This window comes from Seriola aureovittata, chromosome 9 (assembly GCF_021018895.1).
Source record: "Seriola aureovittata isolate HTS-2021-v1 ecotype China chromosome 9, ASM2101889v1, whole genome shotgun sequence".
Classification (NCBI taxonomy): domain Eukaryota; kingdom Metazoa; phylum Chordata; class Actinopteri; order Carangiformes; family Carangidae; genus Seriola; species Seriola aureovittata.
The window spans coordinates 12,342,501-12,580,154 of NC_079372.1; the positions used below are offsets into that span (position 1 = coordinate 12,342,501).

At 40.9% G+C, this 237,654-nt stretch overlaps 9 protein-coding genes across 26 annotated transcripts in view; 4 read left to right on the forward strand and 5 right to left on the reverse strand.

The window, feature by feature from the left end:
• The window catches only part of LOC130175220 (sushi, von Willebrand factor type A, EGF and pentraxin domain-containing protein 1-like), a 28,583-nt gene extending 21,989 nt beyond the window's left edge, over nucleotides 1–6,594 (forward strand). The window contains exons 5-11 of the mRNA XM_056385575.1: nucleotides 4,195–4,488; nucleotides 4,593–4,787; nucleotides 5,470–5,566; nucleotides 5,664–5,737; nucleotides 5,818–5,991; nucleotides 6,085–6,270; nucleotides 6,366–6,594. Of these exons, the coding sequence (XP_056241550.1) occupies nucleotides 4,195–4,488; nucleotides 4,593–4,787; nucleotides 5,470–5,566; nucleotides 5,664–5,737; nucleotides 5,818–5,991; nucleotides 6,085–6,270; nucleotides 6,366–6,388 (1,043 nt within the window). The 3' untranslated portion in view covers nucleotides 6,389–6,594. The remainder of the gene's footprint in view (nucleotides 1–4,194; nucleotides 4,489–4,592; nucleotides 4,788–5,469; nucleotides 5,567–5,663; nucleotides 5,738–5,817; nucleotides 5,992–6,084; nucleotides 6,271–6,365) is intronic.
• On the reverse strand, nucleotides 6,591–77,638 carry scube3 (signal peptide, CUB domain, EGF-like 3). Of its 2 annotated transcripts, XM_056385571.1 has the most exons (23): nucleotides 77,208–77,638; nucleotides 59,642–59,764; nucleotides 56,125–56,250; nucleotides 47,170–47,304; nucleotides 37,140–37,286; nucleotides 35,620–35,736; nucleotides 30,781–30,828; nucleotides 26,376–26,492; nucleotides 23,922–24,044; nucleotides 19,333–19,449; nucleotides 15,144–15,266; nucleotides 14,877–14,993; nucleotides 14,669–14,764; nucleotides 14,416–14,532; nucleotides 13,760–13,921; nucleotides 13,413–13,616; nucleotides 12,626–12,787; nucleotides 12,335–12,502; nucleotides 12,075–12,236; nucleotides 11,793–11,990; nucleotides 11,515–11,667; nucleotides 9,995–10,074; nucleotides 6,591–9,695 (listed from the first exon to the last, which is right to left on the reverse strand). In XM_056385571.1, exons 1-23 carry the CDS (start codon nucleotides 77,305–77,307, stop codon nucleotides 9,543–9,545), a joined length of 3,048 nt encoding a protein of 1,015 aa, XP_056241546.1. In that variant the 5' UTR covers nucleotides 77,308–77,638; the 3' UTR covers nucleotides 6,591–9,542. The 2 variants fall into 2 exon arrangements, with proteins under 2 accessions (XP_056241546.1, XP_056241547.1); XM_056385572.1 differs by lacking the exon at nucleotides 30,781–30,828.
• Nucleotides 77,639–86,266: 8,628 nt separating this feature from the next.
• On the reverse strand, nucleotides 86,267–93,550 carry LOC130175476 (specifically androgen-regulated gene protein). The gene is given in 5 exon segments (XM_056385994.1): nucleotides 86,267–87,337; nucleotides 87,340–88,104; nucleotides 88,198–88,357; nucleotides 88,977–89,171; nucleotides 93,386–93,550. Coding segments are annotated over 4 exon segments (1,758 nt in total). The 5' UTR covers nucleotides 89,082–89,171; nucleotides 93,386–93,550; the 3' UTR covers nucleotides 86,267–86,609.
• Nucleotides 93,551–97,229: 3,679 nt separating this feature from the next.
• On the reverse strand, nucleotides 97,230–159,045 carry LOC130174697 (ankyrin repeat and SAM domain-containing protein 1A-like). 14 transcript variants are annotated; one of them, XM_056384816.1, is made up of 28 exons: nucleotides 158,560–159,043; nucleotides 148,457–148,537; nucleotides 148,101–148,257; nucleotides 147,082–147,144; nucleotides 138,756–139,052; nucleotides 138,006–138,081; nucleotides 137,783–137,884; nucleotides 137,440–137,526; nucleotides 137,111–137,280; nucleotides 136,738–136,800; nucleotides 136,037–136,169; nucleotides 135,223–135,266; nucleotides 134,426–134,519; nucleotides 129,882–130,375; nucleotides 120,746–120,802; nucleotides 119,137–119,206; nucleotides 115,060–115,175; nucleotides 107,704–107,802; nucleotides 106,593–106,739; nucleotides 105,804–105,911; nucleotides 105,386–105,556; nucleotides 105,109–105,246; nucleotides 104,944–105,015; nucleotides 104,740–104,826; nucleotides 104,012–104,149; nucleotides 102,805–102,987; nucleotides 100,170–100,264; nucleotides 97,230–98,873 (listed from the first exon to the last, which is right to left on the reverse strand). In XM_056384816.1, exons 1-28 carry the CDS (start codon nucleotides 158,736–158,738, stop codon nucleotides 98,870–98,872), a joined length of 3,525 nt encoding a protein of 1,174 aa, XP_056240791.1. In that variant the 5' UTR covers nucleotides 158,739–159,043; the 3' UTR covers nucleotides 97,230–98,869. The 14 variants fall into 14 exon arrangements, with proteins under 14 accessions (XP_056240791.1, XP_056240790.1, XP_056240789.1 ...); XM_056384815.1 differs by having other exon boundaries at nucleotides 97,230–99,722; XM_056384814.1 differs by having other exon boundaries at nucleotides 97,230–100,264.
• Nucleotides 159,046–159,736: 691 nt separating this feature from the next.
• taf11 (TAF11 RNA polymerase II, TATA box binding protein (TBP)-associated factor) lies at nucleotides 159,737–162,417 on the forward strand. 2 transcript variants are annotated; one of them, XM_056385144.1, is made up of 6 exons: nucleotides 159,737–159,871; nucleotides 160,217–160,428; nucleotides 160,962–161,092; nucleotides 161,190–161,277; nucleotides 161,385–161,481; nucleotides 161,607–162,417. In XM_056385144.1, exons 2-6 carry the CDS (start codon nucleotides 160,258–160,260, stop codon nucleotides 161,735–161,737), a joined length of 618 nt encoding a protein of 205 aa, XP_056241119.1. In that variant the 5' UTR covers nucleotides 159,737–159,871; nucleotides 160,217–160,257; the 3' UTR covers nucleotides 161,738–162,417. The 2 variants fall into 2 exon arrangements, with proteins under 2 accessions (XP_056241119.1, XP_056241118.1); XM_056385143.1 differs by having other exon boundaries at nucleotides 159,744–159,992.
• A 3-nt stretch (nucleotides 162,418–162,420) lies between these two features.
• bltp3a (bridge-like lipid transfer protein family member 3A) lies at nucleotides 162,421–181,568 on the reverse strand. Its single transcript, XM_056385142.1, has 21 exons — nucleotides 181,344–181,568; nucleotides 178,151–178,313; nucleotides 176,146–176,184; nucleotides 175,805–175,896; nucleotides 175,496–175,685; nucleotides 174,996–175,136; nucleotides 174,699–174,869; nucleotides 173,804–173,984; nucleotides 173,520–173,606; nucleotides 172,709–172,879; nucleotides 171,963–172,108; nucleotides 170,621–170,762; nucleotides 170,114–170,307; nucleotides 168,801–170,023; nucleotides 168,482–168,666; nucleotides 168,257–168,396; nucleotides 167,910–168,060; nucleotides 166,709–166,974; nucleotides 166,246–166,354; nucleotides 165,979–166,049; nucleotides 162,421–165,289 (listed from the first exon to the last, which is right to left on the reverse strand). The coding sequence occupies exons 1-21, from the start codon at nucleotides 181,385–181,387 to the stop codon at nucleotides 165,173–165,175; spliced, it is 4,023 nt and encodes a 1,340-aa protein (XP_056241117.1). The 5' UTR covers nucleotides 181,388–181,568; the 3' UTR covers nucleotides 162,421–165,172.
• Nucleotides 181,569–183,812: 2,244 nt separating this feature from the next.
• Nucleotides 183,813–190,634, forward strand: LOC130175274 (protein ILRUN-like). Its single transcript, XM_056385655.1, has 5 exons — nucleotides 183,813–184,056; nucleotides 185,937–186,091; nucleotides 186,181–186,378; nucleotides 187,181–187,509; nucleotides 188,457–190,634. The coding sequence occupies exons 1-5, from the start codon at nucleotides 183,893–183,895 to the stop codon at nucleotides 188,490–188,492; spliced, it is 882 nt and encodes a 293-aa protein (XP_056241630.1). The 5' UTR covers nucleotides 183,813–183,892; the 3' UTR covers nucleotides 188,493–190,634.
• Nucleotides 190,635–196,585: 5,951 nt separating this feature from the next.
• LOC130175397 (SAM pointed domain-containing Ets transcription factor-like) lies at nucleotides 196,586–201,541 on the forward strand. The gene is made up of 5 exons (XM_056385855.1): nucleotides 196,586–197,003; nucleotides 198,218–198,415; nucleotides 198,539–198,583; nucleotides 198,728–198,865; nucleotides 199,714–201,541. Exons 1-5 carry the CDS (start codon nucleotides 196,586–196,588, stop codon nucleotides 199,890–199,892), a joined length of 978 nt encoding a protein of 325 aa, XP_056241830.1. The 3' UTR covers nucleotides 199,893–201,541.
• LOC130175396 (protein kinase C and casein kinase substrate in neurons protein 1-like) lies at nucleotides 200,721–236,384 on the reverse strand. 3 transcript variants are annotated; one of them, XM_056385851.1, is made up of 11 exons: nucleotides 236,200–236,384; nucleotides 229,806–229,876; nucleotides 216,358–216,487; nucleotides 212,907–213,063; nucleotides 212,490–212,725; nucleotides 211,425–211,580; nucleotides 208,534–208,709; nucleotides 206,564–206,684; nucleotides 206,352–206,458; nucleotides 205,397–205,593; nucleotides 200,721–203,644 (listed from the first exon to the last, which is right to left on the reverse strand). In XM_056385851.1, exons 3-11 carry the CDS (start codon nucleotides 216,415–216,417, stop codon nucleotides 203,535–203,537), a joined length of 1,320 nt encoding a protein of 439 aa, XP_056241826.1. In that variant the 5' UTR covers nucleotides 216,418–216,487; nucleotides 229,806–229,876; nucleotides 236,200–236,384; the 3' UTR covers nucleotides 200,721–203,534. The 3 variants fall into 3 exon arrangements, with proteins under 3 accessions (XP_056241826.1, XP_056241827.1, XP_056241829.1); XM_056385852.1 differs by lacking the exon at nucleotides 236,200–236,384 and adding an exon at nucleotides 236,035–236,156; XM_056385854.1 differs by lacking the exons at nucleotides 229,806–229,876; nucleotides 236,200–236,384 and adding an exon at nucleotides 221,162–221,389.
• Between the last annotated feature and the right edge of the window lie 1,270 nt (nucleotides 236,385–237,654).

Genomic DNA, 237,654 nt, shown 5'->3' on the forward strand with positions numbered 1-237,654 from the left:
TATAATATTATGTTTTTTTAACGTTTTATGCCATACTATACTATGACATTTTTTGACATTTTTATGCCATACTATACTATGACGTTTTTTGACACCTTTATGGCATTACGTTTTTGGGCTTTTTTATGGCTTACTTTATGATGTCGTTTTATTCCCTGCCATACTATGATGTTTTTATGACTTTTTATGCCTTAATTTACTATGATGTTTTTTTGACATTTTTATGCCTTACTATATTATGACGTTTTTTGGCAATTTTATGCCTCACTATACTATGTTAGTTGATGCCTTACCATACTATGACCTTTTGATGACCTTTTATGCCCTAATATAATATAATGTTTTTTTGACATTTTTATGCCTTACTATACTATGACGTTTTTTTTGACATTTTTATGGCATTACGTTTTTTGGCTTTTTTTATGGCTTACTTTATTATGTCGTTTTATTCCTTACCATACTTTGACGTTTTTATGACTTTTATGCCTTAATTTACTATGATGTTTTTTTGACATTTTTATGGCATTACGTTTTTTGGCTTTTTTTATGGCTTACTATATTATGACGTTTTTTGGCAATTTTATGCCATACTATTAAGTTTTTTGGCAATTTTATGCCTTACTATACTATGTTAGTTGATGCCTTACCATACTATGACGTTTTTATGACCTTTTAATCCCTAATATAATTTTTTTTTTTTTTTGACATTTTTATGCCATACTATACTATGACGTTTTTTGACACCTTTATGGCATTACGTTTTTGGGCTTTTTTATGGCTTACTTTATGATGTCGTTTTATTCCCTGCCATATTATGATGTTTTTATGACTTTTATGCCTTAATATAGTATGACGTTTTTTTTGACATTTTTATACTATACTATTAAGTTTTTTGGCAATTTTATGCCTTACTATACTATGTTAGTTGATGCCTTACCATACTATGACCTTTTGATGACCTTTTATGCCCTAATATAATATAATGTTTTTTGACATTTTTATGCCATACTATACTATGACGTTTTTTGGCTTTTTTATGGCTTACTTTATTATGTCGTTTTATTCCTTACCATACTATGACGTTTTTATGACTTTTTATGCCTTAATTTACTATGATGTTTTTTTTGACGTTTTTACGCCATACTATACTATTAAGTTTTTTTTTTTTGCAATTTTATGCCTCACTATACTATGTTAGTTGATGTCTTACCATACTATGACCTTTTGATGACCTTTTATGCCCTAATATAATATAATGTTTTTTGACATTTTTATGCCATACTATACTATGACGTTTTTTGACACTTTTATGGCATTACGTTTTTTGGCTTTTTTATGGCTTACTTTATTATGTCGTTTTATTCCTTACCATACTATGACGTTTTTATGACTTTTATGCCTTAATTTACTATGATGTTTTTTTTGACGTTTTTACGCCATACTATACTATGACGTTTTTATGCCATACTATTAAGTTTTTTTTTTTTTTTGCAATTTTATGCCTCACTATACTATGTTAGTTGATGTCTTACCATACTATGACCTTTTGATGACCTTTTATGCCCTAATATAATATAATGTTTTTTGACATTTTTATGCCATACTATTAAGTTTTTTGGCAATTTTATGCCTTACTATACTATGTTAGTTGATGCCTTACCATACTATGACCTTTTATGCCCTAATATAATATGTTTTTTGACATTTTTATGCCATACTATACTATGACGTTTTTTGACACTTTTATGGCATTACGTTTTTTGGCTTTTTTTATGGCTTACTTTATGATGTTGTTTTATTCCTTACCATACTATGACGTTTTTATGACTTTTTATGCCTTAATTTACTATGATGTTTTTTTGACATTTTATGCCATAGTATAATAATATAATACTGATGAGCCCAGCTCATTTAAGAGCATAACCAAGAATGGAGGTCCACACAGTAACCATTTATTAAAAAAAAAAAAAAAAAAAAAAAAATATTTATTCAGGATAACTCAATTTAACCTAACCAAACTTGAAAACGTGTAGTCAGTAATGTAGTGTAGGTATTGGGTGCTATGAAAATCAAAGCCAACTTAAACTACATTTACAAAAACTGAGGCCTTAACACAATATACAACACAATATAAAACAACATAAAATCGCATTGGGAGCCTTCCAGAGAGGCCATCTTGAATATCCCAGTTTATCCCCATTCAGGTGAAGTCAGTCAGGTAATCAGGAAGTACCTGGGGAAAAAAAACACAGGGAACGGGCCAAAACAAAATAGGATCATATTGCTCAGGGCTGTCACAATACTGTGACATTTTATAACATTTTTTAATTTACTATTGTATAACTTTTTTTGGCTTCTTTTTGCCTCACTACACTGTCGTTTTTTATTCCCTACCATACTATGATATTTTTATGACCTTTTAATCCCTAATATAATTTTTTTTTTTTTTTTTTTTTTTTTTTTTTAAAACATTTTATGCCATAGCTGCCATGGCTTACTTTATGATGTAGTTTTATTCCCTGCCATACTATGACGTTTTTATGACTTTTATGCCTTACTATACTATGGCGTTTTTTCACTTTTTATGCCTTACTATACTATGACGTTATTATGCTTTCCTATACCATGAAGTGTTTTCACTTTTTATGATATAGTATACGATTTTTTTAGTTTTTTTTTTTTTTTTTTCATTTTTAGGCCTTACTATACTATGAAGTTATTTCACTTTTTATGCCATAGTATACTATGGCATTTTTTCACTTTTTATGCCATAGTATACTATGTCGTTTTTTTTCACTATTTATGCCATAGTATACTAGAATAACATAATTACAGGATTGTTTTTCTGTCGGATATAAATAGGAACAATATCATATGTCAATATATTATTCCAATTTATATCTAACGGGCTTCATATGCAATTTTTACATACACATTTTGCTTCATATGTTCCTCTATTTCTAAATTATAAATTCAACACATGTACATGTTACATTTGCTTATGGGCATTCCTGAATGTAAATTCAGATCTTGTATGTTAATAAATTGACAGCAGTAAAAAGCCAATCTCTTTGGTAGGGATGTAACAACCCCACCACCCCTCTAATACAATGTTGTGACCAAACCTATGCCCTTGCCCTTAATCCATTTCAACATCTTTTCCATTATGCCCATAAAGTTGTGAAAATGAATATTGAGTTGTTCAGCATGAAGTCATATGTATATGTCAATTTGGATCTCACTGAAATATGAAAGTCATTTTCTGGAATTGTGTCGGGTGTCCAGACCCCAACCTACCTTTTTGTAGCACATTTTTCTCCAAGCAGGACTGAGTTTCAGATGTTCCCAGACCAACCCCAGCAGGGTTTTGCTCTGTACTGTAACATATATATTTCAATATTTCACTGTGCTGTCTGACAGTTTGTTCAGTGTATTTACAAATTTTCAGAGGTGAGTGTTGGGTACTTTCCACTACTGTTGATGACATACTAAATACATTTTTGTGCTGAACTTTTAGAACATTTTAGTATTGAGTATTTAACAGCTGTAGTTACTAGTTCCATTTACATACATAGATTTAACTAACCAACAGTATATAAAATACTTAAAATTTGCTTCAGCTAAACCAGTTCACATATATAGCACACAACACTAACAGACAGAAGACATTACAGAAGACACAAAATGATGAATAAATTAAGTCTACCTGAGCCATCATTAGTTTGTAGTTTTGTCCTTCAGTACAGCCTATGTAACCTTCTTATTTTAGGCTACTGTTTTAAAATTGTAACTGATAGAGGCACAAAGGTTTTTTTTTTTTTTTTTTTTACATTTAATATATTAAAAAAAAAAAAAAAAAAAAAAAATTTATACTGATTCACTTTGCCCTGCCAAGCTCTGCACCGTCTGCCTGATGGGAACAGCTCATACTGAGAACAGAATATGGGATTGATTAAAGAGGATTCTCTGTACTTGTTTACACACTGGTCAAAAGGATACATTTAGCTGATGACTTTTACTTAAGATTTTGAATGCAGGACTTTTACTCGCAATGCAGTATTTGTACATTGTTTTATTCCTAGTTGTACTTAAGTAAAAGATCTATTCATCCTCCTCCACTAGCCATCAGACAGTGCCCATTATTATCTCTGAGGAAAAAAGTCATGTTAGTAAGTGAGCCTATCTTCTCATCAGAGGGAGAGACCACCTGCTCCAGCCCTCCAGTGGCCAACTCTGTCAAGAGTGGTGAAGTTTCTGTGTACCGAGTGGGAGACAACGTGACCGTCACCTGCGGTCAGGGTTTCCGACTGGATGGAGCTCAGCAGGTCACCTGTGGCCCTGATGGCCAGTGGCACCCTCAGCTCCCTCAGTGTCTGCCTTCACCCGAGGATAAAAAGGAACAGCCGTCCACGGAACAGCCGTCCACCAAGGAACAGCCATCCACCAAGGAACAGCCATCCACCAAGGAACAGCCGTCTAACAAAGAACGTAAGTTTATTTCTACTGAATAGCCAATTGTGTAGCATCTCAGTTTAGATACACAAATGTCTTCTTGCCATCTCCTTTCACCTAACTGACACTTTCCTCTCCAGCAAGTGGATGTGGTGTCCCTCAAACCACCAGCAACTCCAAAGCCACCCTTGCTGACAAGTACATCACAAAGACATCTTTTGCTTCTGGTGAAAGAGTTTATTACACGTGTAATGTTGGCTACATTCGAGCTCGTGGCAGCAGATACCGCATGTGCAAGGATGGAGAGTGGACACGACTGTTCCTAAAATGTAGACGTAAGAACTTTTTCATATGCCTCTACAGTCGGACCTTTTGTGTTTTTTTTTTTGTTTTTTTTTATAAATTATTTTGTACATTACTGAACAGCTTATGAATTGTCATGTGCAGAACTGCAGTAATATTGTGTTCATCAGAGAAGACTCTGATTCTTTCTGAAGGATGATTTTACATCTTAAGCTTCTGTAAGTCTTCAATGCTACAGCATGCTTTTAGGTACTGCTTGTCTGCTGTTCTCCATGCAGCCACTGTTTTATCTTTTCATATTTCAGAAACATAGACTCCAGGTCTGTATTAGGGCTTCATCTATCATCATGATGCTCTGGCTTTTATCTCAAACTTACATCACTTTTGCATGATAATGCAGTGCAGACCTTTCGTATTCAATTTATTAAATGGCTGTGGTGACAACAGCTTTATTTTCACAAAATTAAGTCAATAGGTAATCCAATGATAATCATAAGTCAAGCAAGTTTCAAGTCTCAGACTTGCATATAATGGTGAATGAAAAGGAAACCAATGTGAAACTGAGGTATAAATAAAATCATTTAGTAACCCTGCCCCCCTTTTAATCACTGCATTTGCACTTTATAATCTCCAACGCAGTGGACATGAATATAAAAACTATTTTTCCAAGTGCATAATGTCCTGTCAAATTAAAATTGTCTTTTCCTCCTCAAGCAAAGCCATGTGGGTCTGCAGGAGAGATTCTAAATGGCCAGTTTATATATTCTGGTGTCGTGTTTGGACACACTGCTACAGCTGTCTGCGATGAGGGGTAGGATAATGCTGCTTTCATACAAACTGTATATTTAACTTTTACATTCTTCTTTACTCTCACTCAAACTGATGCCTTCTATACATCCTGTCATCAGGTACAGTCTTGTAGGACGGGCAACCAGAAACTGCATGCCTGGTGGCTGGGATGGACGTGTTCCTTTTTGTGAAGGTGCAGCCAACAAACAAAACATATCATTTTAAATTTCCTGATTCTCTTTAGCCATTTTAAAACTCTTGTATCTCTTCCAGTGATGGTGTGTGAAGAGCCTGAAGTGACAAATGCTGAGATGATAGGCATTCAAGAGACTTACGCATACAAGGCTGTACTTCACTATCACTGTCGTGTGGGAACCCTTATTGGACAAATGGATATTTCGTGTACCAAGGATGGGACATGGAGTGCACCTCCTCCCAAATGCCAAGGTCTTAGATATTAGTGATGCAGCAATCCTGACACATTTACTTCTTACTTTCTTGTCATGAACAGAATAAAAATGTATTTCCTTCTTCTCGTAGAAATGACCTGTCCACCTCCAAATGTGCCTAGCGCCTTCTGGATGAGAGCGTACAATGACCGCTATCGATATAGGGACACTATATCAATTGAATGTAAGCCAGGCTACACTATGATTGGCCCGAGCATCATTACCTGCGAGAATGATGGCCGATGGTCCCCTAGCCTCCCCAAATGTAGACGCACACGTAAGTAAACAACTCGTTGTACATGAAGCACTTGGTATACCTATGAATTTTACAACACTATAAAATTTTATCATGCCTATCTTTTTTCTTTTTAGCACGACAACACTGGAGGGGCTAATGAGCTACAACCTGCTTAAACCATTCAACAGCAGCCAGTGGATGATGATAAAGATGATCTCTTAAGCTAACATAATCTACCCTCTAAAAGAAATGCTGCTTTTTTTAAAAGCCACCTTTTCAATAATGCACTAATCATAATATATTATTTGCTGATGAAACTTGTATGAACTTATTATACAGACATTAAAATTTGTTTGAAATGAAGCTGAAGTACAGTATGTTTATTTCGGTAAGCGTTTTGGGCAGTAACAAGTACAAACTTGTTTCATTCACCTCTGTACATAGATTTTTTTTTTTTTTCTTTTTACAGTTGATAATGTTACTGTATGTGTATCATCTCTATAGACTAAACGGTGAGTGAACATTTCATGAACAAACAAGCTACAAGAAAATAAGAACACCAATTCCATTCATTTAAAAAGACAATACAAAATCCAGACATTTCTTTACATGAGCAATAACAATTCAAGTGCAAATATCATTATCAACTCTATGATACATCATAGCAAACTCTCGTTAAAAGGCAACAATAAAAAAAAATAAAATAAAATAAAATAAAATAAAAAAAACAAATTTATCAGGTTGCAGGAAAGAAGCTGTTTTCTGTTTTTTTTTTTTTTTTTTTTTTTTTTCTTCCGGGGTGGGGGTTGGGGAATGAGGGCATGTGGGCCGAGTGAGCACACTGGGATGCTGCGTGATGGCGTCTACATAGATATAATGTAAATAATCTGACTGTTTGCATTAAGTGAGATGTGTAGAGAGGAATTTTAATCTGACATGATTTCTTCATGGCATGGCCCAGCATTTCCCTCAACTTTGACTGTGGTCAAATTCCCTTTTGTGTCATCCTAAAGCTCAGGTACTGGCTGGTACATGATATGAACTGTACCATCCCACTTCTTAAAAAAAAAAAAAAATTATTTACATGAGTGGGGACAAAACATCCTTCCTGATATATAATCATTAGACAGAGTAAGCATCAACTTGATTTAATTTCTTTAGAGGGTTATCATTGTCACTTGCCCACTGACCATGTAGTCATCTGTACTGATTCAACTGCAGTGGTGGTGATAACGACTTTAAAGGAATAGTCCTGACATTTAGGGAAATTTGCTTATTCACTTTCTGGAGGTTACTGCACCTGGTCCAGTTATAGTTGTAAATCTCCCCCACAAACCACAACTTCTTGTTTTTTACCCTCTGACTTTTGTACCATTTTAAACAAACAAGACGATGTGTTTATCATTGAGCTTTAGAGGTGAGTTGGGCAGGTTTCATTAAGCTTTTTGACAGAGCCAGACTAGCTGTTTCCACTCTTTAGGCTAAGCTAAGATAACCAGCTGCTGGCTATAGCTTTATATTTATTGTACAGTCGAGAATGGTATCAATCTTCTCATCTAAGTCTGGACAAAGAAGTAAACAAGTGTTTTCCAAAATGTCAAACTATTCTACTATTAAACTATTTTACAGATCCTTACATGAAGAAAAGTTAGATTTTTACTAAACATAAATTATTTTACCCTGTTTTGGTCACTGTTTTGAAATCACTTTTTTTTTTTAATTCTTTTTTTTCTTTTTACACACCAAATACAAATTTATAACACATTTTAACAGACTTAATTTTTTTTTTTTTTTTTTTTTTTTTGGGATTGGAGTTACATGTTTAAACCTAACATCTTCTGCCCATAGTGACTGATAAATATTTCATACAATGAGTCTCAAAAAGACTGCAGCCCAAAACACATTTCACAACCTTTATGTGGGCGTAACCAAGATTAAGGTGTGTTATCTTCATTCATTGCACTTCATACTAAAAAGGTAGGATGATGGGTTCTAAATGTAGTGCACAAAATGCCTTGACCCGCCCCTTTTTGGGCGGTCTTTGGAAGAGCTGTCTTCATTGGGACAGAACAAAATGTTTGTGGGGTGTTTGGAGGGGGCACTGGGTGTCTTTGGATTTGAGATGGGTGGAACAAGGGCAGAAAGTGATTTTGGGGGGCCTGCGTTTAAAGAAAAAAAAAAAGAAAAAAAAATAGGATTAAAGAATTCAACCCTCGTCTAATTTATTTTCATTATTTACAAGATTGAAATAAAAACACAATAAAACTGGTAGTCCACAGACAGGCAATGTGAGATTATCAACTTACTGTGTGTGAGAACTAAAGTATTTCAGATTCTGAGCTTTCTTTTGTTTTAAACGTATAGACTATTAATGTGTAGAGTACATCAGAAAGACAGTGAGATTGAAGAATTAAAGTGACCTTTTTAAAAGAAGCAGCAAACATAATGTCCCTCAAAGACATTCTCTCTCTCTCACCGAGACATGTTCCACTAGACATCACATTCTCATTTCTGTGGCTCTTACAATGTTAGTTTGTTATTCATCTCCCAAATGTTCACTGTGTTCCTGGATTGACAAACCACCTTTTTGTATTTGCTTCAAGTTGGCTTCAAAAAGCAACAGAAATTATCTCCACGTTGGAAAATACCGGTACAGTCTAGACAGACGGACCAAAACACAGATTAACTGTTTTAACAGTAAAACTCTTGGAAATCGCTCTAAGAGCTCAAATATAGTAAGGCTATAAATGACCTGGAACGCAGCTGCGACATGAATTTAACAACTGCTCCTCCTCGAGGACAGCACACAGACACGGAAGATGGAACCAGGGTTACACAACACTTACACAACACTTACAGTCATACTTAATGGTTGGAGCTGGAGCTGGAACTCATTTACGCAAACACAATAACTATCAAGCTCAACTGCGCACACAAAACGCCACTCCTGTCTGAAATGGCCGTTTCTATTGTTTTGTGTTTTTTGTGTGGTTTCGTTGCACAACACAATAGAAACCAAACCCACTCATATACTCTATATCCCACTAAATGATTGAGCTCGGGACTGCAGACCTGTGTTGAATGGAAACTGACAAAAAAAAACCTAAAACACAAATAATGTTCAGTATTTTTCAGGTCTGCATAGTGTTTATTGTCAAAGCCTATGGAAAATAAGAGGGTAAACATGGTGGTATGTTTTGTGTTTTTTTTGTTTTTTTTTTAAGCCCTGTGGGAGTTGCGGGACATGGCCTGGAAGGTGGAGGGGGATGTCGGGGGCTCGCGATCCGGTGCATCAGCAACTGTGTGACCTTTTACTTGTATGGTCGCAGAAAAGCTGAGACTTTGCTGCTTATGAGACGTATGAAGGAGCGAGGCAGCATCTCGTTGGACTCCCGAGTGGTGTACTTAAAGTAGTTGTTAGGGTGAGCCAGCACATCAAAAAGAGTCTTAATCAGTTTTTTATCCTGTTGGGAAGAAAAAAAACATGTGTCAATAGAATCACATATTTTAGTTAACAATTGTCTGAATTACATTTGAAGCTATTACCCAATAAATTACACACCTACTATATGACGACAGTAACAAACCGTTTCAATATCAATGTGCCATCTGACTCATACAAATACTAATGTGTTAGTAACAGCTTTGTTAAGCCCAACAATACCTTCTCATCTACAGCTTATTGCTTAACTGAGTCACCTCCCTGCTGTAACAACAATAAGTAAAGACTGAACTAAACACAGTAAGAAGTAAGAGTGCCAACCTTGAGGATTTCTTGATGGTTTTCTGAGGCGTACAGTCTTCCGTCTCGCACTATGTCCTCTACGAGCTGTTCGTAGTCCTCTGAATTCATAAATGCACGAGACAACACAATTACTAGTCACCTAATGACCTGCTGAAAAACACGTCATGCATATCAACAGCAATATGGTGAAATAATATACTACACAGGTGTGGCCAAAACAAACAAATACAATGGAAACTCCCACTGACTCAGTTACCTGTCACCTAATGGGACGTTTCAGGAAAGGTAAGGTGCTTTCCAAATGTTGTAGTCGAGCTAAACTGATATTGGCTTGTTGTAGACATAGCGGTATCAATGTACATGTCTGCCGAGAAGTAACAAGAAACTGCAGTAATTCCAAAGATACTGTATGTTTGAGTTATTTCGAGACAGGGTCACTGTTACATAGATTGTGCTGACAGGTTGTTTTTTTCAACAGCAAAACATCTTTGTCACAATTCTGAATAAAAAAAGGAGCCATATCAAAAATAAATGGAAAAAAAAAGACCAATATGCTGATATTGCCTGTTTTAAACTCTCAAATATTAATATCAGCTTTATAACATACAGAACTTCAAACAAAATTCTCTTCTCCTCCACTGTGTTGGGGGTGGAGGCAGAAATCTGAATATAAGAATGAATATTTCAAATCCTGGGCAAATAAAACCAAAAGTATCTACATGACTGGCCTCTGTCGCACTCGAGGAAAGTGACATTTTCTGATTTTGTTTGTTTACTTTTTTTGTGGTCTGACCCTAAACAATGTAACTTTGCAGCCGCTGTGGCGTATCATAAATGATAATTACAGCATAATGACACATTGAATTTCAATGTATTTCCTGTTATCCGGAGTCAGTTGCTACATTTTTGGGTGTAAAACATGAATTCATGACCTTGGAAACTGTATTTTCAAAAACTCAGTGTCCACTTATTTACCTTTTCTGGAGCTTATAACCACATCTCACAGTTTTCCTCAGTAGATGCACAGAGTTTGCTTAAATGAGCTTCTTCCAGCGGTTTTAACTGCTCTGCAATGAGATGTGATTGAAAGCTCTGGAAAAAGCTTGTAAGTGGACCTTTAGTTAAGATATTTGAGTAAAAAGTACTTGAAATGAAGCCATTGAAATTTAGTGTGTGTCAAATGATAAGCTGCTATGTGATGTAAACAGCACAAGTGGAGTAAAATGAGTCAGTGATGTCAGCTGCACAGCAATATGTAAAGCTTGCTATCATTAACAATCATATGCTATTGGTTATACCTGACAAAGCAAGGCTGCAGTGGTAAAACCCCTGAGAGTGCTGAACTGAGAAAGGGTGTGTTTTTGCTTATGATTTCAACTGTTCAGGAAGATTGTGTTGTTGTTTGAAAATTACATAGTCACACTTTAAGGTGATTATAAACTGAGTCACAGAGTTTCTCAGTTTGCAAAATCTGATTTTATAAACACTGCAGTTCATAGTAAAAACTAGCTGGTGTAATAAATGAGCATGTCACATACCATCATAAGTAACGTAGGGGATCTGAAAGCCCCTGGCGCTGTTGGCCTCATTGGACTTGAAGTTGATCCAGAGACGTCTGGAGCGAGCTGTGAAGGCGATAGGCCGCTCGTACGTCTGACATGTCTCATAGGTGGTGATGGATGTGGCTGACCCTGGGAAGAACACAGAGAGGACAACAATGACTAAGCAGGTTTTTGGAACTGTTCTTTTTATGGTGCAATTACATATGTAAACAATAAATTCCACTAAAGCAAGAACAGGAAAGAAAGGCACTCACAGTTCTTCCTCATAACTAACACATCTCCACACTCATCCTCTGATGGCAGGAAAATCTCCGGCACCACAATTAGGATCTTGCGCTTGCTGGGTGGGTTGATGTTCCAAATACACTCCACATTAGCGGGGTAATTACCGGGATAGTTAGGTGACTCAATATAACCCATGAACTCGCCCATCTCTCCACCACATTGCCTATCTAGACATACACAAACAAAACTAATTAGATTCCCGCTCATGTTTAAAAAATCTGACACAACAGAAAAGTCACTTTCAGACTCACTCTTGCACTGAGAGACGCTTGTGGCGCCATCAAAATCAGTGGTGGTGTTCCCAGGGCAGGAAATACAGTAGTTCTGTCTAAACTCAGTCTGATAGGTCCCCACGGGGCAGCGGATGCACCGGTGTACTGTAGTGTTGTAGTAATGACCTGGAGAACACTGAACTACAGGATGAAATCAAAGAAACATGTTAGTAGTGGGCAAGACTTTACAGATTATTCAAGTATATTTTCCTGCCTGTACAAAAAGAGTAAAAGCTGACCTTTGACTTCACAGTCATGGAAGGAGCTGGCACCCTCCCGCTTGGTGCTCAGTCCTCCCCCACAGGGGAAGCACAGGGTCCGTCCCAAATCTGGCTGGTAGGTGCCCTGAGAGCATGGCTGACAAGGTTTGAACCCATCGCTGGAGAAGGACCCTGTTGGACACTGGCCTGGATTTGATTTGAAGAACAAAGAGAGCGGCTTTACTAAAGACAGCAGCTCTCCACTGGACCAGAAATACATACATATACATACATATTTAATATTGTCTCTGGGACTTTAAATTAGGCTACCTGCGCATGAGGAGATGTTTCGTGCCCCGACCGGCCCGTGGCCATCACTGCCAGGGCAGAGGTCACAGGCCAGCTGCCCCTCCTTCTCCTGGAAAGTGCCTGGGGGACACTGGACACAGCGCTCCTGCTCACCATGGTAGTAAGACCCTGGCAAGCATCTGACTGAGAGAATATCCACAATGGCTCCAGTCAGAGATGACACACATTACTTAAGTTAAAAAAAAAATACATGCAAACCTTGAACTCTGTTTAGATTTTTTAGTTTTCTGGTTGATACAGCACAGGTGACCCAGTAAACTTGGATGTACTGTACACTCAGTGGCCACTTTACTAGATAAACCTGTACAACATCTTCATGAAGATCGAAATGTTCAGTCTTTGTTGGAAACGTGTAAAACCAGTTATATGTTTATTATTGAGGTAATAATTAAAGGTGGTGTTGTACTTGACTAGATTTCATTGAGAAGTGTTTAAAATGTGCAACGGACTATGACCTCACTGCCAAAACAGACTGTATAATTGAATAAATACCTCTAAGACAATGTCCATAAAAGCTAAACGTGTTTGGCATAAAACTAGATTTATTTATTTAACTAGTCTTTTAATAAAGTGGACACTGACTGTACACTTCAAATGACCCTGTATTGCAGATTATAACAGTGTGTGGTTTAATATAAGGTTAGATTCTCAGTCTGCCATTGCTGTATAATTCTCAAATCCAATATATTTGCACATCAGAAAAAAAAACAGCTCATCTGACTCTCCTGGTCCCGCTCTCTGCTCTTACCACATCGGCCACTTTCCCTCTCCCAGCCTGGCCCGCAGTTCTCCTGACTGGGAGCAGCCTGGGGAAGTTTTTGTGCCACCTCGTATTCCAAACCAGCGACTCGGATCAGGAAGCGCTCCTGGTTGATGGACTTCTTCAGAGCCTTGATGTAGGTCTTAACCTGCTTCTCCATGCGCTGTCTCAGGCAGCTCAGATTGCAACTGCCTGGTTATGGGTAAATAAATAAAAACAATAATTAGAAAATAATTATGGCCTTGACTGAGATTGGAATCCGTTGCACAATGAAACAATCACTAGGTCGACACAGGTAGTAATTGTTTGGAAATTTTTTTGATAAAACGACTGACCTGTAGTGTCTCCAGGTTTGACCTCAGCTTCCAGCTCCAAAGTAATGCGGGTTACCTCTTTGTTAGAAGGGTTGCGAGCACGTCGCCCTTTAGCTTTCTTGGAGGAGTCACATTTGAGGTTGACAAATGTTACAAGGCAGTTGCTGCAGGGCTGCCCCCCTCCTGTAGACACATGATATTACATAGTCTGAGGCAATAATGTGTAAGATAAATCTGTGTATAGGTGAAAAAAATAAGAAATGTTCTTTAAAGTTTGAGAGTTAGTCTATAATTTCTTGGAGGGTATGGCTCAAGGGTGACTGACAGATCATTAGTTGCCATATTAGGGCTGCAACTAATGATTGTTTTCATTATTGATTCATCTGATTATTTTGATCACTAATAAACTAATTGTCTTGTCTATAAAATGTCAGGAAATTTGTGAAAAATGCTCATTAATAATTAGTTACCTACAGTATCTGCATCACAAAGAGCAAATCCTAACAATTGAGCAGCTGCATGAACGTTAGAAACAGTTAATCCACTATCAGAAAAGCTGTCATCACTAAACTTATTAATCAACTGTTTCAGCTCTCAATCATATATCCCTTTCAATTTGCATAAAAAAGATCATATGTATTCCACAGCACACACAGATAGCGCAGATAGCAACTGACCTGGTCCTAGTGTCCGTCCCCTGTCCTCCGTCCTGCCTGTCAGTTTAGGGTGCAGGTGACATTTGGCGTTTTTAATCTTGAACGAAGCCGTCTGCTTCACTGGAGGGGCCAAAGTCTCTACAGACAAACACAGCAATAGTGGGTAGGGGCACACTGACACATCGCAACAGCAATAACAGCAGATACAAACTGCGAGTTCTGTAGTCATTGCATCACTGAAAAGTGTTTTTTAAGAATCTGGAGGGCAGCGAACCTATGCAGCTCTGACTGCTGCTGGAGTTGAGCCTGGAAGGAGACTTTCCTCTGAGGATGGGGATGCCACAACTGACCGAGTAGCTGTTGTCAGACTCTGCAAAAAGGTCAAACACAAACCCAATAAGTTTGTAAAATGTTTCTCCCTCTCAGTTTAAGGGACTATCGTGTTGTATTTTATGACTACACTCTTATTGGGAGGGACATACCTGCCAGATAGTGAGCTTTAGAGGCACAGGTAAGAGAGCAGCTCTCTTTCTTCCCCGTCTTGCTACAGGTCAGAGTGGCTTTTGGTGCGACCAGTCCCAGAGGACATTTCACAAGCTCTGAGAGAAAAAAAAAAAAAAGCACTGAATCACACAGTGTTGTCAAAGAAAGCTGACAGAGAGGCAGAGACAGACACTGGTAAGAGGAGACTTATGTGCTTTGAGTGTGACTCAGTGTGTCGGCCACAGGGGGGCAGTGCTGCTACATACCAATACAGTCTTTCCTGTTCCAGTGCAGCTTGAACCCTGCTGGACAGGTACACTCGTAGCTGCCCTGGGAGTTAATGCAGCCATATTTACAGCCCCCACGATTTATACTGCATTCGTCAATATCTGTGAAAGTATATGTTCACACATAGACATTTAGTGTACATGCATAAAATGATTAGTCACACACAATGAATCTAAAATATGAGACAAAGATGACATCAGAAACTCTGGGAAACGCTGTGTCCAAAACAATCTGGAGTTCATTTTGTTTAATAACGTAAAAGAGAAACAGACTGATTGAGAAAGAGCACAGCTGTGAATGAGGGGTTCCTGTGAGGTCAGTTCAATTCATCCTGTCAGAGAGTCACATTCTGGGAAGATTAATATGTTTGCGTGTAAACAGAAGTGATTCCTCGTTTTGATGTCGCCACATTCAATTTCATGGTCAAAACTTCTCTGCTCTTCGGTGAGGAAGACTTGTGGTGAGCAATAAATTATAATCACCTTTTCAAACACATGCTGAGCTCAAACCGCTAAAAGCATCCGGGATCCAGATGCGGGCTCGCTAGCATTGACGCCAGACACAAAATTAGTTTAGTGAGTAGGGCTGAGGATGCGCCAGGCCGCGGACAAGTGGCGGAGACACCGGGGACGAGGCAGAGATAATGACAGTGATTGATGATCTGGCCTGCTGATATGAAATGCTCTTCCTTGTCTCATTCAATTATTCACCCTGAATAAAAACAGTCTGTGTGCCTCTGCACTCCCAGAAGAAGATGATGACTTCATCAACAGCGCTCTGCCGATGACTAGCCGGAGCTGCTTGGAAATGTTGTGAGAGGCGCGCTGCTTATCTTCTGCATCAAAGCACACAATTTAAAGGACAAAGAACTCTAATGAATATCTGATGGAAGCGGAGCTCATCTGCCAACAACTGTTGTTTTAACTTCTTTGTTCCTCCCATGGCCAACTATATGTATTCTGACCTTTCTCCTGGTCTCTTTGGTCTTTTTCTTTTTCTCTGCTCTTACAGAACAGAGCAGAGAAGAGCCAAGAAAGAAACAGAGACAACAGAAAAAAAGACAATTTGACATTTAGACTCAACAATTTCTTTGTGTCATGGAGAGGAATTTCAGGGTGGGTGGGTTAGTTCTTGGAAATGTTGTCTTCCATAAATTTTGATTCAACTTCCAGTCAAAACAACATCGTAATGTGACATTTAAAGTGAAATTTCTTCTCCTGTATTTTATTATTTCAATTAACTTTAACTGTTAGCATATCAACTTAAACTCTGTTGTGTCTGACTTCTGTCTTTCTCTTCCATCTATGTACACAAACATTTGTCAGAACCAAAAGAAAACAATTCTGTTGAGGTCACTGCTGGCTGGATCAAGTGACGTAAATTCAAAAACACTTACAAAGTATTTAGTCACAACTGCTTCGAGTCTATTTTCTTACCAGATAAGCAAAAAATGTGCAGATTGTTTTGTTAGCTGAGAGGGAGAATGGCTGGATATACTCTCACTTGGGAGGAATGTTGACAGGCCTCGGCACAATGCTTGACAGCAGGTCACTGACCTAATTGGGTTTGTTTAGGGTGAGTCTATTGTTAAACACTGAACGCAGCTTTCTGGCTTGTTTGACAGCTATATTTCGGCTGATAAACCACACAGAGAACAACGTAACCTTGGTTATGGCCAGGAGTGAAGAAAGTGCAACAGGGTGCGCCATTAATCTCTAGGGTTATCTAACATTTCCGACAGCGCCGATGAAAAGCCTGGGGAAATCATTCATCACCAGCTCTCTCAACAATGGTATAGAGAATCATTTACGCCTGACCATCTTCTCCTCCCAGCAGCTCAGTGTGGTGGCCTGATCACAGTCCATCATGTGAGTAAAAGCCTCACAAATCCAATTCTGGTGCTTTCATTCCCTGAACTGACAACTAATACAGCTGCCTAGTGTCGAATGGATCCTATGACCCTACAAGCCTTTTTTTTAAATGGCGGTCTTACCTTTATTAGATTGCTATGGTAATGATACAGACAGGAAACATCCTGTACATCTACACTTTACCGCTGTCTAGTCTCAGCAACATTCCTAATTCTACATTCTGTTGCAACATTTCTGATCAGTAGACCTGTCAAACTACAGACCACAAAAAAAAAAAACACAGAACAAATCACTGCACAGCTATGTATTTCAAGTGCATAGGCTGTCTCTCTCTGTCTCTCCCACAACTACTGTGAGGCCCTGAGGTGCTGGAGACAGCAGCAGATTCTAACTGGTGATACACACTCCATCAAAGGGCCGCCGCAACATCCTGATGTGCTCTGGCGGGCCTCTTGCTGCCTGCCAGGCACATCTGACGCGCCCCCACACATCTCCTCCCGACACCAAAGGCTGTTTCTGATATTTGTTCTGGGCCAGAGTACAGTAGGTACCTGCTAATGTTTGATGGACATGGCCATACTCCACCTTGAAGGGCCTTAGCTGTGGTTTTTCATGCTTTAGTCCATTAACTACGGCACAAAGCGTCTACACTTTACATTTCTGCCAACTGTAGAGTAAGTTTTCAGACTGATTTCCTGCCTTCCAGGCAGCCACCTGTTTCAGCTCATTTCAGAGCATTTGAAAATCCACTTTCAGAGACTTAAAACTGGCTTGAGATATGTAATCCATCAGAGTGAGCATTTAGTTACATTTAGCTTTTGTCCAAGAATGCAGATGCATGCAGGTACTTCTCCATGATGATGACAACTGACAACAACACTGACCGGGAAAAGGCAAGTCTATGATGTCAAAATTAAAATAGCTTTCAAAAGAATTGCTTAATACTCACTTTAATACTACTACTACAACCACTACTACTACTACTACTACTACTACTACTACTACTAATAATAATAATAATAATAATAATAATAACAACGATAATAATAATAATAATAATGATAGTAATAATAATAGGCACATCAGTGTTTTGAGCTAAATGCTTATGTCAGCAGACTAACATGTTCAAAATGACAATTGTAACATCCTGATGTTTCGCAGGTGTAATGTTTACCACACTCAACATCTTAATTCAGTATGTTAGCATGCAAACATTTGCCAATCAGCACTAAACACAGCTGAGGCTGATGGGAATGTTTTGCAGGTATTTGGACATAAACCAAAGGACTGGAGAAATTGACCTGCTGATGGTGTGAGAGGGAAAAGTAAAGGGAACGCCAGAATTATTACAATTCATCCTGAGGGGGTAAAAAGTTTTGTAATAATAAGTGTGGTAAATGTCTCAACAGTGGCTGAGGCATTTTACTCAAAGCCACAGATGTCAAAGTTAGACATGTCATCAAAGTTATCATGATTCATTCTCTGGGAACTCTGAATGTCTGAACAAATCCATTTAATAGTTGTTGAGATGTTTCAACCTGGACCAAAGGAGTGGACTGACCACTGGACCGACAGTCCCATCCCTTGAGCAACGATGCTATTATGGCTAAAAACTATCCGGTAAGGTAGGAAACCAAACTAAAAGACTGAAGTGTGCTTCTGAAATTTATCACAAGTTACAGACAGGTGACAAATTAAAGGAAACAACCTGAAAAATTTGTGGAGAAACAGGATGACAATCCTCCCACCCACAGGGCATGAGGGATCACTGAATGGTTTGATGAGGATGAAAATGAATCATATGCTATGGCCTTCTCACATTTCCACCCAATTGAACACCAACGGGAGATTTTGGACCGACATGTGAGACATGTTTTTTGGAAGAATAGTGTTTATGCCTCCAGTAGAGTTTGGAGACTCCATGAAAATCAATGCCAAGATGCACTGAAGCTGTTCTGGCAGCACATGGTTGCCAAACACCATACTAAGACACTTACTGTTGGTTTTTCCTTTAATTCGTTACCTGTCTGTATCTCAAGTATATGATATGCTTTATTATTTATTCGTATTAGATATATAATTTATCAGTTATAACTCTGGTACGGTTCTCTATGTAAGCTGTCAGTCAAAATTCATATTACCATTAATAATCTATTTGTTGCGTAGTTGTGCTTTTCCTGCCAAACATAAGAGCAATTAATGGAGGGTTAGCAAAGAGGTGTGGGCAGGAGATTTACATCTAGAGACAAGGTGTGTGTGTGTGTGTGTGTGTGTGTGTGGGGGGGGGGGGCCTCACCTCCGCAGTGTGCCAGGCCGTAGAGGACGTAGCCTTTATGACAAAGACACTGGAAACTGCCGGCAGAGTTGACACAAAAGTGGTCACAGGCACGGTCAAAAGAGCATTCGTCAATGTCTGTATAGGTAGAAAGACATGCAGTTAGAAACTCGTCAAATAGTTCAACAAATTACAAACAAAATAAATAAATAAATTTTCGAACAAGACTCCCTGTCCTATCATGGCATATTTTCCTCTTTTCATCTTTGGTATTGTATTCATAGTTTGTCATGAATTGCAATGGGTCAAATCACATGTCACAACAACAACAACAACAATGACAAAAGTGTCTCGTGAAAAGAAGACATCTTCCGTTTGGTGCTTTGTATTGTGGTTGACCTCCTGCAGTCATGCAGTTTTCCATTTTGATCCACCGAAATGGACTTTTCAAGGTATTTTTGAAATAATAAGCGGCCGCAGCAGGAGTCAAAAGAAAGTTTTGCTCCTCACCTGATAATAGGAGCTGCCAATCACTTTCCCTTTTCTCCTCTTAACCACGCTATAAATGACCCAGGACTGTTGGAAACCTCATAATCTGACTTCCCACTCTTTTATTCTGAGTTCATATTTATATCATGCTTTGAATAATCATTTCAAAAATAACAATCATTGTATTATTTAGATAAATATGTCACAGTATGAATGCAGATAAGAAGAAACCTGTTTTCAGACTCTGGTCCTTCTGACCCTGTCAGCCTCGTCACACCTGCAAATCCACATTGCAACAGCTTCATCCCGGCTGTCAGCAGCCTGTCTTATCTTTGTGAGCTTCTCTGCTTCTCTACTCTCTTACATGGGCATCCTGATAAGTTGCTTAAATGGCATGGGCTCAAAGTCCATTGATACATGAAGCAACAGGAGATGGATGACATTTGGTTTTATTACGATCAAAGTTTCCTTTAATGTCAGCAATCATCTGTGTCAAGCCCAGGCAACACATGCTGGGAAAAAATGGAGATGTGCTACAACTATGCTAGATGTCTAATTGGCTAATTTTAAAAAAGGTTCTGAGGATTTTCCCAGGAATATCACGCTTTCATCCACTACAGCTGAAGCTCCTCTGGGTTATGAGGCAGCGCCAGCCACAATCAAACAGATGACACAGGTATTTCACAGCAATTACAGGAGTTCAGTCAAATAATGGGTTACCTTGAAGAAACCAAGAAGACAGACTGATAAATGTCTGCACAAATCTTGCATTCACATATTCACTCTTGGCATAATCCTTCATAGACAGTGCAGCTGAACTCTCTGCAGATCAGTAAATACAGTCATTGAGTTAATGCTTGGCAAAGCACCAAAAAGGAGATGAAAAAGTGCTGAGATTTAAAGCTTATTAAGTGATCGGTTTACAAAAGAGAGCACAAGCTTTGGAGGAGATCAACAGGTTAGTGTTTGAAAGTTTGAAAAACCTCAGAATGTTTCATTGTTGCACATATGACTCAACTACACCTCATCTGGACAAATAGATCCTCCCAATTTAGGTTGAACATCCAACAAATAAAACAATCTTTTCAAATGTCTGAATCTGATGCACCAGTTCAATACTGAGTGGTGAAAAGTGACCACAAAAAAAGAAAATGGCAATAGCAAACTTTTACAGTCCTTGCTATTTGTCCGCACTGTTACCCCCAAGAGATTCATAGCAGCAACAGGGAGCAGCCTGAGCTGGCACATGCTGTATGAGGCATTGCAAAAGTGATTGCTTTTGGCGCATGAAGTATAAACTATGCTTGGTTCACTTTTAAGTGAAAACCCTCTGGGAATTAGGCGTGGTGGCCGAGTTTACCCTAAAAAAATGTTGCACTAAGTGACGCCAGAAGTTGATCTGCAACTTATCATTATATCGTTTTCTGTTGCGCCCAGCTACAGAGTGAATGTGTGAACACATCTGGGACTCCTACAACCCTTATTTACCGAGAATCTAAGGTGAAGTATGCAGTGGGCAGGCAAGACAGCATCATGAGGTGAAGTACGTGCTGGGGACCATGGAAAGATTAAGTGAGAGCAGTCATATTGCTGCCTAGCTCTGTCTAAAGCCTGAAAGACTAAGATGGGAATCACAAATCAGAGATTCCATCAATTATTTAATCTCTTTTCTCTCTCTCAGTTCATCACTTTAATCTCCACCCAAAATAAAATTCTAGGGAGGTAAATGAGGTAGACTGAAATTAAGAAAAGGTCACTGTTGTTTATACAGAACAGATAAGAGCTTTATCATAGATGTTCCCTCTGGAGAAAACATGAAGTCTGATGAAAATCTCCCTGAGTGCCCTCATGTGGATTAGGAGTGAGAAGGAGATGAGAAGGAGACTTTGGAGGGTGTTGAGGGTGGAGGAATGCTGACAGGGGCTCAGCAGACATGTCCCATCCTGACTTATGGGCCATGGTCCACTGACAGCAGGGAAACACCATGACTGTTTAAACCAAGATAAACCCAGAGTTCAGTTTACACATCTCAACACCTCGCGGAGACAGCAAGCATCTCTTTAAGTGTCACACCACCAACCACCAGCATCTATTATGTCCGCTACGATTAATAAAACTACAGTACGATGGTTGTGCAATTACTGCAGGTTCACTTAATCTTCATCTGCCTGCTCTGGATTTATGCCCCTAAGTGAGATGCATGATGGGGGTTATTATATTTTGTTTTGTTTATACAAAACCTTATTAAACAGATTTTACACATGAAGATCAGCCTGTGAAAACAGATGTATAATGTCATCTGTGGCTCTGCAGTAGCACCAAGAAAATAACCCTGATGATGTCATACTGATGTCATCAGGGTTATATCGAATCGGGCTTGGAAAATTCTTCTCAAAGTGAAACTCTTGGTTATAAATATATGAGCATTTACTTGGCAGTGAGGATTAAATAAAATACACTATCCAAAATATAAATTATTAAACTTAAGCACATAAATTATAAAAAATACAAATAAATAATACAGTAAGAGATAAATAAAAAATAGCATATATTGATCATCAATATAAATTAAAGGTTACTACATGAAGCTCTATTAATTCATAGTTTTACACATCTCAACTGTTCTTTTGCAGATTTTAAATTAGTACATTTCAGGGATTTATAGCATCCAGAATTTGTTGTAAAAAGCATTAAAAGTGAGTGCGTATTCATGAATTTTGCTTTTGAATGTTTGGGGGGTTTTTTCTACTTAGGCACATGCCATTGATCTATAACACCACGATTACCTTGCCTTGTTGTTTGTAAATTCATCGTTACATTATGGGAAATGTAGGTTCCAGTGTTATTGGAGTTAGAGCCATACTAGGGATTAAAAGTCACGATCTCTCAGCCTCTGCTGCATTGATTTTGGCCATTTTTTTTCAATATGACTCTCTCTTCTCACAACTTTATGAAAGTGAAATACAAAATCCCTGGATCACCACTTTAATTACAGATTTGCATACTAACATCAACACCAAGAATCACACGGGCAGCTGCACTAATCATAAGAGTTTCATTAAGATATAGATGAACCTCTACTGAGAGGCATTCTGCTCTTATTTTGCCCGACTCTCACTCCATAGGTGAGAAAAATGACAGGAATGAGAGGACAGGATAAGGAGCAGACAGGTGACTCAGTAGTGTGGAGTGTGTGAGCCTGGCAGCACCTCACTCAAAGGGAGGTGAGCTTTATCACAGCCCGTCTCTCCAGACAAAACACACAACACCAAACAAGGACAACACTGTTCCAGAGATGCCCCTGTGCACCCAAACAGTTGGTTAAGGCATAGAGCCACAGAAAACAAGCTGTGATTTACATTCCCACATGCACAGACCAGATTTTCTCAGTTATTTACATTATTTTAGCAAAAATAAACTTTGAATTGTTTGACCCCAAATAATGAGAGAAAGGCATCGCAACGAAAATAGATTCGAAGTGACAAGAAAGTGGCTGCAAAGCACAGAGACATAGTGTGTATTTTCATTGACCACATACAATGTTTGTCTATTGTGTACAGAGTGGCGTAATTCACTGCAGCAATTCAAAACCCATCGCATGACATTGATGTGTAGCAGGCTGGATATTGATTGACCACATCAGTAAGAGAAAAGAGAATGAAAAAATAGCATGTCATCTGTTTTTCCACCCGGAGAGAGACCGAGCTCGGCTCCGCAGTTCTAGTCTGCTTGTCTTCTTTCACCAGATGTTTCTGTAGTGGCTTGATTCTTTCAAGAACCAGAGGTTTTAGAGTCGGAGCTTTAATTCCCCACACCTGTGTTCGGCCACGGCAAACTCTTTATTTGTTCTGCAGCTAGTCCCCCCCAGCTCCTGCTGAGTGATGGCTGCCACCAAATATAACAGACAAACAAGCCAGAGAGGCCTGGTTTGGCTTCTCTGCAGTCCAGGGGGGAGCAAATTTTTGTGCCACTAGGAAGACATTATTGGTTTACCATTCTGTGTTAAAAACTATACACTGCTTTAAGGTGGCTCTACCTTACAGAAGGTGTTCAGGATGTAGAAGTCCACTGGAAAATTATCTTTATTAAAGCGGCAAAAGGTCGTCAAATGTGCTACCTACCTTGACAAGTTCTTTCATTGGTCAGCAGCTTGTAGCCTTTCTTGCAGCTGCATTCAAAGCTGCCCACTGTGTTCCGACACACATGGTCACACCCCCCATTGTTCAGACGGCACTCGTCAATGTCTGTGAGCAGAAAATCATCAAGAAGAATGGACACATCAAATCAAACACCACAAATGAAAATAGGAGAGAAAATAAAACTTGAACCTGCAGTACACGACTTTTTTTGTCTTTTCACTGAACTTGTAAGCAAACGGCTGCCCATTTAACACGTCAACAGATACAGAGCAACAGTAGCAAAAATTTGGAGTCATGGTTTTGGTCAACTCCTTAGGGAAGTATCTAACTTTGTTCACCAGCTACAGTATTGTGCCAGTTCATACTTAAAAAGAACTAGATCAAAGTTCAGTTCATACATATGAAAATGAACTAGCTCATGTTCATAGTTCATTTTTTTTAAATTTTGAACTAAGTTCAGACTTCCAAAAATGAACTAGTTCATGTTCATTTGCTCCCCTTTTTTTTTTTAAATAAATAGGCCGCTGTTTTTTTTCAGTAGAACCTCCTTCTACCCATCCATCACCAGCCCCGAATTATTGCAACTCCCAAACTGAATGAATTATTGTATATCACTGACACAGAAATTAGTTAGATTTAAAATCCATATATAAATATAATCCGTCTGAGTCTTCACTTGTTTGTCCATAATACTGCTTTAAATGCTCAAACAAACTGGATTTAGCAGTAGTCAATGTGTCTGTAACGTCTGTACCGCCAGCACCAGCCATGCTGGGCCGTGTCTGTGGAGACGTCAAGCGGCGTACCGTAAAACTGTCATAAAATGCTCTTGCTCACGTTCATCATTTGCAAACTTTGTTCAAAGCTTTGTTCAGTTCAGCATTAATAATTTTTGTGAAATGTGCTGTTCATTGAACACGTTCATGCACAACACTGACCAGCTAGTTGCCAACTTTGGTGCTGGGCAGGCAGCATGAAGTCATTTTATTAGGACATTTTTTTGCTGAAAACTGCCGCACACTGCAGCCAAAAACAATGATACTATAAAGCAGTGAGAGTAGATCAAAACCGTGAAGTTGTGGGCGACAAAACCACAAAAATCAACTGAAATGCTGCGTAGAGTTAGGGGGAGTTTTTCTTTAAGAGCGACCCCTCTCACATACAAGTGGTGTTGTTTTCCCATTGTTAACATAAAAATATTGATTATAGCAGCTTTAACAAAAGTTCAGTAAACATTGTTAGAGCTGAACAGTGAGATAGAAGTATAAGAACAAAGATGCTAATGATGCAGCATAATCCCAAATAGGACGATTATGTGTTTGGCTGTACTGGCATGACAGTCTAGAAATGGGATTTCCTTACTGGCCCTCAAAAGGGCTAAAATCAGTTTGCGTGTGACTGTAATGGGCTGCAGCTCTCACATAATAAAAGCCTCATAGCAGTAAGACCTCTAAATCATCATTGTCCATCTCCTTCCATTTACTTTTATTTCTGTAGCCAATACCCAATCGGTATATCATGTGTTCATCCCTGCGTTTGATGCTGCTCTGCCTTGGTAGGTTTGGCAGCGGATCTAATTAAGTCTGAATCATTGTCACAAATGAGGCATCTGTCTCTTGCGGGAGTCTTCATCATCTGGTTGAAATAAATGCATCAGAAATGGAATGAAATAATCCCTTCCTTGCTCCATCTTTGTCTCAGCTCTTCAGAAGTGTCTGGCCTGCAGCGAGCCCCTGTCGTCTGGTGCCAGTGCTGCCAGGATTTGTTTTCCTCTTCTTTCCTCTCAAACCAAACTAATATAAGCCAATGCACTTTTATCAGAGCTGTAAGTGTAACATTACGAGCTGCAGACAGCACACAGATTTCTATCCCAGCCCCTCTGAAAACAGACTGTCCTCAACCGCTCTACTCTATGAATGTCAGTAGTGCCTTTGTTTCCTCCCTCTCCTAATGTAATTCTCAGCAAGGTTTGGAATTGATTTTATGAGACGTAATATAAAAAACTTGCTACAGTACACAGGTTGCTTGAGTTGAGGATGCGCTGCCAACACTAAGAAAGGCAGAAGATGGTGATGCAGTGGGAAAGAAACTGTCACAGAAAACGAGAGAAAGATTACTCAAATTATGCTGCTGAAAAGCAGAAAGTAAGGTGAGATTGGTGCTACTAGTGAGGATACACGACAAAGATTGTAAATGCACTTGTGGGTGTGAAACAATAATAGTGTAGTCTATAAAGAGAAAATCTAACTAGAAGGTTGGTGAAGGTGCTAATGCGGAGGGTGGCAACAGCATAAACTCTTGATAATAATACTTATGAGCTCCAAATTGAGAGAGAAGCTCCAGGGTGCCTGGCAACGCAACAAGCCGGAGATAAATCTGGTGACAGCTGGACATGTGCAGGTTGAACGCTGCCTGGAGCGGTGGGTGATGCTTTACCTTTGCATGTCTTGCGGTCCGGCTGCAGAGTGAAGCCAACAGGACAGCTGCAGCGGACTCCTGTCACTGAATCATGACATGTGCTATCACAGCCGCCATTGTTCACTGCACAGGTCTCTGCAGGGAAACAAGCACTCACAGTCAGACAAACCCCTGGAAAAATATGCAGTAGATGCTGTGTTGACCTAGTTATTTCTCCCCATCGAAACAGCTTACATGCATGCGGGTATAATAGTAAAAATTAGAAGACACACTATTATATACAGCATTCCCTTTTTTCAGGAGACAAAAATAAGAAGCATAGCAGGATTTCGGGTGTTCAGTGGTAGAGAGAAATGAAGAGGAAGTAAAGATAGAAAACAGAGGAATAAATGCAGCAGCTGAATGAGATTAACAGTGAAGGAATGGGAGAGATGTTTGTGAATAATGAAAGGTGACAGAAATATTATAACACAGCCAAATATAGTACTTTAAATGTTTTCTTTATGTGTGAATGTGTGTGTAGAAGTAGGTAAGTGTGTGCATGTTTGCTTCTCTTTGGTCAAGGTGAATTACGACCTCCAAAAGTCCCCAGTACTGTAGGACATCTGTCTCCCCTCCATCATGAGGGTACAGGTTTGACTTCCAGACAGATGCAGACAAAACCACCACTTTTTCCTGGTTTTGACAAAACCTTCCAGGCATTTTGGGGATAAAAAAGCAATTTCAGCTACCTGGCCCCTGTGTTGGCTAGACTGATTTGAAAAAAGGGAGGTAGTCAGTCCAGATAGGAGGGCGGAGGTCTCTTCTCTAGACAGTGACAAATTTCACAGAGACTTTCATTTTAAGCAACAGTACAGGGGAAAATTCGTTCTCATGTTAGAGCGACCAATGTCTGTCCTAATAGTTTTGCCAGCTTTATAGAAAGCCTCACACACTTAAGAACAAAAAAAAAAAAAAAAAAAAAAAAAAAAAAACTCTTTGCGACCTGAAACAATCACTTTAACTTGCTGTAAGGCAAATGGTCATCCACAAAGCTCAACACTTGTGTCTAATGGCTGGCTGGCAGCGCGTCCAAAAAGGAGCCAGCACAGCTGGGTTAGTCAAAGACTTCATACTGGCAAGGAGATAGCAGCTCACACGTGGCACTAAAGAGGGAATGCAGCTGCACTGGTTTTTTTTTTTTTTATAGAGAGCAAGGATCCCTTTGGGGAAACACCTAATCCTCTTCACTTAAATCTAAAACTGCACTGCCTGCAGCAGCCATAATGAAACTTTCTAAAGCTCTTTCCCCTCCCCAAATAAAAAACTCAACTGTAGATTGGAATTATGTATCAAAGGAAAACAGGTGCTTACAGTGATGTAATGTAATGTTTTATAGCCGTTTCATAGACAACAGCTCAAAACAGTTCAGTGGATGTTGCTGCCACAGGCTGAACATGATGCATCAATATACTGGGGTAGATTTCAAGTAAATATAAACACACAGAGTTTAAATAAAAAATAAAAGTTAATACCTCCGTCCCAACCCAGGCTTCAGAGTATGGTACTGTGGGTTCATATAATTGCAAAGTGTGAGCAGAGACAGTTGGCAGACGAGACGATAAGACAGTGTCAGGACATGCCTCCAAACCGCTTAGTCAGGCAGCCATCTCACCAAACTGTAATGATCATGTATTAAGAGAGCAAAGAAAAATTTCTGACATTATGGTTTTGTGAAGACAGGGGAGAGACACACTCTCTGGTATTTGTGTGGGTTTGTGTGTTTTGGATGCGCACCAGCCACATCTACAGTGCACCAGGTTGGGCTCTGCAATTACAGTGACGGTGGGCAGACTTTTGTAAATATTCTCCAGTGTGATGTGTAGGGTGTCGGGTCTAATGCTGAGCCTCTACAGTATATGTTTCATGCGGAGAGGTTCAGACAGTGTACATCATCATTTAACAGAAGCCACGGGATTTAGAGCTGCACCACTTTTTGACTTACTTCAGAGCTGTTGACAAGCAACCTCAGTGCAACTTGTCAGCAGCCATTTATGATGACCGCAAACGAAATACGTCAGCGGGTGAGGGGACAGAATTCACACAAAGGCACAAAGCAACATTGTTGATCACTGAGAATAAATCGCGTTTGTGAAAAAGACCTTTTTTTTCTCTTCTTTCTTTTGAAGGGAAAATACCGTTTCCTTGACCAAACAGCAAACATGCAGCTAGAGTAGAGTTACACAGACGGTGTAAGGGGTTATCAGACAGAGACCTGACCACACCCTGAGGTGAATGCTCTCTCAATAATATACACCACACAATAAGAAAATAAAACCAAGGAAAACGTCTTTTTTCAACTGTGAAAGTGAACCCCAACAGTGGTTTCAGGAGGGTACAGTAACACAGGAAAACAGGAGACGAACCTGATAAATCAGGAGGTAAAATATGTCCCTTGCTCTTAATGTTTCTATTTCTGAGAAGAAAAAAAAACAAAAAACAGAAACTAGGGCACAAAATCCTGAAATAGGTCAGACTTTTATATTGTAGCATGTCGGGAACGCAGTGTTCATGTACATACAGTAGTAACAACTAGTTACTTAAAAACACTATTGTTTTGCTTCTTACCTTGAACGGGCTACTCCTCTGAGAACAAGCCTCCTCCCTCAGTTTCTTACATGGTATAATTAAATCGTAAATCTCTTTGAAGTATCAAGGTTTGATACATCCTCACAGATTTATGAGTTTATTTTTCCTGGCATCTTTGCCATAGCTATTAAAACACAGCTCATCCTGATAATTGGGCTGAATTGCATTAGTGATATTATCAAAATGCAAAGTTTCAATACTCCCCCGCCTTCCCTCACATGTGCTCCATTGTTCATTTTACTGCAAATGTAGTGAAACAAATTACTTTTGGCAACAAAACAGAAAAATAAACTGGACTGGAATGACATTGATTTATCCCCTGCAACTGATTATTTTCATCATTTTTAGGACACAAGATTACAAGTGTATGAAGGAACAAGTTGAGAGGGATTCTTTGTTTCATCTTTTGTATGAAGTGGTGCTGAATCATGGATATTGGCTTCCTCACCAAAACTAATAGTCCATGATGATGGAGTTTAGGAACACTGTGGCCGAGTGTTTGAAAAAGTGCAAGCTTCATTTCGCTCATTTCACTAGTATCAAAACAGAAATGAAACCAAAGTCTTTGGTCTGCCTCTAAAAACTATCACAGCTAAATTGACAGTGTTATGGACTTTGACAAAGGCTCCTTGCACTTATACTAAAACATTCTTATTCAGTAGATCAATCAAACTGCGGTGGTAGAAACACTAGTCAGATCCTGTGTTTAAGTAATTCATGTTCATATTTTTCATTACGAGTACATATCCTGCATTAAAAATTAAGTTATCATCAGCCAAATGCTACTAAGAGTATCAGGAGTAAAACGTCTTGTTCTGTATAAAAATAGCCTCTGTGACTGTTATATTATTATATATGATATTATTATATTATTCATACTGATGCATCAGTGTTTAAGCGGCATTTGCTGTCGTAGTGTGGAGAGGTGGCCACCCTTAAGGTCAGGCCCCTCCAAAAGGTCACAAGATAAGTCTGAGGGGTTGTGGGATGATTAATGGGGCAAGGTCAATAACCACAAATCTATTCTCACATATTGGACTGTTCTCTGATCGCTGATTTTTTGGTGAAATATTGAATCATTTTACTTCTTTGTGCTTCAATCAGTTATTTAAATGAAACCATGTGAGATGTTTAGAGGGGAAAAGTCTCTTTGGTGGAGCAGCTAACAACTCACAGACATCTGGGGCCCAACTACATACTGCTTTATTGTAGGGCGTCAAAAGGTTGGGAACCACAGGTTTAGTCTTTAATAATGTATTGTGTTTTATAAGTTTATCATAGAGTTGTGGTTTTGTTTTTTTTTTTACCTCCCGCTGTCAGGTAAATGTGGTGGGATATTTTCTTCTGCATGTTAATGGAGTAGAAGTGTAGCATAGAATCAAATGGTACGGCCTCAAAACTGTGAAGTACAGCGTTTAAGTAAATGTACTTAGTCACAATGACTGCAAGAAGGGAGTTGACTTTGACGAGTTACACCTGTGACAATATTACATACAGTAGATCTCGATTTCCTTATATAATGCTCATAATGCTGGTCAGTGGCTCCCTGTATGCAGCTGTGTTTTGAAAAGGTGTGGTTTGACACGGACAGTGGTTGTTATTGAGAGGGCATTCACAGAAGGAAGAGGAAGGTGGGGTGGGGGGGGGTGGGTGGGTGGGAGTCAGAGGTCAAGGGTCAGAAGGATGATGCCCCTGTGGGGAGGGGAAGGCCGTGATCAGTGCCTGCTAGGTTAGCTTCCTCTACTCCCCACACCCACAGACCCCAGAGAGAGGAGTCAGAGGAACACATATTTACCATTGGGGAACAGCTGTGGGGCTGCCGGGGACTGGACACTCCTCTCCCCTGCATGCACGCGCACACCCACACACACGCACACAGTGTAAAAACACCACTTTAGTTCTCCATACACTTGAACCACACAGCATTTGCGTGTTATGTAAATCATGAGCATGAGACAAGAGCTAATCTGACCTTGCTCCTACCCATGATACCTTGCATGAATTATCGGCACGACTTCTGGTTACTCCTCTCACTGAGGCAGCGTCTGTGGGAGTTCGTAATACACTACAGGTGTTCATGGAATAATGTGATCGTGCCTCTGCCTCCTACTACTGAGGGCTGGAAGGACGACCTGAAGAAGTGGCTTTGATTATATACAGTAGCATACTTAGCTACTTTATTGATTCTGTTGCAACCGACAGTGAATTGATGAACAATCCGAAAAGCTCTGAGGCTTAACAGTCCTGCTCTAGTAATAAAGTTGGGTGCGTTTTATTGACTGAATTTAATTAATTTGAAAGGAAACATATTGACAGGAACAGTCCTTTTCCATTTTCTGTTGTTTAAGCCACAAATGTAGTTTAGCTTGACTGTTCGTGCAGCCATGAACATCTGAACTTGTCCCTGAACTAAAATTTTAACAAATGCTAAGCTAACATAGTTTGTTACTTATATCCGATGCCACTCGTTCAGGCTGTCCTCCCATCACTCAGTAGTGGACAGAAGAGATATGGTCACATCATCCCATTTATCCTGTGACAGGTTGTGTTCCAACATCATTTATTTCCCAAAAAGCTGCAGGACAAACAAAAGAAAAACACCTGTAGCATACCGCTCCTTCGCAGACACAGTCTCAGTGACAAGAATAACTGAAAGTTGAGCCCATAATTCATGCAAGGTATCATGAGGCTAGGAGTGAGTCGATAGCGTGGATGTGAGGCGTTCATCTCTCCTTAAATTACACACATTAATGTCCATTTCTGCCCACAGGAGGTGATAATGACATGAGAGAATGACATTATGTTGTTGCAAAAGAAGAAATAAAAAACAGCCTCTCACTGGTAACAACTGAGCAAACAGCAGTGATTACTTTTCAAATGCTAACAACAAACTGATGATGACAAATCCTCATCTTAAATGAAAAGGGTGACATTTCAAGACAAAAGTGTTACCTCTCGACATGCAGTCATGCAAACAAATATTCCACACGGTGCAGACAAAGTGCAGTGTTGCTGTTTGTATGTGAGATGATGCTTACGCTAGTTAGTATGAGCACTGCGAGCCGGGACAGACAGAGCGAGCGGTGGTTAGTGCTGCAAGCTGAGAGACAGGGGCAGCCGGATTCACGTCTGTGCTTTATGATATCCTTTATGGTCAGATCATTTCAGAGCTAATCTTGTTAGGCTGTTATGTCAAGTCTCTACACGCTGTCTGTGGCCCAGCCGTGTAATTCATGTGTCACTAAAAACTATTTCAGAAAGCAATAGTGTCTTTATGTTTTTACCTACTGTATAATTTATATCTTTTAACTGAATGGCTTTTAATTTAACAAATTCTACAATCCAGATCTCCCCAGTGAGCCCACTGAATGTAGATCTAGCTTTACCTCCACTCCCAAGTACAGGCACACATTTAGTATGTAGACCATGTACATTCACCCATGATAAAGCTGGGGTGGCGGATTGGGCATTAAAGCACATGAAGGGCTTTAAAATTACAGCAAGAACTTTCTTTTTTTATCCCCGCATAATTTCAGTTATGTTTGAAAAAAAGATTATTTCAAAAATAAAATTCACTTTCTATCACTGTAATTCAGGCACATACTCTCTGCAATGGTCATTCTGAAATCCGCAGGCCAGAGCTCTTTTAGAAGTGCCAGATAAGGAAGTAAATGTAGATGCTCAACTCTGACCATGGTGGCTCAACAAAGCATTCACAGTTTACATCGACTGCCAACATGTCCCAGTCCCAACATGCAGCATCTAGAAAGAACGATTCACAGCGGTTAGAGGACAGGGAGCACTGTGAGATAGCTCTGAATACACCAGCGTGAATGCACAGACCACCCGAAATGAGAGCAGCGTGTTTATGTTATGGGCATATGCATGTAGACTACATGTGTTTACATGCATGTGATGCATGCATGCTGGATATGTATTGTATGTTTGTGTGGTTGTTTGTATAGTTTTCTGTTTGTATTATAAAATGCATCTCTTGCTCTCTCTCTCTCTCTCTCTTTCTGTGTGTGTGTGTGTGTGTGTGTGTGTGGGTCTAGCATAGTGTGGCCAACTCTTCAGATGATTGAACTCCTGAGCATGTCGGCATCTGCCTGCTATTTGTGAATGTTTATGATTTGCTGTGCTAACAGCATGAACGCTTCCACATGATGGCTGCTCCTTCCTGATATCTTCACTCACTTGATACATAGACATTATATGCAAAAATTAACCTGATATTCTTTTTTTAGGACTGTTTAGGTAAAATAATTCCTTTTAAAGTTTGTGCGGCTGATTGAGCAAATATCTCTAAGAAGTGTATGTGCTTGCATGTGTATGTTTAAGACAGACCAAATGTACAGTTTGTGTGCCATCCATACAAGCGTTCCTGACATTAACATTCTCACCTACAGTTTGCACAGTAACAACAGAGGTGAGATAGGAAGGATAAAGAAGCAACACTTTCCAAACAGAGCAGCATATGCTGTATTATTAAAAAATGCATGACCAAGCCTGGATGAGGAGACACCACAAAATGAATGAAAATGCTGCCGAATGCATATGAAACACCCCACAAGATGAATTGAACGGTGAAGCTTCAGCATACAGAAAGAACCCGCCAGACTAACGACAAAGCCACTGACAAGCCAAAAGCTGTTTGGTAATCATGTGCTATGTTCCTTTTGGAAAGAGGTATGCAGAGACTCAATGAATCATAAAGGTTTCCAAATCAATAGTGAGGCTTAACAGGAAGGTATTTTCACTTTGTCTGGTTGCTATGGATACCCTCTACACTCTATACATCAGTACTATTACCGATTACGGTGGCTGAGGGGTTATTATCACTACATTGTATACAGATAGCACGCGAAAATACAACAACCCCAGCAAGACCTTTTCCTCTTTGTGAAATTTAAGACTATTTGAAACTTAACTCAGGATTAGAATATGATTTCTTAGCTCCAAGAGGGACTATTTGTTTTAAGCCTTGGAATAAATAAAAGTGAGATTTCTTTCTTCAGAGCAGAGGTAGCGGTTGCATTTTGTAACAAGTCAGATCTCTCAAAAACAATAATAATTTTTTGCCACAGGGTTAAGCTTGTTGTATTAAAATCTGGCACGCCGACTTGAAATGTCTTTGTAAACCTATGCAGCCCTCCTCTCCCCACAGGGGCATCATCCGATGCAGCTTTTGAAGTTTTACATAAAAACAACAACAGTTTCCGCAGACATTGCTTTTGAATCCTTTTTTTAAAATGGTGGAAACCCCTCAGACCTACAGTCCTAGTGCACAGTAGTGGTGCCTTGCTGAAGGTCTTCCAACGTTCTTGTCACTCACTCTCCCATCAGTGGTTCGTTTGGCAGGTTGTTTGTTTTATTGAGGTTTTATTAGCTAATAGAGTGTCTGGGAGATGGAGCGCCCCCATGTTGACTGCAGAGCAGCCCTCCCTTCACTGCTGTAACCCCAGACTCTGTGGGGGAAATCGGAGATTTTAACTGGCTGACTGCTTCCTAATCTGGCACGCCAAATGTACATTTGCTCTGCCTTGAGAATAAGACAGGCTAAGACATATAATTTGGATGCGGTCAACTTTGTGGCGTCCCCCTGGCCTAGCAGGGTACAGCAATAATGACAGGTTGGCTGACCAGACCTTGACATAGGTCTGGCTCTGATCAGGGTTGTGGTAATAAAGGGGATCCAGAAACACTGAGCTAATCAGCCACTGCCCAAACCAAACTCTCAAAGTTAACAGCCACCGAAACCAAGCGACCGCCTCACCAGTCTGCTCTGCAGGCGTAGCTTCTAATTCTATTACTATGTTTGTCTCACTGACAATGAAAATATGTCCTACCCAACTCACTGAAGCTTGCGTTACAAACACTGCACTGACTAAATTGGTTTAAATGGGTTTGTGCTGTAAATGGTAACAATTAATGGCACTATTAAAGGCAGATAAAATAAAGGCCTGTTTGTGCAATTCTGCATGGCTAAATGTAATGCGTACATATTTATCAAGACTTGTGCATCGACTCTTCCGTGTCTGTAGGTCTCATTTGATGGAAAACTGCCCTTCAGAGCAGTTCAATATGCCCGAGTAGCTGAATGATTTTTACTCAACTTAAGTCAACTGAGGCAAACACTGATAAATGCCAGTGGAAGGTTAGGGCAGGTGTGTGAGTTAATCCCCAATGGGAAGCAGTGGAGGAATTGACCCAAGGGCTAATAGAAGGTGTGCATTTCACTGCATGAAGCTGACTGAGAAACAGAGGGAAAGGGAGAGCTGTTGCCCCGAGAAGAGGAGGAGGAAGAAAAGCCAAAGCAGAGGCAGTGACTGAGAGGTTACTGGAGCAGCGGCAGCAGCAGCAGCAGCGGCAGCAGCAGAGGGGAAAGCACAGTGGGTGGTAGCCTTTTGTCCTTGGATGTCACAGATCAAGAGAAAAGGCTCAGGCGTACAGCTACTGTAAAAAGGCCTGTTTTTCAACTTGCATTTTATCACTATACTCCTCATTTCAGAGTTAATTAAATTTGCTGTTGGAAATCTGGTGCTGAGTTAATAATTTGTGCTTCTACATTTTCTCATTCAAAAGCCATTTTATTCCTTGCCCTTGGCGGTTGTATCGGGGTGAGATGACTCACCTACACAAGTCTTTCCATCGCTGTGGAGGACGAACTTCATGTGGCACGAACATTTGGGGCCGTGGTCTGTCTCCTCGCAGATGTGCTGGCAACCCCCATTACCATAGTTACACGTCACTATAAAAGGACACATAAATAACATAAAATGTACATGCAGGGTAATAAAAACACTTTTGAGAGTATTTCTTCTGCATTTTATACCTTTTATTTGAAAGTGGGCAGCAGAGAGGTGAAAGGAAATGAGGGCAGAGAGAGGATAAAGAGATATATATCAAAGGTGACCAGCTGGAATCTCAGGATAATACACACTCATTCTCTGAGCCGTCGGCTCTATGACGTAAATACTGCGGGCTCAATTCAAACTTCATTCAGTCGTCCTTCAGAGAGCTTCAATAAGACATACCGTCTATTTGAGTTCCTCAAATGACTGTATTAACAAAAAACAACTCGGCCTCAACTAAACAGTTCTGACACCAGTGTCAGCAAAATTATTGTTTCGACTTAAAAACTGTTCAAGGCAATTAGACCTCTCGACATCTTTCCATTGCTTATTAAACACTGTGTGCAACAGGTCTTAGATTAAGGTTAAAAACTGAATATCATGATATAAAGAAGGGCATGCCATGATTTACATATTCACCACCTCAAGTAGTAAATCCGTTACTTACATTAATCACTGTCATGGCTTTAATTATGCATTACTCCCTATGATAAATTTTTTCATCCTTGTGAATGAAGAATCACATTAGAGTTGCGGAGGATTTGAGAGGTCATATTTTTACACTCTCCAACAGTCGATGAGGTGGCCTTGAGCAAGAGGCTGCACCTACTCACTCATTGTTAGTCACTCTGAAGTGTACAATTTCTGCTCTAAGTCTGTGTGTTCATGTGTGTGTGCCTTTGCAAATCTTTAAGTGCAAATACATTGATATGCTGGCGGGCGAGGGAAGCATTAACCTTGGCACTTTAAACACACCTGTGATGACAGAGTGAAAAAGAGCACGAGTCTTCCACCGCCATCCTGTCTGCACCCTACCATCCCAGCGCCTTTTGCCCTTTTCCTGGGCTGTCACAGAAAAACTATAGAATAACACTTCTCCAATCCTTATCCAAACACAGACAAATCCCCCATCAGCCCTGGCCCCAGCTCTGACAGGATGATCTCCGTTGCACAGCAACAGGAAGTGTGCGCTGTCCATCAGAGCAGTCCCCTTCGAGTAACCTCCACACTTGCCCTGGTTGTGTAAATGATCGCTCCTTATTTGATAAACATGTTTTTCTTTACAAGGACTTTTCAGAAGATTAGTCACAGCTTAGTAATGTAACGTAAATGTCAGTAACCTACTTCAAATCTGTTGGAAGGCATTTGTGGAATGAGTGTAATTATCCATCAGCGGCAGGTTTCCAACCCCAATCACCTTTTCATGAGGAGCCTATAAATCCTCCCTCTGTGCGTATGTGAGTGTGTGTGCATGTGTGTGTGTGAGTCCCTCACTGCGCTTGAGGTCGAGATGACTTACATTTGCAGTCCTTCATGTTACGGGTGAGCTGGAATCCGGGTCGGCACTCACAGGAGATGCCACCCTTCTGTGTTTCCCTGCAGATGTGTGCACAGCCGTGATTCTTGTCCATGCAGGTGGGTCCCTCCTTCGCACTGTCTGCTTGCACTGTGAAGGAAAGAGCGAGACCAGGAGAGAGAGTTTATCTCATAATTGCAACAAAGATTACACAAGTTTTCCTTTTTGTTTAAAAAAAAAACAAAAAAAAACAAAAAACACAAAGACCAATAAGTAAACTAAGAGTTTGGTTTTAAGTTAGATATGACAGAGCTGGCAGGAGGAAATGCCTGTCACGCATTCTGACCCTCAGTCACATATATGCCTACTGCTGGTGACTGACATGCTCTGTACCCCTTTACAAAGATTCAGGCACTTGTTGGAACATGCTCGCTCATTTCAGCCTATAAAAAGGAGGCTGCCTGCAGAAAGGATAAAACTCCCAGCAGGAGCTGATCCAGTAGATTTTAATTGAGGTAATCCCCCATAAAGAAAAGAAAACACTGAAAAAAAATTAACTCCTTGTTTAAATTCTCCCTGCTGAGACCGAGTTCAAAAGGGAATGCACTAAAAGAAGTCTTTTCTTGACTCATCAAGAAAATCAGGAAGAAAATCAAGATGTTATTGAAAAAAAAGGAATTTAATTATTCAAAGCTTTACTACACATGGCTCAGAAAGATGCATAATTTCTGTGATGTATAAATGCTTGATGAAGAGGTACAACAGCCTCCCAGCATGCATTTGACTTGAGACCCTCGTGTCATGAATTATAACACAAATGGACGCTGTGCTCCCGCTGCCTTGCTCTGTACTGTAATAATTCTGCTGCCTTCGTGGAAGGAGACTGATATTTGACTTATTCATTGTGAAACCCTGCCACCGCTACAGATGCAGTGACAAACCCCAGCTCTCCGACTCATTAAAAACCCAACAGATCCCTTTTCCTTTTCTTCTGGCGAACGAGGCGGCAATGTGCAAGAAGACATCTCCATTAATGTCTCATTAAATCTGCTATCGCACTGAAGGGTGTTTGGAGGTCTAACTTTCTTAATTAGCCAACTTTTTTCGCTATAAATTTAAGCATCTGCATACGTGTGTGGAAGTGTCAACTACTAGTAAAGCTCATCTAACCTTGTGCACTCTTCCTCTCTAAAGTCCAAATATAGTGTGTCAGTCTTGACAACCATGTGCTGTCATACAGTTTCGATGTAGTTGCCTCGAGAGCTACACGGAAAAACAATCTCAGCTTGATAGAAGCGGGTTTTTACATCATTCCATCTTTAATTACTTTTTTTTGTACTTTCACTCCTGCCACCATAACCTCCTTTAATTATGCCATCTTGTTTTCCACGTGTTTTGCCAAAAGCTCAACCTGCCGTTGTACGTATTTCCACTCGTGGCTGATGTCAGGAATCTATTTTGAGTTTCTGTATACTTCAAGGAGATGACAGTGAGAGTGTGACAGACAATTCTGACCTCTTGGTTAATTAAATGCTTTCCATCACTTTAACAAGTGCCACAAGGTCATACAATCTTCTCACACATCCCCTGCCTGAGCTGTTGTCGTTCTTGCAGACAGGGTGAGCTATCAAGACACCAATTGCAGCAGCAGCCTTCTCTGCAACACAAATGCTTGGCTGGCTCTTCAGCTCTGAAGGTTAGAGGAAAAAAGGAACGGTGCAACTGAGTGAAGTAACCATGAATGAGCATCAGCAGAGCAGCTGCTTTAAAGTGCTGCAAATTTCACAGCGAGCCATGTCGATATTCAAGTAGCATGTGGAATTTAGTGGTTCCTTTTCTTGGCTTTGTGTCTATCTGAGGCCAACACAAGAAATAGACATCTATGAATGTAACAGAGGATTGAATTTCTAACTACATAACCCCGATGGACAAAAGATTACATACTAAGGTTGTATTATGCATCCCAGAACTCACTTCACTCCACCTTCATTTTTATGCAGCCCCTCTAGCCGAATACTACAGACCCATCCATCAATAACATGTCGAGCTGGGGCCAGAAACCTGGGCCTTCATCTCTCTGAGGACCAATAAAAGCCAAAGTGTTGACACAATGGCCCTTTTCTCCAGGCCAGGGCCAGCTATCATCCACTGTGCGTAGTTCCCTCTAACTAGCTGCCAAATGCCTCCAGTTTTTAACATTACTAAATGGTGGGAAGCAGAAAGAAAGAAAATCCATTCATAAGGAGGTGGAGAAAAAAGATTTGCAGATCCTAGATGCCACGATCCACTAGAACAATCTGCTGACCCATAAAACATAACTCTATATGTAGAAACTAATAAAAAACTATCACAGAGCACTTTATGGGCAGAGAACTGGACAGGAAATAGAGTCCGAAGTCTTGGAAATGAGAAGGAGTCATTTCAAATAGCTACCGAGGGACAGACCAGAATGGATATAGCATTTCACACGGACAGTCGTCATCAAAACTACTGCACTTGTGGTAAAAAAGGGAACATTGCAATTAACCAAGAAAACAAGTGGGAGTGTTCCTTCTGTGAAGCAGCCACAACTTTATCCTCCCAAGACAGGTCGTGACCTCTGTGCCCAACACTAAAAGGTGAAGCCAATAAATCTCTGGCTTTACTTGTACACTGTAGGCAATAGTACTGTATGTGTTTTAACAGAATAGTTCTATATTTTGGGAAATATGATGAGTTAGACGAGAAGATCAATGCTAATCTCATGTCTGTGCACTAAATGTGAAGCCACAACAAGCAGCCAGTTAGCTCAGCTTGGCATGAAGACTGGAAACAGGGAGAGGGAACCAGCTTCGATTGACAAGAACCAAACAACCAAATAGCCATCATCGGGTTTCAAATGTTGCTGAATCCTGATTGGTGTGAGGAAGCATGTGTCATCACTTTTGTCTAACTGAGCCCTGCCCATTTAAAATCAGCAAGAGGAAAAAAAAAAGAAAAAAAAAAGAAAAACGGAAATCGCTCATGTGAATTAACCAAAACTGTTCTAAGATCGGCAGAAAATAGCGGGTTCATGTAGGTCCCCCTTCCACTCATAGTAAGAAGCTGATTGAGAAAATAGGTTTTCAGACCCTTTAAGTATACAACAAAAGGGCAGATACACTCCCAGTGCTTACTTTTCCTATTCTTAACAAAAGAAATATCAGCATGATCCTCTGGGGGATAAAGTGACCGCTGTAAGTTGTTTTCTCAATCTCTCAAAGCAGAATCAATTTGTGTGTCTGTCATTGAGTCAGTGGAACTTCAACTTAATATGTGGGATCAGCCTCAGCGCCTGCAGGACATGGCATTAAGTGCAGCTCACATCGCACAGCTGCCTTTCTGAAAAGCAGCAGGTCAGGACAACAGAAAAAAAACAAACAAAGGAACATAAGGATTTACTGATGATGGCAACTCCTGTGGGCAAGTTAGTCTGAATGGATAGCCCCTTGGAGAAACTGATTGGAGCTGAAATCACTGTTAAAGGCAGTGGCTTGTAATTTAAAAGCCATAGATTGTGAGCTAGGAATGCACAGGTTGTTTCTCCAGCTCTCTCAGAAACAGACCAGCTCTTACTACACTGCAAAAATCTACTGAAAGCATTCCATGTTCTGACACAGTAAAACATCTGTATTTTGCAAGAAAGGATTCTCTTAGACCACCTGTTGTGCACAGAAGCTACAGGCTCTGTAAGACTTCGCTCTGAGGTCAAACCTGCCTACCAAAGATACAAACAACAGTAAACTTCCAATAGCGGGGTATGAGTTTTAACATGACATGAGGAACTGTGCAAAAGGAGAAAAGTTAACATGGGTGCTCCGGCTAAGATGCCGACTCCTGTGATCCTCAAACAAAAGATCCACGGAGGCCACAAGTTCTTCACCACAGCCCTGTGAGCTCTCTTAAACCTGAGAATCATGAAGTGGAGAGACTGAAACAATGGTGCTGAAGTAGTGGAAGGCATGCCAAGGGTTTATAGTCTGTTCTGAGTGCTTGGGGCAGTGAAAGGAGGGCTCACGGTCCATGTTGAGCTGCTGTCATACGTCTCCGAGGGGAGACAGTCCCCTCTTTGCTCGACGCTGGCTGGAGAACATTAAGCAGCTAGCTAGTGTTAGTTGGTTACAAACTGAAAAGAAGGGGCCTAAGCATGGAGCCACCACACTATTAAAGCAACATTCCTTCCTCTTAGATAATGGGCCCTTAAAAGTTTTAATAGGAGGATAAAAATGTCAGCGCATGGAAAAGAGAATGGGAAAGGAGCTGAACCGGATTGGGTTGGGCTGAGCTGCGACGCAGATGGTCAGGCAGAACGACGCGGGCAGCCAGCTGGTCAAGGAAGTAACTCTTCCCCACCAACTCCCAATTGCTACTGTTTGGTCTGTTGTGTGAGCAGTGATTTTCTCCAGCTCCCGGAGGCCTTGTTGAGGCTGCTCATTTCACTCCTTTTTTTTCAGAGAGGAGCCACTGGAAGCATAAACAACCAGAGAATGGAAAAGACAGGAGCAAGCATTCTGGACGCGTACATGTCACTGCAAAAGTGCTTAATGTCCAACTTTTAGTAGTATCTTGTGCTGAAACAAACCACAAACATGTAGCACATGCTGTGTTCCAAGCTCTAACTGGTATACAGCTGAAGTGATATACTTTAAGTTCTTCTTACAAAATAGACAAGAATACAGTGGATAAGAAAAGGCTCTTGAGAATTTCTTATGTTATACAAATTTGTGTATTGTGGATAGTGTGTGTGTGTGTGTGTGTGTGTGTGTGTGTGTATGTAAGTGTACTTGCATTAATGTATATATTAATGTATGCATTGACACAGGTTTATTTGCATAATGTATGCATGTTGCACGTCTGCCCATCTGTGTCACCAAGAGTCATGCAGCACCTGCTGGGGACGTTGCCACTCTCCCCTTCACTCCTCCTCTCATTCTATCAAGGTCACCTCACTGTGCAGTCCCAAAGGAGCCAGGCATCCTCTCAACAGCACAGACAACACAGCAGCAGAACATAGGCTGCTCGCTTTCTTTAATATAGAGGTACAAAAGATAGGAGATACATTATGTTATAACAGAGCCGCATTCTTTCCAAAATCAAAAGGGAGAGGCGACTGAAGAAGGCGTCTGTCTCTGCAGAGCTCAGTCTGGCCCTCTGGTTAAAGCCATGACAGCCAAGTGTTAGTGGAAAAACCCCACTGGCACTCAGGCAGTCTGCAGCAGCATGCCGGGCTGGCCAGCTTAGAGATGGCCTTCAACAAACCCCTGAGCAAAAGGGATGCCCATCTCAAATGAGGTACGGAGAATTCAGTGGCAAGGCAGCCAACATTTGCTAAAGCCCAAGCCACTGCTGTATATTTGTTCAAGGGTGGGAGTGAGGGGGTGGGGGCATGGGGCCTGTGAAAGTCTGGACAAAGAGGGAAGATGTGGGGAGATAATGTAGGAAAGAAACAGGGAAAGAAAGAACAAAAGAGGAGCAGAGGAAGACAAGAGGGACATGAAAGTGACCCCTGCATGTCTTCGTCTCTGCTGCTGGACCTAGGGGAAAGACTTAATAGGTAGCAATGGAAGCACGAGGCGTTCCTCTCGCTCCACTTCCCTAGAATAGGAAAAGAGCCTGGTTATACGGTTGGGCTGCAGAGCAATGGAGCAGCGACTTCTGCACTTGTAAAAACAGTTCTGTGGCCAATGCACAGACAAGCGGGCAGGCAGGCCTGCTGAGACCCACCAAGGGGAACATGTAAGAACCAGGTCGGCTCCTGCACAGTGGGAAAACCAAACGGCACAAGACAAGTACATGCATACAAATACAAATAGTTATATATTTGACTTTGCAATACTAAACACTGGATCATTGGAATGATGGAAATTGGCCCTTTAGCAGCGTATGACTTCATGAAGCTAAAATGTGTAACTGCTAAATAGATATTACATTGTAAGAAAGTAGGTTATTTTAGCCATTTGTGATAAGGAAAAAAAAACAACAATAAAACAGGGTTGAGTGACCCTGTGCCTGATTTCATACAGAAGGAATGTCATGGCTACAGAGCAAAACTAACTGAGAATGTGATGCGGCCATTTATTATGGATTTGATCACATTTATTGGAAAATTCCTTGCACTGCTGTAGCTCTAGTCGGCATCCTGAAGTCGACACGCCACGGTCTGCATCTAAATGTCATAATAGAACGTGTCTGAATGTGCCTCCAGCAGGATTAAGTTGAAAAATTATTGAGTTGTGTGCTTGTGTGAGTCTGTGTGTGTATATATATATATATATATATATGATTATTTCCATCATGTCCACTGTGTTCATATTTGAATTTGAGAAAGAGAGATTGAGAGAGACAGAGAAGAGATTAGCTGTACAAGGGGTAACAACCCCTTCGGGAAGCTAATGAAAGTTGTAAACACAGGAAGAGGTTTTCATTGACAAAGTAAACATTCCCTGGAAAGACAAGGCCTACTGTACAGAGAAAGAGCCGCACTTCCTCAGCCAGGTGGCCGATAAAGAACAAGGCCAATTTTTAGAGGAAATTGTTACATTACTTTATACTTTCTAATATGACAAAGGTAATGGCAAATATAAGTGAAATGATCTGAACAATTTGAACATATTGTGGTGTAATGACCCCCACTCGACTGAGGCTGTGACTAACGATTATGTTTTATTAACCAGTTTCTCCATGAAACGTCAGAAAACAGTGAAAATTTCATTAAAATTTCAACAAGCCTGAGATAACACATTTAAGTTATGATCATGGTGTTCCTGGTGGGAACTGTTGGGTCTCTGTAATCAATATTATTGAGTACAGTCTAGACCTGCTCTATTTGAATAGTGCCTCGAGATAATTTCTGTTGTGATATGGGGCTATATAAAATTATAAAAATTTGACTTGACAAGTAGCTTATTTTGTTCAACAGCCCCAAACCCACAGATATTCAGTTTGCGGATATATATGATGAAGAAGGGTAGCAAATCTTTCTCTCGATTGACTAATTGATGAATCCTTTTCACGCTACACTGAGCACTCAGTGATCTAACATTTGACGTGATGGTTGGTCCTCTTTAATCCCGTCCAATAAAATAAAGTAAGATGTATCATGCATGATAGACTTCCTTCTATCTTGACTTCTTTACTTAATTTACATTGACTAGTTTGTGATTGTGCGCTTTGGAGAATTGAGTGCAGTGCAGTCTATTAACAGATTTATGCCAGCAGTGAAAGGTGACAGTGAGGCCTCAGGGCTCATGTAATCAAAGTTTTCACTGCAATGAGCTTCAGACTGTTATGTAATCAGCAGACGGGCGTGAACTTTCAAACTCCTTGCTGATATCCACAGCTTTCCTCACAATTCCAGTGACACTTGTACCATATTGATTGGCAGATGATGACAATGAATGCTTGATCCAGGTAACTCAAATTCTTGTTAAGAGTTACATCTCTCCTTTGCCTTGTGCTATGTTCATGTTCAGCTGTCCTATCTCTCAATGAATTCTACACAGCTCATGATTTGACTTTCAAATCGCATAATTATATTTGGTGTCATTTGAGCTGAAGACAAAAATGACTGAATACATAAGTTAGTATACGTGACTTACGTAACAGCCCGTCAGTGCACACTTAAGGTAATTGCCCTACCGGATATTCAGAAATGTAGAGGACTAAAATTATGGACGTGTGGGTTGACTGAGCCTGAAGTTCCTGAATTCCAATGTGCTGGATCCCGTCTCACACACATACGTCCCTGTTATCCTCCTATATAAGAGAGACAATAAATCAAACGCAAAGCAGTGGAACCCTTCTTGACCTAAATGGCATTCCTATCAACCACTAAGCACCTTGGCTGGCCTTTCAAAGGCTTTATTTCTTGACTGGGAGAAATGTTTGGGGAGAATAAATGAACTGTTACATTTTGGCCAGCTAGACGATGGAGCCTTCATTTGGCCGTAGTTATTCCTGTTCAGGGGGGCAGGGGCAGGTCTAATAAGAGACAGGCCAGCAGCAGCCTTGTCATTAGCTGAGAGGCTGGCAGACCCCTGCTGCCTAATTGGCACAGGCTCACTGCTAACAAGGGCTTCTTACCAGCAGGGGAAACAGACTGGTAGCGCCAGGCACTGCAGTGACCAGCTCTCCACCGTCCCCAAGAAGACTCACAGACGTTGCCCAGGGAACACCTGACCCATTAATGAAAGAAATGGAAAGCTGATGTCTTTTTAATGAGAACAGTAAAGCTCATGAGCAAACTGCACCCCAGGCTTTGCTCTTTAGGAAGAGACTTTGCAGAATGAATGGAGGGTTGTATTGAAAGCAACTTGGCTGTGAGATTAGATCAGTTTCAATTTTCTCGATGATTTTTTTTTTGTAAAGGCATTTGAACATAATTTTTCAGTAAGTGAGGAAAGTGATGTTTGCAACAACTCTGCAGGCTTATTGTCCAATAACCTGGCAAAGCCACTTCCTCACCACTTCCATTTCCCTCCAGACACATGCTGTAATAGGAGCAGTAATAATAAGCAGATGAGTAGTTGTTCTGTCTGTTAGCCTATCAAAAATAATGATACAATGACAGGGCGGCTATCTGATGAGTGAAGGAAGTTTATAGATTGATGGCTGCTTTAATCTCTTGATCCCAATCGGTCTCATCTGGAAGCAATAAAGACAAAATTAACATGAAAATGGAAGATTAACAGGAACCGAGGACATTTATCAAGGAAGGGGAGAGAGGAAGCGAGAGAGAGACGGAGGGAGTTTGGTGAGACTGGACTGGTGCTCACTCTGCCTCTGACAAAACTGATATAATTGTGGTGCTTTGAAACACATGATCCAGCTTTTCACTCCACTCAAATAACACTGCGTTTATGAAATGTAAACATTGACAGTTCACTAGGCCAGACTGATCTCATAAACCAGACTTCCAAGATCCTCGGTTCACCATCCAGAGGACTCAGGAACATTACGGTCTAATGAGTCCCAGCATGAGCAGTTATCTTACAAAAGACAGAGGGGAGACGAGCAGGGCAGAGATGAAGAGACACATGGATCCTGCTGTACATGCTGTCAGGGCCCCCAGGAACCAAAAAGATCTGCAGCACAGTCCCAATACGAACTGTCGGAGCTGAGGAATCTGAGGACAGCTGGATAATTACTCCTTGAATAAATGTGCTTTGTGATCGCGATAGCAGCTGTTCATTTTCTCTGATGTTGCTTTTCAGTGCAATGAAGAAATCTACTGAAGAAAGTACAGAGGTAGAGTACGCTGTGAAACCATGTACAGAAAAATGCTTTTCCCTTCCAAACCTGAGAAACTGATCTTTTTTATGACATAACTATATCATTTTGTGCAATTTATTAAAAAAAAACCGGAGTGGTGGATTTGTCACAACCTAAACCACTGCACTGCTGTTTTATAGACTTGTAAAATTCAGCCACTGAAGAAAATTGCTACAAGGTAGTATGCAAAATTTAAATACAGCTATGACGTTATGAATGTATGTATGTCTGCGGTGCTCCTGTGTCTGATGAGTAAGGCTCAGAGCAGGTTGGCTCTGTACTTTCTCCTGTCACGTCCCCATCCCACAGGAATGCTCTAAAAACAAGAGGTGTGTCTGCCCGAGGCTACACCTTTAATTGTTTTCTCTGCTTAGTCCCCTGCAGCCCACTCTCATACCACAATACCTTAAAATGCTGCCAAGCTCTAGATTGGTTCAATTTGAAAAGGTGGGTGGAAAACAAAAAGAGATTTATCCCTCTTCTTCTTTTTATTCCCATTAGTCTGGAGACACTTACCTTCACTCACCTTTAATTTAGGCCTGTTAGGGCCGATCCCACTCTCGAGTGTAAATCTGCACTAATTCATCATATTATTCAAAAATGCCTGGACCTGAACATCCACATATTACTTAAAAATAATGAGCTTCCGCTGAATACAGTAAAATCCAACCTAAAGTCAAATTCACCGCCACTGAACAACTATGTATCCTGCTCTTTCCCATAATAGTGTGTGTGTGTGACTAACCTTTAGGCCTTTGGATACAGGTATGCTGGTTGTCACTCAGAAGGAATCCTTCTCTGCAGCGGCACTCGTAGCTGCCCATCATGTTGACACAAATCTGTTGGCACCCGCCGTTGCCCTCCGAGCACTCATCCACATCTGCCAGGACAGAGACACACAAATTCAAAATTAATAAGATCACTTCAAGACAGAAAAAAATGCTACACAGATTACTGTTTGTCTGAAGGTTGTCTGCGATCAAATCATGGCCCATTTAATGGAGAAGGAGCTGTAAATCAGAATCAGGCATTATAGGAATGCCAACTTCTCTATTTTCTACACATTTAGAAGTAAAATTCAGTAAAATGTAACCTGGTAAGTACAGCAGAAGTGATTAGGCCTAGGAATTTAAAGTAAAAGTTTCTGAACAAACAGCAAACAACAGTAAGAGTTCTGCAGCCCTTGCAGTTCTGTGAGACTGCACTTAGGCACATGCTCTGAGCTAAATGCTAACATCAGCTCACAATTAACAATGTTAATGTGTTGACATTTAGCAGCTTTAGTGTTTACCATGTTCGCCACCTTGTTTAGTGTGTGAGCATGCTAGGATTTGCTAATTAGCATTAAGCGCAAAGTACAGCTGAGGATGATGGGAATGTTATTAGCATAGCAGGCAAGACAGTATTGGAGTATATTTAAATCTTGAGCTGATGATGGCGTTATATGGGAAGTGAGAGGATGACAGAAGTTTCTAAAATTCACCCTTTGGTGGACAGGATACAATTATCAGGTTTCACAGCAATCCATCAAATAGTTGTTGAGACATTTGACTCATAACCACAAATGTCAACCTCATTGTGGCGCTGGAAGAAAAAGTCAGAGGATCACCAAAGTCGTTAAGATTCACGGCCATCCATCTTATCATGTTGTATCCTCTTACCATTGTTGAGATGTTTCAGTCTGGACCAACTGACAAACCTCATCATCCCTAAAGACTCTAGCATGGCTATAGACTTGCTCTATTTATTTTGTGCAAAAAATGTATTTGAAAATGAATTCAAATGAGTATATACATAAAAATTTGCTCCACCAATTTTTTTCTATCTTTCTGAAAACTGAAATAGTTCTCATCCTGCCCTCCTGGTATAGAAATGTATGAATTAAAAAAAAAAAAGATTTTGCTTTAAAAACTTTTTTTAAATGATTTTTACTTACATTTACTCACATTCTTGACTCACATCCACAATTTATTGGATAAAACAACCAGAGTTTGTGGTTTGATTGTAAATGTCAAACTAACAGAAAGCAGGAGGCACAAAAAAGTGTTTGGATATTATGAAAAGCCAGAGGAGCTTGTCTTAAGCTGTCTGAGAAGGCCATGTCTGTCTTAATGGTTATCAGATATGGCAGCACACCAGAGTTGCACTGAAAACCTCCAAATGTGCACTAAGCCATAAAAATGCACATGCAGCACAATCCCCTGGCAAGTGGGAAACCCGATCCACCTGGGCCAGAGTACCTGCTGATGACGAGTGTCTGTCAGCCCCATGACGGGAGGAATGCAGGGAGAGGGAGGAAAGACGATGAGGAAGGAGGGGAGAAGTAGAGATGGCAAGAGGAGAGAGTATTGGGAGGGGGGTAACAAACAACCATAGGAATCCACCTCAACTGCAGACAGAAGAGCATTTACAAAGGTGTTGCCTCAGGCCTCGTTCTGCCACAGGGAAAGAAAGAGAAACTGACCACCGGACTTCATTTGCACCGATAATGAATTTGAACTGCCAGGTGTTTTCTCCTAATAAAACCTTTCTTGTTCCAACTCACTCTGTGACTCCACAAAAGCAGCAAATGAACGGCAGTGGAGCATCTAGTAATCTTTTGATATGCACTACGTGTTTATCTTCAAAATGAAAGACTTGCACCATGTCTTTTTTTTTTTGCTGCTTCTACATGTATGCCATGCTGCACAGCTCAGCGGACGCGGCCTCGCCTGTGCGTGACTTCACTGTGGCTTCCCTTCCCCTCTTCCCCTGGAGACCTGGGCTCTGTCCCTCACTACTGGCCACACTGGAACCTTATCCATCCCTCTGCTCGATGCATCAATAATCTGCTGTATACACAAGCCTTTTTTTTTTTTTAATAAACCGTCATGCGAAACTAATTTACTGTCTATTTGTCCAGTCTGAGAAGGCCTCTAGATTAAGTTTCCTTTCTGGGGAATTCTCAGCCCGGCAAAGTTAGAAGTTTAACTTCACTCTGTCCTCTTCTTTCTTCTTTTTCCACACAGAATTTCAGAGAGACCGGGATTCACCAAACGCACAAACACACATACTGGGCTCACAAAGTGGCACCTGATTAGACAGAAACCTCTGGGGTTGATAAGTAGGTCACTGGCAGGTAGCACTCATGACCCTCGTCAGCTTGCCAAGTCCTCTCTCCTGTTCTCACATTCCATTTGCGAAACTGTCTCTTCCCTCTAAAAACAATGTGTCGTGTCAGTTGAGGTCGACTGGGTAAGGCATCACTCTACAGCCCGTTGAAGCCATGCACATAGAAAAAAAAAATGTCCAGCAAAGTTAACATTTAGACTTAAAGTCACAGTGAAGAGATGACAGTTTTGAAAAAAAATGCTGGTCAGGTTTTCATTCAACTGCGTGGCTGCTTGTGGGTTGACCTCATGGTCTCATCTCTCTATCATGAAAGTAGCAGCAACAGAGAGGAGACCTTTGAGCTGATGAAAGCTGCCAGCAACCTCCAGCTGCACCTTTGCAGATAAACTGTTAGCAGACACCAGAAAAACACAAACTCCACAACTTATATAGGAAAACATCCTCACACATGCATAAAGTTTCTCTCTCTTTCACGCACACAAACCCCAAAAATTCTAACATGTAAAGGCTACACAAATACAACAGTTCTCAACGCATGCACAAAATGCCCATGAGATATGAAACCGCTTCAGAGGACCTCTGGGAATTCTCTTTCCATACCCTCAGCGCATCAATGAAGGTTTCATTTCCTGATTCCTTCATCCCTTCAAATGAGGCGTCGCCTGTCAGTAGATCTCTCCTGTTTAAATAGCTCCCATAATTGCCTGTGTTGTGTGCTGGGCAAGGCTGGCGTCCAAAGCAAATATTTCCAAGCGGAAAGGGGTTCTGGCATGGCCAAGAGAAGTGCTCATGTTATTTGGACTTAAAACATTTTTTAAAAATTCTCTTGAGAGGATGGAAAAAAATGTCTTAATCAAGTTAAAAGGGCTGCCTCACTTCTGAAAAATGAGACATGTCTCTGCTCTATCCCTGCTTTACTCGAGGAGACGAAGGGAAAAGGAAGGTTCAAACGGAGAGAGATTAAGAGATTGGTTGTGTTTGCGGAGGCCATGTCCGCTGGTTTCTCAGATAGCCTTGACTGTATATATAACATTTGGCCTTGCACAGAGCTTTAGAGCCATGTAAACATGGTGGTTGCCTTACAGAAACTCCTGAACACTTATTTTGGAGAAAAGCTCAACTGCTCTCCTTTTTTTTTTTTTAAAAGGTTGAGCAACTTTAGGTGCGTTTATTGGCCCTGAGGTTTTTTTTTTTCAAGAAGGAATGAAAAACTCCTGCTGTCTGTCATCAAAGCTGTCCATGCATCCATCCCACTGCTTGGCTTCTGTCTGGATCGGACAGAACTGTCTCTGTCGTCTAGACAGGCCAGAGACAAAGAGGTGAGTGGACGGACTCTGGCCTCTTTGGGCATTTCATTTACAGTAGTTGAGGAGGCTCACACTCTTTAATAAGGCAGCAAATCGGAGCCAGGTGCAGCGACAGGCAGCAAAACAGCTGGGGGACTGCAGGGGAACGACCATGCTGCTCTGGTAGATGAGCAAGTACTAGCTTGGCTTCACTGAGCATCAGCGAGGAAGGAGTGGCACACTCACAGCCAGCTTCAATTAAAACAAGATCCTTCCGCATTTTAAACAGGATTACAGGACTTCCTCTTTCTCTCTGGCGCTTCTGGAGTTCAGTGACAGTGGATTTCTTCAGCCACTTGACTCAACAGTGACCACAGCGCCAGGTTTGAACCCGGCCTGAGGAGAACAACTGCCCCAGAGAGCACAGATGCTGAGGCTTTGTGTTAACAAACCTTCAGCCTGTCAGCTGAGCTTGTATAAATTGATATGTTGCAAGATATCCTGGACTTTCATCTGCAGAACACGCACTCTCTTAAATCATGTGTACGAGCATGAGTGACTGTTGCGGGCGGAAAGCTGATGCATTAATACTTACAGTATTTAGCTGTGAACAATTTATTAGTTCCAGTGCTTCCTGTCTGCCTGAACCACTGTGGCTAATGCAGCTATCTGATTCACATCTGCTAAGCAAACATGAATAAAATCTCTGTTTACTGTAGCGTTTCATTCTTAAATCAGCAGCGAGGTTTGATTTTTATGCTATTACATAAACAGAGCAAATGCAGCTTTGATTGAACTCAGACTTTTTCGACTTTGGGCCCGTCTCCCAGGTAACCATTTTGGTAAATAAGCACAGACTTAGACTCCACGTCCAATCTCTTGCCGAGTTCTTTCCTAAATGAAAAACTATGAGCTAAGATCATGCTAACTGGTTTCTCCAAAACAAGTCTGGAAGTATTTTAAAAACAAAACCCCAGGATAAGTGTTTGGGTGGACAGCCTTATGCCAAGGAGACAAGAGGCCCTGTGCTGACGTCTGACCGCTCCCAGTCTGCTGCATGCTTACATCCCTGAACCCAATCTCAGGCTTGAGTTTCCCCCAAAGCCCTGCCAGTGGGCTCAGCTGGAATTGTTCATTTCATGGTGCATGGGGCTGAACAATCCTGAGAGAAGAGAGAGAGAGAGAGCGTGAGGGTGAGGGTGTGTTGATATAGTCTTCAGGAGTCAGCTAATGCACCGATCTCAAATCCGCCCTTAAACTCATCACTCCAGCTCCTCTCCTCTGAACTGTGGAGAGACCCTCGTGCCCAAACCTGATCCGTGCGTATCACAACAAAAGCAAAGGTGACTGCTCACTGCGGAAAGCGCAGGGTATTTGCATCCGCAGCAGGGAAGTGAGAAAGGTTAGTGCTAAGCCCCAGCAGTGTCTGTACTATCCTGAACCCCTCTGGGTATAATGGGAGAGGAGTTAACCAGATCATCATTGCCCTGACTAAATCCTACATATTCAGGAGTTAAAAGGTGGTAGTTTAAGGCACATCATCCAGGCTAGAATCAAACATTTTCTCCTGAAGTAAGGGGTGCGGAGGTTATCATCCCTGCCTTGGAAGAGCAGCCAATGCACTTAAAAGGAATGCATTTAAAAGGCTGCAGAGCGTATCAGCGTGACGCTCTTTGATGACTACTTTTTCCCATCAGAACCTGGTCAATAATACATCAGTCTGAAACCTCCTGTTTGATTAGCCAACCTTGCAACATGACCCCAAAGGACTACAAGAGCAGGGATGCAAGCTCCGCCAGGGGACAACTCAGAGAATTTGGTAGGACTATGGTAGATGATAGATAAAGCTTTTCTATCAGACATTTTCAGGGACACTCTCAATGTGACTGGCAAAAAAAGAAACATCACTGTACAATCACAGCCATTAACATAACAGTGTTAACTGATGTGACCTTTTCTTAGTTGTTACTTCAAAGCTGTTCTTCAAAAGCCCATTTCAAAGCTGTAGTGACATTGCTTTTGTGTTATAGATCATGTTACGTCTTTGGGGAAGGTTAAAGTAAAAGGGCATTCATTTCCCTATAAATTGCACAGGGAATTGAGCTCTGCTGAATCAATACAAACCAAATCAGTGTTGGTCAATAGAAATCAAAGGAACATGGTCTGCTAAGCTTGTGTGTGTTTGTGTGGAGACCCAAATCAGTTCTCTGGCAATAGGGAGCAACATGTGATGAATGATTGATATAACATGAGAAAACAATGCCATGACAAAAGATTATCTATTACAGTATGGTGGTGCTCTGTAGAACATCTGTAATGTCCATTTCAAGCCTGCCTTTGTTTCTTCCACACAGCCACATTAAGACTTGTGGCATTTCCACTTTATGGGAGCATAAGAAATCTCTTTTTTTGTGTGTCTTTTCGCTCCAGATAGAAGTGAAATCTTGTGATTTGTGGTTATAAGGACTGGGAATGTTTGTGCAGATGCTTATGATATTAAGATACTTGAGAGTATTTAACGAACTAGCAATGATAAGAGGGTATTTGGGTTTCTGTCGGACCTCAACCAAAACACATAGGTCATAAATGTGGGGACGGTGGTGCTACAGTGGGGAACTAATAGCCTTCCTGCATCTGGTTTTCATTGTAAAGAGGATGTGTGTTTTGGATTAAATTGACATTGATTCCTCTGTTTTTCCTAAGACTCAAAAAATCCTTTACAGCTTCACCATGAAAGAGGTGTGGTGATTAAATACCATCCCTCCCTCCCCTCCGCGAGATAATGGTAATGAAATTTATAAGAGACGTAATCAAGTTCTTATATGCTTCACTTCTTCTCTTCAGTGAGTTTTGTGAGGGTACAATAGCTCCCTGTGAGGTAAATTATACAGTGAGTGACATCTCACTCTGCACAGACAGGAGCAATGTGCTGTGATATTGCATTGCTTCCACCTTGCTGACTCCCTGACATCGTTGTGGGATTTAGGGCAGACATGGGAGACCTCAGAAACCAGAGCACCCCCGGTGAGGCGCGCGGAGGCAGCGTTCTGCTTCACGCTCTGCCGCCTTCTGCCACCGCCCAATGTCATTATGCTGCCAACACATCCAATTACAAGGAGCCGTGTGGCACGTGCGACAGCGAGCACACAAAGAGGACATCGACAGGGACGCATGTGCGCCGGCCCAACTCGAGTCCCTGAGCTCACAGTCGCCCCAACACGGGTGTCTACTGGCTAAAGAACAGCCTCAAGATGGACGGGAGCAGGAAGTTATGTTACACACTGGGAATTTATGCTGTAATGTTAGCATGAAAGGAAGAGGAAATAAAATAAAATAACTGGAGCTTTGTGGAAAAACAACACGGGATAGATCCAAAGAAAAGCACTTTAAAGATCTCAGACTCCATACTCAGCATGAACTTTTGAGGATCAGGTGAATGTCTCCTGCTCCGCTGCCTCAGGCACATCTGGTCTATAAGGGCTCTGAGGGTTTGACCTTGTCTGGGAACCAGCCTCTTAGGCTCTCTACTCCAGGACCAAGGGAAATAATCTTTTCTCAGGGGCCAAAAAAGAGCTTAAACCTGGAAGAGGAAGCTGGGGCCTTAACATGAAACCTTGGCTCTGCCTCTTCCTCTCCTCTCTTGTGTTTGTGCTGAGGATTATTCCATTAGCAGGCCAGAGCAGGGTCTCAAGGCAGTGGTTGGATTTGTACTTGACAGCTGCATATACACCATTTAGTGCGTCATTATGCCCTGTCGGCTGTGCTGAGATTTAAAAAAATATTTACTTGTTTAATAATTAATTGGATTGATATCTTTACAGGAATATACTTCTAAGACAGATCGGCCCTCTTGCATACAGGTCGTAGAAATAAAACACGGCAGAAGAAGAAAAAACTCTCTCCGTGTTTGATCGTGTGTGTTTCACTATGACAGATTATATCAAAGGGATCGATGGATGCAACTCCATTTGATGCAACAGCAGCAGCCACACAACCATATATTGCGATTACACACCTGCACGCAAGGCAGGAGCTGATCCACGGTAAAGCAAATGATCCACGCACAACTGAATGCTGTTGCTAAATGGCTTGGAAAATAGCCCTGCTTTACGCTGATGCGAGAGAGCAAGAGCGAGCAAGAAACAGAGAGTGAAGGAAAGGGGAAGAAGAGAAAGAGACAGAAACACAGCAAGAGTGAAAGAAAGAGAATCCGAGACACGGGTACATCGTCAAGTCAGAACAGGTTCATTATCGATCTGAAGATGGGAGTGTTTTCCATTCCAGTGTACCTTAATCCCAGCATTACATGCAGTTCATCAAGTAAATGTGGGACTGATAGGAGTGTGTTGCCTTGTGGTGCCCGCATGTAACGGCCTTTTCACAGTGAATCGTTGCTAAGTGCCGATAAGATTTTCTGTCATCACTTCAAATGAATGTGATATCTGCTGTGGCAAAGCCGCCTGTTACTTTCCTCCACAACAAACTCACAGCAGCTACCAGGATGAGCTGGATTTCAGTATCAAGTGAAACGCATCATGCTGAGGCTGTTACCAAGAGGGAGATGCTTTCTGTGGAGCAGCATGAGCTCTGACTTGGGGGTTTCATAACAAAACAAAAGGAATTTAAGGTGGGTGGATGGGGGAGAAGGAGCAAGATAGGAAGAGAGAATAGGGTGGTGGGGGTGGGGGTGGGGGTGGATGATGTCTGTGTTTAGCAACTCCCAACAGCAGGAAGAGCACTGTTTTCTCCCTTCATTTCATAACCTTTTAGGTGTAATATGTTCTCTGCGAGGCTAATATGAATGGCACACAGGTGAAATATTAAACCATGGGAAAGTACCGTCGGCTGACGGCTCACTCCGAGCTCCCAGCTCCCAGCTCAGGGTCAAGCTCTTCATAAATTCACCACTTCTCCTCAGACTTATTACAAAAAAGGTCTCCTTTTTCCTTTTAAGAAAACACATTTGGCGGCTACCAGTGAAACGAGGAAATAGCTAATATGTGATGCAGCAGTCTAATAAGAGCTCGATTCAGGCTCGAAACATATATTACCATCCATGATGTGACGTGAGACATGTGGAGAGAATAATTTATGCAACCACATGGGTTATGTCGGACCTAGTTTGAAATTTGACACATGCGGTTTAATGTATGTGTTCTCCTGACAAAAACCCTTTAACATTTTCCTGCATAATTAACCCAGCTGCGCGCGCGCGCACACACACACACACACACACACACACACACACACACACACACACACACACACACACACACACTTAAATGCATACATCATATACTCACCTAGACAATTGTGCCCGTCATGTGCCAAGCGGAAGCCATCATAGCATGTGCACCTGTAATTTCCTGGGATGTTAATGCACTCGTGGACACAGCCGCCGTTGTAGTCAGTTGCACACTCATCGACATCTGCAGAGAGATGACACACAGGGATGTGAGCAGGTTCTTCAACAACTTGAAACAATTAAGATCCAGTTAGGGACTGAGGATGTAGAAGCAGTACTAAAGGAATAGCTTGAGATTTTGGGGAAATGCACCAATTTGCTTTCTTGCAAAGAGTTAGATGAGAAGATTGATACCACACTCTCATAGCTGTCTGTTAAATAAGAAGCTACCACCACCAGCTGGTTAGTTTAGCTTGGCATAAAGATTGGAAACAGGGGGAAATAGGTACACGAACGTAACAAAATCCACCTCTAAAGATCACACCTTAAGACGTGATACTGTATCTTGTGTGTTTAATCCATACAAAAATCAAAGAGTAAAAAAAGATCATTAGTTTTACATTTGTTTGTTTGTTTGGTACAGATTCACTGATGTGGTTATTACTGAGCTGGTATGTGAATTTTTGGCTCACTGTTCCCAGTCTTGATGCTAAGCTAAGCTAACCAGACGCTTACTGTAACTTCATACTTCATACTTAGTTACCATACCGTTTTGAGAGTAGTGTTGATCTTCTCACTATCTGTTGAATTATTCCTTTAAAACCTGGGCATAGTTCAGCCATTTGGTCCAAGTTTTAGAGAAATTAAAACTGTTTTGTTCCATCTCTACTTCCATAAGAGCACTTCGGAGGTAAACAGGGATCTGACATCGGCTATGGTAATTAGTAGGTTCACCTTTTACTGATGTAGCTTGGATATAAGCCAGAGCTTCACTTATATTGTTTTGTTTTTAAAGCATAATACTGATAGTCAAAATTTTATGCCATATTTTTAATATCCTAAAATTTGACCACTTTCATGCCAGGACATTGCTTTTTTCCCTTGGAATTTTATTGTTGGCAGGATATAAAAGCATCTGAAACAGCACTTTGTCCAGTATGGGCACCTTTCTACCATGACGCAGCGAATAAAGTCCGTGGTGAAATACAACAATGTCATAATTATTACAAATAACATTCCTAGACAATTAAAGGTAAAAAGGAAATAAGTCTGTAAGGAAAGTTTTAACTACTTTATGCTGTGTATGTCATTGGAAAGGAATTTCTATTAAATTAGCACTGACATTATTGACATCATTGACATTACAGACTGATCGGCAGCCAGTGCTTAATAAAAGGTAATTATTGGCCATCACACAGATGAATCAAACTAACCCCTAAAGTTGATCAGTGCTGGTAGCTAAAACTGAAGCAATGTGACACATAAATGAGAGAGCAGAGGCAGAAAGATAAAGAGAGACTGCAGATTGGCATGACAGCCTGAGTGGAGTTGTCTGTTATGGTTATGATGATGGTTGAGGGGCCCATTCTGAGGAGACCTAGACAAGGTGGTTTGAGAACACAGCGCACTTCAACTCAGCACTTACTGGCCCATTTAGGGCCTGGATGATCCTGGATGTTCAGCTCCTCTTTGAGACTGCCTCACTCGTGCCTTAATTGGACTTGACAGCAGAGGGATGGGACTGCAACAAAGAAACACTCTGCTGCTCCCTGCCTCTCCACTTCCCACACATCTCTGTCATTCCCCGATCACAGCACACAATCACTCATCATTTTCCTACTCAACTCTAAACCTGAAAAACATCCTACCACATGTAAATGTAGACATGACTCTCCTGCAATAGCTCTGAATTTGCATTTATTCAGTGCTTGTCTCATACTAATGAGTCAACTCCCATATTTTGTCCCTTAATATCCACTAGACGTGGATTTGTCTCATGGTCAAGCTTTTATGTAACTTTTTAGAAACACCAACTATGTAATAGGAAGAATAACAAATATCAAATAAAAGACATTTTATCATACTTTTGCAGGGAAAGAGGATCCTGGGCTTGTTTCTGTCACTATTCCTGTTGTTTAAACTAAATCACAAAAGCTGAAAATCAATAGTTTTTTGTAAAGATTGTAAAGAGTGCCAACGCCCTCCCAAAAATATCACATCATTCATCTGTGAAGCATTAATAGATAACACATGTTTTAAAAACAATAAACTAATAATAATAAAAGCCAGTATGAAAAACAACTGGAAAGGGTGGGAATAAACACAAATCAAATTAATGGAGTCATTAAAATAAAATAAAATAAATAGAAAATTAAATATGAAAAAAAATTAAATGACCTTCAAAAATCCTGTGATGATTTATTATCAGGTTTTCCTGGCTGACTTCCCTTAAGAGAAACTTACCTTCACAAACCATAAAGACCTGTACAGTGGAGGACAGATCAAGATGGTCCCATCTGATGACAACATAGCGCTTCCACTTATACACACAGATATTGGCAGCAGCTACACTGAACAAAGCCTTTAGATCAACCACTAAAACTTAAAACTCCAATCTGAACCACAGACTGTACATACATAAAAGTTGGTCAAGCGTGACAGCTCTACACAACTTGGAACCATGAGAATGTTTTCTTTTTTATCATTGTCTTCATACTTTCTGCTGCCCCCGTTTAACACAAATATGTGACAGCCAGGTACACACAGAACTTCTTGTGCATGGATAATGTCAACAGACTGTGCGACAGCATGCTCCTCAAATCGGACCACCAGTTGCTGAAACACTTATCTATTTATTTCTTATTTTATGAGTGTTGCTTTAGAGTTTTTTTTTTGTTTGGTTTTTTTTAAAACAAGCATATCAGCCTTGAGGAGCCATCAGCTAACCTTCACTTCAATGGAAACCCAATCTTGCACATATTTTACAACAGATTCAATAAAGCAAACTTTTTATAACCTACAGGCAGAAGGCCATGAAAAACACTCGGTCAAGTAAATGAAAGAATAATAATAGTAAGGAAAGAAATGACATTGTGAAATATGGTTTTGTAATGATACTAATAAAAATTGTGGGATATAATGATCCGGAGGCTTTGAGCACATTGAAAAAGGCTAGAAAAACAGACTTGTGTCTGACAGTCTATGAGGCCTGCCTCTGGCTGTGGAAATATCCCTGACTGCTTGGCAGGGCCTCTGACTGCCATTTCAGTCGCTATCTTAATTCTCTCCTCTAACATGTGCAGGAAATTTACTGCTTCATTTCATCTTGTCACAAAGGAGCACTCTGCACCTGGCTCTCCCCTCTCTCCGTCCGCTGCTCGCTCTCATCTCGCCTCCCTCTTCAGGAGAGTCTTAAAGCTAATGAGTTATGTTGAGTGAGACAGAAGCTCTTATCAAGCCTGTCACTGGCCCAGGGGCTTACGTTCATAGAGAGATATGGCACATCAACATGAGAAATGTGGCTTTTACTTCAGTGTACTGTAAAACTCCTGCCCATGCTCCAGCAGAAGGGAAGAGAAAGTCTGTGCCTCCAACCACAGGTGAAAACGAGCGCATTAATCCAATCAGACTTTTACCTTCACAATGTTTGCCATCCCCTTTATAGCCTGACTTGCAGATACATTTGTATGACTTCAGGGTGTTCTGGCAGATGGCATCGATGCTGCAGTTGTCAAGCGCCTCTGCACACTCGTCCACATCTACAGAGGGGGAAAGAAGAGGGAGGGGCGGTTAGTTGATGGAGCTGAAACCGCCTTGATACCAGTGTCACGTACATACCAGAAACAATAGTTATTTTCTGAATGTCAAACACAATGTAATTGATTGTGCTAACATTTGACCACTCTGACTGAAAGACCAAATACAAAGACACACAAATTGACAAAAGTAAAAATTAATAAGAAGATTCATATGAATCCTATTGCCATAATTTTGAGTTTAATTTGATAAATTGGTGCCATTTTCAAATAGGTTTGTTCCAAAATGACGAGCAGTCTCTTATTTGTAATCACAAGTAAATATCCACTTATTGATTGTGCTGCAGTGACCTTTAACTGATGAACTGGACATTTGGCTCTTAAAAAACACTCATGGAATTTTGAATGTTTGACTTTTTATGAAAAAAAGAAATATCTTGGAGCCTGAGTAATACATGAAGATAAAAAATTATTAAAACAACCACAGTGAACCACAATATCCCAGGTTCATGTCCTTTGCTGGATTCTTTCTCTCTGTCCCTTTATTTTTCTGTCATCTGTCCAATCCATTAAATAAAGACTGCCCAAAAAATAATTGTGAAAAAACAATAAAGTCTTGAAAATTGGCATTTGACTAACAGCCTTAGTTGGGCTAAAAAGAAAACAAGATAACAGCATAATAAAATTTGCTCTGAAGACAAAGTACAACTTAGGCTGATTAACTTTGAGTCATTAATTTAAAAAGCATCTGGTCAAAACGTATCGGACAAATTGAAATTTCGATAGTGGCACTAGAAGTCAATTCAAGACAATTCTTACTAAGGGGAACATAAATGTCAGTATTGAATTTCATGGCAATCCAAGCAATATCTGTTGAGACATTTCAACAAAACAAAAAATGTTAATGTTAGTGCGGCACTACATGAGAAGTCAGGGCATCGCAAAATGCAATAGGATTTATCCTCTGGACATCATCAAAGTCTGTACAAAATTTCATGGTAAAGTAATTCATCAAATATTTGTTGACATATTCCAGTCTGGAGCAAAGCGAGGGGCCAGCCAACTGACTCAGAATGTCATCCCTAAAGCCATTTTGTTAACATAGAAAAAAAAAAAAAAAAAAAAAAAAAAATCAGTAAAAAGTGCCTTTTCACAAGGAGCATTCATTGGACAAATTTTCAGTTTTCAACATGTAATGTTTTGCATGAACTTCAATCAAAGAAGAATGTCAAATCCCAGACCAACCACATGGATTTACACCTAGCTAGCACGTCTCTCCCTGAATATCTGATGTGGGCAGAGATGAAATAGGATAAAAGGTAACTGTTGTGTAACTGCAGCATTGAGTTTGAATTATAAAGGAAAGAATCTTAAAAGATAAGAATGGAAATGGATTTAACCAGAAGTATGATCAGGTTTGCCTCATGGAGCCCCTAATCCCACCAAATCCCAGTTAACTAGCCCAGGTGTTTAGGATTACCCCCCTGCACACAGGGGAAGGGCAGCTTAACCAGGTTTACATAGCTTCTAGTATCCACTCTTATCACAAACCCTCTGCAGGAGCTGGCTGATCCCACTGGGAAATGACCTGCAACCTAAACCCCTGAGCTTAGCATATTGCCTATATCTGCCTGTTCCTGGAGGACATGAGATCCTCTGTGGAAAGGAGGACAATGACAGTGCAGAATTCACAAAAGTTTGTGCAAAGTTTGTATCACAAGACCAAATCTAATACACCCATGACAACACCTTCAGGCAAACACAGTGGAAACATCACAATAGCAGGTTACTAATGCTGGTATTACTCCAGGAAGAACACAAAGCTGTCGTTAGTTGGAGAGTCACGTACACATACTCATCCTGCTATTATGCAAGCTCAACAAAAGTTTGCACATGCAGTTTCCAGTGATACCTGATGACTGTGTAAAAACCATTAATCTGACTCAAGGTTAGGTTTGATAAGACTGACAGCCTGCAGCCATGCCACTGGCTCTGCGAGGCTGTACTTAAGACACAGAGGCGCTTTGACTTTGGATGCTAACATGCTCACAATGACAACAGAGAGCTGAAGTGAAAATAGAACTTTCAGTTCGGGTCCCAGAACTAATAAAATCCCTAATAAAAAGGGAAATTTGTAATAACGCAAATACCTAAAACAGTCTTGCCAAGCATATTACAATTCAAACTGAGGGGGACAATTAATTTATGCACCAAATTTCATGTTAATCCATCCAACACTTTTCCAAACATTTTTAATTAAAAAAACAAAAATGTCAAATTCATGGTGGCGCTAGAGGAGAAGTCGGGGATCACAAAGCCATTTAGTGATGCAGGAGCTGCTCAAACCCTCTATTGATTTGTATTATGTGAAAACAATATGAATTCACCTGAGGAGCAGTCTGGGTCCTTTCTCCTTACAGTCCATCTTCCAGAATAAGAGCATGACAGGCCGTGTGAGGAAGTGTTTTTCAATAGAGGACGTATTAATCACAAGAAACTATCTGTCTTATTGTCAGGTTTCTTTGTGCCAAGTCTCTCTGGTAATTAATATTCATTATGACAGAAACTCAAAGAATCCCTCTTTTCATCTTGTTATTAATGTTTCCATCTGGAGCATCAGTTCACTTTATCTTTCCAGTCTGCAAGGTTGTCAACTCTCGCACTTTTACTTTGAGACACACACAAACACACTCTTAAGCTTGCACACTCCCATTTTTCAAACACGCCTGAAGTTGGAAACTGCATTTACGATTCAAAGATTAACAGCACAACACATCAACTGTCAGCACATCAGTTTAACCTGTATAGCTGTGATATTTATATCTGTACACAGTATATATGTGTGAGTGTGTGTGTTTGTGTGTGTGTGTGTGTGTGTGTGTGTGTGTGTGTGTGTGTGTATATAGTGCAGGAAAATGTCACTTGTGTATTTGTTTCACTATAACTCTCAAATTTGCATCTAAAACAGGTTGATACTGTCGTCGCTTCAGGCAATTGTTGAGTGCAAAAGCGCGGCTCTAGATATTGAGCTGTAAGTATCTCCACTGTTGGTAAGTGCCATGTTATGATACATAATAACATCAGTAGAAATGATGACAGAGAGAAGTTTGCTGTGAATTTCGTCTTGTAAAACAAACAAAACAGAGTGTATGCTTGGTAAAACCATCTACACCGGTGACATTGTGTGACTGTGCTAAAGCTGTTCCCTCCTCAAAAGTTTCCTTTGAGCAGTTGGCAATTAACTACAACTTTTATAACTTTAACTTTATTTGCATCTTTGTGCAAATATTACTCACAACCTAACATCTGTAGCATGGCACAGTTAAAGCACAAGCTAAGATTTCACTAACAATGAATATCGACATATGAAAAATAACTTAACAGCCTGTGCAAACTGTTTTCCTACAGTGAGCAACCTATTTACCGAGATCCGGAAATTAACTTGGACTCAGACAGACATATAATGGACACTAATGTCAAATGAACTCATAAGACTTCCACGTTCCCATCGCCTTTGGTGTGAGCTCCACAAAATGAAATAAATACAAATGAAGAAATCCTGGCCCACAAACTACAATCATCCATGTCTGTCAAAACATTGTTTAAAAAATCCACCCATAAAAGTTACTGGGAGCGTTCCAATGGACACATGGACAACAAAAGCTAAACTGACTGGTCTTGTTGGAAACCCAAACTGACTTTGCCATGGAAATAAACATGTCGGAATCAATAGACCCTTCGCTTCAGTTCATAGGACGCTCCTCTAAGAGCTTGAGAAAAAAAGAAAACATGCAGCATTTTCAGTAATGCTGCCCTGGTAATTGACTCATGCCAGAGATGAAAAGATTGTGTTTTTCATTGAGAGTTTCTTTCATTCTTTTGTGCTGAGGAATCAAGTTGTTGGGAACAAGTTAAGGCAGCAGAGGATGAAACCGGCGCTTTGAGACAAGGATGAATAAACAAAGTCAAAACAACAAATCCAAAGAAGAAAGATGTTTGGCAATGCTCAGATGTTTAAACATTTTCCTGCGGGGAATGTGTCATTTTGAATATTGCTGCTGCTGTGGCTCTCCTCTGGTTCATGCACTTGAGCATATTAAAGCCACAAATAGCTTGAGCCTGTGTTTAAACCCACTGATATTCTTGGAATATTGAATTCGATGATTTTGTTGGATGAAACCATGTCGCGCAGTAATGAAGCAGGTTTTCTTTCTCCTGAAACCAATTTACATCATGCTCCATTGTATGCTCAATAAAACTTTCAATTTTGCAGTATGTCAAACATCTAAATCCCTCAATGAATTGTTGCATGTTCTTGCCTCAGCAAAGCAAACTTTTAATTTTCGGGGGCTGGAGTTAGGGGGGATGCAGGCCTAAGTGGGCATATAAAAGGGATTTATTATAATTGTATTAAATTTGCTGGATAAAACGTCCTTATTCCCTCAGAGGTGGTGATTAGGAAAGTTACTCTGAAAAGCCATTCGTCCATTTATTCCAAAGCAGTCCCCACATGTAAGTCAGAGCTGCCAGCTAAGGGCTGCTGGCTGTGGAGGTGAGACCTTGTCAGAGGTGCTTTCCTCTCTGATTTATTGGAAGGCCCTGGGATAAGCAGTGTATTTAGCTGGGCCAACTCGAGGGGGTGTTTGCAGGAATAAGACTCAGAGGGGAGAGCGCGAGTGTGTGGGAGAAGGTGTGTAGTTCAAACATAGGGTAATGTTTACTTTGAGTGTTGAGACCCTTGCTGTTTGCTTTGCCCCAACCCACCGCCCCACCTCCACTCCCTCTAACCCATCACCTCTCCTTCAGATACAGAAATAGACTTGAGTGTAGCTGGGACACCCATAGGTGTAGCTTTACTCGCACCGCCTGCAGCCAACTCCAAAATAATTGTCAAAAATATGTACCAAGTGATGCATTCAGTCAGTGAGAGCAATAAAATATTCAGCTGCGTTTTTCCTGACAGAATGACTGGGTGCAACATTTGAACATCTGCGGTTACGCATTAGAGACAAAAACTTCTTTCTTGACAAAGACATTTTCAGAAGAAATCCTTCATTTTCATGAGCCCCTTGTGGCAGAGGAGGAAGGGTGCTGGGTTCAATTCCATAAAAAGGTGTTCTTGGGATCACAGTGTTTGTCATACTATGTATAATTACAAAGGAACAAGTATTGTAATTATCCATCTTAGAACCACACTTACACTATACTTAGGGTTGCGGTTGAGCAGGATGGGGTTAAGGTCAGGATAATTACTTTATGTACAGAGCAGCAGAGTCTAAATAGCTATACTGTATGAACGCAAACAGTAACACCTCTTTTGTCTTTTTGTTGTAAATGATCTGTATGATGTTGAATTCTAACAACTTCCATTTGTTGTAAAGCAAAACAACAGGTCTGGAAATGTGACTAATTTCCTCTGGAATTCATTTGGGGTCACTGGAAACACAGCAAAGTCTGTCCAATGATACAGAAAACGGAAATTTGAAAAGAACGATCTTTTCCTGCATTTCTGTAAACGACAGCACAAAAAAAGCATTATACACACACTTAAAAGATCCGCTCCGGACTGATAAAAACTCTACGTTGAATCTGTTTTTTCCTCACAGAAGCTAAACATTGTTAAAATGACATTCACTTTACCTCCCTCATGAAAGAAATCCAATGTCACTGATTTCAGAAGTTCAACTACAACACACAAATTGTCTCCAGCTTCACCGAAAAAGTCAATTCTCTGTGTATGTGTGTTTCCACGTCACGTTTGCGTAAGTTGCATATTGAACCACACTTATGATGCTACATAATTATACTCGTATGTGCATACAGCAAACTCAGACTTGAGGTGAGCACAGAGAAACTTTCCACCTTCAGAGGATGAACGTAACAGAGGCCTTTTAGTGTCGAGCTTTCCACATCTACACCGTTCTGCGCAGTGACGCTCAAACATCCAAGAGAAGCAACAATAAGCAAAACACATATTTGAGTGGAGGGGGAAATTAGCACATTTATACCAATAATGTCCACATATACAGCCATAATGCTGCTGTGTGTTTGAATCAAAATCAAAACTGAAAGTTTTGATTTATTTATTTTTTTAAAGCAGTGTGTGTACAGTATACATACGTACTGTATATGTAAAACACATCACATCCAAATTGCCAAACTGCATGTGTAGACATCCTGTGCTGTTTATAGTACACATTAATGTAATGTGATGTGAGTCTTTCCTTTAATCTGGGGCCCTGAGAGGAAGTGAGGACGAGGTTGTGGAGAGGACAGGAACTATGGCCGGTTGTTGCAACATTATCACAGCACCCTGTGAAAATGTCGTGGATTTTCAAGTTGTGCAGGGCTTGAGACCAGCAACCCCCCCACCCCCACCACCACCACCCCCAAAAAAAAGTGGTTTTGATGAAATGCAGACGTCAACATTAACACAAAATTTAGCATCTCACCCCCTCTCCTGCCCATATCCTCTAATGAAGGGACACAGTGTTGGCTGTCCAGCAAGGCTCTGAAAAGTTGTGAATAAAAATATCAACTGCTTCCATTCGGGATATTTACTCTCATCCTTCACACACTCTAAATGTTTAGGAATCATGACCACTGACTGATGCTGTGCTTTCAAAAACTGTGATCACAACTTCAAAACCCTGGGTCCCTCCCTGCTTATGTCCACCAACCATGAAGCCTCAGATGGATCTGAGGGCGACAGGAAAATGAACAGGAACATGCAAGCTGAGCTTCAGGAGAGCAATATTATGTTAACAAGTCCAAAGACATTAACTGTGTCAAATCTATGGCTTTACCTTGTTTATACCTAGCCATGTTTTCCTTTTTATTACTTTGTCATTACATCTAATCTATGCCAATTAGTTGTATGAAACAATGACAGCAATGATTGACCTTTGTAGGGTTGTTACATTACTTAAAAGGTGCATTCTGCCAAATTTACACATTCATTTCAGTTTACTTGTCACAGGGATTACCACTCCGTGAATCCGTGAAAACAGTTATAGTATAACGTCCTTATAGGAGGGCCAAAGGAAAGATACTACCAAACTGCATTATGGGAATTGTAAGATTTAGTGTTTTTGAAGTTTGGTGCAAGAATTTTTTTTCCATTCTTTTTTTTTTAACTGTTTCTGTTGAGTCCCCTAACTTTGTAGAAGTGTAACACTAAATCACAGCAATTTAAGAACATTTTATTACCCCTTTATTCTATAAATCAATCGTTTGGTCGATAAAATATTAGAAAATAGTAAAAAAAATCCTCTCACCTAAGGCATTATATGACTTCATTACTACAGCTCTGATTTAACCTGCAATAATAAGTTTCCATGTGCTAATTTTGTCCAAAATAAATTATCTAGGGCACAATAAAGTTGTCATTTGTACAGTCATCCATCACTTCATTTTAATCAAAACCAGTGCCAAAGCCCCATCTATATTCAACCAAATGTTATGTTTTGGTGCACACATAGTCACTGAACTAGTTTCCTCTCTGAGGATCAATAAAGTAATCTAATCTAAATATTTATTATATACCTTTTTAATTTCTTTTTAATTTACAGAAGCGAATAATGACCCTGTAATATTATTTACTTTGTTTTGTTAAGTTTCCAAGATTTAGCTCAGCATCTTCAGTCCAACATAATAATGCACTCCCTTCAATTCTTTATTCCACAACTGTCTGCTTCTGTGTTACGCAAACGCTGATATATAATGCATTTGTATTTGGGATGTCCTTATTACAACAGCTTGACTAGCTGTGTCCACTTCTTCAATCTGTTAACACCTTTGTGAGCCTTTTATAGTGTGTGTGCTTTCCAACAACAGTGACAGCGATGAGCCTGGAGACTGCAGAGTAAAGAGCAAGTGGACTCACCTCGTGTCATTTATAAAACATCTCTAGAGGTAGCTCAGACTCAAGCTCCGCGAATAAATAAATAATGGCCATTCTCTGTGATTTTGATCATAGACCAAGCATCTGGTGCTGTGCCTTTCCTTTAGCATGTGTGGCCTTAATAGACTATGACTCACAGACCTCCGGACCACCTCTAGAAGGAAAACACTTATTACAGTAATTAAGTGAATCATAGAGTAATACTAGGCGAGCACAGAGAGTGGCTGACATGACACACTCTAAGTGTCGGAGATCTAATTCATACCACTCTGAATAATTGAGCATAACTTGTAACCATTTCCCATTAGGAGCCGAAGTGACAAGCAATTCATTTGTACCTTTCAAGGGAGTTTTCATCCTTCTTGGCATGTGTCCTTCACTGTTAATGACTTCTTGGCCTCATGCAGCATATTTTATATGTGGGAAGGGTGGCACTTAGTCCAGCTGTGTACCTTATATTTATACAACCAGAGCTAACTGACATGACACTCTCCCCTCTGCACACAGCAATTACATTCATTGGTGGTTGCTTTAGCCAGATACAGTACCAACTATAAAGATGGCAACGTAGCTATTACAGCACAAGTGTGATATTTTTAGATGTTTCCTGTCAAACTGAGGTATAAAGTGAATGGTTCTCTGTGTAAGCTGTGAAGCAGGCATTAACTACTAAAGCTCAGAAAAGTGAAGTGCAGTGGGCTGGAAGTGACTGGACATGTGCTTCATTTAAATGCTGAGAGACAGCACAATCACTTCACGCCAACATTTCACTTAAACGGATATAACAAGTGTTAAGGGGCGTGTCAAAAACTGTTTGTACTGTATTTCGACCAGCCTGCGTAAGGGGACACCGCAGCAGAAAATATAAAATCTGGAAAGGTTTACCTTTACATATGGAGGCATAAACCCAAAGGTCAATATGGGACAGTTGATCTTTCATAGTAAACACAAAATTATCTAGCTCAAAACTGATTGTGCACTCAGCTGAAAGATTTACAAATATTTTCATAGCAGACAATGTGAGATGGAATGAGAAGAGTGAATCAACAGCCAATTGTTGGATTAAAATCTCCAACTAATGATTCGTTTCATTATTGAGTAATGTATCTATAATTTTCTCAATGAATCATTTTGTCTATAGAATAAAATATAATATATAAAAACTGAAATAGTAATAAAAATAGTAATTTTACTAACTAACAGTGAAAAAACCCAAAGACTGAAAATTAAAATCACACATGACAAAGAAAAGCATCAAATCCTCACATTCAAAAAAGTGAAAGCAGCATAAGCCTCACAATTCTTCTGTATGGCAAATAAATAGTTGTTGTTTCAGCTATGCGATTATGATTAAGGTGATGATTTTTATTATTATTACTGAAAAGTACAATAAATGTTATGCAGTCACAGTGGACATTACATTTACCTCTCAACTTGTCGCTCAACCTGATGCATATTTTTCCCAAAAACTTGGTTGTGTATCATCACTGGGATTTAAATTCAAAGTGTACCCTGCAGCTAATCAGTGCAGCACCATGTCATGTCTGCCAACTCTAAATAGGCTTATATAATTACAAAAATATAATTGTGTTGACATTTTTTTTTTTTTTTTCATAAAAAAGTTGGCTCAGGCTAATGTTCCTACTCTCACATTTTCACCAACAGATGGATCCTATTAAATTTGAAATTCCATTTTCCCACCTACCCATGTTCTCATCAGTGTAAAGCAATATGAAAAAATTAAATTTGCGATATCCTAGCAATATTTCACATTCCTGGGCAATGGAAGTACCCAATGTAAACTTGTGAATGACATGTCAACTATATTGTACAACAGTATATCAGGTGCTGTGATCGTCACAGAAAATTACAGGAGGGACTGAATGCCTGTAGAGCTGCAATGATTAGTTGAATAATTGATTAGTTGATCAACAAAATTAATCAGCATTCTAAGTCTTCTGTGATAATAAAGTGGACATCTTTGGGTTTTGGACTGTAGGTCGAACAAAACAAGACATTTTAGGATGTTGGCTCTCTTCTTCTATTTGCTGCCATTTTATAGAAAATAAGAAAATAATCTGTAGAGTAATCGATGATGAAAATTATTGTTAGTTGCAGCCCATAAATGCCTGTATGATGGAAAGCTGTAACGATTTAATACAAAAGAGACATGAACAGTACTTGCCATTAATCAGCACAATAAGCTATCACAGACTGCAATAAATATAAATGTCTGGAGTTCACCAGAGGTGATTAAACACTGCAGAGGGTCATATGGTTTTTCCTGTGCCTCTGTCCATTGAGGAAGTCTCAAATTCATCAGTGAAGTCATCCCTCTTTCTACCCAGAATGCATTGGCCAGAGCCCACCACATAAATAACTTGCCTTTTTTTCATCTGGATTCCTTGATGTATTAGGTTGGATTTTTCCATTACTAAGCAGAATAAGAGCATTTCCTTTCACTTCCAGCAGTCTCTAAAGCTGGAGCTCACCATCAGGAATGTAAACACACGCAGTCTGTAAACAAGGCTCTCTCTGACCCCCAACCCCCCTCCGACAACGCTGACCACCGCAGACCAGCCTAATGATGTCCCTCGCTGACCCCCCCCAAACTCTCAAAGAGAGACGCGGCCCCATTATTCAGCCAAGAGGTCACAGGAGGGAGCAGGAAAGAGGGCGAAAGAGAAGAAACGATGGTGTAGAGTCAGTCATGGGCCTAAAAAAAGTACAGAGATTGAGGTGACAGTCCCACTGATATCTTCTCCTGAATCACACTATCCCCAACCAGCAAGTAATGGAACAGAAAAACAAATGTAGGCTCTGTGGTGGGGGGTTAGAGGATTAATGATCTCAGAGCCACTGCAGCCAGCTGTGGGACAGCACTGAGGCTCCTCAGCGAGCCATCAGCGCTTGTGAGGGGGGCTCTAGAGGTGAGCACAAGAGTGTGGGGTCAGAGTGTCGTCGACTCTGACTCCATCCTCCCCCGAAACCAACAGGGATGTTGTCAGCACAGCGCCGCATCTGCACAGAGAACAAAGGCCACTGACAGGGTGAGAGGGAAAGAGAAGGAAGAGATGGAAGCGGGAGAGAGAGTTTTCTAATTTTAACCACAATGCCACAGTTGAGAGAAGCATCACAGGCCTCATTTGGAACATATTGTTCAGATTAAAGCCTTGATAAATAAACAAGCTGCATACAAGCTCTGCACTCCTTTCTCCTGAGTGTGAGGGTTCGAATGTTCCTTACTGAACTCTGGTTCGGCATACAAAGCAGTTGTCCTGGTGTTCTCAGGAAAGTTTGGGTGATTTAAATTTGATTTTTTTTTCCCCCTATCCTCTGTTGCACTGAAAGCTACAGCTTTGTCAGCCCTGCAACCATACTAAATGAGGTGACAAATGGTGGTCACAAGGTCCTCGCTTGCTGCTGATAAAGTGAATTTCTGTTCGAGGAAGGAAGAAAAGGTACCATGACACAGGGATCGCAACAGCTGATGGGGTCCCCTGGGGAGCAACAGGGAATCTGCAATGTCCACAGGTTAAGATTTTGTTTGGCTGTGACCTAACATTCGTACTGCATTCAGAATCTGGAAGTCAGTCTAATGGTTTAAATTCAGCATATGTTTTCTATCGAGGAGTTATATGAAAAGACTGATACCACTCTCATCTGTTTCTGTTAAATATGAAGCTATCCCCAGCAGTTGGTTAGCTTAGCATGAACACTGGAAACAGGGGGAAATATGTACCCGGGATCTACTCAAAGATAACAAAATCCATCTACAAGCATCTCTAAAGCTCACAAATTTACATGAGACATCTTGTGTGTTTAACCCATACAAAAACCAAAATGTAAAAACATAGTCTTGTGGTTTCACAGGGGGTTAAATGCAGGATTGTGTCCTTGCCAGCCAAAACATAGTTCCACACAGAAACCCCTCTAAAAGCACAAGTTGTTGCATGTTTTTTTGTGGTATATTCAAAAAACAAGATATAACAGAGCAACAAGTCCTGCAACCTTAACAACCATATGGGTCGTTTTTTTAAAACCCGACCCATAGGAGTGTCTCCTGAGACAGTGCCCCTACGGCAGTATGCGTACCAGACCTCGGTTGTCATGGTTACAATAATAAACAAACAGACTGTACCAAAAGCGGAGTACCTACCTTTGTCACCATGGTTACTATAATAAAGGTCATGGCTTGGTTAGGTTTAGGCACTAAAACTACTTGGTTAGGTTTAGGAGAAGATCGTCATTTGGGTTAAAATAAGTACTTCCTCAACATAAGTATAACAACGTAATAACAACGTTGGTAACTTTGTCGAATGGTCACGGATAATAGAAAAAACATAAACCACTGGTTTCATACGGGAATCGAACAATGCTCTCTGGTGTTGTATTCCTGTGTTTTGTTGACCCATCCAACCACCCCAAACCTCCTCCTGATGCAGACTTTGTCGCTCTTTATACTATGTCACTGCACTTTTCCCTTTCCTCCTGTCATAGTTACTACGGCCACAAGATGTCACTTAACCACATATGTAACTATGGGTCTAATGACCTGCTGCACAAAAAACCTATGGGTTTGTTTTTTACATGAGGAATGTCTAACAGAGCTTTAGAGATGCTGGTAGGTGAATTTTTGGCTCGCTGTTTTCCCATGTTCAGTCTTGATGCTAAGCTAAGCTAACCAGACGCTTGCTATAGCTTCATACTTACATACCATACAGTCTTGAGAGTGGTATTGATCTTCGCATACATCTGTCGAACTATGCCTTTAAGACCCGAGTTCAGTCGTTTGGTCCAGTTTTAAATAAATTAAATCTGTTTTGTTCCATCTCTACTTCCATAAGAGCACAGCTGTGGTAATTAGTAAGTTCACATCTTACTGATGTAGCTTGGATATAAGCCAGAGCTTCACTTATGTTTTTGTTTTGTTTTTAAAAGTATAATACTGATAGCCAACATTTTATGCCATATTTAATATCCTAAAATTTGGCCACTTTCCTGCCAAGATATTGCTTTTTCCCCTTGGAATTTTAATGTTGGCAGGATAAAAGCATCTCAAACAGCACTTTGTCGAGTATGGGCACCTTTCTACCATGACGCAGCCAATAAAGTCCGTGGTAAAATCTTTAAAGTTGCTACCAGCACGTCTAAAAGTCACTAAGTAACTTATTATTTGTTAATCCCTTCAAAAACCAAAGTGTGAAAACAACATTTTGACATGTTGGGGGTTGCATTGGATTAAATAAGCAAAATATTATATATTATTATATTATATGCTTTATAGGTGCTGGTAGGCAGTTTTTGTAACCATTTGACAGAGCTAGGCTAGCTGTTTCCCCCTGTTTCAAGGCTTTGTGCTAAGCTAAGCTAACCAGCTGCTGTTTGCAGCCTTGAGTTTAACAGACAGTTTTAAAATTGTATCAAACTCACCTAACTCTCCACTAGAAAGTATATTTCCCCAACATGTTGAACTATTCCTTTACATTACTGCTGGAAACATTTATGTGATGCTGATAAATTCTTAATTTCCTAAATGGAAATGTGGCAGTAAAACTTTATCGCCTAACCTTGCAATTTTCCAAACAATCATTTGGAAAGTGCACTTATTGAAATTCTTGTTTTTGAGACCTTGAGTGGGAAGTCAGATTTTTTTTAAGGCCAGAATCTTTGACACTCTGTTGCAGAGAGGAAAATGTCTTGGTTATACATTCCAGCGGCCAGGATGAAAGTGAGCAACTGTCCAGAACGAAGGCCCACTGAATCGCCTTGGGTCACAGCTTGTACCAGACAGTTTTAACTTTACATGCGCCTGTAAACATGGTGCTCATTCTGTATGTAGCTGCAGCCTGCCTGCCTGCCCTACAACTGAACTAAAGTGTTTGTATAAAGCTGCAGCTTGGCCACACTGAAGCCATGGAATTAAAAAAAAAAAAACTAGGCACAATAAGCTGGAGCCATCCTGTTTTTTTAAAGGATTCTCCCTCTATAATGGAGCCTCATTTTGGGAAGTGAAAGACCTACAGTCTGCTAAGTGCAGTCATTAATATCCAGTCTAAAATCACTCATCGCAGTCATCCACATTCACTTGTCCTCACAACACACCCACAGATCAAAGTCATCTTCGTGATTCATACCACATTGCTCTTGGACAGAATTGTTATCAAGTGTTTTCACCACTCAAGTAATGCCAAGATAATAATCTCTCTGCTCTCTCGGCTGCTCTGTAACAACATGTACAGTGGTTCTGGAGCAGCACTTGTCAGGCAGATGCTTTCTGAGTGCGTCTGCTGAGTGGTAAAGTGAAGCTGGATTGATCCCCTCCACCCACTCATCAACTACTGGCCGAGGGCTAGCCTGAGGCGCGACCTGCCTCAGACACTCTGATCATAACGAGAACACAACTAGCTGACACTGCATGCCTGCTGCAGAGACGGAAAAGACAAACAAGCCCGACTCTCATCACAGGAGAGTACTTTTGTGTAGGGAAAAAAAAACATTTACAGGTTAGGAGCTCATCAGCTTTAATTGGGTTTACATGGTGAGAAGTAGATAAAGAAAATGAATGGGTGACCTGTCACTGTGGTCAATGAGTGATTCAAACTGTCATGTCCTGATCCACAGTGTCCTTAACTGCTCAAAGTTACAGAGCATCCCAACGAGGACAGAAGTGGTCTTTTTCCCTGGTTGACCTGAATACACCTTCCATTCGCTGGCTCTTAAAAATTACTTTGACAAAAACTGAGCTCCGGTACCTCGGCAGACAAATAGGGGCTTTTGCGCCTGCTTGTGTGAAGGCACATCCAGTCTCTGAGGGGTTAAGTGCAGCAGCTCAACAAATACCACTGAAGGAGCTTGTCAGGACTCAGGGGTAATGCTGAAACCACACAGCCTGAGAAATGAGAGCGAAGGTGATGAAAGTGGTGTCAAAATGTTAAAGTGAGATGACTGGCCATTTTCACAGAGGATAGTGCCTGCCAGTCTTTTTTTTTTTTACCCCTCCTTCTTTCTGCTAAACAGCAAGCGCTCGTAAGTTCAAGGCCAAAGGGATAGACAGAAATAAAAAGGCCCATTTAAATGGTTCTTTTATGTGGCTTCACATACAGTTTCAAAGAACTGTCCAAATTACCACAGACACAGCCCATACACTCACTCATTGTCCCAATTATGCGCACACATACACTGACCTTTGCGTGCTTACACAGACCTGCAGCATATCCAGCTTTCTATCAAGTAACAAAAGTGGGCTGGAGATGACTGCAGAAAGCGGTGAAAGGGGCAGAGGGGAGCTGTGCACATCTTTTATGTTGCAAAAATATAAATAGCACATTGGCTGACAGGGAGCTTTCTGACACAGTGGGTGTAATGCAGTCGTTGCTTATGGCTGACAGAGAAAAAGCACAGCTACTTCATTAATTGCAAAGGAAAGGAAGCGGGGACAAAGCAAACAAAGCAAGAGTTGGGTGAAAAAGGAAAGGGGTGAGCGGGTGTTGGGGGTGGGTGCAAGGGGGATTTCTTCTTCCCTTCCATGTCGCTCATAGTGGAGACTCAGGCAGCATCTCTAGGTAAGCCTCCCCGTCACTTGGGCCTCATATTGCCAGGGCTGCTTGGTTCCCACAGTGTGCCCAGGCCTGGATCTGGCCTTCCTCCCTGCTCAGGCAGCCCTGCGTCTTTAGACCCCCAGGCCCCGGAGCAGAGGTTACACCAACACAGCCAGCCACGGCAGCATGTCAGCCCCACACCAACCGTTGCCTTGGTGCCGCTGCATTAGCGAAGAGCTCCTGACTCTGTTCGAGGGAGAGTGATTTGCCATGACGTCTGTGGCTCCCCTCTTTCCTTTCCTTCTCTTTTCCTCGCTTGCTGCTGCTCACTCGCTAAGAAACCTCCTCTCTCACCGTCTGTCTCTGCACCCTTAATCTCTGCTGTTTCCCCGCTCTCATTTTTCCCTTCTTTGTCATTCTCTCCACCACATCCTCAAACCTTCCCTCCCTCATTCCACTGCTCTTTCACTTTTTTTTTCCTATAGTAATGACTGATGCCTGAAACTCAGTGCCATGATTAGACTGACATTGATGAAAGACAAAGACTCTTGTCGGCAACATCTGCGTTGAATAAATATTGAGCTGACAAATTGTGCAGCTTTTTTTTTTTTCTAGTCACTGTTCCTCTCTCTGTTTCTGCATTTTTCAAAATTGTTCCCAGCTTGCAGACTTGTCAGTGCCACAGACTTGCCACCAACATCAAACACTGTATTTATTTTCAGTTAGGCACAAAATATGCTCACAAATAACTTCACAACCAAACACAGATAGTATGTCACTGCAGGGCTGCTTGTCTTGCACTGATAAACAGGAACTGGAGGAGAAGCCTATCAAGTGGGGGTCGTCCGGCGTTTCACTGTGTGACCAACAAACAGGTGCATGCCACTACAGAGAAACTCTCATACTGAAGCATTCCACACTACAAGGAAGTGTGTAATCGATGTTGTGGAAAATAAAGTGAGAAAAAAGTAGTTCTAATTGCAAAATGTAAATATTGAGTTTTCCCACAAGTGGGGGCAGACCACCCAGGATGCAAAATAGTCACCCACCCCCTTTCTCTTTTTGCCTTGTCGACCGCCCGAGAGATGTCTTTTTGTGTGTGCAAAACATCACCAACCACAATCAACACTCACACAGAAACCATGATGTGTCTTTGCATGCAAATACTTCTGGCAGCTCTGCCTTGGCATTTTGTATTGTGGGAAAATTAAGTGATGAAAACCTGGAGGAGAAGACTGAGTGGATCAGAAATGGAGTGAATAACACACCGTGTCTGTCTTGTTCCTGTAAGGTGCCAGAGTTTTTTTAGTTTTTTTAAATTCAGGCTGCCCTTGTCTGGTCTGAATAATTTCTCACAAGACAAGGGAGCAAGAGGGCAGCCAGCTGGGCAGGACGGTACTGTAGCTGCAGTGTCTGACAGACACAGACTCCTCCATGTGTGTGTTACAGGCTGGTGTCAAATACTTGTCTGGACTGTGACAAATGCCTCCTGGTAGTCTCACTACAATTACCTGCAGGATTAGCTATGAAACATAACTGTTCACACTGCTGATGCTGTTTGAAGATCAAAGACAACTGTTTTTTTTTTTTTTTTTAACAACTTAATTTAAGCCTCATTATGTTTCCTTTCTCTTCTGTCCTGGCAAGTCAGCAGAAATATGAGGAAACTGAGCACACTGACACAAGAAAACAGCTATTAAGAGATTGCCAAATTAGGCACTGAATCAAGAGAAGGTGTCTGATTGAATTAAACTAAGAATAATTGATGGAGAAAAGTAACTTAAAACTTCAATCTTACCCTCTACATTCGGCTCATAACTTGTTGTTATACACATAAATTCAAAATCCATTTATTTAAACTACTGATCTCAATTTTTATAAGTGTCTTCTTTCCAAACGCATCCAATACATCTATTAATGAGGCACCAAGCAGTCAAGCAAAAAGCAGCACATTCCCAGCCACGATGAGTAAAATCAAAGCTATTTAGAGGTGAAAACTTACCTTGAGTGGTTTTACTTCCTGAAGCTGACTGTTGGACAAAGACGACCAAGCAGAAACCTACAAATCCAAGGCTTGCGCGAATCAAAGCGTGCATATACATGTTAACTTTCACTGTAGTTGAACACCAGCACTTTCTAAGGTCTGCGATGCGCAAGAGCACATACAAGGGTGTGTGTGTGGTATAAAGGTCTCTTGTTATTCCCTCTGAACACCCGCTGACAGGATCCTGTGCGATCCCTTCTCCCTCTTTACGCCTGCTTATTTGAGTTTCAAGTGATCGGGGTTGAGGATAGCCCGACAACGCGGAGCGGAGGCAGGCTTTTTTGTTATCATGTTTCGAGCCAGACCAATGTCAATTTAAGAGAGAGAGAGAGAAAGAGAGAGAGAGTGAGAGAGAGAGAGAGTGAGTGAGTAAGAGAGAGAGAGAGAGAGAGAGAGATGGAGTGGAGCGGCGGGGTCTGAAGGGGGAGGAGAGAAGAGGAAGCAGCGTCCGCGCTGCGCTCCGGACTCCTCCGCTGCTCCTTCTCTGCCCTCACTGGCTGTCGCGACCTCCTTTTTTTTTTTTTTTTAGTTCTGCAAAAATTCTCACACACACACACACACACACACACACACACACACACACACACACACACACACACACACACACGTGCTGCTTGGACTTAACCTAAAGGTTACCCCCACGTGCACGGCCACGGTGGGTCTGGTGGCTCGTGCGTTGTTCACCTGGCCGGCCAGTGCCACCTGCGCCAACAAAAAAAAAAAGTGGCCCGGGACGTCGCGTTGGTAAAAGCAATGGCTGAAAGGGGTACAAGACGGCGGATGGATTTATAAATATCTCAGATGGAAAAAGTAATAGCCTCGAGATTGCATTTTGTTCTTACTCCAGTAGACTGTGTAAGAGCTCATCCAGCCCCACTAACAGACCAATAAACGCCTATTTTCATGGGGTCATGGGTGAAGCGCAGATGTTACTACATCTCACGGATGGTGGATTAATGTTGTCAATAAAGCAGTTTGTCAACAATAAATGCTGACATTTAAAATAAAAAGCCAAATCAAGACACAAACATTTTTTTACTAAACTATTTAATGGGTGGGTGAGTATTAATGTCCTTCATGCCATCTGCCCAATACTAGTTCAGTGAAGTTAAAAGTTCAGTTGACAGAGTTAAGAACTAAATTGCAAAACGCATTTGAAAATAGAAATTGAAAACCTAGTTTTATTTCATACATCAACTGATTTCCCTGCATATCATCCTTATTTCAAGGTCAATTGAGGGCCCAAAGCAATTTCATATTCCTGTTATAACTGCATGAAGAACTGCAACCCAAATGAACGTGTGACTTATATGAAAATAGCCTATGCATATGAAGGAAAATGTTTTCTTTTTTTTAATATAAAAAGCCCTGCTGATATTAAGTTATTATGTTGACTGAATAAACTACACCAGCTGTTCAAAACACAGTATGTATGATAACTAACAATCAGTAACTGTTTACGGGAACACTGATGAAAGCTTTATATAATAATCATCTGGCATAGGAACCAAAAACAATGCAAAAGATAATTTGTGTCATCTGGTTCCAAAACTATGACCAACACCACATTATCCCTGCAGGAGATTCAGCTCAACTGCCACATTTCCCTCATTGATTTTTGCTCCTAGCGTTGAATAACTAAAGCCCTGCTTGGTGTCAGAAATCAGTCATAATGAGATTCATTCAGGTATTTTTGATGCATGTTGTAAAAACAAAACTCCTCATGCCAATACTTCCTTAAACCAAATAAAGATGAAACAGTATCAGTATGCTAAAAGTGTTTTGAAGAGGAATAGGGATTAAAGTTTTCACTCCGGCACCATCAACCATTCCTGAAAATCACTGATCACAAGGCCCTGTATGCACACCATTACCCACAAGACCTGAAGAGGAATGAGGCTTGAGGAGTTACATGAATCAAAACAGACCTCTCTCACATTACCAGGAGCACAACCCACTGAGCTACTGCGCCACATTTCACCGTCAATGGCAGTTGTTTTCAGGGAGCACCCTGCAGAGGAATAGCATCTGTAGTTCCACACCTGCTATCTCCTGTATTATCGCCTAACTTAATCAGCTATGTTGATGCATTTATGTTTCTATTTCAACGTACGAGCAGATTCCGCACTATAATTATCACGCCTGTTCCCATGTGTAATTTTTTTTCTCAATCAAATATAATTAGGGTCTCACAATGAGGCTGATTGGAGATAACAACTCTTCTTTCTTCAGATGATGCAGAGAATTTGAATCACACACAACATGAATCGTCAAATGACAGAGAGGGAGGAGAGAGGATTATTTTTCATTATCTTGCATCTTATCCAAATTTTGTCATTACCTGTGCTTTAAAGATTACGTGTCAAATTGTAACTGCCTTACATTGAAAGACAGATATTTCATAAACCATGTTATCTAATATGGTTTCCCATGCTACCACACGTTTTACCAGAGACCAGGGGCTTCAATAAATAAGAGATTCAGTACAAAGGAATAACCTTCCGAGAATCCCCCTTCGCGTCCACGGAAGAAGAAAAAACATGTAAATCCACAGCACAAAGTCAAGCAGTTCAGTGTAATTAAAACAACATCCGTCAGGGATATGGAAATATCCCATGTCCCTGTGTCCAAATCTCTGGGTAATTGTGAGCACTTGTATAACCAAATGAGCTCAGAGTCACTCGGGGAGTTTGAGAAAGTCAGAACACGGTTGCCACAGAGACTGAAGACAAGTCACACTGGAGGATCAACGCACTTTCAGGGCAACACGTCATTAAAGACAAAGGGCTGTGCACGGGCATCACAACGTGCACCAAACCAAGCTATTTTTTCACCAACAGACGCACAAGGGAAGCCCAGGCTATGTTTAATTTATGACGCTCGTCATGAAAAAGGACTACACACTGGGTAAAGGGGAGCGGGTGAGTGTGGAAGGTGTCGAAGGAGCAGTGAGGATCTTTCACAGACAATAAGCCAAATGAAACTGTATTATTCCCTCTTCTCACAGAGACTGAAACGGCTTTTAAGCAACTTGTTTGTAAGATTTGCTGCAGAGTGACTGACCCCAAGCTGCCGTTACTTGTTCTGCATAAAGTGAATACTTGAAGGCAGTATCAGTTTATAGCTTTTTTTATTTTTTTTAAAGAGATCAAACATGGCACCATCTGGATCTTTATGAAAAATGAAAGATGTATATCAGAGATACACCACATTTAACAACTGCTACAACTGTTTTATCTCCACCAACGGGTGTTTGGAAAGTCCAAAATTTTCCACTTCTCAGAAATCAGAAGGCAACAAATATTTCCATACAGTTGTTTTAGACAGTGTTGTCACTACCTGCTTGTAATTTTGACTCCGAAAAATCAAAGTCAGACAATGCCCCAACAGCTGTTGCAGTAAGATAAATGCAAGATGGATGCATGTTGGGAGGCGTCTGCGAGAGCCAACACTGTACTCTACTGCATGCTAATGAACTGAGGAGTTAGAAGCCCCGGAGAGAGCCTAATGTTCTCTTCCAGATGGTCATATACAGGGACACATCACCTCAGCTCCTCATTTACTTTCTTCCAGTTCGACTTTTATGCTCCCCAATTGTCTGAAAGATTTATGTGTGAAAATGCCAAGACTCACGGCTCGGAACCTTTTCCTCTTTCTTCCCTTCTTTCTCCTCTCTGCGGGGGCTTCCTATGCGAGGTTACCGACACCACCGCAGGCCCAGCAGGATCTCTTGGTACTCACCATGCCAGCACCACAGGGGAGCAGAGTGGCTTGCTGAGTTCCACACTTTAGTACAGGCATCCCAGCGAACACTGTGGGTTTGCCCCAGGAATGCCTCCTGACCACAGCCTCAGTCACTGGCACTAACAGAGAGCAGGAGAGGGAGAGGGAGGGGGGAATCACAGTTATCAAGTGGGACGAAACAGAGGTGTCACACACAGCCACTCTAACTAACTTAAAGACTTACTCTTGCATGTCAAAGATTAGCAACTCCAGTGGCAAAAGCACATTTAAGTTGTGTTGCATTTGTAACATCGCACCAGTGGAAATGTCACATGAGCTGAAACCTTCTCATGAGTGTTATGACCACAGGTACCCTCAGGCTCTGGGTTATGAGGGACTGTTTTCTTTGAGTCCCAGTCATGTTACCCGAGTCTTTATGCTGCAGCAGGGAGGTAGACATGATACGGACGGGCTTGTTAGCTGCATGAGTGAGCGTGCGGGTGCTGGAGGGGATACAGGCCTGTGCGCATACCGCATCTGGTGTGTGTGTGTGAGCGTGTGTGCACACCTGTAATCAAGTGGACCCATCAAGATCAAATGAGACAGAGAGGGAGACTTTGTCCTGTTAAGATCCTAACTTTAATCCTTTCTGATGAGCCTGTATCATTCAAAGTATCAATCACCATCATACAACAAAAAATTGGATAACAGTGCTTGTGCGCACACACGCCAGTACACACACCCACACAGAGGAGAAAGATAATACCCGTATATTTTAAGTAAACCTTTTTGATGACACAGAACTGGGCTGGGCATGCTTAAACCCCAGCACACTCAGCAGTGGCTCTGTGCCACTTTGTCTCCACTAATCCTCTATGATCAACTCATATCTGGAGAAAGGGACGAGGCTTTTGGCGGCCTCCTTCAGACAGACAGTATGTAAGTAGGTAAGCACAGAACAGGACCAGGACGGTGGGGAAGTCCCATGAGCTCACTGTCTAGCCTGATAGTGCAGCAGCTACGCCTACCTGCTCTAACTGCTAACCCCAGGGAGTGTCTCCAAGGAGCTTTGTTGAGGTTCAAAAGTGTGTCATAAAATATCAAATAATACAAAACCTGAAGTATTTCGGGAGTGAAACACCAAATTTCAGATCCCATTCAAACCATGTCAGGCTCTCCAAGGTCAGCACAAATGATGATTATGCTTAAGGGTCATTGTGACACTGTGATGAGTAAAAACTTCCAGCAAATCGCCCACATTCAGTTCTTACATTCTTTGCTAATACTCTGACCTGAATCATTTCCTCTGGAAGGAACAAGACAAAGCGATTTTGTTTGGAAAGATAAAAACTACAGCTCAGGACCAAGCTGAGCTCTCAGAGTTACGCTGGTTCAGGCCTATTCTGACCTCAAATAAACCTCAAAACTCTAAATAATTACTTATTCACTTTGAAAGCAGCAGATCCTGTTTCCCATACAAAAGCCAGTTTTATGAGACATTTCATGGATCAACAGCTGAACCAAATTCATTTTAATTAGTCAACCAAATTTCATTATTGCAGATGCAAAATCCAAAAATCTTTCCACATTTTGAATGACTGAGCTTCAAAAGCACTTGGAAATGTCAGGCAAATAAAATGGAAACTGAGTTAAAGTCATGGATTTGGATTCTTCTTTTGTTTAGCATTGTTGGCAGTAAAGGACTCACTGATGCAAAGTAATTTCCCTTTGGCTGAATTCAAAGCAAACTGACTTGATGCTCTTTCCCAGCTTTTGTGTGGATGATAATAAAATTATTATATTACTGTTTATTATGAATTACTGGATATAAAACCTCAGAAAATCCACAGCAAATGCAGCCTAATCCTCATTTATGCCCTTTAAAAACAACTGTTATGACCTCATATGATTCATAAATGAGAGTGATAAAAAAAAAAGAGCTTCGTAATGAATCATCTTTAAAGGATTAGAACTCATCAAGAAAACATAAAGAGTATGCAAACAAAAGACATCTGTTAGTTACAACATCAGCTCTTTGGCACGCAGAAAAATGTATCATAGCCACTTCCCACTATTTTTGGATTCAAGTGAGTTGTAATATGCAGCAGAAGTAGAATTGTTTAAATTCAAAATTTTTTTCTGCATAAAGCATGTGATGTGAAAAATATGCATTTGTATGCACAATCTTAAATCCTGTACATCAGCCACAGTCTGGTTACAGCATTATTGTACTAGTACACAAACATCAATCTGGACTGCCCTCCAGTGGTAGAGCTGTTTCTGTGGAGCAGAGGTTTTCAAACTCTGACACCGCTGGCCCCTCTTCACACACAACTGACTGACCCCCACCACCCAACCAGCACCAACCACCGCCACCGTACATGTACAGTACATGAACCACACTATCTGTCATTCAGCACAAGCTTAGTAATGTCAAAAATATTGATAGTGAAAACATTTAAAGTTTAGGTTAATATCAAATGATTTCGAAACTATAATTATCATTCTTTGTCTTTGAGGATAAAAATGTTATTAGTTTTTAACAACAGTTTCCATAATTTGGGGGCTGTAAACAGGAAGTTAGCTAGTTAGCTTTGTACTAAATTTGAGACCTGTTTTTTTCTTAGCCTTTTTGTTAACAGTTTGGTAAATTGGCACCATTAAAACTATGCCGAATTAAGTATTAGCAGATTATGTTTGCAATATACCAATGCACCTTCAAAAACAATGTCATTGGACCACTTTGATACTGAAGAAAACTTAAAAACGTGCTGATTCTCAGGCGAGTTCGCCAGTTCGTTTGTTTGTTGTTTGTTTCTGATTTCATAGCGGATTTATGGACGTTTATTGGACAACACTGTTAAAGATATCCTTGGAAAGTGTAAAACACACCGAATATAAAATGTGTGTATGTAAAAATGTCTGTGATTTGACCGAATTATAACTCTGACAAAGAGTTGAACTCGGTGGGGGGAAAAAATACCTTAATTGTCTCCATTAGTTGTGTGTCACATCCACTGCTGCTGCTCCAGCTGCTGACCAGGTTGGTGATAAACAGCCCTAATCAACGGGCCAAATCACAATAACCAACTTCCCCTTGTCCTGTCCCCTTCACCTCACCTTAATAGCCATCTTTGCCTCTCCCTTCAACTCTCCTGCGCCCCCCTGGGGACACGCACCTCACAGTTTGAATATCTGCTGTAGAGTGATTAACAGGGTCACAATATATTTCTTACATGCTGTAAGACTGTCTACATTTTTAAAACTATGAACAAGCCCAATTCTATTCTACTTAATAAACATAATTTGTCATAAAGCTGTAGCCCCTTTACTCTTATATCACAGCTGCATAATGATTATTTTAAGGTTTACTTAATCTTAGATTCCATCTTTTCTCCATAACTTATTCACACCAAGAATGCAGGGAATCAGTGAAAGTATGCAGGCTGATATGGTATGTTATTCGTAGCAGCTCATCTATGATGCCTACCAGGGTTCACAGTGAAAGTGACAGGAGCTGTCTGTGAGTCCTTGTCAGTCAGGTCTGCTCGAAGCAGGACAACAGACAGAGCAGGTGGAAAAGAAAGATAGCTCACATACCAACATGCCAGAGAACAGCACAAAGCAGCCTATGTTAGTTTGACACCACGTAGCTGCTTCCTCTTTTCCTGGCTTTACTGTAAAAGAGCGTATTCGCTATAAGATAAACTAATAATAATGCAACACACCAGTGATTCTTATTCTGATAATAGCTTTTGGTGTGTTGAGAGTATAATGAATAGAATTTAATTAATCATTATTACAACTTATGCACACGTGCTTTATCTTTTAACTAAAGTATTCAAAACAGCATTCAAATTCTTTTTCCACTTGGCTCTTCTTCTTTCCTCTGACAAATAACACTCAGGGGTTTACCTTCATAGGAAAAATACGTGTACAAATATCCACAAAAGCATATGGAAATACTCTCTTTATAGATAAAATTAGATGCAAATTAGATAATGGATGAAAATGCATCCTGAGAAGAAACCTTGGGTGTGATCAACACAACAAAAAGGCTAAATTAAAAAAGGTGTGCAGGGCAGGGCTCAAAGAATCACAACGCTGACACATGACGTGGCGCCTGGCACTGATGCAGTCATTTAGAGACAACACACCTACACTGTGAGTAGATTTAATTGCACAATAAAATAGTAATGGTTACTATGCTGCTCTACCAGCAAAATGTTTGTTACTTTTGGATGTGGCGGTCTTCCAACATCTTCTAGAAAGTTATGGTCTAGTCCAAACATGGAAAAGTGAGTTGATATAAAAACTTGTGCTGTATTGTCTACAAGTTCTAGAGTACTGCAATGTGGTGTAAATACCTCAGAGAAATATATTTCAAATTGAGCTTAATTTTCACTGCAGTAGGTGACCTTAACAGCAGATTACAAGAAAGAGCAAATCTATTTGTCTTAAATGCCTGCAGCAGTGTTAAAATGTTTTTGAGACAGCCCGTCGGCTCATAAATGTGCCATCAGGAGCAACAAAGGTGTTCCATAAAGGTTTAACCAGCAGGTGAGAAAAACTGGTTTCACCAGTTCTCGCACCATCACATCAGATAAGGGGTGAAGCTGAAGCGGAGCCAGAAAACTGGTGCCTCAATATGCGATTTGACATAATACAAGAGGGTCAATGTGTCATAAGCCACCAGAGGAAAACAAATTACATATTCCAAATGCACATAAAGTACTTGTGGGCAGCATGCGGAGGGTGTATGTTTCCGGAAGTTAAAACAATTCTTGGAATAAAACTTGTTTGATCAGCTAATGTGCAACTGACAGACCCATAGTGGCACTATATGTTGCTGCTATGTAACAAGCTTGTGTATCACTGTGCAGCCATGCGGTCAACGGATTTCAGATTCTTATCACCAAGTGGCCACCGACTACTTGCTTTGAGTGTCAGTATTGTATGTTCTAGCAATACACAACACACTGTCAACATTTTTATGCATTAAACCAACAGCCTTCAATTATGAGCCAAACTGCACTGCACAAATAGGTTCAGTGCTTAAGAAAACAAAAACCTGTGGTAAACAAAGCTGGACTGAAAGTTCCCCCAGGATTTTAGGAAGTGAAAGTATTAACAATGACCTTTCAAAGTATATAAAAGGAGAAGTAAGAGGGGAACCAGCCTCACAATGGTGTCACTGTAACGCAGAATAACCTGTGAAAGTGGACAGTGATGTAGAAGGTTCATACCTGTAGATCATGAGACATATAGTGACAAAATAACTCATTGTTGCCTCGTACAAGTAACAGTATTTAATTTACAAAAACCACAGGAACAGTGAGAGAGTCAGGAATATCCAAAAAGTCCTTGATTGCCAGTCGAATGAGAAACAAAACACTGTACATATGACTGTACAATATCAGTAACAAGTAGATGAAAGTGTGGGCATGACAGTATCCAAGTCATATGAGGCAGTCTCTGGTTATAATAGCTTAAATCAGTAAAATGAAACATGCATAAATATGTGGTTAAGCTGCTTCCCGAAAGGTTTGTAATGCCTTCATCAATTGTGTATGAAATAAAGTGTCTGAAGGGATTCTGTGGCAGTTAGATGAGGTGTAAGATAGTAGTGGCGATGCATTAGTCCCTGAGCAGCCCCAGCTTCTTCAGGGCCTCACGGCGATCCTCCTCATTTTCTGCACGAGGGCAGATCAGCACACTGATGCCTTGCGATCGAGGCAGCTTCTGAGAGTCTCCAGAGTGCTGGAAGGCGGTGTGAGCAGGCATTGACCTCCTTGAGTTCGGCTCTTGACCCTTGGCATGTCCTGGCTGCAAAGCCCCTCCCTGAGCACTTGAAAACTCCTTCCTGCTCCCCAGAGAGGCGGGGCGTGGCCGATTGTTACGCAGATGGCTGGGACTCAGCTCGCCGCTGACACCCTTACCGGCCTCACTGGAGTCTTGACTTGCCATATAGCTGCTTAGACCCAGACCAGAGCGCTCCAGGGTGGCTGATTTAACACCTATGATCTTGAATGGCATTAACTGCTTGGTCGGGGTAGGAGGGGTGAAAGGAGGCGTATTCACCTGTGCATTAACTTCAGCCTCTGAAACATCTTTGACAGCAGACAATTCATTATCTGACGGCAGAGGTGCGAGGGGGTCACTGAAGGCAGCAGGTGCTGGGAGAATATCAGGGGCTGTAGAATTAGCTGATGGTGACACAGCAGGAGACTGTAGAGAGACAGAGGCACGAGGTGGGCTGTTGACACATGTGTTAGATGGTGTCAAGGGGGGTGTATGTGGAGCTGCTGGGCTGAGTGGAGAAGGAGGAGCTCCCCATGATCTTCGAGTTTTGGGAGAAAGTTTTTAGGACCTGAATCTGCCTCATCGCCTTTTAGCAGGCCGAGCTTTCGGAGAGCCTCAAAGCGGACCCTCTGAGGGTCCATCAACACCCGGTCACTGCTAGCGGGGACCGAATGTCCCGAGCTGCCATCAGAGCCAGCCACTGCTGCCTTGTGTGACTTCAGTATAATGTTGGGAGGAAGCTTCTTGGGCTTAGGGGCCACAGCCGGAGGACCTCTGGGCTCAGCAGCCTCGGTGGGAGGACTCAACTGGGGGCCAGAGGTGATGGCTGGTGGACTCTGGGTGGGGGGCACTTCAGGTGGGGCCATGTTTGGAGTGCCCTCGGTTCTCTTCGCAGAGGCTCTCTGACGTAGCTTCTCCAAGTCAATAGTAGCTCCTGGCTTGTTACAGGATATCTCTGCAGGTGGAGGATGGTCTTGGACTTTCTTTGGTTGTGCATGAGGGTATGGTACATCCATGAAGTCTGAGGGAGGAGGGATCAAACCCAGATTTATTTCAGAGGCCTTAGTGGACTGACCTGAGCAAAGCTTGGTACTCGTGACAATCTTTGGTTTGGCATCTCCATCCGTGGATATACACAGCACCCGAGTCCGAGTAGCTGATGGAGGGACTGATTCAGTGTCAGGAGGTTTGGGTTGAGTCAAGCTCAGTGGTGTTGAGATGAGACCTTTTGTGTTAGCTGCTGAAACAGGAAAGGACTGTGGTTCAGAGGTTTGATTCACAGCATGATGGTCAGCTCTTCCAAACTCATCAGACTTGAAAATGGAAATGTCTAAGGAAGGAAAGCACAGTAATTAAAGTTATGATGCAGGTATGAGACAATCAACTAAGAGAACATTTAGGGCAGAATATCAAATGAGCATACCGTCTACTTTCGGCCGACCTATTTCTTCTGCCTGTAACCCAGAATCTTCATCATTGGATAAGCCGCTGTCCTCTTGCACCTCCAGCGCCTCGATGGTTTCCTCCAGATACATGAGACACGCCCTCTCCTCTGCAGATAAATGCTCCATACTATCTTCACTCTGCGCAAAAAAAAATAAGACACTCTGAAATATATTACAGATATAATGATGCATTTTGACAGAACATCTCGACCCGTCTGTCCTACATCTAACCCTAAACACATGAGAGACGCAACAGGGGCAATAGGTCAAAGCTGTTTAGTGTTCAAACAGCTGCAAAGCAATGACACACTCCTGTCCTGGTCTTGACTCTTTCATTCTAGATTGGCCTGTCAGAAGAATTTATTTCAGGTAACTACAGGTGCCTGTGAACAGATTAAGATCTTGTCCCCTCTGGTCATCTTTAAAGAAACAACTCTCACTGGAACTCCTTAGAGGCCTCCGTCTGAACAAACATGAGAGCGTTTCACCTCAAACAGATTCACTTCCTCTCATCGCCTCCCATTTAACCGTCTCATATTGACTGTAAATGCCCAGGCACACGTCATTTCAACCTGATGCGCAAATCTCAGTTCTTTGTTTCCCCTGTTACAACCGAGGACAGAAGCACTGCCAAGAGTCATGTTTATTCAGAAAGGCCAGAGGAAAGTAGTGTGACGGTGAAGTGTGTCAGTGTGTTGTACAATAAACAGTCGGTGGGACAGATGACTGAAATGAGGAGATCTACAGCAGCACTCACACAGCCAGAGTTCATGCTGATTACACTGTCGCAGCTCCCAGCACTGTCCATATTGCTCAAGGATTCCATGGCAACACCACCTGGCCACGTGTCACTCTTCGGCATTGCACAAGGAAGAGGATGAGAGCAGGACTTGGGCCTCACGGTCCTGTTATAATTGTGTAAATCTCACCAAGAGTCAACGTGAGGAAGACTCTGAAAGGTCAAGGAGAAAACGAAAGAACAGGATGAAAAGACCAAACTGGAATCAGACGAAATTTTCACATGTGGCACAGCTACTACAAAATGTTTATTTCACGTTGCACAATTTATCAAACCATGATGCAAACAGTGACTTCCTACAACAGGTAAAAAGGAGATGAAGCCATAGTTTGAGGCTAAAATAGATCACAAAATGAGTTAGTAACAACAAAACAGCAACAAATATTAGCGTCAAATCTTTCCATTAGTGTGACAAATTCATGCCATAAATTAAAGCTCAGAGCTAAATGACCCTCATTATGTAATAACTCTGCTATTAACGTAACAAGGGGAGTATGAGATGCCAAATGCCAGTCACTGTGATCTATTTAATATAACCAGTTATGCTAATTGCGACATTAAATAAATGAATGGATGAATTAGTGAACATTTTACTTACACATTAAAACGTGGCCTGGATTCAAATTAATAGAGCAACATGAAGATGGATGTCTGCGAATACAATTACAGACCTCTGTCATACATATTGATACCTTTGTCAGGTGTGGCACATCAGTTCATAACCAGAATGGATGGCTATGGGTTGAATATTTAATATTTTACCTTCATCTGTTTCTAGAAAATTAATATATTAGAATACGTGGCATATGAGCTGGAACGATAAATTAAACAACTACTTTGATAATCCATTAATCATTTGATGTTTTTGCTTGAAAACAGACTCAAACTTTTGCTTTTCTTTCTCTTCTATGATAGCAGACTGAGGATTTGAAGGGTATTGACTGTTGGTTGGACAAATTATTGATATTAGTTTAATGCCTTACGACAACAACAGCTGCTTTTTGAATTATTACACAGGAAGAGAATATGTTGCATCATGGCACTAAGGTATTGCTGTACATATGATCAGAAGTTACATAATGATGCTTTAAGCATTGTTTGTTAGATGCCATTGCAGTCACTATGATTCAGTAAAAAAGAGAAAAATGCTCATCTTTGTTTGTGAATTTGCATGACATAGTCACAGACAGCTGATATGCTGTGTTTTGTTGCAGCACTACACTGCTTACTTGTGTTTCCTACCTATTATCCTGTGTCAGGCCTGAGGAAAGCACGCAAGCCAAAATAAAACTCAAGGGATTATTACTGGCTTGTCATCTGCTAAAAGGATACAAGGATGGGGATTTTCAAAATCCTCACTCAAAGACGGATGATTTAGAAACAAATAGGGCAGGAAATGAATTCACAAGACCTTTTAGAAAATGCCACTTAAAGCAAAGTTCTTACGTCCTTACTTTCCCCTTCTAGGTACTTACAGTGTATTAGTATGTGCCAGAAACAAATACCACCAACAAACAGCAGTTGAGACATGAAGGGATAATACTTTATCAACTCAAATTCTGTCGTGGATTTTGCTTAACTAGGTCACACAAATGCAATACACTGTATTCAAATACGAAAAGCATTACAGCCTGTTACACATCTATTCATCACGTAGACGCGGCTGCACAATCAGGTTCAGGTGTGTTCGTGGACACAGAGCAAATCTAACTTTATTGTTCTCTTATCTCAGAGAACATTTGATGAAACATATAAAAGCAACGGAATTAAACTTTCCCTCTATGAGTCAGTGTCACTGTTTGTCTGTGAATTAGCCACCAAAATGACAAAAAGTTTTTCCAGGCCCTAATACAGCACGAAGGATGTGAGTTATCATAATAATTACCAGAGAGTGAAGTTGACTGAGGACGAACAGACACTCAGTCCCCACAGACAGAGTCTCCCTCTGCCAGTACGATGCAGTTTGAATTTCATTTATGTGTGAAACAATAAGTGTTTCTATAAAAATGGGGGCAGCCACTGATGTTTCTTGCAATGAACTGCATGAACATTTAATGATGGCAGCTTAAAGAGGGTGAGCGATCAATCAGTCAAATTCTAAAAATGACAAAAGACAAAGAGGACAAAACAAAACATGAGTTTTGTTCTGAGCTGTAGCGGTTACACTGAGGGTTTTACCGGCCTGTAGGAATTTACACTCCACAACTTAAAAACAATAGCACATGGTGGACATATAAGAGACACATTCAAATATTTTTAGACTAAATATAACTGCTTTCGTGCAAAAAATGAATAAATACATCATTAATTCTATTGAGAGAATACTTTGAAAAAGGCTTTTGGAAATAAGTTCACTGAATGAATAAAGTATGAAAACATTCAAATAATTCATGCACTTTAAAGCTTTAAATTCAATATGTCTGATCAACATTTTGTGAATCATGGGGTTGGAACCGCAGTATTTCTAGAAACCTGCCGAAGGCCTTGGTTTTATCAAACATGTACTTTGCATTAAGAGGACATTCCCCAACATATTGTCGTAAACACGGATAAACTTTTCCAAAATCAGACTTTCCTTTGCGATGTTGATCTATTCTAGAGAAGTGGTTATGCAATGTTTGGGCTTGGAACCCCTTAAAGATATGTTAGTTATGAACAGTTCTTATTTTCAGACTGTTTCATTAGAAAGATTTTTAGAGTCCTGAAGAGGTCCAGTATTTGACAAGAAGAAAAAGCTTAATTTGAAAAAAATTCAAAAAGTGTTTTTCTCTCTCCCTTTGATTCTCACTTTTATCAAGTCATGTTCGTCTGTGAGAATTTCAACTTGAATTTCCTAGAAACAAGTGCCTGTGTGTTGAAACAAGAAAGAAGATGACAGGTTGAAGTTGAAGCTGCTGCTCAAGAATGAAGAAAAATAAACCAGATTTTATATTTTATTTATAAGAGTTTAAAGACAAAAGAGACAAGCAAAAATTACTCAGAGAGAAAGAGATTTTTGCGACTCCTCAGATATATGTCGGGGTCCGACCCCAAGGCTGGTTAATCTAGCGCACTGACATTCTGGCCTGTTGACATGAAGACATAGCAAGGACATTTGGGGAAAACCTGATCTCCAACACCCACATTCACACATGTTTTCTGGCAACAAAAGCTGTTTGACAAAGCACCCACGGGCCTCCCATAGAAAGCTTTAGTAAGTGCTAATTATTGCTAACTCCCATTAGGCTGTTCAGATAAGCAGAACGAGAGACAAATGTCCAAACTTCAGCAGCCAACACCTCTCAAACCTGAACATGACAACAAACCTGCAGGGCAGCAGTGGGAAAGCTCACTACACCCACAGCTGACTCAGGATTTAATAGTGACAGGAATGTCACTTTGCTTGCTTCCCTGTCTTTTCAGACAACCCTCAAAATCACCCAAGCACCCTGATGTGACTGGGCGTTCCACTTGAATTATAACTCAGACGATAAAACGTTTTAACTATAAAGGGGAGGGTCTCCTCCAGGTCTTTGATGTGTTTACTGTGAGAACAGCTGCACGGTTTGTGAGCCAGCTTTATTACAAACCCAGGAATCGTCATTTACAGCCCATGATGACAAATTACAGTGTGTTTGTAAAGAGGGGGTCGAAAAATTTGAGGTATGTGTTCAAGGGCAGCCAGTCAGAGAACTCGTTTAATGATTAACAGTAAACGAAAGTTCATGGTGAACACCAGGTTGTGCAACTCTCAACCTGCTGGAGTGAACAGAAATATTTCATTAATGTTTAGCTTGGCAGCATGTCCCACTAAAATGACTATTATTGACATTTATGTGCAAATATTTGAGCCTATTCGTGACTAATTGTCTACTCTCTACATCACCAAATATTCAGGTTATTAAACACTTGTGATCAATGTGTCATCCCTGAAAGGAATAATAGGCTTTAACACAACATGAAAGGTGATTAATAATGCTGGTCATATGTAGGAATATTTCTAACAATGGCAGGAGTGTCTTGTGGAGTATTTCACCTGGCCCTCCATTTCTTTTCAAGTCCTCTCAACCGAGACTGATGATAACTGACACTGTCTGTGCAAATAGGGTCAGTCACACACAACCTCATCAGCTACAGGGGGAAAAAAAAAAAAAAGCCTGGAGACCTGTAAGGTTTGCTGGCTCACACGCACGCACGCACACATGCATGCGCACACATACACACCAGTCTAAACAAGGGAGGATTACATTTTCAGAAAAGCACTGATTTGTGGTTTTTAAGGAACTAAACAACGTTTTCCCTCATAACTTGTAACCCCTTTGTATACACCAGATAAACTGAGAAAAGCAAGCACTCGCTTCCAAGAGAAAGATTTCCTGATAACTCACCGGGGCTGTTGGGGAAATGACGTCTCGGTTAAATGTAACAGCTGCTAAAAAAAAAAAAAAAAAAAAAAAAATAAGAGTTGTTTTCAGGTCTCAGTCCATAGTGGCGGTGCACCTCTCTCCTCTCCGGCGGCTGTACTGTTCTTGGAAGTAAAACTACACGACGAGAAGTGACTATCACAACAGGTGGAAATAACTTCAGCCAGGTGAACCAATTAGCTTCAGGGCAGGTTGATGGGTGGCCAATCAGTGAACACCTGACTGTGACGTTTTTAAGAAGGAGCCAATGGAATAACAGCAGCCAAATGGGAGTAACCCTCAGACTGTATAGAGTGTATGTTGCCTGCAGTTTAACAGTTTAACAGTTTATGGTATTCCAAAAGAAATCTATTTATATATTTTTTATTTTATTTCATTTGCAAATATAGGAAAAATATCATATTGAATAAATATATAGGCTCCATATAATGTGTGTAAATATTTGGAATAGTGAGGCTTTTACATTTGATTGGACTTATTCACTTATGAGTCTGCAGCCATGCTAGTCCCTCTGTGAGCCTGTTCTTATACAGTGGTGTTTTGAGCTAAATGCTAACATCAGTATGCTAACATGCTCACCATGAAAATGCTACCATGATAACTTCAGCAGATCAAACACAAATTACAGCTGAGGCAGATGGGAATGTTAGTAATGCAGATATTCGGTCATAAAACAAAGTACTGAAGAAAATGAAATTTGATGAAGATGCTGGATGAAAAGTCAGAGGATCACCACAGTTATTACAGTTGAACCTGAGCGGAATCATATTTCAGGACAATCCATCCAATATTTGTCGAGATATTTCAATAAAACACAAAAATGCCTTCAAAGACTTTAATTCCAAACTATAACAAAACAGTGAGTGGACAAGGTCACTCAAGGTCAACATCCATGTCTATATTCAAAATTAGTTCCACTTTATTAGGTACAATTTATAAAGGGATTATAGGTAGTGACTAATGTTTTTATAGGGATTAATAAATAATTTACTAATGCTTTAAAGGTTTGTTATTTGCTTCTTCAGAAGTTCTGTTCTGACTCTCGCTGTAGCCCCCAATCTGCCTTGAGGACAGAGCCTGACCGCACAACCACAGTGTTCAGCACATTACCTGGAAATCAGCATGCCTCCATACAGTCCTTAATGTCAAATATCTTCTACGCAGCCCTTCAAGGCAGAGATGGTGAATGCTATGGATGGAGCACCTTGGAGATCCATTAGACAAGCTCAGTCCCCCTCCAATTTAGTTGACTATCAAACACAGCCCATTGGCTGTAGTTATAGGACATCCCACATGCAGCTTCACAGAGCCAAGGAGCATCTGTGGCAGCTCCATTTATATACCAAGTGGATAGCCAGCTGACAGCATCCCAGCATCTTCATAAAGAGTTTGTGGATATGCAAAATATTATTGGTGAAGTTACTCAAATGATGATTCAGCTTGGAGCTTCAATGCAAACTCTGGCCAATCGACAGCTAGACAGCACGGCCTCTCCCAACAATTCTATCACTTCAGCTATGGTCTCTGCCCATGCCTCTCCAGCTCACCCTAACCATCCTCCTCATGGGTCTGACAACTCTTCCTAAGTTGTCTAGTCTCCAGTGGAGGACCTTTGCCACTACTTGAAGCAACATGAGTCCAAGATCCACATTTCCAGTGTGGCCCCCAGCCTCCTTCTGCTTCAAGTCGTGCATCCCTCCCTTCAACAGAACCTCAGCCACTACTCCAAATACCATCAATGTTGCGGATCCAACTCCCAGTTTCCCAAACCTCAGGCTGACACTCATCCCTTGGACCCCCCAGTTGCACACCTTTCCTTTCACCAGGTAGGGTATCATGCTGCCTCAGGTGTGGCCCCTCCACATAACCTTGTACATCCTGCAGTGTCATACCCCCCCCCCCCCCGGATACTGCTCGCCGCGTAGCTCTTTCCTATGCCAACTGTTCATATCCTTACTCCCATGCGCTGGCTGCCCTTCAGCAGCATTAGGGGCAAACCCATCAGTCGGGACTTAGTGAAATTAGTGCCATCCAAGCACTTCTGTTTCTCTGTGGTGTAAAGGCTTCAGTGACTTTGCGAGCAGAGTAAGAGCACTGGTTAGCATGCTGCTGTCTTTGCACAGAGTTTACCTTCTTACTTTTCATGCGCAGAACGTCCTGTTTAAGCTGCACACGCTTATTAGAAACTAAAAAACCCATAAATGTTTATTAATGGATTATAGTTTTATCTGCATTACTACCAAATAGGAGATAAGCACCAGCAAAAGAGATTTTTCACAAAAATTTAATCTTGCTAATTGTTTATATCTAGATTACAATCTATAAATCATTACAGATTGTCTGATTAGAGTGTGGTACCACAAAACTGTGTTCTGCTTATTCTTGTGTAGTCTAAAAAGAAATGCGACATGGCTTGTTTTACTAATTATTTCCATGGTCTACAGGCTGGATGCTGTGAACCTGTAGTGCATGGTTTAGTTTATGAACAAAGCAGGTTTGTCTGCAGATATCAATCTCACAATCTGTAGGCAACATGGCGATTTGTTTTCCAGGAACAGCAGCATACATCTGTGACGTCTGTTGCATATCTATGAAAATGAGCTGATGTGTAGATTCCTATTTACATCTTACACAGAAACAATCATCTGATCTGTCGTTCTGTTAAAGTGTTTTTTTTTCTTCATGTTGGCCAGTGATTCACATTTCAGTAAGTATTTAAAGTAAGTATTTCCACTCCAGCAGCAGTCACGTCATTGTATCAAAGGTGTGATGCAGCCATAGTTTTGCAGGATTCACATGTAATTTCATCGCAACAGTCAAGCTAATACAAATATCTTATTTGAGCAGTGTCATTTGTAATTCACAACCTCAAGCAATGAACTATTTTAGATTTTTGATGCTCTCTAGACAACAGCAGGCAAATATGTGATTGTTGATACAAAATAAATGGGCTTTTACCATCTATCTATACATTCACAAACTTCAGAATTGTTTTGCGAATAGATGAGTTGTTATCACTGACATATTTCATAGAAGTTGCCATTTAAATTATAGTTGAGATGAAAATTAATGTCAGTGCACAATCTGGAGCCGAGGCGATTTGAAAAATGCTTAATATTTTAATTAATCTCAGCTGATACAATTAACAAGCACAAAAAAAACAGTTTGTTTCAACACAAAGTTTTGTCTGAAACTTCAGTTTGTAATGTCACAACAGTATTAAAAGGTCTTCGCAGCGATACATTTAGGTGACCGGGTTTGAGAGGGCGAGATGAAACCCTGAACTGTAAGATAGTGTTCATCATGCTGTGCTGGAATGTATCTTTTAATGCAAAAGAAATATAATGTAGAAACAGGTTTGCTGTGTTAAAATGCTGCTGTCACTGCAGCCTGTGCCTACTGCAGTGGCTTGTCGTTTGGACTGACAAGGGAAGCTATGATGATATTTCACTGTCAGCTTGTGTGCCTGCACCTCTGTGCTCTTATCTCCTGTGCTACATTACACCTGCACTGGCTCTGAGAGGGAGCTGTCCATCCTTCAGCGGGGGAAATGTTTATGAAATAGACGTGAAGGGCGGAGACCAAACATTTCATCCTGGCACAACCATTGACCTTGACTGCCCTCTGACAAATGGAGCAACTCTGAAGGCATCAAAACACAGTGTCGCTTCAGCTGCGATACCTGCAGGAGAACCATAGGTTGTCAATATGTGACAGGCAATTCTGGTGGAGATGGGATGAAAAGCCAAAAGTTCAATGGTGACATGAGACAAGATGAGTGAACACACAAATAAAGAGGCAACAGGGACAGCATTTCTAATTGCGCCATTTATTAGTTGTACAATTATGAAAAATAATCATAAAAAAGACTGGAAGCCCAAGATTATTTACAATCTTTTTTTCTGAAGTGAGGTCCCTCTTCTGAGTCATTGTTTTCTCAGCCTTTATTTTTTTTATTTTTTTTTTATTTTTTTTAAATCACAGGGTATTTATTCACGATATGTTTAACTTTATAAGACATAGTCCTTTTCTCTCTTTTGACAAATGTCAAAAATTATACGTACATACATACATATACATATATATATATATATATAGATATATATATATATATATAGATATCTATAAAAGCAAAAATCATTCAAGTATCAAAATACAGACCGCTAGATTCATGTACAATATCATTCTCATCATTGTTGTCATCAGATTAGTCCCAGAATATCTCTCATGATCCTCAGCAATGTGCAAAAGCAGAACGGGACCAGGCTGATGGCTGAAGGTGCCGACACCAGCGAGCTGAAGACAGTGTACCATAGAGTTATCGTACTGGCCTGACAACGTACCACATAAACAACAGTTAAATCAAAACGACCTAACTACGTACCCATATACACATCAGCTGACCAAAAAGTACCATTAACAGTCAACATACTGGGAGTTAGCTAGGAGAAACATGCTGCGCCCTATTGTTCTGCTCTGCAGCTAAAATCTAAAGACGGACCAGCCTGCATGGCAGGTTTGGTGAATAATCTTGTCTAGATTAACTGAACAAAGAGGCAGGGAAGGAGACAGAGCTGCAGTGAACCACACCTGATCCAGTTCCTGCTTTAGGACACGTCATTGCCCTAAAAAACATTTAAAACATACCAAAAAAAAAAAAAGAGAGAGAAAACTTTCAAATCAAATAAAAGCCACCCCCTGTTAACACCACTATAAAACAGTCTTTGTAGTGTCAGTTCCTCTGCCCTTTGAGTTTGGTTAGAGAGTTCCTCCTGTGCAAGATGACATCATTTATCACAGCTATGCATGTGTACTGTGGATGAGAGGCTGACGGTCATCAAGAGACGCTACAATGTTTGGATACAGGACAAATAATCCAGGAAGGAGTGTGTACCTACAGTGTGAGGTCTCTTACTGACAGTTTGTACCTTTGTATCATAAAAAAAAAAAAATTATTACGTTCCTCATCTCAGCCACTTCCACTTTAATTACAAGTTCTGCATTGAAACCTGCTGGTACATCTCCTGAAAGAGTAAACACGAGCTCCCTGTGAGGGAGGCCTGTAAGACTGACAGCCGAGAGGAGCCAACGATTCATTCCCCAGGAAATGCACAGAGCATAACAAAAACATCTGGCTGGGACAAGCATCATTTTCTGATGGACAGGAAGCTAAACAGAGGTTTGTGTGTGTGTGTGTGTTTGTGCGTGTCTGATGAAGTCGGTGAGGTCAGATGAACCGATGGAGCGTGCAGTGATGAAAGTTTTACGTCTGTTTGTCTCCGGGCCTGTGTGTTACTGTGGCTGCGAGCACGATCCAACTGGTGATGCGATCTGCTGCATGGGAAGTGGGTCACCTTTCCAATAAAAAAAAAAAAAAAAAACATCCTACCCACCATGCAACAGGGCTCATTCCTGTCGTTTCTTACTGGCTGGGAGTGGCCACAGTGTTCAGCTATAGGGAAGGGACACAGACACACGCACACAAAGCAGGGAAGTTAAAATAAAGTAAAAATAACTTTGAACGAATGGACACAAACAGCACGATGGTGACGGATTACCATCCCCCTTTACAATGATTAACTCTTTTCTCCGGCAGCAGTGAAATATTAACATGATGTGATTGGCAAAACAAAAGGCCATGCTGACAGGATGAACAGAGAAGGCATTTATCGTGAAAAGAAGAAAAAAAAAGACAAGACAGGGGAAGATGCACTTATTCTTACACACTCAGGGATTTGGTAAAAGTGCTTAGTTATAGTAAGTTCACTCCAGAAGAAGCATCAGGTTTAAATCCTGGTGCTCTGATTGACAGACAAAGGAGGGCATGCCAGTCTTATGACAGTTCAGACTGTCTATTTTCTGGAGCAACAAGGACCACTAACATGCAGGTCCACTTCAGCCTCCGTGCCCTATTTTGATTCCCATTTTCCCCACAAGAAAATCCCCCAAAATGCTTACTTCATTAGCTCCAAAAGAACCTCATCACAGTGCTAGGATCTTAGCCTCCTTTGGCTTCGAGCAGACGCTGACAGGTGAAAAGCCCCCCCCCCACCCCAGTTAATCCTGTGCAACCTCTGTAACACCACAACCTGCATCCCGCTGAACAGAAACAGTCTGCTAAAGTCCAACTGATGCATAGAATTACAGAACCAGTTTCTCAGTTTCCTCAGGAAACATGTCCATCCAGGGACAAGGACGTGTGCAGTGGGTCACTCTTGGCTGTGGTAAATCAGATTTTCTCAGCACTCGGAGGAGTCAGGAGTTGAAAGATCAGAGTGAAAAGCCTCAGAGCGGCCATCGCCTAATAGAGCGAGAAAAGCACCAGGAAAAAAAAAAAAAAAAAGAGCTTATCACCAACAGTAAATACTAGGATGTTGACTGGGGGAAAGAAAAATGGAAGCACTGGGCACAGAGTTCAGGAAGCAAACAAGGTAAACAGAAAGGAGTGTAACAGTGAAGGTGAGTGGCGGGGCTGGTTGTGTGAGCGATACCAGCAAGAGGAAGAGGAGGCGATAAAGTGGAAGGGTTGCACTAGCGGCGTGTTGTTGTGGTGTTGTTCTAAAAGCAGGACACAAGTGACGGCTGAAGGGAGACGGGGGAGGGCGGGGGTCCAGCCCAGAGAGAGAAAGAGAGGCAGAATCACAGTGAAAGGCACACAGAGGGAGGGGAAGGAAGGGGGTGAGACCAGGCCCAGGTTGAGAGGTCAGGAGGAAGAGGGGGGTCCGCTCAGAATATGGTGGTCTCATACTTAGTGCTGATGGTGCGCTTGGATTCCTTGGGGTCCATGAGCCACGTGGCACTGCTCTGGGACTGAGCATCCCCCTCCTGGTCCACAATGTCTCCCTGTAAGTACAAACAGCATTTATCAGTAATCTATAAAAAATTTAGGAAATTGTCAAAAACACAATATAATGTAGTTATAAGCAGATGTAAGTGTTTTTTTTTTTTAAATAATAAAACACATTTTTAATAATATAAAATATGTCTTCACAGGAGAAGTTATAATTGTTGACACATACGTACATTAATAAACACTTACAGCTGCAACTACACTGTGGTATGTTTTCTTTGTTCTTTGCACACTTCACTACATTTCAAATCACGTTTATTATTATAAATTAGGTTTAATTTGTTAATTAAATGTATTTTGTCATTTGAAATATTTTCACACAAAATTTAGTTTGAAATCGGATTCTTTGTCCTTTGAAGTCATCACAGCCACATCCACAACCCAACTTCCATTTAATAACTTGTTCTGGAGCTTTCAGCCATTATCACATGGTCCTCATCAGCTGATAGCAGCTCAGTTCTTATAGAATTGTAGATGTTCAAATTGTTGTCCTTGTCGAAGCAATCTAACCACAAGGTTCATTTAGTATCAAGTACCATTTGTCAACTGATGTTTTCAAGGTGAAGAACAAGCTTCCAAGCTTGATTAACTATTGTGTATAGTAGTGTATAGTGTATTTTAAAGAACTTACTTTAAACCTTTTAGAATAGATTTTATACATGTGCCTTTACGTGTACTGAAACAAACTGCAATGATATTTTTATGACGTTGTATTACTCCCTTTGGTTCCACTACCAAAAACCAGCCACTCTGTGCATTATTGTCTTACCACCAAACTGTCATTAGAGGGCCCCCAAGTCAAAGTAACATCCAAAGCATTCATCAGTACAAACAGTGCAGCTTGTGGATATATTTTCACACAGCAGTAAAAACATACATTACCAGCAAAATAAATTCACACAGGAAAAGTGGGTTAAAAGACACACACAGAGGATTATTGGGTTTTCAGGGCAGTGAGAGGGGAAACAAATAGGAATCCAAGTGTGAGAGGATGGAGATGTGACAGGATGAGAAGGCAGCACCTGGGCAGCAGGGCTGGCAGAGTGCAGCGGTAGGAAGGAGGGACGGTGGGTGGTGCAGGTGTAACAGTAACAGCAACGACTGTCGAGAGGAGGAGAGTCCTGGGAGAGATAAACGCCCGCCAGGAGGAGAGAGGGAGAGACAGAAGAAGAAGGAGCACAAACGAAACAGACAGGAGGCGGGGTAGAGAGGGAATTAAAGGGAGAGAAATCGACACAGATTTGAGCAGCATGAGACAGGAGGAGTCGGATCTGTTGTAGCCAACACAGATTAGACTCTGGTTGTAGTGGGGCATCTTAAAGGCGTGGTTGTGTGTAACTGTGACAGTGTGGAGCGGGGAGAAGTGTCATTTGTGCTCAGCAAAACTACTACTGATTAAATAAAGTTTGAAAAATTTACATATCAAAATACAAAGGTGGGGGGAAAAAAAAGGCAGACACTGGAAGAGCGACAGCAAATTTTCTCGTAAGATTCTGCTGAGTTCATTAAGCTGCAGACGGACATGTGCGACTGGTCCCTGAGGTGTAGTTATCTCATTTATATTCAGCACGCGCTCGCCTCTTAATGTTTTAATGCTAATGGCCAGACGAACATCAGCAGTGTAATCATAATGATGTGAAAAGCTGCGGACTGATACAAATGTTCGAAGACTTGTTTAATATCTTTTGAAGGTTTGATCTCAAAAAGTTAGACACATGTTTTAATGAAAACATAATTATTACACGTTTGACGCTGTGATACGTGGTACGTTTAAGTTTTCCTGGCACAGCTTCACCTTCAGTACTTCCAAGGTGCACGCAGAAGGGAAAAAAAAGTCTAAAAAGGTCAAAGCATAATGAACAACTTTATAGTGAGAGCATCCGCTTCCGGCTTGTGGCCTTCATCACGGTCCCTGACAAAGCCGGAAAAACACACTGGTCTCACAATAAAGTTGTTACATTACAAGTGCTGCAGGAGTTCAGAACTCTCCTTGCTTCAGCTTTATGACTGTAGACACTTTATTAAAGCAGATGTCTTTTTTTTTTTTTTTTAACAAATGGTGGATCCTGCAAATGCCCCCCCCCCCCCCTCCCCTTAGTTAGGTGTTCAGTACAGTTTAGCTTAGTTTAGCCTATATTTGTTTACATTTTTGTAAACTGACATGATTAACAGTATGCTGACTTAGCTATTAGCCATCTGTACACTGTACTATGTACCCATAGATTTACAAAAAACAATCACTGGATTACTTGGTTTTAAATTGTACATCCCATTGACTCTAAAAAATATGTGCATCATGTCTGTGTGTTCACAGTTATGACTCAGCATCTCATTGCTGCAATTTGCATCCAAATTCAGACTCAGATTCTCTATGAGTTTTAAAGTACTGTTATTGCCTCCATGAGCTGTGTGTCACGTCCACTGCTGCAGTTCCAACTGTCGAATCAGCAGGCGAATGACTGTAACCAGCTCCCTGCTGTGTAGTGTATCTATATGGTGTGTTGTGCTACAGTACGTCTGATGTCCAACTCACCGCTGACTTCCGCACGCTGCCTCGTGGTTTGGGTACGGGTCGGCCGGACTTGCCCTCGATGACCTCTGAACCGTGTCCCGCTGGGAGGTTCTGGTGCTGTTTGGTTCTTTGGGCCTGCAGAGCCAGCTGATAGGCTACCTCAAACGCCTGGCCCAGGGTCAGTATAATCTCATAGGTCAAGTTCTACACAGAAAGTGAAGGAGAGGAAGAGCAGGCAGATCTTGAAAATTGTTTTGTTTTGTGTCTCCACTCAGTTTGTAGTGAGACAGCAAAAAAATAATAATAAAAAAAAAAAAAAAAAAAAAAAATTATCAGAGAAAAGTTTCTTTTCACTAAAACTTCTTCAAAACAGAATTGCGTAACACAGAGAGGTGGCAGTAATCTCAGCGGAGTATTGTTCCCCTCAGTACCTGAACCGGATTCATCCTCTGTAGCTTAGTATTAAATCTGCTGCTGCATTCTTTTGTTAGTTCCCGACAGCTTCCAAATATGAACAAGCACCTCAGACTACAGACAGAGGACTCAAGCTTCACACTACATGGCTTGGGAAGTTAAAAAGCATTATTTCTACAGACACAGAACACAGAGCTCCGAATTCATCTGCATATCCTTCGATCAGGAATCTGTCCTGACACGAATACGTCATCTGCCCTGATGTGTCAGGCAGACGACATCAGCTCTTTGTGAGGTGAGGATTGCGTCTGGTGGTTGCTCGTAGCAGCAGTACGTTCAATACAGTTTAAAATAACTGATTGCGGGCCTTTGATGGTTATCTGCTTTGTTTCAGCCCCCACGGAGGAATTCACAGAGATCTACAGTAACCCAGAGGAAACTGTTGTTATGCTGAGCGCTGTCTGGAATGACCCCGGCTGCATTATGAAGAAGATTAGCAGGGTAATCATCAGATCTCTGGGGGGGGGCACAGGAGATAAGTGAGGTCTAGTTATCATGGCCAGAGTCGCACTGTGTCTACGTGGAGGCAATCAACCCCAACTGAAGCGTGACACCTTGAAGAGATAGGGCAGTCTGGAGATAACAGTGTTGACTGTGCAGCCCGTCACATCTGCTCAGTGTAAGTACAGGAGATGATGCCGGCGGAATTCAAATGTCCCGGTGAGGAAAGTTTTCAACACTCGCTAAAAGTTCTCCTTTCAGTGCGGTCACCTCGTCTGTGCTAAAATGAGGGTGACAGCGAGGGTATCCTTACCACGTCTACTGTGCTGAACACATGGCAGTAGTGGTGGCTGGTCTGCAGGTCCTTGGTGATGTAGGCAAACGTACACAAGTCCTCGGGGTCCTGGGCTGCACAGGAGATATTCCGGATCTCATGCTCTGCGATGATGTTCTGTAACGGGACCATACAGACCGCAGAAAATGACCGCTTCATCACAACACAAAAAGATTATCAAACTTTGTCACACAGACAACTGTAAGTGACGATGCATCATGGAAATATGAGTTGACAGGAGACGGCCAGTGAAGAGGAGACATCGAGGCATGAATCTGGTTTCACAGTGCAGCTGTGTAAAGGAAAAGCAGGCTGAGCTTCCAAGGCAACCTCTTTTTTTTTTTTTATTAATGTCAAATGAATAACAATATGAGCAGACTCGGTTCCTGTTGAGAACTACAAACATAGACGAGTCTGACATTTACAATCACAGAGAGCATTTTCATTTCTTTTGAAGAGGGACAATGTTCATTAATCAACAGTCAAATAAATGTACATGTACCCGGGTTAGCCAAAAGGCTCGTTTTCATTAGCAGTCCTTTTGCCTGATGTTATCATGCATCCAAAAAAAGTATGATGCCTGACTGTAACACTTTCGCAAACAATCAGCTGTTACTTGCACCGTGTTCAAGATTGTGTATAACATGAAACTAAAGATGTGCAAGGTTAAACCAAGCAGGGCCATGTATGTGGATGTAGTAGCAAACCTTATTGGCTGCGTCGATAAACTTCACACCCTTGTAGGTGATGGAGAGGACGATGGTCGGGACTTTTCTCATTTGTTCTGTCGACCTCTGGAGAAGAAAAGAACAGCACAGGGAGAAAGAACATCAGGGTGATTTATCGTTCATTCATATGCATAAGGTCATGTTTTTTTCACCGAGACTGGAGAAGAAACTCTCGTAGCATACCCGCATTTTGGCACAAGCATCCTGTGTGGACTCAGTACCCCGCAGATCTTTAATAAGCATGGAACCGAGGTACTAAATAGGAAAAGGAAACAGGAAAATGTCAGTGTTGCTGTAAATGTTCAATGAAAACAGCATCATTCAGGAAGGAGAAAATCGTAAATGTACATTGGCTTCGTAAGCACAGGATTCAAAGATGAGTTTCTCAGGTTGGTGATGCCAGTTCTGGACCGGGGTGTACGGTGCTGCCAGACTGGGCGGCCGCAAGGTCAGGCGAGGCTCTCGATGCCGTTCTTCATACCGTTCCTGGAATGGTTATTCAAAGTATTATTGTTATTATTATCAACGATGTCTTGCAGGTGCGCAATACAATCACTACATCACATAGAGATCCTCTGACATGACGTACTGCTGAAGTGAGGGATAAAGATAAACCGAAACATACATGAGTTCTGTGTCGTTCACTGCGGTATCTTTGGGTGACATCATAGTCGGTATTTGGCACTTTTTTCCTCCCTGGTTCTCCAACAGGCAGCAGCGGGTCCATCGAGCGTCCCGTGTAGGACTCCATCTGACTGAGGGGAGACGAGGTCTGGGATCCAGGCAGGTCTTGGCACTGGAGAGAGAAAGTTTGTACTTCATCCTTCACAAAAACCATGCTTTGCAGAATTTGTGGACTTCAAAAAAAAAAAAAAAAAAAGAGTGATTGAAACTAATAGAGCCAAGTCTGACAGAATAGAAAACCATCAAACTCCTTTTAATCCCTTCTTACCACATGTCATTTCAATGTGTATGAAAAGAAAAATGTAGATGAGTGTTGTAAACCTGCTGGTGACACAGTGAATGAGTGTGTGGGCTCTCACCCTGATCTGAGACAAACGAGGAGGTTTGACGGGAGGCTCTTCATAGGGTCTCTCTGCTAAGGAAGCAATGATGCGTTTCCTGTGACCAAGTAGGGTGATCTTTAGCACCTGGAAAAAAAAAAAAGATGAAAATGGGTAGCGGCACTCATGGAGGCAGGAGTGCCAGAAAGGAGGAGGCATGTCAAGAGAATCACTGACATAACAACTTCCCCATAAGTAGCCAAGCTTTTAACCTTAAATGAGACTGTAAGTGTCTCATTTTGGAAGAGCTATGACTAAAGCGTCTTTGTTTTAACAGATAATTATCAGATCATTATGTGCAAGTCTCCAGTTCTCTCTTTCAAAACTGACGTGTTCATTTCTTCTTAAAGTGTCAGCACCTTAAATATTACTCGTTTGTTTTCTGACCTTTGAACCTTTAACCAGCTGAAGCACTGAAAAATATTCCCTTAACATTCAAAACCAAAGTTTTGTGTTTTCCCCTTCAGAGTTTGAATGACTGGATGAGTTAATAAATAAATGTATTTATTTGATGATTAAAAATACATAACACTGTGCTGTAGTCATTACATACATAAAAAAATCAGAGGATGAAAACACAATAAAGCCTGCAGGCTTATTTCCCGTGTGCTCCTCTAGAATGAGTCTGTTTGAGTCTCCTGGCTCCTCAAAGTGCAGCTGAAGTAAACTGTCAAACTTGCCTCTTATCCTGAATTTTCTTTAACACGTTGTGAAACTAATTTCACCCTCTGATACTCCTCATAGTCCCTGTACGTCACTGAGACTCACGTTGACAATCTCCAGTTCCCACAGGTTTTTGACACAGTCCAGAGTGCGGTAGCCGCTGGCCAGGAAGTTGTGTAAGTACTCATGCAGTCCCAGATTCTCCAGCCAGGAGGACAGGGAGCTGCTGCCGTCACAGCCCAGCGCTTTCACCTGTAAGAGAAGAAATGATTCACTGATGCTCTAAGAGCTGTGCCACTGCACGTGCTGCATTTTTAACCAATTTCCCTGCCTGTTATTATGGATCTGGCTACAATAACCCTGTGCAAGTGGTGTAGAAAAGTCATTTGAATGAGGTAACAGATTATAGATTACATTTACACAACTGTAGTGGTGGTTAGGGTTAGTTTTAGTTTTACTTGAGTAAAAGTACCACAATGTAATAGTACTCCATTACAAGTAAAAATCTGACATTCAAAATCCTACTTCAGTGAAAATACAAAACTGTGAATATCCTTAAAGGTTTAAGCATAAAACTACTCACAGAAAAATGGTTCCCTGTGACTGATATCATGTATTACTAAACTAGTTATTCAGTTTTTAATACTGGAGTAACAAACAGCATACACAGCATTTTATGGTGCAGCTGCTCGAGGGAGTAGTTTCAAATTAGTCAAGTTTTCAAAATTTAGTCAAATTGCTCCCAAACTAGAGGTCAGACGCCCTCAATTAATCATCATGAGATGAAGCAAAAGATGAAAAAACAAAGTTTTGCTACACAAATTTATTTTCCTTTTTTGGACTTTCCTCTAATGCTTTCCTTTTTTTTTTTTTTTTTTTAGAAATATTGTATATTTTACTTGTTTGGGCCTGAAAGAGCAGGAACAGGTATTTACATTAAACCATTTGGACAGTTTAGACAACAACTATTATACATCTGCAATGTGACACAAGGCACCAACTAGACAATGTTATTTGCAAGGAGGTCCAAGCCAAAAAGGTTAAATTGTGCTTAAGTACAGTAGCAGTGTAAATGTACTTAGATACTTCTCACCACTGCCTGGGTATTTAAGGGAGATCAGCATCTTGTGATCTAACATCACAGGCAACACATGACATCTAATCAGGTCTTGCTCTGCTGAGATAAGCGCTGCAGTATTAATCAATGATTTGTCACCTTAGGTAACGAGCGCGCTGCATGCAGGATCTTCTTCCTGTGGCTCGGGTCTGTGATCCCAATCTCTCTCAAGTCCTGGTCTTCCATGACATTGCTCCCCTGTAGAACAACATACATAAAAACAGCATCCTTGTTAAAAGGAGAAGTGAATTAACTTGCATACTGGTGCCTGTGAAAGTCTTTAGAAAGAGAGGCACGTGCATGAGAGCACAAATCCCTTAATGAGCTCCAGTCGAAGGATGATGCCGGCCTGCAACACAACGTAAAATGTAACTGCATCACAGTCAGGCTGTATTGCACGATCAAGCCATATGAATAAATCTCTAATGTATGTTATGTTCAATCTATGAAAACCTAAAATACATGTTAATCTGAGCTGGACAAACCTTTTTAAAACAGGAGCCTATGCTGCAGGCAAAGTATTGATCACCAGCAATGCAACCGTTGCAGAAAAAAAGGTCAATTATTCCTGAGTGACATGTTCAAACTCCTTCCTGGGGTCCATCCTACTGACTGTAGTAAGGGGGCCATGTCGATAAACCCTTAAGTGAGATGTAAGTGTGTGGGGGAGGGGACAGAGAGGGACGTATGAATGATGATCCGATCCATCTTTGGTTAGACACAGCAGCACCGTTGAGACTATGTGGCAGGTAATGGATAATGGAGACAGGAGGGATAAATCAATGTCAGATCTGCAGAGTGGTCAGCCATACGAGATGGAGGCGTCGGATCCCAGTGCTGGCTGTAGCTGCAGGCTATACTGTTGACATGACAAGAGGAAAGTCTCTATTTCTACAATGGATGTAAGTCATTGAGAGGTCCTGTTAGCTGACCTAAAGATCTGACAGTCAAAATAAATGAGTTATTACAAAGCAGTACTCCTCAGATGACCGGTGAATAAGAAGAGTGCATGTTGTCGACTGTAGGGCAGTGAGCTGTAAATCCTCACTGTGTTACTTCTACACACGGGGGCAGCAACTAAATCTCATCTGTTAAAGTATCGTGATGCTACATGGGAGCTGCTGCCTCAGGAACAAATTGAGACAGCTCAGGCCCCGTGTGGCTGACACTTCAATATGAATCTCAAGTTAATCCTACAGTGCTCACCACACACACACACACACACGCACGCGCACGCGCACACGCACACGCACACACACACACACACACACACACACACACACACACACACACACACACACACACACGAACTGTCTGTAGGTTAAACCTGACAGCCTGTTTCTCATGCAGAAGCTGTAGATGTAAACAAGGATGAGGAGAGGGGAGGAGCAAGCCTGTCTGTAACAGTGAAAACTGCAGAGTAATCAGTGTAATGATGCCTGTGGAATCACAATGTTAATCACAATTTTGCTGATTATTGCACTGATGTACAGTCTTACACTGACGTCCCATTCGCACAACTTTGTAATATGTAAGTAGGAGTTTGCATCACTGTATCTGTTGGTGGGAAAGAAAGAAAGAAAGAAAGAAAGAAAGAAAGAAAGAAAGAAAGAAAGAAAGAAAGGTACCTGAACTCTCTGAATAAGTTAAGTCGGTCATAAGTGTTGGTGACCCACATTGGTTCGCGCTCAGATTTGAGCATGGACATCATGACGCATCTCTTCTGCTTTTTAATACCTCGCGCTAAACTGACAACTTAAAGCCCGGTATCTCTGAGCAGCAACATGCTGATCGCTGCCTCTCCGGCTGAGGATTGAAACTATTTGGGGAGCTGGATGGATAATAGCGCTTTCACAGTGCATGGATCATTGCATTACTGTCCCACTGGAGATTAACTGATAAATGGCTCTGTGGGGGGAAATAGAGCTGCAACAGACTGGCTCCACTGTCTTTCCTCCCATTTCCTAGGCTGTTTCTCACACCGTTTATGGTTAAGAAGACCTGTTTTAATGCAGCTATTTATCATTCCATTTTTTGCAATGTGTTTTCATTGTATTTTGACCATTGCACGTGCATATTTTACACTTTGCTGCACCCAAAGTTTCCTGTTTATTGAGCTTTGCTGAAATTTAAGATGAGGTTTATGATGCCAGTCACAGAGTTTAACAGAGGAAACAGAAGCTTTGGAACGTATTTCTTTTTCACAGAAGACATTATTCTGACTTGTCAAAATGTTTGTTGTGAAAAAGCCAGATTAAATAAGGCTATGTGGGTTTGGCAGTTTTTATTAGCGCATTAATTAGTGCATTAGTGCAGAAATGATTGGTCCATCAATCAACTAGTTGATTCACAAAAAAATCAATCACCAACAATTTTAATAATTGATCGATTGTTTAAGGCATTTATCGAGCTAAAAAACTCAATACATTTACAACTTTAGCTTAAATAACTGTGGATATTAAATATTTTGGGGGGTTTGGATCAGACAAAACAAACAATTTACAGACATCAAATTGGGCTCTGTTTGTTTGTTTTTTTGTCATTTCAAAGGATGAACCATTAATATTAATCATTTAATCAAAAAATAATAATTCAGAAATCTGAGCTGATCTGTGTGAAAGTGTGACGCAGATTTATCCATTAGTTAGCATCTTTTGGTTTTGGACTGTTGGTGAGGCAAAACAAACAATCTGAAGAAGTCACCTTGGGCTCCGGGAAGTTAAAATGAAAATAAAAATAACTATTCCACATTTTGCTGCCTGAAACAAACCCTACTGAGCGCATGGTCTTCAGATGGGAACCCTTATGAGGTGAGAGCTGTTTGAAAGGGATTATTCTGGTCATTGAATGGCAGCTGAGTTGATAAAACTCTAATTTCCCGCCACATAAATATTACATTCACCTCTGCTACATCTTGATAAGCCGTTTATCCCCCACACAAAGACATTGAAAACACAAACAGTGTGACGTGAGAGACTTGGTGGTGACAACTGCCAGGTAAATTCTAACTAATGTGGTTCCGCTTTTTCCTCACCACAGACTCAGGTCTAAAAGTGAGAATACATTAGTTGAGAGAAAGCTGACATCAGCACAACATGGGTGAAAATAATACAATAGAGTAGTGTAAGCTAGGTGGGTTTGTGTCTGTGCTTGTGTGGCCTATCCATCTCTGCCTTCCCTCTCATTAAAATGCAGCTTCTCTCTCTCTCTGGCGGATCCAGAGAACAGCCACAGCGGTCCCTCTGGTTTAAAAGCACTCTGAATCCAGGCCAGGGGCTCGGGGGCACGGATCACTCATTCTGACCGTGTAAAGGACAGCTAACCAGCAGCACTAAAAGTCATAGTTTGTCCTCCTAAACAGGCTGTCATAAGACCACACAAGCCTGTAAGGAGAGCCTGACAGGAAACTGTGACAGATTGTCCAAAGACAATAAAAAAATCAAACATGTATGCAATCTAATCCGTGCACAAATGTTTTCCAAATGGACAGCAATACATCACCACCAACACAGCACAAGAGAAAAATCAATTAATCCATTCCCAATCCTTCAGCTTCTAATGCATGAGGCCATTACCGAGTTTCCAATTTGTCTGCAGGCTTCGGTGGCATTGCCTCATTCCCGCATAACCACTTTGCATTTATTTAACGGCAGCAAATAACAATGAGGATATAAAAAGGGGGCGAGTTATAAGATGTTCTGATGTTTCTCTAACCTCTGTGCAGCTTTCTTACTTATATTACGCATCGAATCACCTCCATCGACCCAAAACTTTAAAGTATATTTGTTCCTCTCTAGACGGCTCCATGAACACCAGTTTCAAACAAAGCGAAGCTTTGGAGACACGGTTGCCTCGAATACAAACTAACTTGGAGCTCTGTTGGCTGACCCCGTCACAGCTGACTCTACATCCACCAGACGCTTTGCTCAGAAGCAGAGTAGAGCTGTTTTCGTCTCAACAAGCACTACCTGTCAGGGCCGGCGGGGACGGGGAGAGCAGCGTGGCTGCGCAAGAGCTTGTTTCATCAGGACATTTGCTCCATGAGTCAATAAAAAGCATCTAATTGGTTTCAGAAGAGGCTCGTCTCTGCCTCGGTGCTTGAACACAATACAATCACTGCTGTTATTGATCCCCTTCTAGAGCGAGCCTGCAGGGTAGACAGAGATCACAGCAGTCTGACCGGCAGAGTAAACACTGTTTAATTAGTGATCTCACTGCACATTGGCTGCAGCCGACATGCCATTTCTCCACCAATGTTTTTTCAATGCTTTTTTTTTTTTTATACCCGTGGGAAGATTAAAAGAAGCCTGAAAACCATTTTTCAAAGACCAATTCAGTGCAGGCCAGATTTTTGCTGCTCAATTGAAGCTGACTCTGATATGACCATCAAATGAATTTGGCCTCTTTACTTCGTCTAATGTAGCAGCTCAGCTGCAGAAGGGGATGTCATGGCCGTTTCAGTCAGCCGTGAGTCTCTACAAATGGTGTATATCTCCCAAATCCAGGTGTGTGAACTAGTGTGATGTGTCTTTAGGGTTGTAGAGTTGATGCACTGGATCAGTCTTCTGATTATGAGTGTGGATTTGTGGCAGACATAACCAGGACTAATGCTGGCTACTAATAAAATTAGACAAAAATATCTGTCTGGTCACACAGCCAACAATGAAATATGACCTGCTCCTGCTGGATTCATTCTAATGCACAAGTGCACATTAAACACAATTAGACAAATTGTGTTTAATGAGGTGACTCATGAGGTAATTCTCATTTCCAGTTGAGACCGAATTGTGATTATTTAAAAAGGTCAACAATCGCTGTTGGAAGGACACGTTGTTTAAAGGTTACAGTTCTTTTCTAAATCCTCTAGCAGATTCAGGAAGCCAGGTGGGTTGTAAAGCTTTGTTTAAAGATAGAAATATCGCCAGCTCACCGCCTTAACAAAAAAAAAAAAAAACTCAGGGACTCAGGGCTGAGGAAGGAGAGTGTGACAGACTAAAAAAGACAGTAGGGAGATTAAACCCAGAGAGTAACTTCAGAGGCTTCACCACAGACTTAAACATGGGTGTTGACATCGGGGTGAGAAGGAGAGAGGCAATTCTAAGGTTATGTAAAGTAGATTAAAGATCATTCATCCTAGTATCACTGTACACTGAAATTTGTCAGACATATTTGGCAGCTACAGCTATACAGGAGCATGAAATGTTCGCTGCACACGTGTTTTAATGTTCATTAGCGTAATGTTTCTAGCTTTGTAAAGCTGTTCTCAACACTTCTGTTCATGATAAGGAATTGATGACAAACGCAGACATTGGTGTCGCTGCATCCGCTGTCTGGAGCCTAAGAAGTCATGATTTATAGTATTTACAAGAAAATTACAACCAAACTTTAAGCTCTGGAAAACAGGAGGGAGGACAAAACAATGGAAACACAACGTGTGTCTAATGCATGACTCTTAATCTGAACTAAGTTAATCATTACAGTAACCACTGGGAGAAAAGAGGCTCACATTAGTTTGCATGAAGATTAATAGTGGCATTTGTCACCCACCTGTACATACTGTACACTGTGTTCATTTAATTTCTCTGCGGGTTGGGTTTAGCTTCTAATTGCTGTTGTCAGTCATCATTTTCAAGGCAGCTGCTTTCGATTTAATAATTTCACAGTCTGTGGAAAAACATTGGATTGAAATGTTGGTTCTGATCATATGAAGCGCTGAGGTCATAAATGGGGCTGTGTTTGCCATCGTGCTTTGCAAATCAAAATGACATTGGCAGCTACACAGGCGAGTCATTACACTGAATGCTAATTTGCAGTTACCAACATTTGACCGCACAAGGTTTCCAAAAGATCTGTCATGAGGCCAAGCGTGTGACGTCTGGCTTCCAGCAGCACTGCTCATAAAAAAAAAAAAAAAAAAAAAAAAAAAAAAAAAAAAAAGAGAAGATGACGACTTTACTGCAGACGTACACACAGAGAGCTGAATCGGTCTTTACGTACGTCCTTATGTGTTTACATCCTGTCTTTAGAAGTGTCATGGTGCAGTGGCAAAAGGTGATCCAGCTGAATACTGAGGTTGCTGCCTGTTGCACAGCATTTCTACCTTAAGGTCTGTGACATGGAGAGAGCTACAGTGGCCTACATGGGAGAATTTGTTTTTTTTGTTCTGTACCAACTATGACTGAACCTGAACTATTCAGGTGGACAGATGATCAAAAGCTGGATTGGCTATTGAGGTTTGCTTGTTTTGTCTCAAAAGCCTAGAAAAGGTAAGATGGACAATCTTATCACTATTTACTTTGATCTCTCAGTATTGCATATTAAATGTGTTGTCAGTGATTTATGAATTTTGTTGTACACGGTGAAGAAAATTGTCGGTTTTCCTTAGTTTCTGGGATTTTTTTGTGTTGTTTGAAAATGTACAGTATGTGCTGCTCCCTCAATCTGCTGTAATGCCATGTGGGGCTGAGAGTAGTTGTATAAATAACACAATAATAAAAAACTTCATTAATATATTAATTAATTCATTTATATTATTGCACATGTGAAAACACATGTTTATGATGATGCGAGCTATGGTGTTTGAATGAGATGAAAACCAGCAAACACGTGGTTCTGTATCTGTTAAAGAGGAGTATGATAGGCTTGATGGAGGAGGAGAGAGTTTTCATCTTGACACATAAGTTGGCTTTCTCATTTCCAACATGGCCACCGGCTCAGCCGACCAGCTGGGTCCCTCCTTCTCTCCTCCATCAGTCCTCATTACTGACGAAAGCGACAGAGCCAACTCATAGTGGCGTTGCACACCGTGGGCTCTATAAACTTGTCGGCTTGGCAACAGCATCCCATTGCTCACTGAGACACTCCTCCATTCTGGCCGGTCATCAGCTGCAGCTCAGGCAGCCGGCTCACTGACTGAGAGTGAGAGGCCGTGATAGCGGCCTCCTGATTCAACACACAACCAGGCGTAAGGATATCAAACTTGCTGTAAACAAATCATTTGACAGCATAGATCAAACCATGTCTGTCTGTTCTCTAGCTGAATGGACATGTACATCTACTAAACATCACTGTATGCTCTGCATAAAGCCTCTCACAAGAATGAGAAGAATCTAAGTGTGTGATTTAATGTTTGATATTCAATCATGTGCTGAATCCACCCAGATATTACTGTTCCTATACTGAAACACAAGCCAGACTCATGATAGAGCCGGAGGGGTTTCAGCTAGCTGAACATCGGATGAAGGTAATGGGATCATCTAACAGCTAATGGAGGGTGGCATCAATTGGATTAATGCACACAGACACAAACTGGAGTTGAATAGGAGTAAGTGGTGGAAGAGACAAGAGAGAAAAGGTCATAAAAGTGAGAAGAGAAGTCAACAAAGAAAGTGAGTTGTGGTCATGGAGAGAGTTATGGTCAATTTGGACATTATATAAAGGAAGCGAGGAACTCACCATGTAGTGCAGGTCGTCGAAACCATTGAGGAGAAGCTTGCTCTCGTACTGCGGCAGCCCCACGTGCTCCAGCCAGTCTCCCACGGGCTGGTCCAGCAGCCGGCCTGCAGCACCTGCTGACAGGGGAAAGCGCTTCAGGAGGGAGAAACCTTTTAACCGGTAGCAGCGGCACTCTGAGGATGAGACGTGGCATTGCCACATCATTCTCGGCCAGCAGAGCCGAGCGCACCAGCAACAGGAAGGCGGTGGAGACAGTGTCCTCTGTGGACAGGGCGTCAGCTCCCGCAGGGAAGCGGGGGCCGAACCACAGTCACCCAAGATGGATTAAAGAACCCCTGATCTCAGGGGTGAAGGAGATGATAACGGGATATGAGCTGGTTGACAACCAGCTAGTATTGGCCAAGTTCTCAGCTATGACGGTCAGCCAGGAACATGGCAAAAACACACTTACAATCAACACAATGCTACCTCACATCAGGAGGTAACATTTTCTGTCCAAAAATAAAAGCTTGCTGCTGATTTAATTAAGCTCCAGCTTGGTCATGAAGAGAAACTCACAGGAGTCAGAGAGGAGAGCAGCAGTTTATAACAGGTTTTCCAGGGGAAGGGATTTGTTTCAGCTGAGTGGAAAGTTCTTTGGAAACTTGTGGACAGAGACAGGAGACAGTTAATTATCACACAGGCTCATCCCTGATTCACAGAGCCAACCTACTCAGCATATAATCCACAGCACAAGAATCTGCCAGAGAACATGACAGTGCTCACATGGAAAGCGGCCGGACAGGCAGAAAATGCAGAGGGGCTAACACGACTGCAGCGAGCTGAGATTGATCATGAATAAAAGCTGTACTGACTGCTGTCAGCAGCAGGAGCCTCACCTATAGAAGGACAGATGATTGCATCTACTCCTGTGAACATGTAACTGCTATGTCACTCAAAACAAAAAGCTCATATTTTCTATGGTTCTATGGTAAAACCCACTTAAATTAGGTGTAGTAACTCTTGATTTGAAAACTGAATCAACCACAATTAACAGAATAAATCATATTTCTGTTAATGGAAAGAGTTACGAAGCTGCCAACTTACAATAACAAACAGATATCATAACCTAAAATAAAATGAATGTGTGAAATGCACATTTTAAAGCTTCGTGTTCCCTTCTTGGTGTTCTCATCTCTTCCACCTGCTACAAAACCAGTCCTGTTCCTGAGGAGATTTCCATGTCATGAATCCCATTCTAGTCACTCCAGAAGCGTGGAAAGGTGTCGAGGCAAAAAAAAAAAAAATCCACTCAAGGATCCAATCAGCTACTTCAAAGAGCACTTTAGTAATTGAACTCCTGAGTGCTAGAACTGTCTCTCTCTCTCTCTCCCTCTCTCTCTTTTTCTCTCTCTCTCTCTCTCTCTCTCTCTCACAGTTTGTGAGATATGGTCAAGTCCAGCAAAAAGCAAAAAGCTCCTGCAGTCATCTCCGGGCTGAAGAATGGACCATCTAATCCTACAGATGCCGAGGTGGCGTCCTTCTATTGTCCTAGGTTGTTCACAATACTGCTGCCTGCAATTCCTCTCTCCTCTCGTACTCACTCTCTCTCTCCCCTCATTGCATGCGCTTCCCCACTCCTCCCTCCCTCCCTCCCTACCCCTCTCCTCTCTCTCTTTCTCTCTCTCCCTCTCTCTCCCTGAAACACTGCAGGTGGCTGCTCTTTGTCAGTGTAAGCTACCGTTTGAGCCACAGACCCCCCCCCCCCAACCCCCCAACCCCCCATTACTCGCATTTGCTCTTCTGTGTCTCACTCTTCTTCTTCTTCTTCTCTCACACTCGTTACGGTCCCCTTCACGCTCTTCCATCGTCTCTTCCCCTCTGATGTAGAAGTAGCTCAGTAGAGAGGAGAAAAGTAAAAGTGCAGGCACAGAGCCAATCAGCTAGTGACAACACTGCTCTCCAGTCAACACTGACAAGAGGCAAACACTGGACTGAATCAGAAGAGAGAAGGAGGGGGGTGGGGGGGCTTCTCACATGTGCATCAAACAGAGAGCCTCTTCTCCTGTGAGTCCCTCCATGGCCTCCTGACAGCGTCTTCGTGGAGACGGGGCTGTGAAGCACGGCGGCTAAAGGGTTGAGGATCACATATGCAGAGGAGTGGATTCTTACAGAGCAGACAGATACAGCCAGTGATGGAGCGCTAACTACTTTACTGCAGTGGTCTCAGCTTTCCTCAAGTCTACAAAGCAAAATGAGCTCATCCCCTGACATACGTAGTGGTTAATATTTAAACAGCTCACTCCAGTGCAGGGCGTGAGAAACAAGAAGGCTGGGATAAGAAGACAGACAACTTTGTACATAGGAAGAGTGGATCTGGTGCATTGCTTAAATATCTTATAATGTGGCTAAGGCAAAGCGTAAACTGGAGGGGAATGTTGAATAATGTGAGAGAGGAAAGCTGAAGGGAAGGAGTCGATTGTTCGCGTTACAGCTACAGTCCCCAGGCACCATCTATCAGCCCCGACGACAGGCTTTTCAAAAACACGAAGAATAAGAGGAGAGCCGGTACAGAATCCTTAACACAACCACATTACAATACAGATCGCTAGGATAGATCTAATATTGTGTCTCTCAGGCGCATTGGTCTTAAAAACTAAAAATACACTCGCTAACTTTCATGGCAGGTTTAGAGAACAGTGCTTGACCTAAACCTGGCTCCTGTGGCTGAAAAGCACTTCAGGTTTTGTGTCATACAGCACAGCTCGGAGCCAGTGCCTCAAGAAAAGAGGAAGGCAAGGAAAAGTGTTTAAAAGCGTGACTTATGCTGCCCGTAAAAAGTTTTAAAACATCCCATTTTTCCAGTTTTTATTTGAAATTTGAGCAGTTTACGTTTAGTGAATAACCTTAAATGATACGAAGGTAAGTGGTAAATAAGAAACTGTTTAACCTTAAATGAAGCCTTGACAGTAAATGCAAAAAGTTCTTACGCTTGCCCCAATTTTTGTTGATAACTTACAAAGCCTCCGTCTGTACAAAGGACGTGTTGGAACAAACTGTGTTACTACACCCTCTGATGCATCTTAAGGACAGTACTGCAGGAAGTAGTACTGTATGTGTCAATCACAATGGTGAGAAAAGGGCAAGTATCAAAGGAAGACAGACTGGTTGGTCAGAGTTTCATCCCAAAGGAAAGATAACGACCATAAGACCAGCAGAGTCTCCAGACCACATGGAGCTGGTTTGGGATGAACTGGACAGAAGGTGAAAGTAGAGTGACCTACAAGTGCAACATATTCATGTGAACTTCTGCAACAGTATATCTTAACAGTCTATTCGGCTGCTGGATGAGTCAAAAATTTAAGTTCAACAAGAAGTTGCCATGATTCCTTGTTTTTAAAATCGCCAATTCTTTATTTGTCCAAGCTTTAATTTTGGAAACACTCAAACATTGAATTACGTGACTTTAAATAACAGCTGGAAAAATGGAGGAGTTGTCAAACCTTTGACCGGTACTGTACCTTTCTCTGCAGCTGCTGATGCCAATTCCTCTCCTCACCTGCTCTATTAAAACAGACCAACTGTCCACCTGCATTATACTTTTGTACCATGTCCTCTATTGTTAACTGAATAGCAAACTGTTTCCAGACGCGTCCTTCATGCCACCTGTTTGAATTCCCTTGTGGGCAGTGATCTGGATAAAATAACTTCAAGGATGATTACAAAGAAAAACTGCGCAGGTTTGGTAAAGAAAGCATGAGTTATGGGCGCCCGTATGTACCATGTACTTAGAAAGGCTGTTTAAAGGTTTTGAGGAAATGCAGGAAATGAAATGCCGTCTAAATCTGCCCACTCAAATCTCCGCCTTCAGCCAAATGCAGAATTTGGGTTTTTTTTTTTTTTGTTCAAGCCTGGTGGGCTCGCAGTGAGATTCTCAAGAGATTAACAACGCAACAGTAGTGAAATATTTTCCCTCCCTCAAACTTTAAGCCTTCATTGATAATTTATTTTTGAATAAAACACTCAATTTCCAGGTGTTGAATTCACATTCAACTGCATGAAAAGGCAATAATAATAATAATAATAATCATACTCTACCTGGTGTAGCATATTGCTGATCTCTGGAAAAATCGATGCCAGCACCAATCAGTGTCATGATCTTCTCGATCTGAGGAGAGGGACAGAAGAGAGAGAGATGAGAACCTGGAGACGCCGTCATAGTTTAACCTCCACCTCTCACCAGCAAATGTCCCCATGCCTTAAACAATAAAGCACCAAATGCTACAGTCACTCTGCGAAGGCAAATGACAGCGTTGAGGGAACCTTCAGTGAGAGAAAAGTCCGTCATGGTGGTTTTTATGAAGACACATAAATAAAAAAAGAATTTGAAGGGCATCTTAAGCAGCAATGCACCATGGTTGATTGCCTTTATATCTCATTTATGGCCACAGCATTACAGTCATTTCCATTGTCTCATATTGGACAAGTTACTGGCACTGGGCTGCAGGCAGCAGCATCTCATCTGCTGCCTGCAGCCAAAACAATTCTGATTTACACAGACATCCCAGTTTCACAATCTGGCATAAATGATCACAAAGCACAAGTTTTGTTAGGGCAATCAAGGAGAGGCGAGAGAGAAAGTGTGACAGTCTTTAAAAAAAAAAAAGAAAAGGAAAAACAGAAACACAAATCAATGTCAGGTTAAACTATCTGTGTCACGATGTTTGCTCCAATAACACTTGTAACAATTAGCTATTGTTTCAAGGCAACAGAGGCTCATAGTACACAGAGTGAAAAAAAGAGAGATAACTAAAAAATGAAAAGATACCCAGATTCCCATATTGTCTTGCAATAGTTGCATGCATCTCTACATAATGCATGTGAACATTACTGGGGTGTTGTCTCCCAGCATAGTCACTGATACCGACGTGTCATACACATGCACACATGCGGACATACCCAATCAGAATAATGCATTGATAATGGCGCTGAGGCAGCACTGGGTCATTGAGTCGATGTTACACCTGTCACAGCACAGAAACATTGGCTCCCGCCTTTCAATGAGTCCAGGGCTGAGCATGCACACACTTTGGGAGTGCAGAAAATGAAAAGGTAGAAACTGACAGTGCCGCTGTCACACCTGTCAGGTACTGTCACTCCAACTCTTTTTGAGGATAAGGGCATGTTTTATAAAGTGGAGTGAATAGCTGTCTGTGCCTTTTACGGAAATGTTTTATCTGAAAGCTACGCCACTGGCTGTCGAGTCCAGGTCCTGTCTGCTGCTCTAAAAGCCCCAAGACAGGTTATCAGTCCCCATTAGTATAATTATTTAAGGCAAGGTGCCATCAGGAGACCTCTGCGTTTGTTAGGTTTTCATCATCAATCAGTACGTGGATGTTTAGTAGTGAAATGGTATTTAGTTAGAAGAGAAATGTTTGTCAGAGGAGCAGAGGGAGAAATCTAACTCTGAAGAATAATGCATCTATGCAAATGTGCTGCTGTCAGACTTGATAAATAATAGTATTTTAAAGCTTCTAGACTTGCATAGAAGAAGAAATGAATAATCACTGAGATCATGTCATTCCAAAAGGGTTAATTAAACCTTGAAAAAGTCCCATCTACCTCTACAAAGAATGCCCCAGAAGAGGACAGAACCAAACCCCAGAAGGAGCAGAGAGACATTTTCAATGAAGATAAGACGTCTTACTCTGTCAAAGGAATTAGATCTTCGTTGTTTTGTGGAGGGAGAAGTCGTCTGTGTCTGCTGAGAGAGAATCCAGGGTTTTGTTTTTCCTTCCTTCTGTTAAACTACTGTACCCTCTACCACACTGTGCCAGCTATCCTCTGGCACGGCTTTGTTTTATACACAGGTCCACTACACAGTTGACACTGAAAACAGTCAACTACATGTAACTGGAACACTATTTTAAAATGAAAAACTGGTGCATAAGTGATGTTTGTAATGATTAAAGCATCAAAGAATTAGACACAAATGAAATTGACACCTGCAGCCATCAAGGAACCTGAAGATCACACTCTGACCTGCAGTGTGCAGTATAACACATTACTTCTTCTACAGTAGCTGCTCTCTTATTTTCACATTCAACATGAATCCTCAGCACTGAAAACCCCTCATTTCTATCAAGGAAAGGGAGGAAGGGAGAGTTGTGAGACGAAGGGCAGAGGAAGGATCACGTTGTCCATCTGCACAGTGTTACGTCTCCATACTGTTGATTAGAATCCTGCATATTAAGCAGATGATTAATTAGTCAAACATACTCGACGAATAACCTCCATCTATCAGCACCACATGTTCACTTCATCAGTCATTAAACAGGAATGTTGATGGTGAACTGGCAGCATTTCTCTTTCTACCTGAGCAAAGACTCGGAGATGATTCAGCAAATATAGGTTGCTACTGTTTGTTGTGGAGGCGGAGGACATGATCAGCTTTTCTTTTCACCCTTCCCCAGTGAATTGAAGGAATAGTTCAATACTTTGGAATGACCTCACATCTTTTTTTCTTTTTTTTTTTTTTAAAGACACTTAGATGAGAAGATTGACGACACTCCCTCAGGCTACAGTTGGAAGACTCGAGTTGGGGGAAAACAACTAGCCCGGCTAAGTCCAAAGGTATAAAAAAAAAATAGCCTACGGGCACCTTTAAATCTCATCAACTAACATGTTATATGTTGTTTGTTTAATCTGTAGAAAACGCTAAATATAAAAACAACACATTAATTTAACTGGGGTCGGACTATTTCTTGGCTTGGCTGCAAGGCAAACAGTGTTGACTCCAAACAGTACCCGGTCATTTCGACACTTAAAACATGAGATCAGATGTATTGATTAGTGAGCTTTGGACAAATCCACAGTAGCTGTTTCCCCCGTTTCCAGTATTTATGCTTAGTTAACTGTTGGCTGTCGCTTCATATTTACCATATACTGTATGAGAGAGGTATTGATCTTCTCATCTAACTCTTGGCAAGTGAGCATCTAAGCATATTTCCCAATGTGTCTTTTCTTTTAAGAGTGCTAACAGCCTAAACAATATAAATAGCACAAATACAACGACATCCCTCCAAAGTTACTGCACTGAGGGAGCTGAAATTTCCCAAGCACAGATGTGAAAGATAAAAATCTCCTTTGTATTCATTAGCTATTGCAAGTGTTCTTCAGCCAGGCACATCTTCTGTAATAAATAAAAAACAGAGTAGTCTAAATGTGACGTTTTTGTTGCATTCATAATAACATAAATTATTAGGCCTCAGCAGGACAAAGCCGTTTAGGAAGCTGCTGATGATCACGGGCATTAATCAGGAGTCCAATACGTGAAATCGCACTGACTCATAGAGCTGTTGTAGCTCCTGGAGGTAATGAGGGCAGGGCAAGGCTCTCGTCTCATAAAGTGACTGAGAACGCTCCTGTCAATGGCATCGTTCCTCGGCAATGAGCAGAGGGGGACCAACAAGGAGCCGTGATCTCGCTCTTCTTTGGCTCTCAGGAGATAAGACATGCCAACATACTCTTAAATATTGAAGCAGAAGTTGTACTAGTCTGTTCCCCGACTTGCTGCATCGGCAAAAACCTCAGGGTGCCTTTCTGAACGACTCGAGCTGCAGTGTATAAGATGAAAGAAATGACTGGTTGCATTTCAAACATGCTCACACTGCAGGTACGGTCAGTGTACCAAGCTTCGTCCTTTAAACACAATGCAGATGTATTCATGAATGCAATAACAGTAAATGACAGTAAACACGGAGCTGCATTCTGTATCAGTGTGTTTGCTCCACTTGTCCAGTAGAACGGCAGAAAGAATACTAGCTGGTCCAGTGAGATTCAGGAGCAGCTAGCGTGAAAGGCAGGTGTGATATTGTGTTGGAGCTGGGTAAATATATCCTTATCAGGAGACACGGCCCAGTGATTTCCTCAAGGTAAAACACATCCACAACAAGAAAAAAGCCTCTGAATTTCATGGTCGAGGACTAAGATGCTTGGTGCCATGAGAATTAATGGAGGAGAGAGAGAGGAATGTGTTTTTGTGCTGCAGGATCCAATCAATACAGAGACCTGAAATGGAGAGGCGTCCATTGTGAGAGGGGCTCGCTATGAACAAGGAGACACAATGAAGAGGGTCAGAAGTCAGCAGCAGGGTGGAGGTCAACAGCTGAAGAGCTAGCAGCGATGAGAGATGGTCAGGGTGAGATTAAAGACACATGAACCAATTTATCATGCGTCTCTTAGCAGGCCTGCTGCACGAGGACGACCGAGGAGAATAACTGCGCTGCTGTTTTACTGGGATTTTGAAAGCAAAGACTATTTTTTCATTAACAGCCTTGAGAATCTTGAACAATGCGCAATGAGGCTCAGAGAAGAGGGTAGTGGGAGAGCTAAAGCACGCCTGGCAGAGCCTGCGCAGGGTGAAACAAAAGGCTGCAGCAGAGAGAGTGTGCCCAGACCACCGGCTTCAAATTGGCAAGCTGGCAACAAAGCAAGGGTTGGAATTAAAACTATGGACTAGTGAATGGCATCAAGGGGAACACAAACACACCACGTCTAAAGGGGGTGCCAACACCTCGGTGGCAAGATGGGACAAAGCACTGTCAGCAGTCCCATCAACGTCCTCCTGAAATAGCCCAATGTCATGCTGCGCTTTTAGGGACAACATCTCTTCCAAACAACTTCGAAACTTTGTCAGCTAATCCCTGAAGGATGTAGAAATATATATCTTCCAGTAAGGTGAAATAAGTTGAAATCCTTCGCACAACTTGGGAGTAGAAAGGGCATCACCTCTCTCCAGTGACTGAACTAGAGGAAGTGTTCAGTAGTGGCTGCATGTCTCAGCCCCCTGTGGCTATCCTGTGTTCTCCCCCTGGTGGGGATTAGAGAATAGATTTCCCCTGCTGGCTGCACCAGGCCGTGACACACACCCACAGTTTAGTTTGATCTCAGCAGGTCAAGTACGTGAGACTTCTGTGTAACAAACTGCACTGTCCCCCCCCCCCCCCCAGAAAATAAAAGCTACCCCAAATCCACAATGAGTTTCTGAACACGGCAACACAGGCAAAAAAAGGAACAAAGAAATGCTCCATGAATTGTGGCAGAAAATGCCACAGAGGATTAACTTTTTAAAGAAGGCACTCAAAAGTAGAAAGACAACATGAGGGAGAGGCTCAGACTCTCCCCCTTTGTTCTATAGTGCTGTATTCAGCAAATAAAGCAACACGCTTCAATCAGCACATCACAACCCAACAGGCTTTACAAGAAATATAATATAAACAGAAATGCTAGAGAGCATCAATTATTTTCTCATTCATGGCAGGTAGACAAGATTAATGAGCCTCCAGTGGAGCTGCTGCCTGTAAGGGAATCAATACTCACAAAAGCTGGTTTCATAGTGGCTACTGGATCTGTGGAGTGCGAATCGAAAATGAAGTAAAGAGTGAAGTGGGGCAGTGGATGTCGGCCCTCTCCCTCTGTCTCCCTTTCTCTCCTCCCATCTGTGGAGCTCAGTTTGCTGGCCCACACAATGTGCCCCCTGGATTGTCATCTTCAGTCTGATCCCAAGGACCAAGACCAACCCGCATTAGCATGCGCTTTACACACCAGCACACCGCGGCACAAAACACACATGCACACACACTCAGAGCTCCTTAAATGGAGAGATGCATGGGCCAAGACCTCATGCAAGTCAAATCTCCTTGGCTTGAAACCGGAGGCAGTGTATCCGAGGGTGTTTATAGCTCATGCGAAGAAAAGCGCGGGGGGGGGGGGGGTGTAAGAGAGATCTAGGAAGAAAAAGGGAGGAGGGTGTGAGAACTGGAATATTTAGCAAACCAGACTAAAAGAAGAAAAAGATGTTTTTTTTTTTTTTTAAAAGGGGTGTGTGTGTGTGTGTGTGTGTGTGTGTGTGTGTGTGTGTGTGTGTGTGTGTGTGTGTGTGTGTGTGTGTGTGTGTGTGTATATAGGCATTAGTGGGTGGGTGGTTGGTAATGTCCTGGGACCCCTCGGCCAAATGCTGTCACACAGCTCAGTAGAGTGGTCCAGAGCAGTCAGTCGTGACCGGCAAGATGGCTGCCACACAGAGAAACAACTGTGGATGGAGCTATATGGGCCGAGGAGAAGTCAGAGAGAGCGAATAGAGAACAGAGTTTTCAACTTCAAGAGGACACTCTCGACATCATTAAAGAGAGTGCAGGCTGGGTTACACCCAATCAAACTTTAACTACTTTCCTCACACTCCTCTCATTTGCTATGCACTTTACAACGGCTCTTTGAATATTTCAATTCCAAGCAAATGCAGGTTTATTCCCTGAAAGGACAGGAAGAAAGACTCTGGGCTCTGAATCACTATTAAAGTGAGAAGAAATAGGCATCCAAGTTCATTAATATTAGATACAGCTCCTAAATTGGACAAAAGAAATTGCCCTGTCAAAATTGCCAAATCTCATTTGAGGAAAATCATGCAACCGTAGCCATTAGAAAAAGGTGGAGTTAACTACTGCAACCTGCTTCTTCATAACATCCTTTTTTGAGGCAATAGTGGTTTGAATTTTGTATATTGCAGCTTTGGGCTTCTACATCTCCAATTCATTCTAGCTGCCTTTGCATGGATGTGAGATCTACTGGTCTAGCTGACAGGCGGGTTCAAACACAAATACAGTCTATACACAGTGTGACAGGGAGCAGGACAAGAGCCTGCACAAAACTGAGATCCATCCGAGCCAGAATTCGTGGTTCACGTTTTATTCTGCAGTAGCATTTTCAAGGTCAACTGCATTGTTATTATAATCACCAAACAATATTATTTTGTGGCCAAAAGACGAGAGACTAAATAAAATGCACTCCCATGGGATGGATGAATAATTAAAGATGAAATGTGGTGCTCCTTGCCAGCAGCCTACTTTGAGATTTCCAAGACGCCTTTAGGCATTGTGATAAACTTAGAGCTGACCAGTTCACTCAGTAACGTACACTGGTATGGTGCATACAGTAAATGATGCATCTGGCTGAAGCATATCTCCTTTTCCCTGATAAGATCGCTTCCTCAGTTAGAAGCCAATACCTGTTCTCCTGGGCATTCTTGTGCAAAGGGACAGTGATATCTTCTGTTGTGTCTCCTCCTCGACAGCCTTTTTTCTTTTACAACCAGATCAATTCTCATGCTCGGGATATTCAGCTCATCTGCGTGGAAGCACCGGGGAGAGAAGACAACAGGAGAAGCTCCAGGATTATTACTGGCCGCTGAAGGCAACGGGGAAGAGCAAGCAATCTCCAATAACCAAGTAATGTCATGGCTGCCTTAATCCTGTCACGCTCTCAGAGGCCACATCCCTCAGGTGCTGTCTGAGGAGGTGAGGTGTTCGTTAAACTAGATAATTAGACTGTACAGCGTCCTGCCTGGGACCAGAACGTTTGAAAGGGGAATTAAAAGATTCAAGCGCACAAGACGTTCCCTTGTTTTGACCTTATTAACCCACTGAATCGCAGCGTTCTGCGGAGGGAGGATGATGTCTTAGGAGCAGTGTCATAACTTGCCTCTATGCGATTTTAAGTGAACACCCTCGCATGTTAGTAATAAATAATATTAAAATAAGACCACAGTTTTGATTGGAATTCGTCACTACTTGTGATAGAGCTGAACCGATAAATCTATACCATCTGATATAAGCTAGTATCAGCTTGATTTTGTATATGTCTTCCAATAAGTAACAAGAAATTACAGCACAGGAAAGACAAACTGGATATGAGGTCATTTAGAAACGAAGACAATATTTCACAGTTTGTCCACCAGAGAGCACTGACATGCACTGACATTTTTTTAAACACTAAAATGTTCTGTTTATTATGTATCTTGGTCAGAGTTCTGTGAAAAACAAATCTGTGGGATCCTTATTAAGACAAGCTATATGTGTATGTAAAAAAACAAAAAAAAAAGCAATTGCTACTGGCCGTTGTAGGGAGGCAATCTGTATCCAGGGCGAGAGAGGCAGACTCTGCCATTAACAGTGACAACTATTATACAGAAAGCTAATTACCGAATGTAAATGGATCAAATGGTTATTGCAGAAAAAATGCCGACAAATAGAATCAAAAATGGAGCTTGATTTCATGATCTTATGGATTATAAATCAAACTCAGAAATACTGATCAGTTTTTAGAAAAAATTCCAGAATTAGTCAGGCTATAATTTGTGACATTTGTTGTTTAAACAGCTCATCACAAAATTGAGCAGGCAGGTCAAAGCATAGTATTGCCTTGTACTTGACCATGACATTCACTGACTGCATACAGAGAATTATGGAAGGTCAGTTTTTCATATGACCTTTACTCAAATACAACCTTCAGTTTTCAGTGAATGTCTCCTCGGCATGTCTCCTAAAGTTATGCTGATGATGTATGCAAACATCTGGCAGTGCAGAGGTAGAGCAAGGAAAAGCAACCATCTTTCTGGTTCTCACAGAAGACAAGGTTGCACCGACTTTACACAGGAATGAGTGAGTCACGCTGCCAAGGTGTTGTGCTTGGCCTTCAGGCTAAGAAGAGTGTTTTGAACTTTGACTAGCTTCTGCAAGAGGCCCTGTACGCCCTCCCCTCCCCATCCGAGTGTCGACGGGACTATTTCCAGACAGAACAAACATCAGGTCAATTTGCTGTCATGCATAAATGCACCTCAAAGACCTTCTCTTCAAGGTCTGACGGTTAACAACTGCAGCAAGATCAACATCTGGCACAGTTTATGGCAGCACGTACACGTCACACGCTCACAATAGAGATGAGTAAATGAGATAATTAGAGAAGCAATCACTTAACAATCTCTGCTGAGGAGGCCATAAATAATATACGTTAAAGCCAAACACAGCAATAACAACACCTAATTCAGCTTTACTTGTGCGTCTTAAAAAAACTCTTAAAAGCAGACCTGGTCTACCCACCTCCTAATACCGGGTAGGTGAGCGAGGTGATCAAGGAAAAGCAGACAACTCTCCGGCCACCTGATTACAAACCGTGACCCACAGCAGCCAAGATATTGACCTGAAAGTCGCTATTAACGCTGCTCGCTGCGGCTGTAGGGGTAGGGTCATGTAAAGGAACACCAGGCAGCGATACGATCTCCTGGAGACAGGAAGCATTCGGGCTGCCTTAACCCCTGATTTTCTCTACATCATAACCCACAACGTGGAAGTTATCTCTCATGGACCACACTGTGTACTGTGTAGGAAAGTCGTCAGAAAAGAGCAGAAACAGAGCAGAATACAAACAATACAAGGGGAAATTAGTGAGACACTAGTAGATACACTAGACTTGGTAGCTTATGTTAAAACTTAATTGAGAAGCTTAGAGGATATCATTAATCTAGCCTAACAGTAAGAGGATTGTTGTAGGAAAATGGTGAGAGAGCATAAAGAGGGAACTATGTTAATTGCTCAGGCTTGTAATGTACATACCTCTGCTCACTCATTGTCATGTAGACACTCTATTCACAGTCCATAAAGCTTATGTTTAAAATTATGCCCCAAGATGCACAATCTAACAAACTTTGGAAAGGGGGGGATCATTTTAGAAAAACTTTTTTTGTCTTGAAATGATCCTATATTTGTTCAGTGGTGTGTTTTGTGTGTTGTGTTTGTATGATGGGAAGCCCATCTCCGCAGAGACTCGGATTGGAGTCTGAAGCCTTTGCAAGATGAGGAGACGGGAGCTGAAGTGAGACAGATCTGCAGCTTGTATGTTCTCTCTGAATCTCAATTTCCAAATCTCCGTCTCTTGTCTCACTCTCCCAGCTTCTCTGTCGTTTTATCCCCATCGTCTTGTCTTCTCTAATCTCGTCTCACTGTGGCTCTACTCAGCTCTTTATCTACGTCCCAGACAAAGCATTAAAGTGCCGAGTGGAGGGCGGGGTGGGGGGGGTTTATTTAGTTATGAATATCCACAGTGATAACAAACACAAGGCAGGACTGAATAAATAAAAATACACCAATTTAAGGCCGAGTAAAAAATAATAATTCTATACAGAATTATGAAAGAAGGTTTTGGTGGAACACAAGCAGCAAAGATAAATTTCCAAAGTAATGAACTGTACCAACCTCAAAGCTTTCATTAACATGTGCAAACACAATTTCTAACACAGTCATTGTGTTTGCTGAAAGTCTGCATTCAAGACAAGGTAGAGCTCAAACCACACCGCGTCCCCATCAGGACAACAGGTGGGCTGTGTGCTGACAGAACGGGAACGGAGTCTTTGATGAAGTTCATTACGGTCAACAGAGCTGTTTGCAGGTGATACTGAGTTTTTCTTTCATCATCTGAACAAACGTCTTGTGGCTGCAGCATAAACACAAGCTGACTAAGGCCTAACGAGAGAAGCTTTGAGAAAAAAAAAAAGCGGAAGGAAAGAGGAATCTTAAACGATTCATGCTCTAAATTTAAAGTTGAAATAAGAGATCTTACATTTGCACTTGGGTACAGTGTCCATGTATTAGTATATAATTGTAGCAGGGTTCTATAATGCATGTGTTCTACGTATAATTAATGGTTTGCTTTCTATGGCGTTTCATGACAAGTTTATAGAAACAACACTCACTGCCACATGTTATGTTTACATATGTTTTGTAAATGTATCTCAGGCTCATTTGTTTTGTCTGCTAGGTTCATAGCTGGTTTCAAGTTTTTCGGTTTCGGTTTTATGCATCGGTTTTTCGATATTTTTATGAGACATCTTGTGGCTAAATTAATAAAGAAACTGTCTTATTTGAAAGTATTATTAGTAGAAGACTAAAGCACCAAAATGTACACACATAATCAGTGCTTTATGTCCCAAATAGAGTGAGACAAACACTTACCTCGTCCCATTCTGAGGTGAAAGAGGGAGATTTCTCAAGCCTCTTCTTTCCAGTGCTACAGTTAGAAACAGACTCGCTCCGGTTTCCCAGTCCTCCTTCCTCCTCACTAGGAGGCGACACGAGCAAGTCTGAGTCAGACTTGGAGAGACTGCGTGCCAGTTTCAGGTCCCCAGGAGGGCGCATCCTAACGCCAGACACTGCCCCAGCCCCAGAGTCCCTGTGCTCCTTGTTCACAGTCGCATAAATTGCCTTAGGGTCACAGTCTGTCAGGATGGCAGCCATACTGGGACGGCTAGGCGGTGGTGCAGCTGCTGCTACTTCCTCTTTTACTTTGGCAGGTTTTCTTGACTCTGGCTGTCCCTGGTTGGGCGGCAGAACACCTGGAAGCCTGAAGGGTTCCTCACGGCAGTCGAAGACGGGAGAGGATCCGTGCAGGAGGCCAGTGAACTGCTCCGGGACACCTGCTCCCTGATCCTGGCTGAGCTGGGAGTTATCTAGAGAAAGCAAAAAAAAAAAAAAAAGAAAAAAAAAGAAAAAAGAAATGGACAAAGTCAGCGAAGAAAGAAGACGGTAGTTTGTTAAGGCTGTAAAGTGGACTTCTAACTGAGGGGCAGATCCATAGAGCAGGGCTAATAAGAAGCCGCCCACGCAAGCCCTGTAACAGATCTGTAATTGTTTCCTACCAGGAGTGACGGGGAGAAAAAGAGGGAGAGAGAGGAGATGGAGCAAAGAGAAGGCGTATGTTGGCTGGAGAAATAACAGAATTCCAAACCCAGCTTGCAGCCGTCTGACGACTATCTGCTGGTGCCTGACTGCCTGTATTTTATAACAGGGAGTTGAGGTTAGTCATCTTTGGGACTAGAACACTAAAAAGTTCTCCCATGTGACTGATTAAACTTTCATCCAAAAACACACACATGAATTACAAGCACCTAACACATAGTACAACAAAAACACAAGAACACACAACAGAAAAGGACAAAAAGAACTTGGAAATGTCACTGAAAGGAGTGAAACTTACACTGGCAGCTTCCTCCAACGAAAACAACTCCTTAATGAGACTGAATGGCAAGTGCAATTAAAAACAATTAGATTTTCCTCCTCCCTCTCCCTGAGGGAATTACTGCCACCTAAGCCTCTTTTCCACAATCAAATCAGCCACGGCTTGACAGCGGCCGTCGTCGTCAACACTTAGGCTTTAGAAAAAAGAGAAAAAGCCTGTGCCCAGTCCTGCAATCATCTTCCTTTACGCTGCAGTGATGTGTGTTGCTGTCTGCCGTGTGACCAGCAGCCCTCTGTGTTTTCTGCCGTCTAATTCTAGACCCTAATGGTGGCTCAGGAATGGAAATTTGAATCGCCCTATCCTCCAGCAGCCAGACTCCTGACAATTAGCCCTGTGACACATGGTGAAGGAGTGTGTGTGTGTGTGTGTGTGTGTGTGTATCTGGACCATCGTCTCAGTCAGGGTGACAAGGTCAGGGTGTTTGGTGACAGCGAATCTGGGGCAGTCAAACCACAGGAAAAGTAGTGACCTGTTGCTACATTTTGTTTGTCCTTCACAAAACCGCTTCTTGCTAAACATGTGGCTGTCTCTCAAACCGCTGTTCAAAGAGTGAAAACTTCAAAAGAGCGCGCTGCTGAAGGGTTATATCTACAGTCCGGGGAGGGGGGGGGGGTGCTATCTTACCACTCAACTGTTTGACACACAAACTCCCTCTGAATTCATCAAACTGCCTCATTACTGGTTCAGGGGCCATTTGCAGCGAGGGGGTGTGCCACAAAACGCCCTGAACTCGCTTTTCACAAGTTGCTGAAGACTTGTAGAGAAAGTGTGTGAGAGTGAGAGTGAGAGTCAGTGTGTGTGTGTGTGTGTGTGTGTGTGTGTGTTATAAGGGGTGAGTGTACTGTGCACATATGTCAGGACCACAGTCAAACACCCACCCTCTCTTTGGCAGCCTGAGAGTGTGAACGCCCTATGAGCACATCAGTGTGGTTCCAACAATCTCACATGGTGTTAACCCTGGCCAAGACCACTGCAACCCCCAGCTCATACATGTCTATGGTGGAAAATGCACACAGACACAATGAGTGAGGTCACCGCCAGAGGTGGAATGTGTATTTCATTTGGCATGGTGAACTCCCATATCTTACTAATGATGTCATGTTTGTTTTTGCAGACACTGCAGTGCTGGTGCTGGATGTCCCTCCGCGTAGTCCAAAGTCAATATTCATGCTCGGCCCGTGGAAAATTTACCTATATTTTATTGTAGATTCAAAGACTGTTTTAATGTTTTTAATTCTTTTATAGCCATTTTGTTGATATGCGCACATTTGCAGTAAAGCAGGCAAACAAATAGCTCTATTGACAGAATCAGTCAACACAGAACAATAGTCAACAGCGTACACTTACACATAAAAGGACACAACATAATGAGAAATTGTGTAGAAGGGAACCAAACACATGAATAAAACTATCATTAACAATACAAACAAACTGTGGTGCTTAAACTGTGTCTGATACATTAACTGTGCGCAGCTCTGAATAGCCGAGTTTATTTGATGCTCACTGCCCATAAATACAGAGGCTGTTATTGGTATTCTTGTCACCAAACAGGTGCTTTCTGTCTTTATCGCCTCTACATCCATCTGTTGCAGTTCCTCTGGTGCACTGCAGTTCATAACAGCAATACAAACAGCTTCTCTGAAACAACCATTCAAAGTTGTGGCTGGATCATAGGGAGAATCAAAACGAAACTTTAAAAGAGTCACATTCTGTGTGAAGGAAAGAACGCACGACGATTGAACTGAACCCTGGTTAAGTGGTGAACGTGCAGGAAGTATAAAGTAAGGACAAACATAACTGTGAGCTATGTTTAACCATGTCTATTACTGCCTGTGGAGAATCATACGATGTTACTACTCGTGAGAAATGTCCCTTGGAAACCCTATAAAACTCTTAACAGAGGTGGAAATCTGTTGGGAGACACAATATTCCTGCTGAGAGCAGCAGTGTGTTTGTGACAGATGATACAAGGCCCTGATATTGCTGACCATTCATATATCCTCCACCTGCCATAGAGCGTGCTGAGGTCTGGTCCCCGACTGCCCACGTGGGAGGGGGGGAACAAATCAGCTCGAAGATTGAGAACCACATCCACATGAGCAGAACCTAACATTTAAGCTCAGCCAGCAGTCCGGGTTAATATAAAACACAAAAAGAGGAACCGTCAGTTTAACGTGCTGATGTGCAAAAACAGAAATGACGAAAAGAAGATGTATTCACACATAAAGCAAACTTGTGGTTTTTGTGGCTTTAGAGAAGGGAAAGAAAAATATACTGTAGCTTGAGAGTCACTGAGGACAATATGCAAGGGGAAAAGGAAGTAAAGGGCCCTCGATGCTTCAAGAAGTGTTTCACATTTGCCTGACTCCTCACAACATCAGCCTTAACTGTCAAACTCAATCACTTATGTTGAAGTCCTGTGGCAACACATGCTCCACAAACACGAGTGATGCGTATGTCAAACACTGAACACCCATTTTAATGTTTCAACTAATGAGAGTTAATAATCTGAAGGTCAATTCTACAAATCCACTGGTATGTGTCAATATATCATGTCAGTGTGTGTTTCCTTATAAACTAAGATTACATGTCAGCTCCTGCCTCTAAGACAACTTGTCCATAGGCCACTAGCTAATATTTACACGGCTATTAGAAAAAGGCTGTGTATCAGCAGTACTAAGACTAAACACACAAAAATCAATGCTGAAAATGTGTTAGTTTTCATCATCATCAGATATTTTCAAGAAGCAATGAACTCAAGAAACCACTGTCTCGGGGAATGGTGCCCAAACTGCTTAAAGTCAAACAAGCTGTTGTTTGATAGGTTTGTTAAGTTGGACTTAATGCTGCTGCAGTGCGTTTATAAATTCTCTTTCCAACAACCACAGTAAGAAAAGAGTTAAACAAGCAGCTCGAGCCTATGGGGGAAAAAAGAAGCCAGTTCCTCCTGTAAACAGCACTATAAAATCAGCTCGCCTGCCATGCTGCTGAAACATGCTCCAAAAATAATCATTCAATAAACATATCTGTATGTGTGTCTGCAAAAAAAAACAAAAACCCGGAAGCCATGCTCCTCACCTCCGCTGCATGCTTGACTGGATGACGTGGCATATCCAGCTTTAAGCAGGGATGTGGATATAAGATAGGAGTGTCACAATCTGATCAAGAATTCTGTTTCATATTGGCAATGAAATGAGTCTTGCCCACTTGCCAGGGAATGTCAATCAGCCTGCTCCCGACAAGCCAAATCCGCTCTGCTGCTTGAGAATGCCAATCACGCATTCCCTGGCAGCGCTAATCCAAGCCAGCCCATCTCATCCTGCAAACGCAAACGCATTTCTCCCATTTCGCTGACATGCTTAGCCTGTGATTTTCAAGTCTGATGTGTCCGGTCCGTCTTTCCTTACGCTCACAGCGTTGCCAGCAGCTGCTGTTGTTCCTTATTAGGTTGCTAAAATCTGAGGACAGTGGTCAAACTCACCTCCTGATGCCCATCGGCCCGCTCGCCCAGGAGGGTGCAGGGTGTCTTTCGTCTTGCTTGGGGCCCTGAGGTCATTCGGGGCAGTGGGTTTACGCTGAAGTGGGACAGAAAAGAGGAGAAAAAGGAATTTAATTCACGCCTGCCAAATCATAATACGCCTCCCAAACACTTTCTGTGTTGGCAGACAATCCTATTAACATCCCCCAGTCAGCCAATTAATAACCCAGGCTAATTATCCAGCCAGCCTAACATGAAACGAAGATGCTATCCGACTGACTTCCTGCATAACTGTGGCGGTGGCAGGTTTGCCTTCATCAGCCATTATGTGGCTCGGCTCAGAAAGCTGTAAATTAGAGCGCAGAGGACACCATGCTGCTCATTTATTATGATTAGGCAGCTGAGGAGCCGGCTAATCCAATAGCAGCTTGAAATAAAAGATGTGAGCAGATATTGTGGGCAGCAGGTGGGGTTGTGGGTGGGCGGCAGCGATAATAAAAGCTGCTAACTGTACGATAAATATGAAAAGGCAATAAAAAACGATATGATAGGCCAATAAATAGAGGGGGCAGGTTTACAAAGACACCCAGTTATGAAGGCCAGTTTAAGACGGCTTTTGCCTTCTGCTGACATATGACTCAATCTCTGACTGCGAAGAGACAATCTTCTTTATTATATAACTCGCTATAGTCATACAGGGATGCTTCAGATATGCAATTCAAGTTTGTGGGATACTGTTTTCTGGCTGTCAAAACTCAACCCATATTGTTTGATGTAGATATAAAGAAAATCATAGATACCTGAGGTAGGACACTGTTGGAAGACTGTATAGTGGTATTCTCATCTGAAGAGACGAAGAGGAGACATGAGAGTTAGGGTTAGGGTTGAGTTCACTTGCTCGACATAACTTCAGAGTTACACAAGGCTGTGATTGTCAGGAGAGACATTATGCTATGAAAATGTAAAAGTGATGTATAATAAAATCATGTATTATGCATAGCGACATTATCGGGCTACAAGTCCAACGGACTCCAGATTAATCTCGCTGCTGTTTAAACAGCACTGCCTGCGCCGAAATGATAAAGCAGTTTTAAAACAGACAGAAAACGATTCGTTTCTTCTAACGCCATCATTTATCCACATAGCCGAGCCGTGATGATGACATCAGCCATTAAACTCCAACCCTTCGGCTTCACTGACATTTTCTACTGGTGCTAGTGAGGCTGAGGCCCAGGCCCGAGGGGATGGTTTTAAAACATCTACATCAACAGCTCGGGATCAAAATGGCCTCCTAATTTAATCCCATTTAATCCAATTACATGCGGTGCCATTCACCAGCCACGGCTGAGGAGGGTCTGCACATGTACGACACACACAGTGGTGGCACGGGTTGACCGTGTGTGTCGGCTCTCCTGCTGATTGGGACAGAAAGGTTTTCAGGTTGTGTTATGCTCAGACGGTGTCAATGAAGTATTTTGGAAAATGAACCTAGTTTACTCAGGAACGTCTCTGCAAAACATTAAAATCTCACGTAAACAAAGAAATCCTGGAAATACACACTTCTTTATATAATTACTTCCTCCTTTTTGGATGATACTAACAGCCCACAATTACCTTTATGGGAGTAGGACTCGTGGCTGGGCGGTGGGACTTTGGTCTGTGCAGTCAGCAACAACTCATATGTGTGATCCTCCTCCTCTTCCACCGGCTCGCCTCTCTCATCAATACTGCTGTTAGTATACAGGGCCTGCGGAAAAAGAAAGAAAGAGAGCAGAGGTGAGAAAGGTAAAAAAGATAATGTAACGCACAGACGACTTGCCATTTAGAATAGGTTTATATTTCAGATCCAAATGTCTCCTTCAGCAAGGAAAAGGAAACACTGGAAAACATGTCTTTGGGATGAAAAAGAGTGTTACTCCGACAATGCTTCCTCTATGGTCAGCCACAGTTCAGACCAGACAGGTTCTCTGATTTTGTCTTCGCTGTCTTTCCACTTCAGTTCTCCTCCTTTTCACGCCCCCGCTGCCCGCATCCCCTGCCACGCTCAGATGAATATTTATTAGGAAGTCGTTTGATTTGAGAAGCGGCGGTGAAGAGAACGGTCATGAAAAGGGGTCTCCCGGTGGCAGATAATCATTTTCCAACAGCCCCCGTGTCATTGTACTAACAAACCATGTCCAATCTCTCAGAGAAATAAATAAAAAAAATAATAAAAAAACTTTTAAAAAGGCAGTCGTACTGTTGTGACCATTCACAAACTGTACATATGAGTATCTGTTGTATTTAGATGGCAACACACTCTCTTAGATCCTCACCTCTGAGCTCACCTCTTCTTCATGACCAGGCCCAGGATGTAAGGAGTGGACCAGGCGATCTTTCTATAAATGAAGATTGGAATATATTAAATAATGAATATAAGATGCAGTAATTTATGGCTGTAACTCATTTTTATCATTACTTCACTGCAAGATCAAAGTTAAGAAATGCAATGCAAACCCGCTCTGTAGCACAAGGGAGAGTAATGCTGGAGGGGCTTTGCAGTCCAGTCATGTGGCGAGAGGACCACTACCACCCTCTAGTGGGAGCTCAGCATTTCATCTCCCATAAAACCCTGCGACCAGCGCTTAGTGATCTGTGGTGTGGGTGTATTTGTGTGTGAGGCTGGTTTTCAGTTCGGCTACTACTGACCTTGCCAGCTTCGCTATCCGGCCGCCCGGAGTCTCTGTCAGAGGACTTGCCGCTGGTGAGGCTGTCCAGAGAGTGGCAAGAGGTGGCTTCAAACAGAGCCTCGTACGGGCTCTCCTCCTCGGGCCCCAGGGCCAGCCCCGAGATCAACTCACTCACCTTCTCCAGATCGCCTATGACACAGGTCCAAGTAAACACAGATGCACAAACAGACTGACAAAGTTCTTTGCTGAAATAAATGAAAGATAACTCTCTATTGCATTTTCCTTTCCAGTGTTTTCTGTTTTATCCACTGCTACTAGAGAATGTCCCAACTCTCTGCTAAATATTACCCTTCTTCCGTGGGCTGGGGCTCTCCTGAGGCGGAGGGATTGGTGGAGGGGGAAGGTCAATGTCGGGGGGTTTTCCAGTCATGTGACCTACAACAGACAAACACATTACCAACTGAAGTCAAATGAATTACAAATATAAAAGGTTAGTTTGGTTTATTGTGGTTTAATGAGTATGAAAGCTGTATATGTTAATGACACTGTGTGTAAAAGCCCAACTAAGGACAAGAATTGAAAATTAGCTATAAAACAAATTCTCTACGCAGCGCATCAGTTTAATGCTTGGTATTGGAACCATGTTACACTGCATCATCAACAGCTCTCTGCTTTCACATTCAGCCTTTACCTAGGACGAGAGCAACTATCTCTCTGCTCTTCTGGGAGGGCATGTCTTTGACAGTGTCCAGCGCTGTCAGGCCCTTCTGGTCGACGATGTTCACGTCGATACCTGGTGAATGACGACAGGAACAGTCGGTACAGACAAACAGCCGAGTGTTATGTGTGGATTTCCGCTGATTACATTAACTTCACTGTGTAAGCTGTGTTGGTTAAGAGCACTGAGGTCCGACCTGCACTGAGAAGTTTCTGTACCACGTCTGCCTTCCCAAACAAGGCTGCTTCGTGGAGGGCACTGCCTTTTTCAGTCTGAGCAGAAAAAGAAACCAGAAGCATAAGGAGAGAGTTGAGACGAAGAGAGGACACCGATATGCGATGTGATTATTATGAAAATTAAAGCACATGTTTATTTCTTTCTTCTGTTGACAGGTGAATCAGACTTAGTTTAACCTGCAGCAGTCTTGTTCCAGCACTGTCATTTTAGTGAAATAAACAGTGTATGGCAACTACCGGATTTATGCCCACCACCTGGTCCACCACTTCTCTACTGACAATTATGTGGTTGAAGGATCAAAGCAGATAATTTTCCAGTTCACAGGGCCATGCTAATTGAAACCTGCAGGATGCACGGGCCTGAAGGACACCGGATAGACATCCCATCCTCCATTCAGAGGAAAGGAGGACAAAGAAAAGGGAAAAGTTTCTCCAGACAGATGGATGGCACAGTTTGCTACAGTGTCAGAGCCAAAGGGCCCACCAGGGGGAGCAAGGCCGGCTCTGCTTTGACACCACAACAGCCCCTTTGCAAATAGGGAGCTTAAGTGTTTTACATTTAACCTCATAGCTTTAATAGGAAGTACCGAGAGGATGTGCTGCAAGAGCAGATTAAGTCACCCAACATTATGTGGGACATGACAGTATATTAAGAAACACTTGCAAACCGAAGCTTTGAGGCTCACACGCACATACAGGCCAAAACACACCTCATAGTTGATGTCCATGCCAGCGTCCAGTAGCACCTCCACCACAGACAGGTGCCCGTTCCGGGAGGCCAGATGCAGCGGCGTGTGTTTCTTGGTGTTACAGCTGAGCAGGTTTGGGTGGGCGCTGAGCAGCAGCTTGACTACCTCCAAGCGGCCATACAGCGCTGCCAGGTCCAGTGGAGTCTCAAACTTGTTGTTCCTCATGGTGGGGTCTGTCAACTCCTCCAGCAGCAGCCGCACCACCTGCGAGTGGCCATACTGAGCAGCACAGTGCAGTGGTGTCTCGTTGTCATTGTTCTGTTCGGGGGGGGGCAGATAAACGGGTGAGAAGCAGCGCAGGAAAACAGCAACACAGACAAAGCACACAAAGTGACAAGGAGAAGTAAGGAAGGAGAGCAGAAAAGAAGGGACACTGTTTGAAGAATGAGTAAGAAAAGGTGACTCAGTGGAGTCATTGAGACGGTTGAACCAATCAGTGCATAGAGCCCACCACATTAGCAGATTAAAAGGTCATGAAAGGCACCAATCATGGTAAAGGACATAGCGAGGCCTGGAGGGGGAGGTATCTGGCAGATTGGGGATGGGCTGGGCCTGAGCAAAGGCCTGGCAGACATGCATGGACTAATGAGGACAGGTGTTGGGGATGGTACCGAGTGCCAGAGGCAACGTGGCGCTAGCAGAGGGGCAGAGGCTCCCACACAGGTGGGGGATTAGCAGAGACATGGGCTACTGGGGCAAGAGGTGAGAATGACAGTGGTGTTGTGAGACCTGGATAGTTAAGTTTTTTCCAGTCAAAAAAAAAAAAACAGGCTGTCACATGTGTGAAGCACAACTGTTGCTGCTCGCTCACCCCAGCACACCACCAACAGCAACCATGGGAGAGTTTCATGTGTGTTAAACATTCAAAGGGAAGACATGAGTTCGGCATTTGCACAGAGTGAGTGAGTGAACTGTAACTGCTGAGTTAATACTTAAAAGTGTCACTTTGACATTAACATGAAACTAAACAACTGAAACTATTTTTTTTTGTTTTGTTTTATCAATCTGACAGTTTTGCATTTAGTGTTCTTTCCATCAACTAATCTATTAATCAACCAATTGTTGCAGGACTAGATAACACCACAGCACGCATACACCAGTTGAATGTCCTCCATTGTCCTTCATGTTCAAAATGTTCACATAATTCATCCAGTACAAAGATGAGAATGATGTCATGCTTGCAACCTATCATTTGGCAGCATTTTCAAAACTTTATATTGTAGGGAAACATGCTAACAGACAACTAGCAGAGATAGCAGCAATTAAGAGCAGTAATTACAACGTAAACTCAGTAAGTGGTGCTTATTGGATCCAATGACTCACATGCAGCAACAAGATCAGTGCTTAATAAACCTGCAAACCTCTGGCACTGTTGTTGATCTCTACAATGCACAGCCAGCAGGGGGCAAACCCTGCAAACCAGGAGCTGAACTGACACTATGGGATGGGAATACTCTCCTGACTAATGTACATAACATAATGGACAGGGGGGACAGTAATACTGAAAAAAACAAGTAGGCCTTTAGTAGAAATAAGTAGGAGAGTGGAGAGCATTACAATCACTGCTCTCAAGGCTCTCCAGGTGTGATAGAATTGCAAACATGATTCTTAGCAATATGTAAAACCCTTCGGGTCTATTCAGATAGTGTATGTATAGATGGGTGTGGCAGAAACTGTCAGCCATTGTGGGACCACATGCTCTGAGAGTCAGTCATTCCAGACACATAGATCCACCTACAAAGGCTGACAGCTGGCATGAGAAACCCCCCCCCCCCTCAAAAAAAAAACATGGACATGCATGATGCCAGGTTGGGTGACTCCCAGAGGAACATCCCAGCTGTGCCACAGAAAACAGGACATCGTGTGGAGGGGGCAACAGGGCAGTTTTAGACAGGTGTCAGTTGGCCCCTGTCATTGAGACCTACACAAAGACATGGCGCCAGATGGGATCAGCAGGTATCTCCTTCATTGTTTCAGAGAGAGAGAGAGAGAGAGAGAGAGAGAGAGAAATAAAGGGAGAGAGAGAGTGAGTATTGTAGTGCACTGGCAAAGCAGGCCACAGCTTGAGAGAGAGGAGGCGGGGCTTAGAGAAACAAAAACGACACCTGCCTGTCAAAAGAGGAAGAACAGAGGCTGGCTGAGAAAAAAAAACATTCATCCTGGGTGAACTGAAATGAACAAAACTAATGAAAAAGGGGTTTAAAGCAGTCTTTCTCTGAGATTCAAAGCAAAGAGGCCTCAGCTTTCTCCGCCTGGTTGGTTTCATCAGTTGGATTTGGGATGTGAACACTTGTTTCTTCTCTCTCTACAGTCTTTGCCTCAAAACAAACTCACATGTGCACACATAAGCACACTAAGGGAGAGATGGCCGGACTGCACATAAACAGAACGTGCTGTCTTTCATCATCAAGCATTCGTCACAACTTTTTAGACAGATTTACTCTGAGTATTCTGATGACTACAGCAGGCAAACACACGCTGCGGTTACATCAGCATGATTCACTTCCTCTGATATACAGGTCTGCTGCCTCAAAGGTAATCCAAGTAAATCTAGCATACAGTGATTTACACAAAGAACAACTGACTCTGAATACAGCGTCACTGAAATGTTGTAAATGTGTGTTTCACTGAAACATGAAATCTTAATGAGTGCAACAAAACACACCTAATAGACTGATGCCTTTAAGTCAGTGTTTATGATCATGATAACACCAAGTGTTGCACTTGCCAGTGTGGTGGTCAGTGCTCCATATCAATGTGTCAGCCAGCATCTGATCGTATTAAACATGGCTGACCATCCACTTGACTCACAGATAGGGAACAAGCCGCCATGTGACATCAAGACTGGCCTTGCCTTCTTTAGGTATGTCAGGCATGTTGTTCACACAGGAGCCTCTCACTGAGGGGAACTCTCAAACACTTCCATAACTTGCACTTTGACTATGGTTTGTCTTTTGATTTAAATCTTTCAAATATATGCTCTTTGCAAAACATAATCTACTCACTTCCTCTCGCTGGGGATAGACCAGAAGCACCTTTAGATTTTGGATCCAAATCAAAATCTATTTATTATTCAGCCTCTGCAGGTACATGAGTTGCATTATTTGATATTCACATGAAAGACGATGAGACAAAAATATCATTAAAGCTATTTAAATGAAAGAATAAATATGGCATGAGGGGAACTAAATATTTGTAGCCTGAATTTTTAAACATGAATTTTCAACATTAACATTAACAGACTGACACCCCTGCAGGATAAAATCCCATTTCAAAACATTGTCATACTAAATTACTTTGTGATTTTCAGTGCAACACTTTTGTATTCTTATATAAGGAGGACTGTCACTCACTAAAGACGAGGATCAGCTTTATCTCACCACAGGCCGCATGAGCAGTCAAACAATCATGTACTAACAAGACACAGCTCTGAAGGCTATTACACAAAATGGCACCAATGACTAGCAGCCTTGCTGGGAGGGAGATTAGAATTCATACGGCACAGCCAAGACTTCCTGGACAGTCCATGTTTTTATGAAAATCCTGTCTTTACTGCGGTGCCGCAGACAGCATAAAACCTCATCACGATTTAGACCTCAGCGGCGCATGTCAAACAAGAAGAGATTAAGATCTCCACTGGTCTCTGCAGCTGATTGATAAACTCTGCCCTAACCAGGAACATCTGGAGATTACACTCCATTGTGTTTTCATGATGCAGAATATTCTGACAGGGCGAAAGAGAAGCGCAGTAACAGAGAGGACGGAGGATGTTATGATTCTCACAACCCGGGGCTGGGAGACGGTAACACGGTCTGACTAGCGACCTCTGTCACGTGACACGCTGGCTGGCAGCAGAGCGAGGCAGCGGTTACGTCATCCTGGCCCCTGGTAGTGGTAGTAGTAAGAGTGGGTGGGTGGGTGGGTGGTGGTGAAGGGGTTGGCTGAGCAGCTGTTGCAGCTAGTGTGCCAAAGGGCTGCCCATGCTCGCTGCACGCCCGTGTCCACTGTCACAATCGGAAATCCCGCTGGTTTTCTGTGCATCCATATAAAACCATAGATCTCACACGTATGCTTAAAAGGGTTTCCTCACCGTTTTCACTCCCCTACTTAGCATTTATAAGTTCTACATAAACACTACTAAATAGGTTTATAACACACTACAAGCAGAAGTAAGGAAATATTTAAGTGTTTATCAATGTGCGATACTTGTCAACAATTCTAACATCTCCCATGAATACATACTTCATATTATTACAAATGTGTTTTACTATATAATCATTCATTATCCGTAACATTAGCCACCATTTATGGGTGCCCACAAGAGGAGTTATAGCTGTTGAAAAACATTAATAATCACTTATGTAATATAAGTGAGTTATAAACCACTTATTAAATGTTTATATTCTGCCTGTAAACGTTAAATTGGGGAGTTCCAGTGAAGTGTTGTCATTTTTATGTATGTTTTTGTATTTGCAAGAGCTGAATGAAGTAAATTATCTGATTCATTATTTGATTGTAATGTTTTACTGCTTTTCGCTTTTGTTTGTTTTATTTCAAATTGAATATCTTTTCATTTTCATTTTCCACTTGATTAAATGGGACACTCCTTCCAAACATAACTGCTTAACTTAAAGGCCTCTAAGACAAAACTTACAGTAGATGCCATCTCTGCTCTCAATCTCTTCTCTTCCAGTACCAATTGGCTGCAGCTGACACAGAAGACACACCCTAAAATTTGCATACATGAAAGCATGACAATGAGAAATCCTCATCCTTCTGTTAAATAACAACATGTCCCCTCCAGGGCTCCTCATACAAACTCCGAACCATTTCTTGGCAAGACAGGAACGACGAGAACAAGTCCTGGAGGACGAGCAGAGAGCAGAAGGTGAGGGGAGGGGGTCTGATGTGTTGCTAAGGGACGAGCTGGACACTGAAATGACAGACAGAGGGGATAAATGAGCGTGCTGGCAGACTGTGAGCGCTGTGCCTTCAGGAAGGAAGGGAAACTCTGCTCCACTTGATAATGAGGTGACCAAGTCCGAGGAAATTACTTCTGCTGCTGCCATCAGAAACTTTTCTCTACATCAGCCGTCTGAGATACTGCACACCAAGCCTGACAGAGAGACATGTGATCTGTTTCCGGTCTGAGTATGAGCTTATATGTGTCCACAGCCACAATATCCCACCTCTATTTTTATCAAACCTCATTTATTTGACTTGAACATCAGTTTTACTCTGTTTGAATTTATCCAGGGTAATGTGCAGTATGATGGTGTCTGACTTCATGTTAATGGCAGAGTGCCTGAACATCTGAGCCTGGGTAAGAGGATCTCATCTAAACATATATTCTATTAGACATGTGACCTATATAGGAAGATGAAGGCTGGGTGAAAGGTAGCGGGATATGGGTCAGAGCAGACCAACGGCTACATCCTGTTATGGAGTAATAAACAGAAAATATGGTAATTAAAAGAAATTAGGTCAATGAAAACATGCAGCTCTTCCTGGAACCAGGAAAAAATTGGTTTTCTCATATTGACTTTCTTACACAGTTGGTTAATGTTTTATTCTTCCTTAGAGATTATTCTACACAAATATGATCAAATTTGGCATTAAAGGTCTGCAACTAACAATTATTTTCATTATGGATTAATCTGGCCATTATTCTCTTGATGAATCAACTAATTTTAAGTTTGACTTATACATCAGAAAATAGCAAAAATAAAAACCCTCAAAATGTCCCAGTGTCTAAAGTGACCAGTGTCTGACCAACAACAACAGTTCAAAACCCAAAAAGACAATCAATGAACCCTGACTAACCCAGAGAAAAAGATGAAAATCCTCCCATCTGTGTGGCTGGAACCGATTCTTAATCACTGATAATCAGAGTAGTTGCCAGATATTTTTTTCAACAATCTCTGGTTCCAGTTATTCAAATGTGAGGATTTTATTCTTTTCTTTGTCTTTTGATAGAAAACGGATTATTGCTGGGTTTTGGACTGTTGGTGGGAAAAAGCAGGCAATCTGGTGATATCACCTCGGGCTTGTGGGAAATTTCCATGTACATTTTCCACCATTTTCTGACATTTTATAGACCAACAGAGCAACTAATAAATCTAGGAAACAATCTCCAGATAAATCTCAATGAAAATAATCATTAGTTGCAGCCTTAAACATGTTATCAAAATAGTTTCTAATTCATTTTCTGTTGATTGACTAATTAACATTATGTAGTGAATCTGTGTGAGCCGCTCTTCAGATGGTCAGATCCTGTGGTTAGTGGTTACCTCTCTCCTAATGAGGCATTTGAAACATCATCAAAGTGACCAAATCACCAAGGACACTATCAGTGGGAGACAGCACAGAAGTGTAATGAATAAACATTAGGCTGGCTGGCTTCCTTCCTGGACCAGGATGACAGAGAACTGAACCCGGTCCAGGTTGAGTGCCCCTGACTGGGACCCCAATCCTCCATGAGTCCTGCACCCCCCTCTTCCATCCTCATCACACACCTTTCATGTCTGGCTGGCTCACGCCACACAAACACATCTCTCCACTGGGTCAACTCACCATCACTGTACTACCAATAAGCCCTGACACTGTTACTATGACAACGTCCCACCTCTTCCTCTCTTCAGCAACGCAAGCTCAGAAGCACAAACTGGGAGGTGGGGGGGGGGGCAAATCTACCCATTTATACAGTCACACAGGCAAGTGTAGCATGGAAACCTCTCTTTGATGCTGATGCAAAGAGACTGGTATTCTGAAAACCTCCCATCCTCCTCGTTCTCGTGAGATGGCTGTCTGGTCCTGGAGTGTGGTGAGAGGCGAGGCAAGATGCAACCTGCCCACTCAGTCACATGATGCCATCAACCACAACCTCCACACTTCATCCGTGTTTTTGATTTATTCATAACAAGGCATCAATTATTCAGGCTCATGACCAGGTAGTGGTCCCCAAACTATCCTGAAAGTGTTTTACATTAAGATGTCATTCATCAACTTCACAGACTCAATTTTCAATCCATCAAACAGACTAAATGGAAAAAGAAAGTAAGACAAATCCACACTCTGATATACGTATATCAGCATTAAAGGAAGCCATCGTGGAGCGATGAATGTGTACACACTGCTCTGACTGTGAAGGTGACACTGTGAGAGACACTGTCCACTCTGCAGTGCCTGCTAAACTGGCATCAGTCTCATGTAGACAGGCTATGACTGGGGCTTCCCAGGGTGCCTGAATGCAATGAGGGTGGTGCTCCAACTTAAATGTAAAGAAGCTTGATGTAACTCTGTCTGTACCCCAGAGTAGACAAATAAATGAGAGATGAAGAATAAATGCTGGGCTCATCCTCCTGGTTTGTTCCACATAGGATTAACTTTTTCACAGCTGATAAGTAGCTTAATGACTGCCAGGTCCAAAAAAAGAACAGGGTAAAAAATTAACTTTCAGATATTTTTGCCTCTTCAATCTGATTCTTCTCAGAGGTTTCTTATTTTATTTTTCATTTTGTTTAACCTTTATGGAGATATTTTATTTCACATAATCAGCAGAAAATGAACTGATTTCAGTTATAAAAATCATTGTACTAATTGTTATAAAATAGTACAGTGCTTTATCAGTCAGCAGTGTAGTATACTGGTTTTACAGAAGACTTCCCGTAAGCTGCCCCATCTTTCAACCTTCCATTGTTGATTTTTTAATACTCTAATGGTTGTTGGGGCTTTAATTGATAGTAGAGTTTGAATCAGTCAATATTTTCTCCTACTGCTGGCTGTGTGGTGCCAGCAACTGTAGTGCCTCAGGCTGCATATTAGACCAGTTTTCAAATCAATTTCACCCATTTTTTCTCACCCAGAGGACAAAAACTGACACAGACAGAGTCACAAATCACCTACTGTGACCCAGAGGGGACAGACTTTACTAAACTTTCTAGGACATTTGCATCCAAAGCCTAGTTTATTCCTGCCCCTGATCAAAAAGGCTGGTACAAGAGTATTGTAACATGTAAGAAAAAGATTAACCTCTGTGTAGGAGGGCATGCTGTAATGCAGCGTCACTTATGTTAAACATAACATTTTGGAGATCACAAGTGAACATGAGTAGAGAGCCAGAGGACAGAGATGTACTGATAGCCAGTGAAATTAAAAGCCTTCCCATGTCTCTGAAGCAGCAAGCAGCAGCAACAAACCAAACCCAAGCACAGCAAGCCAACACAGCAGAAAAGCAAAGAAGCACTTCAAGAAGGAAATGTTGTTTTCGGCAGCACCGTGTACACACCTTGGCATTAATATAGGGGTCAAAGGGCCCACAGCGTTTGAACTCTTTATGGTCTACAGAGCTCTGGGAGGGAGGAAGAGAAGATAGGCCAATGGTTTTGGTTCAGACAAGCAATGAACAAATGAATGATGATCACAAATGAGTCAAACTGAATGAAACAGAAAAAAAAAAAAATGAATTGAGTTGAGTTAATGAACAATCAGATGTCATGAACAGGCAGGGAGAAATGACACAAAATGAGACTAGCTGATGTTTTGTTATATCTGAGGGTGGCCTGTTGGATTTAAAAAAAAAAAAAAAAAAAAAAAAGGATATTCTGACTAGATGTTTCTGATGCTCATAAGGGGTCATTTCTCCTCATCCCAAACAGGACAGGCTAGAGATGATGCCAGTTTGGAGGCTGTCTGTGCAGTAAGCAACCAAACAAAATATCAAAACATATGAGTTAAAACAGTTAAAATGGTTAGAGCAAACAAGCACTTCTCACACTAGCATGGCGTCAAAGCACTTCAAGTGTGACAGTATCGGTGACACAGTAAAAGTCATGATGCACTGTGGTTAATGCACTCGTCATGTTCGAATACAGATCATGCCATGCTGAAACAGAATTTAACATCAAAACAAAAAGTGAGGAAATGATCGACTTCCTGCAGTTGCTGACTGAACCATTAGAACTGTAATACTAGAGGTCAACAAAAAACTGACTTTAAATTTGCGTTACTTTAAAAAGAAGGTTAAGATACTCCCACAAAGTCCTGCTGTGTCTGCTGCAGACACACTTACTCTGCACAATCTGGAGAACAAAATCAATTTAGTACTGACGTCATTTCACAACTCGGGATCTTAACAACGTAAGTGTTTTTAAAAAACAAAACCTGGAACTGTAAGATTGAAACCAGAGGATCAAAAATAGACACACACGCACGCACGCACACACGCACGCACGCACACACACACGCACACACACACACACACACACACACACACACACAAACAGAAGAGAAAATGCAGCATCAGACCTGCTCGTTGAGTTTGGGATGTGAAGGTCCTTGGTGAATGAGCAGTTTGACGATATGTTCATCTCCCTTCCACGCGGCCAGATGGAGAGGGTAGCAGCCCTTGTTGTCAGCGATGTTGGTCAAGGCCTCGTTCCGTAGCAGCGCCTCCACCACCTCGCTGCAGATCATTCAAGGGACACGGCAGGTCAGAAAATGCCAAGAGTAAAAGCCACGCTAATAGACGTTAGCAAACAGCCAATCAATAGCTTTATCTTCCCAGTGGGACAATTGTCTGTGAAGGCAGACCTCATTTAATGAAGAGCATAAACAGAAACATCCTATGACACAGGCTTTTCTCCCAATTCCCACTGATCTACCTGTGTCCATTGAGGGCGGCGTGGTGGAGGGGGGTGTATCCAGTGCTGTCCACACAATTCACATTGGGGCCTCTCCAGATACTGTTGGGAGCAGAGAAGGTCGTTACACTTCCATAACACACACACACACACACACACACACACACACACACACACACACACACACACACACACACACACACACACACACACACACACACACACACACACACACACACACACACACACACACACACACACAATCACTGCCCATCCCTCTGTAAAGTCTCTACATGTGGGTGTGACTGATTCCGTTCTGATTGCTATCTCAGCGGCTGGTTCACATCACTCAGCTGAACCCCACCTACACACAGGTGGGGGCGTAACTTCACGCATATCTCTCTCTCTCTCCGTCTCTCTAGAGAAACATGTGAGACCAGAGGAGTGAGTGACCAGGAACCAGAAAGACAGAAGAAGGAACAAGAATCGCTATCACCAGAGAGCAGCAGTGAAGATGAGCTAATTTGGTCTAGTTTACAGTAACTACGCAACCCAAGCCTGATTATTCTGGGTCAAGTCCCGAAGTAGAATAGACTTTTGTTATGCAGCGTAAGAAATGACAAACAAAGCACTGAGACTGAGCCAAAAAGCACTGAAGGGGAGTAAAGTCTATGGAAGGCCAGCTTTAGCCAAGCACTCTCATTCACTTGAGCTGAACTCAGCCGTCAGCTCAGATTGGTTTGTTTCTTTTAATTTACAAAGAGCGCTGTGGTGAGGGCGAAAGAGAGCGATGATAGAGGGGGCGGTAAAGAGGGATGGAATGAGTAATTTAAGAAGCTAAAGGATGTCTGGTGAGACCGAGTGCCAGGACTGGGATGTGGGGCTTTCTGAAAGACCTTAACACATCCTAAATAAATCATGTGACGAGGAAATCCCAGCACTAGTGAACCATATATCTGGGACCGGAGTCATTTGCCATACAGAAAGAGAATGGGAGCAAAACAGTTGGGCCTCACACAGAATCAATCATGAATGAAAAAGAAATATTTTTTTAGAAAAATCTTTGCTTTTTTATGTATTTACTCAGCTTTTGATATATTATAGAAAACTGTCAAAAAAAAGCCCCCAAATCAAAGCCACAGATTTGGCAGTTGGATAGCTTCATAATTTATTACTGGCTTGGATTTTGATGCAAGAGAGTAACTTGGTTAAATGAAGCCTTTGGAGAGAGTGCTGCCAGGAAGACGAGGAGAGTCACAGGCTATTTGCTGGGAAATAAATAAGTAAACGAATATCAACCCCGGCAGTTGAACACACTCACAGACACGATATGAACTGATCCATGATAAAAATCAGCGTGTAGAAGGTGTGGCAGCAGCATGATCAGCCTCCTCGTATCAGCTCCAGTGCAACTGTGTGACTTTGCTTCACACACATGGCTCGATTTTGTCGCAGTAATGGCTGTTTTGCCCCCCTAAAATACATCTCCCATAATAGCTCTCAGAGCAGCCTGCAATTACACAGTGAGAGCCGTCTCATTAAGTAAGTATCTTGGAGGGTTCTATAGCCTGCAGAACAATGGGCCTGACAGAGCACAGACACACAGGGATGCACCACTCTACTAGTCATAACCTAAGCCGTTTATTTCTTGCAGCAGGGCTTCTGGCTCCCATCTTAACAAGTCAGGCAGTCATAAAGACGTGGCACATCAAAAGCAGGGTGTGCTTGGAGGATATACTAGGGTGGGAATGTGCTGTGGAAGGAAACGCTGGAGATTGATACATTTCTGTTAAAAAGGGGGGGGGGGGGGGGGGGAGTTATAATTATGTCAGCTCTTCAGCCATCACACATGCAAACTTCCACTCCGTTCCTCCAGAACCGGTAACCAAATCTGTTGTAAAAGAGCACAGCAGCACTGGCTTGTGCATGGCCGCTGAGCACATCAAACGGGAAAACGGAGACAGAAACAGACCTCTAGTTGCTGTCCTAGATAAAAGAGTTATGCAACGGCTTACAGCAAAAACCCCATAAACAAATTAACATAAACATGAACAGAGCAGCGACTACGACTGGAGAATTTAACAAAATCAGGCATGGGGCAGTAATGATGATCGGAGTAATGCAAGAAGGCATGACACGGGAGTGGTCACTTAATTAACATGGCTGTGATTTTATTGCATTGATTGTCATATGATGCAAATGAACACTGGGACATTTGCAGTGAAGATGTTAGCCTATCTTGTGTTATGTAGAATTTTCACAATGACTTGCTTAGTAAAAAAAAAAAGCAGCGCAAGTTAAAACTCCATTACGTAAGATGTATCATGAGACATACGGTAAGATTTCTCTTTCATATTTGAAGTGTAAATTTTAAAAGAAAAATCTAGAAGAAGGGTCAAATTTATGACACTGGACCTGCTCAGCGGTCATGACTCTGATGCGTCACTGCCAGAACTTCCAAAATGTCAGTCAAAAACACAAACATTGAGTCACGTCAGCCACATGACCAAAGACGCCGAAACACAAACCACAATATCATCTCACTTAGTGGTTTTTCTATAATATTACAGCTCTAAACGGAGACATGGGTGTTAATTAATCCTATCAAAATTATCTCCGTGCAGAGGAAATGAAGCTGTCTGCTCCCTATATTTTTTTTCACCGTCATAGTATTTAAATTTGCTATAAGCAGGGCTGCCTGTGGTAGCAGCTTTAAGTGCAGTCCAAGTGTTATGTCCTCTCAGCATTTTGGCAGCATGGCACTCAAGGGCATGAGTCAGAGTGGTGCTCGACAATCCACTTCATCCTCTTACTACGGCTCACAACCAACCTAACTGGGGGCCAGGGCTTAGACCCATAGCAGGGGAATGGGCAAAACAGAGTTGATTTGGTTTGGGAGGGGGGCACATTCATGGGAACTGACTGAGGAATTCCTGTTTGAAAGGCTGAGCTAATCCTTAATTTCCCTGAGGGAATATCAGCAGGATGAAGCTGAAGTTTGAAAGAGATTCTGGGGGGCTGTAATTCTGTGTTGTACAAAGCCTAGCCACTGTGAGAGGAGGGGGGGATAATAACATTTCCCTCTTTTATGTATTCTCTGCATTAGCTTTGCTAATGTTAGTCACACATACTGAAGGCATTTTAAATAGATGGTCATTTACAAAATATGTAGGCTTAAACATTAATCTCCCCCATGTTTTTCTTCTGAAGTCCAAATGTCCTGGAGCTCATGCACAAAACAGATGACACGAGTTGGGTTTTTAGCATTGATTCTCATTTCAAGTGACTCAACTATAAACTCAATTAGTTGATGCTTTCAAAAGTATCTGTCAGTTAGATTACATCACATTTGTACTGATAATTTGATTCTCTCTTAGATAGACCTGTAAGTAGTAAGTAAGATCATGATTACATGCTTTTTAATTATTTTGGTAGATATCGTGATCAGGGCAAAAAAATATTTCAGTGCACCATCTGTATCAGGCATCAACAGCAGATATTCAAAGTAAATGTTTCTATTTCGCCCATATGCCAAACCCCTATAAGAATTCCAGCGGAATCAAAAGTCATGGTATACAATTACTTGTTTACTTATGGAACCCTGGGGAAATGGCAAGGCAAAAATTCAGTAGTAAGTTTAAGTAAATAAGAACCCAGGTGAGTGTGAACTTGGTGTCAAATAAACAGATTTGTCCCCCAGCCTATTAGCAGTGTGACCACACTGCCAGGGATTAGTCTAGCCCAGGGCACTGAGCCCAGCAGTGACTGGCGCATGTCAGCCACCGTCAGGGAAATTAGGCTTAATTATGCATGCTGCTGGCGGGTGCTGAAACCAGATGCCCTGCTGCACAACAGCCAACCTGAGCATTTTCTCCTCAGCAGAGAGAGACTGAAGTACCTGCCAGAGCCCTCCAGCCCTGCTGAGTTAAAATCTCTGTCAAGATGCCATGTTAGGACCAAAGAACTGCAACTGTGATAAAGTAGTCCACACTCATCATGAAGACTGTTACAGTCTCATCTAGAGATTCTGTAGTATTATTAGTTGGGTAGCAGCACAGGGAAACAAAGCTGGCAACAAACTATACTAGAAAGACAAAAAAAATCTTGATCAGTTAGTTAATGCTACTTAATTCTAATCAATTACTGTTATGCCTTTATGATACAGAACTCCTGATAAGTCAATACTGCACTGGTGTGGCACAAATGTTAAACAGAGCAACCAGACTCTATAGCTGTGCTCTATGAGGTTGGTTTAAAACACAGCAGTACTTTGAGATAAATGTTAGGCTCTGCATGCTAACATGCTCACAGTTTCAATGCCAACATACTTACATTTAGCAAGTATAATGTTTACAATGTTCACCATCTTAGTTTACTGTGTTAGCATGCTAACATTTGCTAAGTAGCACTTAACACAACTGAGGCACAAGTCAAATTTTGACCTGATGATGGAGGATTCATCCTCTGGTGACCGCCAATGTCTGTACAAAATGTTTTGGGTCATCCATGTCATAGCTGTTGAGACACTTCAGTCCGGGACAAAGTGTGTGATAATAAATATTTCAGTAAGGCTACTGAAACATATTAATATCATTTCAGGAGGCACAGTGAACAGCACCAAGCAAAAGAGGACAGAAATGATTGAAATTAAGACACTGTTATGGAAGCTCATTTGCAAATTCAGTCTTAACAAAACCCGATTGAGTATTCATGGCTTATATACACACCATAATGAGCATTTCACAGATTCACACTTCCTGTGTGTGGCAGCAGGAGGTGTGAATAAGATGCGTATGCCACACAGCCTATGATCAGAGCAGTCCGGTGGGCTCCAGCAGAATCAAAATGAAATGGGCATGAAAAGTAGCCAGACTGAAAAGGTGAGATGGATATAGAAGAAAAGAGAATTTGATGGGGCGAGAAAACAAGGAAAGCACATTCAGTCACATTCTGCCGCTGCAGCGCTACAAAGATCTCACTTTCTGTTCTGTTTAAAAATAGCGATTCAGTTTCTACTAAAATCTTGCTGAACGGATGGGTAGTTATCTTCAGTTATGCTGACAACCAACTTCTAGAAATAGCACAAAACTTCTTCCTGATCTAGTTTTCGTAGTAGAGGGTTTTATTGAAGGCTTCTCAGCTCACAAATAATCAGAAAAGTGTTTCTTTAACTTAGGGGCAACCATTTTTTAACTTGTGGCATTTTTGTGAGCTTCACACCTCATTCATGATAAGCTATGTGTAAATATGAAAGTAGGTGTGTTCCACAGTCACACTGTTACGAGTCTGCTTAGTCATGCTAAGGCTAATCCAGTCCAGAGTGCTTTTATAGTGTTTGAGGAAATAGCAAAGCAAAAGGGAATTTTAAAAAGATCTAGGCTAATTTGTTTCCTGTGTGAACACACTGAGGGCAGCGCCATTACTCTGACTCCAACTACAACATGTTTGAAGTCTGGAGGTGGAGTGGAGGTTGGCGTGGGCCCAGCAGGTGGGCAAGAAGGCTGCTGAGAGAAGCAGAGTGGGAGAGAAAGGGAGACGCCAGCCAGCAGCCCAGACAGACATAAATGTCTGGGTCTAACACATGTAGGTCCTGCACAGGACAAGAGGGTGGGCCTGATGTCTCGGGTCATTGCGGTACTTCTTCCTCTAGATGGGTTAAAAAACAGACACCACACACAGAGATGCACTACAACCTCAACCTACAACCTTATCTCTTCCATTTGTCCATTTGTTATTATAAGGTTTTCAGTGACCAGGGTGAAAGAGAGTTCACATAAACAAGCACACAGAGGAGTCAGTAAATGTGTCCGCATGTCACTGTCTTGCTGCTACATAAGCAACTTTCTGTTTCTTTCAATACAGGAAGCACAGAAAGATGTTAATGACAGTGCTTTTTTGTGAGAAACCAGAGAACTGGGACATTAGTGTTTCTTAATTGATAAGCACTTTATTGTGAACAGTGTTATTAAAATCATTTATTACTATAGTTATCATCACTGCTTCAAATCCACACAAGATACAGGACATCGTCTATTTCAACTCCTGGCCAACTTTTTCCTCTCCAAACTAATCAAGAATCCCCTGACCCACTTGGATGAAAACTATTTTTATCCTACCACCATTAGGTTAACATGACGATGGCTACCTACTGCATGGACATTATATTTGTCAGTTCTCACTCCACACACACACACACACACACACACACACACACACACACACACACACACACACACACACACACACACACACACATATGTGGAATTCATCACTGCTACTAAGTGCCTCTCTGCATGCTTTCTGAGACTACACAAACATGGGCCGTAAACATAACGCGCAGACCAGAGCATCCCAAACTCAGATGCTCCAGGAATGCTAACATGGTGGTGTTAGATTTCCCAGCTACCACTGCTCCCTCCTGGGTTGAACCAGCTAAAGTTTCTTTCAGTTCAGAGGTCAACAACTGATGAAAAGTGACTGCCAGCCCTGCTGAGTGCTAGCTTTTAGCTACCTAGGAATGATCTGAGGCTCTTGGCGTTGCTGTAAAAGTGATAGAAACTGTCTTGTCAACACTGTCTGCTGAACATACAGCAGAACCTTGATAGCTACTATGAAACACAGCTAAGGACTGAGGGTGCCAGATGTGAACCTGTCATCTGCAGACACACCATCCCAGGTCCTACAGTGCACCTTCACACCCAGTGAATTCTACATGCGCATAGATCCTAATAACAGAGAAGCTGCAGGGAATTTTGTTTTTAAAAGGACAGTATGTGCTAGTTGTTATGCAGCAGATATTTTCTCAGCTGACACCAGTCTGACAGCATGGGTTTGCTTGGGGTGAGCCAGAAATTGTAGATGTAATGGGATGGAATGATCTGGAGTTGTGCCCAAGCCTCTTAAAATGCTAACCAAGTCATCGCACTGATAGAAATGCTTCCCTCACTAGCATTTAGAAAAAGGAGAAACGTAGTACAGAAACTATATTTCTACTATACTGTCACTAAATATAGCAAAAACCTGACTTGTTTCAGCCTACAGTAATAGCAAACATTAGCCTGGATGAGAAGGCTTCTCTAAATAGGTGGTCCAATCCTATCCAAATGACAGCTCAATTCTGTTTGTAAAACTAAAAAGTAAAGAAAAGCCCCAGAATGGTCTTTAGGGACTGATATGAATATGAAAAGCCATCATTCTACGCTTTGTCAGTGGGACAAAGGACAGGGCTGTGAAGCTGGGAGACGAGCCCTCATCTGGCTAAGCTCTCAGAGCGTCTGTCCAGAACTCCATGCATTCCTCTGTTAATTTCCCCTCAGTGGGCAGGCACTCTCCCTTCCAGGGACTTGTCTTACCTCCGGTCTGACCACAGCAGCTGCCCGTGTTTGGACAACCTGGGCCAGGAAGTGCGAGTGAAGAGCTCTTCCTGTAGACCTCGGGGATCAAAACAGATCATGGGGCCTGAGCAAAAACTTTGGTATTGAGGTACACAGCAAATGTATGTCCTAAAATATGTCACAATATGGACTATGTAGTTCCAACACACACTTAATACTGCTTCAACCAAACTGCAACCATGACTGGGCAGTGCCACAATAAAGGTTACACCGTGACAGTACTACTTCAGGAAGCCCTGCCCAGCTCATTTTGGTGTCAATGGAGCACCACAGAACAAATGTTTGGGGTGGCGACGGTGTTAAACATGTCGGGGTCAGTGTCGGTCCCATGGTAGCCGCTGGGATGCAGCCTCCTGGGAAAGCAGACATTCCGCTCAGCAGAGCTGTACAACTGCCTGGTTAGAAAAACACAACAAGTCTTGACATGCACTCCATTCCACAGAAGGATTGCCAAAAATCTAGGGCAAACACACACAGCACACCTTCAAGGAATAGTTTTGGAGCCGATTAGGTCAGATCGTCTGCGTGCATAAGGCTGAATGTGCTGCTATAACAGCAGAAGCAAGCTGAATTAAATGGCCGTTTAAGCTTTGGACCACCTTAAATTATGAAGACGTGTGCTTGTAATGAAGTGGAAAAAGTGTAGACAACACACATCCCATTCTACATGCTGATGTTACAATCAACACAGGCTAAAAATTTGCTAAAGAAAGCTCCTTCCTACAGATCAAATCTCCTTTGACAGGATTACAAGCCTACACTTTCCAACAATGGACAATGAATAAGTTACAAAGAGAAAAAAAATAAAACACACACACACACACACACACACACACACTCTAACCCACAGCCAGTGACACCGTAGTAATTAATTGTGATACCCTTAAACGTATTGACATTTTCATTATACAACATAACAACAATCCCCCAGGGTGTCCTGTCGTCAATAATCTTGCAACTTGTTTTATCCTGAGAGACTGTCCTATAAGCTCAGGTGTCCATAAGCAACAAGTTTTTCGAGTATATTTACCAGTAGTTAATTCCTTTCATACAAGGTCTAGCCACTAATTTCTCAGTGCTATCATTACCAAACAGTGATTGCTCAAGTCAGAACAGATGACCCAATGTCCTCTTCAGTCCGCCCACAGCTCTGTGAGGGAGTGACGGAGCCAGCCTTGCCTGCAGACATCTCTGAATTGGATTTTGGATTTCTGATTATAAGGGTCTAATGCAATTACCTTGAGTACATTGTACAGTCTGCACTAAGTAACACAGTGATGCATCACCTCGAGTGCTGTGCTGTAACACTTGTCATTCAGATGATGGTGGCTGGCACTGAGCTCCCACAGGAGCAATGTTATATTTTGATTGACAGACATTCACCTACATGTGCTCAGTATGTAAATAATAATATTGCATTTGACATGCAGCCCTTACCCTGGCCATAAGTTTTATCTCAACAACTTTACCAGTTATAGTTCATTTTGATGTATAGGCAGTCATATAGCAGCATATGAAGCCTTAAGAAACAGGCTATTTCTCAGCAATAAGACTGTTAATTTCTTTCTTGGTGGGTCTTAACATTGCATATATCCCAATGACTGTCTACACCATGGATACATTATGAAACTGCATCATATGGTCTCAGAACAACACATTCCAGCCCAGGGAAATTTAACAATCATGTTGTGGTAAGCTTATAATTCAGATATCATCTGCAGGAAAAAATGAAACTCTGAGTTTATCAGATCTATTACATTTCATCCTATTATTTATTATTACCCTGCAGCCCTCATCTGCACAAAGTTAGAGGGATGGTTCATAAGAAGAAGGCCCGGCCAAGCTGCCTTTTCTTAATACAGCGATGCAATCTCGTACTATCAAAAACAGGACAGGACAGGACCACGGGCTAGGGATATTACCAAAGCTTTGTCCAATAACTTCCATTTTAGGCAAATGTGTCCTGTTCTGTAAAGCATCACTCCAAATCAGGCATTTTAATCTGAGCTTCTACAGACAGACCACATGAACAGCTGATAGGTGGTCAAGGATGATAAATGTGGTATATTGACTGTGGTTTGCTTTCTTATCTGTAAATTACTCATAGGAGGGGTGAGCACAACAAAAAGCCATTGGTGACATGCCAAAACCTGACCGAGCATCTCTACATCTTTTTTTTATGAATGTGAAAAACAACATCAAATGTTTATCTCACCAAGGATTTCCCTCTTGGTGTAAATGAAAGGAGTTTCATACCTAGAGCTGTAAAAAAAGATTTCCAAAATAGTACAGTGATGCGGCTCAAAAAACAAGAGTCTGGTTCTGACAACTGGCTTTCTACTCCACCTTCACCAGTGAGTGTTCAGGTCTAGACTGTATGTAAGCTATTAATAATACATGTGCACCAGTTTTCAAATAAACCAGGGGCTGTTCTGTTGCAGATTTCTCTAGTTTAGTTGCACAATTGCCTTCTGAGCTGTTTATGCACATTACAGTAAAGCTGGCAGGGACACAGAGCTGGGAGCTAACAAAGAAGCATGCCACTGCTTCTGCGCTGCACTGGTTTAGGCTGTTTGTTTGGCAATGCAAAACAACATTACTCTGTACCTGGCCATGAATGTTAAATACTACACTACCTACAGCTGTAAATAATCAGACAATGTCTGATAGGGACAACATTGGCGACTGTCTCCCATTCAGTCCTCTCCTTCCCTCTTTTCCAGAGCCTACCTGAGCAGACTGGAGAGCGGATGAGAGGAGGCTCCGTGGCCGCCGCTGTTGCTACTTCCACCGGTCCCAGACGACCCGCTCCCGGTGCCAGCTGACTGTCGCTTCCCGGATAAAAGCTTCTCCACTGCGGCCAGGTTTCCCGTGCGCGCCGCTTCGAGAAGCTCCTGCTCCTTCCCCATCGCGGATCCCAGAAAAAAAATCGGAGGAGGCGCGGGGAAGAGAAGGAAAAGGGGAGGGGGGCGGTTAGTTGGTTGGCGTGAAATTCCTCTGCGATCCCTTCTTTCTCCCAATCTCAAGTTATTCCTCAGAGCTGCTGGCGTAGCTCCCTCCGCCGCTGGATCCGACCGTCCCGACCCACGGTGCCGCTGGCGCTCAAGGGGGAAAAGTTTGGCTCAGCAGCAAGGCACCACCATCGAGCAAACTTCCTCTGACCAGTCCCCTGTGTCTCGTCCGTCACTTCCTCGAAACTGCCCTTTCTTTCTGCTGCTCAAATCCGACACACACATACAACCCCTAGCACCCCCGCCCTAGCTGCTTCAGAGACGAGGTGGATGGGTATAAGCAAAATGGTGCCAGAGCCAAACTCACTAAAAGAAGTGGGGGGGGGGTAGAGGAGCAGCGATTATACACATCCAGTGCTTGACATGTCCGTTCTCCTGTCATTCCTGCTATCCAGAACAAATTTCCAAACCTTTTATTTTTTTTTACTGTTAACAGTCACTAACATGTTAATGCTCAACGTAAATCAGGCTTGAACTATTCTTAAAAAAAAAAAATACAGTCACTAAATTTAACAACTGTGAAATAGCTGAGACTGTAAACAATAAGGGAAAATGTTGTTGAAATTCATGCCTTAGTTTTGCGAGAGAAACCGTCTCAGATGCCTTGATGGGTGTGAAAAGGAACATTTTGCAACACGTTATCAGGTGACAGTAGACTATTTATGAGTTACAGTAACAGTGATTGTGATTGTCTAAACTATGTGTTGAAACATAGTTTGGAACATGTGCTTTAAGAGTGAAATGGAAACATTGTATTTAAAAGGTTGTTTCTGATAATTATTGCAAATAAATAAATAAATAAATACACAGTAAGCATACTGTGTAATACCAACGTGTTTGATACCAGTATTGGTCAGTGTTAGTACTTACCAAGTGTTAATAAAGTTCATACAAAACGGAAACGGAAATAGTTTACTACGCTATCGAAAATTAGCATTTTGGTGCTATCATTCGACTTAGGCTGATTGTGATTTGCTTACATTGGATTTCTTGTAATAGCAGAGGAAGTCTTGTGTATTTACTAAAAAAAGGTAATGTGAATACATCATGTGTTTGCCGCTTTATTAAGTAGCGTCAGTTACTCAGCTAACATTAGCTTAACTCCACCATTAGCTGTTGCTGCTGTTTTGTTGACGCCTGGCTGCAGAGAAGGTAGGTGCATGTTTTATACGCATTTTCATCCAGTTTATGATACAAATGTGACAGTTAACGGAAACACGTATACTATGTGCTGATGCTTCTCAGGTAGGTGGCTAAAAAGATTTGCAATGTAACGTTTGCATCAGACTTGAGCTGGGTGTAGAAGCTATCATTACAGCTATCCAACCAAACGTGTAACTTAACTCATCAACTACCTAAACTATTTTTTTCCTCAGAATTTGTTGCTGTCAGCTACGGTTAGAGGCAGTGAGTAATTATGGCCGACCCTGCACGGATCAAAGCTGAGGATGCATCCGAGAGGACGACTTCTGCTTCCGCGGAGCATCCTAAATCAGAGGAAACTGAAGATGTACCTGCCACATCAAACCCCACACATGAAAACAAAGACTCGTCCTCGCAAGACCAGTCCAAACAGGAGGTTAAATCTGTGAGTTCTGGAGCTTACTTTCTCAAACATCAGAGGAGGCGGTGGGGTTCATATTACAGGACTTGTGGTCTGTGCCAGTGTTTTACACAACTGTAGAAGAAGGAGTATAGAAATTCAAACATTGTTTATATTTTGAGAAAAATACACAAATATTCCCTCATTTCCTACTTACCGATGCAAGTTTGGAAGGAAGTCGGTGTTTGGGGAGAGAAAAACAAATATAAACAAAGGTTTTGGAGGCCAGTTGCAGTGGAGGCAATATTTACATTTTGTATGGATTTATAAAATAATTGACCGTGTGTATGAAATGGACCTGGGACTATAACACCAGTGTAACCTATGTAGCATGTACCAGTATAATAATTATTATAGTCAAAGTTAAATCTCTCTATAACCTTAAATGAATTATAAAATATGAAATTTGAGTATTTAAGTGAACGTTATCTTGGCAATATTCACGTGTTCATGTGGTTTTTGTAAGGGCATCTCTTGTTTTTTAGTTGCTATAAACAATCTTATCTTCCACTGTGAAGGAAACAGCAGGTGGAGAAGATGAGGAAGAAGGAACCTCTAGCCAGCCTAGTTCCAAAAGACTGAAGGTGGAACCAGAGAAGAAGAAGGAGAAGCGCCACAAGGTTGATGAAGATGAAATACAAAAGATGCAGTAAGATTGAAATTTTTATCCAAAATTTTCAATAAATTGCATTGGTCTAATCCTGCTGAACCTAACCACCATCCCCTGTTTTTCCTGTGTCTTAAAGGGTTCTGGTGTCATCCTTTTCTGAAGAGCAACTGAATCGCTATGAGATGTACAGACGGTCTGCCTTTCCTAAGGCTGCTATTAAGAGGGTAAGCTGTTAGTGAACATTGACAAAGTGCTTTTAAATCTTTTAAACTTTTCTATTTGTTTCATGTAATTTTTTTTTTTTTTTTTTTTTTTTTTTTACTTTTTCTAGCTGATCCAGTCCATAACAGGATCATCAGTGTCCCAGAATGTAGTAATTGCCATGTCTGGTATTTCCAAGGTTTTTGCTGGGGAAATTGTTGAGGAAGGTGGGTAGCAGACTTCGACAAAATAATTTCAAATACATAAATAAATAAGCCAAGTTTTTATTTGTCTCCTTTTCCCCCTGCAGTTTACATTTTTACTGTCATGTCATTTGTCTTTGTCCTTGCAGCACTGGATGTTTGTGAGAAATGGGGAGATACACCACCTCTACAACCCAAACACATGAGGGAAGCAGTGAGGAGGCTGAAGAGCCGAGATCAGATTCCTAACACCAAGTACAAGAATATTCTCTTTCACTGAGACACCAGTGTTTTACACATTATAGGGATGATGGAGACAGAGGACTGCCTGTGATGGTGAAACCACTGTAACCACACAGCAACCAACTGGGCAGAGATTATTTTCTACTACCTGATTAAGCTCAGTATTGACTGTATTATTGAAGAAAGGTCAAGGCAGCAGTAAAGTAGACCTGGCATTCAACTCTAATTGTCAAGGTAAATGCTTGATGCAACACACAGTTCATTCAGTCAGTCTTTGTTAAGGACACAACTAATGGGGTCCATAGCAAGGCATAAAATTATATACATATATTAAGGTTGTAAATACAATTTTATACTTGAAAATCTAGTGTTTTGTTCTTGTGCCTCAGTTATTTTGGAGAAAGGCTTTTCAAGCTCATGTTTTTTTAAGAGGAAATGAAATTGGTTTAAATGAGGTGATAATGACAATCAAACATTTTTCCAGATTTATAGGACAGTTGTTTTTGTCTCATAATTTAGCTCATCTCTCGTATTCTAGGCTTGTGAAATCAAATTTATATGTTCATGTTTTATTTTGGAAATATGTAGACTTTTTTTTATTGAGGTTAAAGGCAAACAAACTATGGATCACACTGGTAAAATAACTGTAATGAGCAGTAAGATACAATGTTTGTACATCTTCAGAATTGCATTTTATATTAAAACACAAAGACAGAACTGAAAAGTGTTCAGCAATTAATCATTTATTCTTTCACTTTTAAAATATTTTTCACATACTAGCTTTGGTTCACAGAACCAAGTTTATATTAGTCTCAATGAAGTGGTAAAGACAATACAAAATTCAATGTAATTCTACACAACTGACAAAAAAATGTCCACAGGGGCTTCAACATCTGCGTCACTTAGGAAGATTTCAAAAGGACTCCTCTGCAAGCCTTTGAAGTCATATACATCTAAACAAGTGCAATTTCCAGTGAATTTACTACACGAGTGCAAGTAATCCACAAGGCATAACTATACAACACTTCAGTTCATGCACCTAGAGAGAGAACAACACACACTTTGAAGTGAGTCCTGCTTCACTCTCTGTCCATCTTTTCCTTTTTGCATGGCACACTGGGTAAGGGTTATGGAAACCCTGGCCTGCTCTAGAGTGCAAAGGAAGTGTAGTGAACAGGTATCAGAGCACCAGTTTGTCAGCAGATTATGGTTGCTACTTAACACTGAGGCCTGACTGAGGACATAAACTGGGCAAACTTTACAGCTACATGTTGCATCCAGCATGGGACGTTCGATTTCGTACCACCATATCTTTGTTTACGAAGGCCATGCAAAAACATAAAACACCAAAAGCTGAGAAGAAGATCACAACTATAAGTGATACTGAGGTTAAAGGGCAGTATGTATCTCTGCTATAATCACACTGACAGAATGGGGATGTTGAGTCCACATGCAGTTGAGGGGAAACCACTAAACCTGATAGACAGGTAAATCATTTTTCGTGACATTAGTCATCTTAAGAATTCCACATCAAAAATGTGTAGTGTTACCGTTCTTTGTCATGTTTTTGGTTAAACACAAGCTCTCTTTCTATTGCTTAAATATTTTACATTCCTCTTTAAGACTGATAATCTGGCATTCATAGCTTGCAAGGCAACCAAAGATAAAATGAAATACTAATATTTAGAATGAGGAGTGCTCTGGCAATTCACAGCCACCAGAGGGCTCCTGAGCACACAATGGAAGTCAAAGATAGCTGTAACAGCTTTGCAACCATGAAAACAGATAATCGTACCACCAAAGGCAAAACACTAAACCACTGATTTAACAATAGAACATTTGTACATAAAATGAAGCTGACAAAGAGGTCTTCTTAAAGAAAGCATTCATAAAATTAATGTTATGCTGTTAAACAGTCCGTGTGAGTAACAAATCCATCATTGTCTGAATTCATGCATATAACAGATTTATGCATGGATAAAGAAAAGTGACAGAAATTTAAACTGGCAACTGGCCTGAGAGATAAACTCTGCAGCAGATCAGGGTTGAAGATAGTGAAATATATCAGTTTTTGTAGTGAATTTGGTAACATACACAAAACACTGTATACATCAACAGTGCCATCAGTACCATAGATTTTTAAAATGTCACTTTTTGATTGATATGGCTTCAATATACTGTGGTGAATCTAACAAAAATAAATATACACAAGTTAAACAACATACACAGTGAACTAAACAGTCCATTATGTCTGATCACTACACATGATAACAGTGTACAGAGGTAATAACACTAGCAGTCTGAGTTGTTTCCTGGCAAGCTACAAAGCAAGTTTCAAGAAGGTCAAGTATTATATCTCTGCTTGCTGGTATAATCCCAAACCTCTTTAAAACCAGAGAGTTAGAGTGAAAAGACTAATACTGAAGCTACTGTGCAACCCTCTCTCCACAGCAACACAGGGAGAGAATAAAAGGCGTGTCTTATTTTTTTGTGGACTTTCAACCACTGAGAACATTGTTTCACAGTACAAAAGAAGCATGACCAACATTTCACAACTCAAAGGATAATATAACACTGGGGAATGATTCAACACGCTTTTTAAAGAATGGTGAGAACTTGATAAGAGTGTAACCATTCCACCCTGGTGATAAAGCAACCAAGGTAGAAACTGAGATGCATCAGTCTCTCCATGGAAGCAGTAGGGTTCTGCTTTTTTTTTTTCTTAAAAAAAAAAAGTGCATCTTTTTTCCTACCTTTTACATCACATTTGCAACAACAGCTGATAATATTTTTAATACTTTTTAAATGAAAAGAAACACATGGATCTATTGTATTTTACACTTAAACAGAGGTACTCTACATTACTAAGTATAGCCTTATGACTACCTGTAAATGTGCTGTGTGTAAATTAGCACTGTTCACAAAGCATGCTTGACAGTGACTTCTTCTCTGATGGACTAGCAGCTGTCTGGCAGTGTCAGTGCATGTGAAGAGGAGGGTTTGGCATGTGCTTGACTTAAGGTTTCCATAACACAAATCATGAAGTGGAGAGAATTAAAGCTTTATGAAATTTACCCTTGCATGCTGTGTGACAAACACTGAAACCACACAATGAGTTTACTATCCACACTGATTTGAGTGAGAAATAACCAGGATAATTTGTGTTTAGTATGGCAGTGAGGAATATCTAGACTGCCCGATTAAAAGTAGTACCAGTAATGTACCTATTAATTACTTCACCAGGTTCCCCTAATTGTTGTAACGGCTCTTTTGTTATTTTATGAGTAGCATGATATAGGAAGTGGGAAGTGATCCAAAGCCACAACTTGGACTCTTTTTTTTTTTTTTCCCAAACATGTCCAATGCCCGGACATGCTCGGCATGACTCTTGCTGGTTCCTGACATTCATCCCGATACATCCGATCACAATCCCTCAGCAGGAGCAGTGTTGTAGCAGGTTCAGAGGTGAAGCTCAGAGAGTAAATGTGGGGTCATACTTTCTGACTTCCAGAAGGAGGCGCTCTCTGTCACTGACGGCCTGTGTGAGGGCAGCCTGGGCATCAGAAAGCTGCGACTCCAGAGTTTGACTCTGAAAGTGCAGGATCATTGGATTGGTTAGTTCCAGGTACAGTGAAGGCGTGCTATGGTTAGGTGCTACACACCAAGTGTACAGATATCAGATTCTGACTGAAAGCAGCAGGTGAAATTACAATACCATTACACAATCTTGTGTACTTAAGTCTCATCTCTGCTTTGTCTATCCTACAGCTGATAAGTAACAGGACACCAGCATTACAGCTATATTTAAAATAATATAATTACTTTTATACTGGATTTAAAACACGAGTAGAAACTAATTTGAATGAATCTAACTCAGTTGCAGTTTGAATATCTTCATCTGGCCATTAAAAATGTAGGAGAACAAAAAAGTTTAGACAGAGGTTTCCACAGCCTTGTAGTTGATTCATTGCTGTTAGCTCCAAAATATGTTAGGAAGCAGTGTGCTGAGTTAACACTTGACATTTCATACAAATTACAAATATTATTTATTCATTGGATCCCTAGAATGACAATAAAGGCTTTATAAATTAATAACACTAACACTTAAAATTTAAGTGTATAATATATTTTATCATAAAAATAGTTTTTAAGGGGCCTACTCTCTATACTTAATTGTTTAGATATTTTCTAGTATTTAGAAAATCCTGGCTACGGCCCCACCTACAGATACATTAAACTTAAGCACACAAGTATACGGTTGTATTAGTTCTCCCCTACCTCGCTCTGCTGTGGAACACTGCAGGAACTGTGTGTGTTGTCTGGGCCAGCCCCGGGAGCACCTGCTGAGGCTGTAATCGAAAAGGAAATAGTGAAGATTACTTTCTGTTCATCTTTCTGTAAATGTGTTACAGATGCTGTCAGCTTGAGTGCTTGTGGTTTTTACGGTTCATGATCCTGCTGGTAACTGCGTGTATCGATAACACCGTCAAGCATTACATTTGTTATAGTGCACAAAATGAAACAAAATGTTTTTCTCTTGTCCACCTTTGAGCCTCATGATGCCATCTTCAGCGCGCTCAAGCAGAAGCTGATCTACAATGAATGTGGCTGGGACAGGTTGAGGGGCAGTGGGGTAGTTTCTAGGGCCATCATCCTTAAAAAAAACAAGAAGGGATCCTGTTACATCACACACTACCACGTACGTCAACACTGGCTACCCATTACTTCTGCATGTCTTTTACTCTATGAGATTACAGTCTGCCCAAAGATTCAATTCAATTTACTTTTAATTACCAGAATAATCCACTTAGTGTCACTGTGCTCTACGGAGTACTAGGTCACATATTAAAAACAAATTCAATTCAGTGGATTCACAGAATGGATTTTTCTCAAAAGTCTTTTGTGAGGAAAACATTCTTACATCCAATCTACATGTTAAGTATTTAAACATTTTCATTTAACATCTTATAATGAGCAAATTCAAAATTAGTTGAATGCGACAACCCACCTTCATAGTGATGGTGATGTTTCTCAGGTGTAATTTCATTGGCTGACCATCAACACTGAATTCATCTTCGAGAAAAGGCCCAATGTTAGTCACTGTGGAGGCTAACAACTCTGCGTGGCAGTCTTGCACTCTCACATCCAAGAAACCCACAGACTCTGCCAGAGCAGAGTGTCGGGCTGCAGATGGACCCATTTCTGCTCGCATGCGCACAACTGGAGAACCCCTGCTACCGTGCCTATACTGCTTCTGGACTGGTCCACCTGGAGCTGCAGGAACAAAGGAGAAGGCACATTTGTAAACAATGTGGGCACTTCACACTGCAACCAGTTACTGCAGGCTTGCCACACTGACTGATCAGGTTCTTTCTTGTGTTGAGACGATGTGCAACATTGGAGTAACTACATTTTGATTTGGAGGCATTTATACAACAGAAGACAAAGTATTATCCCATTTTTGTGATTATATTTAACTCACCTATGATGACAAAAAGAATAGAGATCAGGCAATATTTTACATGATATCTGAGCGATTTTTTCCCCCACCACTAAAACAAATGTATTTGACTTGGATGTTTGATGGTCTCAACTTCATCTGCTGAAGGGCGAAACTTCTGTGCTCACCTTAAATTGCTGTGAAAATGTGGACATACATGATTTTGTGGCATCCCATCTAGTTTGGAGCCAATTATGATCCAGTATGTATATGCGAGGTGAAAACGTGAAACCTCGAGTGCATATACACTGAAAATTGACTTTCCATTGAAGTAGGAGACATCTGCATTCAGCAGTTTAACTATTACTAATTTTCAAAATGAAAAATATTTCATTGAGGAAGAAGGAGTAAATGTAAGAACGTTTAATTATGAAATTTAACTTTAAAAAAACACAGACACAAACTATGTTTACAAGCAGAGCATTTTTATATGTATTAAAATACATCTGTCGGTATATCTGGATCTTTAACTACACTTCAAGTTGCTGCAGAAGCCCATGGACCAGGATTGATTTACATTTTTTGCCCTTTTTCTAAAGGCCATCCAAAATACTAATTTAAATATAGGCTCTTCTAGAATATGATTAGCAACTCATTGATAAGCCACCAATAAAGTGGTGCTGTATATGACTAGTAAGACAGACAGATTAGAATTTTCCAAGAGTTTGTCATCAGAAATTTTCAGTGTGTATATAGTAATCCGCTTTACCTTGTATGAGACCAGCCAGCAAGTCAGATACCCTGACATTGCCCAACTGCACAGGGCTCAGATTTTGGGCTTCCACAGCCACAACTTGGTCTTCTCCCTTTACTTCCATGGTACAGGCCGTTCCACTCATGATCAGCAACAACACTGAAGACTGTAACAACAGCACAATTAAGTCACATAAAAACCTGTGCAGATTCAGATTTGAAGAGAAGGTTTGAATTGAATTGTTAAAATGATTGATGACAAGTTTTTAATTGTTCTTTAAGGTATTACTTTGTTCGGGCACATAACTCCTATGATAAATGCAATCTATCCATGATATCTGTTACATGAGGGTAGTAACCCACCATGTCCTGAGACACATCCTCAGTGCTTTGGGACAGGGAGCTGCTGAGATCAGCAGATGAACCACCCTCTGTCCCTGGGGCTGGGCTGCTCTGGCTGCCTGCTGGCGTGTTGTTGGGACGCATGGACTCCATACCCGACTCTGGAAACATAAGAGAAACTTATAGTAGATGTCACCTGTGTAACTTGGAAGCATTTGGAAGCAAACTTGGAAGCATTTTAAGTACCTGAGTCCATGAGAACAACAAAATTGTCGCTGATATCACTATCCACAGATAGATTTTCATCAGGTAGGCTGCCTTCCAGGATAGCACTATCAAATGAATGCTGGGAAGGCGATTGTTTCATGGACTGGTGGCGCAGGCTGGCAGCCAACGAGGGGGAGGACTCATCGGAGCGCTGGACCTGTTCCCTGTGAACACACACATAAAACATACACAGAGTCGTTAAGAGACAGCCAGTTAAAGCATGTGGTGCACAGTATGGCACCCAGACACTAACAATATTATGTTGCCAACAGCCCAGCAGGACAGCACTAGCACTTACTTTGCCTGTGGACTGAACAATTTGCTCATTCCTGAGCCACGACTCAGGATGCTAAACGCATCTTTTGTTATTGAAAACGCCCCTTTGGTCAGGTCCAGCGAGGCACTGATGGCATCTTTGGTCACATCCTTGGTGACGTTAATGGCGCTTGACAGCTCTCCCTCCAGGCTAAAGGTGGATGGCTCACGGGAAATGGCAGGGGAGTGTCCAGGTGAGAGGGGAGGTGAGAGGACAGTGTCCTCCTGTTGTGTTGTCAAACCACCCCCCTCCGGCCCCTCCTCCACAGCCTCACATGCCTCCTCCACCACCCCATCTTGTTCATCGGGTTCAGACGCAGTGGCAGCTCTATTGTTGGAGGAGAGGCCATTTTCCAACCCACTGTCCTCCAGGACCCCATCTGCAGAGTTATGAGTCGGGGAGATGTCAGAGTCTGTCATGCTGGGGCTGTCTGTCTCTGGGGTGTGGGGGACCTCTTCCTCTGGCTCTGAGGAGACTGGTGGCAACAGGAGACCCAGTTCTGCCGAGTCCACCAGAAGGGCAACACAAACAGTAGTGGGTTTTGTCTTCTGGCCATGAGCCTGTTTAACATCTCGTAGATCCCGGCCCAACTCTGCCCCCAACCGAGCCATGGCGTCCTTCATTCTCAGCAGTGCTACATATTGGTAGTGGTTGAGCCACAATTTTACTGGAGTGATGGTGTGAGCCAGGAAGTGGATAGAGGCAAGCGAAGCCTCGTCCTGTTCTGGAGAAGGCTGGTGGGCTCTGCTGGGACTGGAGGAGGAAGATGATGAACCACTTCTAAAGGCAGCGGGCTGACACATCCACACAGACATGGCAAAGGGCTCAACAAAAGGCTGGGTCCTGCCTTTGGGGAATCGCCGAGCTCCATCAAAACCTAGGGTTACACGCGACAGACTGAGAGACCAGACATCCTGGGATCGTAGCTGCTTTCTGTCTAGAGGCTGGGGTTCCGTCTCTTGAGAGTGATGGTGGAAAGCGGATGGAGTAGGGTGGAAGGCACTCAGGTCTCTGGGGTAAGGGCAGGGTGGTGTAGGTTGGAAGAAAGAGCAGCTGGCAAACTTGTCATAGATAGTGTTGAGGTCAGCTCTGGAGCCATGGGGGCAGTGGCGAGTGTTGCTGAGAACCATCTGGGGTACAGTAACAGACAGGGACTGTGGACGCTCTGGATGGTCCAATATGGAAGAATCCAAGGGAATTATCAGCTATAGAAAATAACATAAATAACAATTTACATGACTTAGAGACAAACACAAACACAAATACTTTAGATTCAAAAAAAGTTGTGCATTCACCTTAAGCTGAGATGCATCCATGCGGATGTCTAAGTGCTCTTCAGCCTTGCTACTGTCTTGCAAATGGTAGAAAGCTTTGACTTGGTCAAGAGTGTGCAGTAGGCCCCTGGAAAAAAGATTGATCCACAGCACACTGGCTGGGTCCACACACAGCTGCAGGCTGTTTAACTGGGCGTACAGGTTTGAGGTGGGTACTGGGTGAAGGAGAGAAGGAAAAGTAACTATGACACAAACAATCTTAATATTAACAAACAACCAAGAAACAAATTCCACTTCAGTAAATGCTGATAACACTGAAAAATAGCCAATAAGTTGGCCTTCTGTGATGTAAATGTAACAAGGCAGAAAAACATAAACTGATCTGCTTTACAACACAGAATATTAATAAAACAGGGTTGTACTGTAATAAAAAATAATAATAAAAAAAAATCTTACAGCACAATATGCTAGTAAAACTGACATACATTTCTCATTAGATTGTGTGATAAAAAGACAGTTGTATGATACCTGATAGACTGGGGTTGTCAGGAAAGTAGTATTCAGTAAACTGTAGATGAACTGCTGGTACGCTGTCCGGCAAACGCAGAGCTTTACGGTTACAGGATAATAAAGACTGAGTCTTCTTGTTCTGACGGCCCCTTGTAGACACCTGAATGTTCAAGTGAAGAGGTTATAAATAGCGGTGGAAACATCACTAAATATAGGATTATTTTTTTTATTTATCTACTTCATTAAAGACCCAATAAGTAAATCACTCATAAAAAGTAGAAGCATATTGCCGAAAACAGTACTAAATCACCTGAGTCTGAACATCACTGACTTCCTGTCACAATCTGAAGGTGGAAACCTAGACATATACAGAATTTCCCCGGGGTGTCTCTTGTTCTATCAAATGAGGAACTACAAGCATCTTAAACTCAAAATAACACTGGAAATGTTACTTTTGTGATGAAGGGTGTGAATTTTCCAAAGTGAAAATGCAGAACCGGCCTGAGAGCACGAGGCACGAGCTTTCTCAGTCTTAGATGAAAGGCACCGGAGCAGCCAAGTGAAGTGATATATGGGATTATTCTATTCCCACTGAGGTACAGTAATACAGTAGTAATTTATCTTTTTTGTTTCCTACTGAATAAGGCTGTGGTTTTTAGTACAGCAATTGCATGATTACTCTTTTGTTACAGGGGCAATTTGATACCAAACATTTTCAGGTCATTGCATCAATATGTCAAGTCCGCCATCAGATCAAACATATCAGAGGGCTGATCTGAAAGAGACTTCTGCTCCCTCTGTAACGACTGCCAGGCAGATGCCTCCAAGGATGATTATGTGACACTCCTTTTTAGCAATTGAGCTAACTGCAAGTGATGAGCATACTGCAGCACATGACACTAATGTAAGCTGGCTAGCTTACTGTGGAGGTAAGCTTTTGAGGAGGAGCACGGTATTAACTTTATTTTCTTCTTAAAAATTATAATATCATCAACTTTCATTTTGAGGCTCTATCTTGCTAAGGTTGTGACTATAACATGATTAATCTATATCTGCAGTATATTTAGTGTTAAAAACATGTAAAGATACACTATTGTCACAGAAAAGGACCTTTAAACAACTAACCATCCTATCTATACTGTCATGTATATCAATACCATCCATAACTGCAGCGATGTCCAAAACCTGCACTATCTTGTCACTGCTAAAATGTTTGGATTTTAAGGGAACTTCTAGCCTTGCCACAGATACTGCCTGACTGCTACCACTGAGGAACATTACAACAACATCCTTGATCCATTTATTGAGTAAAGCTTCTGTTAGAGCAGGTAAATCAAATCAGCTGATGATAAAAGCTTGCCTGGTGAATGTCCACGTCATCCATTCTGACCACCACACAGCTAGATCGCAGCCTCTTCAGCGATGACCCTTTAGGAGCTGTCATAGAGTTCCTGCTGGTTGCCTGCTCTTTGTCAGAGGGGGTTGACTTAGGACTAGATTGTCCATCTAAAGCACATAAATGGGAGAGTAAACACTCAGTGACAAGCTAAAATAGCCTGCTTCCAGAGGAGCAAGAACAAAACAAAAAAACATATTCTAACAGATTAAGTTTTGTGTCGGATCATAAAATGCCACTGTTATTGAAACATATGTCGACTTGTATGTTGAATGGGGTCATTCCCTTATTGTTACCCCTGTGTACCAGTTCTCAGTTCTATTATGTTATTTATGTTTTTCTGAGTGCATCTATATAGTTTCAAAGTTTTAAAATAATCCTAAATCAAAGTCCATTTACTAGCTTTTTACGTGGCACAGTCTTCCTCAGCACATGGAGTTTGCCCAGTTGCCATGGAGATGGACTTATTGACATACTTGTTGGTACTAAAGTTACTTACACATGTCAACAGTTCCATCTCCTGACAACTGACCAAATTTGTAGTAAGTGGACTTTGAACTTTAACTGTTTAGTCGAAACACCCCCTTCTTATGTCAAGATTATTTTCATGGTTCATTGAATCTGTATAATTTTGTCTTTTCAGCAATGAAGAAAGAAACAAATGAATTTCTATAAAAAGAGAAACCTTTATGTTAATGCTGCATTCCTACCTTGAGCTGTCTTTGCAGGAGAGTCCTTGGCTGGATGGGGCACCTCAGTATGTGGCCCTGGGAACCCAGAAGCATCTACTCTCCTATGGTACTCCTGCAGCAGCTTCCCAGCCCACTGGGCCTGAGCCTCCATGGCTCCACTGTGGCGCTCCCAGTGTCGACACCCATCAGCTATATTAGAGAAGTATCAAAAGTTAGTTATGATTAAGCCGTCATTCTAGACTGACTAATTTAGAAATTACAATTTGTTTTGGTGTAAATATTTTTTTAAATAACTAACTGTAACTAAACAAATAGATTTGGTAATTAATCGTCCTAAAAAGTCTAAATAAATACTATAATTAAATGACTATTTATGTATTTAAAACTTAAAAGCAAATTCCTAAAATTCCACGAGTGTTAATTTAATAGGAAAACAACATGGGTGCAATACACAATAAAATGTATTAAAGCAAGAGTTTCAAAGCCAGTATTCATACATAAACAGTATATAAACTTGTACTGTGTTAATATAGTAATTTTCCTCTTTTCATATTCTCTTCAAAAGTCTTAAACAAACAGAATAGCAAAATAAAAGCTTTTTTTCTAACTTTGTTTAATTGACCATAATGGGCTTCAAGGGTGACCCTGCTGTTCTACTTTCTACTTCAGGAATTCCACAAAGAATAAAGGCACTAGGCACACTCTCCTGAGCCATTAGTCTGCTTGAATAGTAATCCTCCTAACAGCTAGTCCTGACTGAATGCTGTGGTTTCAGTGGGAGCAGTGCAAAGCCTCAGGGTAAACTGCAAGGACCAGTCATCACACTCACCAGGTCTGTGGATGGGATAGTAGTCAAACCCTAGCTTTCTGAAGGTCAGCTGCATCGCACCCTGCAAGCCCGGCGGGGGAGGCTCATCTATGGAACATCACATTACAGCTGTCAAAAACCACCTTCACAGAAATCATCCTTCAAATATTGAGCATTGTATGTAAGTAAGGATTACTTTGAGCACACAATCTTAGCTTTATGAAGCACAAATATACTCGAGTTTCAAGAGAATTAAGACGACCTGTTGATAACTTTTGGGACATGGTGAACTCTTCCCAACTAACCTTCATCCATTGAAGAACTATCGTTGCATACGTGTAAGTCCAAGCGGGATATGAAGGTGTGGTAAGAAGACTCCTTGACATCATAGAGCTCAAAGTATTGACTCATGTTGCTGGGGGTGCCAGTAGGAGCAGGTGGGGGCTCTGTCCACAGGCTGTGGAGGCCAGGAGACGGAGGAGCAGTCTAAACAACAGAAATAGGAAAACTTCTCAGAATTAAGAAAAACAAATTTGTAACAGAAATTTCAAAGGGGAACAAAAACAAGCTTGAACTATAATGTATAGGAAACATATCCAGAAATAGTCTGGTGCCAATTAATTTTCTAGTTAAAAGCTCTTGAGTCTTGGCATCACCTTGAGAGGATACCGAATTAATGAATATTTGCAAATTTGGAGTCCATCTTATTTATTTATGTATCATGTAGAGACAAGCTACGAAAATTAGCTGAAAGTGCTGTTGTGGGGCTTTCACACAGCATTTCATTCATGTCTGAGGACTTTAACTTAAAAATAAAAAAAAGGAACAAAAATGAGTTGGGATAAAAATCACTTTACATGTAATACTAGTCTATAATAATAGTTTAAGTGACTATCACTAGATTCGTATTTTTTTAGTAGCCTGGGTCATTTTTCTTGTATTTTGGGTTCATGGCAGCTTTATACTTAAAGTTACATTGACAAAATGGTGAGTCTGGTTTATAGTTGAGTTTGTGGTGAAAAAGATTGTATTTTCCAATATCAAATTAATTAAAATGTATGCAGAAACAACAATTCTTGAGAGACATGACTTCTGATTGTTTAAGCTTGGATGTTTTAAGGTTAAAAATGGCTTAGAAATTCCATTAAACATATGCAGTCTGTAATTACAAAACATAACATCTCAACAAGGAGGCAGGACCTGCAGGGATTCAGCAGTCATGTTCTTCCTCTGCTGGGCAGACTTCTCCATGGCCTCACTGAGAGATTTGGCATAATGGATGATGGCCTTGAGTTGAGAGTCCGTCAGCACCCACAGCAGGTCATCCAGAATGAAAAGCAGCTTAGATGCCAACACATTGCAGTCCTTTATCTAGATAGAACAATGAAGACGTAAAGACTAGGGACAAATCATTTGTAATTTAGATGAGTTCACATTTGTGATCTTTAACCAATTCCATGACAGAACAGGAAATGAAAGGTAGAAACACAGCCCTACTCTGCGTTTTAGAGCAATGCGAATTCGTCCTTGGTTAGTGATGAGACGTAACGGGGTGCTACCAAGGTCCTGATCATCACTCTCAATGGCATCTGCCTCGATTCGCAGACTCTGCCAGTTGATTTCTTTGAATGTCAAAACCTGATTGAAACAAGAATCATATGAAACCATTCAACTGTGATTAAACACAAAAACACTATGAGTCAAAAAACACACAGTTTTCTGACATATGGAATGATTGATACTGCTGACATTTTCTTTTTAGACACAAAGAAAAGGCGGCAGATGCATTTCCTTCTAAGTGGATTACAAGATCTCATTAAGAAAGCTTATTCATCTTGATATAGTCCCTCCAGCTAATAAAGACCAAAACAATTGGCTGATTAACTGATTTACAGAAGGTTAATGAGCATGCATGGTTTCTGTGGTAGGATACAACTCTTAGACAGAGCAGTGTTAAAGCAGGGTGAGGAGGGAGATGAAAGTGCGTTGCACTGTACCTCTCCTCTCTTTGGGTCGGTGACGCGGGTGTAGCGGAGGTCACTGCGCTGCCATTTGGGGTTGAGGCTGTTGCCTTGTAGCTGCCAGAGCTCAAAGGAGGCGTGGAAGGCACGAGCCTGCACCTTAATGGTGATGGAGTTGATCCTCACAGACATGCCCTCCACCACTTTCTCAGCAAAGCCATATTCACTGGAAATACACAATGTAAACATGAGTGAAGGCACCGTTCACCATGTACATGATGTGTGATGTAGTATGGAACTCATCATCAGATATGTCAGCTTAACTCAAGATTTATGCAGGCTTACCTCTGGCCTGCTGTAATAGCTATAGGAGAGGGGCCATTGGGTGGACGCGGCTCTTCACATGTCCTCATCTCTACCTCTACTTTATCCAAGAACTGCACAAAAGAGGAAACAGTGCCATTGAGCAAAGATAAAAAAAGAGGAGGCCTAATATTTTCTGATGATAACAGCAAAAAGAATACAACCTATGGAGCAGTATAACAAGACAGTAAAATAACAAAATGGGGCACTGCTAGAGTTATGCCAAAGTTAGGTTATTTTTGGATTAAAAGACGAGGGGGAAGCTTAGTGTTAAATAAATGTGTAAGAACTCTGGAGGAGGACAGAAACAACATCATTCTTACCAGGCAGATGGGGCTTGTTTTCAACTTTGTCCATTGTATCTGAAAAGAAAGGACAGCAAGGTCAACAAAGTCAGACACAAACACTTGCCAAAGCATTCTGAACTGTTTATCATTCACTGGGCGCAAGGGCACAGTGAGCATCAAGCTCCCACATCATGACGCAGGGGCTACAACAATAACTGTCATGCTGTTTTATCTGGAGTCATACTGACTTTGCTGCTCAACAAATAGCTAACACTGCTCATAATAATAATAACCCTAACAGGGTTAACAATTATAAAAAGAAGAAGACAAGACTAAAGTCCCACCAAGGTATTCCACAAAAGCCAGTTTATAAAATGCATTTTTATAACCGACTTAAAACATGACAACATTTTTCCCAGCCCAGTCTCCTCAGTTCAGTTCTAGGGACTCTAGAAGTAAAAGCACTTAAAGGCCTTAAATCTTCAGGCTCGACTCTGAAACACCAGTAAGATATCATCTGAGGATGATGACTACTAGCTAATATGAACTAAAGAGATCTGTGATGTACACTAACAATTTAAAAGTTAATGTAGTAATTGTAGTTATTCATTTTTTGGTATTAAAGATCTTGTGGCATCATTCTGAATAAGCCAAAGGCATGCAAATCACTTTTTTTTTTACCAATTTTAAAGGACAGAGCAATACATTAGTCTATAGATGTGATATTTTGATGGCTGGTTGCATAGATGCATAGATGGTTTTTAAGTTTTCAGAAGGAAGGCTTTGATCGTAATGATATTCATTAGCTAAAAGGAATTAGGCTGCATTACTTCACACTTCATCTACATCTAAACTAGACCTTTAACAGAAAGTTCTGTTTTATTTGCATTTAGCTTCAGATAGTCTTGAGCCATTGAGCTGTAAATGTCTTGGGATCCCAACAACAAAAGGGTGTTTGTATAGAATAATAGAACAGTTCAAGACATCTGGGTTTTCAAATTAAGGCTTCTTTAAGAGAAGTACGCCTTGGCCATTTCTGAAATTAGGAGATTTTTTACTGAGTCTATTGACTATACCACAAAACTCATTATTAAGATAAAGTTAAAACAAGATTGATACACAAATATTACTGGTAAAGCTGTAAATTGTAATGGACTTGGATATTTAGTGAGAAAAAGCATCATACAGTACAGCTGCAGGCATAATACATATATACAGTACATACATACATACATACATACATACATATATATATATACATATATATATATACATACATATATATATATATATATACATATATATATATACATACATATATATATATATATACATATATATATACATACATATATATATATATATATACATATATATATACATACATATATATACATATATATATATACATATATATATATACATATATATACACATATATACACATATATACACATATATATATATATATATATATATGTATATGTAATACTGTGACAATGTTAAGAAAACATTTGTTTGTTTGTTTGTGTAAAATTCACTTTATTAACTATAGGAATATTATTCCTGAACTTTAAACAAACTGTGTTGTACATGTAGTATTATTGGGATTATTTGGGAACACAAACCAGCCATCCTGATAGCTCAATGTACAACAGCCAGTATATCTCAGGATCACAATAGCCTCTGGCCTTTTCTGCCTCTCTGAATCATGGCTTGCCTTTCTATTACCAACAACCGGTTCTGGTCTGAAGAATCATCGTCCTCAGCAGCGCCTCTAGCAAAGTTAATCTCTGTGGTACTGCCACTGATCATTTCCTCTACGATTCTACACACTCTCAATTTCAAAAGAGAGCTCTTTGGCTTTAATAAAATAAATTTTTTTTATTTAGTTTGAAAATGAACAAGGAGACAATAACCAAACTGAAATAATTCATGTAGCATTTCTTTACCATTTTTGTGTTTCAATAGAGTTCTCAGAAAAGGGAGGGAGCCCCTAGAGAGCAGCTACACAGTCAGGTTTGACCAATTAATAACCTACCCTGATGGCGGCTTTGTTGCAGTAGACCCGAGTGACAGCCAGCCAGGTAGGCAGGTCAAGCATGTTCTGCAGAACCTCTTCATCAAGCTCAAGGTTGGACAGCTGCCCCTCCCCCTTCAGCGTGCTCAGATTGATCTTGTCTGGGGACAGGTTCTTGGTGAACCTGAGGAAGGGAACCAGATAAACTGTTAAAATAAACTGTTTTAATGTGAAAACACACAGGAGTTCAGTATAACTTTTACCAGGGAAACGCCAGCATACGTCACTGATGATGCGGGAGACAAAAATGAATTATGCAGCTTGGCTAAGATGCGTTTGAAGGAGTGCAAACGAATGAGTCATCATGAGAAACCATAGCAGCCACAGCTGTACTCCCCATCTAGGTTAAATGTCTGCTAATGTAGCAAGCTGCAACAGTCAGGACTAGGCTACGACCGTACACAGGATAAATATAACAGAAATTGTAGCTAATTGATTTGATAAGTATTTTAATTTCACGTACACCACATGACTGAGCAATGCTCTAACAAATCCCTGTGACATTTCAGACATCAGCCAAGAGACACTGATGAAAGAGCCATAGATTAAGTGCCATACAAGAAAGCTACAGTGTGGCTCACAGTTTCAAGACATGTGAATGTAGTCAAACTTGTTAAGACTTTTAACACTGTTAAAACTAATACTATGCTGCACCTGATAAACCTGATGAGCCAGTGAAAATGTAAGCTTCCCTTTAGTGTTGAGCAACAAAATAACGGCTCCACTTCTACTGTTGACAAAACCTGAGGCATTGTTTTCCTAAAATTAACATTTCATATTCACTCACAGTCTCTAAGGGCCTTTAATGAGTCAACTGTGAGGTACAGAGCTAGCCAGCCTGTCTGAAAACACAAAACAGCTTTGACTCAACTTTTGCATTTTTGAACAATTGCCTTTTGGATTGGCAGATAAGAATATAAAGAAGTGATTTAATGGTGTACATGGTTAAGACCAACAATAGAGCAAAGAATATAGTGGTTCTTTTTTTGTAAATCTAACAATTTTGGCTAATTGCTGAGATTAGCATGGTTTAAAAAGCGCAGAAATTCCAGAGCTTACCAAAAGCCATAAAGAAGTCATTGTACAAACACGGGCAAAAGCACAACTTTGTGGTTTTACAATTGAGTAAAACCAAAACTGCTCTGAAACACATAACACGCAAGGATCAGACTTGAAATCATCAATTTAAACCCATCAATCCCCCAGAAGTCCACTGTGTGTAAGTTTTAGGTTCCATCTGTATATTTACAGCAAAACATACAGTGGCTGTGGACTTGGACCAAAATTCCTGCCATTAACAGAGATGTACTACAGGTAGGGACAGGTTACAACTGATGATATGATCTCGTCATCTTCCTGCCTGTGTTAAAAATGATGAGTATTATTATTAAGAATACTGCTACACTGGGTCGCCCACTAATAAGGATATAATAAAACTAGCACGGAATGATAGAATATAATTAAATTTTTGCTGAAAAGAAAACCAAAGATATCATAGGACTATGAAGCTCATTTCCTATCAAAGAGCGAGCTCTAACCTACAACCATGGATATATTATTAGACCCAAAACATTAATGTGCTTGCATGTCTAGCTTTCAAGTATGTGTCCACTGTGTCCTATCTGGTGCAAATAATTGTTTTAATTATTCAGTGACAAAGGCAACAGAGACAAGGAGAACAACAGTGAGTCGAAGGGATTTAGCACACACCTATTGTCCAGGCACATGATCAACTTAAGCCTTTACCCCATCTAGCTGGGGAAAGAGAGACCTTTTCAACACATGTCAACATTGCTCTCTCACCCATATTAATTTCTTCACTTGTCAGCTGTGCCAAACTGAGAGCAACAGAAAACATGACACATTTAATCAATAAAACCTAAAAAAAAAAAAGAAAAAAAAGGAATTGTAGGTAGGAATAGAAAGTTTTATGTCTCCTGAGCAGCAGCATAACATATGGAGGAAGTGAGACAAGGTGTAGACAGAGAACTGCAGCCAGATCTGCAGGAGATGCTGAAGCTGACGAGAAAGCAGTATTTGCTTATGTATAGCAAGGAGTGAGAGGGAATAAATGTTGCTGAAAAAGACCGTAAACTGTAGGAGCATAACTGAGCAGTCTGATAGTAAACGTCAGCTGACAATTTTCATTCATTCATGTACAATAGGCCAAACAGTTTTCAAGATATAAATATGTAAAACACTAAATTACTCCCTTCATATCTGACTCTATCTAGAAAATCTTTTCTTTCTTTTTGCTTGAGGAGATGTCAATGTTTGCTGTACTGGGGTGAAGACAGGAATTATGTTTATGAATTATTGTAGATAGATAGATAGATAGATAGATAGATAGATAGATAGATAGATAGATAGATAGATAGATAGATAGATAAATGCTATATTTGTCTGGTCAACAGTCAAAAACAAAAAGCTATTGAGTGTACTTTTATAGAAAACTGGCAAACTAGTACATATTCACATTGGAGAAGCTAGAACTTGTGATTTCGATTATCACAATTGCCATCAAAGTTAATTGTCTGTCAAAGGATTAATAGATTTGTCAAGTAATCACTTCGGCCCAAGGGTGCGGGCTGGTTACAGTGGGGAACCACAGGGGTCCATCAAGAAATTTTTGCCACAGGGAGGTTAATCCAGACAGACAGGTGGATGGATAGAGGTATAGATAGAAATGGCTAAAAAGAAAGGATGCCACTTCAGATACATTCCCAATGTAAAGTAACTATAATACTGAGGGCCTTAGACCGATAAGTGATATAAAAAGACAGAGAAGAGCTTTTTCAACAGTGACGATGGGTAGTAGGCCCATTACCAAAGCAAGTAGGCTATACAGACTATCGTGCCTTTAAGAACACACATTGATAAACTAGGAAAAGTAATGTAGTTAACATTATCTGTCTCGTCCAGATTGAGGTGGTTTGCTGCGTTCACTGTCCCTGTCAAGCCTCCTAACGTTATTCTCATGGGGCTGTTACAACATGTGGCGTTGCGCTTGATGGTTTGCTGTGAGTAAATCGATGCAGCTACATGTAGATGGCAAATACTGGCGAACTAACGTTTGCTGTGTTATATTCAGAAACGTTAACACCATCATCCAGCTGGGCTAACTGGCTAACACAAAGCCAAAGATGACACTTACCTTGACAAATGTTTCAGAATTTGCTTTTTAATAATTCCGGCCATTTCTGCTAGCGTTCGTGTCGTACCGGTAGCAGCAGTTCTCCCTCTTAAATAAACATATACTAGCTTGCAGGCACCTCTATACTGTACATAGCACTAGCTGTGTGCATCTTGTTAGCCGCTGCTGGCAGAGCACAGCCTAGCTGCTATGTCGCCAAACACCGGACAGCAGCTGAAACCCCCCTTCTTCAAACACTCATACTCACACACACACACACACACACACACACACACACACACACACACACACACACACACACACACACACACACACACACACACACACACACACACACACACTTCTCCAGCAGAAAAACACAACGCTGCCATCTGCTGGATATTCAGGGGAAGACAGGTGGGCGGAGAATCCAACCAGTTATGACAAAATATTTAATAATACAGTACAGTTAAAAATGAAAATGACACTACTGTAAAGCGAAAGTTGTGTGTTTTAAAATTATATCTAGTCAGGAAGTCTCGAGGCACATGGTCGTATTAACTAGTCATGTTAACTCTGTTTTTTTGTAGAGGAAATAATTGTCAGACCTATTGAAAATGCAAATAATTGTTGGTTGCTGCCTTACAGTACTGTAAGGCCCTGTCACAGTATTTCTGACTGTTGATTACTTGGCATACATAAGAATTAAAGCATTTTGATTTGATTTTCAACTTTACAACTTAAAATGATCGAAAACAATTAAGTTCTTAAAACTAGCTTTTGACACAGAGTCCCTCTTTGAGACCAGGACCACAAACGAGGGATTAATCATATTAAGCCTTGAGCTACTGGGGCCCCTGGGAGTCTGGGGCCCACCACTAAAAGGACAATATAAACTTTACATTTTATCATTCTAGATTATACTGCGCTCACATGGCGCTTTTCCTAAATAAAATTATGTTTCAACAAACTGCCACAACCTGAGTAACATAAAATGTGTGTACCACCCATCTGTTTTTTCAGTGTGTTTGTTGCATTTTCAATTTGCATTTCAGGGGGAAAAAAAGAAATATTGCAAAAGCATTTTTGGGTGAAGTGGAAAAGTTGGTCTATCGATACAGGCATAATGCGACAAAGTACAATGGAAACAACAGTGCATGCAAACATCAGATCTCTATGGAGTATAATGAGGTGTCTGTAGGGTTCCACAAACGTAAGCTTTTTAAAGTTTTATAGCATCCTGTGTAGTTTTTCTGACAGCTTTACACACTACACAAAAGGATCCAGAGTTTGAGACAATGCATGTGGAGTACAATCAGTTGAAAACATCAGCCCTGACTCCAGAGGGTTAATACATGACACAAAGGTAAATGGCATATTTCCATTACACTTTCTAAGTTGCTTTCCATAGTTTGTGGCTTGATTGGCAGTATTTTAATTATGTCAACTCATTGCTCTCGTCTCTTCTGCAATGTTTAATGGCATGAGCTGTGTGGTTCATTTGGATGGGAACCAGACTATACAGAAAACCTGGATCCAGTTAGTATTCTAGTATAAGAGTCTTGGATGGTCTGTGGGTCTCTAAGCAAAATGTGCACTATGCATGATGGGAACTTGGAGGCAACAGCAAAGTTTTGGCCACGGGCCCACAAACAGGTCAATCTGGTCATGTAAATAGAACACCTGCAACAAGTAGAGGTATTCCCATTGCTCATTTTCCAGCGACAAATACAACATTGCAAATCAAAGAAGAAATTTATACAGAAATACAGTGGTGCGCAAGAGTTTAGTCACTCCTGAGCAAATTACATATTTTTTTAATTTCTTAAGTGAAAAGAAGTAAATACAACCCCTGCCAATGCACTGTTGCCTTATATTTCATGAACTTACAAAACAGACAAAAATTAAAGAGTTATTGTGGCACGTACAGTACAAGTTTGGGCACCATACAAAGTCACTGCTTAGTAATCCTGGCTTTAGTAATCCTGGCTTTGACTGATGTCACAGATCGCAAACGTTTTTGTACCTTTCTGTTCCTATTTCAGGAATGTTCCCCACTGTTTCCTGCAGATCACCTCAAGTTCTGTGATATTTTTAGGCTGATCTACCCACAGATTGCCAATAATGTTCAAGTCAGAGGATTGTGAGGGCATTTCCAAAAGCTTCAGCTTGCGTTACTTGAGGTAGTTCATGAGAGTTACTTCTTTTCACTCCAAAAATGGATAAAAACTTTAATTTGCCTATGGGTGGCCAAACAGATCACATATAACTGTATGTTTTATAAAAAAGAAAAAAACGTTTTATAAATTTAACAAAAAAAAAAATCATGATTTGATTGTATTCGAATTTGTTTAGCCTGACAGTTGATTACATATTATTAGTAGTATGATATACTGGTATAGAGATCAGTATTTTATTTTCTCCACCAGGCCTGTGGTTCAAAGGTAGACGCACAAGATGCAATCATGTGACATGCGCACTCGGCCCTGTTGTTGAGTTTGTTATGACAAGTCGAGGCCTCGGACTAAATTAGGAGCGAAGCCCCACGTCTCTGTACGGGCGAAGCCGCGATGGAGGGCATGGACCTGGACCTGGACCTGGACCAGGAGCTCATGCAGAAATTCAGCTGCATGGGTACAACAGACAAAGATATTCTAATATCAGAATTTCAGAGACTCCTTGGGTTTCAGCTTAACCCCGCCGGATGCGCCTTCTTTCTGGACATGACCAACTGGTGAGCTCGGGGACTCGTCTGGCCTGCTGGGTAGTTAGTGTTAGATAATAGATACTGTACACTAGCTAGCTTTCTACACTGTGGTTCTTACTGTACAAGGACAAATCGCCGAGAAAACAGAAAAAGATAATGATAGGAAGTGTCATAATTCATTGTGTCACAGTGATTTACCTTAGATATGTAAACATGGAGACAGTGACAGCTAACGACGTTGTAGTAACGTAACTAGCTGAGTCAGTGTGTCTCCGACTTTTGATTTCCAGTGAGGGATTCAGTGGAAGGTTGCTTAGCGGGGTTTAAAGGATAAATAGTCAGCCAGCACACAAGTTCGTATCGAAGTGGCTTGTTTTTTTTAAAATAAAAATACATTTTATTATTTTTTATGCGAATGTTTTTCGTGGCTGTTCAGGCTACTGACACGAGTTGTACGTTAGCTAGCCGGTCACCACTTTTACATCAAGCTAGTTACCAAGTTATTACGTCACTGTACTGAACCGATCATTAATAGTTTATCAGTATTTATTCACAATGTTTGAACTACTCATATTGTTTATCTATGGGAGGACCGTGTTAGATCCTTGTTTCTTTCGTTATCGATTGACAAAATGATCAAAATGTATATCTCTTCTTGATCTCAACCACTGCGAGGATCGCTACGGTTTATTACGTAATATCCGAAAGAATAACGCAGAGTCTAGTTCAAAACTCACACAGTGGTTGTGCAAGTCTGGTCAATCTGGAGCCTGGAGAAAATATAGTAATGTGTATTTTCACGAACTGGGAATACGTCACAAACTGCAGTTGTATAGCCCTTTTTCGGGCTTCAAAATGTGGCTTCAGGTGACATATTTCAAGAACGGAACAGTAAGCAATGTCCTTGAGTGTAATTGAAAACATTGGGGACAGAAAGGTCATTCTGAAATTTCCCCCAAAATACATTTTTCTGCGCATATGCAGTATTGAACATGCCGATGCAGGTCTATGCAAGATAACAGGCAAGTGTCTATGGGCAGTGCAGGCTGTGGTAGAATCATGTGATGCCGTGTAATAGCTCCTCTGCAACGGGCTTTCTAAAAATAAAAACTGCTGGTTTATGGATGACCAGCATGTCACTGGAAGCCCCCACTCTGTATCTCTTTTGGTCAGCAGATATCTCTGTTGTTGCCCTCAATATATGCATTTGAATGTCATAGTCAAATGTCAAAATATGCTGTAATGAATGGTTTAATATTTTAGTGCAAATAGTAGTAGTACTGATAATAATATCACAGTTAAATAATTCTTTTTAATTGGTCTTTTAAAAGCAGATGTGTATTTCTGTGGTTTCCCATTCAAAGCTAAATCGGTAGACACCATATTACTAAAGAAAAACAATTATTACTTTGTCATTCAATAACTACAGGTTCAATAATAGTATGTTGAAACAGTTAATTGATTGTACTTTGTGTTATGTGACTGTAAATAGACTATCTTTGAGTTTTGGACTGTTGGTTGGACAAAACAAGGAATTTGAAGACATCAGTTTAGGCATAACAAAATTGCGACATGTTTTATTTTTTTTTACTACTTATGACATTTTACAGACCAAACAATTAATTGATTAATTGACAAAACAATCAGAAGTTTAATTAATAATGAAAATAATCCTCAGTTGCAAATATGGGTTGACTTTTTTCATGAAAAAAATAATTGTCCAGACATGTGGCACAAAGCCAGGAAAAAGGACTTTGGCTCTCTATAGATCCTGTATTTTCGGGCTAAGCTCATTCATAACTGTTTAAACTGTTGCTGAATCATGGGTTCCTGCTACATAAATCTCCAATTATACTCCAATTTAGATCTGTGCTGATCACCTGGATTTCTGCCTTATGTTGTTCTAGGAATTTACAGGCAGCCATTGGAGCCTACTATGACTTTGAGAGTCCCAACATCAGTGCACCGTGCATGTCCTTTGTGAAGGATGTGACAATTGGTGAGGGTGAATCAGTTCCACCCGACACACCTTTTACAAAGACCTGGAGGATACAGAACACGGGTAAGAGCCAATTCTAGACCTTGCAAATATAGAATAATTGCACTCAGGTGTCATGCCGAATTCAACATAGTTATCTGTGTGTCTTTCAGGTCCAGAGTCGTGGCCTCCCGGGGTTTGTCTGAAGTATGTCGGAGGAGACCAGTTTGGTCACGTAAACATGGTGATGGTGCGGTCTCTAGACCCCCAGGAAATGGCTGATGTTAGTGTACAGATGCAGAGCCCCGTGTCTCCTGGCATGTATCAGGGTCAGTGGAGAATGTGCACAGCTACAGGACTTTACTATGGAGGTGAGGACAGCAACTTTCACACCAAAGACATATGTGAATTGTTGGTTTTCAATAAATTCTGTATGTTGAATAACAGACTGAAATGATAAGTCAATGAATCTCTTAGTTGAGTGACAGAAATTACATAGAAAGTACCAGAATGCCACTGACTGTAAAGTAACATGAACATTACCTAGGGAGAGCAGCCGCATCAACATTACAATTTGTCATCTTAAGTATGGAGCTGTCAGGTTTTTCTACTCCCTTGCAAATACAGTATATGGAGCCAAGTACTGTAGTTAGCAGCAGCAGGTAACAGTCATTAGTGAAGATGAAGTGCCATATAAGTGTGTATGCTTTTACTGCAGTGAAAACTCTTAAAAAATGATTGGCCATTCTATTAGCCATCACAAATTAAATTAAGAGCGATTCATTTCACTGATTTATGTCGTCCTGAAAATACAACGTGTATCGTGGAACCCAACAGGAAGTCCCCGAAGACATGTCCACTTACAAATTAAGAAGCGGAGGGATAAATTATACTTGGCGTTAATATTTCATTTAGGTGTTCATAGGGATAATTTCTCACCTAACACCATCAGTGTCCTAGTGACTTTAAGAGGGAGAAAAGAACTACAGACCTGGAGCTCTCTTTCAAGTTTCCTATATGTGTGGTCCTGCTTCATTTTACATGATCTAGATGTTGTTTCATAGAAATTTTATGATATATAGTTTTTGGTCCATCTGGTTGTTGTCTTTTTGTAGGGCAGTGTAAGTGGCTTTGTACTGTATATTGTAACCCATTGTTTGTCTCTCTTGATAGATGTAATTTGGGTGATTCTGAGTGTGGAGGTTGGAGGCCTCCTTGGCGTCACACAGCAGCTTTCCTCCTTCCAAGCTGAGTTCAACACCCAGCCTCACCGCAGCCTGGAGGGAGACTACAATCCCTTTGCCTCGCCAGAGAAAAGCAAGTGCCCCAACAGCAGCAACAACAACAGCCTCCATGATGACAGTGGTCACAGAGTCGCAGAGGAACATTGGCAGGGAAACCCTAACCAGCTACAGCAAGATCAGAATGGACTTTCACACAACTCTGTGGATATAGTAGCAAACAGTCTACAAAGCAATCTATCAGTAGTCTCTTATAACCAGGTAAGACATATCACGGGGAGAGAAGATTGTGCATACCAGTGAATCTGGGTTGGGGATATTTTCTTTCTATTTTCTTACAAATTTCTAATTACAAATAATTAAAATGACGGAATAACTTAAAAACCTGAAAGTATATGTTGTTACATCTAATCTATTTAGCAAAAGAGAATACAGTCTACACTGCACTGTTGATTTAAATTGAAATTCAACTAAAAGGAGCCATGAATGTCTGTGCCCAATCCATCCATCTGATAGTTCTTGAGATATCTCAGTCTGGACCAAAGTAGTGGACCAACGGATCGACACTGCATCCATAAAAAACACCTAAAATATGCAAATGTAATTGATACCAGCTTTAATATAGCATGTAAGTTAGCATTCTGAGCTAATTCTAAGACGTGTAGATCTACCTTGGGTGTCTGTAGTTGTTGAGGAGTAAATGCTTTACAGTTGTTGGCTGACCTTTGTTATGAAACAGTAGCAGATGTACAGTTAGCCAGCAACAACAACTCATCACTCAGTATGTTATGGTCTAAATCTATACGTGTATATCTTCATCATTGATTAATCCACCAATTATTTTATTTACCCGATTAATTGCATGGTCTATAAAAGGTCCAGAAACAGTGAAAAATGCCTTCCACAATTTCCTAAAGCCCAAGGTGACATCTTGAATTGCTTGTTTTGTCTAACCAACAGTATAAAACACAAAAATCATCAGCTTTACTGTAACACATACAAGGGAATGTTTGTTTTTTTTTTGCTTAAAAGACAACTTACATGATTCATCTATTATCAAAATAGTTGAAGATTAACTCTCTGTTCAGCCAACATTTATAACAAAAGGCCTACACTTGCAGTATATACAGACCTGAAACACTATAAAGTGTACACTTAATCCTTTTTTTGTCTCATTTTGTCCTTACCATCTTAAATCTTCCTTGCAGGGTATACAGGAGTCCTATCCTTTTGGTCACTCTTAAATCATGGGACTTGTCACAGTGAAGCAGCACTAAACCGTACCTCTGGAGTCTGTCACACCAATAAAAGAAAGAAGAGGCTTTATCAGTAGCTGATGGAAAGTGTGGAGATTCAAAAACACTTTATGCAAAGTCCAGCTACACTTTGAGAACCCAGAGGCCAACGCTCCTGACGTGCAGCTCAACTAACATCCCACACCCACTGTATGCACGTGTGAATGCTAAGTTAAAAATGAGTGCTATGAGTCTTTTGAGTGATAATTTTTTTCAGATTTTTTTTTTTAGTTGTCAGAGTGCAAATGAAACAATGACGGAGTGTATATTTGTGAAATTTTGTGTATATGTGTGTGCAATGCACAACCTGAAAGAGAGACTTTGGAGGAAAAGCCATTTATTTTGCCAACTGATTCTCCAGTTTCTGCTGTGACTCTTAATATATCGGTTTCTGAACCAGTTTCCTTGAACTAAATTTAATAATATGAAACTATCCATTAAATATCACATTTAAATTTCCATCTTAATCATTTGGCACACACCCTTTTTTGAGAAGGGGAACAGCGACTTCCCCCAGGTTCATTTAGTCAGTCAGTTTTTACCAATGTTTTTCAACATGGCTTGTGCATCATGGGATATAATTTCTTTTCTTATTGTAGCTGCAATTTTAGATGCAATGCAATGTTCTCCCAGTGGAGGGGGTGAGTCACTGCTCTAACAAGAAGAACACAAGAGCTGAGAAACAGAAATCTTAGTTACAGAATGGCTCCTATGATTTGGTGAAACTTAGTCCAGATTAATGTATAGGAAAAAAATTTTCTAGAGCTAGAATTTCGAGCTACCAATTTAATAATGTCTTCTGTAGTCAAACATTAAATTTTTGTAGCAACTCAGTGTAAATGGAAGCCAGACTTTTATGAAATTGGCATGAAAGCTCAAGGAGTCCTGCGAGACAGTGAGGTTTCTTCTCATCCATTAATTAGAGTAATTGCTGACACTTGGAAAATACATATCTATGAAATATTAGAAGAATATTAGCAGAATATTAATTATTGGTAATAATGAGTATTAGAGATTTCCCCAGTCAATGTACTGAATTAAAATAAAACACAAAGTAACAGGATTAATGTACATTATCCCATAACACATTGAATTTAAGCCATATGAACAGTGGTAAAGACATAACTTCACATAATAAAAGAATACATATTTATTGTGGCCCTGCTCTGAATTCTAATTTTAAAGCTGTCTTGGACTTGCTTTTGTCACATTAAGTCGAATGTATTTGATGAATGTAGTAAAGGATAAAGGTTTTTGGAAACATAATAATTTACCCAAAGGTTCTGCATTGTATATTTGCATTGAACTGGCAGTTTTGTTAGTGTGATAATGTTTTGCATTGTCCCGTCTCTTGTTCAAATTATGCTTGGGATGTTCCACATTCAAGCACACAAATGTCCTCATTGATCTTAGATAAGCTTTGTAGACATGTTGGAAAGTTTTACCCTGTTTCAGATGCAACATTAACCACACCAGTAAAATTAAAAACAAATGGCAGTATCATGTTTTCCTTAGGAACTATTACTGCATTATTTACTTGCACTAACAGGCTGATCTATGCAGTAATGTGACTTCTATGTTATGGTCTGTGCGTACTTAACTCCTCCACAAGTACAGTTAAGTCCTGAAGGGTTTATCAACTCTGTGATTTTATCTGTCATCCAAAGCCACTGTGTTAGACCAACTTGTCAGATGAACACCCCTTTTAATTGAAGCACTAACTGTAAGCCCCAGGGTTACTGAGCTGAAGAACATGACCACCAGCCGCTACTACAACATGTTGGAAGAATCTTTGGGCTCTCTGCTGTTTCACAGAATGGTGTGTATTTCTTGTGCAAAATGTTAATGATAAACGTCTCTTCCTACTGTCAGTGTCAATTCAGGAAGTGCCGAGTGCATTTTGTTCTTTGTGTATTGTCTCTTTCAAGTTTCTTCTGGCCAGATTGCAGAATGAATCAGTTGGCATTAGACTCCTACAACAGCACATTTACGAGAGTTAGTAAGTGCAAACAGATGAAGAGGTGAAAGCTTTTTTCCTGTATGTATGTTTGATGAATGTTTGTATGATTAAATTATCACTTAAAACTGAAATCTTAGACTTTGTGTCATTCAGTTTGTGCAGCAGCTTTAACTGACAGGTTGTAGTTCTGAAATGTGAATACATTTCAAGTCGTGATTTTATACTGATTTTAACACCAGCCTTTATATTTTTATCGCATTTTCTTCTTTCCAAATAGTCAGTTATAAGATTTCTCTGTTTTTATACTTTTAACCACTGTTAGTTCCTAGGACATCCCATGCTATTAGACATTAAAACAGATTTATTATTTTTAAATCTAAAATATCTGTTTGCATTTGTAAGTAATGTTATTGCATTTTGATTAGTTCTTGTTCAGTGCTGTGACGCTGTTTTTGCATCTACTGTAATGGACTTAATCAGTTTAAGCAAATTATACATTACATACATTATAATACATACATTTTAAGCATAAAGAAATATTTAAATTAACATGAAAAGCATATAACAAGAAACTGCTATATAATTTAATACATTATCTCATAGACCACATTAATGTTTTAGCTTGGTAACACTGGGGGCTCGGTTGAAATACTGCCTGCTCTTGCTCATCGAGTTTTTACATATAAAAACAAATGATGAGAGTTAATGTAGTCTAACGAAAACTAACCTTAGATTGAACTTTAAGCTTAAATAGACAGACCATGGCCAGTGGATGAACAGCAAGCTCATGTGATGAGGTTTTTCTCCCTTTTTACACTTCAAGGAGGTGTCAGGTTACATATTAGCCTGGAGGTTTACTGGTCAAATGCAGCTCCTCTAAGGAGCCCCACTGTTTTCTAGGGTCTGTTGTGTCTGTCAACGGCTGTGTCCAGCAGCAGTCTGCGAAACCAAACCAAACTGCCCAAGGGAGCAACGCTCACTGTCATTTGTTCAGGTTGAGTGTTACATGTAAATGTGTTACAGCAATCTACAAAGGAAATACAGTAAGTGGAAGATTAGCAGATGAATGAGTCACTCCAAAGGTCCCGCTGACTAAGAGGGTTAACTAAGTAGATGTAGTTGTTCTGTTTCAGGCAGTAGCTGTACTCTGTGGCTCATTTTTAACTTTCTCTGAGAAGAACAGATTATGAGCAACTTCACTTTTAAAGCTGTCATTCTACAACTTATAAGAGGGCTTTTAAAGATGATCTGTGTGGGCGGATACACAGGCAGCAGCTCTTTGTAATATTTCAACACAACCGCACAAACATTACTGTTTAGTTTAAGCAAACATTTACACACTCTCGCTTTCCCTCTCTCTGACTCTCATACTCGCTCTGTATACCAGTTATTCAACTTTTCCAATAATTAGTTTCCACCTTTGAAAACATCTCTAACCATTGATGATTTATTGATATTTCATGGCTGCTGTGGCCCATGCTCTAGATCCCATTTATCTTCATATAGCCCGCCTTTCTTGTGTCTTGGTTCCAGCTGAAATCAAGCCTTTAAAATACTCTCAGCCCTTCAATTAATCCTGACACCTCATGACAAAAGTTAGTCTCTATATGTGGCTGTCTGTGTGATCATCTCTGTCCTACAGAGGTGGCCTCCCAAAGACCCAGAAATAACTGGTTAGTAAAGATGTCTGAGGACATTTCCACACTGAAAATTCACTTTTATCTTCCTCAAGCTTGACTGCAGTGAAAAGCTACAACATGCAAACAGTGTGCTAATCCTCTACCAGTTTAACAACTTGACAACGACTTTTATTCGAGTAGAAAATCTGCCTGAAAAAGTGGGATTTCACCTTTTCTGCAGAGAGTTTCTCAGTTGCTCAGGTAGAAATCATTTATGAGCCTGAGCTGTAGATTTATACTGAAAGAGAGATGAATTATTCTCCACCTCCCACACAGAATAGTGGAACTTTGACACAATTACCCTCATGGATCAGATTAGATTTGATAAAATTAGATTTCACCAACTCTCTGGCTTCCGTAGTTTTGTGTTTTCACAATGTTTAAATATTTCTCCTTAAAACTGCCATCTTTAAAATTAATGGCAAATTCTAAAAAAGGTGTCCTCACAGCTTCTCCCCTTGGACTTTTAAGACCCAGGCTGTTAAAGGCTCAGCAGGTTTGTTTACTTAAGGAACTCTCCATACTAATACTGCCCCAAGTCATTATTAAGTAGGCACTTAGAGCAACCTCCCTCATTGAGACACACCCTGTCTTTCAGAACTGATGTCATGAAGGCACTGTGTCGCAAATAAGTCAAACTCTTGCTACTGCCAGGAGTCCAACAAAGTGTCTCAGTGGCTGGAGCGGACTAAAGTGATCCAGCTCTGAATGCTAGGTAGGACACAAAAACTACATACAGCGCATCCTCACCCGAGGGCAAAAGAGTCACGGTGTCCAGAGGACCTGGACATCAGTCCACACTTAAACTGAGACAGAGGAGCAGCCCAGGAGAAGAGCGAGGCAGAGCTGAGAAGAAGCCTCAGCAGTGGAAGAGCTACTGAATCCACTGTTTTCAAACACTGACAAGGTAAGACTCCTACTACCACCATTATCACCATACTACCACTGCCAGCACTTCTTTTACCAGTAGTGGATGAAGTATGCAAGTCCTTTACCCAAGCAGAAGTAGTCATACATCTGCAGACCTGTAAATCCTCATTTGGACAGAAAATAGATCATGACTGGGATCATTTTGCCATTGAGTTTTAGGATAATTTTGTTTCATCATTGTTTGTAGACAGTTTGTGCTTTGTTCTGTTCTGTATGTGTTTTATTTTGAAGTTATGTGTATTTTAAAAGATGATCTATGGACGAGCTTTGCAGTTTAGCATAGACTATACATGCTGTCATATGTGGCATTGGTTCATGCTATTCACTTGTCCCTGTACAAATAAACATTAAACAATTTAACTACCATAAAAGGCCATTTTCAATTATGACATTTTGACATGTCACAGTAAGAAAGACACAGATTAATGAAAGCTGAAGTTTATTTACCTGCTTCGGTTTCAGGGTTCTGCTGCCGACTCACTGTCACACTGTCATGGCTGACTGATGCTTGAATAGAGCAGAGCAATCGTTAATGATATTAGTAACACCTGTGCTTTCCCCACTTTGACAACCCAGAAGATTGCTGCATACTTTGCTTGTTTGTTTTTTTAGTTTTTTATCATCTAATATTTTTATATTCATTATTTTTGGAAAATTGTAAAATAGCATTAAAATAATAGGCTAACTCTGAAATGCCTGAAATGAAATGTTTAGTAGCATAAAATGAAAATACTCAAAATTGTAAATAAGTACATGCATATTTGATTATATTTACAGTTACTTTCCACTACTTTACTCCCATTCTTACTGTTACTGTACTGTTAGTACAACTACCGAGTATACTGTCTATTACTATACTGCCACCAACACTACGACAGCTATCACATCTAATGACATTGGTCCTGCTGTTCTCTGATAATGATTATTACAATGAATTTGCTTTCTTTATAATGATGTCCGGACTAGGCTACTGAAATCATTCAATATAATTCAAAGCGATGTATTTCAACAAGAACTGAGTAGGCCTATAAAATATGTTGTTAATTCATTTAGGGTTTCTTCTGCCATTTTATGATTTATTTATTTGGATAAATATCAGTTTTAATTTATGAAGACTCGAGTGAAAAAGTTGCTCAAGCTGATTTAATTAATCATTGTTTCTGCACATTAAGAAAAATGCTACATTAAAAATAAGTAACTTCATTCAATGTCTCTCTGCCACTTTTACTATCCCCTGCAAGCTGAAACAAACACACACACACACACACGCACACACACACACACGCACACACGCACACATGCACACACACACGAACACACACGCGTGCACACACACACACACACACACACACACACACGTGCACACACACACACACACACGCACACATGCACACATGCACACACACACGTGCACACACACACACACACACACACAACACACACACACACACGTGCACACACACACACACACGCACACATGCACACATGCACACACACACGTGCACACACACACACACACACACACACACACACACACACACACACACATACACACACACACGTGCACAGAAACAGCCGCAGACATTTTGTCAGAGCAGACACAGAACGGCTCATAAAGGTGTGAGATTATCACATGTCCCTTAGTCCAGAGAACAATGGAGTGTAAGGAGCAGTGAATGAGCTTTTCGTATGGATTAAATGTCTCTCATATCAGTTTGGCTGCAATCTAACGATGTGTTAAACACAGAACCAAATAATAAGCTTGATATCATGAGCATGCTGCTTTCACCTGAGCAGTACATAGAGAGAGAGAGAGAGAGTGAGAGAGAAAGCATATCCTAGACAAGAAAGTTTTTGCTGCGTTTACTCATTTAAACTGCTAATGCAGAATGTAGTCAAGGAAAAAGTAGCAGACACATGGACCAGACATCTGGGCAATGCACCTTGTTCACATAGTCACATAGTCTTTTTTCATAATTTCCGTCGTTTTAGACAAATGTATATGTATAATATACATGTTGTGCATTTGTGGTGATCCTTTATTATTATTGGTCATCTTGCCACGTTAACCAAAACTGTGTATAGATACACAGTAATCCCAGCACCTAAGATGATGAACATTTGTGGTGAATTAAAAAAAGAAAGAGGCAATAAATAACAGCTATACTGTCATCTCCTTTTCTACTGCAAGTACAATTTACCTACCACTTATCTATAGGTCTGTTTTGTTAACTAAACAGATTTTATCTTTTGTAATGGAATCCCACAGCAGCAGCTTTTGGGAACTGCCTTATGTCTTAGGACACCTCGCACCATGTGTCAATGTTGTGAAAATGTCGGTCTACCTGCCTCTACCAGCACTTCATAATCAGTGTTTACCAAAAGATAAACTGTGAGTAGTATTCATCATAATACGTTTAGAGTGAATACAGTGTGATACATTTCACTCTTAAAATCAAAATCCAAAAAACTTTATTGTCCATTTCAAAGCAATGGATATTTCCCTTTGACATGGGCCACACAGGTACACATAGAACAAAATCTGTTTTAGTGAAGTCTCTTGATACTGCTTGTCATAAGTCTTTTTTTAATACCTCATGTATTCTATTTCTGAGTAGCAGAAAAATGAGAGCAGATAAAAATACTAGCATTTTACTTTAATCACTGTGAACTGAAACATACTGTGTTTAGTTTTCATGCAGGTGTATATACAACACATTTTTGTCAAATTAAACACTGGCATATCACACCACTCCCCTCCTGTTGAGCTGTTCTCTTACTCATACTATGATAAATACGTTCCAGTCACTTAGCCTTTATCCACACATTATATGTGTCCCACCCTTCATGCTGTATTCTATCAAACATTCTTTTGCAATTAACTTGTGATCCGTCGTGACGACCTGATGTGGTCGATATCTTTTAAAGGCAGTGGGTGTTTCATTGTGATAGCGGCAAAACAACTCTTTTACCAGTAAAACTGACAAACACATTCATTTTTACTTGTAGCTGGGGTTACAAACAAGCCTTTGATCTTCCTTGTATAATCTGTATTTACAATCTCAAAGACGGGGTAGACTGGACCTGAATATTTCCAAACATATAGATTCATGAGAGAATCTAAAATGAATGCTCATACATACTGGATTAAAAACAGAACAGACACTTTGGAAGTCAAACAGTGGCTTCAATGAACTGAACTGTTGTAAAGGCTCCAGTTGGCTAAAATGGAATAACTGATTCCTTATTCCAGAGTAAGTCCAAGCAAAGTAAATATCACTGAACAAATGTCAAGTTTACTTTAGGATTGCTACTGTTTAAATATTGAGTATTTGGGACTGGTTGCAGCATCAATGCCACTCTGTCTCAGAGGACAATCTCACTGTTCAACAGGGTGTTAAACTGTTATGACACCAGCGACAACATTTTGTAAAAACAGTGCTTTCTTCTTCCAGCCTCAAAGGAGTCTGAGCATGGGGAGTCCAGGTCGTGAACACATGGGGTGCACTGCACACTCGCCTCTGTACATCACTCACCCCCACATTAACCCCAGGGTGGCCTGGTTGGAAGAGGCGGAGGACATCAAACCGCCCCGTGGTTTGATTGGGCTCCCTGAGGTCAGCTGGCCGGGGATCTACGTCCCCTGCTACGACAGATTAGTCATGGAGGAGAACCCCTGGGTGCTAGGGATGACAGAGGCCCCCGCTCCTGCTGCTCCTCCCTCCAGGGCTCCGGAGGTGAGCCCTCCTGCACCCAGCCAAGCCCAGGACTCCTCTTCTGAGGTGGAGGGTCAGGTGGAGGAGCGCTGTCTGGAGCAAGTCCGGACCATGGTGGTGGGAGAGGTGCTGAAAGATGTTGACACAGCCTGCAAGCTGCTCAACATTGCTCCAGGTAAAACAGAAGATGACAGGCTAATGTTATTCTATCACATTCAAACAGAAAAACCTGTTGTAGAAGTTATGACAGAAGTTTTAGTCTAATAAAATAAACCTTCAATCATCATTTGCTTGTTTACTCTGGCATCAACATCTACAGTGACACTCAACTGACACCTGGTCAGTTGGTGTCTGAGGCCCTGTTTATGCAAACTCCTCTGTTGACAAGATCATCTTCAGTTCTAAAGAACTGAGTTGTTATCTGCAGCCTTCAAAATCATTCACTGTGTGAGCGATTATTTGCTTTTGTTATGACAGTCTCACCATCCCAGAGATTATGAGACATTTACAGCTCAATACCTGTTGTATCATAGTCATAATTAAAAAGAGTACTCCAGCCCCAGCACTGAACTTCCATAAAGAGTCTGAGTAAAAACAATACTCAGAATCAAAGGTTGAGATATCCTGACTTTTTGCTGCTAATATGGGTACACTGTAGGCTGGATCCTACATTTCCCACAATGCAACCAATAGCATCTTTTAGACCCTACTTGCTTGGTGAGTGCTGTTGTCTTCACACCTAGCATAACATCACTTATGGTATTTTCTCAGATTTGACAAAGCTCCTCCTTAGAATTACACTTTACTTTTATTACTTTCAATGACTCCTAATTTGACTTTAAAAACAGCCCAGTCACCCTCTGAATTAACATAACACTGAGTCAAGTCCTCCAACAACAGGCTTTGTTTTTGTCTTCTGTTTGGTTAATAGAGGATAAGATGTGGTTGCATTGTCATCCTTTAACTGTTCTGATGACAGATAACTGTTAAAGCTCAGACAATCAGATTAAATTCTGTCAAACTTTGCTTTTTATCTTATCTATAGTCGTTCTAAAAATCACTGTGTTGTAAAGGGGTACTCCAGCAAATTGTCAAAACTGAGGATGAAATATCCTGATTTTTAATCCACAATCCACAGCTATCAATCATCTGGCCTTCGCTGCCTGGTGAATGTACAGAGATTGTGGATTATCAACAATCATTGTCAACAATATTTCATTTAATTCAGTGTTAAGTAACAGCTTCATCAAAACAAATGTTGGTTACAGACTTACTGAAAACTGTTAAGGCCTGATTATTGACACATTTTCAGCATCAGAAAATCAAAACCAAACATGTGGGGAGCTGTGTAAGAGAAAATACCTGGTCTCTCTATGTTTTCCTCTTCAGATCCTTTAGACTGGAGCTGTGCTCATGTTCAGAAGTGGCTGCTCTGGACCGAACACCTGTACAAGCTGCCACAAGTCAGCACAATGTTTCAGGAGCTGACCGGGAGAGATCTGTGCTCCATGACGGAAGCACACTTCAGACAACACTCCTTGCAGTTTGGAGATGTGCTGTATGCTCACCTGGACATCTGGAGATCTGGTAAGAACAACAGGAACACTGGGAAATGAACCATCAACTCTACTGTAGTGTTGGCAAGGTAGAGAAGCTTGATTGTTTTGCAGACTGCTGCTGGATTTACTCTTTTTTTGTTTGTTCCTTTAGCTGCAGCGATGAAGGAGCGCTGTCCACCAGAGGACAGAAAATCTGGTAAGTTCTTGGTTTTGACTGGGTGCAGTTTCAACACATACAACCATACTGCAATGAATACAACACTGGGGTAAAATAAAGTGAAACAACATAGTTTAGTCAAAAAATGTGTCGTCTGGTTTCTGAAAATCTCGCCTGTGTCAGCAGCTGATGATGATTCCTGGTCAGATGTGATGTGTAACTACCCCAGCCAGCCCATCCACCTGTGGCAATTCCTTCAAGAGCTTCTCCTCAAGCCGCACAACTACAGCCGCTGCATCCGCTGGCTCAACAAAGAGAAAGGTAGTGTGATAGAGACACAGAGAGCTGTAAGCAGAGAACATGGATGGCAGTTAAGCACACCAGTTGACCTGGTGCCTGCAACTAATCACAGGGACTCTTATACTGTATATTGTATACTGTATACAGTCTTGTGCTGTAGGCTTTCATGTAATTGATCCTTGCTGAGTGTTTGTGAGGCTATGTTGCATTTTAAACTGCAGTTGCCCACAAAAAATCTTAAATACAAGTTATGCTATAGAATTAATACCTGGTGGGAAACACATAAACCAGGATACTGAGGCATGTAAAGCCCATCCTGTCTACTGATGGGTTATGGAGCCATGCCGACCCCGTGTAGGCCTAATGTTCTAGTCAAACCAACAGTCTGGTCTATGAAAGCATAGCATCGGACACAATATACCATATCACGTAAGCAGGTATCCATAAATGGGTTATTCAAGGTTCATGAAGTTTACTATTGAACCTAATCATGCATAGTACAGCCTCACCGATTGCTCTATTCTGCACCTACTTGGGTTTCAAGACAGTTCAATACCCTCAGTCTAATGTGTGATCGTGTGGTTAGTTATAGTTAAATAATGAATGTAAACTTGCTACTGTTGGAACAGTGGTTACATAACCTTAGAAATTTAGAAACTTGCACGTCATAGGTGCTCTCCAGTACTTAAACAAATAGCACTATACACCCCTGGCTGCCAAGTGAACGATACAGTAATTTAGCCCATCTGTATGGTACATATGTTTCCTTTTACGAGATAAAGGAGATTTTTGCGGAATTGCATTCCTTTTAGCCTTAGCTTTATTTTGTGTTTAATTTGTTTTGTGAATTTTCTTTCTTCTGTCCACAGGAATTTTCAAAATAGAAGACTCAGCTCATGTGGCCAGACTGTGGGGCATCAGGAAGAACCGCCCAGCTATGAACTATGACAAACTGAGTCGCTCTATACGCCAGTACTATAAGAAAGGAATCATCCGGAAGCCCGATGTTTCCCGTAGACTAGTCTACCAGTTCGTCAACCCTGTATGATGAAGGAGATCAGCTGATCAGAAGACAATTATTAGCTCAGGGCCAACCAAAAATATGCTGGACATACGGTAGAAGTAACGTGAACTCTGAAGCTTATTTGTATATTGTATTTGATGTTTCATGCCAATTGTATAGACTGCCTACTGAAACATGCACTCCTGCCTATCATAATTTCATTCTATTTTATAATTCTTAAAAAGTGGATTTTATTTTGTCTCTTTGTTGTCTTTAGCACTCATGTTTAACATTACTCTTCGGTGTGATGTTTGGTTTCTCAAAGGACTTTTTTTTTCTTCTGACTGAGGAAACATAAAAAAAAAAAACTAAATATGCCTTTTCCCTTTATTGCAGAAAGTTTGATGAAAAGATTCAAATGTCCCATGTACACTTAATTCTGGTGGTAGCAGTCAGATAGCTTAGATTAGCATAAAGACTGGAAACAGTGTGAAACAGCTGTCGCTGCTCTGTCCAGTTATAAAAAGTCTGTATATGAGCACCTCTATATTTCACTGACACATTATGCTGTGTCATCTTTGTGTAATTCATAATAAAACAAAGTGTGGCTTTAAGGGCTCGTAGGGTCTTTTGTTACTTTTGGACAGAGGTAGACTAGTGTTTCCAGTCCTTGCTAAACTCCGTGCTAAGCTAACTGGCTGCTGGCTCCAGCTACATTATTGTACAGACATGAGATTAGTATCTTCTCAGCTAACTCTTTGCAAGAAAGAGAGTTTTTAAGTGTAATTCCCAAAATGTAGAACTATTCCTTTAAACGATGACACTTCCTATTATTCCCGGGTGTCGAGAATATTTAGAAGTTGCAGAACAATGCCAAAGTAAGTGAATATTTTATTAAACCTGCTGTGATAAATAGTCCTTACATATCATTCTTTAAGTTTATGTTCAAGATCTACAATAAAGCATTAACTTATTACCAGGTGTTGTCCCTTTAAAAGCAGAAACAAGAAATACTCCAATAAAACACTCACGTGCAGTCCATACAAAAAACACACTGACACTAACTTTTTTTTTTTCAACAAACTTGTTTCCCTTTCATACCAATATCGCAATATTGACACCATCACAACAAATTTGATTTGGGTTTTTCATCACTATCATCATTATTATCTGTGATCATAATCATCTTTATGCATATTTAAATGAACTTCTTGTTACATCAAGATGAACAGGCACTACACCAGTTAGGAGATAAAAGTACATCACTAACTATGAACATACATCTTCTAGACCGCTAATATAGGGTTTCCACAACATGAGCTGCTGTCCCCTGTGTGCATAAGGAAGAGATCATCAACATAAAAAAGCATTTACATGTACACCTTTTTACTGCCTCAACATGGTTAGGTCTCATTTTCAACTCAACACAGTTGTACAGTTACAATAGAATATAATCTTTAAATTACATCATCATATACAAATCTGACAGCGTGGGATAACGTCACGCTTTTATGATACACTGACAATTCCATTGCAATGAAATTCATACGATATGGTACCTATTACTTAATATGTTTTCCATTGCTGTTATTTTAATGAAACACATTTACATGTATAACACTACATTTTGTCTTAATAGTCAATCACTTGCATTTTTTTTTTTTTTTTACATTTTTTCTGTTACATTTACACAACTCATACACACTGGATGATGAAGATGTTTTCCCCCAAAATATTAACCTGGTAAAGTGGATTATGTTTTTGAACTTGCGTGTACTGTGTATATTCTGTGTTTAATGCGTGTGTATTGGTGTGTGCGTGTGTGGGTGGGTGTGCATGTGCGCATCGCGGATGTGGGACAGTTTGATGATAGGAGTCCTTTTTGCTATGCTGGACAGCTTTACTCTAAGACACAACTTGTGAGCTGGTGATGTGTTTCTCCTCATGTGTGAGACCCAAACCTGTCAAATCCTGTTCCAGACACAGAGCTAAACACATCTGACTGCTGTTGGTCTGGTGAAATTTAAAAACTTCAGGACAACTAAGTTATAAAAAGCTCTCTCTCATCTAATCAGAGATTTAGGTGCAACTCGTAGCAAGACAACTCACTAATCAACATCTGATGAATGCCAGTTCCTGCTATAAATTTAATTTCTATGGAGCAAGTTAAAGATTTAAAAATAACCATGTAATGCACTGTGTAAGCATCATTTTACATGCAGTGCAGTACTGGTGACAAATGTTCTCCCTGTGTCATTGCGCAGTGTTTTGCAGACAAATGAAGTTTGGGTGGACTGGGAGGCAGCTACAAGTTCATCTTCACTGAAGCTGTTTCATATGTGATATGTGAAGTTATTGCATGGAGAGAAAACAGAGTTGATGGTACTGGGTCATTCTTTGGCTCAGCAGGGAAATGGGCCACATAACTAGTGCTTTTTGCTAGGTAGGGCTTTAACTGACAGTGGAGAACCATGTTTAGACAACATGCCCTCTCTCAAGCCCAAACACTAGTACATTCATGTCCTGTTGGAGAGGCTTCGATCTTCAGACAACAGTCTGCAGCACAGTAATGCATTGACATGCCTCCATTGGCCCCTCACTCTGGAAGAAAAGTGCCCGGCAAAGGCATTGTTCAAAACCCTCCTCTCATACTGCAGTGGCACCCTCAAAAAGATGACTTGATCCGGCTTCGCTCAGGGGAATGTATCACTCATGTTTCTTGTTAGCAGTAGTGGATTAAAATAAGACCTGAATTACTGAACCAAGAATGAAAGCTTCTGCAGAAACTGCATATCCTTTCCATGGGTTGCATGAAGATGATATTGTGATGCTAAGAAAAAGAAATATCTATGTTAAAAACAAAACAAACAAACATAAAATCGGTTCATCAACAAGCTTCCTCTCATGAAAACAGAAGCATGTACATGTCCAGAAGCACGTGATGCTAAAAAGTGAACTCTGCATTTGTAGTTGAAGTGTTGCATCAGGTTGTAGCCTACACAAGGCTGCAGGAATCAGGGAATGCAAGTTGTTGCATAGCACATGCTGCTATGCAAGCTTAGAAACAGTTAGAAACACATAGCACTGCACACACTGGAAAAGAGGTTGGACCAAATCACATAGAAAAACAAAAAAAGAAAATAAAAGGATACTGTCTGTGGTACTTTTAACACTACACAGCATTCCTGATGTAAGAATGACGACTGACCACACACAGCATTAAAAATGCTACACAAAAATGGCATCACACTGTATATACACAATGCAGGTTAGAGAAGCTCGTCTTTGTCGAATGGGTATAACTGATTATATTATCTTCCCATTTTCACAAGAGAACAGACTGCAGTGTACTGCAAGTTTAAATAAGCTGCATTATATGTTAAATACAGCTACACAGAGAAGCAATGTGTTCCTGCACTGTCTTGATGTTATAGTTGAGTGTGTATATACTGGAATAACTGCTGCTCCTGTTTTTAAATGTGTAAGTCCACCCACCCCAAATGCTGGATAAAATATATTATACTGATATATTGTCTTTTAGGTTACTAAGTTTTTATTTAGGCAAGACTGCTTGGCGCATCTGTTGGGCAAGGGATGTGTTGCTCTTAAGTCTCTGGCTATGTGCGGTGCAATTGGATGGGACAGTTCAAGCTGCCTCCAATGGCTTGTCCTTGTCCAGTAACGTGACTAGATTGGCTCGACGTAATTGGCCGGGTACAGTCCCTCTCGGCCGTTGTCCAAACGACCTCTACACCAGCCTTGCTCGTCTTCATCCTCAGTCTTGGTCAGTTCATCACCTGTGAAGGAGACACCACTCCTTAATCAACACGCAGTCTCGTGTCAAATAGTGAGAGTGAATCAAAATCTGAAAGAGATATTTGAAAATACTGCTCCACATTTCTGCTGATTAATGCCCTTTAGATTTCTATAATACACGTCTGTTTTTGTATTGTATTATAGCTGGTATGAAATTCTGAGGTTATGAGTCCAAGTCTTTCTCGCTCCCAGTAAAAATCTGATTAAAGAAATTTAATATATTTTTTTCATTATTTTGAATTTTCTTGTTCTATCTACTCAGATAAAGAAATTATATTTCAGACTTTTTCAGAAGGATAGATGTGCCTGTACAGTAAATATGAGCTCCTGGTGGTTAGTTTATCTAAACATAAAGACTGGGAAGAGAAGGAGTAAACTAGCTAATTGCCTGCTGGCTTTAGCTACACTACACATCTAACTCATAGAAAAGAGAGTGGTATCAAACTTCACAAATAACTCATGGCAAGAAAGCAGATGCACTTCCCACAAAAGTAAACCATTCCTTTCAATATGAATTTAAAATGGTCTAAACGCTGTTTAAAAGTCTCCAACACAGTTAGGAATCAAACTGTGGAGGAAAAATACTGAAAACCTTTTTTTATTGTTCTTCTGTTCTTCTTTCCTAAAATTAGCCAGATATAAAGATAGTGTGTGTGTAGAGTGACCCATCAAGTGTTATTTTTTAATTGTAGGAAGTCAGTTTTTGTATAGGTATGCAAACTTCTTTTTTCCCACGTCTAATGCATTTCAGTGACTTGAATTTGATTAAGCTGTGCCGATCCTGTTTCATCATATAATCAGGGAGGAGTAAATGAAAGGTACCCTATGGAGTTTTTGACCATTAATAATACTATGGAACATTGTTTTTATGTGTGGGTCCCTGTTGTGTGTTTTCACGTGGATGTGCATGAGGACACACGCTCACAAGCACAGGGTGACACCAATATACTGTATAATACAATTCCTGCCAACTGTCTCACATTATTCCACTAATGTACAGGTGGCAGTAAAGAACCAAGAGACACAGGAATAGAAATAGAAAAGTGCTAGCAAGCACACACAAACAAAAAATTTGCTTTGCAAATGTTTACTGAGGAAAGAAATGCATTCAACACATTCATTACGCCTCAAGGATTTACATAATTGCACTTTGGTGAGTAACACTGAATGTAAACATGTGTTTTGTTTGTTTACAGGAAAACTCCATAGGACACCTTTAATTTTTAACCTCTCATTTGCATACAGGTATAAAAGAAGTCTTTAAAGACTAAAAGTCTAAAAACACCTTATCTCAAACTGTGAGGTTAGAAATAGCATGTGGGAACGAAATGAAGACACACAGCTGTGGCTTCTTTGATAATCTTTATCTGCGTAAAGCTTGTCTTTAAATAGTTAATTATGTCACTGTGTGCGGCTCTAAAAGCACTTTTTCAGACCTTTCGCAAAGAGCTTGTGATAATTGGTGGTAAGTGCCTGTAATTTGTTTTCTATGTGGCCATTATTGACTAATCACTGCTATCTTCTGAAGAGGGCGGGAGCTTTAGAGCAGAAATCCGAGGCAGAGTTGATGATTTTTGGCCAACTGTGTGCAGCTTCTCATCTCATCATAAAACCCCTGCCTGCAGTGTCCCAGGTCCTTTATACATTAATAAGTTAATGAGTACATGTGAGCTTAGCTGGATGATGGTAGGCAAAAATCATTTCTCCTGTGTCATGTGGTCACTGATAATTACCTGCTTTGAAGGAGAGCTCATCCTGTTCCTGGCCTTCATAGTCATAGAGAGCACGTACACGGACTCCTTTCCCAGTGCTGGAATCATCTTCGAATGAATTCCCGTTCCCACCGTTTTCATTGCCGGAGTACGCAGCAGGCTGCTCATCATCAGACCACTCGGTCGAGTAAGCTTGATTCTTATCATAGCTGCTCACACTGGAGGTGAGAGAAAATGCACGCTTTGATGTCAGGAGAAAGCATAAGACTAAAAGCCTTTTTAAAGAATAAGACGAGTGATAATCTATAGTTTTCTTGTTGTTAACGAATCCCATGAGAAGGTCAAAACCAAGAATGGACTGATTTTACTATCAAGTATCGCTTGTATGGCTGTATTCTCCTGTGCCATAGACCTTCATTGTTGTTTTAAAAACACAACAGTGACCCAGACAATGGCACTGGATGGCATGTTCCTTTATCACAAAGAACATGGACATTTTAGTTTATTTTGAATCAATTGCACTTATACCATTGTACAGTTGCAATTACTCACTATGATTCAAAATCCACAGATGAAAATAGTCCCCGGCAAATATGACACTTAGTCCTGATGGAGTAAAATTTAGTAAAAACAGCAAAAAAAAAAAAACAAACAAAAAAAAAAAGGTTAATATTTGACCTGTTTTTAAAGATGTATATCGTCAGTAGGAACCAATGGGCCTGGGAGTGACTGCTACATACATGGTCTAACACGGACAGACACATTGTTGGTTTTGGTCGTTTCGTGAGATTTGTTGATAGAAACACAAAAATCATTATCAACAGTTCTTTCAAGAGTTTAAAATAAAGTAAAAGACACATTAGTCACTTCCTCCAATATAATGATCAGATTTGATTCCTAATGTAATTTCCTGATTAAATAGAGTGTGTTTAAATGTGATGGATGTGATTGTAAACAATAGATTCCTTGAACTAACCTGCTACGGTCACCAGGTGGAGCCACATGGTCAGTGCTCGGAGTGGGTGGGGCTCCGTCTGGTTTCTTCTTCTTTGGAGGAGCACTGGCCTGGTCTGGGTTGTATTCCTGGCGAGGAGAGAGAAAGGAAACACATGGAAGCAGAATAAAGAATTGTAATAAATTAGGAGAAAGGGTTTCCTTGTGTTTTTGGTGGAAGGTTTGATGCTGTACCTCAAATGCAGGCCAGTTCATATGCATCCCAGGACCATGGTTGTTGCTGAACCACTTCAGGTCCTCTTGTGTGTTTGCAGCCAGGATTGTGCGCTCCAGTTCTCTGTATATTGTGGCATAGCTGAGGAGAGGAAAATGGAACAAATAGTGACAATGAAAGTGCCAGAAGGGATCTGGGGGGGAGAGGAGAGGAGAAGAGGAGGGGGTCTGCCAATTTGGCAACAGAACCCACAGTGTAGTTCAAATTCTGGGTTGACAGAGCTCCAATATTAGGGCATGAAAAGACTGAAGTGTCTCCGTGAGTTTTCTGCTGAAGCTGGAGCCCCCCAACAGCTGAGTTATTTGGCCTGAACATTCCTAGCCTTGTATAAGGATTTTACTATGTTGCCACAATCTTCCTAAATCATTGCAATCTGTAACAGATTAAAAGGCACATTAACCTTGTAATTTTATTACCTAAAATACAGGATGAACCCATATGTCCATGTTTTACTCTGGTCTAGACCGATGCAGTAAGAAAAGTATTTTTTTCACACACAGAGTGGCATAATCACGCACAAACAGCAACATCATTGAAGTGTTTTTTCCCCCCAAAGCTGGAATAAGTGATGGAAGAAGTGAGCTACAGCATGTTTTTGAAACAGAAAATTAAGCAATTAGATTTCATAACTGGATTTTGGACAGACGAGTGAATGCCTCTCTCCAAAAGGCAGTGATATAACTCCTAACGGCGCAGCAACTGCCTCTCCACAGATAATAATCTGAAGCTTTATTCAGTGATGCTGGAGGAATATTTAAATATATTCAATTTGAGCATATGTAAATTTAAGCCAATAAAAGCTCACAGGACACCTCAATTGCCTTTTTCTAGATGTAATGTGACACCTCTGTGGCAAAGTGGAAATATAGATTCATCTAAGTATAAGAACATATCTAATATGTTGAATTTGTTGTTATAAATTAAATCTGGCAATAATTTATGAGAGAACTCACTACTGCATGGAAAAAAAATAAATAAATAAATAAACAATACAGTCTCATATAAATACATTTCATCTGCTTTTGTGTGGATAAATATATGAGTATTATGCCAAAAATGCTTTCACGATAGAGGAGGAAAGAGCACTGGATTCAGTCATAAATAAAATGAATACTACATAATATTATTATTTTTGGGTGTGTCTAGACTTACTCTATATAATGCAATATAGGCACTCACAAAACAGTTTCAGTTATCAGATGTCATTGAAGGCAACACAGGTGTGAAATGGCTGAAATGGATCAAATCGAAGGTGAATGATGAAACCAGTGCAGCTCTCGACACTCTGATGAGCTCAACTAATCCATGACAACCAAAGATGGCAGGTTTGGTTAAGGAGCCTGAGGATCACTTTGCCATGGGTGCCAGCTTTGTTGTAACATGCAGGTTCAAAACATCCAAGAATATGACAAGCATTCAGTCTCAATAAAATTCAGTATGGCAGAAACCTCATTGAATCACTGAATCATCAATTCATTAATGCGGTGAGTCTGAACGCTAATGAGAAATGTATGCCTGGTTGAGAAGTGTGTTCAGATTAATTAGTTTGAAGTGAACTGTACTGAATGTGACACAAATCAAACAAATCCATGATACATTTGTTTGCAATGTGATTATTTCTGATTAAAAGTAGAGGTATGCAATCCAGCTCTAGGAATTCATTACCCATGTTGCATGTGCTGATGGTGCATCGAAATATACTGTTCATTTTGTATGATAAAAATTTTATGGGCTGAAATGATATATAAATGTAGGGGAGATGTGGAAAACTGAAGAATAACAAAACTGATAAAATAACATGATGAAAAGTCTGTGAGGTCTGCTTTTACCACTCATACAGTATCATATATCAGAGCAAACACAGTCAAGTGATCATGAAACAGTAGCTCTGAGAAGCCTAAATAAAAGTGGCTCCTTCAGCCTGACTAACCTTGGGTTCTCAGTGAGGTTAAGGTGGCGTTTGATGTCCAGCAAAGCCTCCTTGAGGAAGGTCAGCCTCTTGACTTCATGCTGCTGGCACTGGTCAAACACCTGCTCCATGCTCTCCATGTACTGAGGGGTGCACTTGTTCAGCTCCTCCAGAGACTTCTCATACTTTTCTTTAGCCTTAGACAGAAAACAGAAACCACAGATTAACGAATTGGCTAGAAAAATGTTTAATTATAATTCCTATTTTAATGACTAACTTATTCTTATTTGGAAATTCATACACTGCAATTATAATCTATATGCCCCCTTAAACTTCAATGGCCTTTTAATGGGGCTTGCACTACACTTTAACGTACATCAGGGTGCTGTGACTTTTTTGTACAACTAAATGTCTGCTCCTATAACCAAATGTATCATTTAAATATGCCCATCTTTGCCTTTGAGCCGCATTCATCTATCAAGACATAACATCTTAAACTGTTCATTTAAATAAGAATATGTCAAAAGCCAGATCAATTAGTTTAATCAATAGCCATTTAAAGCCCTGCCAGGTCACCAATATGCAGCAGCAGAGAGAAGGAGCCTGCAGCAGTGAGATAAGACAGGATGATACTTTGTGGTCTGTTTGCAAAGAAATTTATATGTATATAACCTTTATTTAGACAGGGGAATCCATTGAGACCGAGGTCTCATTTTCAATGGCGCCCTGGTTACATACAAGGAATCTGATTCATAAAAACAATATAAAACAGTCAAACATTTGTTTGTTCATAAAACAGTGTAAAACAGTCAATACAAAAACACCCAATCCCACCAGTATCATATAAATTAATAGCATAAAATAAAAAATTGAAAATAAATAAATAAATAAAAAAGTTTAAATTTATGTAAAAAATTATACAAAATATTTACAGCCCTAAACATCAGGCTCAAATAACAAATCTTTAATTGCGCCCAAAGAGACTATGTTATTTAACTTAATTGTCTCATTAAGGTTATTCCAGGCTCTAGGCACACAATAGCTAAAAGCAGTTTAACCCAGTTTAGTTTTGACTTGTGGCACTTCAAGGATTAACCAATCCTGAGATCTTGTCTGGTAAGGATTAAAGTGCCACACAATGAGGGATGTTAGGTAATGGGGTAGTTTTTCTAAGATAGCTTTATAAGCATACATAAGCAAATGCTGTCTCCTCCGAGCAGCCAGGGACGACCAACCCACTGCTTGGTAAAGATTACAGTGATGTGTTCTGAAGTGATCACCAGTAATGAAACGAAGTGCTGAGTGATAAACACTATCAAGCTGTTTCAAAGTGGTAGCAACAGCATGCATATAAATAGTATCACCATAATCAAGTACAGGCAAAAAAGTAGATTGTACTAACCGCTTTGTAGTTTCAGCCGAAAAACATGATCTGTTTCTAAAAAGGAACCCAAGGATCATCCTCAACTTTTTAGCTAGCTCATCAGCATGATGTTTAAATGAGAGTTTTTCATCAATAAATACCCCAAGGTACTTATAGGAGGACACTCTTTCAATTTTAGAACCATCCAACGTGCAAATATTGAAATCAATTTACTCCAAGGAGTGCGATCTTGTAAATTGAATATATTTTGTTTTTGAAACATTTAAAACAAGTTTAAGCTGTAAGAGTGAATGTTGGATTGATTCAAAAGCTAACTGCAAAGTAGATAAGGCTCCCTTCAATGTAGGTGCAGATGAATAAAGCACAGTGTCGTCAGCATAAAAATTTACCTTACAGCCATTATCGAATGAGACAATGTCATTTATACATAGGGTGAAAAGTAAGGGGCCTAATATTTAACCCTGTGATACGCCTTTAGTGACCTTCAAAATGGTGGAACGTGCAGAGTCTGCAAAAATACATTGTGTTCTCTCTGCAAGATAGCTTGCAAACCATTGGCAGGCAATCTGTTCCAGGCCAACAGAGGCTAGTTTATTTATTAAAAGTAAATGGTCAACTGTATTGAAGGCTTAAGACAGATCAATGAACAAGGCAGCACAGTACTGTCCATTGTCAAGACCACATATAATATCACTGAGAAAAAGCGATGCAGCTGAAATGGTACTATGGCAGGATCTAAAACCAGACTGAAAAGTATTTAAGATGCTATTTCTCTATTTCTCTTTAAGAATGAACTAAACTGACAATTAAATAAAGATTCAAGGGTCTTGGCTAAACAGGAGAGCTTGGAGATTGGACGATAGTTATTTCAATCAATACTGTCTCCTCCCTTATGAAGTGGAAACATGTGTGCAGATTTCCAGATCTTAGGAACAATTCCTGAGCTAAGAGACAGGTTGAAAATATATGTCAGGGGCCCGGCTAAGACCAGAGCAGCTATCTTCAGAAGACTGTGGTCAAGCTGATCAGCACCCATAGACCTTTTTGGGTCTATCTTCAAAAGAGCATTTCTCACCTCTGTTTCATACAGTGGACTAAAAAAGAAATAGTAGTAATTTAAAGACAGTAGCAAAAAATCATGCTTTAAAATATTTGTGTGTACACAAATATCCATCCATTTTCTACCGCTTATCCTCTAGTAGGGTCGCGGGGGGGCTGGAGCCTATCCCAGCATCTTTTCGGGCAAGAGTTGGGGTACGCCCTGGACAGGTCGCCAGTCCATCGCCAACACATAGAGATAGACAACCATTCACACTCACAGCCACGTGTACACAAATATGTGTTAGGTATTTTTGTGTATTTCATATGTGTGTATTTAATCTTCTATAATCTTCTAAACAGCAATCGTCTATCAAAGGTATCTCTTAACTTATTTTGCCATAATTTTGTTCTGGACACATTTGTTTTTTACTGGACTAAAACTAAAAGAATTTAATCTCTTTATTTGATTTCTGTTTTTTTTTCTCACCTTGTGCATATCCTGTTTGCATTTGTCCACTTTCTCGTGGAGTTTCTTCTGCTGGTCTGGTGTGACAGAAGCCTCGGTCTTGCCGTTGGCCTCTCGGGTTGCAGCCAGCTTCTCCTCCTTGCAGGCCATGTGGTATCCTTTCTTGGCTGTCTCCATCTGCACATCCAAACACACAGACTCTCAGTACCTCAAATACATAATTTGATTCGACCAAAGGAACATAAGGGAGTCATATTTTCTCATCTCAAAGGAGGAATGACCTTGTCCAGACAGGATATACTCCACGTTATTGTGATCACTTCATAAATATTATTATGGACCAGAGCCGAGTTTTATTTAGGAAAAAAAGACCAAAGTCCTTGTCTAAGTTCTGTAATGTCATGCTGAGGTAGTTGGACCCAAACAGATCTTCAAAATGACCAAATAAATGAAAACTTCAACCTTGAACACATTGCTAAATCATTGGTTTCAGGCAGTAAAGTCAATATCCACAAAGTATCTCCTTAAGATGAAAATCAAGACACAGTCCACTGACAGTTAATTAGTGAGTGACTCTGTGGAGTTGTTGAGTTTTTATTTGAAGCTGTGAATTAGGAAACATGCCAGTATAACCACCAATCATTAGAACCGCCTACGTCTCAAAGGTAAAAGTCCAATATTATAGAAATAAGATAGAAATTCTAGTTCAATCAAAAAACAAGTAATTAACAGAGAATAGTACTTACATAGTCTTACAGTTTGTTTACACTTTCGAGGAGCTGATGGATTCTGGACAGAGCTAGCTGTATCTCCTTTTTGAGGCTTTGTGCAAAGCTAAGCTAACCGTCTATTTCCCAAAATGTCCCAAATAGTGGAGAGTGACAGAAGAGCGAGGAGAGATAACAGTGTTGATGTGACATAGCTGGACACTAAGCAACACAACAGTATGACAAGTAGATGGTGTGAGCTCGAGAGAACCAGTAAACAGCTCATTACATTCACGACATGCTTACTCACATTCCTACAACCAATTCTGATTTACCAGGGACAATGATGATAGTCAAATTTGTCTCCATCCACCCTCACCTCCTTGAGCTTTTTGGCCCATGGTTTCTGAGCCTTCTTGAAGCCTTCTTCTGCCTCTTTGGCCTCTTTGAAGCCACCAATCATTTGCTTGTGATATGCTTCCTTCTGCCAGTTCTTCACTTTCTCGACGTCGTCGTTCATCAGGTTGTTCTTCACTTCTTGGTGCAGCTCGCTCACCTTCTCTGCCTCGGTCATCACAGCCAACCAGGCTCTCTCCACGGAGCCGTACTGTGGGCCTGCGAATCAGAAGAAATGATTCCTTGTGAATAAAATATTTAGAGGCAATATTGGGCAGTCAAATATGACCACAAAGCAAATATCAAACAGTGTAAACAGAGCTTTGGCAAACTGAAAGACAGTGTAAAGTACATTCATTTATCGAGCTATTTATTCTATTGACCCTCTCCAAAAGCTGACCTTTCTCAATAAGCTGTCTCCATCTCTTGGACCAAGCAGTTAGCTGATCACCGTAGGCTTTTTCTATCTTGGCACGTTCCTGCAGGCAGCCCATAAGGTCATTGCAGAGCCGATGGCCGTCATCAAATCTCTTGACAGCACGTTTGTAGTTCCCCACCTGCGAACAGAAAGACACAAATGGGTTAAAGGGAGGGACTCGCAAACATCTGTACATATATCACAGAGGAGTAAATACTACAAATAAATATATAAAACTGACAAAAATGATATATCATGATACATGTGTGCTATAAAATGTGCAGAATTTGACTTCAGTATGGGTTAATTAATTAATAGTTAGTAGAGTATTAAATGTGGTTGCCACAGCAAATTGTGTAATTTTGATTTTAGATATCTAAAGAATATTAAACATGAGGCAACTTTAAGGAGGTTTAGCTCTTTCATCATTTCTACATTTTAAAGATAGGTATTTAGAGGTAGGTATGAATCACTAATTATTCCTCATTAATCATTTTTATTTTAATGCTTATTGTAATTCACAGTTAGGTTTTGCTCTAAGCAAAGAAAACACGCAAGTAGTATCAAAGTATGAGCTGATTTTCTGTCCTTTCATGTAGAAATATCACATAATGGTGCTTTAAAAAAAAAAACTACATTCTTATTTATTTAATTATTAAGAGATTACGGTGTTTGTGTGTTTAAATTGTGGGGGATGATACGCTCAATACACTTTACCCATACCACTGGGGGTGTATCGTCCATTATTACATATTTTTTGTGGCTGGTTCGACACATTAATTTCTTCATTGATTGCAGTAACTTATTAGATTACCTTCTGTTGTTGTGCAGAATCCCAAAGCAGAAGTAAGTAAGAGGGACATTTTACTTTTTGCATTTAAGCAACACGTAGACATGAAATCTTCTGACATTTGTTGGACACAGGCTGAGTTAGGGGTGTTGTGGGTGTCTTCACCCATCTTACTCTATACTGTACAGGAGGCAGTAAATTGCAATATATGATATGCTACACTATCACACATTCTGAATCCAAGCAGGAAGCAGCTTCAGCCATCTTCATTCTCTGAATAAAGGTATCAAAGCTCCATACATTCTCTATTATCCAACCCACACAAACATACAAGTACTGAGAGTTATTTCCTTTCAAAATTACTTCACTCTTTTCTTTGAGATCTTGCCACCTTAAGTGAGACTGCCTTAAAAAAAAGCAACGCTAGGCTGTGTGGCTCCGCCTCTTCAGTGCCTGCAGGGGGCGTGAGCTCATGGTGCATGATGAAGGAAGGGTAGTGAGGGAGAGGGGGTTGCTCGTGCCTGTGCATGTGTAGTTATGCAATGACATGGGCTTGTGTTTGCGTGTGTGTGTGTGTGTATCTGTTTGTGTGTGCACAAACTGCGACTGCTTTAATCCTCTTGAGTGGTGTAATGCAGGCAGACAGATACTCAGGGAGACAGACAATGAGGTAGAGACAGAAATACATAAAAACCTCAGACTTGGTTTGTATACGCTGTAAACACATACAGTTTTATACATCATACAGACATGAGACATGAAAAGCGTGTCTGATGTACTCGCTGGCTGCAGAGCTGCGCTGTGATTGGTCCTGACATGAGCCTGCATGTGTGCTTACGGTTTGAGATGAGAGAGCTGCAGGGAAGCAGTGAGACAGGTGTGTGACGGTATGTGTTTTGGCCTGTGTGACAGACTGCCATGTCACACCAACAACAACACACAGGTAGACTGGTTCTACATATGAAAACACACCTGAGCTCTTGTATTTCGACAGGGTGGGGATTATTTTATGGCTATATGAGGTTTGATTGTGTTTTTTTGCCCAGTTATATCAGATATTGATGTTTCTGATGATACAACCAGAGAGTAAAGCATTTTTCTTTTAGCACTTATAAACCATGAGCTGATCCGAGCTGCGTTGCTAGTATACAGATGCTATAGGCAGGTGCATGTGGTGAAAGGCCGTCTCAGAGTGGCCGATGACTGAAGCTCTTTGTCTTTGTGTCTCTGTGGCTAAGAGCCATGATACAAAGAAGACTCTGTACTGAGGGAATTCATTAACGCTAATTTGGTTAGAAATGCACACACACAGACACATACAGACACACACATAGTGCATTCAGCACAAGTGAAGATGGATACAACTTATATGACGTTTACATTTGTTGTGATGTGGCCTATCATAACATAATCTATAACAAATATGATTTATAATACATACACAAAAAGGAACATTCTCTAAACAACAAAGGACTTTGTTAAAAAAGTGCCCCTGCAGTAGGTTCACATTTGTTCGTTACATCGTAGTAAAAGTATTAATTAAGTATTAATTGTGAACTAGCTACAAGGAAAGAATGATGATAAATATCTAAACATATGTTGATCTTATTCATCCATTTAGTTTGGAATAAATACTTTAGGTGAATGATGGAAGCTCATTTACAGCAGAAAAATTATTCTTGCATCGTAACAACCTTAAGTTTGTTTTTTCAAAGCCTGCCTTAACTTTTTCCTAGTACGAATTGTTAATTAAATTCATTCCTGCCAAGAAAAAAGATACATAAAAAGTAAGATTAGCTATTCTTACAAAGAGAACAGGGGGGGAAAAGTTAAGACAGGCTTTAAAAACATATTTCATTTCTTTTAAAAAAAAGTATATGTACGTGTTCACAACACCAGATAATAAAATGAGAATAATGCAAAAGTATTGTGTTTGTTAATCACTGTCATTACTCCTTAGTTTTCTTATTATAAACACGCTTTCTTTCTTTGTCACATCTGAATGTGTCAAACCATCGTGTTTTACAGACACTACAGACAAGTCTAGATTGAAATACACCTCTTTGCATCCTTTTAGACAGTTAGAGAAGAAGAATCTGTTATATATGAAGCTATAGCCAGCAGCTGGTTAGCTTAGCTTAGCATACAGACTGGAGACAGGGAAAACAGCAAGCTTGGCTGAAAGTCTGCTTACCAGCATCTCTAAAGCTTACTAATTAACGCTTTACATCTTATTTGTGAAATCCAGGCAGATTTTGTGACCTTGATATTTACCAGACAGATATGTGATGATATAGTGGTATCTATCTTCTCATCTAACTCTTGGCGAGACAGCAGCAGGCATCAAACCCTCCTTTAAAGTGTAAAGCCACGCTTAAATTATTTTGTTTCTGCAGTGTTTAATGCCTCAGATGTGGATAACAACATCAAGTGAAGTGACCCCTCGGTGGGTATCAAACAACATCATTACGACTTGAGACAAATTTCCTTCTAAAAACTTAATGACAGTAATCTCATTTTCATGGTTTCAGTGGTGACTCGGCTTGATTTCAGGGGCCAAATCAATACAAGACAAAGAGAGTGGGAGGGGTTGTTTTGCAGGGTGAAAAGCCATCAGAACAGAAGCTGACGGTGTCTCTTTACCTCCCAGAAGCTGTCCATGGTGTCGTCAACACCTGCACTTTCATCGTAGGAGCCAGACATTTTCCTGGATGTGGCAAAGCACTCTAATGACTAAACCTGTCCTCTGCAGCAGAGCTGGGTTCCTCATGCACTGAAAGAGAAAGAGAGCAACAACAATGTGAGACAGTAACATGACACATACAGAAACAAAAAAGTACAGTGAGTATGAGCAGGAAACATTAGTAGGAAAACATGGCCGGGCTGGCCTCTGTGTAACGATAAAGAACAGCAATGTGGCAGTTTTCCCTGACAACTGGAGGGAACCTTTCAGCGTGAGGTTTTCTATTTGAGACGTTTATAATAATGAGATAAAAATAGTCTCCTCTGCCATGCATACAGCGCCTTGCTCCGAGGAAGGAGAAGGGGCATCTTATATTGGCGTGTCCTAGAAAAGACACCAAAGAGAGTAGAGCATCACACAGCTCTGACCCTGAATCCTTCCACAGAGCAAACCCACATGACACATTAAACCTTAACAACAGACACACAACAGCACACATGCTACACATGCTTCATCACAAAGTTCAGCAGCCCGGGAACGCGCTTTGTGTGCAAACATAGTATCATGTAATTGCAAGACTTAAAATAGAACTGAAACGCACACATTAAAAGAAGATCAACATGCCTATTTTCACACCTACACATGTCCTTTAATGATGTGCTCTAATCACCGGTTCCTGCTGGATTTCCTCCAGCATTTAAGGTGATTTATATTTATTTGTCTGACGTCTGGTCGATATCTTACCACCAAGGTTAAAACAGAAGAGACTGCTGGATGCTATATTGGTATCGAACTCTGTTTGAAGCCTAATCCATTTTGCTCACATGACTAATGCTTCTCCCTTGACAGAGAGCTCTTCATCGCACTGCAACAACCAATATGACAAGGCAATAATATATTGCATGTGCCTAATAAGAATGATGAGGCTGTGTTGATAATGCTCCTGCTCTGACATGGTTTCTTGCTCTTTATAATTAAATGTAGTTGATTGCGGCGATTATCTAATTCTGCACATGGTCAAAATGCAACTTTATTATAGCTTTTAATTAAAATGATGAAGAGTTTTGCACAGTGCTATTAAGAGTACAGAGTCATTTATTGATTCTTTTATGCAAAATCCAAAATAAGTGTTAGTTAAGCGTTCTAGATAGAGGTCAATGAAGATGAAGGACGATTTTCGGCTAATTCAGATTATAAACTGAGTCGGAACTCTACAGTCTGCAGCATCACAATGAATATTTGGTTCAAATATTACCAGTGTCCTCCATACGTCATCCTTCAACCTCTCTCTGCAGTCAAGTGCAAATTAATTCCTGCAACATCCTTCATCCCTGGAATGAGTCATGAACAATGACTTTCTGTGTTAGGCTCAATTTGAACCAGCCTGGCCTCACTTTTTCTTATACACAACATGACAACACGACTGTCCTTGTGAGAAAAATATGAGTGCTGAAATCACAAGGTCATCTTATGAAGGGAAAGTAGTTTCAGTAGCAGCTCCTGCAGCGTGCTCTGTGTTTTCATACTCTGGTTTCAGCTGCAGAAAAGGCAATCTAGTCCAGCTCAGAGCACTGACTGATTTAGCCGAGCTGTATTTTATCAAAGGCCATGGTTACTGTCACCAGCCATCACACCAGTCTGTGGGGCTCTTAACAGTCATGGCTTTCAGACAGCGGCTATTTCAAGAGAGCACTCTGTGCTGGTGCAACACAAAATACCAAAGGACTATTTCATGATTTAACAATTTTACAATTTCAGTTTCTGAATGAAAGACAACTCAAGCCTTTCAGTTGCACTGGGATCAGCAGCTTTTTTCCTGAAAAGGCAGCTCAAAGACTCTGACAGAAAGAAAAAAGAAAGAAGATGCAATGTTTTCTTTGCACTCTACTCCTCTATCTGAGTTGCAGTGTTTGATACAACTGCCAGCTGCATATAATGTAACTCTTCATAGGAGAAACGACATTTCACATGACACAGAGTGACTGATTATGTCCTAATTAAAGCCTATAGATGAATTGAATATCATTATCAGTCATGGACAGCACAACCAATAAAAATGAATGCGATATTATGAATGTGCGTAATATATAATAATATATCCTCCCATCACTTCACTACCATCACAGTTTCATCTTTTAAATTTTGTTAGATATTTTCTGTTCTGTTCTGTTCTGATTCCAAAGACCATCTTGAGCTTGACTGACTTCTACTCCTGTGAGTTTGTACGTCTTGCGGGGGCCTTCCACATTATGTGTGAATCTATCATTTGGGACACACCGTCAGTAATCCCCTTCTGGAAAAGAGGGACATGACCCCTTTCTGTAAATCCAACACTGAGGAGACATGTCAGCCACCCCAACAACCTGCTCTACAGATTATAGAGCCGAGTATGTAATCCATAACCTGTGCCACTGAATACAGTTCATGACAATAAAGAGACTCCAATTACATCACTGACCTACGCAAAGAAAAATGTCTCAACCTCCAAGAGTTTCAGACACATCTTTCTGTCATCCTGAGGACATACAGCATCTGTTTAAATTAAGTTTCATAAAAAAATAGTTTGACATTTCGGAAAATACACTTTCTTGCTGAGAGTTAGATGATTAGAGTGATACCACTCTCATGTCTATAGAATAAATATGAAGCTACAGCTACAGCCAGCTTAGTTTACCATAGAGATTGGAAACAGTGGGAAACAGCAAGGGGAAACGGCTGTTTCCGAAGGTCATAGAATATGCCTACCATCAGCTCTAAAGTTCACTAATGCACATGTTATATCTTGTTTGTTTAATTGGTACAAAAACCAAAGTGTAAACAGGACAAGATGTGGTTTTCCAGTCTTTATGCTAAGCTAATCAGTAAAACTATTCCTTTAAAGGGGCTGTAAGTTTTCTCTGCCACAGAACATGGGTTCATGCTGGGAGCAGGTGATGGTGATGGTCGCTTGCCAAGAGCTTCAGCCATTGTTGTGTTTACAAGACAAGAGGTTATACTTCTTTAGGACAGACTGGACACTACAGTGACAAGACAGACCTGGCGGTACTGGGGCTAGCTGGTTAGCATGCTAACTTCAACAGAGGACAGGATGTGATAGAAGTGTCAACATTGGCGTTGCTTTCCACAACTGATGACAGCTCTTGGCAAGTAAAAGAACAGCTGTTAATGCTAACGTTGGCAATGGAGCGATAGCAAAACTTACAAATAGCTTCTTTAAAAAATAACCTTGTGGCACAGCGTCCAGTTGAAGCTACCACTGAGGCTGATATTCTTTTGGCAGTTGGACATAGTGATCATGTGTTTTGTAGACTATGTTCATGTGTAACCTAATAGAGACCAATTATATGCTTATAGTAAGACACACTTGCATTCATAAGTGAAGAAAGTTCAACTAACTAGTTTATACTTTCATACTCTTTCTTTAGGACCTGTGTGGTAAATATTCAGGATACATTTAAACAGGAGATTTGCTGCAATGGTTGACGATAACAATGCTTCCACCTGCTGAGATCAGTCTGACGCCCTCTCCTCAATAAATACAGACTCACCAGCGACCTCAAGGCCCTGCCTTATGGACACACATATTTGACTGAAGGTATTTTTGAAGAAAAGAAAAACACACTGAAAGCTTAGTGACATAAATACTCAACTATGTGATGCAAGAAAACTTCATGCAGCTAGAAAGTTAAGCAGCCATAAGTAGCATTTCTTAATCTCAATAAACAAACACCATTGGTCAAGCTGCCGACCCGTCAACCTATTCGTCCAATAAGCTTTGGCATCCGTGACTACAACAACTAGTGACATCAAAGCCAGTTAAGCTCCGGCATGACGCCAGAATCCCATCTCACAATACAACCAATGTGTTCAGCAGTCAATTTTAACCAAAACTCACACACTTAAATCAACATAACACTTGATGACATTTAGAAAGCATTTAGAAAAAAAACAAATAATTCCCAGATAACGATCCACACATTTCATTAAATCAGTAATCTCAAGATAGACTGGAGTCAAATAATTCTGTTGCTTGGATAATTATATATACATGTTTATGTCGGTGAAAAGAGTGAAAATAAAAATATAAAATATAAAAAACAAAAAAGAAATGGTTTTGACATCTGGATTGGTTTGTTAACTCTAAAGACAGTGTGGACATAAATGTCACCACCCTTGGTTGACTGGGTGATCGAGCAGAAAGAGACTACATCATATAAAAGTCACAGTTTGGGTCCACAGTGGGAGAGTCTAGTGTGTCCCATGAGACAGACGAGGGTGGGGGGTGGTAGTAGTAAGCATTCTGGAGAGGGGGCTTATACTGGAGTTATTGAGGTCAATCCACCTCAGTGACTGTGAACACACTTCACATTCCCCAGTGTATTAGCTGGTGAAGAAGTCAGAGTGAAGACAGAATACCATTTCTAATATTACTCAGTGTTTATCAGAACAAATGTGACATTAACGGGATGAAAGGCCTGTATACAATGTATACACTGCAAAGAAACACCAAGATGTTGCACACAAAGGTAAATTATAAATATAATAGCTGGTCTGCACCATTTGAATGTATCTTTCAGTCTGAAACCACTAACATCCCACTTACTGACAAAACACTTGCTGCTGCCAAATCAATTCCTTTTGTAATGTAAAGTCTCTTAGGAGTCTGCAGTGATGTTGCAGAGGCAGCGTTGTTGTCTGAAGCTGGAAAAACACTACAATCCAAACTTTGTAAATAAATAAACATTCTTAGGCACATTCACTTACCATGGTTGGCTCCATCATTGCAAAAGAAAAAAGAAAAACAATCCCAGAAATGACACACAACTCTAAAATGACAGACTCCTCGTGGATGTATGACTTTGTAGTCCAGATGTGTCCTTTTTATGGTTGGTAAAGGATGTGGTGCAAAATTTTATTTTTGCAGCTTTGACCTCTGCGGCCAAAGTGAACGCAGAGAGGACGATAAGTCTGACCAAACCAGCATGTCTCAGAGGCTGAGGGATAATCCTGCAGTGTGCCACTTGAATAGCTTTAGAGGGGGGAGGGAGGAAGAGCAAAGAAGCGGATAGGATGAGTGAAACAGAGAAACAAAAAGTGGGAAGAGGAACATGATGCTGACAAGAAACTGTAATAATTATGACATTATGTACTAACAGGATAGCATAACTGTGAAACACCACATAAGGTGCATTAGGGTGGGGTTTGTAATCTTCTTTCTTTTTTTTTGTGAACTTTCTTTTTGCTCATACAGCACTTCACTCCTGTGACTGAGCTCACAGCAACATGACACAACAAAAAAACTGCAGGTCCTCGATGAATGAATGCTTTTAAGAGAGTTAAAGAAAACCCCTGATCCAGGTGAAGCAAATGTTCCTAACACAGTCAGAGGGTCCAGTGTTGACAAGCCTTATAAAGCACTGAATGGGAACCACAACAAAGACGTAAGCTTGTTACAGTAAGAAGATTTGAGAGAGATGAACTAACTTTACTCTAGCACATTATCAAGCTCACTGTCTCCCGACCAATTAGACAACAGCAGCTGAAAGACGAAGTTGCTGACCAAACTCTCTCTAGTAATGTATGGTGATCAGAAAATAGCTATGGCTGCACTTAAATTTAATATGGCTTCTCAAACATTATCAGAAGACGCTCAGCCCTCTGCTGATGTTTTGATACAGTTGCTTTACGATGCCTACTGGTTGTCTGCTGATTCTGTCTGATAAGCGCAGCACGCCCTCCTCTTTTACTGACCGAGTAAAAAGGGGACACACAAGGAGAGAGACAGAGGGAGGTGTTTCAGGTGAGATGAAGATTGAGATAGAGGCAGGGACAGAGGTGACAGGAGTGAGGTGATGGAGAGGAAAGCTGGGAAGAAAATGCAGCAAGCTCAGGAGGTAGCGTGGAGCTGGTCAGACGGCCGGACAGTTCCTCTGTGGAATAGAGAGAGCCAAAGGGCCAGGACGGCAGCTGAACACATCAGGACTGAGATGTGATTCATCTCACGGTGCAGCACAGCATAAGCTGACTGGCTAGATGTTGCCAGGAGACAGAGCTGCCTTGTGCAGACTTCACACACGCCGTAACAGCCGAGGCCATGTGACCATTGCTTTAGACAAGAGCAAGAGGGCTGGTTCAGTGACGCAGGGTCAGCTGTCCATTCCACGTTCATGGGACGTCCTCGAGTATGCGCATGCACCAACGCACACAAGAGGGGAACCGGTGGCGTGTAATTGCATACTGAACCAAAAGACAGAAGGAGACAGAGCACTGAATTGAAAAAAAGATGCAGTAACGGCAGGGCTAGTTAAAAGAGAAAGTGCAATAAAGGAGAAATGAAGGGAGGCCGGTGAGGGTGATGGGTGATGGTGGTCTTGTGTTGGATTTATCAGCTGAACGTGTAATGCCGTGAGCCCTCTTCACTGCTCGCTGGGGCATGGAATAGGAGAGTCAAATCTGAACTGACATGTTGATCCAGATGGGGAATCTGCCACAGAATTTAGAAAAAAACAACCCCCAATCTCCTCTCTCTCTCCTTCCTCAGCTCACGGATAGCCTAGCCAACAGAGGAAAGCCCCTGAAACGTCTGTATACGACGACAGAATTGTCTTTATTTGTTTGGAAACATTCCGTCAAAGAAGGAGACAAGTAATATATATCTGGAAGAGAAATGTGGTACCCAAGCGGTTTTTCCATTGTTAGGGAACGCTTATTCATAGTTAATCATACTGCAACCAAGTTAGCAACTCTGAGGCTGTACTTAAGCACAGTGGTGCTGTCAGTATGCTAACATGCTCACAATTACAATGCTTACACTGAGATTAATGTTTACCATGTTGACCATCTTAGTTTAGTTTATTCTATATGTTGTGATTCGTTATGTGAAGCAGTCCGCACCTTGTAATGCAAGCTGAGGCTTTAGTTTAGCAGGTATTTGCTCATACACCAAAGCATTGGAAAAATAATAATGTTGATCTGCTGGGGGAACTAGATGAAAATTCAGAGGACCATCAAAGTTTTTAAAATTCAACATCAGGGGGGAACGAATAAACTAAACTTCATGGCAATCCATCCAATAATTGTTGAGACATTTCACTAAGTATCAACTTCAAGATGGTTAATGATGAGCATGAAAGTCATTAGGATTAATCATCCAGGAATGAATGTCTGAAGAATGCCATCTTGTAGATTAGTTAAGTTAATAATTATGACCAGCTGATGGCTCTAGAAGAAAGGCCAAGCGATCATCAAAGTTTTTTTAATTCATCCTCTGGGGACCATGTAAGTGTGAGATATTGGACCAAATGTTGGACCAACCAACAATGCATCCCTAGTGCCATGCTGCTAGTGAGGTGAAAACATTACAGATACACAAACTGATAAGTGTGAGACCAGCTTCATCATAAGCTCCACAATCCTACTGAGATGAAGGCAGATCTGACTCTTATAACCTGTAGCACCAAGACGTCACTTTCGATCCGTCTCCCACATCAAACTCATCAGATATTCTGTAAATAGGTATCTCTGATCCAACACACATTTCATTCAGAATTGTAATGAGTCTACTTGATTGCAACTGCCAGACGTTATAACATAACAGCCCAGTCCATAGCAGAATTTGCATGAGCAGACTAGCTGTGTATGTTATGATTTCAAACAACCAAGTGCCGGATGACTCAGCTATCTGATCACGAATGCCTCCAGATGTCCTCTGGGTTGTTGCTGCGCAAGAATCAAGTTTCTGCATTATTGTTTGTTCCTGCGGTGGGTGAGGGCTGAGGGGCACTTTAATCAATATCTATTTTGTGTAGCTGTGTGAGTCAGCCAGGTGTGTTATTGCTAAGCTCCCAGAAAAACAGACCACACAATAATTCATTATCACTGCGATGTAAATAACAGAAAAGACATGAGCATTATTAAGTAATATTACACTTCAGTGAGTTCTGTAGGAAAATGTTCTCTTCCTCTTTCGCCATCCCCACATGGAGGTCAGAGGTCATGATCAGCCACAGGTCATATGGAGCTGGTAGGGGGCAGAGTGTATGCTGACACACCATGCTGCCTGTCATATGACAGCCCTTAAAACAGTTTGTACACTGCTTCAGTCTCTACTGTCTGTTTTGATACAAGCACTATCCAGTGTCACTGTCAGTGTCAGTGACGTGAGGTATTGGGATGGCACTGGTTTATACTGGCAAACAAAAATAAGAATTAAAGCTAAATTTAATGGGAAAAAATGAAACTAGTCAATGTTGTTTCTGAAAAACCCTTGAATGAACCACAAAGCAAAATGATGCAGTACAATATGCAACAAAGTACGAAGGAGCAAGGCATGGTCATCAAGCGGTTGAGGCCCGAACCATGAAACCACAAATGTCATCATCCCCTCTCTCTCCCCCTGTGTTTCTTGTCTCTTTACGCTGTCATAGTATCAAATGCATTTGTTTTAAAGCCATTATATATGTCTGTAATCTGCTGACCCACAGAAAAGAAAAATAAAAAAAGAGAATTACCACAAGGAAGAAAAAGGACAAATCTGGTCTCCGACTAGAACAGTGATTGCACAGACAATAATATTGAGATGAAAACACTATTAAGACCACTGATATAGAGAATCATAACACTGACTATGCTGAAAAGTGCCCCTTTTCTCTTTTCAAATTAAACCCTTTGGCTGCTGCTTTAGTACGTGTGTGTGTCATGACAGGGCCCCAGTTAATTCATTATCAATACAAATATGAACAAATAGAGCCGATCCACGCGCTCCATCCTGGATAAACAAAAATATAAAACCTTAAATTGAAGTGAGTCTTACCTATTAACCTTGTGATACTCCTGAGACACAGACTGATTGAACTTGGCAGTTTATATTAAACTGTTTTTGTCCTGTTTTCGCTTTCCCTCCTCTGCACAACATCTTGCTTATGTTGTTTAGAATATCCAACCTTATCGTAACCTCAGCAGTTGGGGGTGATGCTCACAGTTCAACACTGCAACACCTCTAATATTCAAACACAATCTGAGTATGTTATTTAATAGTATTCTGAGGCTGACAAAAGATCTACTTTTGAAGAGTGTGGTTCGTGTGATGACATGACTCACCGTCTCTTAAACCTAGTATATTACTACAAAGTAGGCAGTGTGTAGACATAACCTGAGGCGTTTAGAGGAGAATACTGACATTTCCAAAACAGCTGTCAGGAGCAAAGAGTAGAGCCCAATGAGTGGTGTCTACTTCAGTCAGGTTTAAGAAGGGTTAATGTCACAGTGAAAAAGAGATATTGAGTATTTATCATCTATTATACAGATAATTCAAAAGTAAGGGTAGTACAGTATGATGAGTCCAGGGATCCAGAGGTGAAGGTTGTAATTATTTTTTCCATGCTCAAAGTTGCATTGACAAAAGTAAGATGTTGAATAATTTCCAACTCATGAAACATGAAACTGCTGTTCAGTCTATCATTTTGGTCAAGACTGAAATATACCAACAACTACCGGATGGAATGCCGTTCAATTTTATACAGACATTCATGGTCCCCAGAGGATTAATCCTAAATACCTTTGGTGATGACAGACTTTTCCTTTAGCACAATCATCAGGTCAAAATATCAATTTGCATTTTTGTATGGCCAAACACCCCATTTTTTATTATCCTGTGAATTTATTATCCATCTCAACATTTACTAGATTGTTTGGATCCATTCAACATAAAAAACCCTCAAGAAAAAAACTCAAAAATCACTTTGGAATAAGACAAAATTCTACTGTAAAATTATATGAGGGATTTCTGTGTTTCTTGGAATAATGTGAATTTACAGTGGGGAAGCTAATACTGCTCTGTTCAATTTATATACACACGGCTATCTGACTCAACCATCAACGCCAGGGACTTCAAAATCCCTCTTCAAGAACAGATGAACAGTGAGAGATCCCAGACAGCCGGAAACAAACAGAGGGATAGAGTGAGAAATAGGAAGAGACTACAGGAATATCACAATAGACAGTACTATTGAACACACACACACACACACACACACACACACACACACACACACACACACACACACACACACACACACACAATTGCGACTGAGTTGTGATTTAACACAGTGTCCTGAACGCTGCTGCAGTCGTTATGTAACTATAGAGCCTCTTGCCACAAGCCTCCTGGTGACAGTGTGGTGAAGACAGGGGAGAAAAAACGGCAGGGGGAGGGCAGAGAGATAGAGATGGACAGGAGAGGCTGTGAGGCTGAGCAGAGGAGGGGGAGACAGACATATTGTGATGAGGTGGTGATGAAGGAATGAACTGCAGAAATGCAGCAGTGGCTGTGAGGTGGAGCAGAGAGGATGGTGGCCCTGGTTCCAGTCCAGTTTTTCCTGACGTCCAGGCAGAAAGAGGAGCAGAAGAAGGGAGGGAGTAAACGAGCAAGGCAATAGTGAATCTGGGAATGTTGCTCTTCAAACAAACCAGCTTTCTGCCCTCTTACCATTTAGCTGCCTGATGCTGCATTGAATACTGATGGGCTGCATTCAAATGGTTCGCCTGTACGTACGTACGTGTGTGTGTGTGTGTGTGTTTTTGTGTGAATTTTCGAGAAATGGAGTGGGAGGTGGAGTTACAGTGAGGGTGCCTCAAATTATTCTAACTGATAAGGGATGCACTTCACATATATCAAAAATATAAGTATAAAGCAAAATCATCTAATATTATCATTTAAAAAAAAAAAATGGGGTTTTAAATGTCACTGCCCATCAACAGCAAAGCTTAAATTAAATTTCCTTTTTCAAAAAACAGCCCCAAAGCTTGTTGGTAACATCCTCTGGTTCCCTTTCCACAGGACATGTTATACATGTTACTAAATATTATGCTTTCATACTGAATTTAAGAACCATTTAGAAAACATGATGTTCCTGATGATAAAAATGTATTGGTACACGAGAGGGAGGAGAGAATGGAGAGCTTATACAACAAAATGAAAGTCTCTAACAATCAGCTGCATTCACTTCGTATTTTGATGATGAAAATAAAGATGAAAAAAAGAGGAGAGAGATCCTGTGAGGCTGAACTTATGCATAGCGATGCGTTGCGCTAAATGCAAATGTCAGCATGCTAACGTCCTCACAGTGACAACGTACTGATGGTAAGCCTGGTATAGAAAGTCAGGGGATCACGAATCATCTTGTGGGGACCATAAATGTCTGTACAAAATGACTACATATTTCTATGAATACTGGCCACCAACATAAAGGAGCTATGTCCTTCACAGTGCTGCTAATAAGCCAAGATATAAGGGGAATAAAATGCTGGTGTGCTGTATATGGTGTCAATGCAATGAACATCTGACTGTATGATCATTATTTAAGGAAACTGACAGGGAACAACACCAGTTTCCCCACAGATACGTCAACTGAGTGTCCAGACCATAATCCCCTTACATCCCTATTTATACCCACCTCTAATACCTAGAGGCCATTTAGGAAGAGTGAGTGACTGATTCCAATGTGTGCCAAGTGACAGAGCTGGAGACCAAAGACCTGAAAATCAAATCAGACCTGAGTTGCAAAAAACAAGGTGTTGGGCCGGCAACAGGACCAGGACCTGTTCAACATAAAGCAAACAAGCAATTCGTCTTGAAAGCAAAAGCCTGGACAGAGTTGACCCAGTGAAACTATAACAAGCAATAGCTCATAAAATTTATTTATTTGTATCCATATCATACTTTGAGTTGGCACATACCTGCAGTATTTATTTGAAGAAGTCTTGACAACTGTCATTGCCAGTTTGGCTTGCAGAGTGATGGATGGGTATGTCTAATCATGAGCCAGACTAGTGCTGATGGTTGTTAAAATAAAGAAGGAAAGAAAATAAATAAGTATGGTGTAAATGTCTCTATGCAAGTATTGGCTAACTATCCCGAAGGCATAAACAAGTAAGCAAGCTTAGGCAATCTACTCAGCTGGCACCAGGACAAAACAGCGATCAACTCTAAATCTGACTTTAAGAAATTAGATTATCACTATCCTACTTTGCAATTTTTACAGGCCGTGCAACCGAGTGTGGCTGAGTTCAGTTAGAAAATTAACTAAATAAAATGAGCAGTTTTAAGCTTATTTAGCACTTCTAAATGCTTCTTCCTCTCTTTTAGTCAATAACTATGTTTTTTGTTTTTGTACACACTGCAGAGTAACACAGATGTCCATTTTTGCCCATATATTAAATATAGAAATCTATTATGATGAGAAATAGTGGCTGTGGACAGCATTCAGTAACCGCAATCTGATCTGTGTCACGATGATTTATGAGTATGAGACTGAATAGAGACTTTGTACTGAGACTTTGCTTTGCACCAAAACATCTAAAACAGAATCTAAAATTAAAACTCAACCTGTTATTATAAACTGTCCTGGTTATTAAATAAAGCCATGTTGATATTATGGAGAAATGAAATGAGAACATGTTGTCCCTGATGATCAATTTGTGAGCAACGGTTATCTAAATTCTTGAAAGAACAGAGGTATTTCTACAAATGGCCATAGTATAATTGGTACTGTAATGCTGAGTTTGTGCAGCTGTTTCTTTTTGGGGTCTTCGGTTCCTGCTCAACCTTAAAGCATCATCTGTTTACCAAAATCACACTACATTCTTCTGACCCAGCTTCCTCTCCCAGTCCAAACTGCACAGACTCCCTGGAGAAGCCTAAGTGAACTGGGCCATCATGTTCTGATGAGCCTTCTATCATATACAAACAACAGTCTGTGCCTCATCAGACAGCTGCTTAAGCTCCCTGCAGCAGCGAGGTTCTGTCATAATGCACACAAAACAAAGAGATCAAACAACAAAATCAATAAGTACCCCTCCCCTGACATATCATTCTTCCCTGTGAGAAAACAGCAGCTACTCTTATTAGTAAATTCTCCGATAATCTCCTCTAAAAACAAAAAAAATACGAAGAATATTAAGAGAGACAAAATGCTATTGGTACCCTAGAGTCTACAGATCAGTGGAGAGGATCAACCGGAGAGGCTAGAAAGCGGAAATGCAACCCTGCACTATCACCGTAATCCTATATGTTATGTTGCACATGCTCATGCACATATAGACCACATATAGAACAGTCCCAAAAGAGGGTCTCAAATTCAGCAACAAACTTGACCTCTCCTATAGTTAGCCCATCGACAGACTGGGACACCCTCATGAATTATTAACAGCGCCGGCAAAGAGCTATTAATTACCTCAAGTGGTGTGTTAAGCAGTATACATTATGCAAAAGGTCCTTAAAAAGGTGTTTGGGTCTGTGCTAAAGCCTGGCGTTGTCCTTCTGGAATACCTGTGCGACTTCACACTAAATGAAGATCAAGGGAAACGGGAAGATTTTGAAGGACAGACAGCACAAACACGGTCAACTCACCTTCTCGACCAATGGGAGGTCAGGTTTCCATAAACCTTACAGAGAGCTGTTGGTCCCCTGCAGGAGATCACCTGTGGAGAGAAAATGGAAGGAGTAAGTCCTTTTGGCATCAAATAACTACTAGCTAATAGCTACATTGCTCTTAAATGGAAATCAGCATAACATGTTTGAAACAACGTGTCAAAACACCAATTACCGTTACAGAGGCAAAGATATTAAGAGATTAGCTGAATTTCATTTTGAACAATCACAATCAAGGGGAGATTAGTAAACACTGACACTGTGGGAAGAGGAATATTTAATAAACTCAGCCTCCTCAGCTTCTTTATAGCATCACACTAATACACCGGCTGGTGTGCAGAATTAATGTCGGCAGAAAAATAAACCAAGTTATGAACTTGATTACATGATGACACATGATTACACAGTAGAAGATGATAATGTACTGTGTGTTCTAAATGGAGTGACAGGACGATGATTTTGTGTGAATCCTACATTATTTCTTTTCTTTTTTTTTTGTATTTTTGAACATGTGAAAGCAGACAACATATTACGCTGATGTAAGATGAGCAGTCAGGAAGCTGCTTGTTGCAAAAGATAATGTACATGTTCAGCATTAATTTGAAAAAAGGGCAAGCTTTCTGCTGTCACTAACACATACCACATTTTAACGGTACGCAGCCCACACAAGATTCAACACAAACTCCTCACCCACACGACAAAGCAAAACTTTAAACAGCAATAAAGATTGTATTAAGGGATGGGGGACTGGATGAGGATTAGATAGAGCTAATAATTTAATGTACTCCGATACAACAGCATCATAAGCATTAAATTAACAACTCTGTCTCAGTCTCACCAAAATTGAAAATAATAAACCTCAGAAATCTGGTATCTATTTTTTACAGTATATGTGACAATGAATTAACTTGCAGGTTTAAAGCTTTAAATTGCTGTGAGAATGCAAAGAAAAATCCCACACTTTAACTTAACACTTTAACACTTCATTTTTTACCTGCATTTGCTGTCTGCACAATTTAAAACACTGTGTCATTTAAGCCACTCTGTTTAAATCCACCCTGCAACCCCCTGATACCATGATTGTTTCAGACATGTTTATATTCACCTGTGCTGGGATCATTCAATGGATCACAGTGCTCTTTTTCTGTATAAATAATTCCATCCACTGTTGGTCGATTTAAATGTTGAATTTACATAATATTAACATGAAAGGAAAAATCTGTGGTTTGATACACTTTGAAACACATGGACCGTCTTCTGACTTCATCAACTGCAAAAACAAGTAGTCGAATAATTGATTGACAGAAAACTGAAACAAAATTTGGATCATTGTCATTTACAGAGAAAAAAAGCCAAATATTCATTGTTTCCAACTTCTGAAATGTGAGGATTTGTTGCTTATATCTGCTCATTCATCACTGTAAACTGAATATCTTTTAGTTTGATGCTGTTGGAAGGAAAAAACAAGCAGTTTGAAGATGTCAGTTAATGTGGCCAACTACTTAACCAAATAAATAATGAACAAATTAATCAGTTATGAAAATAATGCAGCTCTAGCTTCAGCATCATGCTCATATCATCATACGGCCATCTTGTTCTGTCTATAACACCTACACATTCAGTGTAGACGTTTATGAAGCTATAATGAGTTTAATCTGTCCGCATAATTTCTATCTAAATAAATGTGTTTTTCATCATTTATGAAGAATGACTGAATCTTTCTACCCATGTGTGTGTGTGTGTGTGTGTGTGTGTGTGTGTGTGTGTGTGTGTGTGTGTGTGTGTGTGTGCTGGGTTACGCTCCTGCACCCTCTGCACAACATAAACAGTTATGATAATGGAAGGGTGTACTGACGTTCAGGCAGAATCATGATGAGGCAGCCCACCCATGGAACGGAGCAACTGGAGATGTGGGCACCATCTGACGGCTAAATGGGACGCCTGACAACAGCTCCATCCAACTGAGTCTGGCACAAATTCATGTTAAAATGCTGAGTCATGGTCAGTTTATGCTTTTGGTGTTTTTCGCCCATGACTGTTCAGAGTTCTGAAGGATACAAAGTCTCCGAGTGAAGAAATCCCAGCAACGATTGCTAATCATTTAACGGCTCACAGCGGTTTCTGATAAATTGATTAGTCACTCAACGGAAAATTAAATCAACAGCGATTTCATACCTGCGTAGATAATTTTTAAGCAAAAGTGCCCAAAATCTCTGGTTTGAGCTTTTTAAAATGTGAATATGTGCTTGTTTTCCTCATCTTGTATAACAGTAAACTGAATATTTGGGGGTTTTAGATTGTTGGTCAGACAAAACAAGATATCTGAAGATGCCACCCTGGACTCTGGGAAACTGAGATGAACACTTTTCACTATTTTTTGACATTTTGAAGACCAGCTATTCATTGAAAACTCAATCTGATGCCTAATTGATAGAGAAACGAATGGTTAGTTGCAGCACTAGCTACACGCATAAATATGATGAACTGTCTTACTAGAAACATGCCATCCAGTCAAGTAATCACTAGAACAGCATCAGTTCTCTCTCTGTCTCTCCCCCTATCTCTCTGTATATGTCCATGAGGAACACACCCTCTAGTGTTCAAAGCAATGACACTGCTGCATTCACAGGTACATTCAACTGTCACCAGACGACGCATCGACAAAATCCACTGATGATGATGCTTAACCATTAACATCTGATTGTTTCGAACCCCAGTGCATGATTCATACCTTCAGCTGCTCACTGGGACTCCATTTTGAATTGCCCCAAAGATCACGATACGTACGCTCACAGTGCTCTGCCTCAGGTTGAGCCACAGCTACATAATGATGATTCAGAACAGGCAAACACTGACATGTTGTGGTGACACAGCATGAAAGGCACCAGGTAACACGAACCTCATTCATACTGTTCAACAAAGGGAAACACACATGTATCTGCTGCTATGCCTAGTGTAGATATACTTCCAATAAAAGACATTTCTTATTCAATCATTCATCATTCAATCATTCATTCTATCCCTCCATATCACATCTAGAGAATTGATTATTACCATAAATATTTCATAAATAGAATATCAATAGCATGTGTGTTTATCTTTCTGGCTTTTAGTGTAAAATCATGGAAACAGATTCGGATACGGATAAAAAAACAAACAAAATGAGATTCTTTCTGCGGTGTGAAAGGCAACGTGGATGTTTTTGACAATCTCCAATGTCATAAATCTTCCGCCAAGGATAGAGTCTTCCCTCGTGTGTGTTCTCCTCTGCACTGAGAGAAATGAGACACTCCGGCTGCCCTTCAGACTCTCTGTTCTTACATTGCCTCTTTTTTCACACCTTGTCAGACACCACTATCTCCTCTTTTACCAGAGGAACAGCAGCCTTTAACTCTTTCATCAGCAGGCACGTTAAAGACAGTGTACAAAAAAAACAAAAACAAAAACAATCTCCCTATTTCACATATTGTCTTCTCTCTCTCTCACATGATGTCTGAACACCACCCACAAAGAACTAAGAACAACACACAGGTCATCAACATGAGCAAACAAAATGTGGGCTATATTGAGAAAGACGTGACAGAATCCGATCTAACCAAAACCTGCTTTGGATTGAATGGATGTAGATTTGCATCTAAAAAGTGTTTTGCTCAAATCTGTATGCTGCACCTCTTCCTCTATTAGCCCCCACTTTATCTTTATGTATTGCAATAAGATTAAATGAAACCTAAACCAAAGTATGTGACCAGGAGAAGTAAAAACCTAATCTGAAAACAAATTATTGTTGTGACGCTGAGTTAAATTAATCATAGATCTAATTGCCATTTAATGTGATCAGTTTTATCCTTAATTCATCAGTGCCTTCCATTTAACAAGGCAACCCTCACTTGCCAGAAGTACTGCACCTATTTTAGACATCTCACATTAAATAGAAGAACAAACAACCAAATGACAATAGCTTGTACTCAATGCTTCCCACAGATCTCACGCTCCTGTTAATCCGTTATTATGCACATGGCCAAAAAGAAGCCAAACTGAAGAGGAGTGAGATTAAAACTACCTTAAATCATTTAGCTAAAACTGCCTAGAGCAATAACGTTTTTCCCTTCCTGGGTTAAGATTCCTATATGCTATCACCACGTTGTTTAACGGTCATGCCACCACTATATTATTAATGGTTAAAGATAAAAACAGATCAAGCCAGTGGTTGCATGAGTGTAAGTCATAATTAAATTCTGACAACAAACCTCCTGAGCAGGAAGATGCTGCCTCACCACAATCAAAAGCAAAACAAGTGAAGCATGGAAACACAAAATGAACGGTACCGCCGATACACTGTAAGCACTGCAGGAAGTCAGAGAGGACATACTTGTGGCTTTAGAAATTGAACAGCAGTCTCAAAGGGAAAAGGGTGAATGGTTTGTGACTAGCCCTTTTGTCTCTCAAGGACTCGGACAAGCATATACATACACAGACTCACAAATGAATGTAGAGAGAGAGGAGGTTAGAATGCGGAGTATATGGAAGTGATGCTGTTTTGTTGGGGCCTGCATGGCTTACTAGCAATGTTAGAAATATTTTGATACCAGTGCCAAAACCACTGATACCAGAATGATACTTGGGTCAATACTTTCAGAACTAGTAACATATTTTGTTACAAAGAAGGTTTAAAAGGTTAAATGTTGCACAAAAACACACGGCGGTACTAAAAATAAAAGTCTTAAATGATATTTGGTTCTATAGGTATATTTCAGATGGTAAATGATCGATACCCTACACAAGATGATGTTTACTTATTTCATTTTTTATAGATAGATAGATAGATAGATAGATAGATGAGTTCCTGGTGAGACACTTTTAACTTGGCCCCACAGTGAGGAGTGAAGAGTCTGCTAATAAATAGCAGGTACTCTTTAACTCCCCTTTCCGCAACACAATTGGATTACTCCCCACCCCCACCCCCTCCACTGGCAGTATCATCATCTCTTCACTGCAGCCTCGTGTCAGGCTCTCTTGGGGGCACCTTGGCTGCTGACAGACGTGCACTCCAGCGAACAGTGGATTCAGCACCGCGGACAGCTCCAAAACAAGCTGTGGCGATCACGAGCGACCTGCCTGTCATATGTCACCATTATAACAAAAAGCAACAGGGTTTATATACATGTGTATATATGTATATGTATATTAAACACACAATAGCCCTTAAATCAGCCGTGTGGCGAGAAGGTGCTTGATTTTAGACAAGACTGGATGTTTTACGAGCTGGAGCAACTACCATTAACCAGCCTCTGAAACGCAGCATCATCATCATCATCATCATCATCATCATCATCATCACCATCACCACAGCATATAATAACAACTCTGCTGCTAAACGCATAAATGTGGTTATGAGATACTTTGGTCAGCTGTGAGCCTGGATGCATTTCAGCTCGAGGGCAGATTTGATGAATGATTAAAAGACCACATGCACCTAATCCCATGTAGAAAACAGGATGCTCCTCCTCTGTTGGTTTGTCAGAGAAAAAAAACAATGACGCTAGAGATGGCTCATCGTTGTGCTGTGACAACCAATTACATAACGTCAGAGCGGAGAGCTCTCGTTTACATTCGCGTCCATTTCACCGAGAAATCCTCAAATAAGGAACAGGGCTCTTCCTTACTCTTATCTACTGTATTTGTAGCGACAAAATGCATCATGTACATAAAAACAGGGACAATTACGACATCTTTGCTCGACGTAGTTCATATACCAAGTCTTGTTTACCCATTTGGCGCATGGAAAAGAGCATAAAATGGCAATCCCTTCTCAGCATTTGCCACCATCTCCAACTACTATAGTGTACTATACAACATGGAAACAGTCTTTGATATCACACTGACAGTTTCTGTGCTGATATTTCTGCAGATAAACACACTGCATTGCTAATACAGTGTGGACACTGAGGTCAAATTTGCTAATCCTGGCAATTCGTAGGGCAAGAGAGAGATGCATAGTAAAAACAACACCCTGTCTTATCTTATAATAGCAAAGGAAGTAAGAGCATTAAGCAGACAGTGCCAAATCAAACTATAAACGTAATAGTAATCCAAGATGATGCAAGATGTTCCTCTTCACCCTTGGCGTATGCAAAACAACGGTGCACCATATAAAATGACGCATGCATAATTCAAAATCGCTATAGTATTGCTAGTGAATCAGTAGTACTTGGTCGGTGTCGCAGCAGAGAGAGGATAACACATTATCCAAACGATGGGAAATGATGCGAGATTCCTTTATCCCTGCGTCGCCCTTTGCTAAAAGGATGCTCAGCTTCTCTTCCCAGTGCAGCAATGTGGCATCAACACGGAGCAGATACACAGACTGACTTACCAGAGATGCTGCTGCTGCTTCAGTTGCTGCTGCTGCTGAGGTCCACTACTACCCAATAGCCTATGCTGCAAATAATTTAGTATTTCCCCTTGCAGTGACAGAAGGTGACCCTGCGTTCTCTGCAAGACTCTGCATCCACTAGATCACGATGCACGCAGCAAGGGGGAGCTCCACAGCACAGGCGCGCGTCGGGGGGATGGCCCAGCGATTTCCTTTGAATGGACGACAGAAATAGGCTGCAGGGGGAAAGAGTGAGCTAATGCTACTCTGAAACTAGACTTTTTAAATCTCCCCTCGCAACATTAACTACATGAGAGTGACAGGAGGGCTTTGCCAGATGTATGCACATCTGCAGGTGGGAGTGGGGTCGTTTGCACTTTCAAGGTTTCATCAGCAAGACAGTTTTGGGTGGATCATATCTGGGTCTGTGGGAAACATTTTTCATTACAGTTAATAGACAATTTCTCAAACAAGAGTTTCTGTAATGGGGGGAGCCCCAAATGTGATTTCCACTTCCTAACCAATGAGGAGAGCGGATGGTAAGAGTAGGCGTTACACCTTTTCTTGTCAATCACGTCCACATTGCACTACACTGCAGGGGAGGGAGATGTGTTTTTGTCCTTTGGCTGCCTAACAGGCCTTTTGACTAACCAGCCACTGTTTCAAGTACATAACAGGAAGGTCTGCTCAAGTGATTGTTTATGTAGTTAGTACATTTTGTACAGCTTTTATTTACATGACAAAATATGACAATAAACACGCCAAAACCATTGTAAACAGAGTAGTGACTAAGCAACCAATAGGTGGGCAAGATAATACTAGACATGTTGTATGGAACATGATCTGAGGTCAAAGAGAAAGGTAGCGCTGAAATGTTCTTGAATCTGCGTTTTTGTGACTTTCTGGGTGACTGACTCATGTTTGGAAGCCCCGCGGTTGGATTAGCTGTGTTTGGTAGCTTGTCTGAACACATCATTAGTGGTGTTATGTTGGTACATCAATGTGAGAATTTCACCAACAATAAAATCACAAAGTAATGGTGTTTCATATATATGTTGATTTTGTTAATCGTAGGCGTAATCACCGCATCACAACCCATATGTCAAAGAAACAAATAAATCCTAATTTAAAAGTCTTAAAATAAATCATATGATGTATATATTTTAAAACCTTTCTTTACTGGCACAAGAACAGATGGCAAAGAAATTACATGTCGGAGGTTCTGAGCTCATGCTCACAGTACAGGCTCTTTCCATTACCCTTCCCTTTTTAGTGCACTTTGTATTAATGTACAAACAATGAGACATAAGACCATCTGCCTTCATGCTTTATGGATGGGTGCAATCATAACCCTTTGAAATTTCATCTGCCTGTAATCCAACATAGGAAATGATCTAATCTACCAGCTTCCTATGAAAAGAAAACACTTAAGTTAAGAATCAGCAAACATCTCTT

Bases quoted from the DNA above. Each gene is read 5' to 3' on its own strand.
- LOC130175274 (XM_056385655.1), top strand. From the start codon at position 183,893: ATGGAGGGCATGGACCTGGACCTGGACCTGGACCAGGAGCTCATGCAG. The intron at 186,379-187,180 runs GTGAGGACAGCA...CTCTCTTGATAG, and splicing joins TACAGGACTTTACTATGGAG to ATGTAATTTGGGTGATTCTG. The intron at 187,510-188,456 runs GTAAGACATATC...TCTTCCTTGCAG, and splicing joins CAGTAGTCTCTTATAACCAG to GGTATACAGGAGTCCTATCC.
- taf11 (XM_056385144.1), top strand. From the start codon at position 160,258: ATGGCCGACCCTGCACGGATCAAAGCTGAGGATGCATCCGAGAGGACG. The intron at 161,093-161,189 runs GTAAGATTGAAA...TGTGTCTTAAAG, and splicing joins GATGAAATACAAAAGATGCA to GGTTCTGGTGTCATCCTTTT. The intron at 161,278-161,384 runs GTAAGCTGTTAG...TACTTTTTCTAG, and splicing joins CTAAGGCTGCTATTAAGAGG to CTGATCCAGTCCATAACAGG.
- LOC130175396 (XM_056385851.1), bottom strand. From the start codon at position 216,417: ATGTCTGGCTCCTACGATGAAAGTGCAGGTGTTGACGACACCATGGAC. The intron at 206,459-206,563 runs GTACAGCATCAA...TCTCCTCGCCAG, and splicing joins TGAACTGGCCTGCATTTGAG to GAATACAACCCAGACCAGGC. The intron at 205,594-206,351 runs GTTAGTTCAAGG...TCTCACCTCCAG, and splicing joins CCACCTGGTGACCGTAGCAG to TGTGAGCAGCTATGATAAGA.
- LOC130174697 (XM_056384808.1), bottom strand. From the start codon at position 158,738: ATGGGGAAGGAGCAGGAGCTTCTCGAAGCGGCGCGCACGGGAAACCTG. The intron at 139,053-147,081 runs GTGTGTACACGG...CCCCCCGAACAG, and splicing joins ACCCCTATATTAATGCCAAG to AACAATGACAACGAGACACC. The intron at 136,801-137,110 runs GTCAGTAGTAGC...CTTCATTTATAG, and splicing joins CGGATAGCGAAGCTGGCAAG to AAAGATCGCCTGGTCCACTC.
- scube3 (XM_056385571.1), bottom strand. From the start codon at position 77,307: ATGTATATGCACGCTTTGATTCGCGCAAGCCTTGGATTTGTAGGTTTC. The intron at 47,305-56,124 runs GTGAGTATATGA...CTGTCCTGGCAG, and splicing joins TGACGGGCACAATTGTCTAG to ATGTGGATGAGTGCTCGGAG. The intron at 12,503-12,625 runs GTAGCCTAATTT...AATCAAATCCAG, and splicing joins AAACATCTCCTCATGCGCAG to GCCAGTGTCCAACAGGGTCC.
- bltp3a (XM_056385142.1), bottom strand. From the start codon at position 181,387: ATGGCCGGAATTATTAAAAAGCAAATTCTGAAACATTTGTCAAG. The intron at 175,686-175,804 runs GTAAGCCTGCAT...GTGTATTTCCAG, and splicing joins GCTATTACAGCAGGCCAGAG to TGAATATGGCTTTGCTGAGA. The intron at 166,050-166,245 runs GTGGACAAGAGA...TTTCGATTACAG, and splicing joins TGGCATCATGAGGCTCAAAG to CCTCAGCAGGTGCTCCCGGG.
- LOC130175397 (XM_056385855.1), top strand. From the start codon at position 196,586: ATGGGGAGTCCAGGTCGTGAACACATGGGGTGCACTGCACACTCGCCT. The intron at 198,584-198,727 runs GTAAGTTCTTGG...CGCCTGTGTCAG, and splicing joins ACCAGAGGACAGAAAATCTG to CAGCTGATGATGATTCCTGG. The intron at 198,866-199,713 runs GTAGTGTGATAG...TTCTGTCCACAG, and splicing joins CTGGCTCAACAAAGAGAAAG to GAATTTTCAAAATAGAAGAC.